This window comes from Gorilla gorilla, chromosome 2 (genome assembly GCF_029281585.2).
Source record: "Gorilla gorilla gorilla isolate KB3781 chromosome 2, NHGRI_mGorGor1-v2.1_pri, whole genome shotgun sequence".
NCBI lineage: Eukaryota > Metazoa > Chordata > Mammalia > Primates > Hominidae > Gorilla > Gorilla gorilla.
In genome coordinates, this window is record NC_086017.1 from 50,216,522 (window position 1) to 50,504,879 (window position 288,358).

At 42.4% G+C, this 288,358-nt stretch overlaps 5 protein-coding genes, 3 long non-coding RNA genes, 1 other non-coding gene and 3 pseudogenes across 21 annotated transcripts in view; 6 read left to right on the top strand and 6 right to left on the bottom strand.

Annotated features, from left to right (window-relative positions):
* Nucleotides 1-8,556: 8,556 nt before the first annotated feature.
* Nucleotides 8,557-14,485, bottom strand: LOC134757972 (phosphoglycerate mutase 1-like; annotated as a pseudogene).
* Nucleotides 14,486-18,064: 3,579 nt separating this feature from the next.
* Nucleotides 18,065-95,950, bottom strand: LOC134758046 (uncharacterized). Its single transcript, XR_010132797.1, has 3 exons — nucleotides 95,826-95,950; nucleotides 86,070-86,224; nucleotides 18,065-18,152 (listed from the first exon to the last, which is right to left on the bottom strand). It is a non-coding gene; the product is annotated as an uncharacterized lncRNA (long non-coding RNA).
* Nucleotides 73,824-115,331, top strand: ENTPD3 (ectonucleoside triphosphate diphosphohydrolase 3). Its single transcript, XM_004033900.5, has 11 exons — nucleotides 73,824-73,946; nucleotides 74,732-74,783; nucleotides 78,682-78,809; nucleotides 87,480-87,597; nucleotides 98,526-98,676; nucleotides 101,395-101,554; nucleotides 102,554-102,787; nucleotides 109,567-109,839; nucleotides 110,012-110,122; nucleotides 110,547-110,684; nucleotides 113,981-115,331. Exons 2-11 carry the CDS (start codon nucleotides 74,744-74,746, stop codon nucleotides 114,215-114,217), a joined length of 1,590 nt encoding a protein of 529 aa, XP_004033948.1. The 5' UTR covers nucleotides 73,824-73,946; nucleotides 74,732-74,743; the 3' UTR covers nucleotides 114,218-115,331.
* Nucleotides 115,332-134,502: 19,171 nt separating this feature from the next.
* Nucleotides 134,503-142,033, bottom strand: LOC109026264 (uncharacterized). Its single transcript, XR_002005229.4, has 2 exons — nucleotides 141,696-142,033; nucleotides 134,503-135,447 (listed from the first exon to the last, which is right to left on the bottom strand). It is a non-coding gene; the product is annotated as an uncharacterized lncRNA (long non-coding RNA).
* A 3,824-nt stretch (nucleotides 142,034-145,857) lies between these two features.
* RPL14 (ribosomal protein L14) lies at nucleotides 145,858-150,881 on the top strand. 2 transcript variants are annotated; one of them, XM_004033905.5, is made up of 6 exons: nucleotides 145,858-145,949; nucleotides 146,459-146,560; nucleotides 147,210-147,304; nucleotides 150,006-150,105; nucleotides 150,208-150,261; nucleotides 150,539-150,881. In XM_004033905.5, exons 1-6 carry the CDS (start codon nucleotides 145,947-145,949, stop codon nucleotides 150,827-150,829), a joined length of 645 nt encoding a protein of 214 aa, XP_004033953.1. In that variant the 5' UTR covers nucleotides 145,858-145,946; the 3' UTR covers nucleotides 150,830-150,881. The 2 variants fall into 2 exon arrangements, with proteins under 2 accessions (XP_004033953.1, XP_055237308.1); XM_055381333.2 differs by having other exon boundaries at nucleotides 145,924-146,060.
* Nucleotides 150,882-165,533: 14,652 nt separating this feature from the next.
* ZNF619 (zinc finger protein 619) lies at nucleotides 165,534-176,991 on the top strand. 2 transcript variants are annotated; one of them, XM_055381335.2, is made up of 6 exons: nucleotides 165,709-165,950; nucleotides 166,511-166,596; nucleotides 170,464-170,617; nucleotides 170,831-170,950; nucleotides 171,189-171,305; nucleotides 175,410-176,991. In XM_055381335.2, exons 2-6 carry the CDS (start codon nucleotides 166,573-166,575, stop codon nucleotides 176,843-176,845), a joined length of 1,851 nt encoding a protein of 616 aa, XP_055237310.2. In that variant the 5' UTR covers nucleotides 165,709-165,950; nucleotides 166,511-166,572; the 3' UTR covers nucleotides 176,846-176,991. The 2 variants fall into 2 exon arrangements, with proteins under 2 accessions (XP_004033949.5, XP_055237310.2); XM_004033901.5 differs by lacking the exon at nucleotides 170,831-170,950 and having other exon boundaries at nucleotides 165,534-165,950.
* Nucleotides 176,992-188,954: 11,963 nt separating this feature from the next.
* Nucleotides 188,955-189,066, bottom strand: LOC115934077 (U5 spliceosomal RNA). The gene has a single exon (XR_004069926.2). It is a non-coding gene; the product is annotated as a U5 spliceosomal RNA (small nuclear RNA).
* Nucleotides 189,067-192,637: 3,571 nt separating this feature from the next.
* ZNF620 (zinc finger protein 620) lies at nucleotides 192,638-207,819 on the top strand. 4 transcript variants are annotated; one of them, XM_004033910.5, is made up of 5 exons: nucleotides 192,638-196,173; nucleotides 196,339-196,411; nucleotides 201,501-201,627; nucleotides 202,446-202,559; nucleotides 205,876-207,819. In XM_004033910.5, the coding sequence occupies exons 1-5, from the start codon at nucleotides 195,884-195,886 to the stop codon at nucleotides 206,877-206,879; spliced, it is 1,608 nt and encodes a 535-aa protein (XP_004033958.5). In that variant the 5' UTR covers nucleotides 192,638-195,883; the 3' UTR covers nucleotides 206,880-207,819. The 4 variants fall into 4 exon arrangements, with proteins under 4 accessions (XP_004033958.5, XP_055237311.2, XP_055237312.1 ...); XM_055381337.2 differs by having other exon boundaries at nucleotides 196,049-196,160; XM_055381338.2 differs by having other exon boundaries at nucleotides 196,117-196,235.
* A 6,944-nt stretch (nucleotides 207,820-214,763) lies between these two features.
* ZNF621 (zinc finger protein 621) lies at nucleotides 214,764-229,589 on the top strand. 8 transcript variants are annotated; one of them, XM_031009786.3, is made up of 5 exons: nucleotides 214,764-215,060; nucleotides 215,801-215,886; nucleotides 219,345-219,471; nucleotides 220,239-220,346; nucleotides 222,055-229,589. In XM_031009786.3, exons 2-5 carry the CDS (start codon nucleotides 215,863-215,865, stop codon nucleotides 223,113-223,115), a joined length of 1,320 nt encoding a protein of 439 aa, XP_030865646.1. In that variant the 5' UTR covers nucleotides 214,764-215,060; nucleotides 215,801-215,862; the 3' UTR covers nucleotides 223,116-229,589. The 8 variants fall into 8 exon arrangements, with proteins under 8 accessions (XP_030865646.1, XP_030865645.1, XP_030865647.1 ...); XM_031009785.3 differs by having other exon boundaries at nucleotides 214,881-215,296; XM_055381339.2 differs by having other exon boundaries at nucleotides 214,907-215,296; nucleotides 219,318-219,471.
* Nucleotides 229,590-273,004: 43,415 nt separating this feature from the next.
* Nucleotides 273,005-274,066, bottom strand: LOC129532508 (large ribosomal subunit protein uL18-like; annotated as a pseudogene).
* Nucleotides 274,067-274,158: 92 nt separating this feature from the next.
* LOC134758047 (uncharacterized) overlaps nucleotides 274,159-288,358 on the top strand; it is a 16,958-nt gene continuing 2,758 nt past the window's right edge. The window contains exon 1 of the long non-coding RNA XR_010132798.1: nucleotides 274,159-274,385. This is a non-coding gene — a long non-coding RNA (uncharacterized lncRNA). The remainder of the gene's footprint in view (nucleotides 274,386-288,358) is intronic.
* LOC101139886 (elongation factor 1-gamma-like) lies at nucleotides 282,381-283,938 on the bottom strand (annotated as a pseudogene).

Genomic DNA, 288,358 nt, shown 5'->3' on the forward strand with positions numbered 1-288,358 from the left:
GTGTAACTGTGGAGGAAAGATAACATGTCTTAGAGATGCAGCAAACTGACAGTAGCCAAACTGGATATCTCTCTGTGTCTTCCATGTTGGAAGGTCTTGATCTGCAGTTTCTTTAGTGGTTTATACTTTAGGGTGCACAATGCGTAATACCAAGTAGAAGACAAATAGGTTTATCCCTAGACTTTTAAACTTGGAGACGCCATTAGGAAGTTAAGACCTTTGGTTGAATCATAGCCTGGAGTAAAGTGCTGCCAGCAGCAATGTCCTCTACCTTTCAGTCCTGGCTCTCCTGAGGCCGAGGAACCCCCATGGAAGCAGTCTGATCAACCTGCTTAGGAACTCGAGTAACAGGAACTGTTCTCTTAACCATTCCAGAAACGGGGTGGCTCTGATCATATGGAAGGGACAGTTCTACTTCCAGTCATGATGGCAGTTAACCAAAATAACTTGAGAAATACGGAGTTGTAATGCAGGCTTCTGTGTGTCACGTGTATGCCACCAGCCTGGCTCCACCTAATGGAATGGGTAATGACAGCTTGGGAAAAGGCAACCTCATTCGACCACCTCCACACACCAGCTGCACTGGGTTTCTGAGGACTCCCCTTACAGCCAAAGGTCCATTTGGGAGAGAAACAAAGGCATGATCCTGCCGTACTAAATCCAAGAGAGTCCTCAATTGTGGACTGTGATCACTTGACAAGCAAGAAGTAGCCAGGTGACATTGTGCTTGTCTGGGATCAAAGGGCCAAGGGAATCAGCTAGAATTAAGCAGGAGCAAAATTATATAAGGAGGCCTCAGCATTGAACACTCTTCACATAGTCATGTAGGCACTTAACTCCTTTTTATCTGGATAATGGAAGCATGGAAAAAAAAAAACCATAAATCAGAGGATTAGGCCATATTTCTTCCCTCCTGGAAAACCATTCAGAGTGGAATTAATACTGATGAGAGGAGAGAATGCCAGACTCCTCCAATGTTCCTTACCCAGCATTATTGTGTTAGGTGACTTTAGGGATTCTCTGAGCTACACGGGAGAACTTAAAATGGCAATTTAAGGCTGGGTGCGGTGGCTCATGCCTGTAATTCCAGCACTTTGGGAGGCCAAGGCAAGCGAATCACCTGAGGTCAGGATTCGAGACCAGCCTGACCAACATGGAGAAATCCCATCTCTACTAAAAATACAAAATTAGCCGGGTGTTGTGGTGCATGCCTGTAATCCCAGCTACTCGGGAGGCTGAGGCAGGAGAATCACTTGAACCCAGGAGGCAGAGGTTGTGGTGAGCCGAGATCGTGCCATTGCACTCCAGCCTGGGCAACAAGAGTGAAACTCCGTCTCAAAAAAAAAAAAAAAATACTGAAATGGCAATTTAAACTCAGCATCGGCTTGTGAGGATACCATCGTGGGTCAGGTGGCTTACCTGGTAAATCATCAGTCTGATTTTGAACCCACCACGGGTAGCAGTAGATCTGCTCTGGTATATAGATAGCTCTGCACCTGTGAACTGAGGGTGAGGGCCCTGATGCTGCATGATGCTGGATCTAGGTGCCTTCATCTCAAACTAGCGAACAGCCTACAGACATTTTTCATGTAAAAAGCAATGACATATAGATAGGCACCATTCGTTCAAGGCACAAAAGAAGCTTAAAGCCCCCACAGGGAATCTAATTGATCTCAGGCCTCATGCTCAGGCTTCAACTGCAGCTCCCTGTTCTAGTCTAGAGGGTTTTGAAGGGCCTCAGGTCTATAGAATGGTCCAGAAGGAGGCTAGCTTTAACCCCAGAGTTTATCTCCATGTGTCCTTTACCCATTCTTACCAGGGTGCCAGACCCCAGACCCCACATCCCGAGTCCACTGGCAAGGAACAACATACTGTCTGGAAAGTAGAGATAGAACTTTTTAAAAATGTTTATTTATTTATTCATTTGTTTATTTTTGAGATGGAGTTTCACTCTTGTTGCCCAGGCTGGAGTGCAATGGCATCATCTCAGCTCACCACAACCTCTGCCTCCTGGGTTCAAGTGATTCTCCTGCCTCAGCCTCCCGTGTAGCTGGGATTACAGGCATGCGCCACCACGCCCGGCTAATTTTGTATTTTTAGTAGAAACGGGGTTTCTCCATGTTGGTCAGGCTGGTCTCGAATCCCAACCTCAGGTGATCCGCCCACCTCTGCCTCCCAAAGTACTGGGATTACAAGCGTGAGTCACCACACCTGGCGTTTTTATTTTTAAATTTATTTTTCCCTTTTATTTTTAGTTGACATGTAATATACATGTTTGTGGGATACAAAGTGATATTGTGATACATGTCCACAATATAAAATCAAATCAGGGTGATTAGCATATCCATCACTTCAGACATTCATCATTTCTTTGTATTGTGAGTATTTTAAATCCACTTTTCTAGGTTATCCATGTCAATAGGTAAGCCATGACAATTTCTGTGGGGAAGACATCACCAGACAAGGATTTGGTAGAAGGTATAATTCCTTGAAGTAAGAAAAGGCCAACCTGGGTGCGGTGGCTCACGCCTGTAATCCCAGCATTTTGGGAAGCTGAAGCAGGTGGATCATCTGAGGTCAGGAGTTCCAGACCAGCCTGGCCACCATGGTGAAACACCATCTCTATTAAAAATACAAAAATTAGCCAGGTGTGGTGGCACACTCAGGAAGCTGGGGCAAGCGAATCAGTTAAACTAGGGAGGCGGAGGTTGTAGTGAGCCGAGATCATATCACTGTACCCAGCCTGGGCGACAGAGCAAGACTCTGTCTCAAAATTAAAGTTAAAAAAAAAAAAAGAAAAAGAAAAGGCCTACCCCCATAAACATCCACTCTTAGTGCATCACTGCACTGACTTGTTAAAAAACGCAGAAAAGCTTAGCCCAATACTAGCATCAGGAAGAATAGTAAATGAGTGGCCAGACACACTGAATGGGAACCAGTAACAGCCCACTTGGTAGATGAAGTATGTTGAAATGAAATATAGGGTACCCAGTGAATGATGCTATTACAGAAGAAATTGAAGGGGGACGGATTTCTGTAAGTATGCAGTCCTTTGTCACCCCCTTGTGGCCACTTAAACAACTGGAAGGCTCCTAGCAGTTTACATGCATTATAAAGGTTTAAGTTGCAGTCATCATTAAAGCACCAGCTGACAGGTTTGATTTTGTCATCACTCAAATGTGATCCAGAAATTAATCTAGCCAATCATTTATTATTACAATTCATATAAATCAATTGCCATTTTTCTTTACCTGGGAGAGACAACAATGTTTTCATGGTCTTGCCCTGGGGATATATAAAGCACCTCAGCTACTATCTACCACGGTGCTGTTAGAAGGAATTTAATTTAAATGTAAACAGAGACTTCTGTTTACAGCCTCCAGGGAATGAATGATTAAGCTAGAAAACAATCAAGACTCCTAAATTGTCGCTTGTTGAGAAACACAGTCTGGAATTTGGATACACACACCCTAAATATTCAGTGCTCTCAATCTAAACCACTGTCTTAGGCCAATACAGAAGTTAATGTGCCTTTCACTTACGAGGTTGCCTAAAGGCTTTAGTCTGGGAAAAGCAGTGACAGGATTCCTTAAAACTCCTTAATGCCATTCCAGTAGACCTGAAGAACCCAGAACAGGACTCATTTGGAAAACTAATCATTAGGAACGTACTCACTTGCAGAGCATCTGGCAGATCTCACCTGCACAGGTAGGGGAGGGCTAATGAGAGCTCAGTAGTAACCTGGAAATGGTGCTCTAGGGATTTGGTCCCACAGGAATCAACAGCAGCATCACCAGATGGGCCTCTGGTTAGAGATCCCCACAAGAGGTGTTAAGAGGTATAACTTAGGAAACTATCTCTTTAACAACAGATCCTTTGGGCCTTTTTACATTTTTATCAAGCATTGCCCCTCATTTTCTCACTTCTCTTACATTAATAATAAAAATAGCTAATTCCTTTTCAACACTTATATTGTAGGTCCTGCTCTGAGAATTCTACATTGCATCAGCTCATATAATTCTTTTCACAGACATCATGACCCGGCATAGATTCCCTGGCTTACCATCACAATCACACCCCTTGCAAATATCATCTCCCCTTGATCCTTTCTCCTTTTTTTTTTTTTTTTTTAATTCATTTGACAAAACCCCAATCCAATCCTTGTTCAACCTAACTATCTGCTCCACAACAGCACATAACACCTGGAGATAGCTGGGGGGTTGGGAGGGGGGGGGGGTAGGGAAGATGGCTTTTCTTTCTTCCTTTCCCTTTACCAGTCCCCCCTCCATCCTCCACTAAGCAAGGTGAAGGCTTGGTCTTATCTGTAATTGAGATATTTGACCGTCTTCATTTTTCCACCTCCAAATCTACCCTTTGGAGGCAATGTTGCATACTCTGTCTTCTTTCCCGTACAAGGCATGAAGTACACTTGCTCCACCCATCAAAACAAACCCCTCCATTTGTGTCCTGGGTACCATCTCCTCTTCTCCATAAAATACCACTGTAATTATCTCCTTTCTTCTGAATCATCAATTTCTTCCTCTCTACTGGATCATTTTCATCAGATGGAAACATCTAGTACTGCCCGTCTTTCAAATAGAAGAAAAGAAAACCATTGATCTCACATTCCCTTCAGCAAACAAAGAAAGAGCCTGCTTCTTTACCCCCAAACTCTTTCCCCAGTCGGCCTCATCTAAGTAAATGGCACTGCCATCCATAGAATTGCTCAAACTTAAAACTTTATCTTTGAATCTTCCCTTCCTTTACTGCCTTTACCCCATCCTATCTAATGGGGTCTTAGTGTTTCTACTTGCAAAATGTATCATATCCATCCTTTCCCCTACCCCCAACTTCTGACTAGTGCACCTGACAAGCACCATTGTTTTGCACCCGGATTACTACAGTAGCTCTCCAGCTGGTCTTCTTGCATCCATTCACAACACAGAAGCCTGAGGATTCTCCAAAATTCACATGAGATTATGTCAGTTCTCTGCATGAAATCTTCCGAAGGCTTCTCATTGCACTTAACATTAACCCCAAACATATTACAGTGGCTTACAGGATGCCACATCACCTGTTCCCTGCCTATCCCTTGTTCTTGCCATCTAGCCTTTGACTCTCCACTACACGACCAGATTCACTGGTCTTCAACCTTAAAGCATTTACACTCCATGTTCAGTTGGTCCAGAATACTCTGTCCTGCTCCCCATCTCCCTGCTTGTCCCTCAATTTCAGTTCAAACCTCATCTGAAGAAAGCCATGTCTGACTACCCAATCTAAATAAGCCTCTCACCACCCATCCCTAACACAGCACCCTGTATTTTGTTTTCTTTATAATACTTATCTTTGTTTAACAACATCTTGCTCATTGTTTTGCTAGTTTACCTTGCATCTCCCTACCACTAACATGTAAGGTATACAAGAGATACTTGTAGGAGATGCTGTCTGTGCCTCACCCATATCCCTTGGCGCTCACCTTTCCCACACATGTGCCCTGGATGCTCCAACTGCAAGCATCTGTGTCCAACTGCAAGCATCTGTGTCCAACTGCAAGCATTGCTTGAGGGCATTCCCTGGCCCCAGGAGCATGCAAGGGATGGAAATACTTGAGACTGGGGCAGGACGGAAATACCAAGGAGTTAACACCTGCCCCCTGCACCCCTCACACTAGCAACCTTCAATCAATGGCAGGTGAAAATCGCTATATAATTATCCCAGCTCACTTACCCTCAGGTAAGAAAAGCATGGAAGCATGGTCTACACTGACTCCCAGGATTTCCCAGCAAGATTGGACCTCAGTTGCCGATAACAGTAACCTGTCAATAAAGTATCATTTATTGGCTCCCTTCCCTTCTCTGTCTCATTTTCCCATACCTCCACCTATGCTTTCTGAGATCACCTCCCAAATAAACTACCAGCACTTACATCCTTATCATAGCCTTCTGGAGGAACCCAACTTAAGATACCTTTGTACCTCCCAATCCAGTTTAGATCAGGGTCTGAAATACAATAGGTGCTCAATAAATATTTGTTGAACAAATGAGTAAATCTCCCTCCCTGTGACCACCACTCACCCTTTGGGAAATTCCAGACTTATCTATTATACATAATGTATCTGTGGGTCATTTTCCATTTTGAAGATATTTGGAGCCTGTGTATCTGAGGTGGGAAGAGAATAGATATTTGTAATAGGATTACTTGAACATAATTATTTCTGGTAAGCCCTTTCCTTACTCTTTATTTCATGCTTCTCCCCTGGAGTAGGGGAAGAAGAAGGGAATTCAGTTCCAGGAGAAAAGAAGCTGGAAAAATGAATGCCTGGCAGGGACATATTCTACCAGGGCCTTGGAAAGACTTGGGTTCTAGGCCCCTTTGCCCTTTGCTGATATTTTCCTAGTGGCCTAGCTTGCCCAGATGCTGGCTGAGACTTAGTTATCTTCTTATCACATCATTCTACATATGCAAGAAGTATCCATGGGGAAAAGGATGGATTATTTAGTTGAAGGTGTTAGGAAATTTGGCTCAATAAAGAAAAAGCTGGGTCCCTACTCCATACCACAAACACTAGTGGATTACAATGGATTAAAGACCTAATTGTGAAAGGCAAAACTATATAGGTTATCAAAGAAACCCAGAAAGATATGTTGTGACTGGGACAAAAAATAAGGTTAATTGGTCAAATAAGCTGGGTGCAGTGGCTCACACCTGTAATCCCAGTACTTTGTAAGGCAGAGGCAAGAAGATGGCTTATAGCCAGGAGTTCTAGGCCAGCCTGGGCAACAAAGCAAGACCTCGTCTCTATAAAAAATTTTAAAAATTAGCCAAGTATAGTGGCACACACCTGTAGTCCCAGCTATGGGGAAGCTGAGGCAGGAGGATTACTTGAGCCCAGGGGTTTGAAACTGCAGTAAGCTATTATCACACCACTACACTCCAGCCTGGGTGACAGAGTGAGACCCTGTCTCTGAAAAATAATATGGTAAAATATACATAACATAAAATTTATCATCTTGACTTTTTTATTGCGTATCACTCCTTTATTATACTAAACTAGAAAAAAATGTAGTACAGTTATTCTGAAAAAGGATGCTGGGACCATGTGACAGGGCAAAGCAAGTAGAACACGATTAAGAAATCAGGAACGGTGAAAGACACATTTGGACATGCTCAAGAGGCATTTCACTGCCACAAAACAAGGCAGGGGAGGGATTCTAAAATATACAGCAGAATGCTGTATATTTGACTTCTACCCTTAGAAGTCAAAAGGCGTATCCCATGTTGGTGTGAGGATTGGCTTACTTTCTGATGACCATACATGGGACTAACTATTTCAACTGCCACTAGAAACCCCAAAGTGGTTGTGTGTATGTGTATGTGTGTGTGTGTGTGTGTGTGTGTGTGTGTGTGTATATATACTTATATATATGTATATATATAGTGTGTATATACATACACATACACACAAATATATGCACACACATACATATATAGACAAAATTTAAGTTTCTGTGTTGAATTATGTGTTAAGTTTATGTGTTGCATTTACTTTTACAAACATATATGTACACATATGTGTTGCAATTATATATAATATCTGTATTTTATATAGATAAAAATTATATATGTTATATCTATATTTTATATATAGATATTATATATAAAAATATGTGTAAATGTAACACATAAACTTAATTGAGGATTGATCCCAACCTTCTAAAGCCAGCTTCTGTGGTGTCAGGGAGGAAATAGTTGATTTTTTTTAACATTACTATGTAGGTTACATTTATCTTCCACTGAAATGACTAACCCCACCGCCCAAGTCAGTGACCTAACCACAGAAGGGCACAGGACTGGCTCCTGGGGTCAAATAGGCGCTCTTGCTTCATTGCTTCTTGCTTCTTCATTGGTCATGCCTTAGCATGGTTCCTCCCTCTCCCCTTCTCAAGCTGGTCCCTAGTAAACATAGCCCTGGCAAAACCTAGAGTTACTACCACTGAACTCTCTTGGCTAAGAGAAGCCTTCCCTCAGTGTGGACTGAGAACCCATGCCCCAGAGACGCTATTCCAATCCAGCTGTATGAAGGGAGTGGGTGTAGGAGATACAATGGCTGAAAGGAAAATGGAAGCCACTGGTCCCCCATCTGCAGCTACAACTTAAGATGACTATGGCTGGGCACGGTGGCTCACAGCTGTAATCTCAGCACTTTGGGAGGCTGAGATGGGTGGATCACCTGAGGTCAGGAGTTTGAGACCAGCCTGGCCAACATGGTGAAACTTCATCTCTACTAAAAATACAAAAATTAGCTAGGCATGGTGGCATATTCCTACTGTCCCAGCTACTCGGGAAACTGAAGCGGGAGGATCACTTGAACCTCGGAGGTGGAGGTTGCAGTCAGCTGAGATTGTGACACTGCACTCCAGCCTGGCTGACAAAGCGAGATCCCGTCTCAAAAAAAAAAAAAAAAAATGACTATGGTCAGTGTGACATATGCAGAAGTGCAGAGGAAGGGATGGGCAGAGAGGGCATTCCTTGGGACAGTACTCTATCTGCCGGCCTTTATTTCTTGACCTTGCTCCCAACAGCCATAGCTTCCATGGTTTTATGCACAGTCTCTTCATCTCCCCCGGGAACTACATGGGCTTGGTGGGCTTCAAGTTCTTGTCCAATCTATAGACAATGGGAATACCAGCTGGCAGGTCCAGCTGCATGAAGCCTCTTCAGAGACACCCTCCAGCTGCTCGACAATGCCCCGAAAGCTGTTGCCATCAGCTGCAATCAGCACCCATTTCCCCTCCTTGATCTAGGAAACTATCTCTTCTTTCCAAAAGGGCAGAGCTATGGCAGTAGTGTCCTTCAGACTTTCACAGGAGGGTAGCTGATCATTCTCACTAGTGTTGCCTTAGACGGGATGGTTGGGCTCCATCAGAGGTGATGAGACATCATAGGAGCACTTCCAGATCTTTACCAAGGCCTCCTCATGCTTGACAGCAGCTTCTGCTTTATTAAGACCAATTAGAACCCCATAGTGGCACTACTTCCAAGTCCTCATTACAGGCATCCACATCTGGTCAATGGCATCCAGCACTGTGCAGACGGTCCAGATGGCTTTTTCTTCCACTGTCCAAGCCACCACGCCTCACAGAAAAGTATCAGGCTGATCAACCCAGATCCATCTAGGCCACTGCCACAAGGTCTTTTTAAACAGCTTTATTGAGATATAATTCACCTAGCAAAAAATTCAGCTATTTAAAGTGTACAGTCCAGTGTGGTTTTAGTATATTCCTAAAGTTGTACAACCACTACAATCAGTTGTGGAATATTTTCATCACCCCCCAAAGAAACGTTGTACCCATTAGCAGTCATTCCTCATTCACGTGTTTTCTTCTAGGAATGTAGTTTTAGGTCTTACATTTAAGTCTTTGGTCCAGTCTCAATTAACTTTTGTGTATTGGTATAAGTTAGGAATCCAAATTCATGCTTGTGCATGTAGATAACCAGTTATTCCAGCACCATTTGTTAAAAACACTAGTCTTTCGCCCATTGGATCATCCTGGCACCCTTATTGAAAATCAATTGGCCGTAGATGAGAGTTTATTTCTGGACTTGCAATTCTATTTCATTGATCTGTTTATGTATCTTTATGCCAAAACCACACTGTCTTAATTACTGCAACTTTGTAGTGAGTTTGAAATTGGGAATGTGAGTCCTCTAACTTTGTTCTTTTCCAAGATTGTTTTGGCTTGTCCATGTCTCTTCCAGTTCAGCTAGTTACAAAGTATCATTTTGCCTCTCATCTGAGGCTGTGTCCTGTACATAGGTTTTTCTCAGGAACCTTGTTGGGAGGTCTTGAATCAGGAGTTACTGAATGCCCTAGCCATCTTCCCAGCTCATGGTATCCCAGTCTCATCTTTATACCAACACTATAAACTACCTAGCCCGACTATGTCACTCAACCTGGCTCCTAAAATCCCAGCCTGAGCCACAGTCCTTCTCCCCAAATGCCTGAGGGCAGAGCAGCTCCATGATAAAACCCAAGTAAGCTGCCCGGGTGTTTGCAGTCTCACAATGATTGGGTTTTCCTCTGCTAGGAAAAGAGAGAGAGAGAATTTAAAAATATGTAAACGTAAACAACATTTATTTTGAAAATGTTTTCTTTTTCTTGTTTTTCTTGCTATGGGTTTCTATTAAATCTAAATTAGTATAAGAATCCTAGAAGAAAGCCTAGGAAATACCACGCTGGACATGGGCCTTAGGAAAGAATTTATGACAAAGTCCTCAAAAGCAATTGCAACAACAAAAAAATTTGACAAATGAGAGGTAAAGAGCTTCTGCACAGCAGAGGAAACTGTTAGCAGAGTAAACAGACAAGACAACCTACAGAATGGAAGAAAATATTTGCAAACTATGCACCCAACAAAGGTCTAATATCCAGAATCTATAAGAAACTTAAATAATTAAACACGCAAAAAAAAAAAACAACAACAAAGAACTGCATTAAAAAATGGGCAAAAGACATGAGAAGACACTTTTCAAAAGAAGACATACAAGCGGCCAACAAACATGACAAAATGCTTAACGTCACTAATCATAAGAGAAATGCAAATCAAAACCACAATGAGATACCATCCCACCGCAGTCACAATGGTCATTATTAAAAAGTCAAAAAACAGCAGATGTTGGTGAGGCTGTGGAGAAACGGGAACACTTATAATACTGTTGGTGGGAATGTAAATTAGTTTAACTACTGTGGAAAGCAGTTTGGAGATTTAAAACAGAACTACCATTTGACTCAGCAATCCCATTACTGTGTGTTCATCCAAAAGCAAGCAAATCATTCTACCGAAAAGACACATACACTCACATGTTCACTGCAGCACTATTCACAATAGCAAAGTCATGGAATCAACCTAGGTGCCCATCAACAGTGGATTGGATAAAGAAAATGTGGCATATATACGCCATGGAATACTACGGAGCCATATAAAAGAATGAAATCATGTCCTTTGCAACAACATGGATGCAGCTGGAGGCCATTATCCTAAGAAAATTAAAGCAGGAACAGAAAACCAAATACCACATGTTCTCACTTATAAGTGGGAGCTAAACATCAGGTACTCATGGCATAACAATGGCAGCAATAGACACTGGGGACTACTAGAGTAGGGAGGAAGGGAGAAGGGCAAGGGTCAAAAAACTAACTGTTGGGTACTGTGCTCAGCACCTGAGTGACAGAATTATTTGTACCCCAAACTTCAGCATCACACAGTATACCCAGGTCACAAACCTGCACTTGTACCCCCTGAATTCAAAATAAAAGTTGAATAGGAAAAAATAAAATAAAATAAATTTCTGTAATGATACTTTAACAAACTTTTTCTGTAAATATTAATAGTAAATATTTTAGGCTCACAGGTTGTATGATCTCTGCTGCAAATACTCAACTCTGCCATTGAAGCAAGAAACTGTCATAGAGTATATAAATGAATGAATGTGGCTGTGTTCCAATAAAACTTTATTTATAGACACTAAAATTGCAATTTTATATAATTTTCAGATGTCACAAAATACTATTCACCTTTTGATTTTTTTTCACTAACCATTTTTAAATGGGGGATAATTCCTTTCTTAACTATAGTTAACTATACTTTTTGGACCATATGAAAACAATAGGTAGGACAGAATTTAGTCTGAGATCCACAGTTTGCTGACCCTGGATTTAATGTGACACAGGAATCATGGCACTTGAAGGAACCACACACTGAACCAAGAACTTTTGATTAAGCAGCTCATTCCAATTAAAATAGTATTTGCAGCACCACAGTTGGCCTCAGGTTTTAACCTGAAGCCCCTAAAAGTAGGTTAGCCCAGTAGCAGTGGACAAAAGCCTATTTAGAGAGACATTTCCAAAGCATGCCAGAGAGAGACCTGAGTTAGAGGCCACTTGGCCTTAAGGTCCTCGGATATTTTCCCCAGGTGGTCAGGGCCATGTTAGTGCCTGTGTCCAAAGACCGAAATTGCCTCCATGGATTCCAGAGTTGCAATGCACATCCTTGTTCAATTTAGAGAGGGAGAGAAAAAAATAAAACATCATTCAGAATTGCCTTTTTGGCACAGGCAGTGTTGGTGTCATGAGGACTTTTTGCTAAAAGGCCTAGATTCTGTCCTGGCTCTGCTGTCAGCTCCTGTGACAGGAGACACTCTAAACCCTGACCGCCCAGTCAAAATCCTGGTGCTGTTGATTTCTAGCTGTGCCATATTAGAAATCAACAAGCCTCAGTTTGTTGATTTCTAACAAACTGAGAGATATCTCCATTTCCATATATATAAAGTGGAGATATATCTCCCAAGCCTCTGTTTCCATACCTGTAAAGTGGAGATGATGATGATAGCCTCAGGGACTCATTGTGGGGATTTTATTGCATAGTGCTTTGCACATAATATGCATTTAACAAATGTTAGCTTTTCATTATTACATATCAAGGGAGAAAACATTGGTCATGCTATCTTTATGGAAATCAAAGAGGAAAGGATATGAAAATGTGAAAGGGTGAGATCTAATGTGGAATTTCAATTGTCTTTTTACAAGCAGAGCTGTGGAACCCTGGGACTAACCCTTTGTAGTTATAGCTCCAATTTTTTTTTTTTTTTTGGCAACTTTTCTCTTTTTTTTTTTTCTTGATCAGTGTTGCCAGAGGCTTATCAGTTTTTATTCTTTCATCTTTTCAAAAAACCAACCTCTAGCTTTAGTGATTCTTCCTATTACATGCTTATTTTCTGTTTTATTAGTTTCTTCCCTTATGAGTTTTCTTCCTCCTACTTTCTTTGCATATTCTTTTTGTAACTTCTCAATTTAGTTGCTTAGCCCGTTAACTTTTAACTTCTTTTCGATTATAAGCACGTACGGATGTAAATTTCCCTTGCGCAGCCTGCAGATTTTGATATTCAGTATTTTTGTTAACATTCACGTGCGAACATTTTCTTTTCTTTCTTTCTTTTTTTTTTTTTTTTTTTGAGACGGAGACCCGCTCTGTCGCTCAGGCTGGAGTGCAGTGGAACGATCTCGGCTCACTGCAAGCTCCGCCTCCTGGGTTCACGCCATTTTCCTGCCTCTGCCTCCCGAGTAGCTGGGACTACAGGCGCCCGCCACCGCGCCCGGCTAATTTTTTGTATTTTTAGTAGAGACAGGGTTTCACCGTGTTAGCCAGGACGGTCTCGATCTCCTGACCTCATGATCCGCCCGCCTTGGCCTCCCAAAGTGCTGGGATTACAGGCGTGAGCGTCCGCGCCCGGCCTACATACAACCATTTTCTAATGCCTGTTTAATAAGGTGTCCTCCACTCCTTGGGGAGCTCTATGGTCTATCGCCCTGCTCAAAGCCTTCAGAAATATGCAGTGCTGTTGGCATCCTCCTCAACCTTGTTCGTTTTCACTACTTGTGGCAAAACTAATTCAAATATTGCATGTGGATATAATCAGGTGTTAACTGATTTCCTTGAAGACAGCATTAACTTTCCACTTTCTCATTATCTTGGGTGTTTCTATGCCTCACAGTGTGGCAGGGATATTTTTACTCTGCTTTAGTTAACCGCAAATCCACAGGTGTGTTTTGTACTTTCACTAGTTGAAAACTGGTAGATGCAGTACTCACACATGGCCAAGAGATGGTGCTATTGACCCATTTAGGTCCAGCCTGTATGTTTTGTATGCTGTAGTCATCTAATTTGCTTGCTTGTCTTTGAGTTTGTTTCAGAGAAAAGGTCCAACATCAGAAGAGTTGAGAGGTTATATGATACTGGCTAAACTCTCAGATCCTCTAGGCACTCAAGAAAAAAACATAACAAATAAAAACTCTGGTTTTAAAGATGCAGAGAAATGTCTGGCAATGCACCCTCAGGGGACCTCTCATTCCAGAAGTCTAGAAACCTCCCAGAAGGAAGAAGCACTTGCTTTCCTGTGTCCCTATGTTTGCGAAAGCTACTCAGCCATTCCCTGGAGAGGTTTCTCTTGGTGCAGTCTCTCGGCTGACGTTTTGGATCACAAATGAGCAGTCCGCACATAACTCAATTTCAAGAGTTAAAAATCTTAGCCTTTAGTTGGGAACAATTTTCCAACAAATAGGATGTGGAAGTGATGTTATCTGAGGGAAGACATGGTGCCTCTGAGCTGTTAGACCTTTCCAAACTACACATATGCCTGTGTGCACAAGTACACACACACACACATACACACACCCGCCCCCCACACACACACACACACTCATTCCCCTTCTCTCTCTCTCTTAAGTGACCTGAGCTCCAATCCCTCTGCAGCCTCCTGAGGGCTTCTTATTCTTTAATATGAATGAGAGTCACCAGGCAAGTTTATTAAAATGCAGATTCCGACTCAGGAGGCCTGGAGTGGCCCAAGGCTCCGCATTTTTAACAAGCTCCCAGGGGATACCGGCCATCTGGGTTTGCAGGCCACATTCTGAGGAGTAGAGGTTCATGGCAGTGCAGAGTGGCATAATGACAGGCATCAATGTGGTTGATTCAGAGATGCCCCAGTGTTACCGGATCAAACCCAGGGTCGGGCTGCTTATTCTCAAGGCCCAGTAATGAGATGCAGATGAACTGGGAGAGAAGAGAATTTATTTCTGTAACCAGGTAGCCAGACCAACTTAAAATTACAAAGCTTTCCATTGTTTATATACCTTCTAAGCTATATGTCTATGTGTAAGTGCATTCATCTAAAGACATAAGTGGTTAACTTCTTCTAATATAACTAAGGTCTGAGTTTTGAAGACCTTTCTCTGGAGCCTCAGTAAATTTACTTAATCTAGATGGCTCCAGATGCCGGAGTGATTACCCTTATCTTGTCTCCTGCTAAATCATGGAGGTTTGAGGAGTTCCTTTAGACCATCCTCCCCACCCCCCTGCCCAGTAAAACTTGTCTGTGGAGGTCTGGGGAGTTTCTTCAGACCCCCAATAAAACTTGTTTAATCCTACATGGGTCCGGTTAAGAATTCCTTCATTATCGTGTCAGGCTTCAAGGCCCAGGAAAGGCCTAGGCAAAACTCTTGGTGGGCTTTGTTACATTCCAGCCTTTGCATAAGGAGACTGGCTCTATTAGCTTTTAATATTTAACCTAACCACTCAGTCAGTGCCGCCACAGTTGTCATGGAGGCTTGCCTGTTCAGCTGTTAGTGAGACCTGGCCTGCCATGCCAGGACTCAGAATCAGAAGCCCCGGATTCAGATTCGGGCTCTACCACTTTCCAGCTTTATGGCCTGATCAAGCCAAAGCCAGCCAGTCTCTCACAGCCTCAGTTTTCTCAGCAACAACTTAAGGATAATTGTGCCTCGGATCAGAATGACTATTCTCAGCACAAAATGAGATGATGTGTATGGCATCAAATTCAATGCCTTGCCATAGAAAGTGCTTGGTTATGCTTTTTAGGAAATGTGAGACTTACGCATAAAATGGCAGTGTGAATACTGGAGTTGAACACCTGGAGCTACTTCTAGTGCCTCATGGAAATGACCTATGGAATCATTTTCTAAACTTCCTTGATCATTAAAATTACCAGGACACTGTGAAAAACACAAACTCTTAAGACCTGTCATCTCCCAGATCCTGAACTCGAATCTCTGTGGAGGAGAGGGGCTTACATTTTTAACAAGTGCTCAGAAGGATTCTTGAGATCAGGCATGTTTGAAACACTAGCCTACAGAATATAAAAATATGGAAAAACCTGCCTTCATTCTGGAAACTAGAAAAAGGTACCCTCTATCTATCTGAAACAGCAGCATTTTTCTGTTATCTATCATAAGGATGGGGCCAAAGGCAGCCTAGAAAGACAGCTTCAACACTCTAGTGAAAGATGGAAGAAGGAGAAAGTGGGGAAGACCAGTCACCAAACAGACCCCTACAAAGCCCTTGACTCAGAGGGCTGCAGGCAGGCCTGGAGGGGCCTCCAGGCTTCCATCCAAGCGGTATCTGCACTCCTGGAAGTCAGGGAGTGGGGCTTCCTGCTTGGTAACAGGGGAAACCACATGCACTGAAACCCTCATCTGGGGTCTGCTTCTCCTGGGAGGATGAATATAGGGAGGAAAATCAGCAGGATCACGAAGACATTACAATGTTGTGCACACCAAAATTTAACATAAGAATTCCCTTCCCTCTAGCAATTCACTTCTGGGAATTTATGACAAGTAAACAATCAAGCCGTGGGACAAAATTGAATGCATTCAGATGTTCAATGCACTATTGTTTATAACACTGAAAATTTTGAAACAACAGGAGAATGGTTAAATCAATGAGAACTGAAAAGGATTTAGGCAGGCAAAGAGTGGGAGGTGGCAAGCTTCAGAAGGAGGGCTTGGCAAACGCAAAGTCTTCCCGTGAGAAAGCAGTGGACCTGAGTGATTGGAGCACAGGATGGGGACATAGGTTGGCATGAGAGGAGTGAAGCTGAGAAGCAAGCCAATTAGACAGGGCCTCACAGACCATGGCAAGATGCATGAATGCTATCTGAGGGCATTGATGAGTTCCAAGCATGGGAGCAGAACAATTGGATTTATTCTAAGAAGCTGATTATGGCTGTTAGTCAGAGAGAGGAACGTACAGGAAGCAAGAGCAGAGGCGAAAAGGCCAATGAGAGGCTACTGCAATGGTACACGTGGAATGATGGTGGTAAAGAGGCAGAGAAGTGGGTGGACAAGAGACTCGCTTGGAGATAGAACTAACAGGACTTGCTGTTGTGTTGGCCATAAGTGGCAAGGAAAAGATGACTTCCAGGATTTTATCTTTAGAAATTGGGTGGCTGGGAGTGACATTATTAAAATGAGGGAGGCTGGGGTAGAAAGACAGGATTGAGGAGTGGAAACAAGAATTCCATTTTGAACATGTTGAATTTTTTTTTTTTTTAATAGAGACAGGGTCTCACTATGTTGCCCAACTGGTCTTAAAATCCTGAGCTCAAGTGTTCCTCCCACCTCAACCTCCCAAAGTGCTGGGATTACAGGTGTGAGACATCACACCTACCCTGAACATGTTAAGTTTTAAATGCCTAAGAGACATCCAATCAGAGATGTCAAGCAACTAGTTGGATTTGTAAGTCTGGAGCTCAGAGAAGACATAAATTCAGGAGGTATCAGCCCACAGAATATTTTTAAAGCCATGAATGAATGAGTTTCTTTAGGAATGTATAAAGAGGGCCCAGAAGAAATCCATATGGAACACTAAAAACGCTAGTTTTGAAGAAGTATATCTGGTGTGACATCATTTTGTTTAAAAAACAAAGCCCCAAAATTCCATCATAACATAAACGCAGAAGATATCTGCATAAATAAATATTCATCTAATGGTTTATGGGGGTTATCTCTGGATAGTTGGGAGCAAAACGCTCATTGACACCCATGAAAGTCAGGTCTATGCCCAAGAACCTTTTTGCACCTGGTCTTTCCCAAATGGCTGCTTAAGGGACCCAGGAGGAGGATCCTGGAAGTCATGGTGCCCGATTTGATGATGAACCTAGGAGAAGCCACTCTGCATTTGTTACCCAAGGGAATAGGAGGAATGGGAGGGCTTTCATTTTCTCAGTTGTATATTTCTGTCAACATTAAAACTTTTATAAAGAACATCATTATTACTTTTGTATATAGAGAAAAAACAATAAGTGAAATTATTTTAAATGGTGGCATCCATTGTTGGTGAAGCCACTGTACAGTGGAAACGCACATCTCTTTGGAGAAAATGTGAATTGGTACGACTTTCTGAAATGACATTTGAATGAATTTGAATGAATTTCATACAAATGAAACTTTATGTCAAGCTCCTTAAAATGTTCATATCTTTTCACATTCAGGCACCTATGCTAGGGAAATAATCAGAGATGGGTGTTAGGAACCATGGAAAGATTTCAGTAGTTTTAAGATAACAATTTGGCCTGGGTCCATGAACCCTACAAATGCCCCCAACTTGGCTGGGTCCAGCCATCCCTTATCTCCATAACATCTTTAAGGGAGCTATACACACAAGGAACAAGGAATGTATGGGACACCAAATGACCACTGACGATTCCCTACCTCATGTCTGCACCTTGGCCTGCAGAACTCCATGGAGTGCGTGCTTCTTAGCCCAAGGCCCCAGGGAAGTTTCTCCCAAGACCGGTTTCTGGATGAATACACATGAAATGGTGAGGTGGCTGAGTCCACTCTGGAAGACCGGGCCTCCTTGCGTGGTTGAGAGGAGAACATCAGAGACAGGGACCATGCTCAAATGCACCAGCTTTTAATAACTGGGTTTGGTACCATGGCTTGTCACCCCACTCCACCCCAACCACCAGAATAAAAACGTATTATTAGATTCTAGCAGAGGCCGACTCACCCTGAAACAAACACACTGGGACTTTCTGGTGCCTCACCTGTCCAGGCCTCCTCCTTGCCCCTGAGCCTAGTATTGCATTCATTCATATGCTTTTATTCCTCTCTTAAAGGGGGTCTCTAAAACTGCATAAGTCTCAGGTCCCAGCAGACTGGGATGTTCTTGCTTTCAGAAATTTGAGATGGGAAATAAGAAAATAATCCAGCCGTTGGTGGTAGGAGCTGCAGCTGTCTGAAAGGAGGGATCATGAGGGACCCTGAGGAGAGCAGAGCAATGAGCAAGCCAGAGATTTGTTTCAGCTGGCCTTGTGAGAGCACTAGGCCTGGAGAGTGAAAAGGAAGACGCAAGTGCCGGCAGAGCTGCGGTGTTGCGGGGAGGAGTGAATGAGTGAGTGATGATGCATAACTGCCTGAGCTTGCACTCTGCACAGTGAGTGCTTGCTGAACTTCGTCGGTATAGTTATTGTTAGCACTGCTGATATTACTGTGAAGGTCCATGCACTCCATTTCCTGGGGTCCTTGGAGCCTGGTTCTACTTTGGATAAAATGGTCAGGGAAGTCTAACACGCAGCTCTGAGTACATCCCCTGAAGGGGACAGAAGCTGAGAAATTGACCCTCCTCCACTTCCCACCTACACCAGAATAGGGAGACCACGGGACAAAACGCTCATTGACACCCATGAAAGTTAGGTCTGTGCCCAAGAACGCCTTTCCACCTGGTCTTTCCCAGATGGCTGCTTGAAGGACTCAGGAGGAGGAGCCTGCAAGTCATGGTAACCGATTCGATGATGAACCTATGAGAAGCCACTCGCATTTGCCACCCCAGGCCACCCACATTGGTGTTCTTTGTTTCCACTACTAGTTTACAACATCTTTCTATTCTACTGCCAGGGAGGAAAAAAGGTGTTCCACAAAACTGCCCAAGAGGACATACCTAGGAGGAGCGTCTGACATCAGCGGGGATCTTTGTGCTGCCCTTTCAAACCCTCGCCTCACTAATTACCCAGCAGGAGACAGCCAGCTCCATCCATATTGGAGTTTCACCTTTAATTAAACTTTAATTCACTCATGCCTTATCCTTGTGGCCACATGCTGCTGGGAATCAGTGCCACAGCAACTTGGACCCAGGCCAGAACCTTGCAGAAGAACACCCAGAGGCATCACCAAGTAAAAATAGGCTTTCCTGACTATTAAATCCAACACTGTACTCAGGGAACCAACAAGAGTGCTCTCAAGGAAAGCTGTGATCTGCCTATAGGCAGAGAATGGATGATTTCAGTAATTCCTCCCCTCCCCTCCCTGCCCCAACTACAGAGGGAGACTCAAACAAACTAGGATTATACAATTACCCATTTAACTTCATCTCATTTCCGATAAGAAGTAATCAGGGGAAGCATAAGAAAACCAAGAACTTCCAACCACTCACATTTATGAAGTGCTAACTCCGTGCCAGGCATGATGGGGAAATGAGATGAAATCAGCTTTCTGTAGACATTGTCAGGGCCCTGCCCACTGTGCACCTGGCAGTCACCTACAGTTCCCACAGGCCCGCAGCTTCCTACCCTACACATCTGCATGTCTCTGACAGGCCCTTCTCTGGCTGTGGGCATGTGCGGCAAGTCAGCAGGACTGCCCGGAAGTGCCAGGGAGTTAATGCTCCAGGAGTGGTTCCAATGAGGGACAGGAGCTGGTGGACAAACACCCCAGCTTTCTCAACTATTGGTTCCACTTCTTCTCTCAGAATGTCTCTCAGAAGGTCCCCCAGGAGGGAGCCCCAGGTGACTGCCCTAGCCTCCAGCTCATTAATTCACCTTGTATTGGCTTTCATTCTTCTCTGACTCACTTCCCTTCTCTCTCACCAAGCTTTTAGGAATCACTTTTCAGATAAACTACTTGCACCCAATCCTAGTCTCAGTGTCTGCTTTTGGAGGAACACTAACGAAGACACAATTTTAGTCTTAACCTTGATGATAATGACACAAGTTAATTTTAATAAACGTGAAGGCCTAAAACCCAAATATCCATAAGCCAAAAGCCAATGTGATCAAATATCTACAGGCCAAACCCAAGTGGGGCCTAAGGGGCCCTGGAAAGCAGGTATCCTCTTTGGGAGGAAGCTACTAGTCTACTCAAGAGGCTGTTTCCATGCAAGAAGGTGGGGCCAGTATTGTTAGAGCTTCCAATTTTTAAAGAGACGCTGGAATTCTGCATTTTTATATGGACTTTCCCAATTTTTGAATGTTGAAATCAACTCAAAAATTTGAAAGCACTATGAAGCCCAAGAGAAATCCATCCATGGACAAGAGCACGCCCACAGACCCCAGTTTGTGACCTCTGGTTCCACTGGATTTAATAATCCAGCAGCCACTGTTGACCCTTCCCAGGGCAGTTTAAATTGAGTAGTGAGGCCAGAAAGCATATTGTGGAGAGCTGAGAAAAGAATTGGAAGTGACAAAATAGAGAAAGCCAGTATAGATGATTCTTTCCAGAGCAGAGGTAGAGTAGTAGATATTGAAGTGAAATAAATATTTTAATTCTTAAAGTTTGGGCACTCAAAAATACCTTTAAACCAGGAGGCAAGATCAAGGATTAAAGAAGAGGATGAAGACAGTGGAGAGACAGGGAGTAACCAATTGAGTAAAGTCCCTCAGTGAAGGCAAGAACAGGCGTGCTAGCTGTGGGATTGGCCTTCAACATGAGGAAAACCTACCATTCTCTGAAATGTGGGGCAGAAGATACATGACACACTAAGGTAAAGAATCTCTAAAGTATCCTAAGGCAGAGCAGCTCATTAAAAAAAAAAAAAAAAAAAAAATGTTCGGGCATGGTAGCTCACTCCCGTAATCCCAGCACTTTGGGAGGCCAAGGCAGGTGAATCATTTGAGGTCAGGAGTTCAAGACCAGCTTGGCCAACATGGTGAGACCCCATCTCTACTAAAAATATAAAAATTAGCTAGGCATGGTGGCGCATGCCTGTAATCCCAGCTACTTGGGAGGCTGAGGCAGGAGAATGGCTTGAATCCTAGAGGTGGCGGTTGCAGTGAGCCGAGATTGCACCACTGCACTCCAGCCTGGGCAACAGAGTGAAACTCTGTCTCAAAAAAGAAATTGACTAGGTATTTTTATTTTTATTTTATTATCTAATTACAAAATTAATATGTGTTTATTTTGGAAATGTTGGAAAATATAGAAAATAAAGATGAAATTAAACATTTCCTGTTATTCCACATCCTAGAAAGAACTGTTGCTGGAAAAGGGATATTGATTCCAGGCCCCAAGAGAGGGTTCTTAGATCTCACACAAGAAGGAATTCAAGGCACATCGCAGAGTGCAGTGAGAAGAGATAGTTTATTGAAAGCTACTCAGTTACAGAGTAGGGCATCCTCAGAAAGCAAAAGGAAGACTGCCTTGTCTTTGTTTTGAAGTTTTTCTTATATAGGGTCTAGTCTATGTAAAAGCTAAGCTAAGGTATGTCTACATGCAGGTAGGCTGACAGCATAGCAAAATTTATTACTCTGTTGAGTTAAAGAAAACTATCCTTCTATAATCCCAGCACTTTGATAGGCCAAGGCAGGAGGATCAGTTGAGCCCAGGAGTTTGAGACCAGCCTGGGCAATATAGTGAGACCCTGTCTCTAAAAAAAGAGAAAGAAGGAAAAATAAAAAATAAAATGATCCTTGACATTTTAGTGTGCAATTACATCAAAGCATAATTATCTTGAAAGCATATATGGTCATGGGTATTGGGACATCTGGACTTTCCATTGTTGTAGGAGTGTGTCCTTGCAGGTATCTTTAAACTGTTTCCTCAATGGTGAATATCTTATGACTATGTGTCATGACCCACAAGGAATGTGTCTTGTTAGTCCCAAGAGGGAGCTGATATTAAAATGATGTTACTCTGGCTCTCCTGGGCTCCTGTTTACCTAACAGAACCACTGTTAGTATTTGTGACTATATGTTTTTCATTCAAAGTGGGCTTATACTATACATAGTGCTTTGTAAACTGACTTTTTAATTTTGTAACATATAATGGACATTTTTCCACACCATTAGATATTCTTTTAAGATATGACTAGTTACAGTCACACCGTATTTTCCAAATATACCCACATCCACATATCTGCCATCCACATGCTCTTCTTACAGTGTGACATTCACGTGCTTCCATCAAGAAGTGAGGTCTATGTTTCCTCCCTTTGAACCTGGCCAGACTTTTGTAACTGCTACAGTCAATAGAATGTGGCATAAGTGATGCTGTGTGCCTTCCAAGGCTAGTTCATAAAGACAACATGGCTCTGTTTTTTACTTTTTGTTTTTTGCCTTTGGAACCAAACCACATTTGTGAGGAAGTCAGGTCTATATGGAAAGGCCATATGTGAATGTTCCACCTGACTGACCCACTTGGGCCTCTAGCTCATATCAGCATCTGCCAACACGTGAGCAAACAAGTCTTCCAAGATAGCAGACTTTAGGTCTTCCAGTTAAAGCCCCAGGCATTACAGAGTAGAAATAGGCCTTACTCCCTGCTGCCTAAGTTCCTGATCACAAATTCCGTGAGAGATAGTAAGTGATCATTGCTAGAGAACCAAAGCAGTATTGCATTTCATGGTTATATCACAATATTGCCCTTTTGGGGGGCTTTAGATTGTCTCTAATTTTCTGCTATTATAAATAACACTGAATGAACCTCCATGTAGCTGATTCTTTGTCTAATTAACATCTCTTTCCTAAGAATAAATGTATAGATGAGCAATAATTAGGTCAAAGGATATGATCATTTTAAAGGCTTTGGAAACACATTGCTCAATTGCTTTCTAGAATTGTTGAGTCAATTTACATTCTCACAATTAGTGTATGAAAGTGTGTGAAAGCATTCAGTGAGTTATTCTTAGTCACTGGCCTCTGACGACTTTACATTTCTTTTCCTCGAACTGTCATCCCCACCCCATGTTTGTTAATTTTTGAGGCTTGTGATTCTGGAGATTGGCAACAAATTAGTGGATACCATGTTGGGAGTTGTTCAGGGCAAGGAATAGATGGAAACTGCTGGTAGTGGGCCGTGGGGCCAGGCAGCTTTGCTCAGAACAGGGATCCAAGGAGGGCTATCAAGGTGGATCACACCACAAACCAGAGGCTCCTCCTACCCAGACTGGATGACGCCTGGGATAGAAGCTCCAACTGCAGCACTAAGCCCAGGAAATACACCTGTCCCTGCCGTGCTCCTTAAGAGGGTTGATAATAGAGGTAGGGATACCCTTTCTTGTCATTTGTTGTTTTTGTTGAGATAAAATTCACATATCATAACATGAGCCATTTAGAGGAAACAGTTCAGTGGCATTTAATAGTCACAATATTGTACAACCACTGCATCTATCTAGTTTCAAAACATTTCATTGCCCCAAAGGGAAACCCCATACCCATTAGGCAGTTACTCCCCATACCCTTCCTTCCAGCGCCTAGCAACCAGCAATCTGTTTTCTGTCTCTATGAATTGATCTATTCTGGGTATTTCACATAAATAGAATCATGCAATATGTGACCTTTTGTGCCTGGCTTTTGAGGTTTATCCACTTTGTGCATGTATACATCCTTCCTTTCTCCTATTATTTCTGAATAATATCTCATTATATGGATATACCACAATTTGTTTGTCCATTCATCATCATTTATGAACGTTTAGGTTGTTTCTTTCTAATATTTTTTAACCAAAACATGTGTATTAGAACTTTCCCACAGATAGCCATTTTTGTCACTTTTCTGGTCAAATCTTCACAATAAGTTCTTAGACTCAATTATTATTATTATTTGAGATGGCATCTTGCTCTGTCACACAGGCTGGAGTGCAGTGGCGCGATCTCAGCTCACTGCAACCTCTGCCTCCTGGGTTCAAGCACTTCTGCCTCAGCCTCCTGAGTAGCTGGGACTACAGGTGTGTGCCACCATGGCCAGCTAATTTTTATATTTTTAGTAGAGGCAGGATTTCACCATGTTGGCCAGGCTGGTCTTGAACTCCTGACCTCAGGTGATCCGTCCACCTCAGCCTCCCAAAGTGCTGGGATTACAGGCATGAGCCACTGCGCCTGGCCTCTGAGACTCAATTATTAAGGAATATTCATCACTCTATAACTCACCCCTGAAAATCACTTGATTCCTTAATGAAGCCCTTCTTTAACTCGACCTGGAATCAATTTCTCTCGTTTACTTTAAAAGCAAAACAAAAACCTTTCCACTGAGTCTATCAGGCAACTTTACAGGAACTCAAAGCATTTTTTGATAGCACAGGCCTTAAAACAAGATATTCAAATGGAGTTGAGACAAACCAGATTGTTCTAGAAGGCATTTCTGATTTCTTTAGCGAAATCTGGGCCAAAGAAATGGTCACTAACACGCTCCTTTGTACTTCCACATAGTTTAATACATTAAGCACTCAACTAAAAAGGGAGAAGAAGCCAGGCATTTGAGTGTTAGGGCAAAGAAGCCAAAGAAAGAATCAGTGGCACCAACTTTCTCTACCCAGTCTGTTTTTCCACCACAGGACTCTTGTTATAACGAACAATGTACGTAGTGTGAAGAGGACGGTACCTTGATACCCCTCTTTTCCTGTAACGAAACTGCTGCTGCCCTGTTCTTCATGTTCAGTTGTTGGATCCATGTGGGAACTCAGTGGGCTGTGGCTGACACATTAGAATTGTGGGGTTGTGGCTCTTTCACTGTATTGTCTCCTAAGCCTTACTCTAGTGGGAAGCTAAATGGAGTTGGCTCCACTAGTTTATCTTACTTAGGAAGAAAAGTTCATTAAAGCTTTTTTATGGCCAAATCTCGCTGACCAGTTCTAGGTTTTTATGTTTTCGGGGTGATTTTCCTTTTCTTGATCTATTTAGCAATTTAAACCAAATCTACCTAAGCACATTCAATATAACTCCTACTTCTTTTTCTCTGAGGTAAACATAAGAAAGGTTGCTTTAGGATTCTGTGCAGTATTTTCTGGTCCCAGAGGTCAAGTAGAATATTTTGAACTGGACAAGGGGTTTTCAGATACTGCTCAAAGATGCAGATATCATCAGATAAAATGCCTGAAGACATGCACCCTCCCCTGCATAAGTATCTCTCATTCAGCAGGAAAAATCAGGTTTCATAGGTAAGCTATCTTCTCTCCTCCCCAGCTGTTTGGGATGTAGGCTGTTAGTTACAGGGATGGGGGTATGTTGAATGAGAAAATATTTTGTAATGTAGATAGAAGCATGTATTATTAGTCCAGACTGTTTTGATCACATGTTCCAGAAACACAACACAAATTAACTTAAGCATAACAAGACAGTTTATATGTTCATTAAACTAAAGATTCACAGTTATAGCTGTCTTCAGTCACACCTGAATCTAGGAGCTCAAATGATGCCCTCAGCTCTGCCTTCCTCAGTATTGTCTTCAATGTTAGGCAGTGACTGGGGTAAGGTCAGCCCCAGCTGAACCAAAAGACAGAGAGGGGTGGTTGCCCAGAATAAAAGCTAAAATTTCAGGATAGACAAAAACAAGATATTCTATCACAGAGGATCCTATACTGTGCATCTTTATAAAAGTGACTCCATAAATCTTGACCTGAGATACCACATAGCCTGATCTCATGATGTCTCTTGCTATAGACTGAATGCTTGTGTCTCCCCACCCCAAAATTCATATGTTGAAATCCCAATTCCCAATTTGATAGTATTAGGAGGTGGGGGCATTTGAGGGGTGATTAGGTCATGAGGGTGGAACCCTCATGAATGGGAATGGCACCCTTATAAAAGAGATTCCAAAGGGCTCCCATATTGCTTCTGCCATGTGGGGACACAGTGAGAAGATATCATCTATGAATCAAGACACCAGTCCTCACCAGATAATCCTGAATCTGCTAGCTCCTTGACCTTGGACTTCTAGCTTCCAGAACTGTGAGAAATGAATTTCTGTTCTTTATAAGTCAGTCTACGGTGATTCATTATAGCAGCCTGAACTAAGACACCTCTTGAGCATCTGTTATGTGCCATGCATTGTGCTAAGTGCTGAGTGCTAGGAACACTGATGAGCAAAATAGACACTCTCTCTGCCCTCATAGAGTTTGCATTTTAAGGGCAATATACTTTTTTATGATTCTAGCTGGACTAGTCCCTGTCTTCTTCATGAATTCCCACACAACAATTGGTGCAGGGAATGTCATAGGCCAGATTGCCTCCAGGCAGAGACTGAGATGACAAGGATTAGATACATATGATTTATGGAGGGAGTGTTCTTAGAAGAAAAGTGAGAAAAAGAAATAGGATGGAGGGAGAAGAGCTAAGCACGAAATTGGGCTCAGCTGGTGTCAGCCTCTGCTTATCTCATGGGAAGCTCTGAGCATGAATTGTACTACAGGGTTAGTCCCAGCTTGAGGCAAGAGGGTGGACTTTGTGTGCCCCAATGTCAGTCACTCAATGGCTGTGGGCTGCCCTGGATGGGCTGAGGGTGAAATATTCCAGGCCAGATGGCTCCTGTTCTGCCAGAGCAATTCTGTGATGGGGGCAGCTGTTAAGCCATCAGTCACCAACACTCTCAGCAACTGGGTGGGTCCACTGGCCTTGGGGAAGGCATTTTGGTGGGACACCACAATCTCACTACAGAGAAGATGATGTTGGTCACATTTTTCATTAGGTAATGTATAATTTCTATCTATGTATTGGATAGCAGCTTTTACTCAATTTGTTTTCCAGTTATTCAATTACTTAAGTGATATGACCAGAAAGCAAAATAATAGCAATTATAGTAATATAGGGAGATAAATATAAACTCTCTTTAAGACTTCCCTAGGCCATCGTGGCTCATGCCTGTAATCCCAGCACTCTGCGAGGTCAAGGTGGTGGGTCATTTGAGGTCGGGAGTTCAAGACCAGCTTGGCCAACGTGGTGAGACCCCATCTCTATTAAAAATACAAAAATTAGCCGGGTGTGGTGGCACATGTCTGTAATTCCAGCTACTAGGGAGGCTGAGGCAGGAGAATCGCTTGAACCTGGGAGGTGGAGGTTGCAGTGAGCCGAGATCGCACCACTGTATACTGCACTCCAGCCTGGGAGATGGAGTGAAACTCCATCTCAAAAAAAAAAAAAAAAAAAAAAAAGACTGCCCTGGTACCTTGGTGACCATTTTAGGCCAAAAAACAAATAATAATATTATAATAATAATAATAAATTAAAGCCACATTGTAAGCTGAATCTTTCTCAACAATGCCTGGGGTTTGTCAGAAACATTAAGAGAATGAGCTGAATGCTGTAAATTGTGCTTAGCAACTGGAGAGTGCCACATCTACCAGGAAACCTTTGCTTCCTAAAAATGGAAGCATTATCTGGTGAAATCAGGACAATTACAGCCACTAATCATTTGTAACTGAAAGCCTGTAACTGAATAAAATAGGAGTTGAAAACTCCAAATCTAATTTGTCTGTAATGGACAAAAGATTATGTCTATTAGGACATCCATTTCAGATAAAAAATGAGCAGTATTGCTCAAAGTCTTATGCTTCTATTTTAAGATGAACTTGTTTATTAGGAATTGCAGTTTTGTTGACCTCAATAACTTTACGGGAATTATGAAGATGTGGAACATCAACCGACTCATGTAGGGAGGGAAGAACTGGAAGCCTTGGGACCCAGAGTCAGCAGATGCCCTGAAGTCAGGTTGGAGGTCTGCATCCACTGTGAGAAATGGCCCAGCTAGATTTTGTGTTGAGGAACTGAAATGAATACCCACACACGTGTGTGTGAACACACATACACATACAGCTTACTGTCTACACTAACATGACCTTGCTTTTCTATCATATTCATTTGCACTACTTTGCCATGCTAGGAGATTCCAGTGCAGGAAAATAACTTGAAAGTTCATCATCCTGAAAAATACCTCATAAGAAGCATCAACAGATAGCTTACTTCCTAAGATTCTCCAATCCCATCACCTCAAAATCCTTACCATCCTGTTTCCACCAACTGTAAGCCATTACGTCATGATCCTTATTCAATCTTAATGAAGTATCTCATTGAAAGACCTAATTTTGTTTGTTTTGAGACAGGGTCTCACTCTGTCGCCCAGGCTGGAGTGCAGTGGTGCAACCTCAGCTCACTGTAACCTCTGCCTCCTGGGCTCAAGCGATTCTTGTGTCCCAGCCTCCCGAGTTGCAGGGATTACAGGCACCCTCCAGCATGCCTGGCTAATTTTTGTATTTTTAGTAGAGATGGAGTTTCGCCATGTTGGCCAGACTGGTCTCTCACTCCTGACCTCAGTTGATCCACTCACCTCAGCCTCTCAAATTGTTGGGATTACAGGCGTGAACCACCGCACTTGGCCATGATTTAAATGAAACCCAATTCTCAATAAAATCCAGCTTTGTCTTTGCTTCTTGAAGACAGCCAAAGCTCTGTTGCAGTGGTGTTCTTCCTTACCACAGAAAACAATCTACTCAAAATTGCCTTATCAATAGGTTGCACTGGTGACACTGGGGGGCTTGCATTCAACGGTATTTAATGCTATAGCTCTTCTCAGGCATAAATCTTAGTGCTTGCTTCTCCAGCATCCTTAGTCTCTTACTTCAGGGCCATTTCTGGAGTCCCTGCTTCTTTTGTTTTCCATTACTCTAAATTCACTCAAGGAATACCCAAAAGGGACATAAATACATTTTAATAGGTAGAAAAATTATATGTGAAACTTTATGTACCTAACATTAAAGTTTTAAAATATAAAAAACAAAAATGATAGATATACAAAGAACAAATAGACAAATCTACAATCTCTGTGAGAAAATTTAAAATATCAGAAATTGACAGAGTAGGCTGCTTTGCCTATGGAGTAGCCATTCTTTTATTCCTTTTCTTTTTTCCTTTTTATTTATTTATTTATTTTTTGAGATGCAGTCTTGCTCTGTCGCCCAGGCTGGAGTGCAGTGGCACGATCTTGGCTCACTGCAAGCTCTGCCTCCCAGGTTCACACCATTCTCCTTCCTCAGCCTCCCGAGTAGCTGGGACCACAGGCGCCCGCCACCATACCATGCCCGGCTAATTTTTTGTAGTTCTAGTAGAGACGGGGTTTCACCGTGTTAGCCAGGATGGTCTCAATCTCCTGACCTTGTGATCCGCCCGCCTCGGCCTCCCAAAGTGCTGGGATTACAGGCGTGAGCCACCGCGCCCGGCTCCTTTCCTTTCTTAATAAACTTGCTTTCACTTTACTCTATGGACTCACCCCAAATTCCTTCCTGCACAAAGTCCAAGAACCCTCTCTTGGGGTCTGGATTGGGACCCCTTTCCAGTAACATCTTCCTGGCAATCCACAAAGGGACCATACTGAGGAGACCCCCGACAGAAAGGAAAGAGACTGTAGCACCATTTGGCTGACTTTATATAAGTGGTGGGATATATTTTACCTGGCTAAAGGATGGGATTGTGTTAAAGGCCCAATTTAGAGGAGTTAGAGTCTCTCCTAAGACAGAGTGGGTTAAAAGCCCCTCTTTTTTTTTTTTTTTTTGGCAGAGTTTTGCTCTGTCACCCAGGCTGGAGTGCAGTGGCACAATCTCTGTTCACTGCAACCTCTGCCTCCCGGGCTTAAGTGATTCCCCACTTCAGCCTCCTGAGTAGCTGGGATGACAGGTGTGCCACCACGCCCAGCTAATTTTTTGTATTTTTAAAAGAGAGAGGATTTTGCTATGTTGGCCAGGCTGGTCTCGAACTCCTGATCTCAAGTGATCCACCCGTCTTGACCTCTCAAAGTGCTGAGTTTACAGGCATGAGCCAGCAGGCCCAGGCAAACGCCCTCTTAATAAAAAGCAAGGATGCTTGACTGAACTTGGGTTGAAGGCCCAACTTAGGAAGGTTAGGAGTCCTATCTAAAATTAAGGGGGTTAGAGGCCCCTCTCAATAAAGTCCCTCTTGGTAAAAAATGGATTTGGCACTATGGGGTGTTAACCGCTATTCTCTTTCGATTAATCTGCCTTGGACTCTTTGCTGATGGCTATGGGTGACAGGGTTAGACATGTAGAGGATCACAGGACACAGGGAGCTTTTTCCTCCCAAACAGGGGAAACTTGAAAGCTGATGGGACTGCTGGAAAAAGATCCCTTTGTGATAGACAAGCAGCTACCTGGACTTTTGATTCAGTGTCGTGGGGATGGGCAGGTCTTTCTCTGGCCTCCCTGAGCTCCTGGCTTTCCCCACCCCACTGCAGGCAATGCTGTTCTCCTTTCTCTTTCCTCTTTTTCTTGTGCAAACACGTTGTAGGAATGATAAAACTGTTTATCTCCCCTGCAAAGTTTTAATTAATGGGAAAAAAGGATTTGTGAGGCTAGTCTTAAGTTGTAGCTAATCTGGTGTGTTTTGTGTGTCTTTCTGTATCGTTCTGTCATATTGTTCTGTAATATCTTAGGATAGAACACCCCTTAGGACCCCGTAAGCCAACTGTTCAAGCCAGCCCAACAAACTGGTCAGTAACAAACTTTGCTGCAGGTCCCTGAAACAAACAAACAAACAAACAAAACTGATTGAAATTTCTCTCATTTTGTTTTATGTCCTTGGGATTTTGACCTTGTAACCTACATGGTGGTACTTTCTCTTCGTCTCCACCATCCAGAGGACAGGAATTTTGGAGTTCATGTCATAACCTTAAAAATTATCTCAAGCAGTTAAAAGCCTTTGAAAGCTCAAAATTAACTGCTCTAGACTCCTTCTGGAAAGAGCAATGGAAACTGCCCAAAGCTGTAGCTTAGTAGCTAAGGCTTTGTTTTTTCACATTGGCAACCTGGGTTCAATTTTCAGCTTAGGGAATGAGTCCTTTCTGATTTGATATTCGTGTGACTTTTGCCATTCGTTTATTCTCTTCCCCTCCATGAACAACTTCTGACTTCCTTTCTTGAGTCTTCCTTTCTCCGAGCACCTGTAAGGTTACTTTGGGTAAAGTTCAAAAGCCAGAAATATTGGCAGTTTGGCCTGCCTGAAGTCAGGTAATAAGAAATTTGATTAAAAGTCAGCTTAATTTCTGAGGGCTCTGTTCTTTTCCATTGGTCTGTATCTCTGTTTTGGTACCAGTGCCATGCTGTTTTGGTTACTGTAGCCTTGTAGTATAGTTTGAAGTCAGGTAGCGCGATGCTTCCAGCTTTGTTCTTTTGGCTTAGGATTGACTTGGCAATGTGGGCTCTTTTTTGATTCCATATGAACTTTAAAGTAGTTTTTTCCAATTCTGTGAACAAAGTCATTGGTAGCTTGATGGGGATGGCATTGAATCTATAAATTACCTTGGGCAGTATGGCCATTTTCATGATATTGATTCTTCCTATCCATGAGCATGGAATGTTCCTCCATTTGTTTGTATCCTCTTCTATTTCGCTGAGCAGTGGTTTGTAGTTCTCCCTGAAGAGGTCCTTCACATCCTTTGTAAGTCGGATTCCTAGGTATTTTATTCTCTTTGAAGCAATTGTGAATGAGAGTTCACTCATGATTTGGCTCTCTGTTTGTCTGTTATTGGTGTATAAGAATGCTTGTGATTTTTGCACATTGATTTTGTACCCTGAGACTTTGCTGAAGTTGCTTATCCGCTTAAGGAGATTTTGGGCTAAGACGATGGGGTTTTCTAGATGTACAATCATGTCATCTGTAAACAGGGACAATTTGACTTCCTCTTTTCCTAATTGAATACCCTTTATTTGTTTCTCCTGCCTGATTGTCCTGGCCAGAACTTCCAACACTATGTCGAATAGGAGTGGTGAGACAGGGCATCCCTGTCTTGTGCCACACATCTATAACTATCTGATCTTTGACAAACCTGACAAAAACAAGAAATGGGGAAAGGATTCCCTATTTAATAAATGGTGCTGGGAAAACTGGCTAGCCATATGTAGAAAGGTGAAACTGGATCCCTTCCTTACACCTTATACAAAAATTAATTCAAGATGGATTAAAGACCTAAATGTTAGACCTAAAACCATAAAATCCCTAGAAGAAAACCTAGGCAATACCATTCAGGACATAAGCATGGGCAAGGACTTCATGTCTAAAACACCAAAAGCAATGGCAACAAAAGCCAAAATTGACAGATGGGATCTAATTAAACTAAAGAGCTTCTGCACAGCAAAAGAAACTACCATCAGAGTGAACAGGTAACCTAGAGAATGGGAGAAAATTTTTGCAATCTATTCATCTGACAAAGGGCTAATATCCAGAATCTACAAAGAAATCAAACAAATTTACAAGAAAAAAACAACCCCATCAAGTGGGCGAAGGATATAACAGACACTTCTCAAAAGAAGACATTTATGCAGCCAACAGACACATGAAAAAATGCTCATCATCACTGGCCGTCAGACAAATGCAAATCAAAACCACAGTGAGATACCATCTCACACCAGTTAGAATGGTGATCATTAAAAAGTCAGGAAACAACAGGTGCTGGAGAGGATGTGGAGAAATAGGAACACTTTTACACTGTTGGTGGGACTGTAAACTAATTCAACCATTGTGGAAGTCAGTGTAGTGATTCCTCAGGGATCTAGAACTAGAAATACCATTTGACCCAGCCATCCCATTACTGGGTATATACCCAAAGGATTATAAAACATGTTGCTATAAAGACACATGCACACGTATGTTTATTGCGGCACTATTCACAATAGCCAGACTTGGAACCAACCCAAATGTCCAACAATGATAGACTGGATTAAGAAAATGTGGCACGTATACACCATGGAATACTATGCAGCCATATAAAATGATGAGTTCATGTCCTTCGTAGGGACATGGATGAAGCTGGAAACCATCATTCTCAGCAAACTATCACAAGGACAAAAAACCAAACACCACATGTTCTCACTCATAGATGGGAATTGAACAATGAGAACACATGGACACAGGAAGGGGAACATCACACACCGGGGCCCGTTGTGGGGTGGGGGGAGTGGGGAGGGATAGCATTAGGAGATATACCTGATGTAAATGATGTTAATGGGTGCAGCACACCAACATGGCACATGTATACATATGCAACAAACCTGCACGTTGTGCACATGTACCCTAGAACTTAAAGTATAATAATATACATATATTAAAAAAGACACAAAAACGACAAGAAAAACACTTTCAGTCCAAAAAAAAAGTCAACTTAATTAAAAGTGGATATCCAAGCTATACGTACATTTAAAAGGCCTTTATGTTTTTTTCCCCTACTTAGATCTTATTTTTCTGAAGAAAAAGGTTTTTTTCTTCTCAGCTGATTGAATTATTTTTTTCCATTTTGTCTTCTTGCCACTCTCTGTGCACAAGTGAGAGGACTTAGGAAAAATTATAACAGCCTGGGACTTCTTGGGAAAAATAGAGGAGGCACCACAGACCCCATTTTGGGGAAAAAAAACCCTCTGTTTTCCTCATGAGACCCCAGGAATTGAAAGTGGATAGATTCCTGTCAAAATCTAAGTCTCTGTTATGTTTTGCATTGCATTATCTGATGTCTTTGACTTTTGGGCGTATCAGAAATTACTTCACATTATGAGAGAGCTTTGGTGTGTAATAACTAGGTAGGAAATACACTTTTGGGGATAGCTAATGGCATTTATAGGGGAATACACGGCTCTGCCCATTTGGATCAGAGAAGCATGCTTCTTGGCCACCTAGAAGGTATGGAAATGTCCCCACCTCCACTGAGAGATAAGACTCCCATGAAGATGGGCTGATTCCCTCTTTTGGGGATCCAGGATCTCATATAAAAATGGGACCCTTAATTTTGGGAGAATCTGTGTTGCCTTCCAGCTGTACCTGCTAATTGGGCCCTAGAAACTGCATGTTTTAAAGAGAAACTTAAAAACTAAAACTGGCAAATGAAAAGCCTTACAACTACTGGATCTTCTGTCTTTCTGTATATTTATTTATTCTTTTTTATTTTAATTACTTCCCACACTATGCTGATGTAATTTCTGTGTATTTATATGTGTGCATGTGATGTTTATATATGACAGAGCTCTGATTAATTGGCTTAAAAGTAATAAGTGCTTACATCAAATATTTTGTCAGAAAAACAAAAACTAATGCCTTTTAGTTCATGTGACTTTGATTATCTTTTCCCAAAGACAGTTTTACAGATATTATTAGAGAAATAAAGACATTTGGTCTAAATTATGCAGCTATTACTAAGAATTAGTCAGATATTAGGTTTGCTAAATGATTTAAGGTCATAAACTGCTTCTTTGACTTTTGAAAATTGTCCAACTTACCTGCTTTGGAGCTATTAGATTCCAGGTAAGGCCTGGGAACATGTGGAGTTAGCCATGCCCCCTCACTATGGTGGAAAGAGTCAGACCCTATCTGCACTCCTGTCTGTTGTCTTAAGCTCCACACCTGGTACATAATTAGAATCACTTACTCACCAGGTTTTTCACCAAAAATAAAAATTGCTAAGAGTTAACATTGTTACACGTAATTGAGACTATTGAAGAAACAATTTTACACACAAGGTGTGTAAGGAAAATAAAAATGTGTTTTTGGTAAAAGATAAGAAGGCATGGGAATGTGGATTTTTTGGCCTAGATTAAAAGGTTAAAGGATTGTTTTAAGTTAGGATAAAACTGAAGGTTTCAGCAAGTTGTGAAAGGTTTGTGAAAGATTAATCTTGTAAAAGAAATTGTGTGTGTGAACATACTGGCTAAATTTAAAGTGGTATTATTCTGTTTTTCCATAAATTGAACATTGGAATAAAAGCACAACAGGGTATTCTTAGAGCACTGATCTGCTCTTTAACAGAAAATAGTAAAGGGTCATAAAAGGTTTATGAGAATCTTACCTTGTAGTCAAACTGATTAAGATTGGATAGATTTGTCTATATGGTTTTATTAAGAACTGGGTTTGACATCATTAGTGCACTAACGCAAAGGTGAAATTTAGGCTTTCTCTCAAACAAGATTTCCATGTAATATTAAAACAATGAAGAATTTTTGTTTGCCTCTTGAATAAACTATAGGAAAAAGAAAGGAAAGATAAAAGATTGTTTGGAAAACTAACTCTTCTCTCTATTAATGAGTAAAGGTTTTTGCCTTTTTAAAATTTTTGAGTTATTATTTTGGCCAAATAAATGACTTATGGTGACCTGGGATTTGATTTTAAACAAGTGTTTTAAACATTTGATATTTGAAAAAATTTCCAAAATGAAATTATAAATTATGTCTTTTCTGACCTAGTTAATTCTTTAGATGTTAGGTCTCCTAAAGTCCAAAAAAGATATATTTGGCTTATTTGGTATAAAAATCATACAGGAAGCATTGTCAAGTATGAAATGGTGCTTGGCTTCCTTTGTGTTGTATCTGTATAAATATGTTACTAATAAGTGTTCCAAAATTACATGAAACTTCTATAATTCTGATATGGCTTAGTATATGTTATTAATAATTATAATTGTTATATAAAATGGCTGTATGCCACAGAAGTAACAAAAATTCCTAATCAATTGTGGTGTTAATAATGGCTGTCCAAAGACTTTTTTGTCATCTACAGATAATTGTTGTCTTATTTTGATCCTCTTCAAAGGTAGTTTATAATCACCTATAGAACTTTGATAGGTGCCCTTGAGTGCAGGTTTCTAATAACTTTGGAGATTGTGAAAATAGAATAGAGGAAAACGTTTTCAGCACTCTCATGGAGAGCTAAAATGTTCATGAATGTCAGGCAGGGTACAGTGCCTCATGCCTGTAATCCCAGCACTTTGGGAGGCCGAGCCAGGAGGATCACCTGAGGTCAGGAGTTCAAGACCAGCCTGACCAACATGGCAAAACATTGTCTCTAGTAAAACTACAAAAGTTAGCTGGGCATGGTGATACACACCTATAATTCCAGCTACTCAGAGGCTGAGGCACAAGAATCGCTTGAACCTGGAAGGTGGAAGTTACAGTGAGCCAAGATCACACTGCTGCACTCCAACCTGGGCAACTGAGTGAGACTCTGTCTCAAAAAATAAGTATGTAAGTAAGTAAGTAAGTAAATAAATAAATAAATAAATAAATTTTAAAAGTTCATGAAGTCAAACAGAACAGTAGTTAACTACATCAACTGAACTAATAGAAGACTGAAATAATCTTTTTGACTGTTTGCTTAAGATGTTGCTAATCCTTTGTTTTGTTTTTCAGAACAAGAAAAACTTTTATTTTGACCTATTTACAGCTTTTAACAATTGAGTAAAGTATACTCCTGTGAACAAAATTTGGACCATATTTGTTTCTCTCTGCCTGATTTCTCCTCAATTTGGAAACTGTTAGTGAGTATTCTTAATTTATGGCAATATAGTTATTTGCATAAGTGCAATAAGAATGTTTTGCAACAGGACAAATTGGAGAAACTGGTTATTTTACCAAGGCTTTGACTGAAATGGCTTTCTTTCCTTTAAGGGATCAAACTTGACTCACAGAGCCAATAAAAGCCCCTTGGGAAAACTGGCCTCATACCTTGTCTACATAGTCCCTGTGCAGGGTTCCTGACGTGATAAATAAAGGATGTCACTTTCTAACAGGACCAGAAGCCCCAAAATATCTTGAGATCTCAAGAGAAGAGAAATTTACAACTCACAGGTATTTGACAGCACAAACCCATGGCTGGGCTCAGCTTTTAGCAAAGTCTTATCTGAGATTCCTTTTATGGAACAAAGTTATGCCAAAGCCAGTTTTGAAAGGCTATGTGAAAAATAATTATTCTTGCTGCCCTTTATACAAATAATCAGACCAAGTATAATAAACCAAATTGGTCTTACCATGATTTGTCTTCAGTAAAAATGGGAGACTGGAGAGAGAAAAATTATGTTTCAAATACTGTGGTATACTTATTAAATTCTAGTCTCATTGGTTGTTTTTGAGTTTCTTCTTCGATTTAGACTAATCCTGCTTATTCCTGTGAACCAACCAGTGATCTCTGGCTGCAGCTCGGAAGAAACAAGGGGATGGGTAATGTAAAAATCTGGATCAGTATTCTAATTCTGGTCACATGTTGGAATTGGCTAGCAACCCCATATCAGCTTGGTTCCAACAGTTGTGCAGTTCATGGAAACCTTCTTACTTAGTTGACTTGAGATAATTTTACTTATTTTGTTTTACTGTTGTGGAATATATTGCTGTTGTACTCTTTGTGTAGGAATGCAGGATATGTTTACTGAATGTTTTCTAAAATTAAACACTAATCATCCAGATATCACCTTTTGTCAGACTTATGAATGGCCCTCACCATATTGATGCTTTCTGACGGAGCTCCTCTCTACCCTGAATACAAAAGACCCTAGCATTTAGACAGGAGTATCATCATCCCTACTCAGCCTGAAGAAGTTACAGAAAATGGATCTTTGTTCCTCTACAACCCTTAGGATTAAGAGTTCCCTTGTAAAAAGGAGGGGGAAAATATATTAGAGATGTTTGTACCAGAGGGACTCCATGTTGAATAGGGTCTGGGTAAAGTGAGGCTGGCACCTACTTGGCTGCACTCCCAGGAGGTTAAGCATTCTTAGTCACAGGTTGAGATAGGAGGTCAGCACAAGGTTCAGGTCATAAAGACCTTGCTGATAAAACAGCATGTTGTAAAGAAGCCAGCCCAAACTCAACAAAACCAAGACGGCAACAAGAATGACCTTTGGTCATCCTCACTGCTCATTATATGCTAATTATAATGCATTAGCATGCTAAAAGACACTCCCACCAGTGTCATGACAGTTTACAAATGCCATGGCAATGTCAGGAAGTTACCATATATGGCCTAAAAAGGGGAGGAACCCTCAGTTCCAGGAACTGTCCACCCCTTTCCTGTAAAACTCATGAATAATCCACCCCTTGTTTAGCACACAATCAAGAAGTAACTATAAGTATAATCAGTTGAGCAGCCCTTGCTGCTGCTCTACTTATGTAATAGCCATTCTTTTATTTTTTTACTTTCTTAATAAACTTACTTTCACTTTACTCTAAAAAAAAGAAGAAATTGACAGAGTAGAAACAAATAAGAATATCCAAGATTCAAATAACAATAAATACATCAAATATGGCTGGGGGCGGTAGCTCACACCTGTAATCCCAGCACTTTGGGAGGACAAGGCGGGTGGATTGCTTGAGTTCAGGAGTTTGAGACCAGCCTGGGCAACATGGTGAAACCCTGTCTCTACAACAACTACAAAAAATTAGCCAGGCATGGTGGCGCATGCCTGTAGTCCCAGCCACTCAGGAGGCTAAGGTGGGAGAATTGCTTGAGCCTGGGAGATAGAGGTTGCAGTGAGCCAAGATCGTGCCATTGCACTCCAGCCTGAGTGATAGAGTGAAACCCTGTCTCAAAACAAACAACAACGTAACAAAATCAAATGCTGTACCCTCAAAACAAATAATATGTTCCTTCTCCTTGATTTCTTTTCTACACTTAGCCTCCATGACCCCATCCTCTCAGCTTTCCTTACACTTCCTTGGTGCCCCTTTCTCTGTCCTCTGCCAGTTCCTCTCATTCTTCCAGACTTACCATGTATGTTTCTCAAAGCTTAGTCCTGGGCAATTCTATCCCGTCTCTACAGTCAGCCCTTAGTATCCATGGGTTTGGCATCTATCATTCAACCAAATGCAGATTGAAAATATTTGTGGAAAAACCATTTAAAATAGCAATACAACAATAGGCTGGGCATGGTGGCTCACACCTGTAATCCCAGCACTTTGGGAGGCCAAGGCGGATGGATCACCTGGGGTCAAGAGTTTGAGACCAGCCTGGCCAACATGGTGAAACCCCTTCTCTACTAAAAATACAAAAATTAGCCAGGTATGATGGTGGGCGCCTGTAATCCTAGCTACTCGGGAGGCTGAGGCAGGAGAATTGCTTGAACCCGGAAGGTGGAGGTTGCAGTGAGCTGAGATCATGCCACTGCACTCCAGCCTGGGTGACAGAGCAAGATTCTGTCTCAAAAATAAAATAAAATTTAAAAAAACAATAAAAATAATACAAATAAAAACCAATATAGTATACCAACTATTTATATAGCATTTACTTGTATAGGTATTATAAGTAATATAGAGATGATTTAAACTATGTAGAAGGATGTGTGTAGGTTTTATGCAGATACTACACCATTTACATAAGGGACTTGAGCATCCATGGATTTTTTGTATCACTTGGGGGTCCTGGAACCAATCCTTCCAAGGGATGGCAATACTCCCTTGACAGCCCCATCTAGTCTCTTGGCTCTAAATATCAACTACTGGCTGACAGCTTCTAAATGTGTATCTCCGTCCCAGACCTCTCCTCTGAACCCCACATTCATGGATCCAATTGTCTACTTAACATATCTCAGATTCAACGTTTTTGAAACGGAATTGCTAAATTTTATCCCCAACCTGCTCCATCCACAGTCTTCCCCATCTCAGTGGATGACAGCTCTAGAAAGTCACTCAAGCCAAAACCTTGGTATGATTCAGGACTCCTCTCTTTTATTCCCCGTACCTAATCTGTCAGGAAACCCTATTGGCTCTACCTCCAAAATATATTCCAAAGCCAACCACTTTTCCCCACCTCTACTCCTCCCACCCTGGTCCAAGCCACCTTCATCTCCCACCAGAACAATGGCAATAACATCCTAGCCATCTCCCTGCTCCCACATTTGTTCCCCTACAGTCAATTCTTCACAAATTCATCTGTGTGAGCCCTTCAAAAATTAAGTGAGATCACACTGCTATGCCAAAAACTCATTTTACTAAGAGTCAAAGTCCTTAAAGTCCCTCAAAACCATACAAGGTCCTGCAGGAACTGTACAGACATGCAGACACACACAAACAGATACACATCCCTCCTCTTCCCTCACATTCCATATCATCTTTTCAATGAAGACTACTGTGACCATTGTATATTAAATTGCAATCTGTACACCCACACTGCACTCCCCATTCCCACTTCCCTTCCTCTATTATTTTGGAAAGCATTTGCCATCTTCCATAGCACATTACTTTATAGTTTGCTTATTTATTATGAGTATTGCTTATCATTTCCTCTCACCGTAATGAAAGCTTCACAAGGGCAGGGATCTTTTTTTTGTTTATTGATGGATCCTAAGAATCTGGATCAGTGCCTGGCACACAGTAGGCACTCAATAAATAATTGTTGAATGATTTTTTTTCATACTAAGATGGAACATAGGAAATTTTGGTCATGTATTTGGTCATGAAGGGAACATTAACAAACTGTAAAAAGCACAAAGTATTAGAACACATTTAATGACCAGAGTTTAATGTAATTAGAAATTAACAACCAAGTAACACTTTTCAAAAAGCTTTCCACTTCTATAGTTTAAAACAGTTTTCTGTGTCTTTTTTTTCTTCCTCCCTTCTCTCTCCTTACCTCATCCGGCCCTGGGGCCTCCCACGAAGCATCTACCTGGATTCCCAGGTGATGCTCCACAGTTCACTCCTCCAGCATGCTCTCATTTCTGAGCTGTAAGGCTGTAGTGGAAGAGGAGCACCTGGAGGATGTAGTATGGGGCTGCCACTAGCCAATAAGCAACCACTTACACACGAAGTCTGGACCACAGCCTGTCCATGAGATGATAGTCCAATGAAGGAGAAGACTGGGGAGGAAACGGGGTACAGTATCTTGTGTAGGGACAGTGAGTACTTTGTCACTGATCGAAGATGCAGCCTGCCCCAAAGTAGGCAGTCATGCCAAGAGTCCAAGCCTAGGGACCTGAGTTTTCCACTGGCTGTGAGCACTGGTCCATCTCTGTGCAAGCTGGTTATGTGGTCCATGTGTCTGTTTCAAGAGTAACTGTGACCATGGGACTCAGATATGTGATGCTCACCATCTTCGCTTTCATTTTACTTTACTGAATACACTTCTTAAATTGAAGTGTAGCGTACATTCAGAAAAATGATCAAATCATAAGTGAATAGCTCTCTATGGACTGAATTGTGCTCCCCCCTAAATGTATATGTTGAAGCCCTAATACCCAATATGACTGTGTTTGGAGACAGGGCCTGTGAGGAGATGACAAAGATTAAACAAAGTCATAAAGGTTGGGTCCTAATCTGATAGAACTGGTGCCCTTATAAGAAGAGGAAGAGATACTAGAACTCTCCTCTCTTTGCCATGTGAGGTCACAAGAAGGCAGTCATCTGCAAGCCAGAAAGAGAACCCTCCTAGGAACCAAACTGGTGGACACGTTGATCTTTAACTTCTCGGCCTATAAAACAGTGAGCAAATAAACCTCCATTGTTTGAGCTACGCTGTGTATGATATTTTGTTCTGGCTACTTGAGAAGACTAATATAAGCTCAATGAATTCTCACACAGAGGGCACACCAAGTAATTACCATCTGGGTCAAGATATAGAATATCACCAGCATCCCAGAGTCCTCATTATTTCTCACCCCCAACCCCCCTCCTCCCAAAGTTAGCCAACTTCGGACACCAAAAGCAAGTTTTGACTATTTTTGAATTTTTAATAAATAAAATCGTACAGAGGAAAAATAAAAATCTTTCTAAATAATTCAATAATTCCTAGTCTAAGAACCAAAAAAGGAAACTATAAATTATTGTCTTAGAAATAAAATCATGATATATAAAAAAATCTGTGATACAATCTACAATCTAGTGACACTAAGAAGAAAATTTTTAGCCTTACTTTAATTTATTGGAATAAAAAATTGGAAAGAAATAATCTACGAAAAGAACAATTAAGTAGAACTGAAGAAATTAGTAAAAATAATTAATAAAGGCCAAAAACTGTAATAGAGAAATTAGCATAGATAAGTAAAATCAAATCTGTGTCCTTTTTTTTAAATTGTGAGACTGTCTTGCTCTGTTACCCAGGCTAGGTAGAGTACAGTGGTGCAATCTTGGCTCACTGCAGTCTTGACCTCCCGGGCTCAAGCGATCCTCCCACCTCAGCCTCCTGAGTAGCTGGGATTACAGGTATGCACCATCATGCCCAGCTAATTTTTTTTTACTTTTTTTTTTTTTTTTTTTTTTTTTTTGTAGAAATGAGGTCTCCCTATATTGCCCAGGCTGGTCTCGAACTCCTGGGCTGAAGTGATCCTCCTGCTTCAGCCTCCCAAAATGCTGGGATTACAGGTTTGAGCCACTGCACCTGGTCAAACCTGTGTTCTTTAGAAGGACAACCTGGACTAAGCATCTTCCATTTGTTCCTCCAAAAAACACAGAGTCAGCTGGAGAAGGGTGAAGATGCTGGAAGTCTTCAGGACACTGAAGTTCCCCCAGCATCTTCGCCCTTCTCCAGCTGACTCTGGTCCTGGGAGACTGATCTCTATGTACTATATCCAGAGGTGCCCACTTGTTTGGCCAGAGGGGAGCACCAGCTGGAGTTATGAGGGAGAGGAGAGTCAGGTTAGAACATTTATTTCTTTAGCTTGATCTCTGCAGGCATCTGCCTGTGTCTGTCACTGCCAGATCTGAGCTCTTCTAAAGGAGGCCTCTTCCATGACCCTCTCCTTTCAGCTTCTGGTCCCTGCTGCCTCCCTCCACCAACTCATGTCTAGGAGTGATAATGCCCCTCATTACTAGCCCCTTGCATTTCCCTATACCCTGCCCACATCTGTGTAAAGAGTCCTTTATTAAACTCTCCTCAAATTATTCTATGTGGGTACACCTAATGTTTCCTGACTGCAGCAACTCCCCAAAATTAAAAAATAAAATAGAAATTAAATTTTAAAAGCATTTTAGAAGGTTTCACCAAGAGAAAACACACACACACACACACACGTGTGCGCACGTGCACACACAACTACAACAACATTAGGAATAGGAAAGGAGAAACAATTGCAAATATGGAAGAGTTTTTTTAAGGATAAATCAATTATATGAAATTTTATATCAATAAATTTGAAAATCAGGGAATGGATAATTGTTTAGGGCAAGATAAATGATCAAAATTGGTTTAAGAAAACAAGCAGAAAAGAAAAGGCAGTCAGGGATTTAACCCCAGGTGCCCCTAAATGAGGCACCTGGGGTTAAATGATTAAATAAGACCAAAGAATTTTCATGTTACATAAGTTGTTCTACAGCACAGAAAAAGATTAACATTTCCTCAACTCCTTTATGAACCTGTCATAAACCTGATACCAAAATTAGCCAATTAGAAGAAAGTGATTGGTCAATTCCACTGAGGAATATAGATGAAAAAAATATCCTAATAAAACTCCAGCAAACTGAGTTCAGCAGTGGATTAAAAGAAAAACATATAATGGATTTATTCCAAAAAGGGAAAGATGATTCAACAATAAGATATCTATTACTGTAATTCAGTGCATTAAGAGATTGAAGGGTGAAAATCATACAGTATCTCGCTAAATGCTGAAAAACCATTTGATAAAATTCAACACCCATTCCTGTATTAATTTTTTAAAGTATCTCCTAGCAAAACAGCAATTAAAAGAAACTGCATTATCTTGATGATGGGTATCTTACCAAAATCTGCAGCCAACAAGAAGGGAAGGAGGAATTAGTCATAGCACGGACCTCAAAGAAACAGGGCTTTTTTAAAAAGATAGTTTACTAACAGATAATACGTTGCATGCTTCAAAATCCAAAAGACATAAAAGGGTGTCAAAGAAAAGTCTTTTTTAGACCATCGTCCAGTGATTCAGCTGCCCTCTCAAGAGACAAGCAATATTACTAGTTTCTCAGTTATCCTTCTGGAGCTAGTTTATGCATTTGCAAGCAAATTTGTAAATCTGTATATTTTTCACACAATGGTAGTAAACACTGGTTCTTCTCATTGGCAAAATATTATTCAGTACATAATATTATATCAGTACATAATGAGATCCCTCATTCTTTTTTTCTGGCCAAAAAACATCACTTTGGATAAATGTAAATTTGTTCATCTACTACTCTGCTGTGAGATAGGTCATTTCAAAACTTTTGCTATGATAATGCTGCAGTTAATATGCTTTATATATTTATCGTTTTGAGCACATGTGAATGTATATGCATTATTGTGTAGTTAAGCATTCAATCTTGCCCAGAAAGAAGTTCTGACCTCTGCCTTTGGCTTCTAAAAGGTAATTTATGTCATACCAGGTAGGAGGATCTTTGTTTAAGGTGGAGACTAGCCACACCAGATCTTAAAGTAGCATTATTCATACCCAACAGCCTTAATGTCAAGGTTGGCCATGTCAGAAAGACTATGTGACTTAGGGTGGAGACTTTGGGTCATGCATATGATTCAATCTGGGGACTGAGTTCAATCACGTGGGCAATCAATTAACAAGTCACACCTATATCATGCAGCCTGAGTAAAAACTCTGAACACTGAGGCTTGGGTAAGCTTCCCTGGTTAGCAACACACATGTGTATTGTCACACATTGACACTGGGACAGTGACACATGCTGACTTCATGGGGAGAGGACAATGAAAGCTTGAATTTGGAGCCCTCCTGGTTTCTGTCCTATGCTTCTCTTCTTTGTCTTATCTTAAATTCCATCTTTTCCATGAAAAAACTCTATCCTTCCCCTGTAATAAGCCATCACCATTTAGTATAACAACTTTCAGTGACTTCTGTGAGCAATTATCAAACCTGAGGGTAGGAACCCTCCAAATTTGTATCAGAAATGAGGACCATCTTGTGTGGAGAATATGCCCTCTAATCTTGTAGTTGGCCCTAAGCTCCTCACAAGGATAAATCCAGGGGAGTAGAATTTTTTGGTAGAGGTATATGCATTTGAAAGTTTTGTAAATATGAACAAAATGTCCTTCATTGAAATTGTGCCAGATTGTATTCCCACTAGCAATAGAGCAGAGGTTTTAACAAAAGGGTGGGGAGAAACCATAATAATCACTTCCCCACCCTGGATTGTGAGAAGGTAAAGTCACTTCTTGGGAGGGCTGTAGACATTAGGGGAAACCAGAGTTTAAAGGCAAGGAGGCAGGGAGAATATTCCCAGGTGTGATTGAGGCAGGAAACATACACAGGGTTTGGGGAAGTTGAGAAGAATGGAAGCTGCATTGAGGACAAAGAAGAACAGAATGTGCAGCTCAATGGGGAAGCAGAGTGGCCATCTTCAACATGGAGCACTCATGCTCCTGGGTGATACCAAGGGCTTTGTGAGGGCTTTGTGAGACAGGATTTCCAGATCCTCAATGTCCTTATGTACCCTTTCCTAAATAAACCTGTCTGAGAAGATGCTTGTGATCTTCTATTTCTCCTTCTGCCCCTGTACCAAGAAAAGATTCATGTTTCATACACCCGAAAGTTTCCAGAGGGAATTGTCTTGGGACATCAACACCTCCGGGACATCCAAAAAATTGACAAGTAGAAAATGCATCATTCCTGAGGGAGACTGTGGCTCTACCTTTTCTGTACAGTGATGTGGTTGTCAAGGAGCAGATGTAGCATACTCATTTTATTTTTAAAATGCAGCCAGACTTCTTCTGAGAATAAGCAAGCCTGATCTGGTGGATAGTTTGGACCAAGAGGACTGGCATTGCCAATTAGGTTGTATGGCAGGTATTTTCATAAATTAGATAAGCGAAACCTGCAGCCATAATGTTTTGACAAAACATCTTTAAGGCTCATACATAGTATGTGTACACTGAAATTATATCTTTTGCAATTATTTAATCTCAAGATGAAAAAGTAAACAACTTAAAAATGTGTGAAAGATGCATAGTTTTACAATAATCTGTAGGTACAAGAGGTTCAAAAGAACTGCAGTAGAAGTCTCGGGAGGTGGGAACCAACTAAAGGAAATAGAGATTGTAATGATCTCCTGTAGGGTGGGGGTGGATGCTGAACTGGAGGGCTTACTTCATCTGAATGAGAGAACCAGGAACCTTGGACTCTGCAGATGTTGGGGATGGAAGAGGGAGGGTTAATTGCAGACATAAAGATCATCATGTTATTCCAGGCTGGGCGCGGTGGCTCATGCCTGTAATCCCAGCACCTTGAAGGGCCAAGGCAGGCGGACCATCTGAGGTCAAGAGTTCAAGACCAGCATGGCCAACATGACAAAACCCTGTCTACTAAAAATACAAAAATTAGTCAGGCTTGGTGGCGCGTGCTGTAATCCCAGCTACTCGGGAGGCTGAGGCAGGAGAATCGCTTGAATCCGGGAGGCTGGGGTTGCAGAGAGCCAAGATTGTGCCACTGCACTCCAGCTTGGGTGACAGAAGAGATTCTGTCTCCAAAATAACTAAATAAAAATAAAAAATTGTCATGTTATTCCTTTGAATTTTCACTTGTCTCTCTCAAGCATGTCAGCATGTCTCTTTTTTTTTCTGTCTTTGCTTTTCTTTCTCTTTTTGTCTCTGCCCACCACCTTTTTCCTTCTGTTTACTTCTGCCTGAGCTCTCATTCTCTCCCCTTCAGATTTCTTCCTCTATCATTTCCTCACCCCTACCTTGATCCTTGCAACTGAATTAGCATGAGTACTGAGCTAATGAATATATTCTATTAATTGCATGTTTTAGTATCTCAGGTTCCTAATTCTTCTAAAAATTGTGTGAGATGTATTTTATTTTCTGTTTCAAAAAGTGTAATTTAGTTACCATTTACTTTCTAAAGATGCCTGATTGCTTTATTCCCTCTGGACCAGAAGCTCTTGTCAGGATAGAAAAAGCCTGCCAGTCTTTGTCCTGAGCATATCAAACTATATACTTTTCACCTGAGGACTCTGCTTTTTGTTCTCTCAGAAACCTGTGAGCACAGCAGTTCCTGTGGAGTCGCTCCTCAGTGCATGGCAAGCTGCAGTTCTCCTGTCCCTTCATTCCACACATGTTCCCTTCTTTATCCCACCTGTCTGTAGATGTCACTGGGGACTTGACTTTATTTCTGGTTATTGCACGTCCTGATTTCTCCCCTCACAATTTCCATTATCCATCCATCACTTCCTGAGGGTTTTACTGCTGTGGTCACCTCCCAGCATGTCCACTCACATAGGCCGTGCCGTTGATGAGGAGCGTCGGCGGGGGAGGTTCCTATGGGGGCAATTTCCTTCTCTTTGGCAGACAAGAGAAGGAAATTGCCGAAAAGAAGGAAAATGCCCCCAGAGAAACCCCTGCCCCACCCCCGACCCTCTTGGTTTCCTTGTCTCTTCCAGTTGTTCAGTTGGAAAAAGTCAAGGAGCCCATTGGATCACATTTCCAGAGCCTTACTATGAAGAGTCTTTGTTGTTGTTGTTGTTTTAACTATAAAAAGAGCTGTAGAATGTCATTGTCTACAGTTCTTTTACACCTTTAATAATCTATTGCATGGACCACAAGCAGGTTGAAAGGTGATTTTTATCTCAGTTCTATAAATACTGGTGAAAGTCTGTGGGCCAGTTGCTTAATTTCACTGGGCCCCGGTAGGAAAGATCACTTCTAGGAAAGCTTCCAGCTCCAGAATGTATGATTCCATCAAGTTCTCCAGTTAGTTGGTATCACAAAAAATAAAGGGCATCTTCCCTGTCTGCCTTACTCCTCCTCTTTATAGTTCCTGAGCATAGCCCAGCACTGACACATGGTAGACACCCATGGCAGACTTTTACAGACTATATGGAACCTGCTTTGTCACGAACATGGCAAATGACATGACCATCATGGAGTTATAAGGACTGGGCTTCTCACACCTCCCTCTGCAATGAAACTGGGCATTAGAGATGCTGTTCTTCTTCTCCTCACTCCTTACCTTGGTCTCCTCTATCCACTAAGTATCATGCTTGAGAATGAATCCTGAGAGTCTTGAGGAAAAATGTTTACCAAGTACTGGATAAAACACATGGTGATTAATAACAAGTTAAGCTGCCCAAAATTTCATCTTGTCTTTATCAATACCTGTTAGCTAAACCAGCAGCCAACGTCATCATTAGCTCCAGAAGAAGGGTCTTTTATCAAGTTTAAGGGCACATGATTTGGCTTGTAGTCAGCATACTTCCATTCTAAAAATGGCAGCAAATATGAGAAAAATTAAAATCTAGGACCCACACTTCTAAGAAAGAAAGAGGAGTTATAAGGATTGCAAATTTCTTGATTTTTAATTTAATGATATAATTATTTTTTCCAGAAAAACTTTTATTCAACAGTGGTATGGATTAATGGTTCCAAGGAATTATGACATTCTATTAACTTTCCACAAGAATTACTTCATTGCATTGAGATTAAATTTATTTTATTAGACTGTGAGAACTATGTCTCAGCAGATTTCCTTTTTGCTTCAACCCTTTTGAAATTATTTATTTTAGTAAAAACAATATAAACAAATCATCTTTGTTTCTTATTATTCACTTGTGCCAAAGATGACTTTTTAGTATTATCATGTTTTATCTTTGGAACAACACACAAGAAAAAAAAACTGTTGGTTGCTTTTGCAGAGGGAAACTAGGTGGCAGGAAACAGGGAATAAGGCCAAATTTTTATTGTACCACTTAAATTTTGAAACATGTGAAAAGACTTTCATTGGAAAAAATTAATAATGAAATAATACAGGCACATAATTTAAAAATCAATAGTATTAAAAGACATTTCTCTGCCCCACCTATCATTATTCCCTCTACTTCTTTAGAGGCATCTACTTTCAACTCTTTCATCTGCTTCTCATACTTGGCCTCACATTTCTAAATAGGATGCTCTTATTGCTTCTTCTAAATTTATCAACTTTAGAGAGTGTCTGTTAATTTCCAATTATGGCATTGGAAAGTTTAATCCTTTTATACATCATGACAACTTGCTTCCCCTTTGTCATCTTTGCAATCTGGTTGTATCATAGTTTTATAGTTTAACAAACAGTCAACATAAGTATCATATACTGGTGAATCAAGTCGATCTACAATTTTCTTCCTTCCTCTTATGGTTTTCTACTTTCCCTCTGTTTATATTTGCTTAATTTTCTGTGATATTTTTTCAAGTGATTCGATAGATCTGTTACATGTCCAATTTTTTCAAATGCTCAAATGCATACATCACATTTCCCCCAGAATTTTTTTAAGAATTCTGGCTATCCTGAGATTACCAACTCTGGTTATCAACTACAGCACTCAAGGTTACTCACTCCTTTCTTAAGAGCCTCCTTTGTTCACACTAACTTTTCACTGAAACTCTGTTACCAATATCGTTCTACTTGGAAAAAGGTAAATTAAATTCTGTTTCCCCAAGGGACATTTCCTCCTCTCCAGGAGCTGCCAAAACACTGTGACTATTCTTCCTTTGAACTCCCTCTCTTTCTTTTCTTTTTTTTTTTTTTTATTATACTTCAAGTTTTAGGGTACATGTGCACCTTGTGCAGGTTAGCTACATATGTATACATGTGCCATGCTGGTGCACTGAACCCACTAACTCGTCATCTAGCATTAGGTATATCTCCCGATGCTATCCCTCCCCCCTCCCCCCACCCCACAACAGTCCCCAGAGTGTGATATTCCCCTTCCTGTGTCCATGTGATCTCATTGCTCAATTCCCACCTATGAGTGAGAATATGTGGTGTTTGGTTTTTTGTTCTTGCAATAGTTTACTGAGAATGATGATTTCCAATTTCATCCATGTCCCTACAAAGGACATGAACTCATCGTTTTTTTGGCTGCATAGTATTCCATGGTGTATATGTGCCACATTTTCTTAATCCAGTCTATCATTGTTGGACATTTGGGTTGGTTCCAAGTCTTTGCTATTGTGAATAATGCCGCAATAAACAAAGAAAAAAACAAACAACCCCATCAAAAAGTGGGCAAAGGACATGAACAGACACTTCTCAGAAGAAGACATCTATGCAGCCAAAAAACACATGAAAAAATGCTCATCATCACTGGCCATCAGAGAAATGCAAATCAAAACCACAATGAGATACCATCTCACACCAGTTAGAATGGCAATCATTAAAAAGTCAGGAAACAACAGGTGCTGGAGAGGATGTGGAGAAATAGGAACACTTTTACACTGTTGGTGGGACTGTAAACTAATTCAACCATTGTGGAAGTCAGTGTGGCGATTCCTCAGGGATCTAGAACTGGAAATACCATTTGACCCAGCCATCCCATTACTGGGTATATACCTAAAGGACTATAAATCATGCTGCTATAAAGACACATGCACACGTATGTTTATTGCGGCATTATTCACATGAACTCCCTCTCTTTCTTTAAAAAGTCAGTGAGGGCTCAAGGTATAAATAAGCTTCATTCACTACCAGAACACATATTATTTATTTTATTTTATTTTAATTATACTTTAAGTTCTAGGGTACATGCGCACAGAACACATTTTAATGTAGCAAGCTTGCATATCAGTAGACAGGTGTTTGTTTATATGCCAGCATCACAGTGGATGCCAAGTATCAGACATGTTCCCTAATGTCAAAGACTTTACAATCTGGCTCACGTAACACAGGAGTGAAACAGAACTAACAATCAACAGTTCCTTTCTATCTCTGATTAATAGTTCTTCCATATCTTAAATGTATTAATCTTTGTAAAATTATCTCTTTTTTGTTCTTTTCTTCTGTCTTTTTACTCTCTTATCCTGTATGCTAGCTATGACACTAATGTCTCACTGCCTAATCATTGTATTTTTATAATTTTTGGAAACTGTCACATTTTGCCTCCAAAGCTGACCTTTCACAAGTTACTTAATCTTTTTGCATCTCATTTCTTCATATGTAAAATGGGGATAATAATGTTACCTTTTAAATTTATTTTGAGCATTAAATAAGATCAATGTGATGAATTTAGCCCAGTTCCTAACACTTGATAAAATAGTCAATAGATAGTAACTATTGTTTGCATATTGGAATTATTTGTTATTATCATCATTTTACTTGGACATAGGAGGGAATCTTAAAGCAACATTTCACTATCTTCTAATAGTCAGTGTTATTATTAAGAAGTCTGATGCTAATTTCATTTTCATTACTTGTAAGTTACGTTTTCTCTTTCTCTTTCTCTTCCTCACTGCCCTCTCCCTGTCTCTAATTTTCTCTCTCTCTCTTCTCTCCATCATCAATGTTTTAAAAATTCACAATGGCATGTTTTTATTTAGCACTTTTAATCTGGACATTTCTTTTCTCAACTTCTGGAAATTTTCATTCTACTTCTTTGATAATTTCTTCCCTCCATTTTCTCTGCTCTATTTCTGGAATTTCTTAAAACTGCCAATTTTCTTTTATTTCCATTATTCATGGTCTGATTTATTTTTAGTATTGAGTTCATGCTAATATCTGCAGCTGTCAGTGTAATTACCATTGTCATCTTAGTGTGATGGTTCTAGAGCTTGAAATTTCTATATTTAAAAACAACATTATACTTCACAATTAAAACTAAAAACTTAAGTTAGAAGTGTAGGCTAGCGGCCTACATATCACATCTTTTGACTTTGCTCTGGAGTAATTTTTAAATTACACTATTCAAAGGAATACATTTTGCTCTGTTCTCTTCTCTGTAAAGAGTAATGGCAGAGGAATTTAAAAATGAAAGAACACAAGAAAGGCCTTGAGGATGAAATGTGTTTCATCCATCTCTGAATTTTATCTTCTTTTCATCAGCTGGGCTATAGGATGGACCTAAAAAATTGGAGTTCTCTCTTATCAACGTGAAACATAGCTAGCAGTCCTGACTGTATCTAAACCCATCTGAGCTATTTTAAGACCTTTGTAGATCTTCAACATTCTTGTTTTTGAAAACCCCACTCAGAGTCTTATTAAAACTTTTTTTTTTTTTTTTTTTGAGACAGAGTCTCGCTCTGTCACCCAGGCTGGAGTGCAGTCGCACAATCTCGGCTCACTGCAAGCTCTGCCTTCCGGGTTCACGCCATTCTCCTGCCTCAGCCTCCCCAGTAGCTGGGACTACAGGTGCCCGCTACCACGCCTGGCTAATTTTTTTGTATTTTTAGTAGAGACAGGGTTTCACTGCGTTAGCCAGGATGGTCTTGATCTCCTGACCTCGTGATCCACCCGCCTCGGCCTCCCAAAGTGCTGGGATTATTAAAACTTTTAAAATGCACTCATATCACAAATAATATTGTCCCAGGCACTGTTCTAAGAACTTGGCATACATTAGTGAACAATACTAAGACCCTTACCCTTGTAAAGACTTTTTTCTATATAATTGATATCCAACTAAGGAAGAGTCAGGTTGAATTGAGTTGAGTATAATTAAATGGTTGGCATGTTGTGTTAGGTAGACACTTATGTTAATATGTCAGGTTAGTCTAGACTGTACTGAGGGAACAAACAGTCCCCCAAATCCCAGTAGCTTAACATAACACAAGTTTATTTCTGGCTCACGACATGTTCATTATAGTTTAGAGGGGCTCTGCTCCATAGACGTAGTCACTGGGAACCCAGACTTCAGAAGGCGTCACTGTCTTGTAGCTGCACCAATGAGTACATAAGACCTCTTCAGTCTCCACAACTGGGAAGGAGTAAGATGAAGAGTCGTGCATTGACTTTTAAATGTTTCATGCTAAAAGTGACAAAGGCCACTTCCAGTCACACCCAATGGCCAGAACCAGCCACAGGCCCTGCCTAACGGCAAAGAGATGGGAAAATGTGGGAAAGCCCAGGAATATTCATAGGTAGTAAATATCTCCACAATAAAGCTTATTTTAATACTTGTTTATTTCATTCTGAAGTTTTCCTTTGACATTTTAAAGTCAATAAATGTTTTCAAGTCTCAAATGTTTGCAGGAAGAACTCATAGGCCCTAAGCATTGTTCCTACAATTATAATAGTTTGCATTATATTTACTGAAAGGTTATTACATGCAGGCATTGTTTTAGGTGCTTTATATGAGTATGTAAATGTGTTGCTCATTTACTCCTCACAACAATGCTATGACGTAGGTACTGTTCCTATCCTCAGTCCACAGCTGAGGAAATAGAGGCACAGAAAGGGTAAGTCACCTGCCCAAGTCACACAACTAGTGAATGACTATGCCTGAACTTGTGCCACCTCGTCACACTGCCTTTCAGATGTGAAGGATAAACAGCCTGTGGAACATGCAGCATTTATCTTTTCTTTCTGTACCAACACTTATGGTCACAATAATGAAAGAGGAAAGAAAAGAAAGAGGAAAAGCAAAACTTCTGTCCAGTTTGACACCAGTAGTGAGCAGTTCTCATTTTCCTTTGGGTGTGTTTCTGGGCAGAAGAGTACATAAAGAGACAGGAGAAATAGGAGATAACCTTCTTCCTTGAAAAGCTTGAGATTACAATACCTACTACAGCCTGCATGCTGGAAAAAATGGGATAAAGCAGCTACCTAACCAGTGCTATCCTAATGGAATTTATTTTGCCTTCAAATGAGCATCTAATGTGATTAAAGAATGGAAGTTATTAAACAAACAAGGTTTACCAAGGCATTTCTTTCCAATTTTTGTGTGTGAAACAAATGTAAATGTAGCCAACTGGCTCAAGATGTTGCCTTACCCGAAACCTTGCAATTAGAGATTGTAGAACATTCATGACTCAGCACATCTATTCACAGTGCAGGCTGTTTATTTCTGGTTTTGTATTCAATGTGTCACCAAAAAGTGCAAGCAAGACTCAGCAGCATGCAAGCCTGCACTAACATGCACATGCTCAGTAAACTTAGACTAAGAATCTACACTAGACCAAGAGCACATACTGTGCAATCCCATTCATACAGTGTTCAATAACGGGCACCAACCAAGAATTTCATATCCTGCCAAACTGAACTTTATAAGCAGATGAGAAATAAAAAATTTTCCAGACAAATAAATGCTAAGGTAAGGTAAGGCAAGTGATTGTTACCACTATACCAGCCCAAGAGATCCTTAAGGGAGTTCTAAACATGGAAACAAAAGAATAACACCTGCTACCATGAGAACACACATAAGTATATAGCCTGCAGACCCTAGAAAGCAACCACACAATAAAAACTACAAAGTAACCAGCTAACAACTTCACAATAGGATCAAACCCACATATTGATATTAACCTTGAAATATGTAACTGGCATAATTGCTCCTACTTGAAAGGCACAGAATGGCAAATTGGATAAAAACAAACAAGACCTATCCATCTGCTATCTTCAAGAGACTCATCTCACACATAATGACACCCATAGGCTCAAAGTAAAAGGTTGGAGAAAAATCTACCATGTAAACAGAAAACAAAAAAAAGTGGGGGTTGCTATTCTTATATCAGATAAAGCAGACTTTAAACCAACAACAGTTAAAAAAAAAAAAAGGACAAAAGGGCATTACATAATGGTAAAAGGTTCAATTCAACAAGAAGACTTAACTAAATATATATGCACCCACATTAGAGTAGCTAGATTCATGAAACAAGTGTTTCTAGATCTATGAAAAGACTTAGACAGCCACATAATAATAGTGACTTCATAATAATAGTGACTTCAGAACTTCACTGACAGCATTAGACAGATCATCAAGGGAGAAAACTAACAAAGAAATTCTGGACTTAATTTCAACACTTGACTTATTGGACCTAATGGATATCTACAGAATACTCCACCCATCAACCACAGAATATACATTCTTTTCATCTGCACATGGAGCATACTCCAAGATTGACCACACGCTTGGACATAAAGCAAGTTTTAATAAATTCAAAAAAATCAAAATCATACCAACCATACTGGACCACAGTGAAATAAAAACAGAAATCAATACCAAGAAGATTTCTCAAAATCACAAAATTACATGGAAATTAAACAACCTGCTCCCAAATGACTTTTGGGTAAACAAAATCAAGGCAGAAATGTTAAAAAATCCTTGAAATAAATGAAAACAGAGACACAACATATCAAAATCTCTGGGATGCAGGAAAAGCAGTGTTAAGAGGAAAGCCTGTAGCACTAAATGCCTACCTCAAAAAGTTAGAAAGATCCCAAATTAACAATCTAATATCACACCTAGAGGAACTAGAAAAATAAGAACAAATTAACCCGAACGCTAGGAGAAGAAAAGAAATAACAAAAATCAGAGCTGAACTGAACAAAGTTGAGACCCAAAAAATTATACTAAGAATCAACAAAACCAAGAGTTGTTTTTTTGTAAGGATAAACAAGATTGATAGACACTAGCTACATAAAAAAGGAAAGGCTCAAATAAGCACAATCAGAAACAGCAAAGGTAACATTACAATTGATTCCCCAGAAACATACAAGATCCTCACAAACTATTATGAGCATCTCTACACAAAGAAACTAGGAAGTCTAGAGGACATGGATGAATTCCTGGAAACATACAATCTCCCAAGATTGAATCAGGAAGAAACTGAAACACTGAAAAGACCAATATTGAGTTCTGAAACCAAATCAGTAATTTAAAACAAACCTATCAAACAAAATACCCCCAGACCGAATGGATTCACAGCCAAATTCTAACAGACATACAAAGAAGAGCTGGTACCAATACAACTGAAATTATTTCAAAAAATTGAGAAGGAGGAACTCCTCCCTAACTCATACTATGAAGCCAGCATCATCCTGACATCAAAACTGGGCAAAGACACAAAAACAAAAACAAAAAAACTACAGATCAATATCCCTGATGAACATAGACACAAAAATCCACAACAAAACACTAGCAAACCAAATTCAACAGCATATCAAAAAGTTAGTTAATTCACTATGAACAAGTAAGCTTCACTCCTAGGATACAAGTTTGGCTCCACACATGCAAATCAACAGATGTGACATAAACAGAATTAAAAACAAAAGGCATATGTGTTAGTTCCTTTTCACACTGCTGTACAGAACTACCTGAGACTGGGTAATTTATAAAGAAAAAAGGTTTAATTGACTCAGTTCTGCATGGCTAGGGAGACCTCAGGAAACTTACAATCATGGCAGAAGGCTAAGGGGAAGCAAGGCACATCTTTCCAAGGTGAAGCGGCAGACACAGAGTAAGCAAGAGAAGAAGTGCCACAGTTTAACACCATCATATCTTGTGAGAACTCACTCACTATCATGAGAACAGCATGAGGGAAACCGGCCCCCATAATCCAATCACCTCCCACCAGGCCCCTCCTCGTGCATGTGGGGATTAAAATTCGAGATGATTTGAGTGGGGACACAGAGCCAAACCATATCACCATATGATCATCTCAATAGACACGGAAAAAGCTTTTGATAAAATCAAGTATCCCTTCACGATAAAAACTAGGCATTGAATGAACATACCTCAAAATAATAAGAGCCATCTACAGCAAACACACAGCCAACATCATACTGAACAGGCAAAAACTGGAAGCATTCCTCTTGAGAACTGGAGCAAGACAAGGATGCCCACATTCATTACTCCTATTCAACATAATTCTGGAAGTCTAGCCCGGGCAATCAGGCAAGAGAAAGAAATAAAAGGCATCCAAATAGGAAAAGAGGAAGTCAAATTATTTCTCTTCACTGATGACATGATTCCATACTTAAGAAACTCTAACTACTCCACCAGAAAGCTATTAGAACTGATAATTTTAGCAAACTTCCAGGCTACAAAGCCAATGTACAAAAATCAGTAGCATTTCTATACACCAATAATATTCAAGCTGAGAGCCAGATCAAGAATGCAATCCCATTTACAATAGCCTGAAAAACATAAAATACCTAGGAATACACCCAACCAAGGAGGTGAAAGATCTCTACAAGGAGAACTAAAAAACACTGCTGAAAGAAATCATGGATGACACCAACAAATGGAAAAACATTCCATGCTTATGGATTGGAAGAATCAATATCATTAAAATGGCCATACTGCTCAAAGCAATCTACAAATCTAATGCTATTCCTATCAAGCTACCAACATCATTTTTGGTAAAAATGAAAATTTTCACCAAAGAGAATTTTGGAGAGTTGGAAAAAAAAACTGTGCTAAAATTCATATGGAACTAAAAAAGAGCTCAAATAGCCAAAGCAATTCCAAGCAAAAAGAACAAAGCTGGGGGCATCACATTACCCTACTTCAAGCTATACTATAAAACTACAGTAACCAAAACAGCATGGCACTGGTACAAAAACAGACACATAGACCAATGGAACAGAATAGAGAATTCAGAAATAAAACCACACACCTACAGCCATCTGATCTTTGACAAAGTTGACAAAAATAAGCAATGGAGAAAGGGCTCCCTATTCAACAAATGGTGCTAGGATAGCTCTCTAGCCATATGCAAAAGAATAAACTGGACCCCTACATTTCACTATATAAAAAATTAACTCAAAATCGATTAAAGATTTAAATGTAAGACCTCAAACTGCAAGGATCCTAAAAGAAAACCTAGGAAACACCATTCTGGAAATGGGCCTTGGGAAATAATTTATGACTAAGTCCTCAAAAGCAATTGCAACAAAAACAAAAATTGACAAGTGGGATCTAATTAATTAAAGAGCTTCTGCACAGCAAAAGAAACTATCAACAGAGTAAACGGACAACTTATAGAATGGGAGAAAATATTCACAAACTATGCATCAAACAAAGGTCTAATATCCAGAATCTGTAAGGAACTTAAACAATTGAACAAGCAGAAAGCAAGTAACCCCATCTTAAACTGGACAAAAGACATGAGCAGATACTTCTCAAAAAAAGACACACAAATGGCCAAAAAACATATGAGAAAATGCTGATCATCACTAATCATTAGATAAATGCAAATGTAAACTACAACGAGATGCCATCTCACACCAGTCAGGATAGCTATTATTCAAAAGTCAAATAACAACAGATGCTGGAAAGACTGTGGAGAAAAAGGAATGCATTTACACTGTTGGTGGAAAGTTGTTTGCAGATTTCTCGAAGAACTAAAAATAGAACTACCATTTGACCCAGCAATCCCATTACTGGGGATATATCCAAAAACAAAAAATCATTTTACCAAAAAGACACACCTATGTGACAGAGGCAATATTTTTGGAGATAAAATCTGAGAAGTTTTCAAAATTAAGGTATAAATTTTCAGATAAAAAGATCATGCAGCATCCAAAGTGGGAATAAAACAAATTATTAATTCATTACAGTGAAATGAGAGATCAAAAACAATGAGAAAACCTTAAAGACATCCAAAAAGAAAACAGATTATCTCAAATGGAACTGAAATTCGGCTGACAGCACTTATTATCAGCAACAAATAAATGCCAAAAGACAATTTAATATCTTCAAAGTGCTGAAGGGAAATAACTGCCAGTGTTGAATCCTATACCAACTAGATTCTTAGTCAAGAGTGAGAATAAAATAAAATGTACCAGTTGGGGTCGAACCAGATAAGGAGAACCAGTAGGAGATGAGAGAGAGAGAGAGAGAGAGAGAGAGAGAGAGAGAGAGAGAGAAATTTGTCAGAAATAATTGGTTTACACAACCGTGAGGGCTGGGAAGATCACAAACAGGCTGGAACTTCATGGACAGGTGCTGAAGCTTATTGTCCACAGATGGCAATCAGGAAATCAAGATTCAGGGAGAAGGGAGAGAGCCATTGCAGACTCATAACTGTTCGGAGTCTCCCACACAGGGAATGGCTAGGCCTTCCAAATGATGTCTTCACAGCAGTACCTAAATTAGTTTACTTGAATAGCTGAGAAGTGTATATACTAGAAAATGGCCAGTATCTCTCTTCCATCCTCCAGCTCTTGGAGGCCTCCAGCTCTTGGAGGAGAATATTCCTTGTAGCCCACCATAACTGGAAACATTCTGTAAAGGAGATTCTGGGGATTGTAGTTCAGTCTAGCCAAGTTGCCTCCCATTGGCAATCCAACCACGAGGCAGTTGGCAAGAGAGCTTAGGTGATGCAACTTGTGGGCCAGAGCAGGGAGAGAAGGGTGGAGAATGTGCACAAATGACACAAAGGACATAGCAGTATTTATGTCTGACAGAAAGGACTTTAAGATCAAAGCATTATTAGGAGTGAAAAGGAGCATTGCTAATGATAAAAGGAGTAGTTCACCAAGAAGATATAACAATACTGGACCTATACAAATCTAACAAAATAAGCTTTGATATTTAAAGGAAACATCACAGGAGTTATAAGGAAACACCCACAAATATACTACCATAGTAGAAGGTTATAACAAAAATCTCCCAGAAAGTGATGGATTCAAATGACAAGAATTTTCTGTCTATAGAAAATACAAACAACCCAGTAAGTTTCATATAGTGAACACATTTAGAATTCTACTCCCAATAATTAAGAACATACAGTGTAACTGAAAACCATCTAAATGTCCTTCAGCTGGTGAATGGATAAACAAACTGAGTACCATTCAGCAATAAAAAGTAAATGAATTGTTGATACATGCAACATGAATGAATCTCAAATGCATTATGCCGAGTGAAAGAAGCCAGACTCAAAGGGTCACATATTATATGATTCCATTTATATAATATCTGAAGGAGGCAAAAATTAAAGGAACAGAAAACAGATCATTGGTTTCCAGGAAGGTAGGGAAGGTGTTGACTACAAAACAGCAGTCCAAGGGAATCTGTTTTGGGGGGGCATTGAAAATGTTCTGCCAGCCCGGGCAACATGGCAAAACCCTGTTTCTACTAAAAATATAAAACAAAACAAAAAATTAGCCAGATGTGGTAGCATGCACCTGTAGTCCCAGCCACTCTGGAGGCTGAGGTGGGAGAATCACCTGAGTCCTGGAAGTCAAGGCTGCAGTGAGCCAAGATTGTACCACTGCACTCCAGCCTGCGTCACAGGTGTGAGACCCCAAGAAAGAAAGGAAGGGAAGGGGAAGGGGAAGAGAAAGAAAGAAAAGGTTCTGTATCTTGATTGTGGTGGTGGGGTGGTGGTTACATGACTCTCTGCATCTGCAAAAACTCACAGGACTGTACACCAAAAAACAGGGAATTTTTCTGCATACAAACACGTTCTTAAATTAAATGTTAAAAAGTCTTTTCAAGCTCAATAAAATAACTACAAAATTGACCGAGAACAGGATCACAAAGAATGTCTTAAGAACTATCAAATGTCAACACCTCAAACCCCAAATTTTCTAACTATGGCACAATAAAACTCCCAATCAGTTATAAAAATTTAGTTCCTGAATCTTCTACTTTTGGAAACCAAAAAAATACTTTGAAATAATTCAAGAAGGCCAGGCACTGTGGCTCACACCTGTAATCTCAGCACTTTGAGAGGCCAAGGTGGGCAGATCACCTGAGGTCAGGAGCTTGAGATCAGCCTGGCCAACATGGTGAAATCCCATCTCTACTAAAAATACGAAAAACTAGCTGGGTGTGGTGGTGGGCACCTGTAATCCCAGCTATTCAACAGGCTGAGGCAGGAGAATCGTTTGAACCTGGGAGGCAGAGGTTGCAGTGAGCAGAGATTGCAGCATTGCACTCCAGCCTGGGCAACAGAGCGAAACACTGTCTAAAAAAAAATTAAAAATAAAAAAATAATTCAAGAAGAAATCACAATAGAAATCATCAAATATTTAGAACTGAATAATAACAAAAGTATTAAATATAAAAATTTGTTGAGCATAGCTAAAGCAGCACTTGGAGTAAACAGTATAGTCTTAGATGCGTATATGAAATACAGAAATTTAAAAAATAATAAGCCAAGTGTTTTGCTCAAGAAGCTAGAAAAAGGACAACAAAAATATTTTTTAAAATAGAAAGAAGAAAATAATACAAATAAGAATAACATTAGCCATAGTTGCAAATGAAGGCACAACATAGAGAGGACTGTTAATAAAATGACAGTAGAATTGTGGCTGAGAGCCAGACAAAAAAACTATGAAAATAATACAGAATCCAAACAGGTGGAAAAGAGATAAATTGAAGCCAGTCAAGTGGAGAAGGAAATTAGGTGTATTCCAGCTAGGAGTATAGAATTTCATTTCCCCAAATCAGGAGATAAAAACTGGAAAGCGATTACTATTAATATTGGTGCCCAGGGAACATGTGAGGCACTTGTTTACAAACTCATTCCCACTGAAGGGCTTTGGCTGGACCTGACCATGCCTGCTTGGTCCCAGGAATAGACAGAGTCCAATTCTTAAAAAGGGTTTAGTGTGCGCCCATCTGTGCTTGGGTAGAAATTGACTTAATACAGAAGTTCTCAGGAACCCCAAAAGCATTTATTTCCATGAAGTTTAGTTCTCAATATTTAACGCATTAGAGTTAAAAACTTTATTCATTTAAAAATAAAAATAATAAAACCAATACAACATCATTTGCAAACAATGCAAAAATGAGAACAATCAAAATATCCACAAATAGGGAAAACCATTAGTGAACTGTAGTTTATTTATATAATAGAATACTATACAGCCTATTTTAAACTAAATCTGTAAATATTATCATGGATAAATCTCAGGAAAAAACATTTTGAGTGAAAAAGACACGTGGCCAAAAAAGTGGAATATACAATATCATGTATGTAAATTTTTTAAGGCAGAAAAAAATTAATTGGTAGAAGCAGATCTCTGAATGCCAGGCTGCCTTTGAATTTATTCCAGTAGGCAGTAACAGATCACTGTTGAATGAATGAGTCATAAAAAGAGTTTGAGCAGGAAACCACATAACTTGACCTTTTCTATAAGGAGATCAGTCCTGCAGGGTTCTTAGTCTGGGAGCCACATAGAGAATTCAGGGGGTTGTGTCCTTACATGTGGAAAAAATATATCTTTGTTTACAGAAAATGTAATGTTTCCTTCAATTATGAACACAGGTAATGAAGCACAATATTAGCAAGACCTATGCCATTGTCTCCAATAGAAATCACACGTTTTCATGTCACATTATAGTTGTAATGGATGTCTTTAAATATTCTTTATGTTCATCACACTTTAAAATGAGAGTGGAAGTTAGACCTGCTTCTGGATCTCATTATGTAATGATTTAATAAAGAAGCATACATATATATATATACACACACATATATATATGTGTGTATATATATGTTAAACCACAAATTTGATTTTTGATATGGTTTGGCTGTGTCTCCACCCAAATCTCATCTTGAATTATAGCTCCCATAATCCCCACGTGTCATGGGAGGGACCCAGTGGGAAGTAACTGAATCATGGGGGCGGATTTTTCCCATGCTGTTCTCATGATAGTGAACAAATCTCATGAGATCTAATGGTTTTATAAAGGAGCATTCCCCTGCACATGCTCTCTTGCCTGCTGCCATGTAAGATGTGATTTTGCTCCTCATTCACCTTCAGTCATGATTGTGAGGCCTCCCCCACCATGTGGAACTATGAGTCCATTAAACTTCTGTTTTTAAATAAATTACCCAGTCTTGGGTATGTCTTTATTAACAGAATGAGAACAGACTAATACAATTTTTAAAACATTTTGAAATGAATTTAATGTAAAGAATTTCTGTGTAATTCTGTTTCATTTTATATATTTAATAACATGTTTTGAGAACATCTATCAGCTTAACCAGACTGCCAAAGGGGTTCATTGTAAAAAATGGTAAAAACTAAGTAAAATGGCAAAGAATGGGAAGAAGCCTGAACAGACCAATAACAAGTAACAAGATTGAATAATAAAAAGTTTTTCATCAAAGAAAAGTCCAGGACCTGATGGTTTTACTGCTGAATTCTACCAAACATTTAAAGAACTAATACCAATTATTCCCAAACTATTCCAAAAAATTAAAGAGCGAATTCTTCCAAACTCATTCTATGAGGCCAGCATTACCCTGATATGAAAACCAGAGCGAAACAACAAAAAAGAAAACTACAGGCCAATACCTCTGATCAACATAGATGTTAAAATTTTCAACAAAACGCTGGCAAACCAATTCAACATCACATTTAAAAGATCATTCACCTGTATACATATGTAACTAAACCTGCACGTTGTGCACATGTACCCTAAAACTTAAAGTATAATAATAAAAAAAAAGATCATTCACCATGATCGAGGAAGATTCATCCCAGGGATGCAAAGATGTTTCAACATATGTAAATCAATAAGCATGACACATCACACTAACAGAATCAAAGACATAAACCACATGATTATTTCAATAAACACACAAAAAAGCATTTGATACAATTTGATATCATTTCATGATAAAAACTCTCTACAATCTAGGTATAGAAGGAATGTGCCTCAACACAGCAAAGGCCATATATGACAAACTCACAGCTAACATCATACTGAACAGGGAAAAGTTGAAAGCTTTTCTCATGAGATCCAAAAAAAGACAAGAATGCTCACTTTCAACAATTTCATTCAACATAGTACTGAAAGTTCTACAGATCAGTTAGGCAAGAGAAAAAAATAAAGGGCAACCAAATTGGAAAGGAGGAAGTCAAATTATTCCTGTTTGTGGACAACATAATTTTATGCATAGAAAACCCTAAAAACTTCACAAAAAACTGTTGAAACTAATAAACAAATTCAGTAAAGTTGCATGATATAAAATAAACATACAAAAATTAGTAGCATTTCAATACACCAATAGTGAACTTTCAGAAAAAGAAATCGAGAAGCAATCCCGCTTACAAAAGCTACCAAAGAGAAGAAGAGAAAGGCAGGCAGGAGGGAAGGAAGGGAGGAAGGGAAGGGGAGGGGAGGGGAGGGGAGGAAGGAAGGAAGAAAGGGGCTCAGGCCTGTAATCCCAACACTTTGGGAGGCCAAGGTGGCAGATCATCTGAGGTCAGGAGTTCAAGACCAGCCTGGTCAACATGGCAAAAACCCATCTCTACTAAAAATACAAAAATTAGCCGAGTGTCATGGTGGGTGCCTGTAATCCCAACTACTCGGGAGGCTGAGAAGGAGAATCACTTGAAATCAAAAGGTGGAGATTGCAGTGACCCGAGATTGTGCCACTGTACTCCAGCCTGGGTGATAGAGTGAGACTCTGTCAGAGAAGAAAGCAAGAGAAGGAAGTAAGGAAGGAAGGGAGGGAGGGAGAGAGAGAGAGAGAGAAAGAGAGAGAGAAAGAAAGAAAGAAAGAAAGAAAGAAAGAAAGAAAGAAAGAAAGAAAGAGAAAGAAGAAAGAAAGAGAGGAAGGAAGGAAGGAAGGAAAGAAAGAAAGAAAGAAAGAAAGAAAGAAAGAAAGAAAGAAAGAAAGAAAGAAAGAAAAAGAAAGAAAGAAAGAAAGAAAGAAAGAAAAAGAAAGAGCAAGCCTAGGAATAATCTTAATTAAGGAAGTGAAAGTTTTATACAATGAAAACTGAAAAACATTAGTAAAAGAAACTGAAGAAGACACAAATAAACGGAAAGATATCACATGTTCATGGATTTGAAAAGCTAACATTGTTAAAATGTCCATACTATACAAAGCAATCTATAGATTCAATGCAATCCCTATCAAAATATCAATGATACTCTTCACAGAAATAGAAAAAAACAATAATAAAAATATTCGTATGGCACCACAAAAGACTTTGAACACCCAAAGCAATTTTAAGCAAAAAGAACAAAGCTGGTGGCATCACATGACCTGATTTCAAAATATACTGCAAAGCTATAATAATCAAAACAGCCTGGTGCTGGCATTAAAAATAGACACATAGGCCAATGAAACAAAATAGGGAACACAGAAATAAATTCACACACTTACACATTTATAGCCAACTGATTTTTGATAAAGAGCCAACTGATTTTTGACAAAGATGCCAAGAAGACACACAGAGATATCAGAGGGGGAAAAAAAAACAGCCTTTTTAAATAAATGGTCCTGGGAAACTGGATATCCACATGCAGAAGAATGAAGCTAAACCCTTCTCTCACCATATACAAATATCAAATCAAGTGGATTAAAGACTTAAATGTAAGATCTGAAACAATAAAACTACTAAAGAAAACATAGGGGAAATGTTTCATGACATCAGTCTGAGCAAGAATTTTTTTGGATCAGACCTCAAAAGCACAGGCAACAAAAGCAAAAATAGACAAATGGGATCACATCAAATTAAAAAACTTGTGCACAGCAAAGGAAATAGTCAACAAAGTGAAAGAATAATCCACAGAATGGGAGAAAATATTTGCAAACTATTCATTTGACAAGGAGATACTATTTAGAACATGCAAGGAACTCAAATGACTCAGAAAAAAAACACAAATAATACAATTTATTTGTTTATTTATATTTATTTTTGAGATAGAGTCTCACTCTGTCGCCCAGGCTGGAGTGCAGTGGCGCAATCTCTGCTCACTGCAAGCTCTGCCTCCTGGGTTCACACTATTCTCCTGCCTCAGCCGCCCGAGTAGCTAGGACTACAGGCACCTGCCACCATGCCCAGCTAATTTCTGTATTTTTAGTAGAGATGGGGTTTCACCGTGTTAGCCAGGATGGTCTCGATCTCCTGACCTTGTGATCTGCCCTCCTCGGCCTCCCAAAGTGCTAGGATTACAGGCGTGAGCCACCATGCCTGGCCAATACAATTTTTAAGTGGGCAAAAAACCTGAGTAGGTATTTCTCCAAAGAAGACATACAAATAGCGAACACATTTATGAAGAAAGCTCAACATCATTAATCATCAGGGAAATGCAAATCAAAACGACAATGAGATATCACTTCACCCGAATTAGAATGGCTATTATAAAAAAGACAAAAAAATAACAAATGCTGGCATGGATGTAAAGAAAGAGGAACTCTTTATATACTGTTGATGGGAACATAAATTAGTACAGCCATTATGGAAAGCAGTTTGGAGGCTCCCATAAAAGTTAAAAATGAAACTAGTATATGATTCAGCATTCCATTGCTAGATATATATCCAAAGGAAATGAAATTAATATGTCAGAAAATATCCATACTCTCATGTTTATTGTAGCACTATTCACAATAGCCAAGATACGGAATCAACCTAAGTGTCTGTCACCTAAGTGTCTATCACTATCAATGGATGAGTGGATAAAGAAAATGTGGTATATATACACTAGAGAATACTACTTAGCCTTAAAAAGAAATTAAATCCCGTCATTTGTGACAACATGGTTCAACCTGGAGACTATTTTGTAAAATGAAACAAGCCAGGCACAGAAAGACAAATACTGCATAATTTCACTTATATGTGCAACCTAAAAAAATTGATCTCATAGAAGTAGGTAGAATAGTGGTTACCAGAGGCTGGGGAAAATACAGAGGAGTAGGGCATAGGAAAAGTTTGGTGAACAGGTACAAAGTTACAGTTAGATAGAAGGAATAAGTTATGATGTTCTATTGCACAGTAGGGTGACTATGGTTAACAATATTATTATGGTATATTTCAAAATAGCTAGAAAAGAGGACTTTTAGTGTTCTTACTACAAGTAAATGATAAATGTTTGAGGTGATGGGTTTGCTAAATATGTTGGTTTAATTATTACACAATGTATACATGTATCAAAACATCACACTGTATCCCATAAATATGTACAATTATTATGTGTTAATTAAAAACAAACAGCAAAACAGAATGGGGGAGAAGGTTGGGGCAGATTCCTGGAAGGCTGTTGCAGGAGTCTGCAGTCTGATTCTGTGATAAGAGGGCCCAGACAAGGGTATAGTAAGAGGAAAGGACTGAAGTTCTGATACACGAGTGTCTGACTCATTTCCTGCCCAGGCCCAGTATCTAGCACAGTGCCTGGCACATAGAGGCCACCAAGTCAAATCTGTTAAATGAATAGAAAATGGAACTGGCATGAGAGGCAAGTGTGAAGTGGAATATACTGGGTTAGTCCAGCGAGTAGGATTATGAGGCTAGGAAGAAGGACGGACCAAAGGCATAGAGGCTGTTGCATCAAACTTAGACACGTTCCAGTGAAGTCTGAAGCTAGAGCAGGTGCAAGTGGATGGCAGACTTGCAATGTGCCTACCAAAAGTAAAGGGCTCATTTGTCTTCTGAGCCTTTGGATAGCCCATAATCACGCATTGCTGTTAGTTTTTAATTTCACTGGATCTTGTTCCAGATTTGCTTTTTCTCCTTTATACACGGGCCTCTTGAGCATATTTGTCAGTCCTCCTGGATGTTGTCCACAAAGTTAAGTTTGGATGAGGCTTTTCCTAGCTCAGAACTTCTATTGCAAGGAAGAGTTTGCCCTACTATATAATACCACCCAGACAAGACCTGAATCTAGGGCCAGAATCACAAATTTTTTTCAAAAGCAATTGGATTTTATGATGGTTAATTTTACGTATCAAGTTGACTAGACTGAGGCAGGGGGTAAGATATTTGGTTAAACATTATTCTGAGTGTGTCTGTGATGTTGTTTCTGTAAGATTAACATTTGAATCAGTAGCTTGAGTAAAGCAGTTTGCCCTCCCCAGTGTGCATACACATCATCCCATCCTATGACGGTTTGAATAGAACAAAAAGGCAGAATAAGCCAGGTACAGTGGCTCATGTCTGTAATCCCAGTGCTTTGGGAGGCTGAGGCAGGAGGGTTGCTTGAGGCCAGGGGTTCAAGGCCAGCCTGGGCAACATAGAAAGACAGCATCCCTACCAAAAAAAATTTTTTTTAAATTAACTGGGCATGGTGGTACACACTTGTGGTCCCAGCTACTCAGGAGGCTGAGGGAGGAGGCCAGGAGTTTGAGCTCAGGAGTTCAAGGTTGCAGTGAGCTATGGTTGTGCCACTGCACTCCAGCCTGGGCAAGAGAGTGAGATCCTGTCTCTAAAAAATAAATAAATACTTTTTAAAAGGTAGAATAAGGGAGAATTCACTGTCTGCCTGCTGTCTTCTAGCTGAGACACTGGTCATCTCCTGCCTTTTGGCTTGGGCTAAGACTGAAACTTACGCCATCAGCTCTCCTGGTTTTCAGGGCTTCAACCTCAAATTACAACTATATCCTGGGCTCTCCTGGGTTTCCAGTTTGCTTACTGCAGATCCTTGGGCTTTTCGGTCTCTGTACCCACATAAGCCAATTTGTTATAATAAATCTATTTACATATATACAGATATACGATTCACTTTCTCTGGAGAACTCAGACTTATACAATTTTTTTGGAAATTTTAGTTGGACACAATCTTCTTTGTCTACAACTCTCCATCCACAAAAACATTACAAGACCCTAAATTTAGAGCAAAATCGTTTGTTCCTTGTGCTTGTTAAATTTGCTGGGCCAACAAGGTGCATCAAGAAAAATGAAGAATAAATTTCAGAAGAACTTAAGTTTGGCTAAAATGGGGAGGGTGAGGTCTGCTTTGAAGGGGGCAGAAAAGAGGGTTGTGTGGGACACATGCACACATGGGCACACAAACAGGCACACACACACACACACCTGCTCCATTTCCTCCTCATCTGCTCTTCATGACTTCTGGCAGTCTAACTTCCATCCCAAGGCTCCACTCTTAGCCCTTTACTCCTGTTCATCTCTACTTTCTCCCCAAACTCCAACTATTCCCTTTGTGTTAATGATATATATACCTCTAGCCTTGTGCTTTCAAAAATAATGGAATCACAGCCTGTCCGATTCATCTAATGCCTTCATTTCACAGATGAAAAAATTGAGGATCCTAGAGGTCTACAGATATGTCTAAGATCGCACATCTGCTGGTAATTAGAAGAATTGAGACTCAAGCCAGGTTTCCTAACTACCAGTATAACATTCTCTGATAACGTGGTTGTCCCTCTGGTCTATAGTTAGCTATGAATTATCTCCAATACTACAAGCCTCAACATACAATCAGAGAGATAGCAGTCACTTGTAAAATGTTGAGTCTTAAATAGAAAACTGGAGAAAAGTATTTATCATATAAGGTAGTAAAATGGTTAATATTCTTAATCTATAAAAGAGCATCCTATTCATTCAACACATATTTACTGAGTGCTCACTAGACAGTTAACAGTGCTAGGCACTGAGAATGCAAAAAGTGATGTAAGAAAAGCATGATTTCTGCTTGCACGTGGTTTACTGTCTAGTGGACAGAGAAAGACTAACGAGAGAATTCCTGTTATGAAAGGCAGTTGTGCACAGCTTCTCACCCCCTGCATCGTTACATAAGAGCAGCCTTGGGCCTGGAACATTTTCTTGCACAGAGATAAAGAGTCATCACAGCCTGTGCTAGGCACATCTCTGCTTTGTAATAACTTTCCCCGTTCCGGGTTTCATGTGTACTTCTTTGTTCTTAAGCGCATGGGTCAATGGCCATCAAGTGCACCTCCAGCTTTCTATAGTTCTGGCCCCGGGGGGATGGGTTGAGGATCTTCACCTGCAGCAACAGAGCAGTGTATGCATTCCATCTCCCTGCATCAGCTAGAGGTCAAGACCCACTGCCATGGGGACACACAGTCATCACTGAAGCTAATCCTGTTCCATCTCTTCTCTATATGAGTAAAGTGTTTTCCATCCAGTGCCTGTGTGAATCATCTTTCTTGGTGACATGGACATCTGCAAACCATACAGTAAGTTAACATCCTGGGACTGCTGCTTTGGTGATAAGCAACAGGGGTCATTTGCTCAACAACGACTGTAATGAAACTCTAGCTGAAAGAAAGGAATGCCTGCTTTAAAAGCACATAATTGAGGGACTTGACCCAGTTTGGATGTATGATCCAGATTAGGGGATGCCGGGGAAGTATCAGTGAAATGACTGAAGTGAGAAAAAAAGTATAAACAAGTGCTAATTAGTAAAATAATGTACAAAGGTCCTATGGCAGGAGTAAACATGATATATTTGAAAAACTGAAAGAAGGCTGGTTTGTCTTCAGAGCATGAAGTAAGAAGTAGTATGGGTTAATAGAGACTGGAAAGAGAGATAGAGAATACACCTTGCAGGGCCTTCCAGGTCACATTGAGAATCTGATTGTGAATCCACTAAGAAATGGACAGCACAGAAGAGCGTTTTACAGAGAGTTTTGACACAGAGAGATCTGGGTTTTGAAGAGATGGGGCCTGTTGGCTTGGGAAAATGGATCAGAGAGGAAGAAAATGGACACAGAGAGATTTGTGAGACTGTTGCCAAGATCCAGAAAAGTGTGCATGGTAGCTGAGACCAGCGGTTCTCACCAGGGAAATTTTACTCCTCTGAGGACACTTGGCAATGTCTTGAGACATTCTTGGTTGTCACACCATGTGTGGGAGGATGTTACTGGCAACTAGTAGGGAAAGGTCAAGGATGCTACTAAACATCCTACAATATACAGGGCAGTTCCCTCAACAATCATCTGACCTGAAATATCAATAGTGCTCCAACTGAGAAATCCTGGCTCAGACCATGATGGTGGCTGAGAGAGAAGGAAGTACATATTGGAGAGACGATTAAGAGGCTAAAATCAGCAGTAATTAGTGACTGATTGATCGTGTATAATGGGGGAAAGACTATCAAAGGCAACCCTCAGGTTTCTGGCTTGCTCACCTGGATGAGTGGGGAGTGCCGAGATGAGAAATGCTTGAGGAGTTGATGGTTTGGTAGGGGAAGATAAGGAGCTCTGCTTGAAACCCTGTAAATGTGAGGTGCCTATATGACACTTGAAAGATGAAAAACACAATTCTCTAGGTCTACAGATCAAGAGGGGAAGCCTGAGCCCTGTATTTGAGAGCTTCTGTGAATAAAACAGAAGACGTAGGCATGGATGAGATTACCTAGGAAAAGAATACAGAATGAGAAGAAAATAATCCTGGAGACTGAGTCTTGAGAAACTCCCAGGAAAGGAGCAGGAACCAGCAAAATTGTCTAGAGAAGTGGGAGGACATGGCACGCATCAGATGCTTCAAGAGGGCCTGTTTCCTGGCACCTTCTCCAACACAAGCACCACTGATTATTATTGCTATTTTTTTTTGAGACAGGGTCTTGGTCTGTAGTCCAGGCTAGAGTGCAGTGGCATGATCTCAGCATCTCAGCTCACTGCAGCCTCCACCTCCCAGATTCAAGTAATCCTCGTGCCTCAGCCTCCTGAGTAGCTGGGACAGGCATGCACCACCACACCTGGCTAATTTTTGTATTTTTTGGTAGAGATGGGGTTTCACCATTTTGGCCAGGCTGGCCTTGAACTCATGACCTCAGGTGATCTGCCAACCTCGGCCTCCCAGAGTGCTAGGATTACATGCGTGAGCCCCTTTGCCTGGCCTAGATCTTTTTAAACTTTGCTAAGCTAATCAAGTCTAATCAGTTTTTTTTTTTAATCTTGTTTAAATATACCAAAGTTTTAGTTGACAATTTTTGGTAAATAATGAGATTAAGCATCTCTGCCATGTTAGTCAGCCATTCATATTTCTTTTGTAAATTGGCCAATGCATGTGCCTTGCCCATTTTCTATTTCAGATATTCATATTTTTCTATAGACTTTAGTATATCTTATGGTTTTAAACTCTTTACTGTCACATTCTTAGGTATTTCCTGAGAATTTATCTTTTTTTTGGTGGGGGGGGGGGTTGCAGTGGGTGGTGTCTTTCTATTCAGTCGTTTTTCATTTTCATGGATTCAAATTTGTTGACTTTATTTCTCTTCCTGCTTTGACTGCATAGTAGAAGAGACTGTTCTTTCCCAAGGATGATAAAAATGTTCTTCTACATTTTTTAGGATGTCAAATTATTTTATACATTTAAATTTTTAAACCACCTAAAATCTATTTTTGTGGGTGATGAGTAATTAGAATCCTTTTCCAAATGAGCCAGTAGTTTCAATACCAGTTATTGAATAATATGTTATTTCAACCTGTTCTTTATCTTATAATCCTATATCCAATAGTCTGTTGTGGCCTATCTTTTTTGTTCTTTAGATCTCTCAGTATATTCCTGTGCCCAAGCCAGGCTGTTTTTATTACTGTGGCTTTACAATATGTTTTGATAGCTGGTGGGTAAATCTGTATTATTTTATAATCAGGAAAACTCACAAAGGGGTGTGTGTGTGTGTGTGTGTGTGTGTGTGTGTGTGTGTGTGTGTGTTCTTGCATGTGGAAGGTGGATGAGGAAATGCCTTTGAATGACTAGGTCTACTTTGGAAGCTGCAAAGGAGTTTGACACAGTGCCTGGAGCAGAGTTTCCAGAAAAGCTTGGAAAAATAAAAGGAGAATTGGAGACTACAGGGCTCTCAAAGGAGGCTGATGCTCACACTTACAAGGTCTGTAGGTTGATGCAAGCAGAGAGGAAAGCTGGCATGGACTGATCTCTGTTATTTTTATACACTAGCACTAACTGCCTTTCAAGGCCCATTAGGCCTGGAAACCTTTTCCCAGCCCCTGTGAAGTCACTGGGGATGCTAAGGTTAGTCATTCACCCACTGGGGCTATCTAACTGAGCTCGGGTCCGGGTGCACTGCCAGCAGCTGTTTGTGTACTTACAGCCCCCTGGGTGCAGACGACCCCCGGCTGCCAGCCATATGCCTTATGTTTCATTGTCCCACAGCTTTCAAAGAAAACAAGTCTTTTAATTCAGCAAGTATTCACTGAATGTCTGACACCCCCAGTGCAGACCCTGTCCCAATCCCCCAGTGGGGTCCACCTCTATCCAACTCTGGGTGAATGACCATGGTGCTCTTGCACACGTGCGCACACACACACACACACACAAGCACACACACATAACTCAGGCTTGGGGCCCACCTCTCTGGGCTCAGAGGTATCAAAGCAGGGGCATTCCTATCTTAAGGACTTCTTGTCTTAGGGGCTTTGGCCCCACCTGCACAGGACAGAAAATTAGTGGATTTCTAGGAGAAAGCAGGCTATGGCAGGGTATAGCCAGGGACTCAGCTCTTCCTTCCAGATATGCAGGAACCATAAGGAGGGATGGTCAAACAGGGCCTGCTTAGGCCTCTTGCTGGGAACACTCCAAGGGTCTCTGGGGTCACTCAGAGGAGCCGGGAGGCTGCCTGCTGCTGTACACTGAGACAGACTCCTGGGGTGTTTGGATCACTGCAGCCCACATGCTGCCTTTTTGTTATCTTTTCTGTTTTGCCTCTTCCGGGCTGTACTTGTCTTGAGTTTTTGGCCTTATAACATCCATATTAAATGGGGTAGGGCAGAGCATTGCTCAGTAAACAGCAAGAATGTCCCTGGGCATGGCCAAGGCAGTTCTGCTAAGTATGAAAGGGAATGTACCTGCCATACTTTGTGCTTTAGGCCCAAGTGACCTAGGGGCCAGCCTGCCTACTGGCCTCACTCCCAACATTACAGGTGTTTGACTCTACTCCACCCCGTGGAGAGACGGAGCACAGGAGCCACCCACCGGGGGACCATATAAGGTCATGCACACCCACAGAGTGCCCAGTCCTTGCCTGGCCTTGTCCCCATTTTCCCTCCACCTAGGGTTGGGGTGACAATGGAGGTAACTAGAAGACAGATCAAAAGGTTCTTGGTCTTGACACAGATGCAAGAAGGAGGCAGATAATAGACACCTCCCTTCCCCCTCGCCCACATAGGCTCCGGTGGGTTCTCAGGGCAAGGCCTGGCTCCCTCCTCTCCGACTTCAGGTACAGGTGAGTGTGGAGGGAACTGAAAGAGGAAAGGTGAAGTGCTGTTTGGCTTGGACCTGGAGCGGGACAGAAGGCTCTCTGGGCAGGCATGGCCGGTCTTTTGGCAAGAGGCGCGCTCTCTCTCCCTTCCCCTTCCATCGAAGGCTGGGTGTGAAGGTGAGAGCAATCAGAAAAGAAGGTGAAGAGGTACTTGGCCTTGACACGGACGCGGGGGGCGGTCCCAGGCCGAGGCCGCCCCGCCCCCGCCCCGCTCCACCCGGCGCCGCCTCCCGGCGCCTGAGCTGACACCTCCTTAGCGCTGGCCGCGGGCCGCCTCTGCGGCAGCGCTAGTCGCCTTCTCCGAATCGGCTCCGCACAGGTAAGGTCAGGGGACCCGGCGCCTGAGCTGCCGAGGAAGGAGTCGGGGGTGCTGCGTGAGACTGGGAGTTGGGAGGCAAAGAAACAAAATCGGATTTCCTCAGAGGGCCAGAGGAAGAGACTGAAACACGGGGGCCCCAAATCCTTGGGCGGCTGGGAGGTGGTCCCTGTCATGCCCACGACGGGTGGGCGCGTCTTTACCGACTGCCTGCACGGATCCGCAGATGTGCTGGGCGCTTAGATGCCTGCGGCTATGCAGAGACGCAGTCCAGAGAGGTGACCCCAGATCCTGGTAGGGGCTGGATCCCAGGGTCCCGACATCCCTTTGCAATTTCCAGCCAGCAGCTAAAGACTCCCTTCCCGGGGCTTTAGAGAGGCTCCAGGCTCGCGATCCATGAACACACAAAAACCTTCCTTGCTCATGTTCTGAAGAAAAGCCCCGCCTCAGCTCTGTGAATGTTAATAATAGGGGGAAGATTTGTTCTCTCTTGGGTGTGTGTACAGGTGAAACAATCTGCAGAAAAAGACCTTTTTTCGGAAAACCTTTTCAGTTTGAAGTTTCAGCAAATCCATTTTTCATTTCCTTGCATTTGGGGAGATGACATGGAATTTAAGCTCCAGCTTTGGGGCTGTCTCTGAAGTTCTGGGGTTGGGCTTACCTTTCCCGGGATGAGGTTTTGATTTGGAGGAAGTAAAATGGGTTTTGTCTTAACCTGTGCTCGTTCTTTAAACTTATGAGGCCGGGGGCCGTGGATTTACTGACATCCTGTATTCTCTCACCTGCAGCTAGGAGAAAAGATGTTCACTGTGCTGACCCGCCAACCATGTGAGCAAGCAGGTTAGTATCTCTCAGCAGGTAGCAAGCGTGGTTTTGCCAAATCGCAAGAGAACCCCAGCTTCGGCCTACAGTTTTTTATCCATATCCCCTGCAAATGATTGTTTAACTTTATTGGTTTGAGACTCAGTGCTCAGCTGGGTTTCAACACCGGCATTCCTCAAATAAAAGTAATGCTTTTCATCAAAGCCACACAAAACAAGGACTAACATGCATGTTTCACTTAAATGGTTTTTCCGGTTTGTATAATCCATTAATTTGGCCCTTGTGGTTTCCCTTAGCTAGCTGTGTGTAAGGTTTGCTTTAGAATACTGTATTGTTGATTTTGTGATCAATTGTACAGTACTTGGATCTTTCCTGTATTCCCATCCAAATGTTGCTGGCACAGTGCCTACAACACCCCCACCCCTCACTGTGAGTCAGTGTTGTTATGGTTGATACTGCAGGCACAAGTGCAGGATTTTCTCACACTGGAAGGCACACACACACAGACACACACACACACACACACACTTCTAAGCTTGCCCCGCCTGCCTCTAGAGCACTTTTTGGAGTTGCTCATGTGGAAGCCCAGAAGGCTCTGGCTTCTCCAAGCTCAGGTAGGTACCTTGCAATTACCATGTTTGTCCAGCCCTAATGACAGCACAGCTCTAGGCTGCATTTCCTAAATGAGTAAGACCTGGTCTCATCCATTTTGCTTTGTAATAAGCTTTTCTGCAAGGACAAGAGTTTGCTTAAGGTAATCATAGCTTTTTACTTGAAAACTGCTGAAACACAGAAGACTTAGGAGGCCAGCCACGTAGCTGTGGTCAGGAAACTGCATACATATCACACACTCCTCCCCCATGGATAGACATTCTTTAGTCATGCCCCTAAATTGGGTATTCTTGTCTTCCAAAAGGATATGATTTTAGGATAGTAAGGGCAATCTATATGAACTTTTATTTTTGTAAAGGGACATTGCACTTGAGGAGCTGTTTTCCTTTGATTTTTAGGTTTTCCCCCAAAACACTTTGAAATGTTTACACAGATTGTAACGTCACTCATACAGACTAACCTGTTACATTCCTTCCAAAGGACAAGTTTAACTTGGCAGATTAAATTTCTACCCCATTTTGTTAGAGGGAAAAAATCCCTTAAACTTCTATAACTAACACTGACAAATGCATTCTTTGAAAGCTAATGCAAAAGTTTGCCTCTGTGGATTAACTTGTTCCTGTACTTTTATTTGGAATCACAGAAAAGTGATATAGGACCTCTTTATGTGCTCTGCAGGTCAACTCCATGGCAGTTGGCTCTCCTTTCCATTGCTATTACCCACAATTCTGTAATGAGTAACCTTGTGTCTAAGTCATTTTACACATGTGGAGCTAGTTCTGTGGGATAACTTCCCAAAAGTGTGATTGTGAGTCAGATGGCATGCTTATTTGCAGTTTTCATAAATATTGACAAGTTGCCCTCCATTGATGCTGTACCAGTTTACACTTTCAATGACAAGGTAGGAGGATTAAGGTGTTAAGTGACCAACTTTGACACCAAGAAGTGTCTGTGACTGCAGCTACACTGCAGGGGAATCAGTTGAGATGGAAAGAGTTAGCTGTTCTGAGCCATGAAGACCTACTGCGTGACTGCCCTCCTGTAGCAAATGTTGTGATGTGACTGAATTTGGGGGCTGAATCTAATTATATCGTGGGCGCATAGATATGCCCTGTTATTCTTCTGGGAAAATGTCTTACAGAAATAATGGAGGGGTAAAGCATAGGTTATAATGATCTAGGAATAATGTTCTGGAATAAGACAGGATCTATCCAATTGCTGTTCAATTGATCTTCCTATAATGATGAAAATGTTATATGGCTGCACTGTCCAATATAGTAGCCACTAGCCCACATGTGGTTATTGAACACTGGAAATGTGGCTAGTAAGATTGAGAGACTGCATTTTTTTATTTTAATTAATTTACATTTAGATAGCCAATTGATTAGATATATATTGGAATTCGATGAATCTAGTGATCTTTCTATTAGTGTTCATCGTATTTCAACCATTTGGTTGTCATTTATGTTGATGTCCCAATAGTTTTACCAAGACTATTATTATTATTTTTTTAGAGACAAGGTCTCACTCTGTCACCAGGCTGGAGTATAGCGGCACAGCTCACTGCAGCCTTGAGCTCCTGGGATCAAAGGATCCTCCAACCTCAACCTCCTGAGTAGCTTGGGCTACAGGTGTGCACCACATGCACAGTTGATATTTTTTCATTTTTTGTAGAGATGGGGTCTCACTATGTGGCTCAGGCTGGCATCTAACGCCTGGCCTCAAGCATCTTCCCATCTCAGCCTCCCAAAGCTGGGATTACAGGCATAAGCCACTATACCCCGCCCAAGATTATTATTTAGTCAGTATTTTCATTGAATGTCTTTTTATCTTTTTAAAAAATTAGGTATAACTTCTATTCAGTGAAATGGATAGATCTTAAGTTGTGCCCCTAAGTTGGGTGTTCTTGCCTTCTAAAAGTATGTTTTCAGAATAGTAAGGGCAATTTATAAGAATGTTTTTTTAAAGGGAAATTATACCTAAGACACTGATTTGCTTTCATTTTCAAGTTTTCTCCAAAGGACTTTGAAAGGTTTGATGAGTTTTGACAAATGCACACATCCATATACTCCACACTCTGTATAGCGCATTGCCATTACCCCAAGAAAGTGCCCAAATATTCCTTCCCAGTGAATCCCTGCCCCAACTTCTGCCCCCTGGCAATCACTATTCTGATTCCTGTTACCTTCCTACTTTAGAACTTCAAATAAATGAAATCATTTCAGTATAGTATAGTACTAATTTTTTTATTTTTATTTTATTTTATTTTATTGAGACAAGGTCTTATTCTGTCACCCAGGCTGGTGTGTAGTAGTTTGATCTCAACTCATTGCAACCTCCACCTCCTGGCTTCAAGCTATTCTCCCACCTCAGTCTCCCGAGTAGCTGGGACTACAGGCACATATGATCACACCTGGCTAATTTTTGTATTTCTTGGTAGAGACAGGGTTTCACCATATTGGCCAGGCTGGTCTTGAACTCCTGACCTCAAGTGATCCACCCACTTCGGCCTCCCAAAGTGCTGGGATTACAGGGGTCAGCCATCTGCCCAGGCTAATTTCTTTTTCTTTAACTGAGATTATTTTTAAATGAAATATTCTATGAGATTATTTTTAAGTGAAATATTCTATCACCTGGTTTAATTTTTTAAAAATAGATTTTTTGAATCTCCATTAAAACTAATGTTAGCTGGGCGTGGTGGCTCACACCTGTAATCCCAGCACTTTAGGAGACCGAGGCAGGCAGATCACTTGAGCCCAGGAGTTCGAGACCAGCCTGGCCAACATGGTGAAACCCCGTCTCTATTAAAAATACAAAAATTGGCTGCCGTGGTAGCAGGCACCTGTAATCTCAGCTATTCAGGAGGCAGAGGCAGAAGAATCGCTTGAACCTGGGAGGTGGAAGCTGCAGTGAGCCAAGATCACGGCACAGCACTCTAACCTGGGCGATAGAGTGAGACTCCATCTCAAAAAGAAAAGAAAAAGAAAAAAGTAAAACAAATGTTATTGTAATTCATCTCAGGGATAACCAAAATATCAGAAAACTAGACCATGCATACACTCCCTGCAACACTGTTTTAGTACACAATTTGTGAGGAAGGGCAAATAGGTATTGTTTGTGCTTCCCCAAAACTGGGGAGAAGGGGAGCTTATTTGCTACTCCATCTTAGAAGTGTGGGTCTCGCTAACACCAGAGAAAGTGGTTTATGCACCTGATTATGGGGCCAGTCCATCAATTCTACAAAGAATACCAGTGCCTGGTTTTTACCACCCCATCAAGTGTCTTCTGGGTCTTCTCATTTTAGGCCTCAAGGCCCTCTACCGAACTCCAACCATCATTGCCTTGGTGGTCTTGCTTGTGAGTATTGTGGTGCTTGTGAGTATCACTGTCATCCAGATCCACAAGCAAGAGGTCCTCCCTCCAGGACTGAAGGTAAGTGTGAAGGGACTGGCAACAAAGGGAAGAAATGAGCATAAAGGGGAAGAAATCAATTATTCCAAAACCATGAGTTAGAAGAGCAGAAAATCCTTTCCCCCCATCTCTGGCTGAAGCCAGGAGAAGGTAGTGTAAGACGCAAGGGAGAAGATCTGGACATGCTGGGTTTGTGATATTTGAGGCTACAAATTGAGGGTAGTGAATGACACCTTCTCCAAGGACTGTGTAGTCTCGCTTTGACTTCTGACTTCAAAGCTTAAATTTGTAACCAAGAGTTGCAGATGGTTATCAAAGATTTACAAGTTCAGCCAGGTGCGGTGGCTCACGCCTGTAAGGCACTTTGGGAGGCTGAGGCAGGTGGATCGCTTGAATCCACGAGTTCGAGACTAGCTTGGGCAACATGGTGAAACCCATCTCTATCAAAAAAAAAAAAAAAATTTACCAGTTAGTGCACTTTCCGTTTTGACCAGTTTATCTGTTCTCCCAACCACACAACCCTGATAATGAGTAAAGACCGAGGCTGAGCACAGTGGCTCATGTCTGTAATTCCAGCACTTCGAGAGGCCGAGGAAGAAGGATTGCTTGAGCCCGGGAGTTCAAGACCAACCTGGGCAATATAGAGAGACTCCATCTCTACCAAAAAGAAATTTTTCCAAAAAAAGCAAAAAATAAGTCAAGACCAGGAGACCCAGGCACCTCTTCTAGCCTAGGCTGAGTGAACAAAAAATCAAGAACTTGAGAAGGTCTCCTTGAGCTCTATTTGTGCTGCTACTCTTGAGTCTAGAACATGTGCTGTGTTCCTTCCAACACTTCCCTCAACAACACCCCCCCGGCAAAAAAAAAAAAAAAAAAAAATTACTCAGGACCTTGTGCTTAGTCCCAGAGGCCCCTCTTAGTTCTCAACAAGTCCATCCCCAAATGATCTTTAGGCTCAGAATCATAATATATCCCCAGGCTTGGCTCTGAGGGTGCCCTTGGAGACAGGAGGTGATTCCATGAGAGGCTGACAAAGGAAAGATGAAGCAAGTTGATGAGTCCTTCAATCATTTTGGGTAGGGGTCAGCAAACATTTCTCATAAAGGGTCAAATAGTATATATTTTAGGCTTTGAGGTCCATTTATAGTCTCTGTTTTATAACTCTTCTTTGTTTTTTGACTCATTAAGAATGTACAAACCCTTCTTAGCTGTGCCATAGGGACCAGGTAATTCAGCCATGTTCTTTGAATCTCATTTAACATTTACACTTGACCTCACAAGTCTTTTCCATATCGTCCTGCTGTTAGTGACTATTCAAAGGTAATATTTGAAATACATAGACATTTTTAAAAGAAAAGAAACTAATATTGTTTTGGACTCTAAGGATGGGTTTGAGCTAACATTCTAAGGCAGCTTTTCTAAAGGATTAGAGTAAAATCTCCATTAGATAATATAATAGCATTTGGTTCCTTGATAGGATATTTTATTTAAGAATCTCGGCCCTCATGAATAATGTGAATTAAAAATTAAAAAAAAACCTTATGCAATCACCCAATAATGAGAAGAAAGCAAATAACCCAGTTGTCCAAAGATATTAGCTGAGGCCTAAAAGAAGCTGTTTTCCCAAGCTCCAGGCACTGCCTTCTACAAACTACTGTATATAAAATTGGGACTTTGGGAGGCCGAGGCGGGCGGATCACGAGGTCAGGAGATTGAGACCGTCCTGGCTAACGTGGTGAAATCCCATCTCTACTAAAAATACAAAAAATTAGCTGGGCGTGGTGGTGGGCGCCTGTAGTCCCAGCTAGCTACTCAGGAGGCTGAGGCAGGAGAATGGCGTGAACCCGGGAGGCGGAGGTTGCAGTGAGCTGAGATAGTGCCAACTGCATTCCAGCCTGGGCAACAGAGCGAGACTCTGTCTCAAAAAAAAAAAAAAAAAAAAAGGAACTGTAACTAAGAGTAATATATTTTTTATTTTTTATTTTATTGTTATTATTTTGTGAGACAGAGTCTTGCTCCGTCACCTAGGCTGGAGTGCAGTGGCATGATCTTGGCTCGCCCCAACCTCTGCCTCCACAGTTCAAGTGATTCTACTGCCTCAGCCTCCCAAGTAGCTAGGATCACAGGTGCCCACCACCATGCCCAGCTAATTTTTTCTTGCTGTATTTTTAGTACAGATAGGGTTTCACCGTGTTGACCAGGCTAGTCTTGAACTCCTGACCTCAGGTGATCCACCCACCTCAGCCTCCCAGAGTGGTGGGATTATAGGCATGAGCCACCGTGCCCAGCCGCAACTAAGAGTAATATCTCTTTACACTTTGTATAGTGCCATTCAGTTAAGTCAGCACTTTTCCCTGATTACATCACTTAGTTCTTATGCCAACCATAGAAGATGGGCAAAGCGAGCACCATGACTGCCATTTTGAAAGTGAGAAAATGCAGGTTTGGTCAGTGAATGACAGGTCCAGAACTGAAACCTGGTCCCTTCTGTTCCCAAGGCCAGGGCTCTCTTCACTGCCTCCCACTTCTCCCTGACCCTGAGTTCTGAATGGAGATCCCAAGTGGAGGGAAGGGATTTGCCTCAGATAAGAGAACACTTCCTGCTTTGCACAGGATGGAAGGTAGGGAGGATGCACGCAGATGTGGGAAGGTTTGTTGAATTGAGGGAGAGGAGTTAAGCCTAGTACCACCCTTAGACCCTGATAGCTGGGCTGCCTGCCCTGGGCCCCACAATTCAGAAAGACCAGCTCTAGCTGCACTTCAGGCTTATCTCTCTCTATGACCCAAACGAATGTGTTTACCCAGAGCCCATGCTTCCCCTTCTAGAACACACTGTGGTACCCAAGACATCAGAATCTAGGGTCTTCGTGGACCTCCAGAAGGTGGACATCACCAATGGTCTGAGGGGTGGCCAAGAGGCAGCTGCTTACAGGGAGTGTAAACAGAGCATAGCTGTGTGGTCTGAACTGTCCACACACAGGTGCATGGGCTCTTTATTCTGTGAGAACAGGTTTGGGAAAGGGACAGGGCAGAAGCCTCTATTCATAAAATTTTGTCTCTAATCCTACAAATGTTAGAAATGGGCTCGTTAAGGCAGTTGCCAGCTGATGGCTTCTACTTGTTCTGGACAGTAACAGGCAAGTCCTCTGTTCACAATGGAGAGACATGGAGGAATCAGATGGAAGACTAGTAAAATGAGTATATAAAAATAGATCCCTGGGCAGTCTAGAGGGCACTGTTGAAGGAGAAAACCACACATGTTGAATGCTACTGTCTTAGGTTGGGCTCTCCAAGTCAAAGACATACGTGCAAGTAGATCATCTGGGGATGATCCCAGGAAACACTGGTGAGGGACTAGGGAACTGAGATGGGTCAGGCAGCCAAGAGAGGGCCTGCTATGCAGCAGGTCAGCACTGTGGGCAACTGGGACTCAGTCCTGCTTGAGACCCTGTGAGCTGGTACAGAGAACTCAAAGTTGTCCCATATCAAGGGGCATACAGGCATGTGCCTCCCAGATATCCCGGTCAAGGGCGTATTTATTCACCAGCTTCCATCAGTCATTAGCTGAGAGGCTGCTCCCTGGATGTTAACTCTCTAGTCCTTCTGGCATATTTTGTGATCAGGTAGACTCGGGCCACTAGTTAAGCCTTCAGGCAGGTGGAAGATGGATGGTTCTACATCACAGTAGTAAGGCCTGAGGGGATGTGGGCAGAGAATTGCCAGTGACTACTCCATGTAAATAATATTGTTATTATCCCTGTATTGCAGATGAGAAAACAGGAAAAGAAAGGGCAAATAGCTTCCCATAGTTACACAGATTGAAAATAGCAGAACTGGTGTAAAGGAAAGAAAAGAGAACAGACAACAGTGGCCTTAAACAACGATTTGGAGGAACCAGGAGACACACCCTCCACCAATCAGCAGGCAGTTCAAAGAGGGGATTTTAAATCTCTTCTGAATCTTGGTAACAGACCCTAGCCACCATTGCAAGGGACAGGAAATTGTAAAACACAGGAAGATGAGCTCGGAAGGTCCATTCTGCTTAATTGGGTGGATTAAATGTGAGAAGAGACAGATGTTCTGGGCCAGTTGAACCAGAAACGGAATGACAGCTTTGGAAGAGAGTGTTCCACATGCAGTTTTTCTCAGGATATGGAGAGATCTCTCTTTTTTTGTTTTGAAGAGGATTGCAGGTGATGAAGTTGAGCAAATATGAGGGATTTTAAATTATTTGTTATGTTTATTTTTTTATACCATGAGCCCTGTTTTGCTTTCGTGTGCAGCTGACAGTTGGTCCTAAAGGGCCAGCTCTACAACAGCCTGTCTGGAGGGCTCTGAAATGTTACAGAGGACTCTCATGCAAGGTCATATCTGGCTATTAAATCTAACCTTGGCTTGCCTGACCCTGGTTTATGTGAGGTTATGGGCAGAACTATTAAAATGCAGTCAAGGGGAGAAAATGTCTGAGTCTCTTGTGTTACTGGTCTGACTTGCTCCACAAGCTTGAAGAGTAAACATGATGCCATCACTTGTAATTTTCACTCGACCCCCACTCCCCCGCTTTATCGTCATGAAGTCCAATACCTTCCTCTTGAGGCTTCACCCTCCCTACCCCTAATCATAACCATCCAAGAACTTTAGAGCTTCTCAGTCCAATGATCAATACTATTGTACTGCCTCTTGCAGCCATGTGATGTCACTGTTGAAGATGGGTTCTGCACAGTCTAAAGGTTTTAAGGATGGGCTTTTCCACTGTGACCTGCTCAGCCCACATTAGTTCCCCATACTGGGTCCAAGATCATAAGCCATTTTAGTCTACACTCCCATGCTCAGCCATTACTCTCCAAAGCAAAACCACTGGCCCAGTCTGTGTTGAAATCATTCCCTTTTAACCCTCATTGAGCCCTGCTCATCAGCCTGGATTTCTGGTGCCTTGTAGCCCACCCTGGTCTACTTCTCGGAGAGTAAGAGTTGGATAATTAGTTTCTTTTTTTTTTTTTTTTTTTTTTTTTTTTTTCAGAAAGCCTCAGTCTCCTTATGCAAATGGGTCCTCTCCTCCAGTCATATCTGCACACCCCTTAACTAAGACTTTACTTTCAAGGGACTTTTTGTTTAAATAAGAAAGTCTGCAATGCACCTGATTACTGAACAGTCATGCCATTACACTTGGTTTCCTTGGAGCTCAGTGAAAATATCATGGCTATGAGTACAGGTTTTAGAGTCCGTTAGACTCAGGCTTGATCGCAGGTCTGTGATCTTGGGCATTTACTTACTACTGTAAGCCTCGGTTTGCCCATGTGTCGAATGGTATGATATGATATGATATGATATGATAACATATGTCTTATACAGGCAATAACACAAAGCACTTTCTGCAGTGCCTAGAATAAGTGCAGGACAAGGCTTATTACTACTACTATTTATCACAGTAATAATGATAATAAGAAGAAACAAATCTAAGAAAGTTGACCTTATGATTCTGCTTTCGCTATTGCTTTAGACAGATCACACAATCCTTAAGTGTTGGACCAAGGAGACTGGCCCTTTCAGTTAACATTAATTGCATTCACTGTTAGATACAGAGTAATTTAACCAGTTTCCTTATTCTATACATTTCTAAACTGAAAGACTGCTTCCTTTCAGTTAATCCACTGTGTCTTCAGATCCACATTTGAGCCATGGTTTTTTCTGACACTGCATTAGACAGAGGATTACTTACTACTTTTTATCCGAACATCACCTTGCCAGCTGAACTGAAATTCATTCCCATCCCCTCTCCCCCAAAAGAATCACACTGAGTTTCACTGTTTAGGCAAAAGAGCTCTGAAAACTGGTTAAAGACCATTTTTCCCACTTTTGAAAATGTCAGTGAATGATGGTAGGGCTAGATCCGTGTGAGTCGGTAGAGGTGGGCCTATATCAGCAGGTGCCGGAGGGACAGCCATTTCTCCAGTCTCACAGAGCAAAGTCTGGCTGCTGCAGACCCTGGTGAAAGCTGGATCCCAGTTGGAGTTACAAATGAGAATGGATACTCTTCTCTCTGATCTTGGCCCAGCAGCCCTGAGCTTCAGAAACACAGGAAAAACATGCACCCTTTTTGAAGGGTTGGAATAAAGATTTGAGGAAAGGAAGGTGACAGTTTTTCTCCTATTCTCTCTCTCCTCTTGTTTTATGGGTCAGCACCAGGCGTGGCAGGACGGGCTGGAGTGGTGGTGATCAGGTCAGGAGCAGGAGGGAGGAAAGAAAGCAGACCAAGAATATAGAGGCCTGGACCTCTTTAGTTTAGTGCCTGGTTTCCTTCTTGCCTTCAGTTTCAACCTGTACTTTAATCTCCCTGTGAGTCGCTGCCTGTGACAGATTATGAACAATGCCACCTTTGTTCCCCATGAGGGATGTCAGGTCAGGATCCCGATCAACATTCATCATACTGAAGGGCTGAGATTAAGAGGCTGTCCAAGTTCACATACCAGTGAACACAGATGTTCTATTTCAAAATAATGGAGAGGCTATGATTCAGGAGCTGGAGCAACTTTTTAAAAATATGGTCCCATTTCAAACAAAACAAGCATTTGTAATATAGATAATAAAAAGTTGGAAACCTCCTAAATGTATAGGATCAGGAAATTGGTTAAATTACTCTGTACCTAAAAGTGAATACAATGAATGTATGAAAATGGTGATATCAATCTGTTTCTACTGTCAGGAAGACATGTTCATGATATACTTTTAAGAAAAGAGCATTGCATGGCCAGATGCGGTAGCTCATCCCTGTAATACTAGCAGCATTTTGGGAGGCGGAGGTGGGTGAATCACTTGAGCCCAGGAGTTCGAGACCAGGCTGGGAAACATGGCGAAACCCTGTCTTTACAAAAAAATATAAAAATTAGCCAGGTGTGATGGTGCACACCTGTAATCCCAGCTACTCGAAAAGCTGGGGCTGAGAATCAATTGAGCCTGAGAAGTTGAGGCTGCAGTGAGTCGTTGGTGGCACCACTGCATATATACAATGATATATGTATATATCCAGATACATATATACATATATTGTTAGAAAAGATACAAGGGCTAACGCAATAGTTGGATTTGAGGGATGCTTTGTTTTCTTTTCTGTTTTTCTTGTTTTGTGATTTTATTTGTTTATTTTGCTTGACTGGCTTTTCTATGTATGCTAATAGCCTGTATTTATGAGCAGCCATTAAGCATCAGGCATATAGCCTTCTATTCACTTCTGCAAGTAAGTCCTCTAAAGATGAGGGAACCCAGAAAGGTTAGGCAACTTACCCAGTCCGGCATCATAAAATCGAGAATCCATCTGAGTCAGCTTGCCTCCAGAACCAACTTCATCATCTTCTGTGGGACAGGCTAGGTTAACCCAAAGGTGGTGCGGTGGGAGACTTCAGGCCACCCTGAAGGCCTCTGGATGCCCTAGGATGCCTCTGAGCACAAACAGATACAGGGCTTAGGTATGCATTGCTAATTCCAAATTCTATAGGCTACTAATACATGCTCTTTCCTGGTCAGGTTTGGTCCAGAGCCTGGGCTGGGCCAAACCTGCAGGTGAAGCTTTCTAGTGCCTGCTCAAGTTGGACAAATTGGTCCAGGACTCTCAGCCTACTCTCCTGCACACAGCCAGCCCCAGCACTGCCCAGCAACACCTGCCTGTTCATTTGTTGACATACACATTGCCAAAGTGTGATCAATATGTCAATATTATTTTTTAATTTGCTTTTTTTCTCCTTAATTATGAATACTTTAATTCTGAGCACTGATACAGGTATTAACATGCCTCAGCCGGGCGCGGTGGCTCACGCCTGTAATCCCAGCACTTTGGGAGGCCGAGGCGGGTGGATCACTTGAGGTCGGGAGTTTGAGACTAGCCTGACCAACATGGTGAAACCTCATCTCTACTAAAAATACAAAAATTAGCCGGGGATGGTGGTGGGCACCTGTAATCCCAGCTACTTGGGAGGCTGAGGCAGGAGAATCACTTGAACCCGGGAGGCAGAGGTTGCAGTGAGCTGAGATCGTGCCACTGCAATCCAGCCTGGGTGATAAGAGTGAAACTCCATCTCAAAAAAAAAGAAAAAAGGAAACGCCTCTACCCTGTGAAAAACTTCTTATAACTTCTTCCTATGCTTTTATTTTGGTTGTTTATTTTTAGACTGATAAGCCTAGAAGTTTGGAAATAGAGGGCATCCAGGTGACTATTCATTTTCCGTCTGAGACGAAGATGGCTTTTGTACCTCTCCCCAGAGGTCTGAATGAGGAAGAATCAGGCAACTCGATTGTATGCAAGATCCATGAAGTACAATTCTCAACCTTGGCTGAGTGTTGGACTCACCTGGGACTTTTAAAACCTGTTGATGCCTAAGTCCACTCTCAGAGATTCTGATTTAATTGGTATGGGGTGTAGACTTGGCATTGGGGGGATTGTTTAAGCTCTCCAGGTGATTCTAATGCATTGCAAAGTGATAATTATTTCCTAGAACCTGCCCTACCTTTCCTCATCCCCTTCCCTCACAATCCAAGGAGACAAAATTGGTTTGGAGAAAATAGTTTTTCTTATTGATTAGCCCTTCCCTAAGCGAAGCAGTGTGGATTAAGGTACTCAGGGTTCTCAGTGGCCCACTGAGAAAGCAGTCCTCAGAGGAGTCCCGCCCATTCTGACTCTCCGTTTCCCTTTTTATTCAGTATGGTATTGTGCTGGATGCCGGGTCTTCAAGAACCACAGTCTACGTGTATCAATGGCCAGCAGAAAAAGAGAATAATACCGGAGTGGTCAGTCAAACCTTCAAATGTAGTGTGAAAGGTAAGGACTGAAGTGTGTCTGGGAGTCACAATGGGAAGCAAGGTAGAGTTCTAAGTGTTTTGGAGGCCTGGAGAGGTCCTGAGATGTTGCTTGGAGGCAGGGAATGAGCATTGGACTGGGAGTCAGGAAATAGGAGATCGTGTGCTAGTGCTGCTACTCATCAGTGGAATAAACTTGCTCTAGTCACTTCCCTTCTCTGGGCCTCAGTTTTTTCATCTGTATATATGGAAAGGGGTGGCGTCAAGAACTGTGAATGGTCTGAGATTTTACCCTGCCATATTTTCATGGGTGCTGGGTCACACAAGACTCCTGGGTCAGAAATAAAGGACAACTTGTTACTCACAGGAGTAGCCCAGAGTATCAGCATTTTCTTATACTGGTTCTGATTCCCAATTTGCCCAGGATGATGGAAAGACAGACAGATAGTATGCACTCATGCAATAGGTTCTGTCATAGGAAAGGAAATCTGGGATTTTAGGGAAGCATTTATAATGGGCAGTGAGCATGCCTGCCTTATGCTGTGGAGGGAAACACAAGGGACACATGGATAGCTGTCTTCCAGCAGTGATAAGGAGTAGTCCTGTGTATTGATGGCGAGGCAGACAGAGAATGACAATATGTAAACAAATGGACATGGCTCTGTTCCAGTAAAGCTTTATTTATGGACACTGAAATTTTGAATTTCATATAATTCTCATATCATGAAATGTAATTCTTCCTGTAAATTTTTTCCCACCATTAAAAAATGTAAAAACTCTCTTAGCTCACAGGCTGTCCAAAAAAGGTGGTATACTGGATTTGGCCCATGGGGTGCCAACCCCTGAAATGGAGTATTATCAGCAATGATAATTAATGATCCGCCATGCAGCTCCCTGTCTTTTCCACAACATATTCTGAGTTTTATATTAACTGTTTCCTTGTTCTTTATAGTTTTGTCTTATATATGTAGTGTTTGTTTTTTAAAACAAAATTAAATATGTATTTATATAAATGGAATCAACATATTTTATGCTGTATTTGCTTTGTTCACTAACAACATTGGGTTTTTAAGATTCATCTGCATTGATATGAGTAACTATCTTGTTCATTTCCTTTTCTTTTTTTTTTTTTTTTTGACACAGAGTCTTACTCTGTTGCCAAGGCTGGAGTGCAGTGGCATAATCTTGGCTCACTGCAATCTCTACCTCCTGGGTTCAAGCGATTCTCCTGCCTCCGCCTCCCAAGTAGCCGGGATTACAGGTGCCTGCCACCATGCCTGGCTAATTTTTGTATTTTTAGTATAGATGGGGTTTCACCATGTTGGCCAGGCTGGCCTCGAACTCCTGACCTCAAGTGATCCACCTGCCTCGGCCTCCCAAAGTGCTGGGATTACAGGTGTGAGCCACCGTGCTCGGCCTCATTTTTCCTTGTTGATGGGCATTTGTATTTTCTTGGTTACTAATAAAACTTAATATCTTTCCATATATTTATAGGCATTTCTGTTTTCTGTGAAATGCATGTTCATGTCTTTTGTTCATTTTTCTATTGAATTGTTGAATTTTTCTTACTAATTCATTGAAATTCTTTATAAATATTCTAAATATGAATTCTTTGCCATTATTATTATCATATTATTGCTAGTACCGTCTCACAGTTTGTAGTTTTTTTAGTTTCTTTGCGATGTGTCTTGATGAAAAGTTCTTGATTCTTATATAAATACAACCATCAATATTCCTTTTTGTGGCTTGCTCTTTTGTATGTTTTATTTAAGAAATCCTTTTCTATCTTGAGGTCATACAGACCTTTTTCTATGAAAAGTGTTATAATTTTGCCTTTTACAATTAAGTAATTAGTCCAAGTAATTGAGCCTAGTTAGGGAGTGTGTATATGTGTAAGCCTTTTTCAAAGCCACTTATCTTCCTCATTCGAGCATTAGGATCTTCAGTTGGCCTGTAGCCTCCCAACCAGGGTGTTCTGAATGTGCCCAGTGTATCCTTGAGCCCACAGGACAACAGGTTAGAGACTCCAGACCTGTCCTCCTAGCCCAAGCAGCCTCCTTTGTTTCCCTCCATGAGCTGCCAAAACATTGTAAGTTCATGGGGATCATGGCATTAAAAAACTTGGAAAGCAGAGTTAGTCTTTCTCACTGGGAGACCAAGAGTCTTCTTTGGCTAATCAGAGTGAATTCTGATCATCTGCCCTCCAAGGAGGGCAGCCAGGAGCTTGCCTACCCTGATGCACAGGTGTTCCAGGTTAGGCTCTCCAGAAGCAGATGTAGAGACAGATTATGGAGTGCAAGTGGTTATTAGAGATGCACTATTATAGCAGAAAGTGGGCAGAGAGAAGTACTGGACAAAAAAAGAGAAGTCAAACTTCAACTCAGGCCTGATGAAGCTTCAGCTGATCCGTTATGCTGCACTGGGTTGAAATGGTGTAAAGTGGCTTGGCTGTAATACCCCCTGTTGCTGCCACTCTTGGATGTTTGCCACCCTGGAAAGAGCAAGATCTTGAGCAAGGCAGCTCTCTGCAGCTCAGGCAGACCCTGAAGAAGCTGACAGCTGGGACAATAAGTCTATTTGAAGGGGTATATTGCATGGCATGGTTTTGGATTCACCACATAAGGGACTTGGATATTTTCCTTTATTTATTTATTTTTTTGAGATAGGGTCTCACTCTGTCTCCCAGGCTGGAGTGCAGTGGCACAATCATGGCTCGCTGCAGCCTAGACTTCCTGGGTTCAAGCAGTCTTCCTATCTCAGCCTCCTGAGTAGCTGGGACTACAGACATTGCCACCACATCTGGCTAATTTTATTTTTTGTAGAGATAGGGTCTCACTATGTTGCCCAGGCTGGTCTTGAACTTCTGGGCTCAAGCCATCCTCCTGCCTCAGCCTCCCAAAGTGCTGAGATTACAGGTGTGAGCCACTGCACCCAGCGGATATTTTCTGAGTACTGCTTGCTTGTTATCCACAAGACGCAGGCAGCTGTAGCCTTGCTCTGACCTCAACCAGCGATCCTCTATCTGCTCAGGTAATTACAGGTGTGAGCCACTGCACCCAGCGGATATTTTCTGAGTATTGCTTGCTTGTTATCCACAAGATGCAGGCAGCTGTAGCCTTGCTCTGACCTCAACCAGCGATCCTCTATCTGCTCAGGTAATGCCTGAGCCATTTCCTCACCTTCAACCACGAAATAGGGCAGCAGGCTGCTCCTTTCAAAGACAGAGACTATGTGCTCCAAGGAAAGAGAAGATAGTGTAGGATCGAGATTGAGACTTCACCTCATCCCTACTGTGTGAACCCTGGAAAGTTATCTAACCTCTCTGAGTCTTGACTTCCTTATCTCTAAAGTAAAAAACATAATAATAGTTATACCTACCCTACAGGAGTGATTTGAAGACTAAATGACATAATGTTGTAAAAGAAATGCCTGGCATACAGTAAGTGCTCAATAAGCATTAACTGTTCTTCACGGGGCACCACAATCAGAGCTCCTGGTGGATCCTTTTGCCACTGGTTACTCTGTCCCACAGTTACAAGATCTCTGTCTTTAGACCCAGGAGGGCAATTCAACCAAGTTAGTCCTGATGGCCTTACGACTGTGGGGAAAAATAAGACTTACATGGGGAGGTGTTATGGCAGTCCCTCAGGGGAAGGGTTCCTTGGCCCACCCTGGATGGCATATGTGATTTGAGGAGGCACAGAGTCATGGAGGCCACAGCATATCCATAAATGGATCTTCCCTTCTTTGATCACAGTAGCCTCAGGGATCTATATATACTCTGAACGAACAGAAGACCACAAACTAAAGCTCAAATTACAGAGTTGAAGGTCAGCAAGTGCCATCCCCTCAAAGGCTTGTGGCTTCTCCAAGGATAATTTGGGTTTCTGGTTCCTCCGTTGCAAACTTCCCAGGACTCCCCTGTCTTGGCCAAACAGAAGGCGGTGATGAATGCTTGCTCACCCAGCAGGGATTCCCAGATGCCTAGGCCCTCAGAAATTTCTTTCTGGTTGGTATCAACCCCCAGTTGCTACTGTTTTCCATGAGTTCATTGCCTTTGCTGGCGGTTTCTGTGCTGGTGTCTGTACCTCTGGCTGCTTGTGGTGAAGCCACCTCCTGGAGGTGCTGGGTTCTCTGCATGCGTCTCATCTCATCTGCAGTACTCATGCCTACTGCTGCCTTTCCCCACAAGGGACATTCACAATGTCTTTCCTTTAAACCAGTGACTAAAAATTATTTAAGCTCCACTAGAGCCTAAACTTAACTATCTCCTCCATTAAAATCCCTCAAAGAGTTGCATCAGAAACCAGGCCACCATAGTATTAAAAAAACATCCTTTGCCTCTGGGTGCAGTGGCTCATGCCTGTAATCCCAGCACTTTGGGAGGCTGAGGCGGGTGGATCACCTGAGGCAAAGAGTTTGAGACCAGCCTGGCCAACATGATGAAACTCCATCTCTACTAAGAATACAAAAATTAGCCGGGCTTGGTGGTGGGCGCCTATAATCCCAGCTACTTGGGAGGCTGAGGCAGGAGAATTGATTGAACCCAGAAGGCAGAAGTTGCAGTGAGTGGAAATCATGCCACTGCACTCCAGCCTGGGTGACAGAGCGAGACTTCATTTCAAAAAAAAAAAATCATTTGCCAATAGTTGGCCGGAGCTCAAGCTGAGGTGCGTGTCTTTGGCTTCTGTTTCCCCTCAAGTAAGTTTTGTACCGTCTGTTTAACCCTCTCTCCCCATATTGAAATAGCAATTTCAGTGCTCCTCTCATGGGACCAAGTATCCAAGTCCAAGCAGCTTAGGAGCCTGTGAATCCTATCTCCTTTTCCCTCTAGAAGGCTTAATGGACCTTATGCAAACAGGCTGTCTGGTGACATACTCCCAAGGTTTCACCATTCTATCTCGCCTCTCACCAGCCGCTAACCAGAGACCAGCTCCTTGCAGATTATATTTTGTTTATCCCAGATTGGACTAGCCAATCTCCTTACTATAGAGATGTATGGTGGTTTGAAAGTCTCATTGATTGATTGATTTAATAAATATGTATTAGGTGCCTGCTGTTTGATACGAACTGTTCTTGGCACCAGGAATTCAGAAATAAACAATATATACAAAATCTGTGGTTATGTGTTATGAGACTTGCATTTAAATGAGGAAGATAGACAAAAAAATAAATGGGCATATAACGAGTGTCAGGCAGACATGATGTGAAGAGAAATCAGGCAGGGCAGGAAAAAGAGAGTGATCATGCTGTTTTGAACAGGATTGTCAGGGAAGTATGAAGAATATGACAGCTAAGCAGAGACAAAAGTGATATGAGACAATGGGCCATGTAAATGTGTGGGGGAAGAACATGCTGAGCAGAGGCATGGCAAGGGAAAAGGCCAAGCATGGAAGCTGCTCAGCATTTTCCAGGAAAAGCCAAGGGGCCAGTGTGGCTGGAAGAAAGATGAGAAATGAGACTGAAGCTATAGCCAAGGCCTGCTCCTTGGAGGGACTTGAGGTGTCATAAGAGTTTGACTGTGACTCAAATGAAGTTTCTTCAAAGTATATTGGGAAGCCATTAGAAGATTCTAACTAGGGAACTAATACGATATGACTTCTGTTTTTAACGGATCACTCAGTTGATATAGAACACGTAGTCAGGGGCTAAGATTGGAAGCAAGGACACCAGTTAAGTGCTGTTAAATCAGTACGGGTGAGAGATTAGGTGATGGTCAATTTGCCCTTGACTAGTGTTTCTCAACACAAGGTGAATTTGTCTCCCGGGAAACATTTTGCAATGTCTGGAGATCTTTTCGATTGTCATGACTGGGTCCGTGGTGCTGCTAGCATCTAGTGTATAGAAGACATTTCTCATCTTTCTTCCAGCCACACTGGCCCCTTGGCTTTTCCTAGAAAATGCTGAGCAGCTTCCACACTTGGCCTTTTCCCTTGCCATTCTACAATGTTCTAAGCATTGTACAATGCACAGAACAGCCTCCACAACAAAGAATTATCTACCCCAAAATGTCAGTAGCACCAAGGTTAAGAAACCTTGGTTTATGATGGTTCTGGGGAAGGGGGTGAGAAGTGCTTAGATTTGCGAGGTATTTTGAAGGTAGGACCAACATGATTTTATGATGGACTTTATGTGAGGCATCTGAGTTCATAATGCATGAGCAAGAGTTCGGATATGAGCAACTGTGTGCATCACAACACCATTTACTGAGATTGGGGAACACTGGGAGTGGAGCATATTGGGGGCAGGGCAAAGCTTAAAGAGTTTGGTTTTGGGCATATTAAGTTGGAGATGGCTATAGATCATCTGAGTCAGGGGAGGCAAACTTTTTCTGTAAAGAGCTACACGATAAATATTTTAGACTTGTGGGTCATATGGTCTCTGTCATAACTGCTCAACTCTGCCCCTTTAGCATGAAAACAGCCATAGACAACAGGTAGATGAATTAGCATGTTTGCATTTCAAAAAAAAAAAACTTTACTTGTGGACACTGACATTTTAATTTCTTATAATTTTCATATGTCATGAAATGCTGTTCTTCATTTTATTTTTTTCCAACTACTTGAAAATGTAAAAATTATTCTTCACTTGCAATCCATACAAAAACAGGTATGGGGTCAAATAGCTTGCTCATTCCTGATCTATATAGTGATGTGGGGTTGTCAGATAGGCAAGTCGGGAGTTCGAGGGAGGGGGAGGATGAAGAAATAAAGCTGAGTGTCATCAGAATACAGACGATATCCAGCCCCAGCTCATCTAGGGAGTGAATAGATACTGAAGAAAAGAGATCTGAGGACTTAGCCTTACACACTCCAGTACTGAGAGGCTGGGGAGAGGAAGAGGATCCAGCAAAAGAACTTAGGAGGAATGACAGCCAGTGAGGGGAGAAGAAGGTCAGAACCCAAATCCAAGGTAGTTGAAGAAAGAGGAAATGCGCAATTAGGTGAAAAGTGATGGGGAGCTTATAATCTAAGAAGTTAGACAGACATGATATGCCCCCAGTGCGGTGATGTACACTAGGAAAAACCTAGCACACCTAGGAAGTGCTCTTGCCAAAAAATCAAATCTGAATCTGATCACATTTCTAGAAATTAACTCCCAGTTTATAAAAAACGCAGAAGATAAAGGAACATGTTCAAGGACACCTCACGGATCCAATAAGCGAAATCCAAAATAAGAGACCTACTCCATTAAAATGATTTATTTAATAAATAAATGGCAAGATAAAAGGGGGGCAGGAAAACTGTTACAGAATAAAGAATCTTAAAAAACATCCAAATGCACATACAAGGTATGGACTTTGGTTTCTGCATCACACTATAAAGAAAAAGTTAGTTATTCTGGGAAATTTGAACACTGACAGGTCTTTAATAATATTAAGAACTTTCTTAGGAGTGATTTTTTTCTTAGGTATCATGGTTATATTTTTCAGAGTTCTTCCCTCTTAAAAACATATACTAAAGTGTTTGTAGATGAATTAACATAATGCCTGGGATTTTCTTTACAATAATTCCTAGAGATGGAAAAAAGAAAGCATATAGATGAAAATAAGATGGGCTGTGTATTGATTAACTGTTGAAGCTGAATGATCAGTATATGGGGATTCATTTTACTAGTTTCACAGAAAAGAATTAAGACTAATGTGAGCACTGACCTGTGATGTTCAGTATAGTTTTGTTGTTTTTGTTGGCTTTATTGGCATTTTGGAGAGAAAAACCTGTTAACTAACCTATCTCATACGAATATGCCTGAGAGCTTAATCTCACATTTTATTTACTGAGAGAATTGTGTGTCTTTTTAAAAATAACTTTCTAATTACAAAATAATATATTTTCATTGTGTGAAAATCAGAAAACACAGGTAAATAAAATGGAACCAGGCACAATGGTGTGCACCTATATTCCCAGCTACTCAGGAGGCTAAGGCAGAAGGATCACTTGAGCCTAGGAGTTTGAGACCAGCCTGGGCAACATAGCAAGACCCCATCTTTATTTAAAAGTAGAAAAGGAAGTAAGATCATCCATAATCCTTCCCACCAGAGGGGAACATTTTTCTTTTTTTAGGATTAATATAATTTTATATTAAAAATTATTCATACAGGCCGGGTGCAGTGGCTCACTCCTGTAATCCAAGCACTTTGGGAGGCCAAGTGGATCAACTGAAGTCAGGAGTTTGAGACCAGCCTGGCCAACATGGTGAAACCCCATCTCTACTAAAAATACAAAATTAGCCGGGTCTGTTGGTGCATACCTGTAGTCCCAGCTACTCGGGAGGCTGAGGCAGGAGAATCACTTGAACCTGGGAGGCGGAGGTTGTAGTGAGCCAAGATCATGCCATTGCACTCCAGCCTGGACAACAAGAGCAAAAAACTCCATCTAAAAAAAAAAATTATATATACATACGTATATAAACATATATATTTATTTAATTGTTGTTATTGTTATTAGTGTTTCTTACAGCTACTTCAGTTCTGAACTCCTGAGATCAAGCCACTGAGTTCATCAAGCCCATGGCTTATGGTGCTGTCATTTGTCTGTTGTAGGAGGTCATTGCCCCCGGAGGGAAAATTACATTAGAGGCTCTGTCCTTGGCCAAGGTTGAGAAAGCCTGTCCTTGCTTCTCTAGCACTGTCGATGAAATCCATATGTCTATGCATCTTAATGGACACATCCAAGCAAAACTTGTAATTACAATGCTCAGGTTTTTTTATTGGTTTGTGGTAGTTGGAAGATGGGTGGGAAAGGTTAAGAAAGGGCAGCTGAAGGAGGCAGTGGCTCTATCAATTCCAAAGAAGGAAGTTTCCAGAGGGACCATATTCTCTCCATCTTCCTTGTCTGTCCTATACTTTGTCTTCCTTAAAGCAGACTTATTTAAACTCAGAGCCTGGACTGGGAGAACAAATTAAGTTATGTTCATGCAATGGTATGCAATGCAACTGTAAAAAGAAATGAAGAATATTTATATACTGCTATGGAGTGGCCACTAGGAAGTATTGTTGAATGCAAAGAAAAAAAAGTGGAGAAAAGTATATATAGTAAATTACCATTTATCTAAAAGTTGGGGTGATTAAAAATATATATTTGCTTATTTTAAATAAACATTGGTTAAACTTTTTTTAAAAAAGAAACTACTTACAGGAAGAGGAGACAAGGAGAGAATCTAGATGTCTCTGAACATACCTAGTTTTGTAGATCTAATTTTAGAACTATGTAATTATTTTAGTAACTATAAAACAAAATCGTTTTTTAAAAAGTAATTCCTAAAACTCAAAAGTAAAATGCAACAGGCCAGTCATGGTGTCTCACACCTGTAATCCCAGCACTTTGGGAGGCTGAAGCGGGTGGATCACTTGAGGCCAGGAGTTCGAGACCAGCCTGGCCAACATGGCAAAACTCTGTCTCTACAAAAAATACAAAAATTAGCCAGGCACGGTGGCACGTGCCTGTAATCCCAGCTACTTCGGAGGCTGAGGCACAAGAATCGCTTGAATCTGGCAGACAGAGGTTGTAGTGAGCCGAGATCACACCACTGCACTGCAGTCTGGGTGACACAGTGAGACTTCATCTCAGAAAAAAAAAAAAAAAAAAAGAGAAAAAGATATCACCATTTGCAACCCCTAATGAAATAATGGATGTAAACCATTATCATTGATGATGCTAACAGCACAAAAAGAGAAACAACCAGATACTGTGCCTCCTATTGTAAGTCCACACTAATCCCTATTTTTTTTTTAAATTTGAAACCTGATCTGATCAAGCCTCTACATTCAGTTAACCATTTATAGAAATACAAGGGACCAAGTAAGATGTTAATTGAACTATGAGGGTACAATCGACAAACTCTAGACTGTGGAAATTCTTCAGGACGAAGAAATTGCAAGTAAAATTTTTAATAATTAGGAGAAAAATAGAAAGGGAAGGCAGAACTAATAGACAGAAAGAGACTTAAGATTGCACTGTACGGAATTTATTGGGATCCTGACTCATAGAAATGAGAAGAGGGTGGTGGATGAAGGAAGAAGGAGGGATGAAGAGGAGGAGGAGGAAGAGAAAGAGACACAGAGGATGAGAACGAGAACGAATATGGAGGCAATGTGAACCATGACTGGATAGTTAATGATATTAAGAAATTATTTTTTTTGGCAAGGCATGGTGGCTCATGCCTGTAATCCCAGCACTGTGGGAGGTCAAGGCAGGTGGATCACCTGAGGTCAGAAGTTCGAGACCAGCCTGGGCAACATGGTGAAACCGTGTCTCTACAAAAAAACCAAAAATTAGCCAGGTGTGGTGGTGCACACCTGTAATTCCAGCTACTCATGAAACTGAGGCAGGAGAATCACTTGAACCTGGGAGGTGGAGGTTGTAGTGAGCCGAGATCGTGCCACTGTACTCCAGGCTGGGCGACAGAACAAGACTCTGTCTCAGAAAAAAAAAAAAAGAAAAAAAAGAAAAAGAAAAGAAAAAGAAATTATTTTTAATTTGTACAGGTATAATAATTCAACTGTAGTTAGGGCTTTTTCAAAGAATGTTTACTTTTTGTGATACATACTGAAATATGGGAATTAAATGACACATCTGCATTTTGCTTTGTGGGAAGCAAGTGGAAGATTGCATGGATGAAATAAGAGTCGATCATTGTTGAAGCTGGGAGATAGATGCATGAGTTTCAATATACTATTCTCTCTACTTTTATTTATATTTGAAATTTTTATAATGAAAACATTTTTTTAAAGTAGGCCCTGGCTTACTTTTTTCACAATTGTAATTCATTCTTTTAGAGGTTGCAAGTATACTGATCAGTGTGACCATACAGGACTTACCACATCCAGCTGTTTTCGACCCCCTACCAAACCCCAATAATTTTCAAAGCCAATTTGTTTTTTATTTAAAAGTTGTATTACTGCGATTGGTTCCTGGAAATGCTGACAGATGCTGACTGCTTGCTTTTCAGGCTCTGGAATCTCCAGCTATGGAAATAACCCCCAAGATGTCCCCAAAGCCTTTGAGGAGTGTATGCAAAAAGTCAAGGGGCAGGTTCCATCCCATCTCCACGGATCCACCCCCATTCACCTGGGAGCCACGGCTGGGATGCGCTTGCTGAGGTAAAGGCTAAGTGGCACAAACGAGCCCATTTGACCAAAATAACCAAGAATATGTTGAATCTTGCCAAGAATGTAACTCTATTTCTGGGAACAACCCTCGCCCCCCAAAAAGAAGCCCATATTCTGCCATAAATTTGGGCTTTAAAGGTTGGGAAACTTTTAGTTTTTATTTTAATACCCAGAAAGAAACAGTTCTAAAATTGTTTCCCTCTCCCTTGGTGATTTTACTAAGAACTTTGAAAAAGAGAGAGGTCATATGAAATCTGCTCATGGGATACAACTCTAGTTCTTTGAAAAGTAGTTGTTTTGACAGTTGGTATTTGACACCTGTGAACAACCAGCTAAGTTTGGTAGTAAGTACAACCCATAGCTATATAGCTTCCACTTGTGTACAAAATACCACTGAAATCTGCTTTAAAACAATGGCATGTCTGCACCTCAAATCAGTCAAAGCTTTTGGAGTTGTTATGAAACAAGCATCTCATTTCACTCACTCAAATTAGTTCCTTCTAAATTTGTAGTCATGGCTTTTAGCCCAGTTGCATTGTTTTTGAATGTCTTTTCTCTTTTTTCTCCATTATAGCATTTCCTTGACCCTGAAATTTCAAAAAAAATTTCCAAAAAAAAACACCAAACTTAAATCTACTCAGAGTAAAGGCTACTACTCCAAGTGTTGGAATAAGGTTTTATCACAAGAAAACAACACTCATTCTGCTTCAGAGGCACTTTATCTACGATTCCAAGCATGCAAAATTATCTATGTCTGAGCATTAATAAAAAAAGAACAAACAGAGCTCCTTTAACGTGATAATGAAAAGAAATCATGATGTGCTCTCCATTAGACTGGGCCTTTTCCTTATAGTCTCATAATTCTTGTTTCTAATCTGATTTCCTGGTTGACCAAGTTGAATGTGGAAGGAAGTCAGATTTCTCTGCTCACTCTTGGAATCTGCAGTGTATTTCCAAATTATTTCATTTATGTGTAATAGAAATGATCTAAAAACTCCTTCCTTTTGCTTTTTCTTTCTTATAAAAACAGTTCTTCCAAAAAGGATGGAACTGAAACCACGTAATCTCAGAGAACATAGAAAGGCAGCCCCTTTACAGGCTATTAATTCCATGGACCTAAAATCCTCATCTGCTGTAGTGGATGCTTCCTTAACACGACATATGTGGAGCTACTTATAGAAAAGCCAGCTGCAGGATGTGCTCATGAAGTTTTCAATTTGGAGACTGAATGCTTAGAGCTTAGTTTGTGAAATCCTTCTGCTTTCACTCTATTCAATTCCCATTTTCAGACTGAATTTCCTATTTCAGAATACATTAGGATGCTGTTTACTCTCCCTGGGACTTGACTTCAGGTAATAAGTTTCAGAACAGGACCTGAGCAATACCAACAATATGAATGTGATAAGTGACTACAATCAGGGAGAAATACTGGTTCAATTCCATTAAATGTCTGTAAAAGTTACTCTAAAATATCTTTGCTTTACCAGTAGTGTTTGTACATATGTAAACTTCTTGGTTGAACTGGCTCTGAACTTATGACTTAAGTAGACTTCTAGTACTCTAAAAACAAAAACAAACCAAACAAACAAACAAAACAGCTCTTAAGAAACTGACTTTTTCTTGGTTGCTTCCCCTCCCTCCCCCAGTCTTTCAGTGAGAAATAATTAAAAGGCTCTGCAATTTACAGCTCATGACAAAAACCATGGAACAGAAAGCTCACCTCTTAAGAAAAAATGAATGTCTCGTTTGAATAAATTAAGTACTAACTCTTTCTTGTAAAACTGTTTTCTAATGATGATCTATTTCTTCTGAGAAACTAGCTGATATTTTAATTACTAGACAAGTAAAATAGAAAAGAAAACAATTAATGAGAATTAGCTGGGATGAGAATTGATGAAACTGGGAAAACTCTGAATTATTTTCCAAGCAGTGATAATTGGCCACGGAATTGGAATGGATCCTGCTTATAGCCTTGCTCTTTCTTCTTCCTGAGCCAAGAGTCAGCCAGTGCCCCTGGCTTTCTACCCATGGATGAAAGACGAAATAATCTCCCAAGTGAGCTTTCTTTCATAGGGCAAAATGGCTGCAGATGGACGCCATAACATTCTGTCACCAGGGATAGAATGCTGTGTGGCCACTCGTCTAAGAGTCAGCACACCAATGGTTTTTCAATCCAGTGACAGCCATGATGACTGTCATATCCCTTCATGCTGAAGCCCTCCCAAAGAGTGAAGCAGAAACAGCTAAAAACTCAATGTTCTTCCTTTCCCCCTTCCTACTAAGCTCCCTTTCCATCTGGTCAGATGAGAGTTCCTTCATATGGTGCCTCCAAGAGATTATTTATGCCACTCTTATGACTTCATCAATCCCCTTTCCTCTGCTGATCTAAGACAGAGCAATGGCAGTTAAATAGGAGGCTCTTTTGATACATGAACAGATGAGATGGGTGGGGAGAACAAATTGTACTTATGCTGAAAGCAATTTTCCTGCTTGGCAGTTTGACAGGTAACAAGTGCATCCTGCCTTCACAGTTGCCCCAGAAGGCTTCAACTTGCAAAAGGGATTGTGGTGTACAGCACACATCTGGAAAATCATTCATCCCCACCAGCAGGGAGACGGTGAAGTTTGCATTTTCACCTGAGTGAGACTATGTATTTTAAGACTGTATTGTCTGGGCACTCAGACTTGTTTGTTCTGTGCCTTGTACAGGTTGCAAAATGAAACAGCAGCTAATGAAGTCCTTGAAAGCATCCAAAGCTACTTCAAGTCCCAGCCCTTTGACTTTAGGGGTGCTCAAATCATTTCTGGGCAAGAAGAAGGGGTATATGGATGGATTACAGCCAACTATTTAATGGGAAATTTCCTGGAGGTGTGTGCAAACAAATGCATGGTTTTTAATCTTACTGTTTATCCTATCCCCTGTGAGTGATAGCCTAAGTAGAGGTACATGCCATCAGGGATATCTGCCCTGTATCACTCCTACCATGTAACGCATTAGGGAAATACCTATGAGACAATAGCTAAGAAAGACATATATAGCTGGGGAGAAAACATGGTCATAAACAGGACTAAATGCTAGGGAGGGAGGGAATCTTGTCACTTTACTAGCTTGTAAGAAATTGAAGGGGGTGGGATCTAAATTTAACACTAGGCTATGGGTCTTTGGGAGGGCAGTTGAAGAATAACCCTTCAGAGAGGCTCCATGACCATCTGAAATGTACAAAGCCCTCAGGAAGTCTGTATCCCTAAGTCCCCAGAGACAGGAGGAGGTCTTCACTCTGTGTTCCCAGGTCTCCTGACAGTCCAATCCCTGCACTCCCTGCTCCCTTGGTGCAGAGGAAAGTTGACTCCAAGAGACAACTGCCATGTTACAGGGGGCACAAAACAGGAGTTACTCAGAGCATATCCAGCCCAAGACCTATTTTGTTCCCCTTCAAATGTTTTTTAAATTTTTAAATAATTACCAACAATTAACATTTGGGAAATTTCACATAAAAATCCATACTTCTAGCTTCTTCTGACCTCCTAACTCCTCCCAAAAATCGGAGGAACTGGTCACAGTAGACTCACATTCCCGCACGGTAACAGGAACAGAGTGTAAATCATGGACTCTCCAGTTTGCCACAGACCCACCACTCCCTATTATACACCTAATCTACTTCACTCATTTATTACTTACCTATGTTACCTGCCCAGTTCCTGTAAGCATTTTAATTCACCACCTCTAAAAGAAAAGGAAAGAATTGGCCTCACATGCTCCCTCTGTCCTACTTCTTAGTAATAGGAGACGAGGCTTGGGTGGAGAACTCTGGGCAAACAGAGATGGTGCCTTTGGCTTTCTTTCTCACTTCCTTTTCCCACTGTGCAGAAGAACCTGTGGCATATGTGGGTGCACCCGCATGGAGTGGAAACCACGGGTGCCCTGGACTTAGGTGGTGCCTCCACCCAAATATCCTTCGTGGCAGGAGAGAAGATGGATCTGAACACCAGCGACATCATGCAGGTGTCCCTGTATGGCTACGTGTACACACTCTACACACACAGCTTCCAGTGCTATGGCCGGAATGAGGCTGAGAAGAAGTTTCTGGCAATGCTCCTGCAGGTACTTGAGTCGGGGGTAGGGGGTGGCAGGTGTTCTCTTGAGGGTTTGAGCTGAGGGGAGAATGCCCTGCCTTCTGGGGTCTGTCCTCTCCACTTCAATTGAAAGGTAGATGGAAATAACAGCATTTTCCAATTTACTCCTGGGGGTCCAAGTCCCTTTCCTCTCTGTCTCTTTCTTCCCCTCCGTCTCCCTCTCATGTTGCCCACTTCCAGTAAATTTGAGTAAGAAGTCTAGGGAAGTTCCAGAGCTTCAGTTGTTTTGTAAATGACTCAAGACCTGGAACCCCTTTATGGACACAAACTGTTTTAAACCAGGAGCTAAATAAGCCTGAGAATTTTGAGACTCCCCTGGGTGTAGACAAAATAATATTAGTGGTCACAAGATAAATGTGTGCTGAAGGGGGAGAGGGCAGAGCCCTTCCCAGGCTCAGCCTCCTTTTAGATGGGTCTATATTAGGCAGACTTGATACCCTTATACGGCAGAACTTTAGAGCAACCACATTCCATCATGTTGATCAGTAATTCATTTGATAAGTGTTCCAGGGCCCAGAAGGCTAATTCAGGCATCAGCTAGAAAGCTATTGCTAATATTAAACTCAACATTATGCAGTGTGTGTTCATGAAGGCACTAACTCCACAGGTGAGACCCCAGACCCAAACACCAGTGCTCAGGGGACATCAATCTTAGCCATGGCTGGGTGGCTGAGAGAATGGGCCTTGACTGCCTAGAGGGGTATGAGGAAATCAGAAGCCACAGATCCTGGCTTCTTATGGGACTCAAAGGCAGGGGAATCAGCCTATGAACAACATGGACACCACATCAGTAGGTTAACCCACGTTCGTCCAACCTGCTCTGATAACTGAAGACAGGAACAGACTCTATCCTGCAGAGGAGTTGAAGGGATCACAAAAGTGCATCTTCAGCAGGACTCACAACTTCAGACCCCTGCATTTACCCAGTGTTCATGCAGGGTAGGTTGTGGGAACTCAGCTTGCAGTTCTGGCCCCTCCCCCAAAACATCTCCCCAATCCTCCCAGAAATGGCTGAGGCCCCAGGACACATGCATGGGACATTTATTGTCAGGAGAGTCTGAGCACCGCCTGGAAAGGACAGATGTAAGAACCCTGCAGACAGCCCTCAACTACCCTTCTGTAGTAATCCATGCTCACACTACTATAAAGAAATACCTGAAACTGGGTAATTTATAAAGAAAAGAGGTTTGTTTAATTGGTTCATGGTTCTGTGAGCTGTACAGGTTTCTGCTTCTAGGGAGGCCTCAGGAAACTTAAAATCATAGTAGAAGGCGAAGCGGAAGCAAGCCCTTCTTACATGGGGGAATAGGAGGAAGAGAGAGAGTGAAGCAGAAGGTGCCATACAATTTTAAACAACCAGATCTCCTGACAACTCACTCACTATCACGAGAACAGCAAGGGGGAAATCCACCCCCATGCCCCAATCACCTCCCACCAGGCCCCTCCTCCAACACTGGGATTACAATTTTACATGAGACAAAGCCAAACCATGTCACCTTCCATGGCTCCCATCCCAACTTCCACCTCCCTGCCCAGTCAGCCAAACCAAACCCTACAGGTAACTCAATCAACCCTCCTTATCAGGGGATCTCAATACTCACCACTCATCCCCACTTGCTCATCAAAGTAGTTCGACCAACATGCTTCTTTCTTTCTGGGAGAGAAGCTCTGGAAAATCCTCTTTTCTCCAGCTCCTTTTACCTCTAGCAATGCCTAATGTCCTTTGCTCCAGCTCTGACCCTAGCAGGGGTAGAATGTGGAGGCTCAGGTGAAATCCTCCTTTTTCCAGGGTGAGTGAGGATCAGAGAGGCTAATCTTTTAAATTTGGCTGGCCCTATGGAATGTGTGTGTTTCTGTCTGTCTGTGTGCCTCTGTGTGTTTTTGTACTCATACAATGTTTACTAAAGAAAGATTATCTATGTATCCAGCAGTCCACAGAAAAGAAGTGAATACTTCACCTTTCTGAGGTCTGATTTAGGCTTGAGAATGCCAGTCTCCAAATGTGAGCCCAGCACTGGCCATGGAGAAGTGAGCACCCAGCCTCTCACAGTCAGCTCACAGGGACAGGGACACATGTCTTCAATTTGCCTGGTAACCTCTAGATGCCTGATAGGGTGGCTCTGCCCTCAAAGGCTTCTGACTCATGCAAGAGGAGAGACCCAGATGAGATGAGGATTACTGACAAATTCATGTCAAGACTCACCTGACCAACAGTTTCATAGGTCAAATATGTATTGCCAAGCCCTGACTTGGAAGGTTCACACAAATTATTGCATTGTAAACACTGACTGAGTAAATTCCATCAGTCTGGATCTTGTTTCCTCATCTGTAATATAAGGAACTACGTAGTGTGGTGAGAATGATAGCTGGATATGTACTTTGCAAGTTACTTTCTTATCAATAAGTCTCCAGTCACCTTAGAGCTGAAGTCTCACTCTGACAACATGTTAGATATTAGGAATGTGCATTCACTTTCTATCTTTCCCTTTTTAAGTAAGAAATTTTTCTTCTGTTTTTAATGTAATATATGTTCAGTGAAAAACATTTAGAAGATGCACACCAAAAACTATAAAGGATTTCTTTAAGAACAGAATTAACCACTATTAACATACTATTGCATTTTCTTCCATTTTTTTAATGTATGAATGTGTAAAAACTTGGCTTCATATGGTATATATAATTTTATATTTACCTTTTATTTTACCTAACCATATATTATGATCATTTTCCTGTGTTGTTAATGTCCTTTTAAAATACGATTTTTTATGAGAGCATAATATTCCAAGTACCATAACTTAAAAAGAAAAAAAATTGACCATTCGATTATGAAAGAAAGTACATTCTTATTGTAAAAATTTAAAACCATAGAAAGAGTGTTAAAGTCAAAATGAAAGATCCTCCTTCCAATCCCATTTACTGAATGCCATCACTGGTCAAAGCTTAATATGTTGTTCTTCTATACTTTCCAGGTCAGTATATTAACTTATTTTCTTTACTATTTACTATCCCATAATTTATCAATCATACCCTCCCACATGGATGCATCAGGCTATGTCCTGTTTTGTTGCTACAACAATAATATAATAAGCCTTCTTACTCATATAATCTTAGTGATTTTATTTCTGTAGGACAGGTTCAAAGGACAGATTTTTTTTATTTAAATGAACAAATAGGTAATCTTCCAACAAAATTAAAACCATTCAGATTACCACCCATGTTGTGATGACTTTTTGAAATAAGCTTCAGGAATTCCAAAACATTCTAATAACAAGTACTTAGATAATGAGGATCTGTTTCTGGATTTTCTGTTCTATACATTCATTTTTCTATTTTGGGGCCAATATCATGTTGTTCTACTTGCAAAAGTCTATTTTTCTACTCTCAGAGGTTTATTTTGAACTTCAAAGCCATTTGAAGCAGTAACAAAAAAGGAAGTTTTTTGTTGAGATTGTGATTGCAATCACATTGATTCATATATTAATTTGGTTAAAATGTGCTTATTAGTGACATCAACAATTTCTATCCAGAATTATACAATGTATTTCCGTTTATTTAATTCTTGGCTTGTATCCTTCAATAAAATGTATAGTTTTCATCATTGGTTCTGTACCTCTGTTGTTAAATGTATTTTCTTTGTGTATATTTTTTAAGCTTTCTATCACTATCAAGAATAGTTTCTATCATTGTTTTTTCCAGTTTTAACCAGTTTTACTCTAAGATCAGATTATGCTGTAGTTTTCTAGTGGACTTTTCTCCCTCGAGCCCATTGACTGACTTTTTCATGACAGTGCCCTGCAAACACTAAGCTCGGTGAAGACTGTTGAATGTTAAATGCCTGAACTTGGCACACTGGCAAATTATACTTAAAGAATGCCATAACAAAAATTCAAACACACAAAAAAAGAAAAGAACTAATACTTACTAAGCTTTTCCTATGTGCTAAGTCAGAAATAATTTATGTTATCTTGTTTCTTCTCTGGGCCAAGCCAGAAATAATTTATAGTTTTAATCATTTTAAAAGTATAAATCTCCCTTCAGACTATACTAGAAAAGAAAAAAAGTACAAATCAGATTTGGAAGTAGATACTAAATAGCCAACTGATTAGTTTGATATTTTTTTCTTTTTTCTTTCTTTTTTTTTTTGGAGATGGAGTCTTGCTCTGTCACCCAGGCTGGAGTGCAGTGGTGTGATCTTGGCTCACTGCAAGCTCTGCCTCTCGGGTTCACGCCATTCTCCTACCTCAGCCTCCTGAGTAGCTGGGACTACAGGCGCCCGCCACCATGCCCAGCTAATTTTTTCTATTTTTTTTTAGTGGAGATGGGGTTTCACTGTGTTAGCCAGGATGGCCTCGATCTCCTGACCTCGTGATCCGCCCGCCTTGGCCTCCCAAAGTGCTGGAATTACACGTGTGAGCCACCACGCCCGGCATATTTTTTTCTCTCAACCAATATTTCAGCCATAGGGTGACCCAAGTATGATATGCTATAGATTATATGTAACAATTTTTGAAAATCATAGATTTTTTTCATACCATAGAGGCAGAAAGGGGCCTGTTTGCCTCTTTCTCAGTCATATGAAGATTTTTCTGGAAAACACTCATTTGGGTTATATTTGATGAATGTTAAGCTTTTATAGGATTTTTGCAGAATCTTGTCACTGACCTTTGTTAAACAATTGCATTACTTGAATATGTACCTCAGTTTCCTCATCAGTAAAATGAAAGGGTTGGGCTAAATGTCTGAGTCAAGATTTTCCTGTAGGGTGGCCAGGTGCAGTGGCTCACACCTGTAATCCTAGCACTTTGGGAGGCTAAGGCAGGAGAATCTCTTGTGCCCAGGAGTTTGAGACCAACCTGGGTAACACAGGGAGACCCTACCTCTACAAAAAAAAAAAAAAAAAATTAATTAATTAATTAATTTAAATTTTTTTTTTTTTTTTTGAGACGGAGTCTTGCTTTGTCACCCAGGCTGGAGTGTAATGGTGCAATCTCGGTTTGCTGCAACCTCCGCCTCCCGGGTTCAAGTGATTCTCCTGCCTCAGCCTCCTGAGTAGCTGGGACTACAGGTGCGTGCCACCACGCCTGGCTAATTTTTGTATTTTTAGGAAAGACGGGGTTTCACCATGTTGCCCAGGCTGGTCTCAAACTCCTGACCTCAAATGATCTGCCTGCCTCAGCCTCCTAAAGTGCTGGGATTACAGATGTGAGCCATCACACCCGGCCAAAAGAAAAGATTTTACTGTAGGGGAAGCAGTATGCCTTAGTGGCTTAAGTTGAACATAGTTCAAATCCAATTCCTTAGAAAAGAGAGTTCATAAATTGAATCAACAACATTTAGGACTTTAGCATAAAATAGAGTATTTTGCACCAGTAGATTAAAGATTGAATATTCATATGGAAAAAGTAAAGCCAAGTCTCTGAGTCTTTAAATCAAATAAATTGCAATGGATAAAAGATTTATATGTGACAAGGATATTTGTTTGTAATGGCAAAATGATTGGGAACCACCTCAATGTTCATCTAGATGATATTCCTTAAATAAAGTATGGTTTATTTGTACAGTGGAATACTATGCAGCTACTAAAAAAATAGGCCACTGTATAAGTACAATGAATGGAAAGATCTCAAAGATATATAATTTTAAGTGAGAAAAGCAACGGGTAGAATGGGGTATATAAAGTGCTACCATTTATGACTTTAAAAAAAGAAAAGCATGGGAGAAAATATATATATTTGCATGTGCATACCAGATCTTTGGAAGGATACACAAAAACTGGCAATAGTGATTGTTTCCAGGAAAAGGCCTGATGGCTGCAAGTGGATGAGAAGGAGACTTCACTCTCATATGTTTATTTGTACCTTTTGGATTATTTTGCTAGGTGGATGGGTGATATTCTACTTAAAATGATACGTTATATATATCCATTTTCTCACCAAGTGAAGTTCATAAAACCTGGTTCACAGGGCTATCGTAAGAGCTGGATCAGATAATGTGAGAGAGAGCCTAGCGCTATGCCTGGTACGAGGTAATTGTCACACACACACACACACACACCCTTTTCCCACCCCTACTTGAATTATCTAGACAACCTGTGATCAAAGACATGCTGACACAGAATGGTATTTTTTGTTTCTCTCTTGGCATTGGAGGGTAGTGATAGAATTTGCAAAAGGGAAATACTTGGCTCTCCACAAAAAAAGTGGTTTCTAACACCTTACTTTTTTTTTTTTTTACTTAGAGATTTTATTATTATTATTATTATTATTATACTTTAAGTTTTAGGGTACACGTGCACAATGTGCAGGTTAGTTACATATGTATACATGTGCCATGCTGGTGTGCTGCACCCATTAACTCATCATTTAGCATTAGGTATATCTCCTAATGCTATCCTTCCCCCTTCCCCCCACCCCACAAGAGTCCCCAGAGTGTGATGTTCCCCTTCCTGTGTCCATGTGTTCTCATTGTTCAATTCCCATCTATGAGTGAGAACATGTGGTGTTTGGTTTTTTGTCCTTGCGATAGTTTACTGAGAATGATGATTTCCAATTTCATCCATGTCCCTACAAAGGACATGAACTCATCATTTTTTATGGCTGCATAGTATTCCATGGTGTATATGTGCCATATTTTCTTAATCCAGTCAGTCTATCACTGTTGGACATTTGGGTTGATTCCAAGTCTTTGCTATTGTGAATAGTGCCGCAATAAACATACGTGTCTAACACCTTACTCTTATACCTACAGAATTCTCCTACCAAAAACCATCTCACCAATCCCTGTTACCCTCGGGATTATAGCATCAGCTTCACCATGGGCCATGTATTTGACAGCCTGTGCACTGTGGACCAGAGGCCAGAAAGTTATAACCCCAATGATGTCATCACTTTTGAAGGAACTGGGGACCCATCTCTGTGTAAGGAGAAGGTGGCTTCCATATTTGACTTCAAAGCTTGCCATGATCAAGAAACCTGTTCTTTTGATGGGGTTTATCAGCCAAAGATTAAAGGGCCATTTGTGGTAAGAGCAAAACCTTCTGAAAGATTCCTTTCTTTCCCCATTGAATATTCATTTCTCACTTTTCTGTTTCTCCTCTGCTGACTTGTTAGCCACCTTCTTATTCCTCACCCATAAACCTTTCTATTATACCCCATTGTGAGAACTAATTTTCTTCTGTATTACTTATTTCCAGGCTTTTGCAGGATTCTACTACACAGCCAGTGCTTTAAATCTTTCAGGTAGCTTTTCCCTGGACACCTTCAACTCCAGCACCTGGAATTTCTGCTCACAGAATTGGAGTCAGGTCAGTATTTAAAGAGAAGGGATCAATGTCAGTACAAAAAAATATGGTAGAATCTATTCTATGTGTGTGTATTCTGAATTTAGCCTTTATGCTCTTCTATTTCCATCACATCTGTAAAATAAAAGGAATAAGGGAATCTACTCCCACACCTGTGGTGTGAATTAATGTTATAACTACATGCACAATGGTTAGAACAATATTTGGCATATAATAAGCACTCAATGAGTTTAAAGATTAGTATATTGTGATATTATATAGGGATATTTTCATAATTATATTGCATGATTATATGATTGTATTATAAAGTATTTTCTATTATGAAATTATGGGTGATAAGATTCTTTAAAACATGACTTTTAACCCAAGGTGTTCATTTTAAAACATACCTGCCTGCCCTGCCTCTCAGATGTTTTAAACCTTTCAGCTCCCACTGCTGCTCCCCAAATTTGATGAGGTATATGCCCGCTCTTACTGCTTCTCAGCCAACTACATCTACCACTTGTTTGTGAACGGTTACAAATTCACAGAGGAGACTTGGCCCCAAATACATTTTGAAAAAGAAGTAAGTCAAGCACAAATCATTTTCTCTTCTTCTTCCCAACAGAGAGGTTTGTATGTGTGTGTGGAACAAATGTAGAAGGTAAAAGGGTATTAATGAGTTAAACTCACTGGGTGGAAGCTGATCAGACTGATCCCTTGTGAGTTTCCCAGAAGAGGTCGTGGAGAATTTAGAAGAGTTGCTCATGGGTATACATTCTCCTGGAAAAGACTGGAAGCCAAGGGCCAATGGACTAGGCGGTCCTGGAGGGCAGAGACCTGTCTTGGTATCTTCATATTCCCAGCACTCGGCACAAGGGATAGAGCCTAGAAGGTACTTAGTAAATGTTGGTTGAATTCATAAATAAATGTGTTAAGGATATGAGACTTTTCATCCTGAAAAGAAGTTTTAAATGTAACAGTTTTTTAAAGAGGATAGTAACTAATTCTTCTCCATTTTATTCAGATGTCAGAGTAAGATACAAGCCTTAGGGCCTGACAGATTTGCATTAGCATTAAATAAATATTTTCTCTTTGAATGAACCTGAAGTCATTATATTTACTGACAAAGATTTGGGGGATGGGGAAGATATTCTTAGCTCAGGGTTTAATATATTTAAAAATATGTATATTTATAGATATCTATAAATACATACATATATATATATGATGGTCAAGTGACCAGAATGGTCCAAAGCTGGAATCACAGCTGTCACCTGGTGACAGGTGAAAGGACCTCCATACCTTGTTTTTAGGCAGGGCTAAGCCTTGTGAATATGTTCAGCCAGCACTATGTTCCCCAGGTTCCAGAGAATTTTCTCATTTCAGGAATAGCTGATATGAAGCCTGAAGGATGTCTGGAGTCAGCCTGTTCAATACCAGCTTCAGCAATAATTAGATTAAACCAATCAATATCCTGCATTAGGCCTCTGACTATCTACTTTTACATAAATAAAATTGAGTCATCTACAAAAAAATAAGGATGTCTGGAGACATAAGTACTGTTGGTAGCATGTACTCTCTAAGCTTTGCTTCTAATAAATCTAATTACCAGTAAAGTATATTATAAGAATGGAGAATGACTTTCCATTTGAATGCCAGTTTGAGTTGACATAATATTCTAAGTTAAAAGTTCCCTTTTTTTAATTATAAAGAATTTTGTGTCCAGCCAAATTAGTATTTAAATGTGAAGATGTAGGCTGGGCACGGTGGCTCACACCTGTAATCCCAGCGCTTTGGGAGGCCGAGGCAGGCGGATCACCTGAGATCAGGAGTTTGAGACCAGCCTGACCAACATGGAGAAACCCTGTCTCTACTAAAAATACGAAATTAGCTGGGCATGTTGGTGCATGCCTGTAATCCCAGCTACTCAGAGGCTGAGGCAGGAGAATCACTTGCACCTGGGAGGTGAAGGTTGCCGTGAGCCGAGATCACGCCATTGCACTCCAGCCTGGGCAACAACAGCAAAACTCCATCTCAAAAAATAAAAATAAAAATAAATAAATAAAAATGTGAAGGTGTAAAAAGACTTAAGAAGATTTGCTGCACAAAAGACTTACAATGAAAATATTTTTGGTGGAAGTAATAAAATAAGAAGAGAAATAAATCCAGGAGATGTTACAAAAACACTGGAAGTAAGAATAAATGATGTTGTGGCTTAAAATTTACATTAAAAAGGCCGGGTGCTGTGGCTCACGCCTGTAATCCCAGCACTTTGGGAGGCCGAGGCAGGTGAATCATTTGAGGTCAGGAGTTCGAGACCAGCCTGGCCAACATGGCAAAACCATGTCTCTACTAAAAATACAAAAAATTAGCTGGGTATGGTGGCATGTGCCTGTACTCCCAGCCACTCAGGAGGCTGAGGCAGGAGAATTGCTTGAAACTGGGAGGTGGAGGTTGCAGTGAGCCAAGATCTCACCATTTCACTTTAGCCTGGGCGAAAGAGCAAGACTCTGTCTCAAAAAAAAAAAAAAAATTATATTAAAAAAACAGAAAACGAACACTAAAGAAAAGTATTAAAAAAAACTCCATTCATATGACTCAAGTATAGAAAATATCCACATGATAAGGGTGTGGTAAGGAGTTATAAGATACAGGGACATAAGAGTAACCTAAAATTCTCTTCTTGTCAAAGGGAACACAGAGATATCTTTTTCTTTTTCTTTTTTTTTTTTTTTTGAGACAGAGTCTCGCTCTGTCGCCTAGGCTGGAGTGCAATGGTGTGATCTTGGCTCACTGCAGCCTCCGCCTCCTGGGCTCAAGCAATTCTCCTGCCTCAGCCTCCTGAGTAGCTGGGATTACAGGCACCCACCAACAAGCCTGGCTAATTTTTGTATTTTTGTAGAGACAGGGTTTCACCATGTTGGCCAGGCTGGTCTTGAACTCCTGACCTCAGGTGATCCCGCCTCGGCCTCCCAAAGTGCTGGGATTATAGGTGTGAGCCACCATGCCTGGCCACAGATATCATTTTTAAGGCAGGAAAGAAGAAAAAAATATATAGAAAAATAGCACTAATTGAAAATTTAAAAGTAAGATATTAGAAACAAGTGTAAATATATTAATAATCACAGTAATTATAAATGGACTAAACCTACCAGTTAAAAGAGAGATGTCAAATTGAATTTTTAGAAATCAAGCAGGTGCCATTTATAAGAGAAACATGGTTCAAGCATAAAGACATGGAAAGATAGAAAGATAATTTTGTTAAATTATCAAACACTACCCAAAAGAAAGCTGGTATAACTATTTAGTATCTGGCAAAGCAGTCTTTAAGACCAAGAGCCTCATTCTAGACACAGAGGGTTACAACATAATGATAAAATGTTCAATTCACTATGAAGATTGCAAAGGTGAAACATTTATACACCTAATAAAACACCCTAAAAACATGTAAAGCAAAAATAGATAGAACTACCAGAATAAATTGACAGTCAGCTTCCCATTTGGGCTGATTTTCTATTCTTAGAAACTGGTCCTGGGATCAGTAAACCACTCATTAGCCTCTTTCTCTAGCCACAAACACTCCTGTGCTCCTGGACAACAGGAACACTTTCACTGTTATTAACTGTGCCGTCTTCACTCTTGGCTGTGGCAAGATTGTGAGAATTTGTTCTTTTGACTATTTCTTCTGCAGCGCTGGAGGTGAGATTCCCCAAGCCTTTGTGGCTACAGTGTGGTGTCTTAACTTGGGCAAGTCCTTTGACCTCTTTGGGCCACAATTTCCCATGGGAGCTTTGTGAGGTTGATAGCGGTATGCCTCCAGTATGTGATTGCAGCCTTGAGCCTTGCCCTGAGAACTGAGCCATCTCCTCTACTCCACAGGTGGGGAATAGCAGCATAGCCTGGTCTCTTGGCTACATGCTCAGCCTGACCAACCAGATCCCAGCTGAAAGCCCTCTGATCCGTCTGCCCATAGAACCACCTGCCTTTGTGGGCACCCTCGCTTTCTTCACAGCGGCAGCCTTGCTGTGTCTGGCATTTCTTGCATACCTGTGTTCAGCAACCAGAAAAAAGAGGCACTCCGAGCATGCCTTTGACCATGCAGTGGATTCTGACTGAGCCTTCAAAGCAGCTCCTGGAGTCCAATGGCTGCTTAGAGTCAGCCTGGGTGGCACCAGGCAATGCAGGTGAAGTGGCTGCCTTCAGGAAATACAACTAACTAAAATCAAACACCTAGGTCACGTGCCTCTCAAATACTGATTTCTGCCACAGCACCTCTTGAGGCGTCCCTTGGCTATTCTGTGCATATTGTTCTTCAGAGACCTCACTACCCACATGCTGATCTATTGGGGAACAGAGAAGACACAGGCCACTAAGGTCAGGCTCTTTATATTAAGTTCCCCAGAGGAAGAGTAAGTTGAGAAGGTATCAGTTTAATGTTGAAGAATTGACCTCAGGGCTCAGTTTCCATTTCCCTCCCTCAGTATTCTTCCTGGCAAGATACCCATTAAGCATTTCGCCAATCAGAATCTCATTTTATAGTTTTTCCCACTGGTCTTTAACTAAGAATTTCTTGTAGCAATCTCGTAAGCAGTGAACCCCCTCAGATCAGTAGAATATAGTATCTGGGGGAGAAGACTTACTTCCTTCAGGGCAGCAGCCACAGCCAGGCCTCTGTCATACAGGTGGATCCCGAAGCACAGAGACATAAAAAAGGTCTCCCAGAAAACTATAGACCATTCTCCAAGTGGAATTCCCACTTAGGGCTCTGGTCACTAGATTGCAACCTGTGTGTTTGTCATCATCCTCATCTCACCATTGTATTGCTATGCCCTCCCATAAAAACACATTGATCCCTAGCAAGATTATTGCATTCCAGATTTTACTGCCTTTGCTAGGCTTTTGCTTAGCAAAGGGCTGACTTTCCATTGTTATCATGGTGTATATATTTTTGTCACCATTCCCACAAGTATACTTGATGTTGTCATAGAACATCCTACTCTATGATTTACTAACCAATTACTTTCCCAGATCATAGACCTCTCTGCATAGTAGTCATAGGTCTTGACTTTGGGGAAAGAAAAGGAAGCTGCAGGAATATTTATCTCCAAAGTCGAATGAGAAAGAACTCCAGCAAATCCAATGGCTACAAACTAAAAATCAGCATTATTTCATATTGCTGTTTCTTAGCTGAATATGGAATAAAGAACTATTATTTTATTTTGACTTGCAATGGGTGTGTGTGTGTTAACTTCCATATGGTACTCTTTCTCCTAAGGACCCTAGGTGATACTTATGAGAGAAATTTTTTTCCCTAGCGAATTAAGAAACCCATTCATTAATATCACCTTTATTCCAGAGAGTTCAAAGTGCTTTTACTTTGATAAACCTTTGACTGCTTGAGATTATTGAGTCAAGCATTTCTGTACCTTATTTGAAATTCTAAGCCTCTGTGAGGCCACAACCTGACACTCAAATCTTGGTTCTCATCCAGAACGGCTACTCCTATCCCAAACTGTACCTTTGCTCCCGCCATCCTCTCTACTATATTGTAGATCCTCCTCCCACCCATCCAAATCATGTATGTTTCTCAAGGTCCAGTTCCTTCATGCAAGTCTTCCACAAAGCTTTCCTTGCACACACATACTATGCTCTATCTCCTGGACTACTTTTTCAAAACCAGCCACGTAAGTCCTCATATTGTTATTTATCTTGGCATATGTGTACAGCTTATTTCTAAAAGACAGAGTAGGCTACTTAAGGGCAAAGCCTATTGTACATCACTCCTCATTTATTCAACAGACATCTAAAAACACCTATTATGGCTGATACCTTTTACGTGTGATTTTGGATTTGGACATATGCTATGAACATAGTATTTATTCATATTTGTTGATTGAGGTTGTTTCCATGAATGACTAAGAAATGGGCAATAAACTATAGAGATAGCAGGGAAAAAACAGCATCCAAATCACCAAGAGTTTGCAAGAAAAAAAATTTGTATGTGCAAGAAAGAGAGCCAAAGCTCCATGAAGGCAAATCCTAGTCAACATTTCTAACTCATTTGGGAAGTTAGAATAAGCTGAGGTACTTCAGGTTTTCTGACACACACCGAAGAATTTTTGACTGGGTGCAGTAGCTCACACCTGTAATCTCAGCCTTTTGGGAGTAGCTGAGGCAGGAGGGATTCCTTGAGCCCAGAAGTTCGAGAGCAGCCTGGGAAACGTGGCAAAACCTCTTCTCTCCAAAAAATACAAAAATTAGCCAGAAGTTGTGGGCACACTTGAAGTCCCAGCTACTTGGGAGGTTGAGGTAAGAGGATTGCTTGAGCCTGGGAGGTGGAGATTGCAGTGAGCCGAGATCATGCCGCTGCACTCCAGCCTGGGTAACAGAGCAAAACTCTCTCTCTCTCTCTCTCTTTCTCTCTCTCTCTCTCTCTCTCTCTCTCACACACACACACACACAAGAATTTTTATAGATAGACCATTGTGAAATCTGCAGTTCAAGTGTTCACCACTGTTACTGTGGTGAACAGAATACTTCGCCCTCTGGTGTTACTCCAATTATGTGGTTACATTGTCACATGGCAAAAGGATTTTGCAGATGTAATTACAAATCAGTTGACCTTAAAATGGAGAGCTTATCCAGGTAGGTCTAACCTCACCACATGAGCTCTTTAAAGGCAGAGCATTTTCTCCAGAAGAGGAAGTCAGAGATTCAAAGCATGAGAATTCCACATGCAGTTGCCGGCTTGAGGATGGAGCGTGCCGTGTGCAAAGGCCCTAAGTGCAGCCTCTAGAAACTAACAGCAATCCCTGGCTGGCATCAGCAAAAAACCAGGAACCTCAGCCCTACAGCTGCAAGGAGCTGGATTCTGCCAACAACCTGAATGAACTTGGAAGCATATTTTCCCCCAGAGCTTTCAGATAAGAGTCCAGGTCAGATCATATCTTGATTTCAGCCTACTGAGACCCTAAGTGGAGAACCCAGTTGAGCCCACTCTGACTTCTGACCTACAAAACTATAAAGTAACAAAAAGATGACGTTTAAAGCCACTAAATTTGTGGCAATTTGTTACACAGTCACAGTAAACTAATACAACTATGGAACCCCAAACCCCAAAGCTCCAACCAAAGCAAGTCTTTTGATTTGAAATATGTGAAGACAAAAGTGATGAGTAGCACAAATAGTGTCTATTCCTAATCACAGCTATGTAAAAAAAGCATGGGTTCAGAGGTAAAAGTACGTGCCAGCATTACTCAGTCACTGAGTTATTTGGGGAATAGGGATCGGGGCTTGAGCTTTGGGCCTGGTTGAGTCTAAAACCCATTGCATAACTTTGCCTTTCACACAGAAAGGCAGTATCATACAGTAGTTAGGAATTTGGCTTTATATTTCCGTAGTCTAACATACCCATTCACATACAGACACCTGATTTATAACAGAGGTGTCACATCAGAGCAGTGGGAAAATGCAGGACAACTGGATATCTTAATGGAGAAAAAATGAATTTGACCCTTTCCTCACTCCACTTGCAAGAACTGTTTCCAGGTAGCTTAAAGACCTAAGTGTGAAAAACCTATAAAGGTTTAGAAGAAAATGTAGGAGAACATTTTTAGGATACTGGGTAAGGGAAGGGTTTCTTAAACACTACACAAAAAGCATTAACCATAAGAAAGTATTTAATACATTAAAATGTAAAACTTCTGTTCCTCAAAAAACATCATTAAAAGAGTGAAAAGACAAGCCACAGAGTGGAAGAAGGTATTTACAACATATATAACTGATAAAGGACTACTTTCCAAATTATATGAAGAACACTTACAAATCAGTAAGAAAAAGGAAGATGATTCAATTTTTCTAAACAGGCAATAGTCTTGAGAAGACACTTTTCAAAAGGAGACAACTAAGTGTCTAATAAACATAAGAAAAGATGCTCAATCTCATTATTGGGATAATGCAAATTAAAACTACAGAGAAATAGTACAATATGCTCATTCGTTTGGCAAAACTTAGAAGTCTGACAATACCAAAATTAGTGAGGATGTGGAACTGGAACTGTCCTATACTGCTGTAGGAATGTAAATTAATGCAACCACTCTGGAAAATGGAGGTATTGTCTAATAAAGTTGAAGAAATTCCAGTCCAAAGTATATACCTTAGCGATATATAGTCTTAGATATACCAGGATACATGCCTAAGAATGTTTTAAGCAGCAACCAAGATGCCTATCCTATGGAATAAATGAATAAATAAATAGCGATACAGCCATACTAGAAAATACTGTACATCAATGAAAACAAAAGAACTACATAATCAAAAGGTTTTTTGTTTGTTTTTGTTTTGTTTTGTTTTTGTTTTGAGATGGAGTCTCGCTCTGTCACCCACGCTGGAGTGCAGTGGCTCAATCTTGGCTCACTGCAACCTCCACCTCCTGGGTTCAAGCGATTCTCCTGCCTCAGCCTCCTGGGATTACAGGCATCTGCCACCATGCCCAGCTAATTTTTGTATTTTTAGTAGAGACAGGGTTTCACCATGTTGGCCAGGCTGGTCTCAAACTCCTGACCTCGTGATCCCCCTGCCTTGGCCTCCCAAAGTGCTGGGATTACAGGCGTGAGCCATTGCATCTGGCCTAATACAAAATTTAAAAACAGGCAAAACTAAACACAGAAGGTTAAACGCTAAAGAAAAGCAAGGAAATTATTACTCTGAAATTTGGGAGGAGATGGAGGCTGTATCTGGAAAAGGATAAATGGGTGTCTTAGGCTGCTTGAACTGCCATAATAAAATACTATAAATTGAGTGGCTTAAACAACAGAAATTAATCTTCTCACAGTTTTGGAGCCTGGGAATTCCAACATCAAGGCATCAGCTGACTAATTCCTGGTGAGGGCTCAATTCCTGGCTTGCAGATGGTGGCCTTTATGCTGTGTCCACACGGCCTTTCCTCTGAGCTCTCAGGGAGAGAGAGTGAGAGAGAGAGGGCACTCTGGGATCTCTTCTGACAAGGGCATTAATCCCACCATAAGGGCCACTCCTTCATAACCTTGTCTAACCCTAGTTATCTCCCCTCCCAAAGGCTCCATCTCCAAATCCTACACTGGGGGTTAGGGCTTCAACATATAAATTTGGGGGATCACAAATATTCAGTTCATAACAACAGGGCTTCTGGGGTGACAGTGTTATTCTACAACTAGGTAGTGGTTACAGATGTTCCCTTTTTCAACCATTTATACATCATCTGTATGTCCTATACTACAATATAAAGTGACAGATCTGGGTTAACTCAAGAATTTTCTCCTTATTACCTCTATGGTTTTCATCATGTCTTTCAGTTTCCTTGAGTCTTGACTTCCTCCATACATAAAACAGGCATAATACCTACCTCATGGGATAGTTAAGAGAAAATACAGCACTTAGCCAGTGCCTGACATGGATGTAGCCAATAAATACAAGTTTTAAAACATATTTATTTCACCCATTTACTTATTCACTCATCATACTTTCACCAAAAGTCTACTGTGTGACAAGCCCTGAGCTAAATGACTAAGGGTGTAATAGAAATGAGACAACTGTCTTTTCTCTCGAAACACGAGACTTAAACGCCCTCTGTTGGAGCTATGGAAAAAATTCTTCCCAGGGTGAGCCTCCCACCCTTTTTTTAAACCTCTCTAAAGGTATTAGAAAAAAAAACCATTAGTTCAAAAATATTTTTAATAGTATAAAATAAGGAGATAATTGGAAATCTGAACATTGAACATTATCAAGGAATTCCTGTTAATTTTTGTTTAGGTAAAATAATGGAACCGGCCTGGCGCCATGGCTCATGCCTGTAATCCCAGTACTTTGAAAGGCTGAGGCGGATGGATTACTTGAGGTCAGGAGTTCAAGACCAGCCTGGCCAACTTGGTGAAACCCCGTCTCTACCAAAAAATACAAAAATTAGCCAGGTGTGGTGGTGCACACCTGTAATCCCAGCTTCTCAGGAGGCTGAGCCAAGACAATCACTTGAACCTGGGTGGTGGAAGTTGTAGTGAGCCGAGATCACGCCACTGCACTCCAGCCTGAGCAGAAGAGCAAGACTCTGTCTCAAAATAAGTAAATAACTGAATGAAATAATGGTATCTTGGATTTTTTTTTCAAGAACCCTTGCTGTTTAGATCAATGGTCCTCAACCTTTTTGGCACCAGAAACCGGTTTCATGGGAGACAATGTTTCCACGGACAGTGGGGGGCTGGGTGGGGATGCACAGATGGTTTCAGGATGAAACTGTTCCACCTCAGATCATCAGGCATTAGATTCTCATAAGGAGCAAACCTAGATCCCTCACACACGCAGTTCACAATAGAGTTCGCATTGCTGCTGATCTGACAGGAGGCAGAGCTCAGGTGGTAATGCTGGTTTGCCCGCTGCTCAACACCTGCTGCGCGGCCCGGTTCCTAAACAGGCCACGGACCAGTACTGGTCTACTGCCTGGCTGAGGGTTGGGGACTTACCAACCCCCAGCTGGTTTAGATACTTGCTGAACTGTTTCCAGATGAAATGATATGTCTGGCGTATCAGTCAAAGTTCAACCAGAGAAACAGAGCCAGTATTAAGAGATCTATTGCAAGGAATTGGTTTGTGAGACTATGGGGCTAGCTAGGCAAGTCCTAAATCCACAGGGCAGGCCGTCAGGAAGAGCAGGCTGGAACCCTCAGGCATGAACTAAAGCTACAGTCCACAGATGGAATTTCTTCCTTCTCAGAGAAGTCCCAGTTCTGCTCTTATGGATTTTCAACTGATTTAATCAGGCTCACCCAGATTATCTAGGATAAGTCCCCTTAAAAATCTACTAATTATGGGCAGTAATCACACCCACAAAATACTTTCACAGCTACATCTAGATTAACAAATAAATGGGTGCTATAGTCTAGCCAAGTTGACACATAAAATTGACCACCACATCTGTGAATTGATTCAAAATTACAGGGGAGGGAGAATGTAGGGGTAGAACTGGCCCATACTTTGATGGTCCTTGAGGTTGGGGTGATGAGACATAGGAGTTTATTATAGTATTCTATCTGCTTTGTGTATGTTTACAATTTTCTAAATAAAAGTTAAAATATATATTTTGAGGCCGGGCATGGAGGCTCACGCCTATAATCCCAGCACTTTGGGAGGCTGAGGCGGGCAGATCACCTGAGGTCAGGAGTTCGAGACCAGCCTGACCAACCTGGAGAAACCCTGTCTCTACTAAAAATACAAAATTAGCTGGGCATCGTGGTGCATGCCTGTAATCCCAGCTACTTGGGAGGCTGAGGCAGGAGAACTGCTTGAACCCGGAAGGCGGAGGTTGTGGTGAGCTGAGATCATGCCATTGCACTCCAGCCTGGGCAACAAGAATGAAACTGTCTCAAAAAAAAAAAACAAAAAAACAAAAAAACAAAAAACATATATAACACTCAGAATCTCACTGCTGTATATTTGATATTTTTCTTTCTGAATCTTTTTCTCTACATATTTGTACATAGTTAAGATCATGCTGGAATTACAATTTTATATTTCCTTCATTCACAGCATTATACCATTAGCATTTTCAGATCTCATTAAAAATTATTCCCAAATATCAAACAAAATGATTAAGAACTCAGGCTTTCACATCACAAAAACCTGGTTCACACATCCTAGTTCTGCTGTTCATTGCTGTGTGATCTTTGTCTAAAAATCTTAAGTTTTCTATGCTTCAGTTTCCTTTAATACAGCCATTCAATTCAACTGCTTGTTCATTTGTTCATTCAACTAATATTGATTGAATTCATCCTCTGAGTAAGATCCTGTGTAGGTGGCGTAACTCCACCAATTAACAATGTAGACAAAGTCCTTGCCTTCAGGGAGCCAACGTTCTAGTGGGGGAGACAGACACTAACCAACTAAATACACACTGTACAGGGGATTATAAGTGATCTGGAGAAATATAAAGAAGAGTAAGGGGAAAGGAAAGTGCCAGGAGCATGAGATGGGGACGCCATTAGGTCAGAAAAGTCTTTTCAGATAAGGTGACGTCTGAACGAACACTTGGAAAATGTGAAGGAGTCGGCCATTTGAATATCTGGAGGAAGAGCATTCTAAGCAAAAGAGACCACAAATACAAAGGCCATTGTGATTGGAGCAGAATATATGACTGGAAGATGGAGGAGATAGGGTAAGGGAGTTAAGACAGAGTAGATGGTGCAAGGGGGCCCCATTTAGAGTTCTGAACAAAGGAGGGGTATCTGGCTTCTGTTTCTAGTTACAGTGATAAAAAACAAAGGAGACAAGAGCAGAAACAGGAAAACCAGTTGGTGGGTGATTTTAATAATCCAGATGAGAAATGCTGATGGCTTGGATCAGGTTGGTAGCAGTAGAGGCTGTGAGCAATGGTCAGACCCCGGATATATGTGAAAGTAGAGCCCACAGTGTTTGCTGATGAATGTACGTGGAGTGAGAGAGAAAAAGAGGGGTTAAAAGTTATTCCAATATTTTTGCCTGAGTGACTGGAAGGATAGAGTTGCTATTAAATGACATGTGAATACAGCAGGGAGAGAGGGTTTAGTAAGAGGAAGGTTAAGATCCAGACTATTTTCTTAAAAAAACAAAAACTGTTTATACCAGCACATATCCATAAGCACAGAGAGAAAAGAAGAAAAGAAAACAGCAAAAACATTTTGGCATGGTGGACCAGGGGTAACTGACTTAGCAGACCCAAGAAAGCACAATCCTAAAACAATGAGAAAATAAAAAATCAACCAATTTAAACAGCAGTGTCCTCAAAAAGCTCAGGAATCTGTGGCATCAAGTACAGCTGCAAGTTGGGTTAGCAAGCACAAAATAAAGATAATTAAAGCTGTTTAAGAATAGTGATTCTGGCCGGGTACAGTGGCTCATGCCTGTAATCCCAGCACTTTGGGAGGCTGAGGTGGGTGGATCACGAGGTCAGGAGTTCAAGACCAGCCTGGCCAACATGGTGAAACCCTGTCTCTACTAAAAACACAAAAATTAGCCAGGTGTGGTAGAGCACCTGTCATCCCAGATACTAAGGAGACTGAGGCAGCTGAGGCAGGAGAATTGCTTGAACGCGGGAGGCAGAGGTTGCAGTGAACCGAGATTGCACCACTGCACTCCAGCCTGGGCGACAGAGCAAGACTCCTTCTCGAAAAGAAAAAAAAAAGAATAGTGGTTCCTAGATACCTTCTATTCTTTGCTGATGAATGACTGCCTCTTCCTAACTCAAGCACAGGAACTGGAAGGCACAAGGCACAGTTACGGGTGGAGGTGTCATACCAAAACAACAAGATTAAGGAAACCAAGGCATATTCAGTGTTTAGACTCCAAGCCTCTAACCCCATCAACTCCCAGGTTCTAGGTTAACTCTACCCTCTAGTCAGGACTTTGGAAGACTCTTTTGTGAGGAATCCAAGAAGTCCAGGAGAAAGGACACAAATGTGCTGGCATTTACAGGTTGCTAGTCAGATTATCCTACAGTGAAGCTTGAATCAATAACTCAAAACTTCCAATCAGCTTTTTATCCCCTCACCTTAAACAGAAAACAAACGAGGTGCCAGGAGTGGTGGCTCGCTCATGCCTGTAATCCCAGCACTTTGGGAGGCCAAGGCGGGTGGATCACCTGAGGTCAGCAGTTCGAGACCAGCCTGACCAACATGGTGAAATTTCATCTCTACTAAAAATACAATAATTAGCTGGGCAGGATGGCAGGTGCCTATAATCCCAACTTCTCGGAAGGCTGAGGCAGGAGAATCGCTTGAATCCAGGAGGCGGAGGTTGCAGTGAGCCAAGATTGCGCCACTGCACTCGAGCCTGGGCAACAGAGGGAGACTCCATCTCAAAAAAAAAAAAAAAAAGAAAAAGAAAAAGAAAGAAAAGAAAAGAAAGAAAGAAAACAAGGCAAGTATTTAAGGACAGCCCCCACTGTTGTTCTAGTCAGGCATCAGGAAGATACGCACTTAGATATCTGTTTGTGTTTTATCAGCCATTTTTACCCAGAAGTCTGTCTCTCTTGTTATTGTTACCTCCCTCTATCTTCTGTCATCTGCTTTCTTCTTTTCTAAATAAAAGTAGAGTTCCAAGAAGCCCATGTTTTTATTTTATTTTATTTTATTTTATTTATTTATTCATTTATTTTAGAGATGGGGTCTATGTTGCTGAGGCTGGACTTGAACCCCTGGGCTCATGCAATCCTTCCTTCTCAGCCTCCCAAGTAGCTGGGACTACATGTGCACACCACTATGTCTGGCAGGTTCCCGCTTGTGTCCCTTTGCTCTTATCTGCTTAAAAGTCACCTCTGAATCATCACTAGAACTTGACTTCTCACAGATGAAAAGGCGGTGTGATTAATACAAGTAAAGATTGGGATGATGCACTTGAAAGATGGAGGAAGGGGCAAGTCAAGGAACATAGGTGGCCATGAGAAGCTGAAAAGGCAAGGAAACAAATCATCCCCTCAGAGTCTCCAAAAGGAACCTCTAAAAGCCAAAACGTTGACTTTAGCCCAGTAAAACTGAATTCAGACTTCTGACCTTTAGAACTGTAAGAGAATAAAACTTGTTTTAAGCCATTAAAACAAAACAAAACAAAATTTGACCTCTCACAACAGAGAGGAAGTCTTACTACCTTTCTGTAGATTTCAGAACCATGGTCAGGGATCCAAATACACTCTATGAGGGTGACATGGGCTCCATCACACACTCCAGAAAGGAGTGTAAATTAATCTAACGTTCCGAAAAAGTAGCTATAATATGCTGCAAGATTTTAAAAGTGCACATTCTTCAACCCAACAACTGTATTTCTAAAAATTAATTCTAAGGAAACCTTTTTTAAAAATATGGACATTGTTATTACAGATACATATTGAAATATTTATGGATACACTGATATAATGTCTGGGATCTGCTTCTCATTAATCCTGTTTGGTGAGCATATTCACATTTTCTCATAGGGGAGCCACTAGGCACATATGGCTATTGAGCTAGTCCAGTTGAGATATGCAATGAATGTAAAGTACACACTAGATTTTGAAGACTTCATACCAAAAAAATTAAAATATGTCATTAATAACTTGGAAACTGGTTATATATTAAAACAATATTTTGGATATATTGAGTAAAATAAAATGTATTATTAAAATTAATTTCACAGGCCAGGCACAATGGCTCACACTTATAATCTCAGCACTTTGGGAGGCTGAGGTGAGATGGGAGGATCACTTAAGCCCAGGAGGTCCAGACAAGCTTGGGCAACACAGGGAGACTCTGTCTGTACAAAAACTTTAAAAATTAGCACGCCTGTTGGCACATGCCTATAGTCCTAGCTACTCATGAGGCTGAGGCTGGAAGATCGGTTGAGTCCAGGAATGTGATGCTTCAACAAACTATGACTGCACCACTACACTCCAGCCTGGGCAATAGAGTAAGACCTTGTCTTAAATAAATAAATAAATTTCACTTCTTTCTTTAATATTTTTCAAATGTAGCTACTAGAACATTTTAGGTTACATTAAGTTAGGTTTTAAATTACAAACATGGTTTTCCTTTGTAGTTTACATTATATTTTTATTAGACAGCACTGGTATAGAATCCATATACTATAGATAAAACAAGATGGCCCATTAAACATGAACATCTTTGGATACTTGACCAAAAATGGCTATTGTTGAAACTAAATAATGGGTACGCGGGAGTTTATTATACCATTTTCTTTACTTTTGTACATGATTGAAAATTCCATAATGAGTCTGGGCACGGTAGCTCACACCTGTAATACCAGTACTTTGGAAGGCCAAGACAGGAGAATTGCTTGAGCTCAGGAGTTTGAGACCAGCCTAGGCAACATAAAGAAACCCTACCTCTACAAAAAAAAAAAAAAAAATTAGCTGGGTGTGGGTCACGTGCCTGTAGTCCCAGCTTAATCAGAAGGCTGAGGAGGGAGGATAGATTGAGCCTGGGAAGTCAAGGCTGCAGTAAGCTATGATCGTGCCACTGTGCTCCAGCCTGGGTAACAGATCAAAATCCTGCCTCAAAAAAATATATATTACATAATGAAAGTTTAAAAATATGTGACTAAAGCTGCTTTCAGAAAAATACTAATCCCTATTTATATAATAGTAAAAAGTGAAAAAGTAAGCCCGATCTTCAATAGCAGTAGAGGAATGGCTAGGTGAATTATGTTCATCTATATGCTAAAAGAATATGATGCAGCCATTAAATAATACAATAAAAAATAACGTCCTCCCCCTCCCCCTCCCCCTCCCTCTCCCTCTCCCCTTTCCATGGGCTCCCTCTCATGCCGAGCCAAAGCTGGACTGTGCTGCTGCCATCTCGGCTCACTGCAACCTCCCTGCCTGATTCTCCTGCCTCAGCCTGCCGAGTGCCTGCGATTGCAGGCACGCGCCGCCACGCCTGACTGGTTTTCAAATTTTTTTGGTGGAGGCGGGGTTTCGCTGTGTTGGCCGGGCTGGTCTCCAGCTCCTAACCGCAAGTGATCTGCCAGCCTCGGCCTCCGAAGGTGCCGGGATTGCAGACGGAGTCTCGTTAACTCAGTGCTCAATGGCGCCCAGGCTGGAGTGCAGTGGCGTGATCTCGGCTGGCTACAACCTCCACCTCCCAGCCGCCTGCCTTGGCCCCCCAAAGCGCGGAGATTGCAGCCTCTGCCCGGCTGCCACCCCGTCTGGGAAGTGAGGAGCGTCTCTGCCTGGCCGCCCATCGTCTGGGATGTGAGGAGCCCCTCTGCCTGGCTGCCGAGTCTGGAAAGTGAGGAGCGTCTCTGCCCGGCCGCCATCCCACCTGGGAAGTGAGGACTGCCTCTTCCCGGCCGCCATCCCATCTAGGAAGTGAGGAGCGTCTCTGCCCAGCCGCCCATCGTCTGAGATGTGGGGAGCGCCTCTGCCCCGCCGCCCATCGTCTGAGATGTGGGGAGCGCCTCTGCCCGGCCGCAACCCCGTCTGGGAGGTGAAGAGCGTCTCTGCCCAGCCGCCCCGTCTGAGAAATGAGGAGCGCCTTGGCCCGGCCGCGACGCAGTCTGGGAGGTGAAGAGCGTCTCTGCCCGGCCGCCCCGTCTGAGAAGTGAGGAGCCCCTCCGCCCGGCAGCCACCCCGTCTGAGAAGTGAGGAGCCCCTCCGCCCAGCTGTCACCCCGTCTGGGAAGTGAGGAGCATCTCCGCCCGGCAGCCACCCCGTCTGGGAGGGAGGTGGGGGTCAGCCCCCGCCAGGCCAGCCGCCCCGTCCGGGAGGTGAGGGGCGCCTCTGCCCGGCCGCCCCTACTGGGAAGTGAGGAGCCCCTCTGCCCGGCCAGCCGCCCCGTCCGGCCAGCCGCCCCATCCGGGAGGGAGGTGGGGGGGGTCCGCCCCCTGCCCGGCCAGCCGCCCCATCCAGGAGGGAGGTGGGGGGTCAGCCCCCCGCCCGGCCAGCTGCCCCATCCGGGAGGGAGGTGGGGGGCAGTCAGCCCCCCGCCCGGCCAGCCGCCCCATCCGGGAGGGAGGTGGGGGGTCAGCCCCCCGCCCGGCCAGCCGCCCCGTCTGGGAGGGAGGTGGGGGGGTCAGCCCCCTGCCCAGCCAGCCGCCCCATCCGGGAGGTGAGGGGCGCCTCTGCCCGGCCGCCCCCACTGGGAAGTGAGGAGCCCCTCTGCCCAGCCACCACCCCGTCTGGGAGGTGTACCCAACAGCTCATTGAGAACGGGCCATGATGACAATGGCGGTTTTGTGGAATAGAAAGGGGGGAAAGGTGGGGAAAAGATTGAGAAATCGGAAGGTTGCTGTGTCTGTGTAGAAAGAAGTAGATATGGGAGACTTTTCATTTTGTTCTGTACTAAGAAAAATTCTTCTGCCTTGGGATCCTGTTGATCTATGACCTTACCCCCAACCCTGTGCTCTCTGAAACATGTGCTGTGTCCACTCAGGGTTAAATGGATTAAGGGTGGTGCAAGATGTGCTTTGTTAAACAGATGCTTGAAGGCAGCATGCTCGTTAAGAGTCATCACCACTCCCTAATCTCAAGTACCCAGGGACACAAACACTCTGCCTAGGAAAACCAGAGACCTTTGTTCACTTGTTTGTCTGCTGACCTTCCCTCCACTACTGTCCTATGACCCTGCCAAATCCCCCTCTGCGAGAAACACCCAAGAATGATCAATAAAAAAAATAAAATAAAATAAAATAAAATAAATTAAAAAAAAAATAACATCTAACATTTGAATGCTTACTATATTCCAGACCTGTGCTAAGCAAATTATATGCATTACATCACTTAATTTTTATAACAGCTCTCTGAGTTGGATAAAATTTTTATTCTCCAACCTCTCCCCTTGACTCCAAATTTATATATTCATTAGGCTGCCAAAACCCATTAGCTAGATTATATGGATAAAGAGCCTAACAAACTAAAAGAAAAAATGAATTGGAAGAAACAGAAACTATGCAAGGAAAAAAATATTTTAAACAAAAAAAAAGAAACTCATTAATATTATAAGAAAAATAAGGGACACTGCATCAATGAAATAGAAACAATTTTTTTTCTTTTTTTTTTTTTTTTTAAGACAGGATCTTGCTATGTTGCTCATGCTGGCCTTGAAAACCTGGGCCCAAGCCTCCCACTTCAGCCTCCCAAGTAGCTGGAACTACAGGCACACCCCACCACATCTAGCTCAGAAACAATTTTTTTAAAAGGAAAGATTAGATATTCAGAACAAAGAAACAGTTCTTGGAAATTTAAAACATGATAGCAGACATTAAGAACTCGCTAGAAGGGTTGAAAGATAGCATTGAGGCAAACCCTCAGAAAGGAAAGAAAAAACACAAAGAAATGGGAAAAAGAGTAAGAAGACAAAAGTCTAAGACTAGCCCACCAAAACCCCCATCTGAATAACACAAGTTTCAAAAAGAAGAATCACCTATGAAATACATGGAAAATTTTACCCTGACCAGAAGGATATGGACATGATTGAAAGGGCCCAGCCCAATAAATAAAAAGTACTTTACACCAATGTACAATGCTATAAAAGTTCAGAACATTAAAAAGAAAAAGAATACCCCTTATAAACTTTCAGAGAGGGAGAAAAAAAAAAACAGGCCACATACAAATGATCAAGATGAGAATGGATTTAGTTTTCTCAACAATAACTCTGGAAGCAAGAAGCCAATGGAGTAATGCCTTCAAAATTCTGAGGGAAAATTATGTTTGAGCTAGAGTTCTGTATCCAGCCAAATGACCAATTAGGTATGAGAATAGAAGAGAGACATTTTCTGACAGCTTCCTTTTACAGGGAGCTAACTGGAAGGTGTGTTCCACCAAAAGAAGAGACTAAACCAAGGAAACGAAAGGCATGGACTCCAGAAAAAAAGGAGATCCAATATGGGAGAAAATGGGAAGGAAATCTCCAGGATGGTGATGAAGGTGTAGAGGGAACCAGCCAGAATGAAGTGACTCAGTACCCTCTAAAGGAAATAGCCAATAGACACATGAAAAAATGCTCATCATCACTGGCCATCAGAGAAATGCAAATCAAAACCACAATGAGATACCATCTCACACCAGTTAGAATGGCGATCATTAAAAAGTCAGGAAACAACAGGTGCTGGAGAGGATGTGGAGAAATAGGAACACTTTTACACTGTTGGTGGGACTGCAAACTAGTTCAACCATTGTGGAAGACAGTGTGGCAATTCCTCAAGGATCTAGAACTAGAAATACCATTTAACCCAGCCATCCCATTACTGGGTATATACCCAAAGGATTATAAATCATGCTGCTATAAAAACACATGCACACGTATGTTTATTGCAGCACTATTCACAATAGCAAAGACTTGGAACCAACCCAAATGTCCATCAATGATGGACCGGATTAAGAAAATGTGGCACATATACACCATGGAATACTATGCAGCCATAAAAAGGATGAGTTCATGTCCTTTGTAGGGATATGGATGAAGCTGGAAACCATCATTCTCAGCAAACTATCGCAAGGACAGAAAACCAGACACTGCGTGTTCTCACTCATAGGTGGGAATTGAACAATGAGAACACTTGGACACAGGAAGGGGAACATCACACACCGGGGCCTGTTGTGGGGTGGGGGGAGTGGGGAGGGATAGCATTAGGAGATATACCTAATGTAAATGACGAGTTAATGGGTGTAGCACACCAACATGGCACATGTATACATATGTAATAAACCTACACGTTGTGCACATGTACCCTAGAACTTAAAGTATAATTAAAAAAAAAAGATGATGATGAAGTTGATAGAACTTTACATCTGGGCCATGCGTGGTGGCTCATATCTGTAATCCCAGCACTTGGGGAGGCAACCTAGTGAGACCCCCACTCTACCAAAAAAAAAAAAAAAAAATGGCCAGGTGTGGTGATGTGTGCCTGTAGTCCCAGCTCCTTGGAAGGCTGAGGCAGAAGGGTTACTTGGAGCCCAGGAGGTCGAGGCTGTAGTGAGCCATGATTGCACCACTGCACTCCAGCCTGGAGGACAGAGTGAGAACCCATCTCAAAAAAAAAAAAAATTGTGTTACACTCATGCAATGGAATACTACTGAGCAATAAAAAGGATTGAACTCCTAATACCTAGAATAACATGGATGACTCTCACAGACATAATGTTGAGCTGAAAAAATCAGACCCAAAAAAATACATACTGTATGATACAATTTATACGAAAGCCAAGAATAAACAAGAGGAACCTATGGTGATATAGAGGCACAATAGTGGTAGACTCCAGGAAATGAGGTTAAGAAGAAAGAGGGAACTTAATTCGGCCACAGAAATGTTCTATATTTTGGTCTGGATGGTGGTTACGAAGTGGTTCACGCCTGTAATCTTAGCACTTTGGGAGGCTTAGGCAGGCAGATTGCTTGAGCCCAGGAATTTGAAACCAGCCTAGGCAACATGGCGAGACCTCGTCTCTACAAAAAAATACCCCCCAAAAAATTAGCCAGGCATAGTGGCTGTACCTGTAGTCCCAGCTACTTGTGAGGCTGAGGTGGGAGGATACCTTGAGCTTGGGAGGTGGAGGTTGCAGTGAGCTGAGATCATGCCACTGCACTCCAGCCTGGTGACAGAGTGAGCCTCTGTCTCAAAAAAAAATAAAAAATAAAAAATAGAAGGGTAACCTGTTGACAAGAACTTCCAGCCCAGGATTTTATACAAGAAGGCTGTTTTCTGTGTAAGCAAAGCAGTTTATTTTAACGTTTTATGGTTTCTCCTAGGAATATGCCATTGATTAAATTATGAAAAAGTTTTAGGCGGAGCACGGTGGCTCACACCTGTAATCCCAGCACTTTGGGAGGTCAAGACGGGCAGATCACCTGAGGTCAGGAGTTCAAGATCAGCCTGGCCAACATGGCAAAACCCAGACTCTACTAAAAATCCAAAAATTAGCTGGGGTAGTGGTGGCTTCCTGTAATCCCAGCTACTTGGGAGACTGAGGCAGGGGCATCGCTTGAACCTGGGAGGGGGAGGTTGCAGTGAGCTGAGATCAAGCCACTGTACTCCAGCCTGGGCAACAGAGTGAGACTCCATCAGAAAAAAAGAAAAGAAAAGAAAAAGAAAAAAAAAAGATACTTGGCTGGGTGCAGTGGCTCATGCCTGTAATCCCAGCATTTTGGGAGGCTGAGGTGGGCAGATCACTTGAAGTCAGGAGTTTGAGACCAGCCTAGCCAACATGGTGAAAACCCGACTCTACTAAAAATGCAAAAATTACCCAAGCATGGTGGTGCACGCCTGTAATCCCAGCAGAAGAATCGCTTGAACCCAGGAGGCAGAGGTTGCAGCGAGCCAAGATTGTGCCATTGCACTCCAGCCTGGGTGACAGAGTGAGACTCCATCTCAAAAAATATGTATGCATATGAAAAAGTTTTAGGGCCGGGCATGGTGGCTCACGTCTCTAATCCCAGCACTTTGGGAGGCCGAGGCAGGCGGATCACAAGGTCAGGAGTTCGAGACCAGCCTGGCCAACGTAGTGAAACCCTGTCTCAACTGAAAAATACAAAAAAAAAAAAAAAATTAGCCGGGCATGGTGGCAGGCCCCCGTAATAGCAGCTACTCGGGAGGCTGAGGCAGGAGAATCGCTTGAAAGAAAGAAAGAAAGAAAGAAAGAAAGAAAGAAAAAAAGAAAGAAAGAAAAGGAAAGAAAGGAAAAGAAAGAAAGAAAGAAAGAACTAACAAAGAAACAAAGAAAGAAACAGAAAGAGAGAAAAAGTTTTAGACCCAATTTATACTTTCCATGTATACCTCCTCATAGGCTAATTTGTTCCTCAGTTTGGTGGTTTTTTGATTGTTTCTAAAAGAATACTTATCTGCCCTAAAATGACATTTTTGGGGTTTTGAACATAATCCCCAGCTGGTGTTTTGTGACATTGCAGGAACAAGCCCATGTTTTCCTGTATAGATTTCAGTGACTACTTATGACTATCATTTCCATCCTATTTCAACTGTGCCATTTCCATATAAAGTCTTAAGATTTAAAATTTCACATCCTATAGCTTGCTGCTGCCCAATAACATGTGTAAAGTAGTAAGTACCCATTTCCTGATATTTGCTTTTGCTTTTGCTTTCTTCCATAGTAATAGTTCTAGAACATCTGATTTTTAGCAAGGCTCATAGCCACCAGAAGTAGAGACTCAATTTCCCAGCATTGCTTGTAGGTTTGGTAATGAGGCTGAGTTCTGGCCAACGGGAAGGAAGCAGAAGTGTCCTGATATGGCAACCAAGACTCTTCCTGAGAGAACAGTGGACACCCATCTTTCGCCCTTTTCCTTTATCCTGCTGCAGTGTAAGGGCAGGATCTGTAGGCCTGAAGTAATGAGAATAAGAGCCACCTCATGGATGTTAGGGATGTAGGGAGAGTAAGCTGGGTCCCTGAGCTCAGGGACCAGGCCAGCCCAGGACCCCCACAAAAGAGGAAAATAAATGTTTAAGCCACAGTTATTGAGAGACTCTATAACTCATTGCTAAAATTGATGCACACTAACTCCCCTCCAGATGCCTTTTCTGGGTCTGATGCCACCACTAATGGGCCAGGTGACCAGAATTGAATGTAATCAACTTCTTCAGATGTGACCCTATGATTTTGCTCAAGTTTCCTGGGCTCTCCATGCCCTGCTCATGCTGAAGCTCCAACCTGTGGATGTATCCTCAAACTCATTCTTTCAAAATGGTCAGTAGAGATTTTTATTTTCAAATGCCCAAGGGGGGTTGTTGTGCACAAAATGGACTATCAACAGTTACTAGCCATTAAAATAATATTTAATTTTTAAAGTCTTATGTTTAAAAACCTAATTTTTCTTAAACCTTTTATTTCAACTTGTAAAGTTATTATTCTGTTTTATAGGTAGTAATTTTTATGTAAATTAGAAACAATAACTTTAGCTTGCTCTATGATGAATGTTCAAATAAGTCAAGTCTAAGAGATTAAATTTCCAGAAACATTAGCACCACTTAAAATCATGATTAATTAAATCCCCTGAAAACTTTAAGTCTACTTCATTAATGTCATATTGGTGGCAGCAGTGACCCATCTAGAGTGGCCACTGCCAAGACATCAGCTGCAGCAGGGAGGCACGGCTGGGGCTGTACACTCCACGGAACAGGCAGAAGCCCTGCCCTCCCCAGGTGCCACTGCAGCTGCCCAGGCCCGGCTGCAAACCCAGGCATCTCTGTGCTCTTGGGGGCCTAGGAAGGCCCCCCTGCGAAGTGTCTGCTCCCACTGCCTGGCCTCTCCCTGCTCCCAGTGCCCGCTCCAATCATGGAGCAAGGTTGGGGCCGAACCCGGGCACTGTCACGGCCCAGCCAGGTGGGCACACACTCAGGTTGGCACTGACACGCCAGACCCCTGCCACCTTGGCCCCTTCCGGACTTTGGGCACTGACACATACAGGAGGGAAGCCAAGCAGGGGCTGAGGACAGTTGAAACATGATGAATGTGTTAGATGTTTTTAAACATTAGAGATACTTTAATAAAAAATACTCAGAGATTGGCTACATTTAACAACGAAATGTATTATTATGGGTTTGATTTACTAAATGATGGCTCTATGTTTTCCTTGTGTTGCAGACTCTCTCACCCAACTTTAGTAGCATAGCCTGGATCACAGGTGAGCCGAGATGGATGGGTCAAAGGTGTAGGATAGCAATATAATTACCCACAGGTCTGGCTCACAGGTGAGCCGAGATGGATGGGTCAAAGGTGTAGGATAGCAATATAATTACCCACAGGTCAGATACAGATGTTTAAGTCCAGGACACAGGAGCTGGCTCCACATACATCATGGATGATTCTACCTTAGCCACAACTTAAAACACAGAATCTCCGTTTGCTATTTCAACAAGCTGCTCCAAACCTTTCAGACAGGATTTAGTTTCACAATTAATAAACTACTTAACCCATTTATTCAACACATATTACTGAGCGCAAGCAATTAATGAGGCAATGTTCAAGGCACTTGGGTTACAGGAAAGAACAAGACAATGTTTTCTGCTTTCTCAGAGATTAAATTTTAGTAGGAACAGGAGGAGGGAAGACAACAAAATAATGATGTAATAAAGCGATAAATTATTTTCTGTCAGAACTGAAAGAGGATAGCCAGGATGGGCCTCACTGAGAAGGTGACATCTGAGCAGACTTGAAGAAGATGCAGGAGCCAGCAGGCAAGATATGGGAGCCCTTGAGGGAAGAGTGTCCTAGGAGAGGGGACAGTCAGTGTGTGGGCTCCGGGCAGCAGGTTGCTTGCCATACTGAAGAACAGCAAGGAGGCCAGAGTGCTGGAAGAAAATTCTGCAAGGGCAAGAGTGATAGGAGATGAGGAAAGAGAAAGGACAGGGGATCAGACTGTGAAAGGCCTTGCAGGCCACTTAGCAGGCAGGTGAGTGTCATGATGATCTGACTTACGTTTTAAAAGGATCTCTGACTGCTGTGTGGACAACAGATTGTAGTGTGAAGGTCGAAGGAGGAAGACCATGTAGGAATCTGTATTAAGTATCCATTGCTGTATTAACAAATACCTCAAAACTTTGTGGCCTCAACAGCATTTATTATCTCACTGCCTCTGTAGGTCAGGAATCTGGGCACAATTTCGCTGAGTCCTCTGGTTCAGGGTCCTTCACAGGCAGCAATCAAGTTGTCAGCCAGGGCTGCAGTCATCTCAAGGATCAACTGCAGAAAGATCCACTTCCAGCTTCACTTGGGCAACTGTCAGCAGGATTCAGTTTTTTTCAGGATATTGTATCCTGGGCCTCAGCTCTTGTCTGTCCAGGGGGCTTCTCATTTTCTTGCCATGTGGGGCTCTCCACCGGAGAGCTCACAACAGGGCAGCTTGCTTCATCACAGCAAGCAAACAGAAAAGAGAGGGAGGCAGAGAAAGAGAAAGAAAAACAGAGAGACAAACAGAGGTGTTACAGTCTTTTATACTCTAATCTCAGAAGTATATCCCACAACTTTTGTCATAGTCTATGCCTTAGAAGAAAGTCACTAAGTCCAGCTGTTTCTGAAAGGGAAGGGATTATGCAAAGGTGTGAATACCAGAAGGCAGAAGTCACTGGGGGCCATTTTAGGAGTGTCCACCACAGAGGCTACTGCAGTTATCCAAACAAGAGATAGTGGTGGCTTGCACAAGGTTTATTGTAACAGAGGAGGAGAGTAGTCAGGTTCTTAATAAAATTTTAAAGGTAGAGCCAACAAGATTTTTTGTCTGACTGGATATGGGATGTGAAAGTGAAACATCAGCTGGGCAAGGTATCTCACACCTGTAATCCTATCACTTTGGGAGGCCAAGGTGGAGGATCACTTGAGGTCAGGAGTTCAAAACCAGCCTGGCCAACACGGCGAAACCCCATCTCTACTAAAAATACAAAAAAATTAGCCAGGCGAGGTGGCGGGCGCCTGTAATCCCAGCTACTCAGGAGGCTGAGGCAGGAGAATCACTTGAACCCAGGAGGCAGAGGTTGCAGTGAGCCAAGATCACACCATTGCACTCCAGCCTGGGTGACAGAGAGAGACTACGTCTCAAAAACACAAACAAACAAACAAAAAAAAAGCAAAGGATTGAGGGTGACTTCAGGGTATCTGCTCTGAACAACTGGAAGGATGGAGTTGCCATTGACACAGATGGAGAAAACTAAACCTTAAGGTTTAGTGGATTAATAGGGAGGGGTTGCTGAAGATCAGGAGCTCTATGTTGGTATGTTAAGTTTGAGATCGCCAACAGATGAATGGATAAAGAAAATGTGGTACTTATACACAATGGACTGCTATTCAGCCATCAAAAGAATGAGATTCTGTCATTTGCAATAGCATGGATGGAACTGGAGATCATCACATTAAGTTAAAATAAGCCAGGTACAGAAAGACAAACATCACACGTTCTCACTTACTTGTGAGATCTAAAAGTCAAAACAATTGAACTCATAGGGATAGAGAATAGAAGATGGTTACCAGAGGCTGGGAAGGGTAGTGAGTGGTGTGGTGGGGGGAGGTGGGGATGGTGAATGCATACACAAGAAATTTAGAAAGAATGACTAAGACGAGTATTTGATAGCACAACAATGGGACTATAGTCAATAATAATTTAATTGGACACTTAAAAATACCTAAAAGAGGCCGGGTGCGGTGGCTCATGCCTGTAATCCCAGCACTTTGGGAGGCCGAGGTGGGCAGATCACGAGGTCAGGAGATCAAGACCATCCTGGCTAACACAGTGAAAACCCATCTCTACTAAAAATACAAAAAATTAGCTGGGCATGGTTGCAAGCGCCTGTAGTCCCAGCTACTCGGGAGGCTGAGGCAGGAGAATGACTTGAACCCGGGAAGCGGAGCTTGCAGTGAGCTGAGACTGCGCCACTGCACTCCAGCCTGGGCAACAGAGCGAGACTCCGTCTCAAAAAACAAACAAACAAACAAAAAACCTAAGAGTATAATCGGGTTGTTTGTAACACAAAGGATAAATGCTTAAGGAGATGGATACCCGATTTTCCATGACATGATTATTACGCATTACATGCCTGTACTGAAATATCTCATGTACCCCACAAATATATACACCTGCTATGTAGCCATGAAAATTAAAAAAAAAAATTAAAATTAAAAATAAAAAAAGTTTGAGATCATGATTTGACAACTAAGTATATTACAAGTCCTTGAGCTGTCCTTCAAGTTCTCTTTAATTTTTATCATAACTTCTTTCAACTCTTAGGTTTGAGTAGATGCAATTTTATTCCTCGACTAGGATCGCTGCTAATTTCCTCAATCTAATTGGATCCACCTAACAACTTTACACCCTCAATGGATTCTGCATGGTTAAGAGTATGGACTCTGGGTCTGAACCATGCACTGACTAGCCATCTGAGGGGGCACAAGTTATTTAGCCTCCCTATCCGTTTACTCACCTGCAACGTAGGGATAATAATATCACCTCTATTCTAGAGGTTACATCTTGGGCTTTTGCAAGGATTAAACGATTTAATATTTGTAAGGCACTCAGAATGGTGCCTAGTGTTTGTTGGAAGTGCTATAAGGATTAGCTACACAAATGTTCTATGTGAGTGTGTGTGTGTGACTGGTTCTCAGCCACAATTCTGGAGTCACTTGATAAAAATTTAAATACTGGTCTTCCCAAAACTGATGTTGTCTCTTGGAAGGCTTTTTATCAACTACAGGCTCTCAGAAAATATGGACAAAGGCGCAGAACCCCTCCAAAATTGGAATAAATACGTGAAGATATTAGGGAATTTTCGTTAATTTTCAGGTGTGATAATACTATTGGGGTTATATTTCTTTTAAAGAAACCATCTTTTAGATACATATTGAGGTATTTATGGCTAAAATTTCTTGAATTGGCTTTTAAAATAAAACAGAAGACAGAGTAGTAAATGAGTAGAAATGAAATAAGATTGGCCCTGTGTGGATAATTTTTGAGAAAGTGTAATGTGTACATGGGAGTTTATTATACATACTATTCTATTTTTGTATATGTGGAAATTCTTAATAATAGAAACATTTTTGATCCAGGATCTATGCCAAGAGAAATTGAAGCCCTAGTACTGCTTCTCATGGTAAATATTTGGTACAACTTGGGTTCTGAATATTTATTAGCACCACAGTGACCTCTGAGACAGTGTCCCTGCTGGTACGGAGACATACAAAACACAGGTTTTCAGGCCCAACATTGTCCTTTTAACATATTACTACTGCCTTTAATGAATGTTAACTCATGTAATCCTTTAAAAAAAAAAAAAAGCCAAGATGTAACACCCATCCAACTTGTCTCCAGCTGCAACCTTGCCTCCTACAGTCTATGATGAGGAGGGCATTCTTAACCCAACAGCCTGTATGATCTTTAAAAACATGTCAGATCATGTCACTGCTCCATTTAAAGCATCCACTGGCTCCCATCTCGAGAGTGAAAGCAAGTCCTTCCAGTGGCTTCCAAGGTTCCACATGCCCTGGCTCCTTCATCTCATACTATCTCTCCCTCAATCACCCCGCTTCAGCCTCATTGGTCTTCCTGCTCTTCCACACGCATGCTGAGAGAGAACGTGCTGTCCCCTCTGCCTGGAATCCCAGACATCCACATGAATTGCTCACTCATCTCCTGAAGTTCTCTATTCAAGTGTCACTTTTTCCTCAAGGCCTTCCCTCACTTCCCTATTTAAAATAACTACCCTTTCCTCCTAAAGCAAATCCACCTTAGTACTCTCCATCCTCCTTTTTATTTTTCTGTGGCACTTACCATCATATGACACACTATTTGTTTATTTTCTGTATCTACCCACTAGAATGACAGTTCCATGAGAGTAGAACTTTTGCCTGTTTTGTTCACTACTATGTCTTCAATGCCTTGAATAGTTTCCGGCACACACGAGGCATTCAGTATTTGCTAAATGAATTAATACATGTTCATTCCTTCTAGATGGCACCATGTTAGCATCTCTTCTCCCTGAATGCCCTGTCACTCATTCTGCATCCTTGTTCACCACTATGTTCACTATGCTGCATTATCCAGCACCTGTCCTTGTAGTCATTCCTTTTGGGGAGAGTTGTTTCCATGGTGACACAGGAGCTTTTCACCTACTTAGCAGGCCTCTCAGAAAGCTCTTTGCACCATGGTTCTATGTCTAGTGTTGTTAATACTCCAACACACACAGAACTTTCCATTCCTATCCTGGAAAGCATTCTCGATCAGTATAGCTAGCTGGTGCTTTTCAGCAGTTCTGTAGGCAGGTTTATTTAAGCAGACCTCTTTTGATAGACATTTAGTATGTTCTAAGGCTTTGCCTTTTCATTCATTCACTCAAAATATTTATGAAGGGCCTATTCTACTCCAGGCACTGTTTTAGTCACCTAGCATACACCAGTGATTCACCCTGGTTTCCCAGAGTTGAATTATCATAAATTATTCCACCTATTGTTTATGTTGTTGTGAAGAGTGTCAAAGATCTTGATCTTGCTTGCTGATCTCTAGCTCCCGACTTTGCAGCCCACTGATGCGAAATATGTACAGTAAAAAAAAAAAAAAAAAAAAAAAAATGGCGCGGTGCAGAGGTTCACGTCTGTAATCCTAACACTTTGAGAGGCCAAGAGGATCACTTGAGTCCAGGAGTCTGAGACCACCCTGGACAACATAATGAAACCCTCATCTCTACAGAAAATTCAAAAATTAGCTGGGCATGGTGGCACATGCCTGTAGTTCCAGCTACTTGTGAGACTGAGGTGGAAGGATGGCTCAAGCCAGCAAGTCAAGGCTGCACTGAGCTGTGACTGCACTCCAGCCTGGGTGACAGAGCAAGACTCTATCTCAAAAAAAAAAAAAAAAAGTACAGAAACCAACACTACCTCCTTGTTTGTTAAATACAACGGACAGACCACACACACACACACACACACACACACAAAAGCCTATCTAGGCATTTGGAGTGTTGGACAAACTTGTACTACTGAGGAGTTGGGCACTGCATCCCAAGTGTCCTGACCCATTCCAGAGTCTATCAGCCTCTTTGGGAACAGGAAGTTGGAAGTGGGCAATCACTGAATTGCTAAGATGACCTTCATTTGCTTCTCACTCAGATTTCTGTAATAGGCCAATGTTCCTCTTCATTATGGACATTTTTGATTCCAGAGTGTGTCATTACCTGTGGTTTGTGAGCTTACTTCCTGCTTTGCAAAAGATCTAGAACTTCCCCATTGATATAATGCTCAGAATACCTTCTTGCTATACCATCAGCATTCCTAAGCAATATGTAAATACAAGCTCAGTTGAGAAGAAAAATCTGCATGGTTATTCATCAGGCAGGAAAAACAAATACAAATAAAGACAGCTACAAAGTTAACAAGAAACTATTGCTGCCAAGGACATGCTTAATCTTTAGTGTCATAATAACCCTCTTTGAGTGACTACTGCTTTCTCACTTTCTCACTGAGAAACTTTGTTCTCTAAAATCAAAGACCCTCAGAAATTTGCTGTTTGAAATTTTATCAGTAGGAATAAAATATCTTGCTTGGAGGACCTAAGTCACTTTAACACAGATATACAGCTTCAATTTACAAGCAGCCAGTTGCAAGGCTTCAGAAAAGAGGTTTTCAAAGAAACAGGACAATGGGTCCACTCTGCAGTCTAGGCCTGATGTTGACCCTTTTTCACAGTCCTGCTTTGTTTTGAGGCTATTAAAACCCTGTTTCATTTAAGTTCCATCTAAACTTTACACTTCCTCAAAATCCTGTAACTTTATATTTTCCTTCCCTTGGTAAAATGTCCCATGGTGTCTCTGGTGTGCAATCTCCCTCATTAAAAAAGGTCGATAGACCTGGTTTTGTTGACTACAGGTTTGTCCCTGGTGGTCTTAGGCTGACTGGGCTTGAACAGTCTTGCTCAGCTTCAGGGTTCCTAAGATTGCAAATTTCAAAAACTGATACGACAAACATTTTTTCACTCCTAAATACAAATGCACCTGTCCACGTTGCCAGGTAGTTATGCACATGGCTACCATGTCAATTTGGTCATAACTACGGTTAGGTCACTTCTCTGGAAGGTTAGTTATAAGAACAAGAAAGAAAGTCAGGGTTCTGCACAGCTTTTGGTTTGATTCTTGTACTGGCTTATGTTTCTTTTTCTTTGGGGCTTCAGGTAAATATTTTGTTTGCTAAACTGACGCCCCCATCCCCTCAGTGCCTGAACAAACAAAACTGAGACACATCTAGTCAGCTGAAGCTGACAAATACTGGGGCCAATCTGGTTACAGGCAGGCAGTCCTGGCCACGTCGACACCGCAGAGACCGTGGGACAAGTGGACGTGCTACTACCGTCCCTCGCATCCCCCATCTGCGCCGCGGGACCAGTGCCCTCGGGTCTATGACCCACTGCAAGAACCCAAAGCTCGACGCCCGCCCAGCCCTTCACATCCGTCCCTTGCAACAAGCGAGAGAAGAGGGGCGCGGCTTCAGGGGACGGGCGACGGCTTACAGGACAGCTCGTACACAGTACCAGCTGACATACCCTAAGCCTGAGTGTCTAGGCCCCTGCCTCCACATTTAAGAGCCGACTGCGCCCCTTGGTGATTGCACGTCCGGACGCACCTTGAGTAGAGGCCATGCAAACTGTCGAGCCCGTCCAAAACGCCATATTTGTATCTGACGTCATCCTCATGTTGCCTTTCCTCTCTGTGATTGAGGAACCAATCGGTTGGGTGTAGCAGACAGGGCGTGGCTCTTCAGGTAGAGGCCGAAGGGGCTGAGAGCGGTCCCAGGCGGCCATCTTGATTCCTGGCATCACTCTAACGTGCCCTCCCTCTCGGTGATTGGACGAGCAGGGCGGGCCTTCCGGAGGCACACAGCCGACCAACCAGAGATCTGCGCGTGCTCGATCTGGTCATCTGTTTTCTGACATCTGGAGCCACTAGCAGTTATCCTGTTCATTCCTGGGCGCCTGCGACCTTCCGAAGCAAACAAGACTTGCTTGGGGAAAGTTGCCTTGCCAGTATAGTGGAGCTTGGTAGAAACTTAAAAACTGCCTGGGGCTGCCTGGGATGGGGATCTCGAGATGCTTGTGGGGAGCACCTTTTAGGAAACAGGGGGCTCAAGCTGCATGAAATGCTGCGGGAAATAGGAATGAGAGACGCAGAATGTTCGGAGAAAAAAGCTAGGAAGGTGTTTGGGAGTAAGATTTTGGAGTGCCTTGAATGCCAGACTAGGGAGTTTGGACTTTATAGGGGATAAAAATCAACTTTAAACAGGAGTGATATAACAAGATAATGTACTTTAGGAAATAATTCTGTAACTGTAGGGGGAGTCCCAAAGTGTTTCTCAAATTGTGTTCGGGGAAGTTCAAAGTGTGTTTGAGAGCTTGTTTTTATATGCAGATTCTTGCCCCTCACCAGACCTGCAAATAAAGTTCTCTGGTTGTACAGCCAGGAAACTGCATTAAAAAAAAACTTTTTAGGTTAACATACATTTGGTGAGAAAACGCATAAACCATATGGATAGGGCTCTGAATTTTCACAAGCTAAACACTTCAGCCAGGCAGGGTGGCCCGTGCCCCTAATCCCAGCTACTCGGGAGGCTTAGGCAGGACAATGGCTTGAGGCCAGGAGTACCAGATCAGCCTGGGCAACATAGCAAGACCCCTGTCTCTAAAAAAATTAAAAACAAAAATAATAACACACTCCCGTAGTTAACACCAGATGAAGAAACAACATGGCCAGCAGCTCAGAAGCTCCCCTTTTCCCCTTTAGCCACTGCTGCCTGCACCAAAGGTAAATATGATCATTACTTATGAGAACTGTAGATTAGTTTTGCCTGTTTTGAATTTGATATAAATAAAAGCATACAGGATATATTGTGTCAGCTTGTCAGTGTTATTTATGAAATTCATCCACATTGTTCCATGTAGTTGCTGTAGACTCCGTTGCTATAGATTGTTATCACAATTTATCCAGTCTCTTGTTTATGGGCCTTTGGGTAATTTCCAGTTTGGAGATAGTAGCAAAAAAAAATGCTAAAATGAACATTCTTCTTCATTCATATCTTTTGCTTTGTAAATTATAAAGCAAGACAACAAGACCTAAAGACTGATTCATTCACTACCTATTTATTGAGCCCCTTACCAGACTAAGGTCAGAAAATAAAACAGAAAAGACAGCAAAGGTCCTGCCCTCATGGAACTTATTCTAACTGGAACGAAACAACACCTACGTGGGCAGCAAAACAAGTCAAACAATTGCAATTGTGATAACTCTGAGGGAAACAAGGTGAGCTAGAAAAAGAAGGGTGGGGACTTAACCTATTTTTTTATGTGGTAGCCTGGTTAACTCTCAGAAAAATATCTAGGAAAAAATACAAGAGATAAGTTGGCACTGCTATATGATGAGTATTAACAATGGGTAGAGCATTCCTGGCAGGAGAGACACCATGTATAATGGTCATGGAGGAGGAGAGAGCTTGGCCCATTCAAGACCAGTGTGGCTTCAACACAATGAAGGAGGGATGGCATAAGGTGTATCTGGGTATTAAAGCATATGATACAAGGCCAGAGTAAGAAGTTGAGATTTTATTCCAAACATTGTGAAAAGCAATCAAACTGTTAAAAACAGGAAATAATGTGATCTGATTTACTTATTTAAAAGATCCCTCTAACTGCTGAGCAGAGAACAGATTAAAGACAGAATTTAGGAGGCTGCTAGAGCAGTCTCAGGGAAGATATGCTGGCATAGAGCTTAGAGGAAAGGCTTGAAATACATCTGGGAACTGTCATGGCAAAGATCATCACCTTAATCAAGTGATAAAAGGTAACACCTCTCTGCACTGGCCTGGGCAAAAATCTAAAGAATAAAATACCACCACAATATTGGGAACCCACGTGTGGTGGTGTATTCCTGTAGTCCCAACTGTTCTGGAGGCTGAGGCAGAACTGCTTGAGCCCATGAGTTCAAGGCTGTAGCAGGCTACAATCAGACCTGTGAATAGCTACTGCACTCCAGCCTGGGCAACACAGCCAGACCCCATCTCTTCGAAAAAAAGTATATGTGTGTGGCCGAGCGCGGTGGCTCACGTTTGTAATCCCAGCACTTTGGGAGGCTAAGGCAGGTGAATCACAAGGTCAGAAGTTCAAGACCAGCCTGGCCAAAATGGTGAAACCCTGTCTCTACTAAAAACACAAAAATTAGCCGGGCGTGGTGGCAGGCACCTGTAATCCCAGGTACTTGGGAGGATGAGGCAGAGAACTGCTTGAACCCGGGAGGCAGAGAACTGCTTGCACCTGGGAGGCAGAGGTGGCAGTGAGCCGAGATCGTACCACTGCACTCCAGCCTGGGCGACAGAGGGAGAGTCCATCTCAAAAAAAGAAAGAAAAAAAAAGTGTTTGTGTGTGCGTATATATATATAGAGAGAGAGAGAGTGAAGAGAGAGAGAATGTATTCTGATGTGATGCACCAAGGACATAGCATTTCTACCAAAAATTCACTATCTGAATCCAATGAGGAAAACTCCAACAAACCCATGTTACAAATTTAACAGTTAAATCTAAAACTATCAGTTAAAGACTAGAGACCTGATAAATAATTGCATTTTGTAATCCTCCATTAGATCAAGAGCCTGGAAAAACAATTTTTTTCCCATTTGCTCCAAGGAACATAGGAGCAACAACTTATAAATTTGAATAAGGACTGAAGGTTAGATAATAGTACTATTGCAATATCAATTTCCTGATTTTGATAAGTGTACTGATGACATAAGAGAATCTCTCTGTTGTTAGGAAATACACATTTTAAGAACGTATAGATAGGCTGGGCATGGTGGCTCACGCCGGTAACCCCAGCACTTTGGGAGGCCGAGACGAGAGGATCGTCTTCACTCAGAAGTTAGAGGCTGCAGGGAACCATGATCGCGCCACTGCACTCCAGCATGAGCGACTGAGGGAGACCCTGTCTCTATAAAAGAATGTAACGCCAGGCACGGCGGCTCACGCCTGTAATCCCAGCACTTTGGGAAGCTGAGGGAGGCAGATCACGAGGTCAGGAGTTCGAGACCAGCCTGGCCAACATAGTGAAACCCTGTCTCTACTAAAAATGCAAAAAAATTAGCCGGCCATGGTGGCGCGCGCCTGTAGTCCCGGCTACTTGGGAGGCTGAGGCTGGAGAATCACTTGAACCCGGGAGGCGGAGGTTGCGGTAAGCCAAGCCCCCGCCACTGCACTCCAACCTGGGCAACAGACCGAGACTCCGTCTTTAAAGAAAAAAAAAAAAATGTAGAGATAGAAGGACATCATGTCGGCAATTTCCTTTCAAATGGTAGAATGATATATAGCACATGCAAAATGTTAACATTTGTGGAATCTAGAAGGGTTTATGGGAATTATTTGTACTAGTTTAGCAATATTTCTCTAAGTGTGAATTGCTTGAAAATGAAAGGTTAACAAAGTTACTGAGATTAGGAGAGAACGTGAGGAGCGAACAGACCTAGCCATGAATAACAAACAATTAAATAAAACTCGGGGAAATAAAAAGGAACTCAAATGGCATGCGACCAACGGAAGACATAGCTTCCGTACTCTTAACCCTAAATTACTAAGCGATGACCCTCCTGCAGCTTTCCAATCCAAATCACCAAAGACAATCTCGCCGCCCAACTTTGCCAAAAAGCAACTTAACGCCAGCCGACTCCGCCATGTTTTCCCAGTGAGCTTGCGAGCGCGTACGCACGCACGGACGCACGCGCGCACGCACCAACCAATCGGTGCCCACGTCGGCGACTCGTTACCGCAGGGGCGGTGCGTTCTTCTACACATGCGCAGGGTTGGACGGGCCTCCTTCCTTCTCGCCTAACGCCGCCAACATGGTGAGTCTTTCTGTTGCGGGCTCCGGGGCGGGCGACCATGCCGCTCGACCTCCACCTCCGCTGGGAAGCTGAGGCGCCGAACGGCTCCCAGAGGGTCCCGGGAAGCGCATGGTGAGGGTCCCCGGGCCGGCTGTGCAGCGGAATCGGGCCCTTCCCGGACTCGCCGCTGGCGAGCGCGTGGAGGGCCCGGCAGGCCTGGCGCGCCTTGGGCCACGCGTGCGCGCCTCCGCCGCTGGAGCTGGATGGCTGATGCGGCTCGTGGCCCGAGAGCCTTGTCGTGCCGTGTGGGCCTTGCGGACCTGGGAGCTGGCGGGCGGTGGGAACAGGGCTTAAGCTACTGAGGCGTTTGCCGATTTCGTCTATCCAGGTTGGCGCCTGGCTCTCGGGCGTTTGTTCCCTGCAGCATTCCTTTTCGCTGAATTTAACCATGTTGTCTTTAGCTGCAGAAAGTGACATATGTAGCGAGTAGTTCTAAGTAAGTTTCACTGTCCTTTCTCCTCCAATTTTAGGTGTTCAGGCGCTTCGTGGAGGTTGGCCGGGTGGCCTATGTCTCCTTTGGACCTCATGCCGGAAAATTGGTCGCGATTGTAGATGTTATTGATCAGAACAGGGTAAGTGTCACAACTTTTTACTAAACATGGCAGTGGACATGTGCCCTGCAGATGGCAATAATGAATTGTCTCGATGGCTGTGTAAGATGAGGATGCTATGGGTAGTCGCTTTATTTTACCATTGAGGAAACAGGTAATGGTACGGGTTTTAAGCACAGCCTGAAGTTAGCTATTAGTATTGAATTTTAGTGTTAGCCACTTAAGCTAGAGCCAGTTATGGGCTGAAACGTTGGTTAGTTTTAAATGAGTTACTATACGTAAAGTGAGTTTAGAACAGATCCAGCACATAGAAAGCACTTTTGTATTTACTGCTGTGTATTTGAAACAAGCAAACTAAGGAGTTGACCACTGACTATAAATCAACAGGGATCAGAGTCCTAAAGTTGCCTGTAAATTACATGTGGTTGGTTTCTATGGGGTACTAATAGTTTAAGAAGGAGCATTTAATGATGTGGAGAAATGTTTGTGTTGAGCAAAAGACATAAATATATATAACCCAGATAGGACGATCCTTGTCTTTTCTGAGCAATTTATTAAAATAGTAGTGTGGGTTTGATGGCCCTGAACGGATAAGTAATGTTACAGAACCATTTGACCATTTTAATTGCTGTTAGATTTTGCACTGAAGTTCTTGATGTTTGTGTTCTAGGCTTTGGTCGATGGACCTTGCACTCAAGTGAGGAGACAGGCCATGCCTTTCAAGTGCATGCAGCTCACTGATTTCATCCTCAAGTTTCCGCACAGGTAACTGTCCACTAATCACCACTCCTCTCTCCCATCCCCAGATTTGTTTATACTAGTAAAAGTTTGTTTTGGAGTAAACAATATGGAAGATTCAGAGCCATCCTGAAGAGGGATTTGCATCATAGAAGTAGACAGGGATTATTTACTTTTAAAATGTCTTGCCTGCGCGTGATAGCTCATGCCTGTAATCCCAGTACTTTGGGAGGCCACAGTGGGAGGGTCTCGTGAGCCCAAGTTTCAAGACCAGCATGGGCAACATGGCGAAAACCCCCATCTCTACAAAAAATAAAAAAAAATTCGTTGGGTATGATGGCACGCGCCTGTAATCCCAGGTGGGGGGGCCTCGGGGGTGCTGAGTTGGGAGGATCATTTTAGCGAGGTCGAGGCTGCAGAGAGCCGTGATCATGCCACTGCACTCCAGCCTGGATGACAGAGTGAGACCCTGTCTCAAAAATAAATAAATAAAATAAATGCCTTAAGGTCACTTTTCTACCCTGGTAGTTTAGGGCTTTGCCTTTGTTTAGACTTGCCATCTTCTTTTCTTCTGGTTTCTGCCAAATTTTTAGCTTAAAGTAAACAAAAATACTAGGTCTTGTGTTTATTGATACTAGCTATCATTAGATAAGCTCTCAGTGTGTGTCAGTTACACAGTATTTAATATAAGAGGTTTTATCCCTAGCTTACATTTAAGTGAGGCAGTGAATAGCGGTTCTTTTTTTGACATGAAAATTAAAACACTTTAGTGTGTTGCTATACGGTTAATTCAACCCACAATGATGGTTGCAGTGGAACATGTAATTTTGCATGCTTTAAAAAATAGTCAAAAACTTGCTGTATGTTGGCCGGGCGTGGTGGCTCACACCTATAATCCCAGCACTTTGGAAGGCAGAGGCGGGTGGATCACGAGGTCAGGAGATGGAGACCGTCCTGGCTAACACGGTGAAGCACCGTCTCTACTAAAAATACAAAAAAAAAAAAAAATACTCCGGGCGTGGTGGCAGGCACCTGTAGTCCCAGCTACTTCAGAGGCTGAGGCAGGAGAATGGCGTGAGCCCAGGAGGCGGAGCTTGCAGTGAGCCGAGATCGCAACACTGCACTCCAGCCTGGGTGACAGAGCGAGACTCCGTCTCAAAAAAAAAAAAAAAAAAAAAACTTGCTGTATGCTGAGCACTACAGGCACTGTGGGACGTGTGTTAACACATAATGGATTTTGAAGTACTGGTGGTTGAAAACATGCCACTTGAACAACCTTGAGTGAACATAGCCGTGCTGCCAATACTATGACATACCACATTGTTTTAAGCCCAATTAGGGGTGAAGCTTGAGGATACTTGTCAAAGTTCAAAGCAGTAGAAAATACTTGGTAACTTAGATTTTTCACTAGGTAGTCTTGTAATTCTGCCTTGGATCCCTGGACACCCTGGATTTTATTTTTAGGATGTTTGGCCACAAATTGTTACTGTAAATTTTTTTTTTAAAAAAAGCCTAAGAGTTAACATTAATTACCTTGTTTGTTATGAGAATGAATGGCTCGGATGGGTGCAGTGGCTCATACCTGTAATCTCAGCACTCTGGGAGGCCAAGGCAGGTAGATAACTTGAGGTCAGGAATTTGAGACCAGCCTGGCCAACCCCGTCTCCACTAAAAGTCCAAAAATTAGCCCGGTGTGGTGATGTACTCCTGTAGTCCCAGCTATTTGGGTGGATGGAACAGAAGAATTGCTAGAACCTAGGAAACGGAGGTCACAGTGAGCCAACGTTGCACCAGTGCATTCTCCATCCTGGGTTACAGAGCAAGACCCTGTCTCAAAAGAAGAAAAAAAAAAAGAATGGTTTTCAACACGTCCACTGCCCGAGTGGAATTATATATAGTCAGAGGTGGGTTTTTTGTGTTTTTTTGAGGGTTTTCTTTTTTTTTCTTTTGACACAGAGTCTCACTTTGTCACCCAGGCTAGAGTGCAGTGACGCAATCTTGACTTGACTGCAACCTCAGCCTCCCAAGTAGCTGGGATTATAGGCACCTGCAACCACGCCCAGCTAATTTTTGTGTTTTTAGTAGAGATGGGGTTTCACTATGTTGGCCAAGCTGGTCTCGAACTCCTGACCTCAGGTGATCCACCCACCTTGACCTCCCAAAGTGCTGGGATTACAGGTGTGAGCCACTGCGCCTGGTCAAGAGGTAGTTCTTAAATTCATCAAATGGGCTGGGCTGGGTGCAGTGGCTCATACCTGTAATCCCAGCACTTCGGGAGGCCAAGGTGGAGGATTGCTTGAGCCCAGGAGTTGGAGACCAGCCTGGGCAACGTAGCAAGACCCTGTCTCTACAAAAAATATAAAAATTAGCTGGGTGTGCTGGTATGCACCTGTAGTCCCAGCTACTTGGGAGGCTGAGGCAGGAGGATGGCTTGAGCCTAGAAGGTTGAGGCTATAGTGAGCCATGATCATACTATTGCATTCCAGCCTGGGTGGCAAGCAAGATCCTCTCTTAAAAAAAAGGAGGGGGGACTGGATTACAGTTTTGATTAAAATATGCTTGAAGTTAATAACCTATTCTGGCTTACTGAACACAAAGATAAGTAAAATACATAGTGTGCCAGGTGTTGTGTAACAGGAAGAGTGCTTTTCAAGGAACAAAGAAAGTGTCTTTGATAATGAGTGACTTCAAAGCTGATTTCTTAATCTGTGGTCTTGGCTCATTCTAGTGCCCGCCAGAAGTATGTCCGACAAGCCTGGCAGAAGGCAGACATCAATACAAAATGGGCAGCCACACGATGGGCCAAGAAGATTGAAGCCAGAGAAAGGGTAACAACTTAGGGTCATTTGAATTCTGGTCCTTTCTTTTTTTGGAGGGTTCAAGATAGTGTGAGAGGGATAATTTTTATTTGTTTTTTTTTTTTTTAACAGAAAGCCAAGATGACAGATTTTGATCGTTTTAAAGTTATGAAGGCAAAGAAAATGGTAAGATTTAAGATCCGTATTTTTGTGTAACTTAGCTTTAAATAATAAGGGAGCAGTAGCCAAATCCCATTTCAGGCTGCCAGCTTCTTGGAAGCTTTCTGTAAAAAAGAAGAATTTATCCTCATTTGTATTTCATGATGTCCTTATGGAATTGTTACCTTTCTTCAGATGTAGTTGTAGGGGAACAGACCACTTAATGCCCTTTCTAAAACCAGCATAAATTGGATTTTATTGTATGTATACACAATAAGTGCTTTCTTACATTGATAATTTTCAGAGGAACAGAATAATCAAGAATGAAGTTAAGAAGCTTCAAAAGGCAGCTCTCCTGAAAGCTTCTCCCAAAAAAGCACCTGGTACTAAGGGTACTGCTGCTGCTGCTGCTGCGGCTGCTGCTAAAGTTCCAGCAAAAAAGATGACCGCCGCGAGTAAAAAGGCTCCAGCCCAGAAGGTTCCTGCCCAGAAAGCCACAGGCCAGAAAGCAGCACCTGCTCCAAAAGCTCAGAAGGGTCAAAAAGCTCCAGCCCAGAAAGCACCTGCTCCAAAGGCATCTGGCAAGAAAGCATAAGTGGCAATCATAAAAAGTAATAAAGGTTCTTTTCGACCTGTTGGCAAATGTATTTAAGCCTTTGGATTTAAAGCCTGTTGAGGCTAGAGTTAGGAGGCAGATTGATAGTAGGATTATAATAAACATTAAATAATCAGTTCCTTTTTTTTTTTTTTTTTTTTTTTTTGAGACGGAGTCTCGTTCTGTTGCCCAGGCCGGACTGCAGTGGCACTATCTCGGCTCACTGTAAGTTCCACCTCCCGGGTTCACGCCATTCTCCTGCCTCAGCCTTCTGAGCAGCTGGGACTACAGGTGCCCGCCACCACGCCTGGCTAATTTTTTGTATTTTTGGTAGAGACGGGGTTTCACCGTGTTAGCCAGGATGGTCTCGCTCTCCTGACCTCGTGATCCGCCCGCCTCGGCCTCCCAAAGTGCTAGGATTGCAGGCATGAGCCGCCACGCCTGGCCTAAATAATCAGTTCTTTAATCTCACTCTCTGCCCATACTTGGATAGGTAGTGCAAAATCATTGCAGTCATAATTGATCATGTCATGAGAAATGATAACTTAGAACATCAAGTGACACAAGTGACATTTTTTTCTTATGGTCAACTTGGCTTCAGAACATCTTTTTTCCTTGTACAAATATGTTTGCCATAAATAGGTAAAGTGACAGCCTCTTGATGCTCAAGAGTCTAGCAGATTTATTTTATTTATTTATTTATTTATTTTTGGAGACAGAGTCTTGCAGTGTTGCCCAGGCTGAAGTGCAGTGGTGCGATCTCAGCTCCCTCCACCTTCCGGGTTCAAGTGATTCTCCTGCCTTGGCTTCCCAGGTAGCTGGGACTACAGGCGCCCACCACCATGCCCAGCTAAATTTTTTTGTAGAGACTGGGTTTCACTATGTTGGCCAGGCTGGTTTTGAGGCTGGTTTTGAACTCCTGACCTCGTGATCCGCCTATCTCGGCCTCCCAGAGTGGGGGATTATAGGCATGGGCCACTGCACTTGGCCTTTTTTTGTTTTTTTGAGACAGAGTCTTGCTCTTGTCATCCAGGCTGGAGTGCAGTGGCACGATCTTGGCTCAGCACAACCTCTGCGTCCTGGGCTCAAGCGGTTCTCCTGCCTCAGCCTTCTGAGTAGTTGGGACTACAGGTGTGTGCCACCACGTCTGGCTAGTTTTTGTATTTTTAGTAGAGATGGGGTTTCACCATGTTGGCCATGCTGGCCTCGAGCTCCTGACCTCAGGTGATACACCCGCCTTGGCCTCCCAAAGTGCTGGAATTACAAGTGTGAGCCACTGTGCCCGCCCTGCAAATTTTCTTATAAAAAGTAAACTAGGAAAATAGGGCAAGTATAAAAATTGCAGGTTGAGCATATTTCTAATCCAAAAAGCTCTAACCTCTGAAACTGAGCTATGACACTACAATTTAAAAATCCCTAGCCTACCCGCATGGTGGGTTATAGTCAAAATACAGGTACACAGCACTATTCAGTGTCCCTGAGGAAGAAATAGTTAACCTTCAGGGTATGTGTATATGAAGCATAAATGAATTTCCTGTATAGACCTAGGTCCCATCCCCAAAGTGTCATGTATATGCACTTAACTCCAACATCAGAACACATCTTGTCCTAAGTGTTTCAGATAAGAGATACTTATCCTGTGTATAGTAGGTTGGACTTCTGGTTCTCTCTACCACAAGATACAGGTAATTTGGGGCAGTAAAAGATCCTGGATAGATTTAAAAATACTATGAAGCTGTACATGAAACAGGATTACTTTTTTTTTTTTTTTTTTTGAGACAGAGCCTTACTCTTGCCCAGGCTGGAATGCAGTGGCACGATCTCAGCTCACTGCGACCTCCACCTCCCAGGTTCAAGCTGTTCTGCCTCAGCCTCCCAAGTAGCAGGGGTTAAATGCGTGCACCACCATGCCCCTCTAATATTGTATTAGAGATGGGGTTTTGCCATGTCAGCCAGACTGGTCTTGAACTCCTGACCTCAGGTGATCTGTCTGCCTTGGCCTCCCAAAGTGCTGGGGTTACAGGCGTGAGCCACTGCTTCTGGCCAGGAATACATTTTAAGTAAATTCATTTCCTAACCAAAAGCTAGCTTCAAGCTTCACTGGGATAAAGGAAAAAGCACATTGATTTGCTTGATAATAGGCAAGTGGTATGGTGTAATAAGGAAAATATGGATGATTTGGGATTACCTGTTCTACTCTGGGAGGTAGAGAATTGTCTAGAGAAAGTGGAATCTACAGCTAAAAGAAGAAGGTGGTGTAAGGGGAAGAATGACACGAGATAGGAAATAAACGAACTGATAGTGTAGAGGACTGGCTCGGGACCACATCAAGGAAGTAGGTTAGTGGTTAGATCGTGTAGGGGAACACGGGAAGCTGAGGGTTTTTTTAAATGGCGTGATATCTCAGATTTAGATCATTGAACTGTTAAGACTGAATCTTACGGGATCAAGACTGGGAATGCTGGGGTTGGCAGTATGAAGTTTGGCAGTAATCCAAGGAAGTGACAGTGGTAATGCCATTTAGGTGGTCTTGATCATGCATTGGACTGCAGAAATAAGGGAGAAAACAATGTCAGGGTTTCTGGTTTGTACCTCTGGTTCATTGGTTGTGAGGGAACATGAGGCAGGGTAAAGTTTATCCAAGTAAAATGAGTTAGATATGTAGACTATCTGGGTGTATATGCAAAGACTGCAGACAATCAATACTAAAATCCTGGCTCTGCCTCTTGAAAGCTATGTAGTTTAGGCACATAGTCAAAATCCAGTTTCCTCATCTATGTGGTACGCTTCAAAGTAGTTAATCATGATACGTAGTCCAGTGACTGGTTCCTCTGGTAAGAGCTGTGATAATGACACAAGGAGGAGAGGTTTCAGGACAGACTTGGGATTCATGAATATATAAGTGGTCACTGATTCCCCAGGGGTAGGATGACAACCATCAAGAGATGAATAGAAGTTGGAAAGAAGTCATGAGGGGTGGGAAACTAGCAGGGGCACATGGAAGCTAGGGAAAGAATTTTGCTTGAGATCGTCAAAGTGAGGGGAAGAGGGTAGTAAGCAAAGGAGAAATGTTATATGGGGTTCGAAGGTTTTGTGTTTGTAAATCTGGAGTGATGGGCATGTTCAAATGCTTCTGGGAAAGGAGCTAATAGGAGAGAAACTTAGCCCTTTGAAAAACAGGAAGAGATGGATCCTAGGGGAGAGGAGGAAGGATTAGCTTTAGAGGAAAGATGTCCTTTACGTGAGGAAAAGGAAGAAAAGGTGGGTTTAGATACTAAATCTGTAGGTTTGCTGTTAGGAAATTAAGGACTTTTCACCTTTATCTCTGAGATTTCTCTGGAGTTAGCAAGGCAAGGTCATACACTGAGGAGGAGGGATGAGGCAATGTAGATTTGCAGACATACAGGTTGTAATTCCTTATGGAGGAAAGGGGAGAGCACTTCTGTCAGACTGCCCGCGGCTTTGAGAGCCCTTTGGTTACAGTCCATGAGGTGCTCAGAGGATGAGAAAGCTTCAGGGTAGAAGCAGTATTCAAGCTGCACCTAGAAAATAGTGCAATACAGAACAGTGGAAATTGGAAATTCCAATCTTGGAATCTCTAGGAAAGTAACTGAGGCATACGATGCCTGAAAAGGAGTAGAAAATAAAATTAATAAGGTGGGACCATATGATAAGAGATTTGAGGCCGGGCACTGTGGCTCACACCTGTAATCCCAGCACTTTGGGAGGCTGAGGCAGGCGGATCACCTGAGGTCAGGGGTCCGAGACCAGCTTGGCCAACATGGTGAAACCCCGTCTCTACTAAAAATACAAAAATTAGACGGGCATGGTGGAGCATGCTGTAATCCCAGCTACTTGGGAGGCTGAGGCAGGAGAATCGCTTGAACCCAGGAGGTGGAGGTTGCAGTGAGCTGACATTACGCCATTGCACTCCAGCTTGGGCGATAGAGGGAGACTCTGTCTCAAAAAAAAGACTTGAGCAAGGGCGTAATCTTCAGGAAGGTCAGTCTAGTAGCATAGTGTGGATTGGGTTGGGGGATGGGGAAGGAGAGCAGAAAATTATGGAAATATCCAGGTACATAAAAGTCTACTTTGATTATGGAGAACTACGCACTTGTTCAGTCACCCTCATTGGAGACGGGGGATGGCATACGAAAAGAATGCTGATTTCAGGCTGGGCACGGTGGCTCACGCCTTTAATCCCAGCACTTTGGGAGGCTGAGGCAGGTGGATCAGGGGTTCAAGACCAGCCTGGCCAATGTGGTGAAACCCTGTCTCTACTAAAAATCCAAAAAAAAAAAAAATAAAATAAAACATCTCGTGTCATAAATATGATTTCAGAGTCATATTCAGGTTTAAATTCTGTCATTCAGCCCAAACTCATTACTTTATGTTACTTATGGGAACCTCATCTAAAAAGCAAGTATCCTGATACCTGCCTCATATTGCGGCAAGGATCAAATGAGTCAAATAAGATGCTTGTGAAAGTGAGGACAGGATCTATCCTCAACACCTAGTGCAATTCTTTTTACACATTAGGTACTTAGTAATTTGGGTTGAATTGTGTTGAACTAACCTGGCGGTATAGGCAAAATTTGAAAGTTTGGTTTTCAGAAAGTCTTGACTTCCTCTTATCTCTAAGTAATTGGCATGTCCTCTAATTCATATTTTTCCCCCCTCATCTGTTGGGTGAAATACTGTTTATCCTTTAGTACTAAAATTAAAAGTTACCTCATTATTCTAGCTAGTGATTTTTTTTAATCTAGACTAAATCATGAATACATTTACATTTAAATAAAATATTACAGTTGAAAGTAAAGTGTCCTTTCATTATCTCCACTTCCAATTCCAGTACCCTGTGTAAAGGAAAACATATACATCTTGCAGACATTTTTTAATGTATTTGTAGTATAGGTACATAAAAATATATGTGCTTGTTTTAAGCAAATTTCATACTCTGCAACTTGCTTTTTTTCTTAATACGTTCTGGAGATCTTATGTAGTCAGCCTCTAAATTAGAGTTCTTCAGAAAAACAAGCAATGGGATGGATGAATGGACTCAAGAGATTATGGAAACCAAGAAGTCCCACAAAATACCATCTGCAAGCTGGAGAACCAGGAAAGCTGATTGGGATAATTCAAACTGGGTCCAGAGGCCTGAGAACTGGAAGGGCCAGTGGTGTAAGTCCTGGTCTGAGACCAAAGGCTTGATCAAGAATCAAGAGCATCAACAACCGAGGGCAGGAGAGGATGGGTTTCCCAGATTAAAAAAGCAAATTCACACTTCCTCCCCCATTTTGTTCCATTTGAACCTTCCGTGTGATAGGATGATGCCCACCTGCATTGGTGAAGGTCATCTTTACTCAGTCTACCCATTCAAATGCCAATCTCTTCCAGAGGTAATCTCACAGATTTAGAAATGTTTCGCCAGCTAGCTGAACAATCCTTAGCCCAGTCAAGTGCACACATAAAATTAACCATAACAATTCTTACTAATCTACCTCATTCTTTTTTATCTTCTGCATAATAATCCACAACATGAATGTTCACGTTTGACCTCTATTGATAGACATTTAGGATGATGCCAATTTCTTTTTCTGGTTTTGTTTGTTTGTTTGTTTGAGACGAGGTCTTGCTCTCGCCCAGGCTGGAGTGCAGTGGGTGGGGTGATCTCGGCTCACTGCAACCTCTGCCTCTGGGGTTCAAGCAGTTCTCCTGCCTCAACCTCCTGAGTAGCTGGGATTACAGGAATGTGCCACCACACCTGGCTAATGTTTGTATTTTTAGTAGATACAGGGTTTCACCCTGTTAGCCAGGATGGTGGATTGGCATTTGAATGGGTAAACTGAGTGATCCTGACCTCGTGATCCACCCCCCTCAGTCTCCCAAAGTCCTGGGATTACAGGCGTGAGCCACCGCACCAGGCCCTCTTTTTCTATTTAAACAGTGCTTCCGTGAATGTCCTTGTGTATACCTCCTTCTGTACACAATGGTGTTTATCTGATGCACATTGCCAATCAGTGCACTTGCTGGATTGAAGAATATGAGTGTTTGTATCATTCTTTCAGTAGGCTGTACCAATTTAGACTTGTTCTACCAATTTAGATTTCCATCAGCAGTAAACAAAGACATTCCTGCCTGGCAGTCTTGAACTCCTGCTATTATCTCTTAAATTTTTGCCAATGTGTGAAAAGTAGTATCTTACTTTAACTTGCATTTTCCTGGTCCAATAGTGCACTAAATGCCCGAGTTCTGTATTTATTCTATTTGGATAGCCATTAGATAGCCATTAAGTCCACTCATAGAGTTATTTTAAGTGTTTTCCTTTAGTTTCCAACCACATTTTCAAATAAAATTTAGAATTAGCTTGTCAAGTAAGTTGTCATATTGTGATTTTTGAGATTGCATTGAATTTATAGATGTGTTAGATAGAACAAACTCACCGTCTTCGTAATACTAACTCTTCCATCCAGGAGCATGGTATATTTCCAATTACTTGGGCCGTCATTCTTTTCAAAATTAAAAAAAAAAAACAAACCTGTATCTTGGCTTATTCCTGGTGATTTTTTGTTTGTTTGAGATGGAGTCTCGCTTTGTTGCCCAGGCTGGAGTGCAGTGGCGCAATCTCGGCTCACTGCAAGCTCTGCCTCCTGGGTTCACACCATTCTCCTGCCTCAGCCTCCTGAGTAGCTGGGACTACAGGCACCCGCCACCACTCCCGGCTAATTTTTTTTTTTTTTTTTGTATTTTTAGTAGAGACGGGGTTTCACCATGTTAGCCAGGATGGTTTTGATCTCCTGACCTAGTGATCCTCCTGCTTTGGCCTCCCAAAGTGCTGGGATTACAGGTGTAAGCCACCGCGCCAGGCCTCTGTTTGTTTTTGAGACGAGTCTCTGTTGCCCAGGCTGGCGTGATCTCAGCCCATTGCAACCTCTGCTTCCTGGGTTCAAGTGATTCTCCCCCCACAGCCTCCCCAGTAGCTGGGATTACAGGTGTGTACCACCACACGGGCTAATTTTTGCACTTTTGGTAGAGATGGGGTTTCACTATGTTGGCCAGGCTGGTCTCGAACTCCTGACCTCACATGATGCACCCGCCTGAACCTCCCAAAATGCTGAAATTACAGGTGTGAGCCACCACGCAGGCCATATTCCTAGTGATTTTGAACTAGTATCAGTTCCTAGTATTTTTTTTTTTTTTCTGAGACAGAGTCTCGCTCTGTCGCCCAGGCTACAGTGCAGTGGCGCGATCTCGGCTCACTGCAAGCTCCGCCTCCCGGGTTCACACCATTCTCCTGCCTCAGCCTCCTGAGTAGCTGGGACTACAGGCGCCCACGACCACGCCTGGCTAATTTTTGAGGCCGCGTCTTACTCCATCGCCCAGGCTGGAGTGCAGTGGCAAGATCTTGGCTCACTGCAACCTCCGCCTCCCAGGTTCAAGGAATTCTCGTGCCTCAGCCTCCCAAGTAGCTGGGATTACAGGTGCCCACCACCATGCCTGGCTAATTTTTGTATTTTTAATAGAGATGGGGTTTCACTGTGTTGGCCAGGTTGGCCTCGAACTCATGACCTCAAGTGATCCACCAGCCTCGGCCTCCCAAAGTCTGGGATTACAGGCATAAGCCACCGTGCCTGGCCCCTAGTATCTTTTCTAACTGGACGTTGATGGATGTAAAGGGGCTGAGGATTTTTGTATTTAACATCTTATGTGTGTCCACATTGCTGAACTCTCTTATTGTTTAAATATAATTTTTTAGTTGATTTTTTTTTAATTTTCTTTTTTTTTTTTCCTTTTTTCTCCCCTCCTTGAGACACTGTCTTGCTCTGTCACCCAAGCTGAGTGCAGTAGTATGATCATGGCTCACTGCAGCCTTGACCTCCTAGGCTCAAGTGATCCTCCTGTCTCAGCCTCCCAAGTAGCTGGGACTACAGGTATGTGCCACCATGCCCAGCTAATTTATTTTTATTTTATTTATTTATTTATTTTTGAGATGGAGTGTTGCTTTTTTTGCCCAGGCTGGAGTGCAATGGTGCAATCTTGGCTCATTGCAACCTCTGTCTCCCGGCTTCAAGCGATTCTCCTGCCTCGGCCTCCCGAGTAGCTGGGATTACAGGTGCCACCCCCGCCCCTCCCACCACCACCACCGTGCCTGCTAGTTTTTTTGTATCTTTAGTAAAGATGGAGTTTCACCATGTTGGCCATGTTGTTCTCAAACTCCTGATCTCAGGTAATCTACCTGCCTCGGCCTCCCAAAGTGCTGGGATTACAGGCGTGAGCCACAGTGCCCGGCCTTTTTTAATGCTTTGTAGAGACAGAGTCTCACTATGTTGCCTAGGCTGATTTCGAACTTCTGAATGCATACAGTCCACCTGCCTTGGCCTCCCAAGATGCTAGGATTACAGGTGTGAGCTACGGCGCCTGGCTGGATTTCTTGGATTTTCTGTGAGGATAATGATGAAAACAACTTCTCCATTAAAAAATTGTATTACACGTCAGGTATAGAAAATCTCAATAAAATGATATATTCTTAGATATTTTAATGGATAAACATGCAACTCTTTTCAAATCTATATTATCGCCACTCCTTTCAAATAACTGTTTGGAACATTGCCTTCCCGGATGAGTACCACACTGTCTTATCTCCCATTCCTTCATGTCACAAGGCCCCAAGGCAATTCTTGGAAAACGACTGCCTGATTTTATATCTTTATAAAACAAATCCTGTAACTGTGATGTGCTGAGGAATAGAAGTGTAAATTTACCCAGCCCCTGGTTAGTGAAAATTCCTCCTTTCCTCCAGTGAACATTTTATAATAATGAAGTCTTATCATTAAATTCTGAGTCTGTGGTCTTTTCTATAATAATAATTATGTGATCTACAAATAATGATAATTCTGTTTCCTGTATCTGCTACATTTTTTTAAATTTATTTTTATTTTTGCTTTTTTTTCTGATTTCTTTGTCCTATCCAGCTGAAACTTTGTACCCTTTGACCAGCATGTCACCATTTACCCATCTCAGCTGCTGGCAACCACCATTTTACTCTCTGCTTCTGTAAGTTTAACTTTTTTGAGAGAGAGAGAGAGTCTTGCTTTGTCGCCCAAGCTGGAGTGCAATGGCGCAACCTTGGCTCACTGCAACCTCTGCCTCCTGGGTTCAAGTGATTCTCCCGCCTCAGCCTCCCAACTAGCTGGGATTACAGGCATGTACCACCACGCCCAGCTAATTTTTTTTTGTATTTTTAGTAGAGACGTGTTTTCACCATGTTGGCCAGGATGGTCTCGATCTCTTGACCTAGTGATCTGCCTGCCTTGGCCTCCCAAAGTGCTGGGATTACAGGTGTGAGCCACCGTGCCTGGCCAACTTTTTTAGGTTCTACATATAAGTGAGATCATACAGTATTTGTCTTTCTATGCCTAAGCTTAATATCCTCCAGTTTCATCCATGTTGTGACAATGACAGGATTTTTTCCTTTTAAAGGAGGAATAATACTTCATTTTGTGTGTGTGTGTGTGTGTGTGTGTATACACATTTTCTTTACCATTCATCCATTGGTGGACACATAGGTTATTCCATGTCTCAGCTGTTGTGAATAATGCTGCAATTAACATGGAAGTACAGATATCTCTTTGATATACTGATTTTATTTTCTTTGGAAATGTATCCATGTAATAGGATTGCTGAATCATATGGTATTTCTATTTTTAATTTTTTTTAGAAACTTCCCTACTGTTTTCCATGATGGTTGGACAAATTTGCATTCCCATCAACAGTGTACAAGGGTTCCATTTTCTCCACCACCTACATGTTATCTGTTGTCATTTTATTTTATTTTATTTTATTTATTTTATTTTATTTTATTTTAATTTAATTTAATTTTATTTATTTTATTTTTATTTTGAGACGAAGTCTCACTCTGTCACCCAGGCTGGACTGCAGTGGCATGATCTCAGCTCACTTCAACCTCCGCCTCCCTGGTTCAAGTGATTCTCCTGCCTCAGCCTCCCGAATAGCTGGGATTATGGGTGCCCACCACAACCCCCGTCGTCTGATTTTTGTATTTTAGTAGAGATGGGTTTTTGCCATGTTGGCCAGGCTGGTCTCTAACTCCTGAGCTCAAGCGATCCACCTGCCTCGGCCTCCCAAAGTGCTGGGATTACAGGCTTGAACCACCGCACCCAGCCATCTGTTTCTTTTTGATAAAAGCCATTCTGGTTGGGCATGATGTCTCAACACCTGTAATCCCAGCACTTTGGGAGGTCGAGGTAGGTGGATCACTTGAGGCCAGGAGTTCGAGATCAGCCTGGTCAACATGGCAAAACCCGGTCTCTACTAAAAATACAAAAATTAGTCAAGTTTGGTGGCATGCACCCGTAATCCCAGCTACTTGGGAAGCGGAGGCATGATAATTGCTTGAGCCCGGGAAGCAGAGGTTACAGTGAGCTGAGATCACTCCAGTCTGAGCAACAGCGAGACTCTGTCTCAAAAAGTAATGATAATAATAATACAGCCATTCTAAGAGGTTTATGGTGATTATCACATTGTGGATTATCACATTTGCATTTCTCTGATGATGAGTGATGTTCAGCATTTTTTCATCTTTCTGTTGGTCATTCGTATGTCTTCTTTGGAGAAATGTCTATTCAGGTACTTTGCCCATTTTTTAATCTAGTTATTTGTATTCTTGCTATAGAGTTGAGTTTCATATATATTTTATTTTATTTTATTTTATTTTTACACAGCGTCTCACTCTGTTGCCCAGGCTGGAGTGCAGTGGTGCAATCTTGGCTCACTGCAACCTCCGCCTCCTGGGTTCAAGTGATCCTGGTGCCTCAGCCTCCCAAGTGGCTGGGATTACAGGCGCGTGCCACCACACCTTGCTAATTTTTGTATTTTTAGTAGAGACGGGGTTTTGCCATGTTGCTCATGGCTGATCTCGAACTCCTGACTTCAAGTGATCTGCCTGCTTCAGCCTCCCAAAGTGATGGGATTACAGGCGTGAGCCACCACGCCCAGCTGAGGTACATTCCTTCTTTTTTATTTTTTTGAGACAGAGTCTAGCTCTGCTGCCCAGGCTGGAGTGCAGTGGCACAGTCTCAGCTCACTGCAACCTCTGCCTCCCAGGTTCAAGCAATTCTCCTGCCTCAGCCCTCTATAGTACTTGGGATTACAGGCGTGCACTACCATGCCTGGCTAATTTTTCTATTTTTAGTAGAGACTGGGTTTTGTCATGTTGGCCGTGCTGGTCTCGAACTCCTGACCTCAGGTGATCCACCCACCTCAGCCTCCCAAAGTGCTGGGATTACAGGTGCGAGCCACCGCGCCTGGCCTGAGCCACCATGCCCAGATGTACATTCCTTCTATATCTAATTTGGTGAGAGTTTTTTTTTTTATCATGAATGTATGTTGAACTTTGTCAAATGCTTTTTCTGTATCCATTGAGATGATCATATGATTTTTATTTTTCGTTTTGTTAATGTGGTATATCACACTGATCGATTTACATATGTTGAAACATTCTTGCATCTCTGGATGATCATAGTATATGATCCCACCCTATCATGGGCAGGAGAATTGTTTGAACCCAGGAGGGGGAAGTTGCAGTGAGCCAAGACCGCGCCACTGCACTCCAGCCTGGGTGACAGAGGGAGATTCTGTCTCAAAAAAAAAAAAAAGAAATCAGAAAAATAAGAATAATCAAACATGAAGTATGACTAAAACAGACTCAGAAGAAAGCTTATAGACATAAATACAAGTATGAGAGAACCAAAAAGCTATAAAAAATTAGGCATGCTATTCAAAAACTAGAAAAAGAATATACGTCTCCCAAATTTTAAGAAATAAATCAATAATGATAAAATGAAACACAATGATATGGTATTAGAAGTGTTCATGAAAAAGAAAAATGATACTAAAAATCAATGATATAGAAAAAGCAATGAAATATGAGAAAAAAACTAAAAGTTGGTTCTGTGAAAAATTCAATAAAAGAGAAAAAGTATAGGTAAACAGTAACTGATACAAGAAAAGGGACAAATCCCTTCAGACATGGACATATAAAAAGTAAGATGATTTTGTATCAGTAAATTTGACAGCCTATGCCAAATTATTTTCTATGGAAGAAAGTACCAAAATTGGTTAAAGGCATTAAAAACCTGAATGGACTAATAACCACACAAGAGACGGAAAAGTTGTCAAATATAAAAAGGTGTTGGGTCCAGAATGACTTATAACAGGTGAAATTTTCATACCTTTATAGGACATTTTGGCCCTAAGTTATGCTTTCCTAAATAATATGAAACTGTGTATATACCTTCTATAGACATGGTCTCCCTCTGTTGCCCAGGCTGGAGTTCAGTAGTGTAATGAGTTTCTTGGTTGGATGCAAACTGGTGCATTCACTGAGGTGGGGGAACCCTGGAGGAGGAACAGGGGGAAGAGGGAAGGATGATGAGATTAGTTTGGAACATTTTGAATTTTAGGCTCTTGTGGAATAATTAGAAATCAACAGGCAGTTTCAAACCCAGACCTCTAACTCCAAGCTATCTGCACACTGCCTGGCCAATAGGAAGCACTATTGCCATGAGTGTTATTAAATCTGGACTGCAGAAAGAGATACAGGAGTGTCTTACAGGAGAGTGGTGAGATATGCAAGAATAATAATAATGTCAGCAATAATACAGCACTTATTTTGACTTAGTTCGGTACGGAACTGGACTCTGTCCATAAAAAGAGTCAAACTCGGTAAAATATTTAAAGAGATTTATTCTGAGCTAAATATGAGGACCAGTGACCCATGACACAGCCCCAGGGGGTCCTGAGATCTTGTGCTCAAGCTGGTCGGGCTACAGCTTGGTTTTACATGTTTTAGGAAGATATAAGATATCAATCAATAAATGTAGGATGTACATTAGCTCCATCCGGAAAGGAGGGACAACTCGAAGTGGGGAGTGTGGAAGCACCTTCCAGGTCGTAGGTGGATTCAAAGATTTCCTTTCCTTTACTTTTTCCTTTCCTTTCCTTTCCTTTCTTTTCTTTTGAAGATTTCTAACTGGCAATTAGTTGAAAGAGTTATGGACTGGGCACGGTGGCTCACGCCTGTAATCCCAGCACTTTGGGAGGCCGAGGCGGGCGGATCACGAGGTCAGGAGATCGAGACCATCCTGGCTAACACGGTGAAACCCCGTCTCTACTAAAAATACAAAAAATTAGCTGGGCATGGTGGCGGGCGCCTGTAGTTCCAGCTACTCGGGAGGCTGAGGCAGGAGAATGGCATGAACCCGGGAGGCGGAGCTTGCAGTGAGCCGAGATCGCCCCACTGCACTGCAGCCTGGGCGACAGAGCAAGACTCTGTCTCAAAAAAAAAAAAAAAAAAAAAAAAAAGAGTTATTAGCTAAAGACCTGGAATCAATTGAAGGGAATGTCTGAGTTAAGATAAGGGGTTTTGGAGACCAATGTTCTTATTATGCAGATGAAACCTCCAGGTGGCAGGCTTCAGAGAGAAACGATTGTAAATGTTTCTTACCAGACTTCAAAAGGTGCCAAACTCTCTTAGTTAATTCTCTACTGGATCAAGGAAAAGACTTTGAAAGTGAAGGGGATTCTTTACAGGATGTAGATTTTCTTCACAAAAGACAGCTTTACAGGGCCATTTCAAAATATGTCAAAGAAATACATTTTAGGGTAAAATACTTCAGTTTATTTCAGGGCCTGTTATCTGTCACGTGAGACTATACTAGAGTCAGGTTAGAATTTGGTCTTATTGCTATAAAGAGTTTGTTTTGGGCTGGGCGTGGTGGCTCACGCCTGTAATCCCAGCACTTTGGGAGGCCGAGGCGGGCGATCACGAGGTCTAGTTCAAGACCAGCCTGGTCAACATGGTGAAATCCCGTCTCTACTAAGAATACAAAAATTAGCCGGGCGTGTTGGCGCGTGCCTGTAATCCCAGCTTCTCAGGAGGCTGAGGCAGGAGAACTGCTTGAACCCGGGAGGCGGAGGTTGCAGTGAGCCGAGATCGGGAAATTGTACTCCAGCCTGGGCTACAGAGTAAGACTCTATCTCGGAAAAAAAAAAAAAAAAAGTTTTAGTCAGTCTTAAGATCTGTTTTAATGTTAATGCTGGTCCGTAGTGCCTGAATTCCAAGGGCATAACGAGGCAAGTCCGATCCCCTGCTTCCCATCATGGCCTGAACTAGATTGCCAGGTTTTCTTTGGAATGTTTTGGCTGAGAGAAGTGGTCCATTCAGTTGGTTGGGGGACTTAGAATTTTATTTTTGCTTTACAAAACTGTTGCATGAATTGACTCAGTTAATTCACTGAATTTATAAATTACAAACTTTTACCATTCTCAATTGATAAATTGAGGCAACGATTTAAGTATAACTTGAGCAAGTCCATATAGGGTGGAGCCAGGAACGCAGACAATGAGACACCATACCCCATGGTCTTAGGTCACAGTCATTAAGTGGGAGACAGGGGCTATAAATTCATTAGAAGGTTAAGTTAGGAATTAAGTAATTAGGTAAGGAGTTAGGAATTCAGTTAATTAAGTTACGAATTGTTAAATATGGAGGAATTTATCATGTAGTTGGGGTACTAAGACATAAGAGAAAATGATAAAGAAAAACAGGAGCGGCCGGGCGCGGTGGCTCACGCCTGTATTCCCAGCACTTTGGGAGGCCGAGGCGGGCGGACAGCTTGAGCTCAGGAGTTCGAGAACAGCCTGCGCAACATAGCGAGACCCCCGTTTCAAAAAACACACGAAAAAATTAAAATTAAAAAACAAACCAGGCGCAGAGCGGTCGTGGAGAAGGGAAGCGAAGAGTGGGAGTTTGGTTTCGGGGGAACCATAGAGAAGGGCCAGCCTCCCGGCTTCGTAGAGAGGCTTTAGGGACCGACGGCCGGCCAGCTAATGCTTCCGTCTTGGCCAGCTTGCGAGCGCTCGGGTTGAGTTTCCCGGGCTTCCCTGACTCGGCTACCTGTTCTGGAGGTCAGGCTTTGGGCCCTTGCAGAGGTCGCCGAGGGGCCCGCGCCGCCGCCAGAGCCTGGGCCCAGTCCCCAGTCTTCAGAGATGCGCTCGACCTTCCTGCTCCGAAGAGCTGGCCTGATGTCCTCGGGTCGCGGTATTCATGGGGAGGATGGGAGCCGTGACTATAGGGTCTCCTGCTTCCCAGGGTGGAGCGTTCAGATCCCGGTTAGGTCTTCAGTCAGCATCACCCGCTGGGACATTGAGCGTCTTACCCTTGTCACCCGGGGCTAGGTCACCACTTATATTTTGTCCTGCAGCCTGTGGTTTGTTTAGGGGTCCCCGTTATATCCTACTTTCTCTCCAGAGACTTGTTTTGGGTTTTTGCTATGAACACTGGAAGCATTCAATACAAACTACTTAGTAATGCATTCATAGTGGGGCCAAGAATTTTTTTTTAAAAACAGCCACGAATCCACTGCAGTTCTTGACTCTTACTTTACAGATACTCTTTCTAGAGTTTCCAGTGTCACCAAGCAGATCTATAGGAGAATATGCAGAGGGAGCATTTGCAACATCCCATGAATCAGTGGAGAGGGTGAATGACAACAGCTAGGGTGCCAAGAATATCTGCAGTGCTAGTGGCAGGAGACAGAGGGGAAGAGGCGGCAAGTGTAGGAGACAAGACAGATCAGTCTCATTGTGGTTCTCTCTTAGCTCCGCAGGTTCTTACTTTTCCAAACCTAGAGAGCAGTGCATGAAGCCAGGGGTCATCAGCCATGCTCCAGACAGTGTGGTTCCAGGTGAGCAGAGCTTTCTTTCAGCTTTCCATACTCAGAACAGATATGGAAGGTCAGTACAGCCCCAGTAGCCTGACTTGGCCAGTCTCATGCTTAGTTTTACATCCTTCAATAAAGTATGTAAAAACAGTATGCGAGGGGAGTTGACGAACGAGAGTAGGTGAATTTGGGAGGGTCAGGTAGGTTGGAAAAGAAGGAATGAATTATCCTAGAAAGTGGGAATCTGCATTCATGAGAACTGAAAGTGTGGCCTGGAGATGAGCAGCTTTTGCATTACAGAGGGCGCTTGTTAGGCAAAATGTCAGGCCCCCTCCCCAGATCTCCTAAATCAGAATCTACATTTTTACAAGATCTGGAAAATTAAAGGGCAGATTAAAATTTGAGGAGTGCTAGTCTGCATCACAGTACACAAAGAAAAGCCATTTCTGAGGTTAAATAGACACTTCCAAGGGAGGAGTTTACCCTGCAGACCACTCAGTTAAGGTACAGTGAAGCCAGAACTGGAAACATTTGGAAAATGTAGATTGATGACGGAGATGTATTTTTGGAGGAATGATGAGTTTGGAGCTGAAGCCAGTACCTTTAGCTCAATGCGAAGACATCAGTCTAACCTCTGTGAGAGTCTATATCCTTTCTTGGCTACAAATTCATGTAGCATTGGGAGGACTTTTCCCTCCAGTTTTCTTGGTGGTAGATGATAGTTTTACTGGATTTTTCTCCAGTGTCCTAGATCATGGAATGAGAAAGCTGAGTTTATCATGTAATGAATGTATCTTGTAATGAGAAAGCTCCATCCCAAGGGCTTAAAAACAATGTGTGTGTCCTTTTGGTGGATATTGGACCATCCACTTCTGTTTGAGAACTTCAGCGAAAATTCATTCCTACAAGTCAGGAAGTGTGCTGTGGGGGTATGCTGTGCTCTCCTGGTGCTTTGCCTGAAGTACAGAAATCACTTAGGATTAGATTCCACAAAGAGGACCCCAAATGACAGTGGATTAAACAAGGTAAAGGCTTCTCTCTCATACAAAAGTATCAAGAGTCAATACAGGGCTAGTGTGGCAGCTCCCCTATTATGCTCTCAGGCTCTGTCTTTCTGCTCTACCATCCTAGCAGTGTCTCACCTGCTCTAGGCCACTTTATTGTCCAAGGTGGCTGCTTGATCTCTAGCCATCATGTGTGCATTCCAGCTAGAAGAGGAGCTGCCCAAAAAAAGATGAACCTCTCTCTTTTAGGAACCTTCCCATAAGTCCCCAACAATATTTATACTTGCATTTCATTGGCCCCACTTGGTTGCCCGGGTTGAGTGCAACCTCAAGTAAAATTAGGATTCCAATACTAAGAAAGAAAGGGGGTACACACACACCTGTCAGTCTTTGCTACAATCTCTAAGAGGAACATTTGTCATTTAGAATCTTCTAGGAAGTTCCCCCAATCTCATCTGTGGTTGTAGTAAGCGCTGAGATTTAGATGATATCATGTGCCAGGTGATATCTTCGTGCGTTACAGATAATAACTTATGCCATCCTTGTAAGAGTCCTTTCAGATAATTACTATTGTTATCCCAGTTTTACAAATGGGGGCAACTGAGGCACAGAAAGTTTAATTGTCTCATCCAAAGTTAACAGCTAATGAGTATTAGAGATACTATTTGAACTTAGGGAGTCTAGCTTAGAGCAGGGTTTTTCAACCTTGGCATCATTTACATTTGGGCCAGATAATTCTTTGTTTGGGGGATGTCCTGTTCATTATAGGATATTCAGAAATGGCCCTGGCCCACTATCTGCTAGATGCCAGTAGCACTACCATTACCACCACACTGCAGTTGTGACAACTAAAAATGTCTCCAGATATTGCCACATAGTCTCTGGGGGACAGAATTGCCCCCATGTTGAGAGCCACAGCCTTAACATCTGTGCCATTTGCCACTATGTTGTGCTGCCCCTGTAACCCACTTCCTATAGAAGGGAGTCAATAGCCCCACTTAATGGAGAAAGAGTAAGGGCAAGTAAAGGACAGAAGAGTGATCACAGATAGAGAAGATCTGGAGAAGCTAAGTGTTTCAGAAAACAAGGAACCAAAGAATGTGCTGATAATTAGAGTGATGTTTCAGAGGTATGGAGAGGTAGAGCATAATGTCAAGAAAAGTTGAGGTCCATATTCCCAGCTAGTTGTTGACTCTGAAGGAAGTAATAGAAGAGTATTAACAGATGTATCTATTCTGCACTGTCCAGGAAGGTACCCCCTAGCTACATGTGCCTATTTAAATTGAAATCAATTAAAGTTCCTCAGTCATGCCAGCCACCTTTGAACTTTCTGGCTAAGGGGTAATCTGATTACTGTATGGTTACTGTTTTCCTCTTGTAACTAATAAGCAATCCATGAGGAGGCATTTAAGATCATGCAAATATTCTGCTTCTCATCAAAATTTCCCCCTAGATTTAGCATCCATTGATGATTTTTGCCCAAACCAATCTTTACAATGATGACTGCAAATACTCTAGTACTTTTTTTTTTTTTTTTTTTTGAGACGGAGTCTTGCTCTGTCACCCAGGCTGCGGTGCAGTGGTGCAATCTCGGCTCACTCCAAGCTCTGCCTCCCGGGTTCACGCCATTCTCCAGCCTCAGCCTCCCGAGTAGCTGGGACTACAGGTGCCCGCCACCACGCCCGGCTAATTTTTTGTGTATTTTTAGTAGAGATGAGGTTTCAGCATGTTAGCCAGGATGGTCTTGATCTCCTGACCTTGCGATCTGCCCACCTCGGCCTCCCAAAGTGCTGGGATTACAGGCATGAGCCACTGTGCTCATCCCAAATCTTCTAGTACTTCTATGTTAGATTTCTTCACTCAGAAGAGACTTAAGTACAAAGAGAAGGTTGTTGACATGATGAATTGAGAAAGACTACAGTGTGAGTCAGAGATAGATGTTATAATGGGACTAATTTATATAAAAGTGGTCAGTTCATTTTGAACTTTTTGCTTCCTTATACAACCTTGTAATAAATACTCAAAGAGGACTCCTTTTAGTCTATTTCAAAGTGCTTAATATTGCTGATTCCCATCATCTGAAAATGGAAATAATAATTCTTATTTCACAGATGTGCTATAATGATTGAGCAAATTGATTTAAAAGTAACTGACACAGGACAAAGCTTTAAACAACCTGTGATGGTGTCCTTCTTCCCTGAGAAGCTGGAGGTGGTTTTAGTGGGAAGCAGAAAGAGAGAGACACATAGTGAAGAGGACAGCATTGGCAGGTCAGACAGAGCTTAGGTGATCAGTGGGCAGATCTCTGCAGAAGGATGGGAGATTGCCATCCTGTCCTGGAGTGAAGTGTGTTAGGAGACAAAGAAGTAACACTGCACATCACCTTCAAGGGAGAACTATTAATAGCTTCTGATAAGGCAAGATGATAGAAAGGGGAGAAATATCCAGGATGAAAGGAACTTTATCCTCATGAAATCACTTCTCTGTCTGTAGCAGAAGATGTAGAGGAGGAAGACCAGAAAGAAGCTGGGTGGAGGGCCCTGATACGTGCTTCAGGATGGATGGAGGCAGGGTGAAAGACGGTTACCTGCTGTGGTTGATTTAGAAAGCGTGCCACAAAAATATACCTGGCCTGTGGAACCAGACATGGGTTGACATGATCACCAGGCAGAGAACAACAGGTGCTGGGCTGTGTACTTAGGATGATAATATTAGGGCCCCAGAGGTATGCACATGGAAAGTTGGAATGCTGGCTCGGGGCTGCCCCTGCTGGGGTCCTGTGTGGCTCTCCTTGCCAGTACAAACCTTCCATGGGGCTCAGTGCCATGGATTCCAGTAAATTTATCCCTTTCCCGGAATTCAGGCCTCTCCCTCTGTTCTTGTGCAGGGCTTGAGCAGGAACCTGTTGTTTCAGGAGCCAGTAACCTTTGAGGATGTGGCTGTGTACTTCACCCAGAATGAATGGGCCAGCCTGCACCCTACGCAGAGGGCCCTATACAGGGAGGTGATGCTGGAGAATTATGCAAATGTGACTTCCTTGTGTAAGTCCTCCTTCCTCTCTGAAACTCAGCTTCTGCCCTTGGGAGCTCCTAGATTCCTCCTTAGCAGAACTAGGATCTCTTTAATACCATCAGAATTGATGCCCTATGGGCTGAGCTCCCTAATCCCCAGTGCCAGGCGTAGCTGGATGGAGAAAGAGCTGGGTTCACTTTGGTGTTTAACAGGACTTTTCTCTTCCCTGATTCCTAATGGAGACCCAACTGCAGGGGGCTTTCCTCTGGATACAGAGAGAACTGAGAAGGTTCCTGGTGCACTGTCTTCATTCCTTCCATCTTCCAGTTCCCTGGAGCTGATCTTGGCCCTATTGCCTATGTGTGAGTCCCCTAGGGCCCTCGTGTACACACCCCCCAGTGACTCTGGGAGCATTCTGTCCTCTTAGAGGCCAGAGTAAGCTTCAAGCCCTTCCTTAGATTCTGCAGATTCACTCCTCCCTGACTTCACTTAGTCTCCTGGGCCATCCTCTTCTATTTGCATCTGGCAAAGCAGAGTGTAGTCTGAGGGAGGTCAGTGTTGATTCTCCTCAGCTTCATGTTCCTTTTCTTTCTCCTGTAGCAGCATTTCCATTCCCCAAACCAGATCTGATATTCCAGCTGGAGCAAGGAGAAGCAGCATGGGGCCCAGATCCCTGGACACTTGCTGGGGGAGAGGCCCTGAGAGGCATGTGCACAGGTGAGCAGGAGAGCCTACCATCCTCCTTTCCAGCTTTGCCTCCTCCTTTCTTTTAACAATTTAGCATGAAAAAGGTTTTTCCTTGTCATATGATGGTTGTGGGGATTAAAATAGTCACTCTTATTCAAAGAAGTGTTGCTTACCAGAACTTCATCCCCAAACTAGAAAAGACGAGTCCCGCCATTTTATTTCTGCCATTTTTCTTTGTAAAGCTAAAGGATTTCAGGCTGGATGTGGTGGCTTACACCTATATCCCAGCACTTTGGGAGGCCAAGGTGGGAGGGTGCTTGAGGCCAAGAGTTCAAGACCAGCCTGAACAACATAGCAAGACCCTGTCACTACAATAAATAAATAAATTAGCTGGGCATGGTGGCATGTGCCTATAGTGCCAGCTACTCAGGAGGCTGAGGCTGGAGGATCCCTTGAGCCAGGAGTTTGAGGTTGCAGTAAGCTAGGATCACACCATTCCACTCCAGCCTGGGTGACAGAGTGAGACCCTATCTCTAAAAAACAAAAGATTTCAAACAGGCTTCTGTTGGTTGGTCAGCTCAGGAATATAAACACAATATAGTAAGAACTTGGTTTTTTTTTTTTTTTTTGAGATGGAGTCTCGCTTTGTTGCCTAGGCTGGAGTGCAGTGGCGCAGTTGTGGCTCACCACAACCTCCGCCTCCTGGGTTCAAGTGTTTCTCCTCCCTCAGCCTTCTGAGTAGCTGGGACTACATGCGCGTGCCACCATGACTGGCTAATTTTTGTATTTTTAGTAGAGATGGGGTTTCACTGTGCTGGCCAGGCTGGTCTCGAACTCCTGCCCTCTTGGTCCGCCCCACCCTTGGCCTCCCAAAGTGCTGGGATTACAGGTGTGAGGCACCACGCCTGGCCAAACACTTGGTTTTTTAAAAATAGATTTATTTATTTGTTTGTTTGTTTATTTTTTGAGACAGTTTCACTCTTGTTGCCCAGGCTGGAGTGCAATGGCATGATCTTCACTCACTGCAACCTCCGCCTTCCAGGTTCAAGTGATTCTCCTGCCTCAACCTCCCAAGTAGCTGGGATTATAGGCATGTGTCACCACACCCAGCTAACTTTGTATTTTTAGTAGAGATGGGGTTTCTCCATGTTGGTCAGGCTGGTCTCGAACTCCCAACCTCAGTTGATCCGCCCACCTCAGCCTCCCAAAGTGCTGGGATTATAGGTGTGAGCTACCGCACTTGGCTTATTTATTTTTTGAGTCAGAGTCTTGCTCTGTCACTCAGGCTAGAGTGCAGTGGCACTATTTCGGCTCACTGCAACCTCTGCCTCCCAGGTTCAAGCAATTCTCCTGCCTCAGCCTCCCAAGTAGCTGGGATTACAGGCGCCCGCCACCACACCCGGCTAATTTTTGTAGTTTTAGTAGAGGCAGGGTTTCACCATGTTGCCCAGATTCGTCTTGAACTTCTTACCTCAAGTGATTCTCCTGCCTCAGCCTCCCCAAGTGCTGGGATTACAGGCATGAGCCACCGCGCCCAGCTAGAACTTGTTTTTATAAGAACATTGTGTGTGTGTGTGTGTGTGTATAAAACTATATATGTAAATGGAATTTTTCTAAGTTCATAAACACTGAATTTTACATTAGCTTTTGAAAGAAAGCTTGTTTATGTATTGGGAATGAATGGTTTTCTTTTTTGAAAGATACTGAATTGAGTTAAATGTAAAGACCAATCAGAGATTTGGTATACAGCTTTCCTTATTCTATGGGCTCTGTTATCATATTCTGTCAATCTTTTATGCTATTCAGAGCCTCTGTAAGGCAAATGCTCCTTTCTAATTTCCCCACTTTGCCTTAATCAATACCTTAAATTGATTTCAGCATTTCAGATCATCTAGGGGCTTTCCCAGTATCCTTCCTGCAGTTGTTAGTGTTTCCCCTTGCCACAGGTGTACATTTTCTATTTAGCCTGCCAGATGAATCACATGAACACCTGAAGTGTGCCTAGTGCAGCTGAGGAACTGAGTTTTTAATTTTATTCCATTTTAATTAATTTACATTTAAATAGCCACATGTGGCTAGTGGCCACCTTTTGGGAAAGTGCAGCCTTAAACAATGAAAAGAGCAGCCTCAATCTGTTTTTTGTAGTTTATAGATTAGTAAATTTCAAACTCTGGTATGTATCAGAATTACTTGCAGAGCTTGTTAAAACACAGATTGCCAGATGCCACCTCCAGAGATTCAAATTCAGAAGACTGGTGTGGGGCTGAGAATGTGCATTTCTTTTTCTTTTTTTTCAAGATAGGGTCTTGTTATTTTGCCTAGGCTGGTCTCAAATTCCTGGGCTCAAGTGATTCTTTCACCTCTGCCTCCTAATTAGATGGGACTACTGGCACACACCACCAAACCCAGCCCCATTAATATGCATATCTAAAAAGTTCCCAGATGATACTGGTCCAGGGACCACCATTTGAGACCACTGTTCTTGACAATCTAGAACCATATTCTTTAAACTCTGGGTTGCAACTCATCAATGAGTTGTTACCAGCATTTAAAAATTAGACTACATTGTATTAGGTGTAGATAAAGACTAAAGTAGTATAAAGTCTATTGTGAATGCATCATTTTTTTTTTTTTTTTTGGAAACAGAGTCTTGGTCTATCCCCCAGGCTGGAGCGCAGTGGCGCAATGTTGGCTCACTGCAATCTCTGCCTCCTGGGTTCAACCGATTCTCATGCCTCAGCCTCATGAGTAGCTGGGATTACAGGTGCCCGCCACCACACCCGGCTAATTTTTAGTATTTTTAGTAGAGATGGGGTTTTGCCATGTTGGCCAGGCTGATCTCGAACTCCTGACCTCAGGTGATCCACCTGCCTCGGCCTCCCAAAGTGCTGGGATTACAGGCATAAGCCACCATGCCCGGCATGAATATATCACTCTTAATAAGGACATTGTTTTGTTTCGGTTTCAGCTGTGTGTGTGTGTGTGTGTGTGTGTGTGTGTGTGTGTGTGCATGTCTGTATTGTTTTAGGATCCAAAATGTGAGTCATGGTCAACAAGCCTCAAAAAACACTAAGATGAAAGTTTCATTTGTCAGATCTTTGGTGCTTGACAGGCAAAAAAGGTTTCCATGTTGTGGTGCTACCAGTGAAAGCATGATCCCCATACCCCCGCTCCAGTTTCTATCTCCATTATGGGCAGGTTATTGGCTGGGCCTTTTTTCCTTTCAAAGGTCAGTCTCCCAAAGGACAGCACTTGGGTTTTAAAATTGTGGTCTTCTCATGAACCCTTTGTAAGCAGCAGTGTTACAAACTGCTTTCTGTCCAGCCAGGCTTGTGATAGAGAACTAGAGAGCATTTCTTTAAAAATTACAGAATATTTTAAAGTATTTTGACAGGTTTTATGCCTTGATTGGACTTTGAGATCCACTGTTGTAGACAGTACCTCCCAGCCCTCTGGATACTATGTGGTGCTAGAGCTGCCTACCCATCTTTCTCTTCTCTGGTTTAGAGATTGCTTTTCTCACCTTTGGCTTCCTCTACTTTTCTTCATTGCTTCCCCTTCCTGCAACTTCACCCCGTTCCCATTTTTCTTTAACCATTTGCCTCAATTAATAGCTTCTGCCATCCACACTGTTTTTGTCATCCATGTGGGATTGCTTACCTTCTCAAACTCCAGTTTGTTTACTTTCCCTTTGAGGTACCATCAGGTGGCTGTGTCTCTCTCAAAAAATTCATGTGTCTAGTGGGCGTGGTGGCTCACACCTGTAATCCCAGCACTTTGGGAGGCTGAGGTGGGCAGGCTGACCAGAGGTCAGGAGTTCGTGACCAGTCTGAACAACATGGAGAAACCCCGTCTCTACGAAAAATACAAAAAATTAGCCGGGTGTGGTGGCACATGCCTGTAATCCCAGCTACTTGGGAGGCTGAGGTAGGAGAATCACTTGAATGTGGGATGCGGAGGTTGTGGTGAGCCGAGATCATGCCATTGCACTCCAGCCTGGGCAACAAGAGCGAAACTCCACTCAAAAAAAAAAAAAAAAAAAAATTCATGTGTCTAGGGCAAGCTGATACTGATTAACCCTTTTCCCTTCTGGAATAAATAAGGGACTTTTATGTTTTCTTTTTATCATGCTAGGTGGTAAAACCAAGACTGAGAATGAGGAAAAAACTGCACAGCTAAACATTTCTAAAGAATCAGAGTCCCACAGACTGATAGTGGAGGGACTGCTGATGGACGTTCCCCAGCACCCTGACTTCAAGGACCGGTTAGAGAAGTCACAGCTACATGATACAGGGAATAAAACAAAGATAGGGGATTGCACAGATTTGACAGTCCAGGATCATGAATCTTCCACCATTGAAAGGGAGGAGATAGCCAGGAAATTGGAAGAAAGTAGTGTCAGCACACATCTCATTACAAAGCAGGGTTTTGCCAAAGAACAGGTGTTTTATAAATGTAGTGAGTGTGGCAGTTACTACAACCCACATTCAGACCTTCACCAGCATCAGAGAATTCACACTAATGAGAAGCCCTACACATGCAAAGAATGTGGGAAAACCTTCAGATATAACTCAAAACTGTCACGGCATCAGAAAATCCACACTGGAGAGAAACCATACTCATGTGAGGAATGTGGACAAGCCTTCAGTCAAAATTCCCACCTTCTTCAGCATCAGAAGCTCCATGGTGGACAGAGGCCCTATGAATGTACTGACTGTGGTAAAACCTTCAGTTATAATTCAAAACTGATTCGGCATCAGAGAATCCATACTGGGGAGAAGCCCTTTAAATGTAAGGAATGTGGGAAAGCCTTCAGGTGTAGCTATGACTGCATCATCCATGAACGAATTCACACTGGGGAGAAGCCCTATGAATGTAAGGAGTGTGGGAAGAGTTTGAGTTCTAATTCAGTTCTGATTCAGCATCAGAGAATCCACACTGGGGAGAAACCTTATGAATGTAAAGAGTGTGGCAAGACTTTCCACCGCAGTTCGGTATTTCTTCAGCACCAGAGGTTCCACACTGGGGAACAACTCTACAAATGTAATGAATGTTGGAAAACTTTCAGCTGTAGCTCCCGCTTCGTAGTGCATCAAAGAATCCACACTGGGGAGAAACCCTATGAATGCCAGGAATGTGGGAAGACATTCAGTCAAAAGATCACTCTGGTTCAGCATCAGCGAGTTCACACTGGGGAGAAACCTTATGAGTGTAAGGAGTGCGGGAAAGCCTTCAGATGGAATGCAAGTTTCATTCAGCATCAGAAGTGGCATACTAGGAAGAAACTCATCAATGGAACAGGGCTATCCGCAGTTAAGCCCTACTGTCCCTGCGCCATCCTCTCTCCTCTGCCTCCCCAACATACCTGCTCTGCCCCAGCCCCACCAGGGCCTCCCTTATCTTCTTCACATGCAGTGGTACTTCCTCCCTCTGTGCCTTTCTTCCTGCTGCTTCCCTCATCTGAAAAGGCCAACCCTTCACCTGTCCAAATAGCACATTTTTTTCAGGATCTCGCTTTTCCTGGGAAGTCATCCCTTCAGAGCCCGAATCCTTTGTCTCGCTCCCTGTAAGCCCCGTCACGTTTTCAAAATCCTTTGCACCTCAAGTTAGGGATTCCACTGGTCTCCTGATTGTGTCTATTGATATTCCTCTGGTCTTGTCTTGTATAAGTTGTTACTGTTTTCCTAACTTCATTTTAAATTCTCACGCTTAAGGACCATGTTTGATTAGTTTCTTTTATCCCCCGGTAGGAAATGGCAGTACTTATTCTTTATCGTGTCCACATTTGGGCTGTATTATCAGTCTGCATCTCTCTTCTGGGGCTACTGGAGTTGGAAGAGTTTGCAGAACATTTTGGGGTTTAGGGCATATGGCATTATGATTATGATGAGATGGGGCATTATAATTAGAGACTAGGAGAAATGCAAAGCCTATGGGAGAACATAATCAGATAAAGTGTCCAATGATTGCTTTCAAGAGCTTTTTTTTTTTAGGGGGTAGGGGGTGGTGCCGGAGTTTCACTCTTGTTGCCCAGGCTGTTTGCAGTGGTGTGATCTTGGCTCACTGCAATCTCTGCCTCCAGGGTTCAAGTGATTCTCATGCCTCAGCCTCCCGAGTAGCTGGGACCACAGGCATGCACCACCACGCCCCGCTAATTTTGTATTTTTAGTAGAGACAGGATTTCACCATGTTGGCCAGGCTGGTCTCAAAATCCTGACCTCAGGTGATTCACCTGCCTCAGTCTCCCAAGTGCTGGGATTACAGGCATGAGCCACTGCATCTGGCCTGCTTTCAGGAGTTAAGGAGGGCCATTTGGTGGACCAGGGGCAAGGCTCACTGAAAGAATGTAAGACTTGGAATTTTTTATTACCTTGATAGTGTAAAAAATTATGAGGGTCCTGTTTATGCAAAAAGAAAATGAAGTGATGAGTTGGCATTGATAGCAATAATGTAAAATTATGTCTTTGAGCTTTATTGGAAGGGGATATGGTTTTTCAATTTGAGTTCCTTCTCTATTTTCATTTTCCTTTTTTTTTTGAGACAGGTTCTTGTTCTGTCATCCAGGCTGGAGTGCAGTAGTGCGATCATGGATCACTGCAGTGTTGACCTTCCAGGCTCAAGCAATCCTCCCACCTCAGCTTCCCAAGAAGCTGGGAGGTAGTGCAGCCTCCCAGTTTCTCGGAGGGCTGAGGTGGGAGGATTGCTTGAGCCCTGGGGGCATACACCACCACACCCAGCTAATTTTTGTATTTTTTGTAGAGACAGAGTTTTGCCATGTTGCCCAGGCTGGTCTCAAACTCCTGGACTCAAATGATCCTCCCACTTCAGCCTCCCAAAGTGCTGGGATTACAGGCATGAGCCACCATGTCCAGCCTCTATTCCTTTTCATATCTGTTGAATTTCAGTACCCACTCATATATGTACAAAAAGTGACTTGGACTTGTACTCTTTAGGGTAGATGCCTGAGTATAGTAATCTCTAAAGCTGTACATGGATGGAACTTGTTGGCATCACACTGGTGAGCACCAGAGGCAAAGAAGAGAAACCTGACCATGACTTGCTGTAGTTTCTCAGAAGTGAGTCCATTCCTGATGAGTTACTATGCAGGCCCTTGGATATGTCCTCACACCTACTCCAGATTTCCCTATGATTAAATCTGAATTTTATTGGTGGCACTTTTAAATTAGTTTTATAAAGAACTGTTTTGATGACACCAAGAAATGTTTTCAGTGTGCAGATTGCTATTGTTTGAATATCCCCAGCAAAATTCATGTTGAAACTTAATCCCCATTGTAACAGTACTGGGTGGGGGGTCTTTAAGAGGTGATTAGGATTAGCCAAGTTCATCAGGGTGGAGCCTCCACGATGGGACTGGTGGCTTTATGAGGAGAGGAAGAGCAACCGGAACTGGGACACATGCTTGCTCTGTCTTGCCTTTTGATGCCTCCTGCCATGTCATGATGCAGCAAGTAAGCCCTTACCAGGTGCCTGCACCTTTATATTGGACTTCTCAGCCTTCAGAACTGTGAACTAAATAAACCTCTATTCTGTATAAATTACCCAGTCTATGGTATTCAGTTAGAGCCACACAAAATGTAACAAGACAGAATATTGATAGCCATAAGTAGGTTTGCTGCTCTGACATTTACATAAAAATGTAGAAGTGGCTTTGGAACTGAGTAATGGGTAGAGGCTTGAAAAATTTGGAAGATCAGGTCAGACAAAGCCTGTATTATCTAATGGAGCATTAAGGGTGATTTTGGCCAAGGCTTAGAAGAGAAGACTAGGGAAAGTCTGAACCTTCTTAGAGATTACAGGAGGTCCTTGAACAACTTGGGTTTCAACTGTGTGGGTCCACTTATGGACTTTCTTCTGCCTCTGTCACCCCTGAGATGGCAAGACCAGTCCCCCTCCTCTCCCCTTCTCAGCCTGCTTAACAAAATGACAAGGATACAGACCTTTATGATGATCCATATAATATAGTGAATTATATTTACTAAATATAATTTCTCTTATGATTTTCTTAATATTTTCTCTAGCTTTATTATAAGAATATAGTGTCTAATATGTATAACATAAAAAATATGTGTTAATCGACTGTTTCAGTAAGGCTCTGGTCAACAGTAGACTATTAGTAGTTACATTTTTGGGGAGTTAAAAGTTATACATGGCATGGGGGTTGGTGCCCATAACCCCTGAGTTGTTCCAGGGTCAGCTGTACTTAGGTGATCATGACAAGAATGTTGATATAAATATGGACAGTAAAGGCCATTCTGATGAAGTCTCAGATGGAACTGAATAAAATCGTATTGGAAACTGGAGCAAAGGCCATCTTTGTTATATAAAGTAGCAAAGAATTTGGCTGAGCTGTGTCTGTGCCAGGCTTTATGGAAGGCAGAATTTAAGAGTGATGAACTAGAATATCTGGTGGAAGAAATGTCTAAGCAGCAAAAGCATATAGGCTATTGCATGGCTAGTTTGAACTGCTTACAGTAAAATAAGAGGAAAGAGATGATTTAAAGACAACTTACAATTGAAAGGAAAGTAGAGTGGAAAGATTTGGAAAACTCACAGCCTAGAAGACTGCCACCAAGACCCCCAAACTATAGAGCTACCAATGTGCAATAGCAGCCTGGGAGAGCTGTGGTCATGAGACTGTGACTTCAGAGAGCTGAAGTGTGGACCCAGCCCAGCAAAGCCATAGGGGTGGGGCTGCCTGAGGCTTTGGAGGCCCAAACTTCTGAGTGTGTCCAGAAGATTGCACATGGACTGAAAGAGCATTCTGAAGTTTTAAGATTTAATGGCTTTTTTTTTTTGGCTGGGTTTTAGACTTACTTGGGACCAGTTACCCCTTTTTTTCTTGCCTGTTTCCCCCATTGGAATGCGAATGTCTATCTTATGCCCGTTTCACCATTGTATTTTGGAAGTAGATAACTTGTTTTGACTTCACAGGTTTACAGCTGGAGAGAAATCACTTCGGGAGGAATCATCCCTTGAGTTACGCCCATATCTGATTCAGATGACACTCTGGACTGTTTGAGTTGATAGCTAAGTGAATTAAGACTTTTGGGGCCAGTAGGATAGAATGAATGCATTTTGTATGTGAGAAGGTCATGAGTTTGGAGTCAGTTGGCAGGGGCAGAATGCTGGGGTTTAAATGTCCCAACCAAAACTCACGTTGGAACTTAATCCCCGCCGAGCATGGTGGCTCACGCCTGTATTTCCAACACCTGGGGAGGTCAGGAGTTCGAGACCACCCTGGCCAATGTGGTGAAACTCCATCTCTATTAAAAATACAAAAATTAGCCGGGTGTGGTAGCAGGCGCCTGTAATCCCAGCTACTCAGGAGGCAGATGAAGGAGAATCGCTTAAACCCAGGAGGGAGAGGTTACAGTGAGCTGAGATCACGCCACTGTACTCCAACGGGCAACAGAGTGAGACTCTGTCTCAAAAAAAAAAAAAAAGAAAAGAAAAGAAACTTAATCCCCTTTGTAACAGTATTAAGAGGTGGGGCTTTTAAGAGATGACTAGAACTAGATACAGTTATCAGCTTGGGGCCCCTATGATGGGACTGATGGCTTTATAAGAAGAGGAAGGGAGACCTGAGCTGACATGCATGCTCTTGCCATCTTGCCATGTGATGCTTTCCATCATGTTATGACACAGCAAGAAGGCCAGATACGGCCCCTCCACAGTTCCCAGCCCTCGGAACCATGAGCTAAATAAACATCTTTTCTTTATAAATTACCCAATCTGTGATATTCTGTTATAGTAACAGAAAACAGATTGACACTGATCTTACCAGACATTATGATCTCACTGGTTTGGCCTACTGCCTAGAGACTGACCCTTCTCAGAATCACTGCTCCAGGACAGTATAACAACATGCAAAGGTTTATTTATTTATTTATTTATTATTTTTTGAGACGAAGTTTCACTCTTGTTGCCCAGGCTGGAGTGCAATGGCGCGATCTTGGCTCACCACAACCTTCGCCTCCCAGGTTCAAATAATTCTCCTGCCTCAGCCTCCCGAGTAGCTGGGACTACAGGCATGCGCCACCATGCCCGGCTAATTTTGTATTTTTAGTAGAGATGGGGTTTCTCCATGTTGGTCAGGCTGGTCTCAAACTCCTGACGTCAGGTGAGCTGCCCGCCTCAGCCTCCCAAAGTGCTGGGATTACAGGCATGAGCCACCGCGCCCGGCCACAAAGGTTTTTTTAAAAATGTAGTTTTTTAAAAAACAAAGGTTTTTTAAAAAAACCTTTGTGGCCGGGCGCGATGGCTCATGCCTGTAATCCCAGCACTTAATGTAAAAAAACAAACTATGAAAAATATTTCAGGGACGTTTAACCTGAGCCAATGTGAAGTGACCGTGGCCTGGAGAAAACACAAACCCAGGAAACCTTGAGTAAGTAGTCCTGAGGCAGTCAGAATGTAACTCTGTTTTATACATTTCAGGGAAGCAGAAGCTACACAAAAAGCCATCAATCAATACATGGAGGTTATACATTGGTTTGGTCCCAAAACGCAACATATGTTGAAGCAGGGGAATACAGGTCATAGGTGGGTTTAGAGAGTCTTTTTTTTCTCTTTTTGAGACAGAGTCTTGCTTTGTTGCCCAGGCTGGAATGCAGTGGTGCAATTGAGTTGAGACGGGGTTTCACCATGTTGGCTGGGCCTGTCTTGAACTCCCAAACTCAAGTGATCCGCCCGCCCCAGCCTCCCAAAGTACTGGGATTACAGGCGTGTGCTAAGATTACACGCGTGAGCCACCGTGCGGGGCCAGAGATTATTTAATTTGTAATTGTTTAGAAGAACAAAGTGTGGTCTAAGAACTTGGAGTTACCAGAAAGGAATGTTTAAGTTAAGGAAGTTTGTAGCCAGGTGTGGTGGCTCACACCTGTAATCCCAATAATTTGGGAGGCCAAGGTAGGAGTATCACTTGAAATCAGGAGTTCAAGACCAGCCTGGGCAACATAGGAAAACTGTGTTTCTACTAAAAACAATTTTTTAAAATTTAATTTAATTTAAAAAAGGATAATGTTACACATCATGTGATGCTATGCTAGAGTTGAGTTGTGAGACCAAGCCACTATATATATATATTTTATAAAATATATATAATATAGGCTGGATGCAGTGGTTCATGCCTGTAATCCCAGCACTTTGGGAGGCCGAGGTGGGTGGATCACCTGAGTTTAGTAGTTCGAGACCAGCCTGGCCAATATGGTGAAACCCCGTCTGTACTAAAAACACAAAAATTAGCCGGGCATGGTGGTGGGCGCCTGAAATCCCAGATACTTGGGAGGCTGAGGCAGGAGAATCGCTTGAACCTGGGAGGCGGAGGTTGCAGTGAGCCAAGATCTTGCCACTGCACTCCAGCCTGGGCGACATATCTGAAAAAATAAAATAAAATAAATAAATAAATAAATAAAATATATATATACACACACATATATGTGTGTGTGTGTGTGTATATATACTGTGTGTGTGTATGTGGGTATGCGTGTGTATATATATAGTGTGTGTCTGTGTATATATTATACACAGAGTCTCACTCTGTCGCCCAGGCTGGAGTGCTGTGGCGCAACCTCGGGTCATTGCAAGCTCCGCCTCCCGGGTTCACGCCATTCTCCTGCCTCAGCCTCCCGAGTAGCTGGGACTACAGGCGCCCGCCACCATGACCGGCTAATTTTTTGTATTTTTAGTAGAGACGGGGTTTCACCGTGTTAGCCAGGATGGTCTCGATCTCCTGACCTCGTGATCCGCCCGCCTCGGCCTCCCAAAGTGCTGGGATTACAGGTGTGAGCCACCGTGCCCGGCCCCAAGGAGTTTCTATTTCTTCTTTTTCTTTTTCTTTTTTTTTTTTTTTTTTGAGATGGAATTTCACTCTGTCACCCAGGCTGGAGTGCAACGGCGTGATCTTGGCTCACTGCATCCTCCGCCTCACGGGTTCAAGCGATTCTCCTGCCTCAGTCTCCTGAGTAGCTGGGATTACAGGCATGAGCCACCACGTCTGGCGTCTGGCTAATTTCTGTATTTTTACTAGAGACAGGGTTTCACCACGTTTGCCAGGTTGGTCTTGAACTCCTGACCTCAGGTGATCCGTCTGCCTCGGCCTCCCAAAGTGCTCTGATTACAGGCATGAACCACCGCACCTGGCCTTCTATTTCTTCGGAAAGTGAAATGGTTATAGCTAAACATACTGACTTTTCCCCTTGTGATACTGTAATACAATAAGAAAGATATATTTGTCCTTTTCCCCAGTTTCTGGCATAAAGCTGCTAAAATCCTTGTAGTTTCCTAGTAATAAGAGCATCTTTTGTTATAATATTCAGTCTTAGTTCTTGGCACGTGAACTTCTGAGACCCTTACAACCTCCAGAGTGGTGTGTCTTTTGTATGCTAATGAGATGACTGGTAGCTGAGGTCCCTGAGATAGCTTAGGGATGGGGTCTGGTGGCAGAAAGATCAAGGAATAATTAGAGGGCTGGAACATTCAACCCCAACCTCCAACCTCTGGGAAGGGGAGAGGGGCTGGAGGCTGAGCTAATCATCAATGGCTAATAATGTAATCAATCATCCCTATGTAATGAAACCTCCATACAAACCCTAAACAAGGAGATTCAGAGAGCTTCCAGGTTTGTGAACACATGGAGGTGCTTGAAGGGTGGTGCATGGAAGGTCCATGCCCCTCCCTCCGTACCTTGCTCTTTGTATCTCTTCCATTTGGCTGTTCCTGGGTTGTGTCCTTTATAATAAATCAGTAATAGGAAGTAAAGTGCCTTCCTGATTTCTGTGAGCCATTCTAGCACATTATCAAACATGAGAGAGGGTTACGGGAACAGAAGTACAGTGGCCCAGAACTTATGATTGGCATCTGAAGTGGGGACAGTCTTGTGGGACTGAGCCTTTAAACTGTATGGTTTGATGCTAACTCTGGGTAGTTAGTGCCAGAGTTGAATTGTTAGACACCTAGCTGGTGTCCAGAGAGCTGAAGAATTGGTTGTTGGTGTGGGAAGAAACCCAAATATTTATGTGAGAATTTGAGCAGAAACAGTTCATACTCCCCTCTACTTGCTAGTTCAAGATTTGCGTAAGGAATGTCCACTTTCTTCAGGAAAGACAGATGGATGGCTATTAACTAAGTTGTGCTGTTTTCAGACTTTTGCCTTTAACAGTGACTTAGCTAAGTGTGCTATTTAGGATTCTGTTTAAAAATAGCAGAAACCTACTTGAATTAACTTAAATACACTTAATTTATTATGAGGATTTCTGCATGTACCCTGGCACCCAAAGGCAAGAATGCAACTAGAAGTTCTGGAGCATGGCAAATCCAAGCAATCAGGAACAACAGGCAGCACACTCAGGTTCAATCTCAGCTCTTTCCTCACTTCTGATCCCTTTTTTGCTCTTTGCTTTCCTGCTTTCTCTGATCCTAGGCATAGGGCAGAAATTGCCAGAGGTCCTAAGTTTACAACTCCATTTCAGAGACCAACCCAAATTCAGTTAGAATCTCTCAGACTTAATTCCTAATTCTTGGCAGAGAGAATGGGATTTGCTCAGTTTGGGTTGGGTGTTCACTTCTGGTCTGCTCCTATGGCCCAGAGGGCTGGGTCATGTGATGTAAATGAAGCTTCCAGGGCCCCATCCTTTGGGAGGAGGTGGTTAACCGGGCTGATCAGACACCCAAAAGATGCCTGTTGCTAATTAGATCACAGTCTTTTCCCTCATTTCTATTGCTTCATGTCTCCTGACAAGTAAGATAACTGAGAAGCTTCAGGATTTTTTTTTTCTCTTCTGCCTGGAAGCTTTCATAAATTTATCTTTGACAATTCATTCTGCCTTGGTGTTGATTATACTCTATTAACGTTTTTTGGCTCTCAGTGATCTCTCAGACTGCATTCACATCTTCCTCTGATGACAGTTTGTGACTGGCCAGTGGGTGGAAGAGCTGGTGGGGTTAGGGAAATGGGGATATACTCTCCTCTGATTTCCTTGGGGCTCTGTCTTTGGGGTAAACAGCCACCTCTGGCCATAGCTGAGTGAGTTGGGTCTTTCTGTTTGGGATATATGTGTGCAAGCAACTCAGTAGCAAGGCTGGCTCTCTGGCTATAGCTCTCCATTTGATTCAGTTCTGGTTATCCCTCCCCTCCCCTCCTCACTCCTCTCCTTCTTTTTTTTTTTTTTTTTTTGTATTTTCATATCCACTCCAATATGGAAGCTGTCTTGGTGGTAACAACAACTGTGTGGCTGCATGATTTCTCCTTTAACTCTGTCACTACTGCCATTCCTCCTAATAAGTCTCTGGAATCTCCTATTCTACCAGAATAGGTCTCTGGTAGGGTATTTCCTGCCTCTCCTTGAATGCCCCTGCCCCTAGCCATCATCTTCCCAAGCTGAGATTTCTTAGTAGCACCTTCAGACACATCTCATTCCATAAACTCCCTGTTCTCTCTCTCTCTCTCTCTCTCTCTCTCTCTCTCTCTCTCTCTCTCTCTCTATATATATATATATATATATATATATATTTTTTTTTTTTTTTTTTTCTCCAAGAGGGGTCCTTGCTCCCATAGCCGGAGTGCAGTGGTGTGATCTTGGCTCACTGCAGCCTCCACCTCCCGGGTTCAAGTGATTCTCCTTCCTCAGCCTCCCGAGTAGCTGGGATTACACGCATGTGCCACCACGCCCAGCTAATTTTTGTATTTTTAGTAGAGATGAGGTTTTGCCAGTTGGCCAGGCTGGTCTCGAACTCCTGACCTCGTGATCCCCCTGCCTCAGCCTCTCAAAGTGTTAGGATTACAGGCATGAGCCACTGCGCCCGGCCTGTTCTTTATATCTTAACAGCAGTTAACAAGCTGTGGGGGAAGAACTCTGCCTCTTACAGTTCAGTCCAAATTATAATAAGCTTGGCTAATACATCTCTGCACTTGAGAGTATGAAATTGGGCTCCTTCTCTATCTCTAGTTTGTAGGCTTCCCCTTGGGGGAGGGTAACACTCAGTATGTCAAAGCTTGCTGTGTTAACAAGGACTTTAGAAGGAATGGCGATGGAGCACAGACTGGAGATGGTTAGATTCATCTTTACCAGTCCAGCCCCCCTGGACAAGGTCCTAGGAATGGTGAGGGCTTATAAAGAGATACAAACAGCTATTAATGTTTCCCTATATGATGCCATGCCCTGGAGGCCAAATCCTCCTCTCCTCTTTTTTTTTTTTTTTTCTTGACAGGGTCTCACTTTGTCACCCAGGCTGGAGTGGAGTGGGGAGATCTTGGCTCACTGCAGCCATCTCAACCTCCTGGGCTCAAGCCATCCTCCTGCCTCAGTCCCCCAAGTAGCTGGGACTACAGGCATGCACCATCATGCTTGGCTAATTTTTTTTTTTTTTTTGAGACGGAGTCTCGCTCTGTTCCCCAAGCTAGAGTGCAGTGGCGTGATCTCGGCTCACTGCAAGCTCCACCTCCCTGATTCACACCATTCTCCTGCCTCAGCCTCCTGAGTAGCTGGGACTACAGGCACCCGCCACCACACCCGGCTACTTTTTTTGTATTTTTTAGTAGAGACAGGGTTTCACCGTGTTAGCCAGGATGGTCTTGATCTCCTGACAGTCAGGAAATGATTACTGTAATGTTATAGTATGGATTGATATATGGGTACAGCAAATTTCCTTTTTCCCCCAAAAATATTCTTACTAGTCTTTTCATCTGTCCCTCTGTATAAGCTTCATAATCCAGATTCTTTAGAACTTCAGAATAAAAAATTATTTCCTTTGGGATTGCAGTGACTTATAGATTAAATGAGAAATGACAGTTTTAGAAAAATAATGCTTTCCACTTATGAACATGTTCTCTCGTTATTTATTAAGTTCTTCTTTTATGTTTTTCAGTGAAGGGGTGTGTGTGTGTGTGTGTGTGCGCACGCGTGCATGCGCGCGCATGCGTGCACACGTGCATGTGTGCGCTATAGGTCTTGTCCATCTTCCACCTGAATTTTGGGGTATACTATTGATTTTCTATGTTGGTCTTCATCTGGCCATCTAATTATCTACAGTGCATCTGCTTCCTTCCCGCGTTCCCACCCAGGGCTTGAGTAGGAATCTTTTGTTTCAGGAACTAGTGACCACCAAGGATACAACTTTCTATTTCACCTACAAACAATGGGCCAGCCTGATGCCTGCTCAAAAGACCTTGTACAGAGATGGTATGGGAGATATAGTTCTGTTGCTTCTCCAGATGACGCCCTCTCTAGGACTCAGCCTTTGTACTTAGCTTCCTGGCTTCTTTCCTCTTATAGGCTGAGGTATCTCTCATAAGCTCATTTTCAGAATTCCATGAGCTGAGTTACCCAACTCACCCGCCTCAGGGACTGCTGGCCAGGGAGAGCCCTAGGTTCTCTGTAGTATTGAAACAGATGTCCCCTGTTCGCTAGTAGAGGCTCTGCTTTGGGCACAATGGGAAATGAAAATTTTTTTGATGCCCTAATTGAGCCCTCTGTCCCTACACCATCCCTGTTTTCTTGAGATCTTAGCCTCCTACCATGTGGGTTGGATACTACCACTATTTCAGCCCACACTCTCACAGGGCCAGATGTGTTATGCTCCTTCCTGAGTAAGACAGTTGGGCTCCTTCTGTAGAGTGCTCCACTTTCCCTGAGATCCCGCCTCACTTGTTCTCCTGGGTGTTCCAGTTCTTCCTCCACTTGCTAAAGGCAGAAGATGGGCTGAAAAGAGTTCCAGATATCAACTCTGGTTGACTCCCCACATTTTCCTATTCCTTTTTTTTCTCCTTGAGAAACATTTTATTCCCAAAACAAGTTCTGATATCTCTGCTGGAGCAAGGGGGAATACCATGGGGCCCAGATCCCTGGGTGCTGCTTGGCAGAGAGGCCCTGAGAGGTGTCTGTTCTGGGGAATGAGAGAACCTGTGAGCTTCCCTTCCTGCTTTTCCTCTTTGTTTTTGTTTTTGTCTGTTTGCTTGTTTTAAGAGATAGGGTCACCGGGCATGGTGGCTCATGCCTGTAATCCCAGCACTTGGGGAGGCTGAGGTGGGCACATCACTTGAGGTCAGGAGTTTGAGACCAGCCTGGCCAACATGGTGAAACCCGGTCTCTACTAAAAGTACAAAAATTAGCCAGGTGTGGTGGCAGGCGCCTATAATCCCAGCTACAGGCCCTGGTGTGTGATGTTCCTCTCCCTGTGTCCCTGTGTTCTCATTGTTCAACTCTCACTTATGAGTGAGAACAGGCAGTGTTTGGTTTTCTGATCTTGTGATAGTTTGCTGAGAATGATGGTTTCCAGTTTCATCCATGTCACTGTAAAGGACGTGAACTCATCCTTTTTTATGGCTGCATAGTATTCCGTGGTGTATATGTGCCACATTTTCTTAATCCAGTCTATCATTGATGGACATTTGGGTTGGTGCCAAGTCTTTGCTGTTGTGAACAGTGCTGCCATAAACATACGTGTGCAGGTGTTTTTATCGTAGAATGATTTATAATACTTTGGGTATATGCCCAGTAATGAGATTGCTGGGTCAAATGGTATTTCTAGTTCTAGATCCTTGAGGAATCACCACACTGTCTTCCACAATGGTTGAACTAATTACACTCCCACCAACGATGTAAAGCATTCCTATTTTTCCACAACCTCTCCAACATCTGTTGTTTCCGACTTTTTAATGATCGCCATTCTAACTGGCATGAGATGGTATCTTAAGACTCAGAGGTGTTCCTCTCCATGGAAATCTTTAGTAAAAGGTGAAAGATTTATATGATCTGAAGAGAAACCAGAGTATAATTTTCTACTATTTTCAATACAAAGATGTGTTTTCATTACAATTAGAGGAATATAGGCTTCCGTGAGCTAGCCTGGAAGCAAACATAATCATTATTGTTCATTGTTTCTGTGAGAAAATGTAATGCTGTTTCTAAATATTGACCTAAAAATAAACTCTGAGGAATTCATGATTGTAACTGGATGGAAACTGGCTTTCTTCATTTGAAATAAATTAATTGAACAAGATAAAAAAAAATCCAGAGACATATATTTTGGCTTTTCTTCTTATTTTCAGCCTGTTCCAATTTCAAATCAAGCTATACAGAATCCTTTTATAGCATAGTGCCTTTCAATCCAGCCCCACCATTACCTTGAAGCACTCCCTTCCCAGTAATGACCCTGCCCTAGGACTTAAGGCTATTTCGGTAAGAAAACTTCCCAACAGTCCTTCTGCATCTACTTGTGAATCCTCTTTGCTGCAGCTATAGGTCATCTGATTAGTCCACTAATGGCCTTCATTAATGAAAAGAATAGCCTTCTAAAATTGTAGATTAACTAAGAATATTCCTTATGCAGCCAGTAGCTTTCTTATCTGCTTTCGGTATCAGCCAACTTTCTGATGAAGATTTTCTTTCTTATCACAGAATATTTCATGGGTAATATTTGAACATAGAATTTTCTGGAAGTAAGAGTCGTTGATTGGGTGTTGGAACCCTCGGTTCCTGGTCTGTGCTTCTCAACCTGCTGGATCTGGTGTGGTGCTGCAGCTGCTCACCTAGCCCTCTCCTCCAGACCCAGGCACATCCTGTTTCTTCTTCCCATGCTCTTGCTGCTGCTTCTCCCTCTTCCACCTCACTCTTTTCTCTAACCTCCTTCCCATCTTGAAGGGACCTGTTCATCTCCCTCTACACTCTTTAATTCTTGTCGCCCTGCTTCTGGAAAAAAAATAGCTCCTCTTCTGACCCATCCTGTTAATTACCAGCATCTTCAGTTTTCTGTGGGATCCCATTAGGTCTCTGTCCTTGTTTCCTCTGGCCCTTATGCAGCCATTTTAGTCTGTTGGGAAGAAACCATATACTCAGAAAGTAACCTAGTAACACTTGATTGACTTTCTCCTCCAGCCCAGCTAATGATTGAAATTTGACCCTTCCTTCCCTCCTTCCTTTCCTTTTCCTTCCTTCCTTCCTCCCTGTCTCCCTCCCTCCCTCCCTCTTTCTTTCTTTCTGAGTCTTGCTGTCACCCTGGCTGGAGTGCAGTGGTACAATCTTGGCACACTGCAATCTCTGCCTCCTGGGTTCAAGTGATTCTTGTGCCTCAGCCTCCCAAGTAGCTGAAACCACAGGCACATACCTCCATGCCCAGCTAGTTTTTGTATTTTAGTAGAGATGGGGTTTTGCCATGTTGGCCAGGCTGGTCTCAAACTCCTGACCTCAAGTGATCTGCCTGTCTCGGCCTCCCAAAGCACTGGGATTACAGGTGTGAGCCACCATGTCTGGCCTTGTCTTTTCTTTTTGTTATGTCACCAGATAAGACCAGAATTGTCATTAAGGGACTAATCCACAGTTGCCAACTTCTGAAGAAATAGAACCCCAAGGACTGACATCAGCAAGGGATACAGTATAGCACTCTGACCATTAGGGCAGCTTAGAGTGGCAGCAGGGTCATTGCACAAGGAAGAAAAAGACAAAGAAGAGAGGTTTCATAGATGTATCAGTCAGGCAATATAGGTCCCTCCACTGTTCAGAAGAGAAGTTTAAGAAATTAGGTAAAATCATTAGTGACAGCATGCACCTTGTTACAAATCCGAGAGTTCATATAGAACAGATCTAATGAATGTGGTGAGTGAAGCTGATGTTTCAAACTAAGGTCAGTCTTTCACCAACATCAGAGAATTTACCCTGGGAAGATATCATACAATTGTAAAGAATGTAGAAAAGCCTTTAAATATAGGTCAGAACTTTCACAGCACCAGAAAATCCACATAGGGAGAAACGGTACGCCATGTAGGGAATGGACAAGCTTTTAATCAGAACACCCACCTTCTTTTTTTTTTTTTTTTCTTGAGATGGAGTCTCGTGCTGTCACCCAGGCTGAAGTGTAGTGGTGCAATCTTGGCTCACTGCAACCTCTGCTTCCCAGGTTCAAGCAATTCTCCTGCCTCAGCTTCCTGAGTAGCTGGGATTACTGGTGCGTGTCACCACACCACACCACACCTGGCTAATTTTTGTATTTTTTTTGGGGGGACAGAGTCTCACTCTGTCACCCAGGCTGTAGTGCAATGGCACGAGCTCAGCTCACTGCAACCTCCACCTCCCAGGTTCAAGCGATTCTCCTACCTCAGCCTCCGAAGTAGCTGGGACTATAGGTGCCCGCCACCATGCCCGGCTAATTTTTATATTTTTAGTAGAGATGGGGTTTCACCATATTGGCCAGGCTGGTCTCAAACTCCTGACCTTGTGATCCACCCGCCTTGGCCTCCCAAAGTGCTGGGATTACAGGCGTGAGCCACCGTGCCCGGCCTAATTTTTGTATTTTTAATAGAGACGGGGTTTCGCCATGTTGGCCAGGCCAGTCTCGAACTCCTGGCTTCAAGTAATTGGCCCGTCTCTGCCTCCCAAAGTGCTGGGATTACAGGCATGAAACACCTGCCCGGCCAGAACACCCACCCTCTTTAGCATCAGAAAACTCCACGGTGATGGCAGCTGTATAAATGGATGGAGTGCGGAAAAAAACTTAAGCTCCAAGATTGCCTTGAATTCTGATTCATTCTGTACCAGAAACTAAACATTCAGAAGACACTTGTTCAAGGCCAGGCACAGTGGCTCACACCTGGAGTTCAAGACCAACCTGGCCAACATGATGAAACCCCGTCTCTCCTAAAAATACAAAAATTAGCCAGGTGTGGTGACGGGTGCCTGTAATCCCAGCTACTTGGGAGGCTGAGGCAGGAGAATCACTTGATCCCAAAGGTGGAGGTTGCAGTGAGCCAAGATCGCACCATTGCACTCCACCCTGGGTGACAGAGCAAGACTCTGTCTCAAAAAGAAAAAAAAAGGCACTTGTTCAAGAGTAGGGCTGTCCACAGTTAGACCCTGCTAAGGAATGACTGTTCGTTATCTCAACTCCTAATTACAGGGAGAGAGTGTGGTCTGGCCCCACTCAGATCATATATTCATTCTTGATTAATTCAACTATGGGTGGGGGAGAAGAATTACACAGTATTTACACAGCCATCTGGGACTCACTGCTGTTGGTGAGGAGGGCAGTCAAAGGGGCTGTTGTATGCTGATAGATACTCTACAAAGACCGTACCATGTTGAGCATATACTTCCTAGACTAAGTTCATTTCCCTCAATGCTCCATGCCAGAGGCTCTTAACCCAACTTCCCATTAGAACCACTTGGGGTGTTGTGTTTTTGTTTTTGTTTTTTAATACCAATGCCTAGGCTGAATCCTAGACCAATTATTTCAGAATCTCTGGGAGTAGGTCCCAGGTATCAGTATTTTTTTTTTTAACTCCCTAGGTAATTATAAGGTGATTCTACAAAGAACCACCTTTTTTTTTTTTTTTGAGATGGAGTCTTGCTCTGTCACCCAGGCTGGAGTGCAGTGGCGCGATCTTGGCTCACCGCAACCTCCACCTCCCAGTTTCAAGCAATTCTCCTGCCTTACCCTCCTGAGTAGCTGGGATCACAGGCATGTGCCACCATGCCCAGCTAAATTTTTTTTTGTATTTTTAGTAGAGACAGGGTTTCACCATATTGGCTAGGCTGGTCTCAAACTCCTGACCTCAGGTGATCTGCCTGCCTCAGCCTCCCAGAGTGCTGGGATTACAGGTGTTAGGCACCGCGCCCAGCCAAATAACCACTTTTGTAGACCTTTGCTACTCAAATTGTCACCTGAAGACCAGCAGCATTGGCATCACCTGGGAGATTTATCAGAACTACAAGCTCACTGAATCAAACTCTACTCTTTGACAATGCTACCAGGTGACTTTGTGGACACACTAAGGTTTGAGAAGCATTACTCCAGACCCTGCTCCATGTGTGTGTCTTGGCATCTAATATTGCCAAGAAGAAGTCTGAGGCAGCCTGATTTTGCTTCCTTTTCAGTCTGGAAATTTGCAGAACTTTAAATCTTAAATTTTCGTAATTTCACTAGGATATGTCTTGTTGCTGGTTTTTCCCCATTAAAATTTCCTAGAATTTAGAGAGCACTTTCAGCCTGCAGATTCTCCTCCCTGATGAATGGCTTTTTCCTTCAAGTTTGTCCTATCAGGATTAGAACTAGGGTTAGATTTAAGGACACAACCCATTTTAAGATTATGTTGTCTTTCTAGTATGTATATATTTTTTAAATTGAGGTATCACTGACATACAATAAGCCATGCATAAAGTGTATGATTTGATAAGTTTTGCCATATGTATATGTCTCTCAAAAAATAACACAATCAAGATAACAAACATAATCATACCCCAAAAAGCTTCCTTATGCCCTTTTATAATCTCTCCATTCCAGCCTGCTCCTCTCCTGCCTCCAGCCCCAAGAAACCACCAATCTGTTTTCTTTTACTATAGTTTTCCTTTTCTAGAATTTTATATAAATGCTATCACACAGTATGTACTCTTTTTAAAGTTATTATTTTTTTTGGTGTGATGTCTTTCACACCACAGAATTATTTTGAGATTCACCCATGTTGTTGCATATATATCAGTAGTTCATTCCTTGTTATTACTGAGTAGTATTCCACTGTATGGATATGCCACAATTTAACTCAAATGATGGCCATTTGAATTGTTTCCAGTTTTTGGCTATTATAAATAAAGCTGTTATGAAAATTTGTATGCAAGTCTTTGTAATGTAAGGACATATGTTTTCATTTCTCTTGGGTAAATAACAAGAGTGAAATGGCTAGATAATAAGGTAGGTGTATATTTAATTTTTAAAGAATCTGCAAAGTTTTTCCAAAGAGACTGTGCCATTGTACATTTCCATCAGTATTGTATGGGTTCCACTTCTGATACATCTTTGCCTACACTTGATGTTGTCTCTACTTTTAGCTTTTTTAGTAAGTGTGTAATACTGTTTCACTGCGGTTTTAATTTGCATTTCGCTAATGACTAACAATGTTGAGCATCTTTTCAAATATTTAATTGCTTTCCATATATCTTCGTTGGTGAAGTATCTGTTCAAATCTTTTGCCTATTTTTAAAAATTGGTTTATTTTCTTATGAGTGAGTTTTGAGAGTCCTTTATATATTTTGGAAACAAGTCTTTTATCAAATATTTTCAGTATTTTCTCCCAGTCTGTGGCTTGTCTTTTCATTCTCTAAAAGTATCTTCTGAAAAGCAGAAGATTTAACTTTGATTAAGTCCAATTTATCATGTTTTTTTCCACTGGCTAATACTGTTTAGAATTTGTGGTGTATATGTATGTATGTTTATGTGCACCCACTCATGGTAAATGTTCATTTTAATAGGTTTAGTGAAGGGACAGTATGCACATGTATGTCCTTGTCATACCATTGTTTCTGGAAATCTAATTATTTAAAACAAGTGCTGTGCATAAACTTTAAAGTGAAAATACTATAGATTTTATAAAATGAACTGTTTCTGTGACAGTTAAAATCTCTGTGCTAGGTGGCCCCACAATGGCTCCCAATGGTTCTCATATCCTGGCGTTCAAACCTTGTGTATCTCTTCCCACACTGAATCATGACTAATCTGAGGAGAATGTATTGAGGAAATCATGATGCATGATTTCCAAAACTAGGTCATAAAAGCTTTGGCCTTGGCCTCTTGGATTGCTCACTTTGGGAGAAAGCTACATGCCATGTTGTGAAAACCCTCACATGGGAAGGAACTGACGCTTCCTGCCAACAACCAGCACCCACTTGGCAGCCATGTGAGTAAACTACCTTGGAGGTGGATCCTCCAAACTCAGTCAAGCTTCAGATGACTTCAGCCCCACGTGACACCTGACTGCAACCTCAGCAGAGACCCTCAGCCAGTACCACCCAGCCAAGCTGCTCTTGAATTCTGGGTCCACAGAAACTGTCAAAAGATAACAATGTTTATTGTTTTTAGCCACAAAGCATTAGAGTAGTTTATTATCCAGCAGTAGATACATAATATACTCTCCATGGCAGGACTTGTTTTGGAGGTGGTGGATAAATCTAATTCCTGTGGAAGGAATAACTAAAATCTGTCTCCAGGCTGGGCCGGGACACACATCCCAGTACAGGGCAGGAAAGGGCTCTAAGCCAAATGTTAATAGCTCTTTCGCTAAACTTCGAAAATTGTCCTTAAAAAAAAAAAAAAGCTATTTCCCTAAAGCACGCCACATATTGGAGTCCCAGCAGCACCTATTTTGTGTCTTCAAAAAACACAATTGGAAAACAAAACAATACAAACTCACGAGCACATACTATGTGCCAGGCACAACTGTAAATAATTTACCTATCAATTAACTAATTTAATGAATTAACCCTGAACAGCCTCAAGAGGTTGGTACCACCATCATAATACCCATTTAATAGACAAGGAAACCGGGGCAAAGAAACTTGCTGCATGTCACACAACTAGCAAGCGGTGCAGCTGGGTTTCTGGACCTACGTAGTCCACACACATTCGGCCTTCTTAGTAATGGGTTCGACTTTCCCCACACCCACTTTTCCCACTGCAGCGCACCCACACAATCCAGACAGTTTTGGCGCATGTGAAGGGCGCGATGGTCCCTTCATTATCTGGAAGGACACCCAGAGTGGCAAATGCCAGATAACCACGAATAATACCCAGGATAGTAACCATTCTGTGGCCTGAGCTGGCCAGACGTCATGCCCCGAAGGAGCTACCAGGTGTGGGCGCTGCAGGACCCCTGCCTGGGGCCGCCCGCTCGGGCCCGTGTTGTCTCAGGCAGTAGGGACACTGGCGCTGCCGGCTGGGGTAGGAAACCACAGAGACTGGCAACTTCCCAGGTTCCTAGAGAGGAGGGGCATGGAAAACGCACTTCCGGCGGAGGGTCTCAAGCTTTCCCCGGTGTCGGCGGCAGGTGGAATTTCCACGCTTTATCTGCGCCTGCGCCGCGCGGGATTCGCGGTCCGAGCAGAAGAGGTTCGCGGTCCGGGTAACTGATTGGTTTCCCTGGGGCTTGTTCTGCCTGGTTTTGCAACCCCTTTGCTTTTTGGGGTGAGGAGTTGGCGGAAAGGAGAGGGGCCCAAGTAGCACAGAGGGCATTTGCGGGGTGCGAGGCAGCATCAGTCTCAGCGGTGCTTCTTTATTTTATCTTCAGTTTCACTTCTCCGAACCCTGAGGCAGTGTGTGAAGCTGGGACGCCAGCCATGTTCCAGACCGCTTGGCGCCAGGTGAGTGAGCATCCTCTCCCTCCCTCCCACCCTTTTGATGTCAAGAGAGAGCAGGTGTCACCTCTGCATTCAGATCTTGAGTTGTGTAGGCCAGTGGCTTCCATTGTGCATCTGTCACTATGAGAGGGATGGAGAGGTGAGAATGCCCAAATTAAGACTAGAAAACTAGTGAGTGTGGGGGGATTGGTTGGGATTTGGCATTTGAAGCCAGCTTAAAAATAAAAATTATGAAATGTGGAAATCTGCATTATTACATTCAATAAAGACCCCTTTCACCCTAGTCCCAGGCTTGGAGAAGTATTTACTTCTTCAGTATAGCAATTCTAGTAACTGTTTTGTAGATTCCATTGTATTTTCTACATAGGTCATCTATGAGTAAAGATAGTTTTACTCCTTTCTTTCCAGTCTGGATGCCTTTTATTTTATTTTGTCTTGCCTTACTGCACTGGCTAGAAGCATTATTTCAATATTGAACAGAAGTGGTGAGAGCAGATATCTTTGTCTTATTTATGCTTTTAAGATGAAAGCATTCAATCTTTCACACTGAAGACTGATGTTCACTGTAGGTTTCTTGCTTTTTTGTTTTGTTTTGTTTTGTAAATGTCCTTTATCAGGCATTCTCTTCTAGTACTACTTTGGTGAGAGTTTTTATAGGAATGGATGTTGGATTTTGACAAATGCTTTTTCTGTGTCTATTTAGATGACCATATGGTTTTTTTTGTTGTTGTTTTTTGTTTTTTGTTTTTTTTGAGATGGAGTCTTGCTCTATCGACAGGCTGGAGTGCAGTGGCGCGATCCTGGTTCACTGCACCCTCCACCTCTGGGGTTCAAGCGATTCTCCTGCCTCAGCCTCCCGAGTAGCTGGGACTACAAGCACGCGCCACCACACCCAGCTAATTTTTGTATTTTTAGTAGAGACCAGGTTTCACCATGTTGGCCAGGATGGTCTCGATCCCTTGACCTCGTGATTCCCCCGCCTTGGCTTCCCAAAGTGCTGGGATTACAGGCGTGAGCCACCGTGCCCAGCCTCTCTTTGTTAATGTGGTGAATTACATTATTTTTCTTTCAAATATTAAACCAACTCTGCGGTGAGATAAAACCGACTTCGTCATGGTGTATTATTCTTTTATTAGTACTATATATTGAATTTAATTTGTTAAAATTTTATTTAGAATTTCTGTATCTATGTTTATGAGGTATTGATTTGCAGTTTTCTTTTCTTGTGATGTCTTTGTTCCATAGAATGAGAAATATTCCCTCCTCTTTAATATTTTGGAAGAATTTATGGAGAGTTGACTGCATTTCTTCCTTAAATGTTTGGTAGAATTCAACAGTGAAGCTATCTAGGCATGGAGTTTTCTTTCTGATAAGGTTTTTAAGTACAGTTTTGAGTCCTTTGGTAGATATAGGGGCTACTCTGGTTATCTGTCTCTTTTTATTTATTTATTTTTATTTTTTGACAACGGTTTTCTCTATGTTGCCCAGGCTGACCTCAAATTGGGCTCAAGCGATCCTCCCCGCTCAGCCTCCCAGGTACCTGGGACTACAGGCATGCATCACTATGCCCAGCTTAAATGAGTTTTGGTAACTTGTGCCTTTCAAGGAACTTATCCATTTTATCTAAGTTGTAGAAATTATTCACATAAAGTTGTTCATAATATGTCCTTATCTTTTATTACCTGCAGTGATGTCACTTCTTTTATTACTAATATTAATGATTTGTGTATTCTCTCTTTTTTTCTGGTCACTGGCTAGAGGTTTATGAATTTTATTAATTTTTCTTTAAGAACTAGCTTCTGGTTTCATTACTTTTCTGTTTTATGTCATTAGTTTTCACTTTGATCTTTAATGTCTTTTTTATATTTATTTTGTGTTAAATTTGCTATTCTTTTTCTAGTTTTAAGGGGGAAGCTGAAGTCACAGATTTGAGATCTTTCTTTTTTTTTGTTTTGTAAAATAGGCATTTAGTGCTATACATTTCCTCCCAAGTACCGCTTTAGCATTATCCTGCAAATTCTAGTACATGGTGTTTTCATTTTCATTCAGTTCAAAATACTTTGTACATTCTCTTATGGAAGTGTGTTACTGACTTTACAAATATTTGGGGATTTTCCAGGAGTTCTGTGATATCAAATTTAATTGCATTACAGTTAGAAAACATACTTTGTATGACTTGAATCATTTTGATTTTATTGAGCTTTCTTTTATGGCCCAGAATATGGACTGTCTACCTATCTACATTGTCTTATATGAATTTAGCCACTGTAGCTTTTTTTTTTTTTCTTTTTTCCTTAGAGACAATCTTACTCTGTCTCCCAGGCTGAGTGCAGTGGTGCAATCACAGCTCACTGCAGCCTCCACCTCCCAGGCCTAAGTGATCCTCCCAAGGAGTTGAGACTAAGTTGAGACTACAGGTACAGACCACTGTGCTTGGCTGTCTTCTTTTTCCTAGAGACAAGGTTGCCTAGGCTCGTCTCAGACTCCTAGATGCAAGCCATCCTCCCGCCTCCACCTCCCAAAGTGCTGGGATTACAGGCATGAGCAACCATGCCTGGCGTTACAGTTTTCTTTGGCTAATGTTGTCATGGTATATCTTTTTCTATCCTTTTGCTTTTAATTTATCCCTGTCTTTATATTTAACGTACATTTCTTGAAGGTGGCAGATAGTAGGTTCTTATTTGCTTAAAAGTCCAATATGACAATGTTTGCCTTTTGGGATGTTTAGATTATTTACATTTGATACCATTATTGATATGGCTGGATCTGGGCCTATCATCTTTCTACTTGTTTTCTAATGGTCCCATCTGTTCTTTGTTTCCTTTTATTCTCTTTTTCTATTTTCTTTCTTTTCTTTTTTTTCTTTTGTTTGAGACAGAGTCACTGTGTCACCCAGGCTGGAGTGCAATGGTATGATCTCGGCTCATTGCAATTTCCGCTTTCTGGGTTCAAGCGATTCTTGTGCCCAGCCTCCCACGTAGCTGGGATTATAGGCACACACCACCATGCCTGGCACATTTTTTGTATTTTTAGTAGAGATGGGGTTTCATCATGTTGGCCAGGCTGGTCTCGAACTCTTGGCCTCAAGTGATCTGCCCACCTCAGCTTCTCAAAGTGCTGGGATTACATGCATGAGCCACCGTGCCTGGCTCTTTTTTTTCCATTTTCCATAGGATTAATGGTGTGTAAATATCAGGCATCGTTCTTTTCAGTCTTTCCAAATGATCCTTTCTCTGGCCTTGGTTAGTTTTCCCACACCCATGTACTGATCTGTATTTTGTTGAATACTCTAAAGGGACCTTCTGCTGATAATTGAGATTCCATCTCTATGCAGCCCTCTCCTCTCTGGCATTCTGTCCTATAAACTCAAGCTGCCTTGGTCTCTTCAGACTCTACAAGGAAATATGCCAGGTTCTGCCTCAGTTCTCCCTTCCTGTGTTGCAGCCTGGAAATTCCTCAGGGTAGTAGCTTAGGGAATTATAGGGCTCACTTCTTTTCTTTTCTGTTTCTCAGGGGTTGTTGTCGTTTTTTGCATGATATCTTGAAAATTGTTTTATATAATTTGTCTGGTTATTTTGTTTCAGGCAGGAGGGGAAATCCAGCCCCCGTGATTCCACCTAGATAAGAACTGGAAGTTTTCCCTTAGCATTTTTTTTTTTTTGAGACAGTCCCACTGTCACCCATGCCAGAGTACAGTAGCACGATCACGGCTCACTGTAGCCTCAACCTCCCCTAGGCTCAGGTGATCCTCCCACCTCAGTCTCCCGAGTAGCTGGGAGCATCACCTTGCATGGCTAATTTTTGCATATTTTGTAGAGACGGGGTTTCACCATGTTGCCCAGGCTGGTCTCAAACTTCTGAGCTGAAGCAATCTTCTCACCTTGGCCTCCCAAGGGGCTGGGATTACAGGTGTAATCTGTAATCCCTGCATTTTCAAAAACATTACCCTTTTACTTTTGGTGTTTAGTCTGTTGCCATCTCGACTTCCCAGTCTTCGTGTGTGTTGTTTTTCCTTCTCTGAAAGCCTGTAGGATCTGTTGTGTATTCTCATTTTTCTGAGATGTCTCAGTTACATGCCTATGTGTAGATATTTTTCATTCATTGTCCTAAATACTTTGTTGGTCCTTCCTTCTCTATGTTGCTTTTAAGGAGATAGAATATTTTACCAAGTTATAAACAACAGTGCACATTTACAAAACCCTTAGCTCATCCTTAGTTCTGTGGTGTGAATTGGGCCCCTTTTTGTTTGCTTCCCCTTCTGCCAGAAGTTGAGTTTCATCTTTGTCTGCTTTTCTAGTCTAGTTATCATTCATTCTCTTTCTGCCTTCTGAAATTCTGTTTATACCTCTAGTTGGCTTTGATTCTTCTCTCTCTCTCTCTTTTTTTTTTGAGACAGGGTCTCACTCTGTCACCCAGGCTGGCGTACAGTGGTGCAAACACAGCTCACTGCAGCCTCGACCTCCCCAAGCTCAGGTGATCCTCCCATCTCAGCCTCCCAGGTAGCTGGGACTGCAGGCATGCACCACCACACTTGGCGAATTTTTGTATTTTTTGTAGAGACGGGATTTCACCCTGTTGGCAACATCGCCAGGCTGGTCTCAAGCCATCCGCCTGCCTTGGCCTCCCAAAGTGCTAGGATTACAGGCGTGAGCCACTGTGCCTAGCCTGCTTTGACTCTTCTCTTGGGCTATTATGTTACTATCACTCTAATGGGGTTAGGGAGAGAGTGAAGATCAGTACAAAAGTGTTATTCACTATGTTTATACAGATGTCCCCTGTGCATGTGCACACAAAACCCACACTGGGGAAAGGAGCCCAGAGGAACAGATGGGCACACAGAGCAGGGCACAGTGGAGGCAAGCAGAGATCAGCAGATGAAAATAGAGCTGTTTGCTGGGGATAACCACAAAGGGGTGCAGTAACCCTTGGACTCCCCTGTTGGTGCGGGCAAAGATGGCTGAGGGCTGGCCTCATGGTGGAGTGCTGGATAACTGTCCTTGGCAATACCACTAGACCCAGTAGATCTCTGCCCCACTACTTAGCCTGGTCCTCTGCCCTCACACAGGGTTTGAGCAGGAACTTGTTGTTTTAGGAACCAGTGACCTTTGAGGATGTGGCTGTGTACTTCACCCAGAATGAATGGGCCAGCCTGGACTCTGTGCAGAGGGCCCTGTACAGGGAAGTGATGCTGGAGAATTATGCAAATGTGGCTTCCCTGGGTAAGACATTTCTTCTTGTTTTTGGCCTCTGCCCTTTGAGCGTCCTGGCTTCTTTATTCCTTAGAACTTTGTGGGGTTTCTTTTTTTCTTTTTTTCTTTCTTTCTTTTTTTTTTTTGAGACAAGAGTCTCCCTCTGTCGCCCAGGCTGGAGTGCAATGGCGCAATCTCGGCTCACTACAACCTCCACCTCCCAGGTTCAAGCGATTCTTCTGCCTCAGCCTCCAAAGTAGCTGGGATTACAGGTGGGCGCCACCACACCCGGCTAATTATTGTATTTTTAGTAGAGATGGGGTTTCTCCATGTTGGCCAGGCTGGTCTCGAACTCCTGGCCTCAAGCGATCCTCCTGCCTCAGCCTCCCAAAGTGCTGGGAAGACATGTGTGAGCCACCGCTCCTGGCAGGAGAACTTTGTGGGGTTTCTAATAACTCTCTGTTGCCCTGAAGGCTGAGCTGCCTGGAAGTTTCTGGGTGGAGAGAGCCCTGCGTTCCCAGGTTTTGAAATCACCTGTCCCTCCAACCCTGGGAGGGGCTATACCCAAAACATGGGGGGAAAGGAGCTCTGGGGAGCACAGCAAAGCCCCTTGTGTCTTCCAAGTTCTCTGAAGAAAACTTGAGATTCCCTTATGTGAGCGTGGGATTATTCTGGGACTCTGTGCCACTTTGTGGGAAATTTCTGTCCTCCAGCAGCATAGATTAAGTTTCTCCCTGACTCACCTTGTCTCGCACTACCTGGCTCAGCAGATAAAGATAAAGGGGGCTGCAAGAGGATCCTGGTTCCTGATTCCCCTTACCTTTTCCTGTTTCTTTCTCCCTGGGCAGCATTCCCATTCATCACGCCTGTTCTGGTCTCCCAGCTGGAGCAAGGGGAACTGCCATGGGGCCTCGATCCCTGGGAACCTATGGGCAGGGAGGCTCTCAGAGGTATCTGTCCAGGTGAGCATGAGAACCCACTAGCTGCCTTTTTGGCTTGGCTTGCTTTCTTGTTTTCACATTTCATTGTGCAAGTGTTTCTTCTCTTGGGAGACTGTTTTTGTTCCTGTGGAATCATTACATGTGATTCTCTGAGTTCATGGTGGTAGCCTACCTCAACTGGGGAAGGGCCAGTCTCTTTTAAGACAGGAATGACTGTAAGATTTCTTTGCATATTCGTCTTTGCCTGTCCTCCTCACAACCTGCCAAGGGAGACTGTCTGATTGGGCAGCACTTAAACCAGCTCATTTCTTCTCTGTCACATGAAAACATTTTATTTTTCTGCCAGTTTGTTTTTGCAAAGATGAGGATGTCAGCCACCTTTGGAGGAAAATAGGCTTCTGGCAACATGGCTGGCTATCTGCATATCATAGGCTACATTGTTTAAGCACTGACTTAAAGAATAAAAGGTTTGTTTTTATAATGGAAATGTTCAAATATATGCAAACACCAGCATAATGCACTCCATGTATCCTTCCTCCAGCTTCAACAGTCACCAATATCCTTTGATTCTTATTTCATCTTTCCCCCACAGATACTTAAAAAAATTTCTGAAGCAAAATTTATTGTAAATTAAAGGTGAATAACTTCCTCACTTCGATGGCTATTGATATAAGAATTAAAAATAGGCTGGGCATGGTGGCTCATACCTGTAATCTCAGCATTTTGGGAGGCCGAGGCAGGTGGATCACTTGAGGCCAGGAGTTCGAGACCAGCTTGGCCAACATGACAAAACCCCGTCTCTACTAAAAAAAAAAAATATATATATATATATATGGCCGGGTGTGGTGGTTCATGCCTGTAATCCCAGCACTTTGGGGGGCCGAGGTGGGTGGATCACCTGAGGTCAGGAGTTCAAGACCAGCCTGGCCAACATGGTGAAACTCCATCGCTACTAAAAATACAAAATATTAGCATGGACGTGGTAGCATGTGCCTGTAATCCTGGCTACTCAGGAGGCTGAGGCAGGAGAATCGGTTGAACCTGGGGAGTGGAGGTCGCAGTGAGCTGAGATCATACCATTGCACTCCAGCCTGTGGGCAGCAAGCCACCCAGGTGCCAAGGCAAGAGACTGAGGGCACAAGCTGTTCCAGTATAATAAAGAAAATATATAGAATAAGAATAATTATGCTAGAAATAGATTATAGATATGATTATATATTAATATTATTAATCATTAGTTTGTAGCATTACTCTTTATTCCAATATTATAATAATCTCTGTTCTACAATTATAACCTAGGAAAAACCAGGCCATACAGAGATAGGAGCTGAAGGGACACTGTGAGAAGTGACCAGAAGACAAGAGTGTGAGCACTCTGTCAAGCCGGGACAGGGCCACTAGAGGGCTCCTTGGTCTAGCGGTAATGCCAGTGACTGGGAGGGCACCCCTTACTTAGCAGACCTTGGTCTAGCAGTAGCGCCAGTGCCTGGGAAGGCACCCGTTACTTAGCAGACCGGGAAAGGGAGTCTCCCTTTCCCCGGGGGAGTTAGAGAAGACTGCTCCACCACCTCTTGTGGAAGGCCTGACATCAGTCAGGCCCACCCGCAGCCATCCAGAGGCCTAACCATCTCCCTGTGATGCTGTGCTTCAGTGGTCACGCTCCTGGTCCACTTTCATGTTCTGCCCTGTACACCTGGCTCTGCCTTCTAGAAGAAATAATGATGTAAGCTGTCCCCTCTCTCTCTCCGCCTCGGCTACCAAATAGGGAAGGGCCCCCTGTCTGGTGGACATGTGACTCGTGTGACCTTACCTATCATTGGAGATGACTCTCACTCCATACCCTGCCCCTTTGCCTTGTACATAATCAATAACAGCACGGCCAGGCATTCAGGGCCACTACCAGTCTCCGCATCTTGGTGGTAGTGGTTCCCCGGGCCCAGCTGTCTTTTCTTCTATCTCTTTGTCTTGTGTCTTTATTTCTACCATCTCTCGTCTCTGCACATGAGGAGAAAAACCCAGAGGCCCAGTAGGGCTGGACCCTACACCAGCCTGAGTGACAGAGCGAGACTCTGTCTCAAAAAAACCCAAAAACATCAAAAATTAGCTGGGTATGGTGGTGTGCACCTGTAGTACCAGCTCCTGGGGAGGCTGAAGCATGAGAATCACTTGAACCCAGGAGGTGGAGGTTGCAGTGAGCCAAGATTGCACCACCACACTCCAGCCTGGGTGACACAGCGAGACTCTATCTCAAAAATAAATAAATAAATACATAAAACATAGTATATTTTTAAATCTTTCTTATTCTGCTTCACCCCTTCTCTGCCTGTGAAAATTTTCTGTGCTCTTCTGCAGAGAATGCCCATTACTGATCCACTCCCAAGTCTTGAGTTTAAGTTGTACCTTTCTGGATGTGACCTCAGGACCCTACGTCATCTGAGTAAAAATATTTTCTAAACAATTTTTTGTGAATGCATGCAGGCTGAAGATTTTACTTAGTCTGCAAAAGGTTTTGATAGTGGATGGAATATTTCTCTTTGGTTTTCCCTTATTACCATGTGAGTTTAGTAGTTCACTTTTCAAACTGTTGTATTAAACACATGCACAACCTATGAGACCTTTTAGGAAAAATGGCAAGCATCGTTACCAGGCCCTCTTTGGGACTTACATTCACTCTTGGAAGAGTTCTTCACATTTCCAGTGCTTTTTGGTTTTAAAGGCAAGCCTCCAAACCTTCCTTTCTCCTGGATGCTGTGGTGGTTGCCATGCATGGCGTCCTCAACCACTGCATGGGAGCCTGCTGCTTTACTAGAGCCAGCTTGATGGTAGAGATCAGCTCTCTTTTCAAGGTTATGACATGCATGATGTCTTTTAACAAGCATCTCTTAAGGAATCTCAGCCTGTGGGACCTGTTGTAGTGCTTGAACTGCTCAGCCTGCCCCTTCTCTAATCTTGGGAGTCTTCCTCTCACTTATGCATTTCCATTTGTTACTTTTTTTATGTTTGCATCTTTATCCACCTCATTCATTTTTCTCTTAGTCTTTCTGCCCTAATTAACAGTCTTTGCAGTTTTCTGGTTTTCACACTGTTTATGGGAATGCCTCCCGGCCTTGCTTGCCTCCCGTCTCATAGAGTTTTCATGTCCCTTGCAGGGCTCTGTTGTGTGGTGATCTTAGGCAGCCATCTTGTGAGCATATTAGAAAATATCCATATACTCAGGGCAAATTAGAACCACTTGATTCTGTTTCTTCTTCAGCACAGATATTGTGTGTGTGTGTGTGTGTGTGTGTGTGTGTGTGTGATATCAGGGACTGACACTTGTATTTTCTTTTTGTGATAGGGGATGAGGCCAGAACTGAGAAGGAAGGATTAACTCCAAAGGATCATGTGTCCAAAGAAACAGAGTCCTTCAGACTGATGGTGGGGGGCCTGCCAGGGAATGTTTCCCAGCACCTTGACTTTGGGAGCAGCCTAGAGCAGCCCCAAGGTCATTGGATAATTAAGACAAAGTCAAAGAGGAGACATTTCACAGATACATCAGCCAGGCACCATGAGGCCTATGCGGTCAAGAATGGAGAGAAGTTTGAGAAATTAGGAAAAAATATTAGTGTCAGCACACAACTCACTACAAATCAGACAAATCCTAGTGGTCAGATATCTTATGAATGTGGACAATGTGGCAGATATTTCATTCGAATGGCAGACTTCCACCGACATGAGAAATGTCACACTGGTGAAAAGTCTTTTGAATGCAAAGAATGTGGAAAATACTTCAGATATAACTCATTACTTATTCGGCATCAGATAATTCACACTGGAAAGAAACCATTTAAATGTAAAGAATGTGGAAAAGGTTTAAGTTCAGACACAGCCTTGATTCAGCATCAGAGAATCCACACTGGAGAAAAGCCCTATGAATGTAAGGAGTGCGGCAAGGCCTTCAGTAGCAGCTCTGTCTTCCTCCAGCACCAGAGGTTCCACACTGGGGAGAAGCTCTATGAATGTAACGAATGTTGGAAAACTTTCAGTTGTAGCTCAAGTTTCACTGTCCATCAGCGAATGCACACTGGGGAGAAACCTTATGAATGTAAAGAGTGTGGAAAACGATTAAGCTCCAACACAGCCTTGACTCAGCATCAGCGAATTCACACTGGGGAGAAGCCCTTTGAATGTAAGGAGTGTGGGAAGGCATTCAATCAGAAAATAACCCTGATTCAGCACCAGCGAGTTCACACTGGCGAGAAACCTTATGAGTGTAAAGTGTGTGGTAAAACCTTCAGCTGGTGTGGAAGATTCATTCTGCATCAGAAACTACACACTCAGAAGACACCTGTGCAAGCATAGGGCTATCCATAGTTAGGCCCACTGTGCCTCTCCTTTTTTCTCTTTATTTTCATGCTTTTTATCAGTGTCCTCGCTGTCCTTCCTCGGTAGACACTTGGCTTTCATCATGAAATCTTCCTTAAGTTTTTTGAACCTGTTTCCCCAACATGAAGTCTCTTTATGGTTAGAGAAGACCAAAAAACAAACAAACAAACTTAGAAACATAAAAGGAAATGTAAGTTTCCAGATTTAAAGGACATGCTGGGTGCCCAGCAGGATGGATTCAAGGGAAACCTACATTAAGGAAAATTGCTGTGAATTATGAAAACACCAAGTTTGAATAAGAGGATCATGGAGAAAAAATGAGACCCTAAAAAGTTTCTAGAGAGAGAAAACAAAAGATCAGAAATGAAAGTGGGGCCAGGCGCGGTGGCTCGTGCCTGTAATCCCAGCACATTGGGAGGCCGAGGCGGGTGGATTATGAGGTCAGGAGTTCGAGATCAGCCTGCCCAATATGGTGAAACCCCGTCTCTCCTGAAAAAAAAAAAAAAAATACAAAAATTAGCCAGGCATGGTGGCGCATGCCTGTAATCCCAGCTACTAGAGAGGCTGAGGCAGGAGAATCACTTGAATCCCTGAGGCAGAGGTTGCAGTGAGTTGAGATCGCACTACTGCACTCCAGCCTGGGTGACAGAGTGAGACTTTGTCTCAAAAACAGTAAAAAATGAAAATGGCATTAGATTTTTCAACAGCAACCTTCAAAGTCAGATGACAATGTGTATGCCTTCAGACTTCTCATGGAAAATGTTTTCCCCTGCAATTCTATACTCCGAAGTATAAGTATAGAATAAAGGCATTTCAGACCCTTTAAATCTGAAATCTTTATCTCCCATGCATCCTTTCTCATATGTGCAACACTACACAAGGAGTAAACCAGTAAATAAAAAGACAGATATATGGATTCCCTATTGCAGTACGTATGTCAGAAGTCTCCTAAATTCAAAAACGGGCCCTGTCCATGGGGAGCCAAATGCATCTTGGAAGACATTCCTAGTAGGGTGCAAACTTCCAGAGACCTATCTCAGGTTCAGTGTCCACCCACCCTACTTATTCTTCAGTTTGTCTTCACTAGACAGTTGTACTCTGTGCCTTTGCAAAAGTCAGGATGTATATACTCTGAGTCAGGTGCAAGGCACCATTTGTCTTAAATTTATTCTTACTGCTGTTTCAAGTGACCTCAAAGCAGGCAGCATTTTCTTGCAATTCCATCTAGTTATTTTTTATGATCATGGAAGAACCTACCATTATTGCTGTTACCTGTGGAAATGAGGGAAGATGTAAATGTGTTAGGTTTTAGCATCCCCTCTGGCAGCCAGCTTGATTGTGCCCGTTGCAGGAAGCAGAGAGTAGTGATTAATAATACAGAGCCAGGCAGACTTTGGTTTGAGTCCAGGTGTTTGTCCTTGGTTAAGTTACAAAAACTGCACTAGTTTCCTTATCTGTAAAATGAGGATGACAGTTATCTACCTCATAGGTTTGTGTTGGGGATTAAATGCATTAATATTTGTAGAAGTGTTTCAAACAGTGACTACATATAATAAAAATATTACCTATTATTGGCCGGGCACAGTGGCTCATGCCTGTAATCCCAGCACTTTGGGAGGCTGAGGTGGGCGGATCACAAGGTCAGGAGATCAAGACCATCCTGGCTAACACACTGAAACCCTGTCTCTACTAAAAGTATAAAAAATTAGCTGGGCGTGGGGTGACATGCGCCTGTAGTCCCAGCTACTTGGGAGGCTGAGGCAGGAGCCCGGGGAGGCAGAGGTTGCAGTGAGCCAAGATCATGCCACTGCACTCCAGCCTGGGCGACAGATTGAGACTCCATCTCAAAAAAAAAAAAAAAATTATTACCTATTATTATAATCCTATTGGTAAGTTTTGACTTATCAATATACTAGTGAAACAATTATCACAGTTCAAGATAATAATCAGCCACCACCCCAAAACTTTGCTTGTACCCCTCCATAATCCCTTCTTCTTGGCCCTTCACAGGCAACCACTGGTTTGCTTTCTGTCACTTGGATTAATTTTCCTTTATTTTTTGGTCTGGTGTCTTTCACTCAGCATAATTACTTTGAGATTCACCCATGTTGTTGCATATATATCAATAGTTCATTCCTTTTTATTGCTGAGTAGTATTCCACTGTATGGATATGCCATAGTTTGTTTATTCATTGACCTGTTGATGGCCATTTGGGTTGTTTTCAGTTTTTGGCTATTACAAATAAAGCTGCTATGAACATTTGTGTCCACATCTTTGTAAGAATATATGCTTTCGTTTATCTTGATACCAGGAGTGGAATGGCTAGGTCATTAGGTAGATTGGTATAGATTAAACATTTTAAATTTTTATTATGTTTTTATTTTTTAGAGGTTGGTGGGGGGCAGTTCTTGCTTTGTTGTTCAGGCTGGACTCAAACTCCTGGGCTCAGGGTATCCTCCTGCCTCAGTCCCCCGTCCTACTCTTAGTAGCTGGGACTACAGGTGTGCACCACCATACCCTATTTAACATTTTGAGAATCTTCAAAACTGTTTTACGAAAGAGGTTGTGCCATTGTACATTTCCACTTGCATTGTATGACAGTTGTACTTCCAATACATCTATGCCTACACTTGATGTCAGTTTTTAAAATTTTAGCTATTCTAATTGTTTAATGCTATCCCATTGTGATTTTAATTTGCATTTCTCTAATGACTATTGTGCTTATTTGTGTGCCATATAACTTATTTGATGAAGTGTCTGCTCATATTTTTTGCCCATGTTTTTATTGTGTTGTTTTTGTTTTATTAATCTTTGAGAGGTCATTATTTATTGTGGATACAAGTCTTTTTCAGATATGTGATTTTTAAATATTTTCTTCTAGCCTGTGGTTTGCCTTTTCATTCTCACAATGGTGTCTTTTTTTTTTTTTTTTTTTTTTTGAGATGGGGTCTCACTCTGTTACCCAGGCTGGAGTGCAGTACCACCATCTTGGCTTACTGCAACCTTTGCCTCCCAGGTTCAAGTGATCCTCCCACCTCATCCTCCCGAGTAGCTGGGATTACAGGTGCACATCATGACAGTGTCTTTTAAAGAGCAGAAGACATTAATATGCATGAAATCCAATTTATCAGTTTTTTATTTTTAAATAGAGATGAGGTCTCACTATGTTGCACAGGCTGGTCTTGAACTCCTGGGCTCAAGCAAGCCTCTTGCCTTGACCTCCCAAAGTGCTGGAATTATAGGCGTGAGCCACTGTGAGTAGCCTGTTTTTTTTAATGGATCATGGTTTCAGTGTCAAATCTAAGACATCTTTGCTGTACCCACATTTGCAAAGATTTTTTTCCTAAAGTTTTCCCTTTAGAAGTTTTATAGTTTTTGTGGTTTTTTTTTTTTTTTTTTTTTGACAGAGTCTCACTCTGTTGCCCAGGCTTGAGTGCAGTGGCAGGATCTCAATGAGTGCAGCTTCGGAGGTTGCTTACTGCAACCTCCACCTCCTAAGTTCAAGCGATTCTCCAGCCTCAGCCTCCTGAGTAGCTGGGATTACAGGCATGTGCCACCATGCCCAGCTAATTTTTGTATTTTTAGTAGAGATGGGGTTTTGCCATGTTGGCCAGGCTGGTCTCGAAATCCTGACCTTAAGTGATCTGCCCACCTCGGCCTCCCAAAGTGCTGGGATTACAGGTGTGAACCATCGCACCTGGCCAGAAGTTTTATAGTTTTAGGTTTTACATTTAATTCTATCATCTATTGAGTTAATTTTTGTCTGAGGCATGGATCCAAGTTTTTTTCTTTTTCTTCATATAAGTATCCTATTGTAGCACCATTTTTTTCTTTTTTAAGAGATGGGTCTCACTATGTTGCACAAGCTGAAGTGCAGTGCTATTCACAGGCATGATTACAGTGTACTGTACCCTTGAATTCCTGGTCTCAAGTGACCCTCCTGCCTCAGCCTCCTGAGTAGCTGGGACTACAAGTCTGTGCCACTATTGCCTGGCCTGTAACACCATTTTTTGAAAAAAGTTCCCCCACTGAATTGCCTTTGTACCATTGTTGTGAAGCAGAAGTCCATATATGTGTGGGTCTATATCTAGATACTGTTCCATTGATCTGTTTGTCTGTCTTGATGCCATTAAGGCACTGCCTTTATTATTATAGTTATCTAATAAGTGTTGAAATCTAATAAGTGTTGAAGTCATATAGTGTTAGTTCTCTAACTTTGTTCTTTGTCAAGGTGTTTTGGCCATTAGAGGTCCTTTGCATTTCCATATGAATTTTAGAATCAGTTTTTCACTTTCTACAAAACACCTCCTGGGAGTTTGATTGGGATTGCATTGAATATAATGACCAATTTATGGAGAATTGACAAATATACAGAGTCTTTTGACCCATGGACATGGTAGATCTCCCCATTTATTTAGATATTTATTAATTTCCTTCAGCAATGTTTTGTAATTTTTACTGTGCAGATCTTTCACACTTTTCCTCAGATGCATCTAAAAATTTCATCTTTTTCATGTATAAGTACTTAATAACTTATGATACTTGTAATAATAAACAGTAAATTTCCAGTTTTTGCTGACATATAGAAATATAATTGGTATTTATATATTAACCGCATATCCTTCAACCTTGCACAACTCACTTATTGGTTCTAGTAACGTTTTATAGATTCCACAGGATTTTCTAACATTGAGAATCGTGTTGGCAAATAACAGTTTTACTTCTTCCTTTCAAATTCTGGATGCTTTTTTATTTCTTGCCTTATTGCAGTGGCTAGTGGGTGGGGAAAGTGTGTTTTTAGGGAGAGCTAATCTCTCTGGCATTGATCAGGTGAGAGACATTCAGCTCCAGAGAGTTTAATTTTGCTGTTACGTGAACTGACTCACAATTGCAAAGTCTGAAGTTTCCCATATCTTTTGGTTCACTTTTGCCCTTTAGCTTCCTCTAGGCAGCACTGCCTATAGTTTGCTTCTGTTGAGGCTGTTCTGGAAAAGAATGGGCCTCTTGTAGCATGGTCCCAATTTTCTCTGACTGCTCATGATTCCTGTCATGGTCCCAACCTGGGGATTTTAGGCACTTAATCTTGCCTACCAAAACTTTCATCTCTTCTCTCTGCACCATAATACCAAATGGAGGAGTTACGTGTCCAATCTTGTTCCCTCTAGTTAATTCAAGTTAGAACTAATTGTAATAACTGTCTGATACTCTAGAGTTTGTGGTGTAAAAATGTGTACATGTATGTACACCAATATATGTGTGTCCATTTCTCTAGATTCATGGTAGATACTCTTTTTGATAGGCTTAGAGAAGGGGGCAGTGTATAAATATATGTTCTAATGCTATTGTTCTTGGAAATCTAATTCATCTATTTAAAACAATTGTGCTTCATAAATGTTACAATAAAAGTACTATAGATTATAGAAAGGACCGTTTCTGTGGTAGGTAAAAAATGTTTAGCCAGCTCCCAAAATGGTCCCCAGTGATTCTCATTCTGGCATTCACACCCTTGTGTATCCAACACTGAATCATGACTGGCCTGTGATGATAGTATATTGAGGAAATGACAGAGTGTGACTTCCAAAGCTAGGACATAAATGATATTGCCACTTCTGCCTTGACCTCTTGGGTTACTCACCTGAGATGGAAGTGGAAGTCTGCTCCTGTGTTGTGAGGATACTCAGCCATGTACAGATACCCAGTGTGCGAAGGGAGGCTTCTTTTTCTTTTCTTTTTTTTTTTTTGAGACAGTCTTGCTCTATATCCCGGGCTGGAGTGCAGTGGTGGGATCTTGGCTCACTGCAACCTCCGCCTCCTGGGTTCAAGTGATTCTCCCACCTCAGCCTCCCAAGTAGCTGGGGTTACAGGTGCCTGCCACCAAGCCCAGCTAATTTTTGTATTTTTAGTAGAGACAGGGTTTCGCCATGTTGGCCAGGGTGGCCTCAAACTCCTGACCTCAGGTGATCTGCCTGCCTTGGCCTCCCAAAGTGCTGGGATTACAGGTCTGAGCCACTGCACCCGGCGCAGGAAGGGAAGTTTCACACTAATAGCTGGCATCTATGTGCCAACCATGTGAGTGAGTTACCTTTGAGGCAAATCCCCAGCCTCAGTCCAACTTTCAAGTGACTGCAGTCCCAGGTGACACCTGACTAGACCCTCATGAGAGATCCCAAGCCAGTACCATCCAGCCAAGCCACTCCCGAATTCCTCATCCACAGAACCTTTTTTTTTTTTTCCTTTTTCTCTTTTTAGGACTGACTGACCTATGTTCACTGGTTCATAGAAACTTTAAGAGATAATAAGTGTGTTTTGTTTTCAGCCATAAGGTTTTAGGGTGATTTGTTATGCAGCAGTAGATACCTAAGATACTCTCCATAATAGGACTTCATAAGTCAGTCAAATTCTTAAGAAAGGAATAACAAATCCAAGAAGTGGGACCCCTGTAATAAAGCAATATATCTAGATATCCAGGATCATTTTTTATCTTTTAGTGGCGGGAGACCAATTCCCCTTTATAGCATGGAAATGCTTGGTGGTGAGGAGCCTGGTATCTGGAACTGTGTTCAGGAGAAGTTATCAGCGTGATTAAAGTAAAACAAAGTCTGGGCTGGGCGCGGTGGCTCACGCCTGTAATCCCCAGCATTTTGGGAGGCCGAGGCTCACGGATCACAAGGTCAGGAGATCGACACCATCCTGGCTAACACGGTGAAACCCCGTCTCTACTAAAAATACAAAAAATTAGCTGGGCGTGGTGGCGGGTGCCTGTAGTTCCAGCTACTCGGGAGGCTGAGGAAGGAGAATGGCGTGAACCTGGAAGGCAGAGCTTGCAGTGAGCCGAGACTGCGCCATTGCACTCCAGCCTGGGCGACAGAGCGAGACTCTGTCTCAAAAAAACAAACAAACAAAAAACAAGCAAAAAAAAAAAAAAAAAAAAAAAACAAAGTCTGTCCGTCTTAGCAACCACTTTGATACTGGAGAAAGGCTCCTGTCCAGAAGGAAGGGCACAGTAGTGAGGTACTTGCCAATGAGCTGGGTAGAGCTGCCACTGGCTGGCTTCGGGAAATGTTTATCACTGACTGGCTCATGTTCAGAAGCCTGGAGTGAGGCTGTTGTGTACTGGTTGATTTTCAGAGTACGTGTACTGATCTAAAATTATGTAAATTAATGGCAAGTACTTGTTAGTGACTTGGGACTTTGGTCAAAAAACAGTCTTTTCCTTTCCTGAATATGAAAAATAAGTTCTTTTAATTAGCAGCCTCCCCTCTTCACTGTTTTTTCTTCCTGCAGTCCAACTAACAGAACAGACCATAAAGGTCTGTCCAGATCATTATTTATGGAAGTATGAGATATATATATTTCAGCTGGTGTTAACATTTTATTTAAGTGCCAGTTACTGAGCAGAAAAATAGCTGTAACCACGAGTTTTTGTAATTTATTGGAAAAAGCTAAATATAAGACATTTAGGGTGTCCTCCCAAAGTCAACACAGGACAAGATCATTTAATATAGGACATGTCCTGTGTATACAGGATGCCTAGCAACTGTATGTAGCCACGGGTGTTTTGGTTGTTAAATGAATCTGTCCTAAAAGGTTCTACGCACATCTAGGTCCTTGGAAGGGAGAGGGCTAAAACGGCAAGTGGAAACCATGGTTTCCCTGAGGACTGCCCAGCTGAGGACCCAACTTGGGCTTGGGCCTCTTAGAGATGACAAAGCAGGCGCCATTCTCCCCTCACCTTCACGGCCCAGGCTTCAGGTGAGCCACGGGGCCAAGGCGGCCAACAGCTGAGGCGCAGCCCGCGAACTGGGGGCCCACTTGTGCCTAGAGAGCGAGGTCTGGGTAGAGCCACGCTGTATCAGTCCGTGACACTCCAGCCCGAGGCGATGCCGACGGCTGCCGGAGAAAGCCGGGCTTAGAGCACCACAGTTCCACGCCCGCCGCCGGCCTCTCAGCCCAGCTGGTCGCAGCAACCTCGCCTCTTCCGCAGGGCGGGGCCAGCCATGAAAGGCGGGGCGGGTCTGGCCACGGGGCGACCGAGATGGCGGCCTCCGGGGGCCTAGAGGGACCCTGGGCGTGCACTCGCCCTTCCGGCTCGGCCTTTAGTGACCAGCTCCTCGGCGTTCTGCAGAGCGTGGGTTTCAGCGAGTTCTACGTGCCAGGTCCGCCCGGTGCCGGCTTCCTCGCTGCCCCTGGCGGCTCGTCAGCCCCCACTACCCCTGAACTTGGTCCCAATGGCGGCCTGCCCCTCCTTCACCCGGACCGTGGGCATCTGGGCCTCGCCGAAGCCGCCAAGGTGGCTGCTCGGGCTTCTAGAGCCCGTGTCCAGCCCTTTGCCACCGAGGCCTGATCCTCTTTTCTGCCCTAAAGAACTTGCCCTGACAGCCTCTGGCTCCCGGTACTGACGTTTCTGATGTTTGGGGTTGCCTGTTTTCTTGGGTGGAGTGTTAAGATCCCGGTTGGGTGGGGTCTCCGGTCAGCATCACCCACTGGGACGCTGAGTATTTTACCCTTAATCCGCATTCAGCCACCCCAGTCCCTCTTTTCCTGAGGTTCTTTCTTTTGGGTCCACGTCATCGTCCCTGTAAGCATTCTGTAAAGACTCTTTACGTTTGTAGAGACCCAACACAATAGGGACAGGGCTCTTGGGTCCCTCAGTTTACCCGTACGAATGGGCTCAAAAAAAGCTCTTCGGACTGAGCAGGCAGGTGGAAGATTGTCCTGAAGACTAGGCAGAACAATTCATAAGAAGTTTGGGGCTATCAGCCTGAGAACAATTAGAGGGAGTCCTAGTAGAATCTCCGTGCATCCAGTGCTGGAAATGTGGAAACTGGGAAGGCCATAGGTTGCTGTAGGTGGTGGACGACAGGGTCCTTAGCACTCATGGCTCTTTTTTTCTTAGCTCCTGAGGATCTTGCTTGTCCAAACCCAGAAGACAGTGCATGAAGCCAGGGGACATCCGCCATGCTCCAAACAACTTGGCCTCAGGTGAGCTGAGCTTCTTTCAGTTTTTTTGTTTGTTTGTTTTTGTTTTTTTACTCACATTAGCTATCAGATAATCAGGAAAGGATGAGGAAGGCCTAACTTGGCCAAGCTGTGTTTTCCCCTTTGTATCTATCTCCAGGGCTATGGCAGATGTAAATATGTGCTGGGGAAATGAAAGTTTTGTGTATAGACAGTGGTGAGTTTGGATGTATAGATTTAAATGGAAGAAAGGGGACCTATACCAAGAAATGCTTTCTGAATGTGGAAATCCAGATCGTGTTCTAGAAATGAAAGTCACTTACTGAAATCAGACTCATTTTTTGTGAGATGGAGTCTCACTCTGTCGCCCAAGCTGGAGTGTAGTGGCACTATGATCTCGGCTCACTGCAGCCTCTGCCTCCTGGGTTCAAGTGATTCCCATACCTCAGCCTCCTAAGTAGCTGGGATTACAGGTGTGCGCCGCCACGTGTGGCTAATTTTTGTATTTTTAGTAGAGACGGGGTTTACACCACGTTGGCCAGGCTGGTCTTGAACTCCTGAGCTCAGGTGATCCACCCGCTTCGGCTTCCCAAAGTGCTGGGATTATAGGCATGAGCCACCGCACTAGCTTGAAATCAGAAATTCTTTATTGGAGAGATTGCCCACAAATTGTATTGTATGTATCCCAGAGAGACTAGTATTGTTGCTTTAATACACATTTTCTAAATGCTAGATGCAAGGACTCTGAAGTTGGAGAGAAAGCTGGATGTACTCTAGAAACTGGAAGGGGTCAGAGAAAGTGGTTCAATATGAGATGGAAGAAATAGATACCTGTATTATAGGTCATGGTGAGGACAGTGGTTTCTGTACTGGTTCATTGGGAAGGCACTGAAGAATTTTAAGCAGGGGGATGACATGGTTGGATTTATATATTAAAAAGATTTTCCTAGCCCTTAGTGGCAAATTGACAGTAGGAAGGTGTTGGTTAATTAAGAAGATATTAAGTGTTGTCCTTTTTTTTTTTTTGTTTTTGAGACGGAGTTTCGCCTTTGTTATCCAGGCTCGAGTGCAATGGCGCTATCTCGGCTCACCGCAACCTCCACCTCCCAGGTTCAGGCAATTCTCCTGCCTTAGCCTCCCAAGTAGCTGGGATTACAGGCATGCACCTGTTTTTTGTTTGTTTGTTTGTTTTTTTGAGATGGAGTCTCACTGCAACACCCAGGCTAGAGTGCAATGGTGCGATCTTCGCTCACTGCAACCTCCACTTCCCTTGTTCAAGTGATTCTCCTGCCTCAGCCTCCCGAGTAGATGGAATTACAGGTGCCCGCCACCACATCTGGCTAATTTTTGTATTTTTAATAGAGACGGGGGTTCTCCATGTTGGTCAGCTGATCTCGAACTCCCGACCTCAGGTGATCCGCCTGCCTCGGCCTCCCAAAGTGTTGGGATTACAGGCGTGAGCCACTGTGCCTGGCAAGTGTTGTCCATTTTTAATTTTTTTTTTTTTTTTTTTGAGACAGAGTCTCACTCTGCCACCCAGGCTGGAGTGCAGTGGCATGATCTCAGCTCACTGCAACCTCCACCTCCCGGATTCAAGTAATTCTCCTACCTCAGCCTCCTGAGTAGCTGGGATTACAGGTGCACACCACCATGCTGGGCTTATTTTTGTATTTTTAGTAGAGATGGGGTTTCACCATGTTGGCCAGGCTGCATTTTACTTTTTAATGTAATTAATTTATTTGTAGTTTTTATTTTCTGGAGCAGTTTTAGGTTCACAGCAAAATTAAATGGAAGGTACAGAGATTTCCCATGTATTCCCTGCCCCTACACATGTATATACAAGTTCTGATAGAAGTTCAAATACAAGTCTGGTATCAGCACAGTACAATGTCAGTGTCTTTAAAAGAATGGAAATGCTTTTTTTCTTTCCTTATTCTCTGATATGTCCTAAACAGCATATGTGGTTTGATTGAGAAATAACTTACCCTGAAATGATTTAACACTGGTACTTAAAATAGTTTTTTAGAGCAGTTTTAGTTGATAACAAAATTGGGCAGAAAGCAAGAGTTCCCATTTATCTCCTGCCACCACAAAACACACAACCTTCTTCAATATTAATATTCCACACCAGAGTAACACGTTTGTGACAAGGAGTGAACCTACACTGACACATCATTGTCATCCAAAGTTGATAGTTTACATTAGGGTTCACTCTTGATGGATGACACGTATCCACTATTATAGTATTATATAAGCAGAATAGTTTCACTGCCCTAAAAATACCTTATGCTCCTCTTATCCATCCTTACTTTCCCCTTAGTCCCGTCCCAATTGACAACCATCAATTGATTTTTGTATTCTCTTCATAGTTTTGCCAGTTCCAAAAGGTCATATAGCCAGAATCACACAGTACGTAGCATTTACAGATTGACTTCTTTCATTTAGTGGTAATGCATTTCGTTTCCTCTGTGTCTTTTCATGGCTTGATAGATCGTTTTGTTTTAGTGCTGAATAATATTCCATTGTCTATATATACTACAGCTTATCCATTCACCTACTGAAGGACATCTTGGTTGCTTCCAAGTTTTGGCGATGATGAATAAAAGCCCCTGTAAATGTCCATGTACAGGTTTTTATGTGGACATAAGTTTTCAACTCCTAAATTTAGTTAAGCACCAAGGAGCATGACTGCTGGGTTGTATGGTAAGAGTGTGTTTAGTTTGTAAGAAATTGACGAACTGTCTTCCAAAGTGGCTGTCCCATTTCGCATTCATTAGCACCAGCAGTGAATGAGAGTTCTGTTGTTTCACATCCTGGCCAGCATTTGGTGTTGTCAGTGTTTTGGATTTTGGCCTTTGTAATAGGTATGTAGTGGTGTCTCATTGTTTTTATTGCAATTCCCTAATGACATATAATCTTGAGCATAGTTTCATATGCCTATTTGCTATCTGTATATTTGCTTTGTTGAGGTGTCTGTTGAGGTCTTTTGCCTGTTTCTTAATTGGCTTGTTCATAAAGAGTTCTTTGTACATTTTGGATAATAGTGCTTTATCAGATATGTCTTCAGCAAATATTTTCTCCCAGACTTTAGCATGTCTTCTCATTTTCTTAATGTGTTATCCTTTTAAAATATAGTTTAATTCTCCCTCATTTTGTTTTCAATTGTTTTCTCCAAAACCTTGTTTGCTAGTTTTTCACACATGCCTGTAATCCCAGCCTGGATGCCAGACTGTAAGAGTCAGCAGCAGTTAGGGGCTCCAGAGCTGGGTAGATGGGAGAGTGTTGGGGCTCCCCATTTGAAAGTGGAACTACTGGCTGAGGGCTCGCCCCTGGCTGTGGTGGTGGGTGTTCTTGTTGAGCAGACCTTACATGGGGCTCAGAGTTGTGGACGCAGGCAGGTTTATCCCTTCCCTTTAGCTCAAGCTGCTCCCTTCTTCCTTTTACTTCTCACTCAGAGATTGAGCAGGAACCTGTTGTTTCAGGAGTCAGTGACCTTTGAGGATGTGGCTGTTTACTTCACCCAGAATCAATGGGCCAGCCTCGACCCTGCGCAGAGGGCCCTGTACGGGGAGGTGATGCTGGAGAATTATGCAAATGTGGCTTCTCTGGGTAAGGCCTCCCTCTGTGGCCCTTTGTAACAGTTTGCTATCTTCCTCAGATGTTTTGGGGATTCTAGTAGCCCTTGGGTTTGATGACTTCAGAGGAGAGTTTTGCAATCACCAGCCTCCAGAAATACTGGGTAGGGAAATCCTTGGTTCTCTTTGTTTTTTGTTTGTTTGTTTGTTTGTTTTGTTTGTTTGTTTGTTTTGAGACAGAGTCTCGCTCTGTCACCTAGGCTGGAGGGCAGTGGCATAGCCATGGCTCACTGCAGCCTCAAACTCCTGGGCTCAAGCAATTCTCCTGTTTCAGCCTCCCAAGTAGCTGGGACTATAGGCGTGTGCCACTGTGCTTGGCTTCTCTTTGGTTTTGAAATTAGACTTCCTTATACTCCAGGAACAGTGTGGTCCTGGGCCCTGAGGGAAAGCATTCTTTCTGGCACCCTAAGTGAGCCCTTTGTTCCTTTGTCCATCCAGTTTTCTGGGGATGTTGGCCCTCCCTTTGTGGAAGGTTCTCCCAGGGGAGCAGTAGGTACATTTTTCCTGAGGGAGTTTGCCTTCTTCTGAGTCAGGGCCAGAATGCAGTTTCTTTCTGAGGAGAATCATACCTCCTTGGCTTTATTGTGGAGCACAGTTTGGACCTCCTTGTCAGAACTGTCACTTGGTCTGCTGGTGTTCAATTTCTCTCCCAGGTAGCCTGATGGAGGGTGGGCTGAGAAAGATCCCAGGAATAGCTCTGGACGTCTCCCCTCAATTTGTCTTTCTCTTTTCTTCATGAAGTAGCGTTTCCATTCCCCAAACCTGCTCTGATCTCCCACCTGGAGAGAGGGGAAGCACCATGGGGCCCAGATCCCTGGGACACCGAGATTCTGAGAGGCATCAGTCAAGGTGAGTATGAGAATCCAGTGGTTAAGTTTCTTGTTTTGCCTTCCTGGTTTACTAGGTAAGAAGTGTTTCTTATGCTGCAGGGAACAAATCTCCCAGTTATTTATAAGTCGATACTCACTGTACTCTCTGACCTCACACTGAGTTCTGACCCTGAGCTTTGAAAGACCACCTCTGGGAGTACATGGCCTCATGCTGTCTGCACATTCATGTGGCTATCCTCCAAGGCAGAAAAGCTGTGACCCAGTAGCTCCTAAACCACTTCTTTCTTACTTACCGGTGGAAAAGTTTTAATTGTATGCCATTTTTCATTGCAAAGAAGTGGGGTTTCAGCCAAATTTAAGGAAAATATGATTTTTTGGGGCCAAACTGATTTATTTGTGCTATAGCTATAAATTTTACTTTAGGCCTTCAGCCCTGAAAAGAATGGCTTTAATTTGCCTTTTTAGTATCTAAATCACTTAAGAGTTTCATTTGCCATAATCTTTAGATCTGCATTATATTTACCATAGATGGGACTATAGAGGAAAGGGCTAGGAATATTCTCCCATCATAGCCCCCTATGCACATACATGCATACACACAAACACATGCACACACGCACATGTGCACATGTGCACACACACACCACCTAAAATTTCCCTGAGATGGCTTACCAGTCCTGGAGGGTTTTGTTTCTTCAGAAGAAAATTTTCAACGCTTCTCACACATTTATGCTTTTGTATATAGTGGTTCCTTTAGCACAGGTACCACAGTGGCTTACAGCTCTCTGATCCAACTTCTGTTCCAGCTGACTTTCTGAAACTAATCATCTTGTATCCCTAAATATTGTGTGGGATATTTAAATATAGGATAATTAGGACATTGTTTAGGGTTTGGGGTGATTGCCTGGGTTACAGGTAGGGCTTTGGGATCTAGTTTTTTCCTGGTTTGTGTTTCTCAGTCTGCAAGACTTCTTGTAGTGCTGGAGCTGCTTCTCTATTCTTCCCAGTCTCTCATTCCTTTCTCCTCTTCTGGGTTTCTGTCTCTCTTTAAACATTTTTCACATTTCTCACTGTTCTTTCTTATTCTCTCCTTCTTTTTTCTTTTTTGTGCCTCCTGCCTTCTTTCCTTCTCATTCTTGATTCTCCTTCTTCCCATCACCTACCTTAGTTCAATTTTCCAGCCTTCCTCATGGGGAGCACTTCCTGGCTATCTTTCCTGTTCCATTTCTGTGTCTTTACTTCTCCAATTCTATGTCATTGTTTTTCTATTTTTTTGAGACAGGGTCTAGCTCCGCTGCCCAGCCTGAAGTGCAGTGGCATGATCTCCACTCACTGCAACCTCTGCCTCCCGGGCTTAAGTGATCCTCCCACCTCAGCCTCCCTAGTAGCTAGGACCACAGGGGTGCGCCACCAGGCCTGGCTAATTTTTGTATTTTTTTTGTGGAGATGGGGTTTCACCATGTTGTCCAGTCTGGTCTCGAACTCCTGAGCTCAAGCCATCCGCCTGCCTCAGCCTCCCAAAGTGCCAACATTACAGGCATGAGCCACCACACCTGGCCTGTCATTATTTTTCTTTGTCTCTCTCATCCTCCTTTATAGATGCTTGTATATAACCATTTCACAGGTATCTTTTTAAAAATTACATTCTACAAGAGAAAATTAGGAACACTGGATCCTACTTTTCTTCCAGTTTTGTAACTAGGAACACTTGTGGTTTCTTTGGTCAGGTGGTGAGTCCTGGATCAAAAATGAAGGGCTAGTTATAAAGCAGGAAGCCTCTGAAGAAACAGAGTTGCACAGAATGCCAGTAGGAGGACTTCTCAGGAACGTTTCTCAGCACTTTGATTTTAAAAGGAAGGCACTGAAGCAGACTTTCAATCTAAATCCAAATCTGATACTTCGAGGTGGAATGAAGTTCTATGAATGTAAAGAATGTGGGAAAATCTTCCGATATAACTCAAAGCTTATTCGGCATCAGATGAGTCATACTGGGGAAAAGCCCTTTAAGTGTAAGGAGTGTGGCAAAGCTTTCAAGTCCAGCTATGATTGTATTGTACATGAGAAAAACCACATTGGAGAAGGGCCCTATGAATGTAAGGAGTGTGGCAAAGGATTGAGTTCCAACACAGCCTTGACTCAACATCAGAGGATCCACACTGGAGAGAAACCCTATGAATGTAAAGAGTGTGGAAAGGCTTTCCGTAGGAGTGCGGCATACCTGCAGCATCAGAGATTACACACGGGAGAGAAACTCTATAAATGTAAGGAATGTTGGAAAGCTTTCGGTTGTAGGTCACTTTTTATTGTCCATCAGAGAATTCATACTGGGGAGAAACCTTATCAATGTAAGGAGTGTGGCAAAGCCTTCACCCAGAAAATAGCCTCCATTCAGCATCAGAGAGTTCACACTGGGGAGAAGCCTTATGAATGTAAGGTGTGTGGGAAAGCCTTCAAATGGTATGGAAGTTTTGTTCAGCATCAGAAATTGCACCCTGTGGAGAAGAAGCCAGTCAAGGTCCTTGGGCCATCCCTGGTCAGTCCCCAGTGCCCCTCTCCAGCCTTACCTCCTGTTCTTCTCCAGGGATCCTGTTCTGCTTCAGCCGTGGCTGTGCCTTCACTGACCTTTCCACATGCTGTGCTCATTCCTACCTCTGGGAATTTGTTCATGCTGCTGCCTACATCTGGAATACCTTCTTCATCTGCCCAAATAGTGCGTGTCTTCCAGGGTCTTACTCCCACTGTGAAACCTTCCCCAGTTATTCTCACTCCTTCTTCTCACTCATCATGAGCTTTATCTTGGCAGTCTTACGGCTCTTATGCCTAGCAAATCTCCAGCCTAATTTTATATATTTTTTTGAGACAGGGTCTTGCTCTGTCACCCAGGCTAGAGTGTGGTGGTGTGATCTTGGCTCACTGCAACCTCCCCCTCCTGGGTTCAAGTGATTCTCCTCCTTCAGACTCTCGAATAGCTGGGATTACAGGCACGCCTCACCACGCCCAGCTAATTTTTGTATTTTTAGAAGAGATGGGGTTTCGCCATGTTGGCCAGGCTGGTCTCAAACACCTGACCTCAAGTGATCCGCCTGCCTTGGCCCCCCAAAGTGCTGGGATTACAGGAGTCAGCCACTGTGCCCAGCCTCCAACCTAATTTGAGTTTCAGTTGTATTTTTTTCGTCACCTTACATGTGTTACAGCTGTTTCAACATAAACTCCATTATAATCTATATACATTTAAAGACCGTGTTTACATAATCTCTTCTGGGTAGAAAATGGAAATACTTAACCTTTGCATTGGTCCCTTTGAGGCTTGAACAACAGTGGCTGTATCTGCATCGTGGGGTTGCTGGTGGTAGAACACTTTGGTGTTAGGAAAGTTTGGAAAAGAGGATATCCCTGTATTAGGCCATTATGTTTAGAGATAAGCAGCCTGGGAAAAACATACAAGACCTGTGGCTACTGGTAGAGAATTGGAATAAGCTTCCAACAATGGACTGTAGAGATTAATGGAGATTGTTTAGTGGGCCCATGGCTAGGTGGGGTATTAATACAGTTGAAGTTATGTTGCCCTTGGCACAGATCTTTGAGAATCTCATACATCTATGAAAAAGATAATGTGAAATAAACAGTAAAAAAAAAAAGTATGTTGATGGCAGTGAGAGTAATCATGTCTTTAAACGTGAAGTTTTTTTTTCTTTAGTTTTGCTCTTGATAGCTAGATGTTTCTTTTAACTTTTATTTCCTAAGTAAATATACACAAAGGCATTCATCTTTGTTGAATCTGTTGTGCAGATTTTTCTTGATGAGCATTCTGTTTTTTTTTCTTTGTGAGCACTGGCTTCTATATTTTATTTCATATTTATGAATTGTAAATATGAATTTAATTACTAAAGAAATAAAAATAATGGTGTAAAGCCAACTCGAGGGGAATCTGAATAAGCCTCCAAAATTGTTTTTTTTTAAGAAATAAAGGGAGCTGTGTAGTGGGTCAGTGGCTAGGTAGGTTAGTGAAGTGGAATTTGGGGTTGCTCTTGGAAGTGGCCTTGATGAGGATCCTTTACAACTGTTCAGAGGACTGTGTGAAGTAGTTACTGGAAAAAGAACTGAATTATGCATTTATTGGCATTAATGTAAACAGTAAGTCGTAAGCATTGATGGAAGGGTCCATACATTTTTTTTTTTTTTTGCTGATGTTGCTATCTAGATGTTTCTCTATAGCAATTAATAGCAAAACCTTTACATTCTTGGTTTTTAAACTTTACCATGTGCCTGAATTACACAGTGTGCTTGTAAAAAGAAGAGTTTTCTCTCTTGCACAAATTCTGATTTTGGCCATCTGTGGTGATGGCCAGATCTTTAGCATGGACCATACTTTGAGAGATATGCTTCAAACAGAAAATGCCCACCCCTCCTCCTTTACCCAGCATAAACTCTACGGTTAATTCTTAAAATAATTGCCTTACAGTCTCCGTTACCTCCCTTGCCCTTCTCTTGCTTTGTCATGCTCGCTTGGCAAAACCTCATCTCTGACTAAATGCAGTTCTTTGCCTTCTCTATTCCTGCACCAAAAATGATCAGGAGACAGCATATTACCAGGCTGAATTGTCACTTTAAATTCATGACCAGTAACTTCATGGAGGCCCTTAATGTTTCCTGATGGTCATACTGCAATTTTTGGAGTCCACTTAACTCCCCTGCTTTCCTAGGCCATTACTTTATACTTCCTCTCTTCTGTAACTTCCAAAGCATCCCTCTCAGTTCTCATGCTCAGCTGATGGTTATGTTTCTGCCTTCGGCGAGAGAACAGCAAGCTCCAGAAAGTGGCTGCGCCTTCAGCCCCATGCTAGAATGAGAACATATGGAGCCAACTGGAGTTCGGAAGGGCTGTGGCCACCTCGTTTCGCCCATCTACTTTTCAGCTTGCGGTATCTGATTCTTCACCACCGTATTCTCAGTCACTTCCACTAAACAGTGCCACTGTTTTAAGGTTCTGTCACACTCAGTAACCCACTTCTGGTTCCTCATTCCGTGTCAGTGATCAGCAGTAGACTGAAGAATCCACCTTAGATTTGCTCCATACTATTAATTAGCTTACAAAATGTCTAAGAGGAGCTAAGCTGAGATGCCACATAGGCAGAAGCCAGGAAAAATGACCAACCACAGAACCAAGTGGTTCCAGTGGAAACTCAGCAGCTGCTGGTGCCTGCTACTGGACTGCCACCCCCCATTGAAGAGACTGGACCACCAGGAAGGTCGTTTCACATTCTGTAGTAAAAATACCCCTACAATCATTTTGGTAGGGTCTTCTGTCTTCAGCCAGGGTGTACCTGCTCAGTGGGAGTTGGTTATATATGTATGTCCAAGTTGCAGGGGCTTCTGGGAAATACAGGTTTTGGATTCTGCCTGGGAAGAGAGTCATAATATGAAGAAGTCTGAAAATGGGGAAGGGATTTTCAGAATATGTTGAGCAGCTGTAAAATATCAGATACCCATTATAGGCATTGAAGGTTACCTAAATGACAGAAGGATGCACTATATTCATGGGTAGGAAAGATTAGTTTCATCAAGATTTCAATTTTTATCAATTCATAAATTAAAAACAATATAAAAATTCCAGACGGGTGTGTGTATAGAGAGGCAAAGGACACAGAGTAGCTAACCTAGTTTTGAAGAACAAGATGGGGGGTTTTATGCTACCAGATATTATATACAATGATCATCAAACACAGAACAAAGCAAAAAAACAAACTCCCCAAACCCAAGTTGAAACAAAAAAAAAACCCCAGACTGTAATAGTATTATTATTATTTTTTAAGATGGAATCTTGCTCTGTTGCTCAGGCTGGAGTGCAGTGGTGCAATCTTGGCTCACTGCAACCTACACCTCCCGGGTTCAAGTGATTCTCTTGCCTCAGCCTCCTGAGTAGTGTGTGCCACCACGCCCAGCTACTTTTTTAATTTTTAGTAGAGACAGGGTTTCACCATGTTGGCCAGGCTGGTCTTGAGCTCCTGGCAGCCTCAAGTGATCCACCCACCTCGGTCTCCCAAAGTGTTGGGATTACAGGCGTGAGCCACTGCACCTGGCCTGTAACATGATTTGCTGAAATTTTTAAAAATCTAAAATAATGTACTGTTTAGAAATATACATATTTTATACAAAATTATAAAGAAAGCATAGAGAGGTAAGCATTAGTGGCACAGCTGAGAAAATATAAAAGGTAGTTCTGTCTCTATCCTGTCTCCTTTATTCTGCTACTGCTCTCATTCTGTCTCATCCCAGGAATCCAGTCCCAAGTGCTGCCTGCCAATCGTCCAGCACCCTCCACCTTTGTCACCTATTTCTTGTTGTAAAACAGATGTTTGTTTCTAAAATATAATGAATTAATGATTATCAAAGTACAGGCATACCTCATTTTATTGCAGTTTGTTTTATTGTGTCTTGCGGATATTGCATTTTTTACAAACTGAAGGTTTGTGGCAGGCCTGTGTTGAGCAAGACTGTCAGTGCCATTTTTTTTCAACAGCATGTGCTCACTTCATTTTTCTGTGTCTTATACAGAAACTTAAAATATTTCAAACTTTTCATTATATGCGTTTTGGTGATTAGTGATCTTTTATGTTTCTATTGTAATTGTTTTGGGGTGCCACAGACTGCATCCATGTAAGACAGTGAGCTTAGTTGATGTGTGTGTGTGTGTGTGTGTGTGTTCTGATTACTCCACTAACTGATGGTTCCCCATCTCTCTCCCTCTCCTCAGACCTCACTATTCTCTCAGACACAACAGTATTGAAATTAGACCAATTGATAACCTTGCAAACACCTTTAAGTGTTTAAGTGAAAAAGTCACATGCCTCTCACTTTAAATCAAAAGCTAGAAATGGTTAAGTTTAGTGAGGAAGGCTAATGTCAACAGCTGAGATAGGCCAAAAGCTAGACTGCTTCTGCCAAACAGTCAAGTTGTGAATGCAAAAGAAAAGTTCTTGAAGGAAATGAAAAGTACTTCTCCAGGGAACACATGAACGATAATAAAGTGGCCGGGTGCAGTGGCTGACACCTAGAATCCCAGCACTTCGGGGAGCCAAAGTGGGAGGATCCCCTGAAGCCAGGAGTCTGAGACCAGCTTGGGCCACAAAGTGAGACCCCTGTCTCTACAAAAAATTAAAAATTTAGCTGGGTGTGGTTGTGCATGCCCATAGTCCAATCTACTTGGGAGGCTGAAGTGAGAGGATCCCTTTAGCCAGGGAGTTCGAAACTGCAGTGAGCTATGATTGTGCCACTGCACTCTAGCCTGTATGACAGAATGAAACCGAAAAAAGTGAAACAGCATTATTACTGATGTGGAGAAAGTTTTAGGGGTCTGGATCAAACCAACCACAAATTCCCTTAAGCCAAAACCTAATCCAGAGCAAGGCCATAACTTCCATTGTATGAAGGCTGAGAGAAGTGAGGAAGCTGCAGGAAAGTTTGAAGCTAGCAGAGGTTGGTTCATGAGGTTTAAGAAGTCATCTTATCATAAAAGTGCAAGGTGAAGCAGCAAGTGCTGGTGTAGAAGCTGTAGCAATTTATCCAGATCTAGCTAAGTTAATTGATGAAGTTGCTACACCACGAGATTTTCAGTGTATTCCAAACAGCCTTCTTTTGGAAGAAGAAACCATCTAGGACTTTCGTGGAGAAGAGAAGTTAATCCCTGGCTTAAAAGCGTCAAAGGACAGCTCGTCTCTCTTGTTAGGGGTTCATGCAGCTGGTAACTTTAAGTTGAAGCCAATGTTCATTTAGCATTCAGAAAATCCTAGGGCCCATAAGAATTACGCTAAATCCACTCTGCCTGTGCTCTAGAAATGGAAGATCAAAGCCTGGATGACAGCACATCTGTTTACAGCATGGATTACTGAATATTTTAAGCCCACTGTTGAGACCTACTAAATATTAGGAAAAAAGAATTCTGTCAGGTGTGGTGGCTCACACTTGTAATCCCAGCACTTTGGGAGGCCAAGGCAGGTGGATCACTTGAGGTCAGGAGTTTGAGACCAGCCTGACTAACATGGAGAAACCCTATCTCCACTAAAAATACAAAGATTAGCTGGATGTGGTGGTGTGTGCCTGTAATCCCAGCTACTTGGGAGGCTGAGGCAGGGGAATTGCTTGAATCCGGAGGCAGAGGTTGCAGTGAGCTGAGGTTGCACCACTGTGCTTCAGCCTGGGTAACAGAGTGAGACTGTCTCAAAAAAAAAAAAAAAATTCATTCCAAATATTACTGCTCGTTGATAATGCATCTGGTCACCCAAGAGTTCTGATGGAGATGTACAAAGAGATTAATGTTTTTATGTCTGCTAAACAACATCCATTCTGCAGGATCCATTACTCCATGGTCCAAGGAGTAATTTTGACTTTCAAGTATTATTTAAGGAACACATTTTGTAAGGCTGTGGCTGCCATAGTGGTTCTTCTGTACAAAGTAACTTGAAAACCTTCTGGAAAGGATTCATCATTCTAAATGCCATTAAGGACATTTGTGATTCATGGGAGAAGGTCAAAATATCAACATTAACAGGAGTTCAGAAGACATTGACCTCAACCCTGATGGATGATTTTGAGGGGTTCAAGACTTCAGTGGACGAAGTAACTGCAGATGTGGTGGAAATAGCAAGATAACTAGACTTAGAAGTGGAACCTGAATATGTGACTGAATTGCTGCAATCTCATGATAAAACGTGAACAAATGAGGAGTTGCTTCTAATAGAAGAGCCATAAAAGTGGTTTCTTGAGATGGAAACTACTCCTGGTGAAGATCCTGTGACCATTGTTGAAATGACAACAAAGGACTTAGAATATTACATAAACTTAGTTGATAAAACAGCAGCAGAGTTTGAGAGGATTGACTTCAATTTTGAAGAATGTTCCACTGTGGGTAAAAGGCTATCCAACAGCAACACATGCTACAGATAAATCTTTTGGAAAGGAAGAGTCAGTTGATGTTGCAGCCTTCCTTGTTGTCTCATTTAAAGAAATCTCTAGAGCCACACTAACCTTTAGCAACCACCACACCGATCATTCAGCAGCCATCAACAGTGAGGCAAGACTGTCTTCCAGCAACAAAGACTCACTGAAGACTTAGATTATCATTAGCATCTTTTAGCAATAAAATATTTTTAAAATAAAGTATGTACATTGTCAGATATAATGCTATTGCAAACTTAATAGACTATAGTATAGATTAAACATAACTTTTATAGGTACTGGAAAATAAAAATAATTGTGTGACTCCGTTTATTGTGTTAAACATTTTATTACAGTTGTCTGGAAGCAAACCTGCAATATCTCCAAGATATGCCTGTATTTTTCAAAATGTGGTCTTTTAACATTGCTATGAAGTTTATCAGTAATAATATCTTATTTCATGGTTGTCCAGAAAGAAGTTGCATAACTTGTCTTAATCTAAAAATCACATCATTTAAAAAGCCTGATGATTTAATATCTTTCATAAAGAAAACTTTTGACAATTTGTTTTTAAGAGACAAAGTTTTCTATGTTGCCCAAACGATTTGAACTCTGGGGTCAAGCGATCCTCCTCCCTCAGCCTCCCAAGTAACTGGGACTACAGGACATTTGACAGTTGTATTACATGAAACCCAGTTGTAAGGCTAGCTCATATCTTTCTCTTAAATGAATCAGCAACAAGTGTTACGATTTCATTTCCACTGATCTACTTATTTATTTCAATGGATGTGTGGTGTTATAGGACATTTCAGTTGGCCCAAAAGTTTCAATCTACTCCATTTTGCCGCTTCCACAAGGACACCTTGGATTTTAATAATGACAAAAAGGTATACTTTCCTGGTACTATTCCCCATTTGACATTTAAGCACAGGGCATTGAAAGGTTAGATTTTTACATTTCAGGTTTGTATAAAAAGAAATGAGGCTCCGGAGAGAGTAAATGACCTTGCTAATGGTTGCAGTGGTTGGGGACAAAGTTGAAGTATATTAATGTGCCCACTCAGCCCTGATGCTAACTTTCTAACAATAACAGTCTCAAGTTATAACAGCAGTTTTCAGTGTATCAAGTAATTACTTACATGAAATAGGGTTTTTTTTTTGTTTTTATTTCTGTTTTTGCAGGTAGTCTTAGCAGGTCAATTGTAATTTGTTCTTCAGTAACTATCAAACTGGTTAATTATGGAAGGAGTGATGTCCATTAGATTGTAGAGGTGTAAATAATGAGTGTCAAATATATAGGCAGCAGAAATCTGAAGACAAATTGTGCCTGTTACTGAGAAGGGAGGTTCTCTTCACAGCTGCTGTGAGCTGGGGACAGAGCAATTTTCTTGTACTTTTCAGATCTCTCATTTTCCATAAACAAAGTGCTTAATTGTTTTGTAAACAACCTAGAAGGGATGTCTATATCACTTGTACAGATTGTCCATTTTTAATCTCTTGATTATATAAGCAGCTTTTTTTTTTTTTTTTTTTGAGACGGAGTTTTTGCCCTTGTTGCCCAGGCTGGAATGCAATGGCATGATCTCGGCTCACCGCAACCTCTGTCTCTTGGGTTCAAGCGAGTCTCCTGCCTTAGCCTCCTGAGTAGCTGGGATTACAGGCATGTGCCACCACGTCTGGCTAATTTTGTATTTTTAGTAGAGATGGGGTTTCTCCATGTTGGTCAGGCTAGTCTGGAACTCCCAACCTCGTGTGATCCACCCGCCTGGGCCTCCCAAAGTGCTGAGATTACAGGCGTGAGCCACCGCGCCAGGCTATATAAGCACCTTTTAAATTTAAAGAATTGCCTGGCGCGGTGGCTCATGCCTGTAATCCCAGCACTTTGGGAGGCTGAGGCGGGCGGATCACGAGGTCAGGAGATCGAGACCATCCTGGCTAACACGGTGAAACCCCATCTTTACTAAAAATCCAAAAAAAACTAGCCGGTCATGGTGGCGGGCGCCTGTAGTCCCAGCTACTCAGGAGGCTGGGCCAGGAGAATGGCGTGAACCCGGGAGGTGGAGCTTGCATTGAGTAGAGATTACAGCACAGCACTCCAGCCTGGGCAACAGAGCGAGACTCCGTCTCAAGAAAAAAAAAAAAATTAAAGAATTGTTTTCTACTCAAGCAGGGAACTGCTTAGGGCAAACCTGCCTTCTATTCAAAGTCACTCCTCTGCTCACTGAGATAGATGCATATCTGATCTGCCTCCTTTGGAAAGAGTAATCAGAAACTCTAAAGAATGTAACCCTTTGTGTATCACCTAGCTGACCTGGAAGCTCTCTCGGTGCTTCAAGTCTTCCTGCCTTTTCTTCAAGTTGTTCCGCCTCTCCAGACCGACCCAATGTACTTCTTACATATATTCATTGATGTCTCATGTCTCTCCCTAAATATATAAAACCAAGCTGTGCCCTGACCACCTTGGGCACATATCAGGATTTCCTGAGGCTATGTCACGGGCACATCCTCAATCTTTGCAAAATAAACTTTCTAAATTAACCGAAATAAATAAATAAATGTTTTCTAACTGTAAAAGAAATATGTGCTTAGAGCAAAAAACTTACCTAGAAAAGTACCTAGGCCTGAATTCCACCACTTTTAATATTTGGTGAACACACATATGTACACATACACAAATTATAAATTGCATATTCTATTGTACGTTTCTGTTTCTCAGCAGAATATCATGCACATGTCCCAATTAACAAGCTATAATATGTCTAATGGATGCATCATATTACATTCCATGGACTTATACTCTTTACGTAAGCAGTCTCATTATTGAACATTTAGGATATTTCCATTTTGAATCTCATTTATTTATTTAGAGACAGGATCTCGCTTTGTCACCCAGGCTGGAGTGCAGTGGTGCAATCACAGGTCGCTGCAATCACTGCCTTCTGGGCTCAGGTAATACTCCTGCCTCAGCCTCCTGAGTAGCTGGGATTACAGGCATGTGCCACCACAACTGGCTAATTTTTTCATTTTTGTAGAGACAGGTTGTCACCATGTTACCCAGGCTAGTCTCAAACTCCTGGGCTCAAGTGCTCTTCCTTCCTTGGCCTCCCAAAGGGCTGGGATTACAAGCATGAGACACTGTACCCAGCCTTTGAATCTCTTTTAAATACTTTGAGAAACAGCTTGTACATACATGATGATACAGTCATGATTTTTAAAAGTTTATTTCCAAGGATTTTTTTTTTTTAATAAAAGAAATAGGGCCAGGTCTGGCGGCTCATGCCTGTAAATGCAGCACTTTGAGAGGCTGAGGCAGGTAGATCACTTGAGCCCAGGAGTTGGGGACCAGCCTGGGTAACATGGTGACAACCTGTCTCTACAAAAAATGAAAAAATTAGCCAGTTGTGGTGACACATGCCTGTAATCCCAGCTACTCAGGAGGCTGAGGCAGGAGTATCACCTGAGCCCAGAAGGCAGTGATTGCAGCAACCTGTGATTGCACCACTGCACTCCAGCCTGGGTGACAGAGTGAGACCCTGTCTCAAAAAAAGAGAGAAATAGAGAAGAAAGAAAGAGAAAGAAGGACGGAGGGAGGGAGGAAGGAAGGAAGAGAAATATTTAAATTAAAGTGAAGGGAGGAAGGAAGGAAAATATTTCAATTAAAGTGGAGATCTGTTTTGTTGTTCTCCCTGTTTCCGTCTGTTATTTTCCCAGAGTTCATAAGAAATATATAATATTGCTTTATGTATTTATTTTTGAGACAGGGTCTTACTCTGTCACCCAGGCTGGAGTGCAATGGCCCAGTCATGGCTCACTGCTTCCTAGGCCTCTTGGTCTCAAGCAATCCTCCTACCTCAGCCTCCCTAGTAGCTGGGACTCCAGGTGTCCGTCACCACACCTGGCTAATTTTTTAATCTAATTTTTGTAGAGATGGATTCTTTTTTCTTTTTCTTTTCTTTTTTTTTTTTTTTTGAGACGGAGTCTCCCTCTGTCACCCAGGCTGGAGTGCAGTGGCACGATCTCGGCTCACTACAACCTCCACCTCCTGGGTTCAAGCGATTCTCCTGCTTCAGACTCTGAAATAGCTGGGATTACAGCACCTGCCACCATGCCTGGCTAATTTTTTTGTATTTTTAGTAGAGACGGAGTTTCACCCTGTTGGCCAGGCTGGTTTCAAACTCCTGACCTCAAATGATCTGCCTGCCTTGGCCTCCCAAAGTGCTAGGATTACAGGTGTGAGCCACCATGGCCGGTGAGATGAGTTCTTGCTGTGTTGCCTAGGCTGGTCTCGAACTCCTGGCCTCCAGCCTCGGCTTACCAAAGCGCTGGGATTGCAGATGTGAGCCAGGAGACTCACATCTCCTGCATCCATTAAACATAGCTTACTTGTTAATTGGGAGATGTGCACAATATTCTGCTAATTTGTACATTTTAAAAAGTTACATAGATGCTGTTGTTCCAGGGGCACTGGAGACAGTTATACCATGTACAACTATGTACAATGATTCTATATTAGTTTCAGTGTATCATTTAGCAACTTTTTTCTATTAACAAATTGCTTGAGATATAGTACTATAGAACATGTGGTTTAGCAAAATTAGGGAATAAACCAAAAAAGAGAAAAGCTTTGTGTCCAGGAAATGGAGGATCAAATATTCATGGAAAAGTGAAGGAACAGGAAGACAATTGTGCGCCTGTCTTAGGCAACAACCAGTTCAAATTAGTGGAGGAGGAGGAGGATGAAAAACTGAGAAGGACTCCAGGAAAAAGGGCAAAACATTTAAAAATCCCAATCCATTATTGTACGATGTCAGAACACCAAAGATAAAGAAAAGATTACACATCAGGAAATTGGATTCAGAATGGCATCAGGCTTCTCAATAGCAACATGGGATGCTGAAAGATAGTGAAGGATTGCCTTCAAAATCCTAAAGAAAATTATTTTCAACCTAGAATTACACCCATAGTCAAATATCCATCGAAAGTAAATTTATGTGAGCAGAATGCCATGCACTGACTGATAAATGTACTGAGAATGCTGGGGTTAGAAAAATAATCATATTGCAAGCATTATAGTAAAGATTGGTTCAGGTAACAATCATTAATGGATGCTGAATCTAGAGGGAAATTTAATGAGGAGGAGAATATTTGTATAGTCTTAAATATCTACCCATGGAAAGCTTATTAGTTGCAAGAGAAAGCACAGTAAGCATCTAGAGATTGTACAACATCTTGACTGGACACAAAAAATTAACACCACCAATGAGAAGTATATAGAAATTGTGATCTCCATATGTGATGATCTGAAAAAGGCACATCATTTGAATGAATTTTCTAACCAGAGACAAATATCTGGATCTAACCACAAGGATGCACCAGATAAGCCCAAAATAGAGTACGTTATATTACAAAAGGAGTTTCCGTATTCTTAAAAAAGTGTTAATTGGTGTAAAAGACAAAGATTGAGAAAATATTCCAGATTATGGGTGACTAAAGGGACATGTCAACTAAATGCAATGCTTGATCTGACTGAATCTTCTACTAGAGGAGAAATAAACTGCTAAAACAGACATTGTTGGGCCAATTTACAACATTAGAATCTAGACAATATATAAAAACATTGGATCAATGTTAAATTTACTAAAGTTGGTAAGTGTGTTATGGTTATTTGGAGAATATTTTATTCCATGGAAATATTATATATACACTGAAGTGTTTATAGATAAAGGGCCATAGTGTATGTAGCTTTTTTTTTTTTTTTTTTTTTGAGACGGAGTTTCGCTCTTTTTGTCCAGGCTGGAGTGCAATGGCGTGATCTCGGCTCACCGCAACCTCCACCTCCCGGGTTCAAGTGATTCTCCTGCCTCAGCCTCCCGAGTAACTGAGATTACAGGCATGCGCCACCATACCTGGCTAATTTTGTATTTTTAGTAGAGATGGAGTTTCACCATGTTGGTCAGGCTGGTCTCAAACTCCTGACCTCAGGTTATCTGCCCACCTCAGCCTACCTAAGTGCTGGGATTACAGGCATGAGCCACCACGCCCGGCCTATGTAACTTATCCTTAAATATTTTAGAAAAAAATGATTGTTTGTCTATCTAATCTTCTATCACGTATTCATTCACCCATCCACAAGAGAGAAAGAAAGGAAGAAAAAGAAAATGCTGAAGAAAATTGAGTAAAATATTAATAAGTGAGTCTGGGTAAAGGGTAACAAGTGTTTCATGTATATTCTTATTCTTAACAGCTCTTCTATAAATTTGAAATTTTTCCAAAACAAAAAAAATTATAAAGATATTTTAAGCATTCAGGGACTAAATAATTTAACCATCATGTTATAAGAATATGTGTGTTTCAGAAAAATGAGGAAATAATAAAAAGATTTAGGGGATCCAGGAAATTGGGTATCCAGCACAGAAGAAGGAGAGAATGATTCTCCTTCTCTCGTGCAATTGTATACTAGGGTTAGGCAGCAACCAATCAAGATTCTAATAGAACAATAAGAGGTTGTGAGTGGGAGATATTCTGGAGAAAAAAAAAAGGTGGGGGGAATTGATAGATTGCTTGAGGTGCTTAAGTGTTGGGGAAAATACTGTTTGGCAGGTGTGTGGGAGAAAAGGGCCATAAAAAACAAAGCAAATTACAAAAAGAATTCAGGCTACTGTGAACTACAGGAAAAACAAAAAGTTGAGTGAGAAAAAATGTAATTAGAAAGCACTACTTAGTTTAGAAAGTAATATTTGTGCAGCCGTGATAATGTAAATGCTGCATTTCATTACAACCAAAATTTATGGATATAATAATATTGAGAGAATGAGAGTAATAATGTTGGGAGAATGGGAGTATAGTGAGATGTAAAACAGCTAAATCCTCAATAATTGCAACAGGAACTTAACTGATTCTAGCTAAAATGGGTAACTACCTCTATGAAGAGCAGTGTAAACACATGTGGCAGCTACAGTTGGTTGTCTACAAAACATCCAATCGCTTTCTTCCTTCTATCTGGGTTTCGTTCAGCATTCCCTCCCTCCATTAGCCATGCACAGCAAGGTGCATCTCCAGAGGGTAGACATTGCTTGCTCCAAGTCAATTATGCTGTTTCTGTAACCCTTCCTGACCAGCTAGGGCACAGCAATGTGCTGCAATTCTAGCCAATAACACACAAGGGAGGGCTTCTTAGGAGCTTGAAGGAGTAAATTTTTTACTCTTACAAAAGAGACACTGAGGAAGTGGCCTTTCGGTATTGTCATGTCTGGATGTGGTATTCAGAGCTGTTGCATTCATCTTGTGAGCCTGAGGTGAGCCAGACAAAATGACAGAGGGCAGACAGAGCCCAGATAATCTCCGAGAAGTGGAGCCCGGATCACACTACACCTTATATTTTCTTTTGGAAACATCTTTAAAAGATAAAATCAACATAAAATAAATATAAAGTAAAAAAAAAAAAAGAAACTAGTACTTTTTGCCATCTAAATCCTTCATCCAGATGTTATTGTGAACAGGGTGCACATTACTTAGGTCATTTTCCATATGCATATGTGATTTTTAAAATAAATGTATGTATGTTCATACATACATGAACACATATACAATTTTTAAAAAGTCCAATGGGGATCATACTATAGGCCAGTGATTCTCAAACTTGAAAATACTTAAGAATTCTCTGGAGGGTTTCTTAAATACAGATTACTAGATCCTATTCACAGAAATGCCACACTGCAGGGCATGCTCAGTCCTTCCAAGGATTAGTGGGCAGACACATCTGGAGGCCTGGCCACCTCAGACCTTCTGAACATTTATGACTCATGTCTCCACTCCTCCCACTGCTCTCTCGAGGGAATAATCCCATTCTAGATTCCCCTTCTCAAACAGAAAAACACAAGGCCTGCATTGAATCCTCTCTCCAGTCTAGTTAATTCCCTCAATAAACTTAGGCTTTTAACAGAAAATGCCTGTTTTTAGGGATTATTTTCATGTCAGTAGATTCCAATGGGCAGTTTCTTTCCCTCCTTCTCTCCCTCCCTCCCTCTCTCTCTCTCTTCTTTTTTTCTTTTTCTTTCATTCTTTCTTTTTTTTAAGAAACATAAACACTTTTATTATTATTATTATACTTTAAGTTCTAGGGTACATGTGCGCAACGTGCAGGTTTGTTACATATGACTTCAAGTGATCTACCCACCTCAGCCTCCCAAAGTGTTAAGATTACAGGCATGAACCACCACGCCCAGCCTGGACTTTTCTTTATGTCTTGAATTATAGCTTCATGTGGAAACCCAAAGTGAAGAACAAGATCGATTGCTATGATCTTGGTGCTGAAGGATGATGACAAGGGATATCAACTGTTGGTTCTCATTTGAACCTTAGTCATTGTGGGATTTTTATTATAAGAAACAAGTAGGCCGGGCATGGTGGCTCATATCTGTAATCCCAGCACTTTGGGATGCTGAGGCAAGTGGATCACCTGAGGTCAGGAGTTCCTGACCAGCCTGGCCAACATAGTAAAACCCTGTCTCTACTAAAACTACAATAAATTAGCCAGGCATGGTGGTGGGAGCCTGTAATCCCAGCTACTGGGGAGGCTGAGGCAGGAGAATTGCTTGAACCCAGGAGGTGAAGGTTGCAGTGAGCCAAGTTTGCGCCACTGCACTCCAGCCTAGGCAACAGGAGTGAGACTCTGTCTCAAAAAAATAAATAAATAAATAAATAAATAAAAAGAAACAAGTAAATAATTTATGATTGGCTGACATGTCTAATTTATACAGCTATCTGATTTCCAAATAACTAACAGAGTACTTGGCATATTTGTAATCACCAGGGGGGTTCTTCCTGCCTGCTGCACAGACAAAACCAATTCACTGAGACCATATGGCACTGCAATAAAGTAAGAGTTTAATTGACATGAGGTGGGCCATGCCATGCAGGAGAGAAAGCTATTATTCAAATAAATCTCCCTGAAGGTTCATAGATTAGAGGTTTTCAAGGATAGTTTGGTGGACTGGGGACTAGGGAATAGGGAATGCTGATTGGTTGGGGATGAAATCATAGGGGTGTGGAAAATGGTCCTTGCTGAGGTGCTGAGTCTGTCTCTGAGTGGGGCCACAGGACCGGTTGAGTCATGGGTCATGAGTCCAGGTGGGGTCAGTCTGAACAACATTTCAAAAAACCAGTGTTAGGTTCTACAATAGTGATGTTATATCTAAAACTAATCTTAGGTTCTATAATAGTGATATTATCTATAAGCAGTTGAAGAAGCCACAAATCTTGTGACCTCTTGAAAAATGGCTGGTTATCATTTAACTAAGCCTACATCTTAACAGAATTCAGGCCCCTCTCTAATCCTAAACTTGTGGATTTTCACTAATTATACAAAGGCAGTTTAGTTTTGGGAAGGGCTATTCATCCTTGCTTTAAGGTTAAACTATGAGTTCTCCCAAAGTCAGCTGGTCTACATGCAGGAATGACCAAGTATAGCTTGGAGGTTAGAAACAAGGTGGAATCGACTATGTCAGATTTATCTTCTGTCATAATTTTGCAAAGGTGGTTTCGGTTAAACTCCGTCTCTACCAAAAATACAAAAAATTAGCCAGGCGCGGTGGCGGGCGCCTGTAGTCCCAGCTACTCGGGAGGCTGAGGCAGGAGAATGGCGTGAACCCAGGAGGCAGAGCTTGCAGTGAGCCAAGATAGCACCACTGCACTCCAGCCTGGGTGAAAGAGCGAGTCTCCGTCTCAAAAAAAAAAAAAAAAAGGTGGTTTCAATCTCTTCCTTGAGTTTTAGTGCATATCAATCCTGAGGTGTGAGCTATGGAGATGGGGATGGGAAAAGGGCAATGACTGCTCTTCTTCCTGTTGACAGGGGAATAGTTGGGGTAGGGTTGCCCATAGGGTAGGAGGATTGAAACCATATAGCAGTCGTTTGCATGTATTCACAGGTCCCTGGGTTGGGATACCAAGGTCTTCATAACAAAAACATTAGTACTCTTATCCACACAGCACTTAAGTGAATCACAGACTATAAGATAAATAATGAGCCCAACTTAAGGAATGATAGTCTTAGCTTCAGGAATCCCTGTAGAACTGACCTGAAGCCTTGAGAGATCCAGGTGAATGACCCTAAGAACCAATCAGATATTGGGTCATTAGCAGTGACTCAAAAACAATGGACAAGGTTGGAATCTAATAACAGGCAAACTATAGTTTTTCTGAAACATAATTTTTCTCTCTCCAATTTTCCATTTCTACCTAAGACAAATGATAATAGGACCAATTTATTTGCAAAATAAGTTTTAGTTTTATAATACTTGGCTCAATTATTTGTATACTGAGCAGCAAGAATAAGTATTTGCTATGTAGGCTCTTTTGTTTTTAATAAAAGGCTTTCCTGGAATTTATTTCATAAGGAAGCTCAGATTAAATCTTTTAAAAAGCCTCTTGAGCCCAGCCAACTATTTATCTGTGCCTGCAGATACCTGTACAAATTGAGTGAGTTCTTCTCTTCTTGAGATCCCAAAATAACTTGGGGTTCCTAGGCCTGTCAGAAAGCAACATTCTTTCATGGTCATGAAAGAAGGAATTGTTCCAGATTAAAGAAGATTGAGGAGACATGACAACTAAATTCAATGTGTGATCCTAAATTTGGATTCTAGATGACAAAAAGTACATAAGAACATCCTAAACTTAGATTCTAGATGACAAAAAGAACAATTGGTAAAAATTTGAATAAAGTTTGTAGGTTAGATAGTGCTGTATTAATGGTAATTTCCTTGTTTCGATAATTGTAATATGGTTATGTAAGAAGTTAACATTTGGCCGGGCGCAGTGGTGGCTCATGCCTGTAATCCCAGCACTTTGGGAGGCCGAGGTGGGCGGATCACAAGGTCAGGAGATAAAGACCATCCTGGCTAACACGGTGAAACCCCGTCTCTACTAAAAATAGCCAGGTGTGGTGGCGGGCACCTGTAGTCCCAACTTCTAGGGAGGCTGAGGCAGGAGAATGGTGTGAACCCAGGAGGCAGAGCTTGCAGTGAGCCAAGATCACGCCACTGCACTCCAGCCTGGGCAGCAGAGCAAGACTCTGTCTCAAAAAAAAAAAAAAAAAGTTAACATTTGGGGAATCTGGATACATACAGGATTTTTGTACTATTTTTCAACTTTTTTGTGTGGCTAAAATTATTTCAAAATAAAAGGTTAAAAAAAAAAGAGTGACATTCTTTATCTACCACAGTTTAGAAACCCTGTAAAGGATAAAGTATGAGGCCAGTTTTTCCAAAGAGCTTTTACTGGCTCTATTAGATCAACTTCAGTTCCTCAAAACAGTCTGAAAACATATCATTCCAGCCAAAGCAATGGTAAAACAGCCAGCGTCTCCAATTGTGTCCTGTTACAAAAGAAAACAGATCCTTATTGAAATTATACAAATAACAATATTACCATAAGCTAAGAATACTCAGAAATAGCTTCCAAATTCTAGAGAAATCAGGTAGAGAGAAATATGCTTTAAAGTTCGCTCACAGGAGTGTACATTACTCAATTGTTAAAAGATGTAAATAGCTCAAAAGACAAGAAATTTTTGGACTCTTAAAAACAAAACACAAAGAATCAGCCACATTTCAAGCAAAAAGTCATAAAAAGATTATTTCAGTCTTCTATTAGTTCAGTTCATGCAATTAACTCCTGTTCTGCTTGATATTGATGAACACATCAGCTCTCCTGTGAGAGTCCTGGAAGTTTTTCCCTCTACTTTAATGGCACAGTTTCCAAAGTTATCAGAAATCTGCAGCCAAGAGTATCTTTTAAAAGGCAAACCACCTTTTACTTATTTTATTTTTTAGAGACAGGTTCTTGTTCTGTCTCCCCAGCTGGAGTGTGGTGGTGTGACCTTAGCTCACTGCAACCTCAAACTCCTGGGCTCAAGTGATCCTCCCACCTCAGCCTCCCAAATAGCTGAGAATATGAATGCATGCCACCATCTCTGGCTAATTTTTGTAGAGATGGGGTCTTACTTTGTTGGCCAGGCTGGTCTCAAACTCCTGGCTTCAAGTGATCCTCCTGCCTTGGCCTCCCAAAGTGCTGGGATTACAAGTGTGAGCCCCAATGCCCAGTCACAAACCACCTTTTTAAAAGGATCAATCAAGATAGTAATTATCTGTGACAAATATCTCAGGAAAGCAATGGTTAAAGACACAATCAACAAGGAAATCTGGTCACCTCTGTGGCACACAAACAATTGAATGTAACAATTATAAATATTATTGATAACATATACGGAGACATATTAGAATTATAGGAAGCTTAAATAATTTTGGAACACATACTGATAATATATTTATATAAATATAACCTAAATAAATTTAAACACCATTTTATATTTGTCAATGTTTTCTGTACGGTTTTAGTATGCCAAAGGTGATTATGTCTCTTTTGGACTTTAGGGGACCCTCAAAAAAGACTTACTTTAGCATTTGGTTTTGGAAAGTGTGTCAAATATCAAAGGTTTAAAACACTTGATACCCCAAAATAGGATTATAGGTCATTTATTTAGCTGAAGTGATAACTAAAAAAATTTTAAAGTGCAAAAACCTTTACTTGTTGGTAGAAGGGAGACTCAGCTTTCCAAATAAGACCCAGTAAAGACAATATGAGCTCAGTTGAGGCTGTCTCTTTTCTTTCCCTTCTTTTTCCGTTTTTTTCATGCAGTTTATTTAAAAGGTAAAGAAAAATCTTTCATCATCTCTTAATATTATGTGAAAATCTTGTTCAAAAGAGAAAACCAAATTCTACCTTTTCATTGTATTATTAATGTTAAACCTAATTTTTAATAAAACCTTATAAAATCATTCTTAATCAATTTGACCATATGGCAAGATTTCCATAAACCCTCTATAATTCATTATAATTTTCTATCAAAGAACAGACCAATGTTCCAAGGTAACCCTGTTATTCTGACACATGGGCCCAGATTCTAGCCCTGCATCAGTGTGCTTTTTATTTTACTGTTTAATTTATAGAAAAACTAAATAAGTTTTTTCAAATGTTAGCCAACTTGCTTAAACACATAGAACTTCCTTTATGAGACCGATGTTTTACAAATCTTTTACAACTTGCTTAGCCTTTCAGTTTTCTCCTATAATTTTTTTAACTTAAGATAATCCTTAAAAGTTCTAAACTAGAAAAAATTACTTTCTCTTTAATAAAAACCATACTTCTTATAAAAACCATGTCTTCTTATAATCTTTTATGAAAACACATTCTACTTTCCTTATATGCCTTGCATGTAAAACTATTTCTCACTAGTCTCAATTACATATATTACAATGTTAACTCTTAGCAAACTTGTATTTTTGGTGAGGAACCTGAAATATAAGCAAGTTTAACCATGTATCAGATTGCAGAGCCCAGGATAAGGATAGAGCTGCAGACACGTCTGACTCTTCCCAGCATAGCCAGGGGACATGGCTAACTCCATGTCTACAGGCCTTATCTAAAATTTAATGGCTGTAAAACAGGAAAGTCAAACAATTATTTAAAAAAGTCATAAAAGCAGTTTATGACCTTAAAACTTATAGCAAACACCATATCTGATCTGCCTAATTCAAACCAATTGTCTAAATTCTGAAAATATTTTTATTTTATTTTACCAATAATTTTTAAAACCATATTTACCAAAGATTATAAAGTGATTAAAGATTCTATTTTTCTGGCAAAATATTTGATTTAAGTGCCTTTTTTTCTTTTCTTTTTTTTGTTTTTGTTTTTTGTTTTTTTGAGACAGTCTCTCTTTGTCACCCAGGCTGGAGTGCAATGGCATGATTATGGCTCACTGCAGCTTTGACCTCCTGAGCTCAAGTGATCGTCTCACCTCAGCCTTCTGAGTAGCTTGGACTACAGGCATGCACCACTGTGCCTAACTAATTTTTAAAATATTTATTTTTTATTTTTAAATTTTTTTTTTTTGTATTTTTAGTAGAGATGGAGGTTTGCCATGTTGCCCAGGCTGGTCTCGAACTCCTGGCCTCAAGTGATCCGCCTGCCTCAGCCTCCCAAAGTGATGGATTACAGGCATGAGCCACCATGCCTAGCCAAAATGTATTCTTATTTTTATTTTTTAACTTTTATTTTAAGCTTAGGGGTACATGTGCAGGTTTGTTACATAGGTGAACTTTTGTCATGGGGGTTTGTTGTACAGATTATTTTATCATCCAGGTAGTGAGCCTAGTACCCATTACTTATTTTTCCTGATCCTCTCCCTTTTCCCACCCTCCAACCCCTGATAGGCTCCAGTGTATGTTGTTCCCCTCTATGTGTCCATGTGTTCTCATCATTTAGCTCCCACTTATAAGTGAGAACATGTGGTATTCGGTTTTCTGTTCCTGTGTTAGTTTGCTAAGGATAACAGCCTCCAGCTCTATCCATGTGCCTGCAAAGAACATGATCTCATTCTTTTTTATGGCTACATAGTATTCTATGGTGTATATGTACCACATTTTCTTTATCGAGTCTATCATTGTTGGGCATTTAGGTGGATTCCATGTCCTCGTTATTGTGAATAGTGTTGCAATGAACATACACATGCATGTGTCTTTATAATGGAATGATTTATATTCCTTTGAGTATAAACCCAGAAATGGGATTGCTGTTGAATGGTATTTCTGTCTTTAGCACTTTGATGAATCGCCACACTGTCTTCCACAATGGTTGAACTAATTTACACCCCCACCAACATTCCTTTTTCTCCACAACTTTGCCAGTCTCTGTTATTTTTTGACTTTTTAATAATAGCCATTCTGACTCGTGTGAGATGGTATCTCATTGTGGTTTTGATTTGCATTTCTCTAATTATCAGTGATGTTTAGTTTTTTTTTCATATAATTGTTGGCTAAATGTATATCTTCTTTTGAAAAGTGTCTGTTCATGTTAAATTTTTTTTTTTTTGAGACAAGGTCACACAATGTTGCCCAGGCGAGGCAGGATAGTTAGTCAAGGAAGTAACTATGTCCTCAGGATGCAGCAGCCGTGATGACCACGCTTATTCAAGTATAGCTATCTCTAGTAGGGAATTGCCCCTGTAGAGAGCATGTTGATTTTACCTGACCTCAGACTGACCCTTTGTTCATTATGATAGTAAAAAACACACCCCTGGGTGGAGACTTAAGATGCTAATGAGACATGTGATGTATGAACAAGCATATACAACTACTGCACATGTGTGTCGAGAGGACCATCCAGAACATGCTTGTTGGTAACACCTCTTCCCACCCCCTTTTGAATAATCACGTAAGACTCCCATAAAGGGAGTTTCCCCAGTAACAGCCAATGCCGTCTTAGCCTCATGAGCAGCCTACTCTGAACCCTCTCTCAGGGTTTATTCTGCACCTAACCCTCTCTCAGGGTTTATTCTGTTTATTCTGCACCTAACTTTCAGAGTATTCTTTCTCCTTTGCTATACATTGCTCTATGCTGCATCTCCTTTGTCATGTGCCTGTTGTTTAAATTCTTTTAAACTCAGAAGACAAGAATTGAGGTTTCACAACAGCCGTCAACAAGGCTGGTCTCAAACTTTGGGGCTCAAGCAATCCTCCTGCCTTGTCCTCCCAAAGTGCCAGGATAATAGGTGTCAGCCACTGCTCCCAGCCTAAGTGCTTATTTTTCTTTAAGCCAATTAATTAGAGCTCTTTTATATATTTTGGTAGTGAAACATCACACACCTGACACATGTGAATACAAAGACAGAAGTAGATCTGGTAGCATTATAAGATTCTTCATTTGCCAGTTTTTAAGTTTCTCTTCCTTTTTTGTACGGTCAGTCTCTTGATTACCTGTTCCTTGCCCTAAATAATTCTTAGAGAGGCAATTGTAAATTTGCTTTTTTTTTTTTTTTTTTTTTTGAGACAGAGTTTTGCTCTTGTTGACCAGGCTGGAGTGCAATGGCATGATCTTGGCTCACCGCAACCTCCGCCTCCTGGGTTCAAGCGATTCTTCTGCCTCAGCCTCCCAAGTAGCTGGGATTACAGGCATGCGCCACTACGCCCGGCTAATTTTGTATTTTTAGTAGAGACGGGGTTTCTCCATGTTGGTCAGGCTGGTCTCAAACTCCCGACCTCAGGCGATCCGTCCACCTCGGCCTCCCAAAGTGCTGGGATTACAGGTGTGAGCCACTGTGCCTGGCCTGTAAATTTGCATTCTTAAAGGGACAAGGTGAAACAAGATACAGAATTTATGTTTTATTCAAATCACGGAAAATGGTGTAAAAGTCCAGCTAAGAATGCCAGGAAAAGCAAAGACCTTTCTTTATACATGGAGTATTTCTGTAAAGATTTAAGTTTATAAATTGGATTAGTGGCTTTAGGGTGGAACGTTTTAAGGAACGGGCCCAAGAAAGCATGCAGTTTCTAGGGCCTAATAAACAGGAGTAGCTGGAAGGCAAAACAGATCCTCCAAACTCAAGGATCTCACTTTTACATTGGATCCTGAGTCCCCCAAAAGAGGAAACCGTTATGGGATGAGACAGTGCAATGCTTTTACCATGCATGTCACTGCAACGATATTCTCTCAAGGCCTGTGAGCAACCCAAAGCCAACCAGCACATTCTGTAATCAGCCCATCCCCAATCCTTACCTACCAGGTGCCCAAGAGCATGATTTTCTTACCCAAAGAACCGGCATCGCCCTGTAGTAATATCCACTCACTGTAAGCAACTGCCATTACATTAGCCATCCCTAAAAGTATACTTTCTACCTAGCTATTACACACCAAGGCTAACAACCCTTTCATAATGCAAAGTAACTTCTGATGCCCCAAAAGTCAAAAAGGCCAGGTAACGCAATGAAAAACAGAGCAGGGCCTTAGATTTTGAGAGGCATCTGTCTGCTTACACTTTTTGGGATTCCATGAGGAAGACAGGTTTTTTCCAAAATGGGGTCTGTAGCATCTCCTCTGTTTCTCCCAAAAAGTCCCAGGCTCTCTGGAATTACCTTAGGTCTTCTCATGCGGGCATTGAGGGTGGCAACAAGACAGACAAAAGTAAATGCAGACACAATTCAGTTGACTGAGAGGAAAAAAACTTTTTTTTTCTCTAAAAACAAGACCCAAGAAGAGAAAAAAGCATAAAGGCCTTTTGAATATATGCATAGTTTGGATATCCACTTTTAATTAAGTTGACTTTTAACCATAGAGCTCTTTTAAAAAAATCATTTTAAATATCTTATTACCAGACTCTAGCCAGGACAAACAGCCAACACCTCTGGCTTTTAAGCTTTATTTTTCTTCCCCAAAGGTATTTTCCCAAGTGAACCCAAAATCCTTAACTAAGGTTATGATTTATCTGTGGACACATGAAGTGTTTCCAAAGAGATGACAAGTGGTTTTTACAAGATCTAGAATCACCACTAAGGTATCTTGGAGAAAGGAAAACTCAAGATAGAAAATCAGAAGCTGTCCATGGAGGGAAAAAGAATCAGTAAACAGCAAAAGTCCCACAATTTTTTTTTTTTTTTTTGAGACAGAGTCTCGCTCTGTTGCCCAAGCTGGAGTGCAGTGGTGCAATCTCGGCTCACTGCAACCTCCACCTCCCTGGTTCAAGCAATTCCCCTGCCTCAGAGCCTGCTGAGTACCTGGGACTACAGGCACACGTCACTACGGCTGGCTTTTTTTTTTGTATTTTTAGTAGAGACAGGGTTTCACCATGTTGGCCAGACTGGTCTCCAATTCCTGACCTCAGGCAATCCGCCTACCTTGGCCTCCCAAAGTACTAGGATTACAGGCATGAGCCACCGCGCCGGGCCATTCCCACAAGTATTAAACCAGAAAGAACTCATTCCCTAAGCCAGGAATTGAACCCAGGCCACCATTTTGAAAGGGAAATGGCTTAGCTACTGAACTACAGCATGAGGCGACTATCATCTTCTTTCCCAGAAGGAGTCTAGAGCAGTCATTTTCAAGCTTCAGAGGATTTTAACTGCTCAAGAGAATTTTCTAAGACTAGCTATGGCTTTATCATGTGTCCTTCTTTTAATTCAAACCTTTAAAAAAATGTTGTAAGTAAAAGTTCTGTAAAATCCGTTTTAAAAAATGGCATACTTAATTCCAATAGCGTCTCAGTCCAAAAGCCAGTTAAACCAGATGGTAACTTTCCCAGATTTTACCACATAAGCAAGAAGTGTTTCTACAGATGGGGGAGAGGAGACATGTCTATGGTCCCCAAGAATTCACTCTCAGAAATGGGCTTAAGATAGTAAAAGATGACTGTCAGACCTCTGAGCCCAAGCTAAGCCATCATATCCCCTGTGACCTGCACGTACACATCCAGATCGCCGGTTCCTGCATTAACTGATGACATTCCACCACAAAAGAAGTGAAAATGGCCTGTTCCTGCCTTAACTGATGACATTGTCATGTGAAATTCCTTCTCCTGGCTCATCCTGTTTCAAAAGCTCCTCCACTGGGTACCTTGTGACCCCCCACTCCTGCCTGCCAGAGAACAACACCTCTTTTTCCTTTACCTACCCAAATCCTATAAAACGGCCCCACCCCTATCTCCCTTCGCTGACTCTTTTCGGACTCAGCCTGCCTGCACCCAGGTGAAATAAACAGCCATGTTGCTCACACAAAGCCTGTTTGGTGGTCTCTTCACACGGACACACATGAGATTTGGTGCCGTGACTCAGATCGGGGGACCTCCCTTGGGAGATCAATCCCCTGTCCTCCTGCTCTTTGCTCCATGAGAAATGTCCACCTACGACCTCAGGTCCTCAGACCGACCAGCCCAAGGAACATCTCACCAATTTCAAATCTGGTAAGAGGCCTCTTTTTACTCTTTTCTCCAACCTCCCTCACTGTCCCTCAACCTCTTTCTCCTTTCAATCTTGGCGCCACACTTAATCTCTCCCTTCTCTTAATTTCAATTCCTTTCATTTTCTGGTAGAGACAAAGGAGACACATTTTATCCGTGGACCCAAAACTCCAGCGCCAGTCACGGACTGGGAAGGCAGCCTTCCCTTGGTGTTTAATCATTGCAGGGATGCCTCTCTGATTATTCACCCATGTTTCAGAGGTGTCAGACCATGCAGGGACGCCTGCTTTGGTCCTTCACCCTTAGCGGCAAGTCCCGCTTTTCTGTGGGAGGGGCAAGTACCCCCACCCCTTCTGTCCATGTCTCTACCCCTTCTCTGCCTTTCTGGGGGGCAAGAAACCCCCAATCCCTTCTCCTTCACCCTTAGCGGCAAGTCCTGCTTTTCTAGGGGAGGGGCAAGTACCACAACTCCTTATATCTCTGTGCCCCGATACCTTATTTCTGCATCCCAACCTCTTATATCTCTGTGCCCCAATCCCTTATTTCCACGCCCCAACCTCTTATATCTCTGCACCCCGATCCCTTATTTCCACACCCTGACATCATATCTCTGTGCCCCAACCCCTTCTCTGCTTTTCTGGAGGGCAAGAATACCCCACCCTTTCTCTGTGTCTCTACTGTTTTCTCTGGGCTTGCCTCCTTCACTATGGGCAAACTTCCACCTTCCATTCCTCCTTCTTCTCCCTTAGCCTGTGTTCTTAACTTAAAACCTCTTCAACTCTCACCTGACCTAAAATCTAAGCATCTGATTTTCTTCTGCAATGCCACTTGACTCCAATACAAACTCGACAGTAGTTCCAAATAACCGGAAAACGGCACTTTCAATTTTTCCATCCTACAAGATCTAAATAATTCTTGTCATAAAATGGGCAAATGGTCTGAGGTGCCTGACGTCCAGGCATTCTTTTACACATCAGTCCCTTCCTAGTCTCTGTGCCCAATGCAACTCGTCCCAAATCTTCCTTCTTTCCCTCCCGCCTGTCCCCTCAGTCCCAACCCCAAGCATCACTGAGTCTTTCTAATCTTCCTTTTCTACAGACCCATCTGACCTCTCCCCTCCTCCCCAGCCTGCTCCTCGCCAGGCCGAGCTAGGTCCCAATTCTTCCTCAGCCTCCACTCCTCCACCCTATAATCCTTTTATCACCTCCCCTCCTCACACCCGGTCTGGTTTACAGTTTCATTCCGTGAGTAGCCCTCCCCCACCTGCCCAGCAATTTCCTCTTAAAAAGGTGGCTGAAGCTAAAGGTATAGTCAAGGTTAATGCTCCTTTTTCTTTATCAGACCTCTTCCAAATCAGTGAGCGTTTAGGCTCTTTCATCAAATATGAAAAACTCAGCCCAGTTCATGGCTCGTTTGGCGGCAACCCTGAGACACTTTACAGCCCTAGACCCTAAAAGGTCAAAAGGCCGTCTTATTCTCAAAATACATTTTATTACCTAATCTGCTCCCGACATTAAATAAAACTCCAAAAATGAAATTCTGGCCCTCAAACCCCACAACAGGATTTAATTAACCTTGCCTTCAAGGTGTACAATAATAGAAAAAAGTTGCAATTCCTTGCCTCCACTGTGAGAAAAACCCCAGCCACATCTCCAGCACACAAGAACTTCCAAACGCCTGAACCGCAGCGGCTAGAACCTCCTCCCCCAGGAGCTTGCTACAAGTGCCAGAAATCTGGCTACCAGGCCAAGGAATGCCTGCTGCCCAGGATTCCTCCTAAGCCGTGTCCGATCTGTGCGGGACCCCACTGGAAATCGGACTGTCCAACTCACCTGGCAGCCACTCCCAGAGCCCCTGGAACTCTGGCCCAAGGCTCTCTGACTCCTTCCCAGATCTTCTTGGCTCAGCGGCTGAAGATTGACGCTGCCCGATCGCCTCGGAAGCCCCCTAGACCATCACGGATGCCGAGCTTTGGGTAACTCTCACAGTGGAAGGTAAGTCCGTCCCCTTAGTCAATACGGAGGCCACCCACTCCACATTACCTTATTTTCAAGGGCCTGTTTCCCTTGCCTCCATAACTGTTGTGGGTATTGACGGCCAGGCTTGTAAATCCCTGAAAACTCCCCAACTCAGGTGGCAACTTGGACAACACTCTTTTATGCACTCATTTTTAGTTATCCCCACCTGCCCAGTTCCCTTATTAGGCTGAGATATTTTAACCAAATTATCTGCTTCCCTGACTATTCCTGGACTACAACCGCATCTCATTGCTGCACTTCTCCCCAAACCAAAGCCTCCTTCGCGTCTTCCTCTCATATCCCCACACCTTAACCCACAAGTATGGGACATCTCTACTCCTTCCCTGGCAACCAATCACATGCCCATTACCATCCCATTAAAACCTAATTACCCTTACCCCGCTCAATGCCAATATCCCATCCCACAGCACGCTTTGAAAGGATTAAAGCCTGTTATCACTCGCCTGCTACAGCATGGGCTTCTAAAACCTATAAACTCTCCTTACAATTCCCCCATTTTACCTGTCTAAAAACTGGACAAGTCTTACAGATTAGTTCAGGATCTGCGCCTTATCAACCAAATTGTTTTGCCATCCATCCTGTGGTGCCCAACCCGTACACTCTTTCGTCCTCAATACCTTCCTCCACAACTCACTATTCCGTTCTCCATCTTAAAGATGCTTTTTTCTCTATTCCCCTGCACCCCTCTTCCCAGCCTCTCTTTGCTTTCACTTAGACTGACCCTGACACCCATTAGGCTCAGCAAATTACCTGGGCTGTACTGCCGCAAGTCTTCACAGACAGCCCCCATTACTTCAGTCAAGCCCAAATTTCATCCTCATCTGTTACCTATCTCGGCATAATTCTCATAAAAACACGCATGCTTTCCCTGCTGATCGTGTCCGATTAATCTCCCAAACCTCAATCCCTTACAAAACAACAACTCCTTTCCTTCCTAGGCATGGTTAGTGCAGTCAGAATTCTTACACAAGAGCCAGGACTGCACCCTGTAGCCTTTCTGTCCAAACAACTTGACCTTACTGTTTTAGCCTAGCCATCATGTCTCCGTGCAGTGGCTGCTGCCGCCCTAATACTTTTAGAGGCCCTCAAAATCACAAACTATGCTCAACTTACTCTCTACATTTCTTATAACTTCCAAAATCTATTTTCTTCCTCATACCTGATGCATATACTTTCTGCTCCCCGGCTCCTTCAGCTGTACTCACTCTTTGTTAAGTCCAACAATTACCATTGTTCCTGGCCCGGACTTCAATCTGGCCTCCCACATTATTCTGGATACCACACCTGACCCTCATGACTGCATCTCTCTGATCCACCTGACATTCACCCCATTTCTCCATATTTCCTTCTTTCCTGTTCGTCACCCTGATCACACTTGATTTATTGATGGCAGTTCCACCAGGCCTAATCACCACATACCAGCAAAGGCAAGCTATGCTATAGTACAAGCCACTAGCCTGCCTCTTAGAACCTCTCATTTCCTTTCCATCGTGGAAATCTATCCTCAAGGAAATAACTTCTCAGTGTTCCATCTGCTATTCTGCTACTCCTCAGGGATTATTCAGGCCCCCTCCCTTCCCTGCACATCAAGCTCAAGGATTTGCCCCCACCCAGGACTGGCAAATTAGCTTTACTCAACATGCGAGTCAGATAACTAAAATACCTCTTAGTCTAGGTAGACACTTTCACTGGATAGGTAGAGTCCTTTCCTACAGGGTCTGAGAAGGCTACCGCAGTCATTTCTTTCCTTCTGTCAGACGTAGTTCCTCAGTTTAGCCTTCCCACCTCTATACAGTCTGATAACAGACCAGCCTTTATTGGTCAAATCAGCCAAGCAGTTTTTCAGGCTCTTAGTATTCAGTGAAACCTTTATATCCCTTACAGTCCTCCGTCTTCAGGAAAAGTAGAACGGACTAAAGGTCTTTTAAAAACACACCTCACCAAGCTCAGCCACCAACTTAAAAAGGACTGGACAATACTTTTACCACTTTCCCTTCTCAGAAGTCAGACCTGTCCTCAGAATGCTACAAAATACAGCCCATTTGAGCTCCTATATAGATGCTCCTTTTTATTAGGCCCCAGTCTCATTGCAGACACCAGATCAACTTAGACTGTGCCCCCAAAAAACTTGTCATCCCTACTATCTTCTGTCTAGTCATACTCCTATTCATCATTCTCAACTACTCATACATGCCCTGCTCTTGTTTACACTGCCAGTTTACACTGTTTCTCCAAGCCATCACAGCTGATATCTCCTGGTGCTATCCCCAAGCTGCCACTCTTAACTCTTGAAGTAAATAAATAATCTTTGCTGGCAGGACTATGCTGAATCTCCTTAGGCACTCTCTAATCAGATGTCCTAGGTCTCCCAATTCTTAGACCTTTTATACCTGTTTTTCTCCTCTCTTATTCCATTTAGTTTTTCAATTCGTACAAAACTGTATCCAGGTCATCACCAATAATTCTAAATTACAAATGTTCCTTCTAACAACCCCACAATATCACCCCTTGCCACAAAATCTTCCTTCAGCTTAATCTCTCCCACTCTAGGTTCCCACGCCACCCATAATCCTGCTCGAAGCAGCCCTGAGAAACATCGCCCATTATCTCTCCATACCACCCCCAAAAATTTTCACCGTCCTAACACTTTACCACTATTTCATTTTATTTTTCTTATTAATATAAGAAGACAGGAATGTCAGGCCTCTGAGCCCAAGCTAAGCCATCATATCCCCTGTGACCTGCACGTACACATCCAGATCGCCGGTTCCTGCCTTAACTGATGACATTCCACCACAAAAGAAGTGAAAATGGCCTGTTCCTGCCTTAACTGATGACATTGTCTTGTGAAATTCCTTCTCCTGGCTCATCCTGGCTCAAAAGCTCCCCCACTCAGTACCTTGTAATCCCCCACTCCTGCCTGCCAGAGAACAACCCCCCTTTTTCCTTTACCTACCCAAATCCTATAAAACGGCCCCACCCCTATCTCCCTTCGCTGACTCTCTTTTCGGACTCAGCCTGCCTGCACCCAGGTGAAATAAACAGCCATGTTGCTCACACAAAGCCTGTTTGGTGGTCTCTTCACATGGATGTGCATGAAAATGACAAAAGCCTCATAGGATGGGGCCTTTTAAGACAAAACTCACCTAAGTGCTTGACACATTTGGGATGAAGAGTGTACTGACACATTTCAGACACTCGGTAACTTCAGACTGGCTGCCTGACATGAACCTGAAAATTTCTACCTTCCAGATGGTAGAGGCAGAGAGAGAATACTCCCACATGGTGGCAAAGAGAGAATACTCCCACATGGTTGCAAAGTCATGCTCTCAAGGACATAAAACAAGACGAAAGGGAAACCTCATCTGGTTTTTGTTTCAGGGACCTGAAGCAAAGTTTGTAACTGACCAGTCTTCAGAGCTAGCTTGAAGAGAGGGCTTGTAAAGGACCTACAGCAGCGTTTTATCCCATAGCACCCCTCTTTATGACAGAATAACACAGAAGGACAAATTTATAGCAGAAAGTACACCAGGTTTGCTACAACCTAAGATTTGTCACACAAATCCTTTTTCCCATTAATCAAAACTTTGCAGAGGAGACAGGCGGTGATTTTTACCATTCACTCAGCCAGTTTGCACAGAGAGAGAGAAGTCAGAAGCCTGACTGTAAGAAATCCTTACCCTTTTGCCAACTTGCCAGGTTTCTGGGTTCCCTTTCTCTGAGTGGTTTTGATGACCCTGTTTGCTATACTGTAGCAGTGGGGGCCAAGCTGCATTACAAAAGAAAATCATCTTTTTCTGTTCATGGAAACATAGGGAAAAGCCTCTCAGTTTTGCATGATGCAGCCCAACTGGCTGCATGGGGAAGTGAATTAACATTTTCCATTCAGGCCAAAACAAAATATACGTGACAAAACACAGACACCAGTCACCCCACTCAGCACCCAAGTATCAACCTGGCAAGGCTCAAACTTGCCCCTGTTGGCTCCTGCTGTCTTTGATCCACTAAGTGGGGTGGGATGATCTCTGACCAGGAGTATCAATGGGTGGCCTCCAGGTAAGATAGAAGAGTGGACGGTCACCGTGAGTTATGCCTGTTGAGCTTCCTTCAGGGCTCACTGAATGTGACTGATCAGACAAACTAGGAAAGCCTGCTGGACTTCTGTCAGCAATTTCCATGGGGAATCCTCTCCACACATACAAACATGCACAGCAAGGTAAAGACAAACAAAAAAGCCTTCCAAACCAAGATTCCAGACCAGAAGAGGATTCTTCCAATCTAACCTCCTATTCTCTGTCTAAATGAGGAGAAATCTTCCCAAACTGAGGTTCATCCTACTATTTAGGGAGAGCCAGCTAAGACCTTGGAAGGAGCCAAACTGAGACCTCACAGGAGCCAAACTGAGGTCCTCCATAAGTGCTGAACCAAGATCCCTGAAGGCGTTGAACTGAGACCCATCCTAAAAAACTGAGACTCCCATAGGAGCCGGCCTAATTGGGAGAAGGAAAGAGATGCTAGCTGGGCTTAGAACACTCACCAGACCAGTTTAAAAACATCTTTCTAGGGTGTAGAGTGGTGGCTCATGCCTGTAATCCTAACACTATGGGAGGCTGAGGCAGGCAGATCACTTGAGGCCAGGAGTTCGAGACCAGCCTGGCCAACATGATAAAACCCCATCTCTACTAAAAATACAAAAATTAGCCGGGTGTGGTGGCACACACCTGTAACCCCAGCTACTTGGGAGGCTGAGGCATGAGAATTGCTTAAACTCGGGAGTTGGAGGTTGCAGTGAGCCGAGATCAAGCCTCTGCACTCCAGCCTGGGTGACAGACCGAGACTCTGTCTCAAAAAAGGAAAAAGAAAAAGAAAAAAAAGACATCTTTCCAGGAACTAGTTCTTTATTGCATTGCAATTAGGCTCAAGCACCATGGTCAACATCACCTTATTGATAGGGAGAGCAGCAGAGATGGCCTTCACTGCAAGAGAAATAAGTGGCCACCAGGGCTCACCTTCAGGTCCATCATACCAGTAGGAGGTTAACAAACCATGAGCAGGCACCCACCCACAAAGGTGGATCCTAGATGAGCCCTCAAATTTGTAATTGCTTGACAGGTTCTTCCTGCCCACTGCACAGACAAAATCATTTCACTGAAACCAGGGCACTGCAGTAAAGTAAGAGCTTAATTGACACAAGACAGGCCATGTCACATGGAGATGAAGTTATTAATGAAAATCAATCTCTCCAAAGGCTCAGGGGTTAGGGGTTTCCAAGGATAGTTTGGTGGGCAGGGGACTAGGGAATGGGGAATGCTGATTGGTTTGGGATGAAATCACGGGGTGTGGAAAATGGTCCTTGTGTGCTGAGTTTGTCTCTGAGTGGGGCCACAGGACCAGCTGAGTAATGAGTCACAAGCCTGGGTGGGGTCAGTCTGCAAACATCTCAAAAAACCAATTATGGGTTCTACACCAGGGATGTTATCTACAGAAGCAATTGGGAAAATCACAAATCTTGTGAGTTCTGGAACAGCAGTTGGTTATGGTTTAAGCCTATATGTTAGCAGAATTCAGGCCTTTCTCATAATTCTAACCTTGTGGACTTTCATTAGTTTTACAGAGGCAGTTTAGTTTTGGGAAGGGCTGTTATTATCCTTGCTTTAAGGTTAAACTATAAACTCAATTTCTCCCAAAGTCAGCTTGGTCTACACCCAGGAATGACCAAGGACAGCTTGGAGGTTAGAAGCAAGATGAAGTCTACTGTCGGATTTCTCTTACTGTCATAATTTTGCAAGAGCAGTTTCATATTTAAGGGTTTCAACACGTGCTTTTTAAATAAGTAAATTACTAAAACATCTTTGTATAAATAGTTATTGCCTTTATCATAATTCAAGCTGCAGCTTAATGTCACCAGAAGATTAAACAGTAAATATACAGAGGCTCATGAACTACAAATTGTAAAACAGCTCTCACTGTAAATTAAAATACAGATAAATAATTTCTACAGATATTCGTTTATAAATTGAAGAAACTGCTCCCATAATTATAGAGTTACTTTAAGGACATACAGCAAAAAAAATCTTAAAAATTAAACTTGTATATTGTATAGACTTGTACATTGGTAGGTAAATGTTTGTTATTAGCATAAGGGAGGGACATAATGTGAGAATCAGCTAGTTTGGTCTTTCCTTATTAGTGGGGAAAGGGGCAAAATTAGGCATTGTTTACAACTTTATTTGACATGAGCCAGATTTTGAGAAAATTGTCTTTTTATCTTTCATTCCTATATTGACAATTGTCATGTGAGAGAACACAGGTCAATCATGGAAACAGACATTTTTGAGTCATTTCAACTCATCTAGCTGGACACGCATAGACCCAAAACATAGTTCAATTTATTTCTATTCCAAAATAGAGTTCAATTTATTCCTCAGGAACCAACTGAGGGGTCGTCTGACTTTGCTGGTATGCTAGTGTAAACCAATAAGTATCTGAGACAGGTCTCAATCAATTTAGAGGTTTATTTTGCCAAGGTTAAGGACTGTGGCCTGTGACACAGCCTCAGGAGGTCCTGAGAATGTGTGGCCAGGGTGGTTGGGTTACAGCTTTGTTTTACACATTTTAGGGAGACAGAAGTTACAGGTAAAGACATAAGTCAATATATGTAAGTTACGCATTAGTTTGGGCCAGAAAGGCAGGACATCTCCAAGCAAGGGTAGAGGGCGTAGGGGGTTTCCAGGTCATAGGTGGATTTAAAGACTTCTCGATTGGCCATATGGTTGAAAGAGTTAAGCCCTGCCTGAAGAGTTGAATTCAGCATAAAGAAATGCTTGAGTTTAGATAAGGAGGTTGTGGAAGCCAGGGTTCTTGCCATGGAGATGAAGCCTCCAGGTAGCAGGCTTCAGAGAGAATAGATGGTGAATGTCTCTTATCAGACCTTAAAAGGTGTCAAACTCTCTGGAAAATACCTAGTAAGGGAAAGAGATTCTCCACTGAAAACAAATTTCTCTCATAAGAGACAGCTTTGCAGGGCCATTTCAGAATATGTCAAAGAAATATATTTTGGTGTAAAATACTGTGATTTCCTTCAAGCCTGTTATCTGTCATCTGATACTACACCAGAGTCAGGTTGGAATTTGGTATCTTACCGCTACAAGGAATCTATTTTGCCAGTTTTAAGATCTCCGTTTTAATGTTAGTGCTGGTCAGTTGTGTCTAAACTCCAAAGGAAGGCGGGTACAATAAGACATGTCTGACCTCCCACCACCCTTCTCATCATGGCCTGAACCAGTTTTTCATGTTTCTCTGGGGTCCCAGTGGCCAAGAGGGGGGTCCATACAGTCAGTTGAGAGGCTTATTTCTGGTTTAACTAGTAATCCAGAGAGGGGATTAAACCCTGTTTAACTCTCCACCCTCATTTTCACCTTGTTTGAAAAAAGATTCACACAGATCCACCAATCATTATTATTATTATTATTATTATCATTTTTGAGACAGAGTCTTGCTTTGTCACCTAGGCTAGAGTGCAGTGGTGCAATCCTGGCTCACTGCAACCTCTGCCTCTGGGTTCAAGTGATTCTTGTGCCTCAGCCTCCTGAGTGGCTGGGACTGCAGGTGTGCGCTACCACGCCTGGCTAATTTTTTGTATTTTTAGTAGATACAGGGCTTCACCATGTTGTCTAGGCTGGCTTTGAACTTCTGTCCTCATGTGATCTGCCGGCCTTGGCCTCCCAAGGCATAAGCCACCACGCTCAGCCACCAATCATTATTATTGTTAATTTTTTCTTTTAATACACTGTTGCTGGCTTGAATTTTTTTTAACAATTTTTTTTTTTTTTTTTTGGTAGAGATGGTTCTTGCTATGTTGCCCAGGCTGCTCTTGAACTCCTGAGCTCAGGCAATCCTCCCCTGTCAGCCTCCCAAAGTGCTGGAATTATAGGCATTAGCCACCACACCTAGTTCACCAATTATTAACAGTTTCCATAGTTTGGTGTCTCTCTCTCTTTCTCCACACACACACACACACACATGCACACGCACATGCACACACAGCGTTTTTTTCTCTTTTTTTCTGAATGGTTTGAGAGTAAGTTGCAGACATCATGTCCCTTCACCCCTTCACCCCTAAATATTTCCATGACTATATCCAAAGAGCAATAACATTTTCTTATTTATGTAACCTCAACATAGTTATCAAATTTAGGAAATTTAACATTGATCCAATACTATTTTCTAATTGACTGTCTATATTCCAGTTTTGCCAGTTGTCCCATGAATCTCCTGTATAGCTATTTTTATTTCTAAGCCAGGACACACATTGCATTTAGCTTTCATATCTCTTTAGTCTCTAATTTGGAGCACTTTCTCAGCTTTCTTTGTTCTTCATGACTCTGTATTCTTTAACCTAGGTTTGTCTGATGTTTTCTTATCTTTGAATTCGAGTTATATGTTTTGGACAGAATATCCTACAAATAATATCGTGTCCTTCTCAGTGTATTATACCATGAAACATACATTGTGAGACTGTCCCATTAGCCATGACAAGAATGGATAAGGTGGTGTCCATCAGGTTTCTGCACTGCTAAATTACTATTTTTTTCTTTTGTAATTAATGAGTACTTTTGTGGGCAATAGTTAGGGTGTATGTGAATATCCTGTTCCTCACAAACTTTTACCTATTCTTGGCTGAATTATCACCCTAATTTTAAAATATAGATAATAGATAGATATATAGATATATCTATATAGGTATATATATCTGTATAATGAGCAGAGCATGAGACAGAAACTGAATCAACTTCTACAATTCTACTAAATTATCCTTGGCGTGTAGAATAGTTGCAGAATGCCAGCAAACTTCCAACTAGTTCTTCAGTAGATTGACAAACCAACCAGTCAGGTGAAAGCTGCAGATATTTTTAAACAGAGCTATGAGCAACCCCAAGAAAAGAAAGAATAAATTCAGGCTGAGACTGAACCTGGTAAGTCCTCAGGTTACATTCTCCTGCTACTCAAAGCCAGATAAACCTTGACTGTGTGACCCTCAGGCAATCCACCATTAATCTCAGGACAGGGAAAAGCCTTTATTTCTGTACGGAGTTATTGAATGCTTATTTTCAAAATGTGCTTGGTTTCCAAGGCAGAAGTTCTTTCCTGAGGAGGGGCTTTCCTTGTTTGCAACCAATCTTGACTAGTAAAGGAAATGCACAGGCCACACCCACCTTGTGCTCCTCCAGTGCCTGGCGATTAAGGGCAGAGAGGTCCCTGGCTTTGTGGGGATGGCTGGGATTGGGCTTTCTCTGGCTGCTTACATGTGGTACATTTACTTCTTTCTAAAGAAATCATTTGTTTTATATTCATTGGTTCTGCATGTCCCCTGACATACATCATATGAAAAAGTGTTAATTCAGAAAGAAGACCTCAAATCGGATGGTCGATCAGTGACAAAGTTCTCCTGGGCTTTTCTAAGCACCTGTGGCTCCAGGATGGAATTATTCTCACAGCCAAGTAACAGTACAGTTATTTTCATTCATCTGTTTACTTGGAAAGAGAATTAATGTTTATGGGCTTATACAGAGATTTATGTATAAGGAGAGTTTCCACAGCATTATCATAAAGAAAACTGATGGTCAAAATAAGTGTTCTTCAAGCAAAACAAAAAAGCAAAAAACAATCTACTAGAATGGCAAGAGACCAAACTTAGTTTTTATTCAAATATAATTAACATACAATGAAATACACATATCTTGAGCATTTGATGAATTTTGACAATCGTATATACCATGCACCACCACCAAAACAAGATATATAGAAAATTTTCATCACTTCAGAACGTTCTCTCCTGTTTCCTTCCAATCACTACCCATTACCTACAGGCAGCCACTGTTCTGATTTCTCTTACTACCTTCCCCTGCGAGGTAACCGCTATTCTAACTTGTATCTGGAAAGGTTGTTTTTGCCTGTTTTTGACCTTCATATAAAGGGAATCATACAGTATGTACTCTTTTTGGAGTTTAGTTTCTTTTTTTTTTGAGACGGAGTTTTGGTCTTGTAGCCCAGGCTGGAGTGCAATGGTGCGATCTCAGCTTACTGCAACCTCCACCTCCCGGGTTCAAGTGATTTTCCCGCCTCAGCCTCCCAAGTAACTGGGATTACAGGCATCTGCCACCACGCCCAGCTAATTTTGTATTTTTAGTAGAGATGGGGTTTCTCCATGTTGGTCAGGCTGGTCTCGAACTCCTGACCTCAGGTGATCAACCCGCCTTGGCCCCCCAAAGTGCTGGGATTTCAGGTGTGAGCCACCACACCCCGCCTGGAGTCTAGTTTCTTTATTCAACATGTGAGATTCTTCCACGTAGTTGTAATATTTTATTGGTATGTAATATTCCTCAATATGATTTTGAAGCAAATTTCAGACATCATATCATTCTGTTTATAAATATTTCAGTAGGTAACTCTAAAAGATGAGGGGTCTACAAAGACCCTAAATTGTTATACCTGAAAGAAATCAGCACAAATGCTGTGGCACATTCTGGTTTTCAGTCTAATGTGGGTGTTGAAAGTTGTGTCCCAGGCTGAGTCAGGAACAGGCAGAGGGGTGGGAGCCTGCTTGTGGCAGAGGAGTGAGGAGTGGGAGGAGAGAATTTATGAACCCTTAGTGGGGTTCTGGGGAAGGGCAAGGCACAGAGAATGAGGGAGGAGGGAGGATGCTGTCACAGCACTTGGGGCTTGATAAATGTATGTGGAATAAATGACAACATCAAGGACCTTGGATGGAAAAATACCCTGTTTTCCACTGCTTTTGTCTTTTAGTTCTGGGTTTTCAGCCCCCTGAACTACGCATGTTAAGAAACGTTTATAAGGAGTTATGTGTATTTATTATGCTTAAAGATTCAACTAGCCTGCCTTAAGGTACGTAATATCTCTCAACCCCAAATACCCTTTCTTCTCTTTGTTTAAAATGCATCTTTATTCACATACCCGATTTTTCTTTTTATTGGTATTAGATTTTGACTACAAGAGATTTGTCTCATTCCCAGGTTACCATGAATATGCCTGCATATCATCTTTTTTGTTCATTAAAAACATTTTTTCCCCATTTTAGTTTTCTATTCCAAAAAAAAGTGTGTATTGACCCAACCTGCATGCAAATCAGTAACAGCACATTTCATGTTCTTGGTATATTTCCCTGTGCTTGCCTCTATTTCTGCAGCCCTCCTGCTGTTTTCCTGCCTGTGTGTTCTTTTATTCTGTTGATAGCTTTCATTTTGGTCTTCCCTTTGCATCTGGCCCTTCAAGCTGGGCTGCGGTTCCGCGCTGCGGTTGGGCCATTCAGTGATTGGACTCTGTCCAGCCCCTGCCAAATGCTGTCTCTTTCTGTAGCAGGAAGATGAGCTTAGGATATCTTTCTTATGGTGTCTTGAATGATGTATTTTGCTTTGGGTGCAAAAGCCCATACCAACTTGAAATGCTGTCTATGCTCTGTATTTAATAATAAATAGAGTAGCAACAGTAATAATAATAGTAGAAACAGCCTTACACTTTTGGAGCCATTGTTGAGCACAGCCCTCCCCCTTGGCTATTATTTTTTGATAATTGTCAAAAAGGTCTATAGATTATATTGCAAAATATCTTCATGAATGTTTTGTTGTGCCAACATTTTTCCCTGTGCTGTTATGGATTGTATCATAGTCCTCTCAATAGAAGTGAAAATTTAAAAATGAGAATTATTCTAGCTGATGACCAGAATAAATATTCGTAAGAAAAAAAACTCTTCTATCATGGCAAGAGAGTAAGCCTTATTTTTATTGAAATATGATTAGCAGACAATGAAATGCACATCTTAAGAATTTGATGAGTCTTGACAATTGTATACAGTCATATACCATCACCAAAACAAGATCATAGATCATTTCCATCACCTCAGAATGCTCCCTCCTGTTCCCTTCCAGTCAATACTCATCCCTCAGAGGCAGCCACTGTTCTGATATTTATCACCATAGAGAGGTTTTGCCTGTTCTTGAATATTGTATAAATGCAGTATGAGTGCTCTTGTATCTGACTCTTTTTTTTACTTATTATGTCTGTGAGATTTATTCATGCTGTTGTGTGTATGTATAGTCCATTCCCTATTATGCTGAGTAGTATTCCATTATGTGTCAGGTAATTTGTTTATCTGTTCACCTGTTGATGGGCATTTAAATTGTTTTCAGTTTTGGACTATTTTGAATAAAGTTGCTATGAACATCTGTGTGCAGGTCTTTATGTGAGTGTGGCAGAAGTCTCTAAAATGTCTCCCAGTGATCCCTGTCTCCTGTTGTTCTTGACCCTGTGCAGTCACCTCTCTTGAGTGTGGGTGGGACTCGTGACTCCTTCTAACTAACAGAATCTGGTAAAGGTGATGGGATGTCATTTCCATGATTATGTCGCATATGACTGTATCTTTCATCCTGTTAGCAGGTGCTGTTGACTCTTTTGCTGGCTTCTATGAAATAAGCTTCCCTATGGAGACACCTACATGACACGGAGCTAGGGGTGACCTCTGATCAACAGCCAGTGAGAAATTGAGGCCCTCAGTTGAGAGTCTGCAGGAAACCAAATCCTGCCAACAACTATATGAGCTTGGAAGTGGTTCCTTCCCTAGTTGAGCCTCTGATGAGACCTGAGCCCTGGCTGGCACCTTGTTGGCAGTTTTATGAGAGGTGCTAATGAGGAGGACCCAGCTAAGCCAGGCCCAGACTCCTGGCCCACGGAAACTGTGAGCCAATAAATGCAGCTTTTTAAAGCTGTTAAGTTTGTGGTAATGTCACACAGCAATAGGTTAAAACAGTGGGCACGCATTTTTAACTATCTTGGATAAATATCTAAGAGTGGAATGACTAGATCATATAGTAAGTGTATATTTAACTTTTGAAGGAACTGCCAAACTCTTGTTCACGTGGGTGTATATTTTTATACTCCTACCAGCAGTGTATGAGAGTTCCACTTGCTCCACGTCCACAACAACATTTTGTGTTGCCAGTCTTTTTGATTTTCCATTCCAACTGGCATGGAATTATCACATTGTGGTTTTTAATTTGCATTTACTTGATGACTAATGAGGAATAAACCTGTTTTAACCCATTATGCAACCTGTTCAAAATTTGTTTTTCTTCCAAGAGAAATACAGCTTGTTTGTTAGCTTAAGTTTTTTGGTTCTTGTTATTTGAGATACACAGATGAAAAGACAGGATTCCTGACTTAAAGAAACATAATGTAAGGAACACATCAACATATTATTGCATGTAAAATATAAAATGGGGAATAGGAAACATGAGATATTTACTATATACCTCATATATAAAATGAAAAATGAAATGGAAAAATGAGTAAATTAGTATACTGATTGCTAAGTGAAATAACATGTACTACTATGCCTTAAGGTAGGTGTTTGCAAATTTCATTTTAACATAAGGAATCTGGAGCTTACAGACAATTACCAGTTGAAATGGGCTGGGCTATGCTGCAGTAACAAACATCTCTCCATATTTCAGTGGTTTAAAAAAACAAAGGCTTATTTCTTGCCCATATATATGTCCATCATGGGTTGGTCTGGCATTCTGTTCCGTATCTTTGTTGTTTTCATTGTAGAACTCTGGCTAACAGAGTGTGCACCACATTGCTGATACAGTGGCAAAAGGAAAAAAAAGCATAGCAAAGATTGCACAAGCTCTCAAAGTTTCACCTAGTAGTGACATATTCACTTTGCTCACTTTTGTGGACAAAGGACAAAGGACTCCAGTGGGGCAGGGAAATATAATTCCATCCTCTAGAGATAAAGTGATTTACCCTAAAGGGCAGAATCTTGACTCAACCCGGATCTTAAGATTCTAAACCTAATGCTTTTCCTTCTACACCGTAGTTGTCCTAAATGATCCTTTAAATAATATTGTTTCATTTACCTACTGTTTCCATAGTGTTTTTGTTCTATTTCTAAGGTTGAAATATTCCCTTATTCATTTTTCATCAAAATGAGCCAGATAGCTCATGTAAAAAGAATTTATTTATTTAGCATGCCTGCTTATACACAGATGTGTATTTTCAATTTCTTCATTTCCAGTTCAGAAAGCTCTGTTGGTAATGAATTTTCATTAAAGTAGTACAAGATTGGAAAATAAAATAAGCTTTGACACATTTTCCAAAATAATCAACACAAACCCATTGTGAGAACCAGTCAATTATTACCTCCGGAATCGGTCCCAGATTATTAAAATGCAATTATACTCAGAAAAGTAACCCAGCAGGGGACCACATTTTTTTTTCTCAGTCATTTCCACAGTAAATTTTCTTAGGGTCTAGTGGACACCTCTTCCACACTCTCCTCCTGATATCTGAACAACACTGTAGGTTCACCCAGGACTTAAGAATACCAGAATTTGTTTCTCCCTCCATTGGTTTCAAAGATACCAATTAGATACTAAATCAGATATGGTTAGATATGATCTGTAGATGGGTTTTATAGCTCACAGTGTTTACAACTTTAAAAGATTAGCTGCCGGCACTTAAAAATTGTGCATATAAGTTTGGATTTGCAGCTTCTCTTGGAAAACTGAAAGAGCTGACAACCCTGGGCCTCATTTCTATGTGGCAATACTTGCCTGATGCTGAGTGACAGCTGGCCCTTTAGGAGGGCCAGGTGCCACAGAGATCCTCATAGTCCCCACCTGGGACCTCTTCACTTACCTGAGTTTCCCAATGAAGGTACACAGAAATTGAGGCTTTCTCAGCATCTCTCTCTTCCTGATTCTCTGCAGTTTTCCAAGCCCCAGCTGTCAGAAGCCCCCTGATACCTTGAGCTGCTCAGCAGATCTTCCCTAAGAGCTGCCTGTAGGGGTAAGAACCAGATGCCATAACAGTAATGGCCAGTGAATTCAGCCCAGGGCGGTGCACAATTCCCTTGGTTCCTGTCAGGAATTTAAGGCAATGCCTGAGCTTCCCCTGACTTGGTTCCCCAACTTGCCTTTCTGCTTGGGCCCTTGTTAAACTGACAGTCCACCCCTTGTTCATTCCTATGAGGTGTACAGATTCTCAGAGCTGGCTGCAACCTTCTATTCCTTGATAGCCCTCTCCTGGTTTGGACCCTAGGCTTCCTGCTTACCTGTAGCCTCCGCTTACAGCCTGGAGCTTACCTCCTTCGACTGCCACAGCTCAGGGCTTTCAAGTGGGCATGGTGTTGCATCAAGTTGTTATTGGCTTACATTTTGTTATTTATTTGCACAGGGTAAATATGTAGCAGCGTCTTTTTTTTTTGAGGCGGAGTCTCGCTCTGTTGCCCAGGCTGGAGTGCAGTGGTGCGACCTCTACTCACTGCAAGCTCTGCCTCCCGGGTTCACACCATTCTCCTGCCTCAGCCTCCCGAGTAGCTGGGACTACAGGCACCCGCCACCACACCTGGCTAATGTTTTTGTATTTTTTTTAAGTAGAGACGGGGTTTCACCATGTTAGCCAGGATGGTCTCAATCTCCTGACCTTGTGATCCACCCACCTCAGTCTCCCAAAGTGCTGGGATTACAGGTGTGAGCCACCACACCTGGCCTGTAGCAGGGTCTTTGCCTTAGAAGGCAGGATGATGAGCTGACCAATGGGAAAGAACAGGTAGTCCAGAAACCAGAAAAACACCTATATAGCCACCTGATTTATGACAAAGGTGACACTACAGTATAGTGGTGAAAGGTTGTATTTTTTATTTTATTTATTTTTTTGAAATGGAGTTTTGCTCTTGTTGCCCAGAGAGGAGTGGAATGGCGCTATCTTGGCTCATTGCAACCTCCGCCTCTCGGGTTCAAGCTATTCTCCTGCCTCAATCTCACAAGTAGCTGGGATTACAGGGGCACACTACCACACTCAGCTTATTTTGTATTTATAGTAGAGACAGGGTTTCTCCATGTTGGTCAGGCTGGTCTCAAACTCCTGAGCTCAGGTGATCAGCCCGCCTTGGCCTCCCAAAATGCTGGGATTACAGGTGTGAGCCACTGTGCCTGACCAGGTTGTTTTTTTAAAATAACAGTGTTGGGTGTATTGTATATCTACATATAAAAAGTCTGTCTTTATCTCTGCCTCACACATACACCAAACTCAATTCTAGGTGAATTGCAGATCTAAAACAAGTAGGACTCTGAAAGAATACATAGGAGGAATCTTCAGGAGCCTGCAGTACCGCTTGTTTATTTAGTTCACTTTTTAAGTCATTCCACACAAAGGAGGATTGAAAGCCTACCATATATTGGGCTTCGTGCGGGGCAGCAGTGATACAAGAGTGAACAAGACACACTCCTTGCCCTCAAGAGGATGCAGTTTAGTTGGGGAAAGACACAAGAAGCAAATGAGTACAACAAAGGGTGATGAACCCCCTAACAGTATATTAAGGGAGCCCAGAGGCAAGGTGAAGTAGGGTGAGGGAAGACTTTCACCCTAGTGCATGAGGGAGGAGTTAGCTGGGAGGAGTGGGGATAAGGGCACGTCTGGCAGAGAAACCAGCATGTGCAAAGGCAAGGAAGAACCGGGCACACGGATTGCTACCCATTTCTTAAAAATGTGTAGAAACTCTTTTGAATTATATGCTGGCTTCTTGCTGAGAAGTATCATGTGTCAGTTTAGCACATATGTCACAACATGTGATGTCAATGATGGGTATTGTTATCCCAGTTTTACTGATGGGAAAGTGGATTTGGGGCACTTGGATGACTTATCCAAGTCCATCCAGCTCTCTAGTTGAGATGGTGGAATTAGAACTCATGTCTTTGGATCCCTACTTTTGTATTCTTTCGATTATGCCATGTGGCTGCTAGGTCAGCCCAAATCACGCCTTTGGAACATCATAGAGCCGAAGGCTTTAAGGGGAGTAGGAAGGATGCTCACACAATCTCTGGCTAGGTTTACAATTGGCCAGGTTAATGCCTTCAGGCTGCCCAGCATACATAAAGCTAAGGGACCAGCAAAGGGAAGGTTATATGAATATGGTCACAAAGGGTCCAGGTCACAGATGTGCTGAGTCAAAAGTGTCTATGTTACACTATATGACTCTAAATGGAGGGGGGTGGTCCTGAAAGGAAACGCATACTTGGACGCCATGCCCAACATCTGCCACTAGGTGGAGCTCAGATGCAGGCATAAGCCCTCAGTTTAAGGGTTTGGCAGAGGCTGCATTAGCACAGAGGGTAGGTGACTGGGCTCACATCTCTAACAGAAACCAGGATGGAGGCAGGAGGCCTTGGACACAAGCAGGATGACAATCCCACTTGCAGGCCTGCTAAGATCTGCCTAGGTCCATTTGCAAATCCTGGGCTGAATGTCATTGTTGGCTCCATGAGGTCTCTGTGCCCTGAAACCATCAGGGAAGCTGGAATTAGGAGCCTGGGCTCTTACCTTTGTTTTGCCTACATTTATCTGTGGGGGTACACAAACAGCTGTATTTGGACTTTGAAATGATTATGGTACCTCACCTTTTTCCCACATGTGTAAAACACAACACTGGCCTACAAGACCCCAAAACGTGCATGATGCCAACTGGCAAGGAAGCATCTTTCTAAATTTCCTTGTGGCAAAATTCTGCTTGGGCTCATCAGACCTATTCTCTTTTTCTCCTTTCCTGGTGCCCTGTTTTGATATCCATTGGGAAATCCATGTGAATGACTAGCAAATCTCTTGTCATTTCACAATGTCAGTGTTTTCATGTTGTGATGTGGGGACAGCTTGTGCCTTGTAGGGCTGCTGTGAGCAACACATGTAAGAACAGAACCAAGAGGGCTTTGCAAACTGGGAAGTGCTCTATATGCTTATTGCAGCTCCACTTACGGTGCCAAGTCCTCTGTTGTGCTATTTATGCCTCCTCCTCCTAGACAGCATTTTTCATGTGCGAGGCATGGTTCTTAGTAGTTTGTCATTCAGAAATCTTCCCATATCCTGTAAGGCAGGTGCTTCTATATCTCTTGCAGGCTAGTTTGTGGCAAAGGGGGCTTGAAATGCAGGTTCGTTGCTTCAAACTTTGAAATCAGGGGCCTCACTGCTGCCCACAGATGGCCTCTCCTGCTCAAAGACACGTTGCTGCAATGGAAATCCATGTGCCTTACTTTCCACATTTTCATTTGTTACCAGATGGAGGCTTAAAAGTAGTTCTCCCTGTGGTTCTCACCTCCCTTTGTATTCGCCTCCAGCCTCAAGGCCCTTGCTTAGGCCCAGCTGTTCTCCACGTCCCATCTACTTCTCTCTTCTGGGATGGAGCAGAAGAGAGGAGGAAGATTTAGGGAAGTTGGGAGAGCAGAATGGGTGAGCCCTACTCTCTGTGTGTCCTGCTGCAGGGAGGGTGGGTGTTGCCTTTGCAGGGATGAGGAAAAAGTAAGGGGTCCCTCCACTCCTAAGCACCATTAACCTTCTGTTAAGCATAGGGACACCTCCAGGATATAGTTGTCATTGATCCATTTGGGTGCTGTTGGTTGAAGTCACACTGGCCATGGTGAATTAGAAAATGCAAGACACTTTTCTTCATGGTAGCAGCCTTCTCATTGCCTGAGGGTCATCGCCTCCAGCCTTGGGCCAGAAAGGAAGCTCGTGATGCACCCGCCCTCCCTTCTCCTGTCAAAGGGCCAAAGGGTGTTCAGGAGCCTCCCAGGTCACAGAGCTTCATCCAGGAGCTGGGCAGGGAGCAAATGGCATTGGACCTGGGGCTTTTTCATTTTTTGTAATTTCATGAAGGGATGCCTGTTTTTACAACGTTCATGGTTAGTGCTCAAATTCTAAATTGATGAGAATAGTAGGGGGCTGTGCAAAGGGGGAGGGGCAGGAGGTGTGTTTTATAAATGTATCAAGCTATTGCACCAGCACTGAATGAAAAGAAGGAAGCCAGCTAAACAGAAAGGGCATTGGTTGTTAAGGTCCCCTTTGGTCCTAAGATCTGGGATTCAAAGACTGGATCTTATTCATTTGTTTTCATTGAGGTGTAAATGACTGACACATTGTTCTGCTGTCCTTATGGTTTACTCAAGAATGATAGACAAACTTCTCTGAGCCAGATTCTCCAGGCAGCTGTTCCAGGGGGAAACAAAAGCAACTGCAGCTCTGTGAGGAGCCCTCCTGTAGCTCCCAGCTACATACAGGAATAACCTCTGCCAACCCTTCCAGGAGGAGGAAGCTCTAGTGGATCAGACAGGCCAGGGTGGACCTGGATCCATAGCTCAGTGACACCTCCTTGGGCCTGTCACCCCACCCCTGGGCCCCATCAGCACCTCTGGCCAAATCACACTGGAATGATACAGTTGGCTCCTTTCCTTGGCCACCGAGGGGAGGGAGTGGGGCCAGAAGGGAACTTCTCCTCCCAGAACAAACCCAAAGGCAAGTATTTAGACCTGTAGACAGGTCTCAAGTCCCAGTTTCCAATGCAGCAAGTTTGGGTCCCTGAAGACAGGGGTGGTCATGTGCAGATGAAAAGCAATCAGGGAATCAGCCAAATCTTTGCTGAGCGTGTTACACCCGACTCTATGTGGGAAGACAGGACAGTGGTGAACAACTGCGTGGGGAAGTAAACGTCATAGGAATACACAGGTGGGGGTGAGGTGGGAGCTCAGAGCAGGGGCATGCAGGAGAGGGAGGAAGTTGCAAGAGTTGTCTGACAAGTCCGAGTCAGCCACATGAAGAAGGGGTAGAAGATTTTCCAGGCAGGGGAGCAGCTTGTGCAAAATCACAGAGGTGGGGCCGGGCACGGTGGCTCACGCCTGTAATCTCAGAACTTTGGGAGGCTGAGGCGGGTGGATCACCTGAGGTCAGGAGTTCAAGACCAGCCTGACTAATATGGTGAAACCCTGTCTCTACTAAAAATAAAAAAATTAGCTGGGAATGGGAGACTGAGGCAGGAGAATCTCTTGAACCTGGGAGGCGGAGGTTGCAGTGAGCTGAGGTTGCGCCACTGCACTCCAGCCTGGGTGACAGAATGAGATTCTGTCTTAAAAACAAAAAACGGAAAACAAAAAAACTCCAGAGGTGGAAGACAGCAAAGCAGCTTTGCCTTGCTTGAGAGGTAAGTGGGCCACTTAGGAGGGTTCAGAAAAGGAAGGAAAACCCAAAGGTACACTACAGAGTCTTAAACTAACAACCCTGGCAGAAAACCAAACGCCCTCAGGAGTGTCTGGTCGTTCCTGTGACAGCCAGGACTAGGCAGGCCAGAGGGCCCAGAGGAGCGCTGGCCTTGCCTGAAGCAGCAAGGCTGGAGGTCCTTCACACTAGATTAAACACGGATCACTTGGAAGGCCCTTGCAAGCCCAGCCCCCTCTGAAGGTCACTGATCCTGAGTGTCTGGCACTGAGTTGTAGCTGCAGCCAAATGGGAAGTGCCTGGTCAGAGGTTATGTTGGCATGGTGTTTACAGAGTCAGTCCCTGTGTGCGGAGACACAACCCAAAGCGGCCAGGGCTGGTGGAGAAATGCAGGGCCGTCAGGAGATTCCAGAGGCCATAGTGTGATCAGGATGTTTCTCGCTCTACAAATTTTCCTGAGCCCTGGCTCAGGGCCTGGTACTCTGCAGGGGCCTGGGATCAAGAAGCCTCTCTTAACTGCCCAGCAGGGGTAAAGACCCCTAATCCAGGATCACGCCCAGCTTGAGGGATGGGAAGATACCTCCTGCCGCCCTACTCCTAGCTTGGCCCTATAGGCCGGGTGTCTTCCGGGCTGGTATGGTCCAGTTTGGGTACTGGAGCTGCAGTTCTATTATTCCATCTTCCCTGAGGAGAGGATCTTGGTGTTGATGGCCAACTGCACATAGGGCCATGGAAGGAGCACCAGTGTCCAATACCAAAACTGGATAAGCCAGTTGCATCCAATGGGTAAATCTCTTAACTTCTCAATTTTTCACCTGTGAAAGGGATTGACGTCTCTACCTTGCAGGGTTAATGGTTGAACGGGACAATGTGTGTAACGCTGAGGCCCAGGCCCAGCTCAGTCTTCCAGCTATAGCCTGGCACCTTGTAGAGGAGCATTCTCCTGCCACCCTGAGCTGGATGGACAGAAAAAGTCTTCAGTGATGAGCAGAGGCCTGGCTGAGCCATTGGCCCCGGGACTTGACTTGCTTTCTGGCCAGCCTGAGGCTCATGGCCTGCAGGGGGCAGCAGCGGGACGCACCGCCTAGGCCAGGTCTCCTGGCCCGGCTGCTTGGCTCTCTCTGCAGAGTCTGGGATGGAAAGTTCTCCTGTGCGCAGTGAATGCAGCTTGGGTCGATTTGTTTTTAAATGGGTAATGTTTGCAGTTCTTTTATGCAAGCCCTTCACATCTGGCATTCAAAGAAGATAATCAGTCTAGACTATCAAACCCGATAGCAGCTTGTATGAAATTTGGGTCCGACTTTGCAGTAAAAGTGCCTCCCTGCTCCACGCCGGCGCTCCCTCCCTCTCCCTCCTTCTCTTCTTGTGACCTTTTATCTCAGCGGGAGCCCTGACTAGAAAGAGGGTTCTGGAAATGTGGTGTGTTTCTCATTAAGTTTCTGCAGCATAAAAGTCACGTGATGCAAAGCTTTTTTTTCCCGTCTCCTTTCTTTCCCCTACGTATCTACAGTAACTCCTGCTGCTTAGGTTCCATTTAATTTGAGATGATTGAAGGCCGAAATCTTGTTGATACGAAGATTTAAAAAAGTCTGTTTCTAGGGTGCTGGTGGTATGTTTGGTTCATTTTTCCTTGGCAGCATGTTTTCCTTGGTGGTATGTTTGGTTCATGTTTCCTTGGTCAAACAATTCCAAATAAAATCGGTCCTCTGCTAGGGACCAAACAGCCCCTTTTCTTTTCTCTTTGCACATCTGTAAATTTCTTTCTTTAAAACTTGAGGCTCTGACTTGGGAAATTTTCATGCTGGGTGGCCAGACTTCTGAGAGGGCCCAAAGGAACCTTGTGGGGCTGTGAGGAGTCTCAAAGCACTAGGAGGGCCACTGCCGTGAACAGCTGCTCTCTTCCCTGCATCTGTTGAGAGACTCTCATCTGAGCCCAGTGGTCTGTGGCAACAAATGGAGACAGAGAGTAAGAGAGAGCGAGAGGTAACGAGAGAGAGAGAGAGCACCATAGGTTCTGACAACTGCTCGAGTCTCCTTTATCTTCTCCTGGGACCAGAGGCTGCAAGCCCTACACTACCTCTCTCAGTATAAAGCCACAGGTTAAAGTTTGTGCAGCTGATGTCTCAAAATAGGCCCCCAGCTTCATGCCTAAAGCACAGTTTCGTGAGAGCATGAATTGAGTCACACTTGTGCAAGTGAGCGTTACAGTTACATTGTTGGTGCAGACCAAAGGTCCCTCCCTACCCACTGCTCTACAATGCTCAGCCACTGGCCTCCTCTTCCCTTGGGCCCCTCAGCATGGTCTTCAGCAGCTGGGGGAGGGGCCAGCCTTGCATCTTCCTTTGAAAAACAATGGGGTCCTGGAGTTCAGGGGTCAGTATCATCACTGCCTCATAGTCGTTGAGGGGCAGACTTGCCCACTGGGAGGCAGATCCTCAGGTGATGGCTGTCTCAATACCTGGCTTTTTGCTGACTTTTGTCCTTCTCTTCCCCTCCTGCAGCATCATTTCACCCTCTATTACCAACATTCACAGAAGCCTTTACGATTCAGCCCCACCCGCTTAAGCTTTAGTTCTGAACAACAGAAGAGAAACGAGGAGAAGAGGTATCCATTTCTAGTCTGACTGCCATGAACTCCCTGGGAGACCCTGGGGAGTCCCATCCACCATCTGCGCTTGTCCTTGTCTTCACAATCTGGGGTGGATTTGAGGTTTGCTCAACTCCCTTTCAGGTCAAAGAGTTTGTAGTAGAGGTCAGGAAACAATTGCCTGGAGAGGTCTGCTTTTCTTTCCTTCTTTTTCTCTTTTAGCAGCTTAGTCAATAAATTTATTGTCTTTATCTGAAAAATTCTCATAGAAAATTGCTCGGTTTAGCTCTCAGCAGGCTGTTCTCGAGCTGTGATGAAGCTTGCCTTCTTTTGAGCTACCCAGTGTTTCTTCTGGGCAAGAGACGTTTTGGGATGATTCCACCTTTTCTCTTTAGCTTCTTTCTTGGGCTTCTTTTCATAACCTGGATTCTCTCATATAGCAACGTGGGCTTTCTTACACATCTCCTCCATCATGTATGGAGTTATGCTGTTCTTTATGTATTGAGAAAACTGTTTCTTGTAAGATCTTCAGCTTCTTCCATTAGGTAATGCATGTAATCTGCAACATTCTGACCCATGATGTGCTTCTTATGTACTTCTGCATTAAATGCCTTGCTTTCAGAATCATAACCAGGGAATCTGTTATTGTGTACTGTGAGAGATAGAGAGGCCTCCATTCACAGCCCCCTTCAGGGCCCCCAAAACTTTATTACTAGTGGTGGTTCTGGCAAGGCCTGCCTTCAAATAGCAGGTAAAATCACCCAGCTGACCATCAATGTTTTCCACGTTGTATTCACCTCTGGTCACCTCCACTTGGCCTTCATAAATCTTGTCCATGCCAGACTTACTGAGAAGCCTGCAGGCCAGCAGCAAGCCAGTACAATATGCTGTAGCATAATGTGTCAGGCCAACCTTCACACCATATTTTGGCAGTTCATATGCTTAAGCTGTGCAGACTATCATATCCCCTCCTATACAGGCATAAGCAATCTGACAAATGATATCTCTGTTTGTCACCAAACTATCATCCTGTATTTGGGTGTGTTGTACTTATTTTTATACAGTATCACCAAGCGTTTCCAAGTATAATCTTCAGTTTTTACCCTTCTGTCATTTTCTGAATTTCACTTGGTTTCTCTTAAAGCAGGCCTTGTTTTTGACAACTTTAGCAAACCCGTCCTGTAGAACAGAGACCCATGTTCACAGCTCAACATACCTGCAGGCCTCAGATGCTTTTCTAAATAAAGTTTTATTGGAACCCAGCCACATTCATTCATTTACAAATCAGGTCTGTGGCTGCTTTTGCACTACAATGCAGAATTGAGTAGTTACCACAGAGACCATAGCCTAAGATATTTACTACCTGGCCCTTTACAGGAAAAGTTTGCCAACATCTGGTCTATGGCTTCAATTTTATTTTATCTTTCATAGGGTGAGGCAGACTTGTCCTCAGAGCCACAGGAATTTTATTTTGTGGAACAAGATCTTGGTGACTTGAATAAAACCGAGGAGGCTCTTCCAGGATCCAAGCCATAGAGCAGGTGAAGGAATCTGTATTAGCCTGGGCTGCCATATAAAATTCATCGGCTGGATGGCTTAAACAACTGACATCTATTTCTCACAACTATGGAGGCCAAAAGCCCATGATCAAGGTACTGGCAAGGTAGGTTTCATCCTGTGGCCTTTTCTCTTGGCTTGTAGGTGGACACCATCTTGCTGTGTCCTTCCTCACATGGCCTCTTCTTTGTGCATGCAGAGAGAGAGAGAGAGAGAGAGAGAGAGAACACAAGCCAGCATGTGAGCTGTTGGTGTCTTTCCTTATAAGGACACTAATCCTATTGGATCGGGGTCCCTTCCTTGTGACCCCACCTTGCCTTAATTACTTCCTTATGGGCTCTGTCTCCAAATATAATCACATTGAGGGATTAGGGCTTTAACATACGAATTTTGGGGGAACACAATTTAACTCATAATAGAACTCTAATCTTTTTCTCCGGAGACTTTCTAATTATGCTGACCTGACAGATGGAAAACTATAGCAATGGAGGTCAGAGGTTTGCTCTGTGTCTTCCTGAGAGGAAGACTTTTGAGAAAGTGATGCATTGAGGAAGCGCTCCTTGGGAGATTGGTAAGGGAGTCGAGGCAGGGCGGGGGGAGAGATAGAGTGAAGTCCTGCAGGGGTAGCTTCCTCCTGATCCTTCAGGGGAGCTCTGAAGTGTGAGTTACATCTTGGAGTCTGACGCACCTGTGTCTGTCAATCACTGGCCTGGGGCTGCCTTGGGGGGATGTTGGCTCCCAGGCATTTCCAATCTCTGCAGGTGTGGGCAAACTAGCTCTAGCCACCTGAGGGCAGTCCTCTAACAGGAGTTGCAGTTGCAGGCAGCAGAAACAAGATCCCACAGAGGCCAGGAGGGCAACACACAGCAACTGTAAAAGGAATTGGAGGGTGTCTGGGTAGAGTGTTGACTGTGTTGCCACATCCCACAAAGAAAAGTCAATAATAAAGGGTATATCGAAGACTGTCTAGGCTTATTCCGATAAAACAAAATTTGGCACATCTGTGGGAAGGTTCTGTGTTTGAAAGTTGTCTGAAGAAGGGACTATACCTTTTGTATTCTTGCATTCCCAAACCTGGCACACAGTAGGTGCTCAGTTAGGCTTGAAGACTTCTGGTAGAGTGGGTGACTGGATGCCTGCAGGGGGCTGGAGTGATGGATAGCACGCTGGGGTCAGGTTTTAGAGAGCTAGCCTCTGTCCTGGGCTTCTCCTCACAGCTTGGGAATCCACTCTGGTCCTGACGTCTAGGAATGGGGGAAGTTTGGCCATTTGACTCCAGCAAAGGACTTTTCTGTGTTTGGATCTCAAAGACTTTCCTCTCAACACAGGGGAGTAGCCTTTCGGTGGAGGACAGTGGGGTGGGTGGGAACAGATGGTTTGCATGTAGCACAGGTGGAATTTTATTTCTACCTTGATTTTATACACATCTTAGAACAAATTGAATGGTGGTGGCTGATTTCATGCATTTTTATGAGTTTTGTCACATCGCCTAAACTTTTTTTTTCCTTTGGGAGAATTGACCTGAAAAACTATTAGAAATAATGAGAGTTCAGTAAGGCAGCAAGTTACAAAATAAATGTACAAAAATCAATAGCTTTCCTATTTCAAACAGTAGCCACTTAGAAAAAAATAATGGAAAAGAAAGATCTCATTCACAATAGAAACAAAAGATATTTATCACCTTGCAGCAAACTTGTAGGAGATGACACATGTACTGCACTTCCTCCCTCTGTCCCAGGCATCCTTCTCTGGTGGGAGAGAGAGAATTGTTATGGCTACAGCTTGGATTCTGTGCCCCTGCCCCTCAGACCTTTGCCATAGGAGGATTGGGGGCCAGTGTTTCCCTGGATCCCTTGGCAGGAGGTTTCTGCCTCTTCTGAGGCATGTTGAAGATGTGAGCTCTGGGCAGCTACCAAGAGCCCTCTGAGCATGCTGGTAGCCCACTGTGGTTACTGCAGGTGGTTACCCTAGCTTAGAGCAGTGACTGGGTCACAGGACATTAAATGGAGCAGGGAGCTATAAAGGTGATGCTGGTTTCCTGGAGTACCCACTGACTCTGGAAAGCTTCAGGGTTGGCTGCTTCTACCAGTCTAGGGGGTCTCAATGATGATCAAGCTGGCTGTGATCAGTGTGGGTGCAGGGCACAAAAGATATTGGTGGAGGTTTTTCCGGTACCACGATGGTGTCATATCTGGGATGGGAGTAGATTTAGGAAGCAATCCAGGGATATTTTATCCCAGAAACATTCTAGGGTTAAATAGGACGACCTCTCATTGAGTGGAAGTTTTACATATATTAATATTAATCAGGATGCTTTTCCTTTGAAAATGGCAGAAAGCCTAGTTTAGTCATCCAAGTCCTACCAAAAAACCCCAAACAATACAAAGCAAACATATCCCATCTATTCCTCCTTGATGCTGTGCACACCAGTTTGGCTGCTGACTGCCAGCCCCTGCAACTCTGCCTGAGGAGTCTGCTTTGTCCGTTCTCACAGTGGGTCCAAAAATGAAGGGTACCAATGAGCCCTGGGAAGAGCCTGACATATGGATAGGTAGGAGAGGGGGATGAATACCCCAGCTCCTTTGCCTCTTGGATGGCGTGGCTCTGAGATGTGTCCTCCACAAGGTCTCCCAGAGTTCCCGAGAGGGACTGAGCCTAAGTTGCCTTTTACTAATTAATTAATATTTATTTATTTATTTATTTAGAGACAGAGTCTTGATCTGTCACCCAGGCTGGAGCACAATGGTGCTATCTCAGCTCACTGCAACCTCCACCTGCTGGGTTCAAGCAATTCCCCTGCCTCGGCCTCCCGAGTAGCTGGGATTACAGGTGCCCGCCACCACCCCCAGTTAATCTTTGTATTTTTAGAAGAGATGGGGTTTTACCATGTTGGCCAGGCTGGTCTCGAACTCCTGGCCTCAAGTAATCGTCTGCCTCAGCCTCCCAAAGTGCTGGGATTACAGGCGTGAGCCACTGCGCCTGGCCCCAAGTTGCTCTTTAGGAGTTACTTGCTCAATGATGCACCCTTTATTGGCTGCCTTCTCTTGCCCTCACTTTCTAATTACCTTACTGGTGTTTTCTAATATTACTTCTCAAATAAACTCTTTGCCTGTCAATCCTTATTTCAGGATCTTTCTTTGTGGTGGAGCAGGGGCTCAACTGAGAGAGAGAGAGGGAGAAAGAGAGAGGGAGAGAGGGAGAGAGAGAGAGAGAGAGAGCGTGAGAGCAAAAGCAAAAGTACATATAATTGGAGTCCAAGCATAGCTTTGGCTTCAGGTAGGACTGGACCCAGAGGACTCAAGCAATATCTTTAGGATGATCAGGTCTTCCCATCACTTGATTGTGCTTTCTTCTCAGGTGGACTCTGTCAACACAGTGGATCTCAGCAGTTCCAGGCTTAAAGTCTTCAAACTAAACTACCCTAGCAGAAAGAGGAGAACTTGTTTTTGTCCTAGGATATCTTAAAATTGCAAACCACTGGACTGACTTGCACGCCTCTAAGCCCATCATCGAGGCCAGGTGGATGGAATACTTTGTGTACTAGTCAGGTTTTTCTAGAGGGACAAAACTATTTTATATATATATATATATATATATGAGTTTATTAAGTATTAACTCACACGATCACGAGGTCCCACAGTATGCCATCTGCAAGCTGAAGAGCAAGGAGAGCCAGGTCGAGTCCCAGAACTGAAGAACTTGGAGTCTGATGTTCAAGGGCAGGAAGCATCCAGCAAGGGAAAAAGATGTAGACTGGGAGGCTAGCCCAGTCTTGTCTTTTCACGTTTTTCTGCCTGCTTTATATTCTAGCTGTGCTGGCAGCTGATTAGATGGTGCCCACCCAGATTAAGGGTGGGTCTGCCTTTCCCAGCCCACTGACTCAAATGTTAATCTCCTTTGGCAACACCTGCACAGATACACCCAGGATCAATACTTTACATACTTCAGTCCGATCAAGTTGACACTCAGTATTAACCATCACACTCTGATTGGCCAGTCCTGATTCATGTGACTATGAATCCCTTTTATGTCCTCCTCTGTACACTCCCATTCCACTTTTCCCACACACTCTAGTGGTATACAATGGAGAGAAATCAGAAGCAGGGACGAAGCTCCTGTGTTTTGGAAGTAGATAAAGACAGACACATGTCTGCATGCATGTGCTGATGTCTAATTGTGTAGAATCTGATCACTTGCTAACTATCAAACAATATTGGTGAAATATTCAAAGAATCTGTGTGTAAGCCAGACCACTCTTTTTTTTCAATGTTATGAGACAAATAGAAAACAAATATCCCAGCTGAAGTCCTGCATCTTACTTCTTTTCATATGAGTGATTTCTGTAGAAGAGACCAATCTTTGGCAAGAAAAACAGAAGGTGAGAGAAAAACTAGTATCTAGAGAGTTCCTAGCTGTATGTCAGTGATTGTCTTAGCACTGTATGGTTGTGACTTCATTTGACATGAAACCTATAGTGCTCATTTTATAGGTGGCCACACTGAAGCTGGATGATGTTAAGTCAGGTGCTGAAGAAGGCTCAGAGCCTGGACTGTTTGACCCCTCAGCCATGGTATTTTCACTATTCTAGATGTCTTCCCTCAGAGAACAGTACTGGGAGAGGGAAGTCTGCTCTGCTCATTCTGTGAATGAAATAAACCCTCTTCCCGCTAGTCTAAGTACTATGATGTTAGAGAGGAGACATTTTAAACAAATGGAGCTTCCAGTCATACATGGTGTAAGAATTAGAAGCACTCCATCAGCACTTGTGAAATCACAAAGAACTTAATTTAAAAAAAGTAATTTGCTCATATCCCGGCTGGAGAAGCCTGTCTATGTAGTCCACAAAGCAAACAAAAGGAAAAAAATACAGATTACCTCCCTGAAGGCAGGACTTTGCTTGAAAGTGTTATGATTTTGTCCCCTGAGCCTAGTACGGTGCCTGACACATTATGAGTGCTCAGTATATATTTGGTGACTGAATAAAAAAATTGCATACACATTAATAGTTTTTTTAAAACAATACTACTTTCTAAATATCTTTCCATGACAATGAATAAATCATTTCATGATGGTTGGAATGGTTAAATTTATTTAACATTTTATTGGATTAACTATTTATACTTGTTTGACATATTTAACTATTTAATTCCCTCTTTTTGGATTGGTAGGCAGTTCATATTTTTGAGGATAGTAAACAATGCTATGAATGAACATCGTTACACTTAAGCTATTACAAATTTTTCAAATAATTTATCTAGGGTATATACAGAAAAGAATTGCTTAGTTAAATGGCATGCATGTTTTAAGCCTTGTTTTGGAAATACACAGGCAAATACATATCCATGTATAATAAGCAAAAATGTGATTTATTTTAAAAATTAAATTATCACAGTCTTCAGCTAAACCTAACAGTCATATCTTAGCACATTTAGCAGTCTGAAGTGAATTAGTTAATTTTTATGGCTTATTGTTTGAGGTAAGTGGGCCACTAGATAAGATTTGAAAATCTGTTGCTTGCTTTTTATTTCCACCGTACTGTTCTGTGAGTCTTTGGGAAGTCTCTGGAGAGTCTGAGTATCTTGTCTTTGGGTCTGCAATGCCATGTCTCATGTAGCTTATATCCTGTTTTGCCTCCTCTCCACCCCCAGAACCTCATTAGTGTCTCTCACACAGAGGATTCAGATTCCAAAAATATTTGTGGAATTAAGTGTTGGCAAGAGAGTGGGAAACCCAGACTTGCGCACACTGCTGGTGGGAGTATTTAATTGGTAAAGCCACTTTGAAGGCAATTTGGCAGTGTCTATTAAAATGTGCGTACCCTGTGATTCAGCAATTACACTTCTCCATGTCTTCTCAAGAGAAACTTTTGCTCATGTACAGATGTGCACTCAGCACGGATCATAATAGTGAAAACCTGGAAAGAATCTAAATGTCTATCAATAGGGAAACGATTGAAACAAATTTGAAAAGATTCTACGCTGTACATTAGTAGTTAAGGAGAATGAAGTAGACCAGAGACAAAATATTCGGGTCCTGAAGGCCAGATCCAGGCCAGCAAAAATATTTTATTCACTTTACATAGTATTCCCCTCTGCCCCTCCTTGCCATATATTTTATAACTATTTTAGCAAAGTCTATTCTTGTTATTTGGGGTAGTTATGCTTTATAAAGTCACTGCGTACACTGAATCAGGGGAAATACAGGATTAGATTCTTGTGAACCTCTGGTCACATTTTACTAATCAGTCAATACATTACCTTGTTTAATGTGTCTTTTTGTTTAAAGACACCTTATTTAGTATATATTGTTGAGTCGTTAACAATGAACTCACAGCCAACAGGACTATAGTTCATACCTGAACAAAGCCTCTCTAATACACAGAAGGCACATCACAGCCTCCTTGCTCTTAGGAACATGAGACAGCACTTCAACACTATGCTGGGGGGCCGTTTGTTTTTTGTTTTTGTTTTTTTTTCCTTTAGATGAAGTCTTGCTCTGTTGCCCAGGCTGGAGTGTAGTGGCGCGATCTCGGCTCACTGCAAACTCTGCCTCCTGGGTTCAAGTGATTCTCCTGCCTCAGCCTTCTGATCAGCTGGGATTACAGATGGCTACCACCACGCCTGGCTAATATTTTTTGTATTTTTAGTAGAGACAGGGTTTCGCCATGTTGGCCAGACTGGTCTCGAACTCCTGACTTCAGGTGATCCACCCGCCTGGGCCTCCCAAAGTGCTGGGATTACAGGCCTTGGCCAGGGGCCGTTTTAAACAGCAAAATCACCAACAAAAAGCACCAAGATGGAAACATATGGCATTAAATACACCACAAAAAGGACACTTGTTTACATTTATGTGAGCTGAAAAAAGAAGGCAGAGCGTTCCCCTTGTTCATTCTGGGCTGGTAACATGCACATTGGGCAACTCAAATATTTTGCTGTTTTGTGCATGTCCACAAATGACATGAAAACACTGGGAATATGGATTTTGAGGTGACAAATAAACTTTAGCAAGTAGGCAAATTTGCAAATACAGAGTCATAAATAATGAGTATTGACTGTATATATTTCTGAAATATAAGGACTCTTTTAGAAACATCTCAAGTACCATAATTACTCCTAGATTCCTTAGTCTTTTTTCTTCATCTTTGTGTATAAACTGGAGATTCCTTAATATTATTGAATATCCAAAGTGCACAGTTTCCCAGTGTCTCACTAAATATCATTATGAATTCCTGGATTTAAGCATACTTGGTAAATTTTAATTCATGATAATGATGATGATTATGAATTTTATTTATTATTATTTTTAAACTTTTATTTTAGGTTTGAGGATACATGCTCAGGTTTGCTATGTAGGTAAATTTTATGTTACAAGGGTTTGATATACAGATTATTCTGTACTATCTGTGCTTCTCAAAAGAATGGGAAGAACCACCTGAAAAATAGTCACATGGTCTCCAAAACTCGCAGTGAAATTAATGAGGGACTGATGGGCATGACTCCCCAAATTTGGATGATATGGTTTGGCTTTTTGTCCCCACCCAAATCTCATCCCGAATTGTAATTCCCACATGTCAAGGGAGGTAGGTGACTGGATCGTGGGGGTGGTATCCCCCATGCTGTTCTCATGATAGTGAGTGAGTTCTTAGGGGATCTGGTGCTTTTGTAAGTGTTTGGAAGTTCCTCCTTCATTCTTTTCTCTCCTGCTGCCTTGTGAAGAAGGTGCTTGCTTCCCCTTCACCTTCTGCCATGATTGTAAGTTTTCTGAGGTCTCCCCAGCCATGTGGAACTGTGAGTCAATTAAATCTCTTTCCTTTATAAATTACCCAGTCACGGGCATTTCTTTATAGCCGTGTGAAAACAGACTAATACATTGGGTCTGAATCCCCAGATTCCAACATTAAAAGTCCACTGGAGAGAGGTGGTGCAGTGAATGGGTAAAAAAAAATAAAAAAGAAAGGAGAAAGTGTAATCATTCTTCCAACAGGGCCACTGCTCTTCCCTGGGGAAAGAAACTGTTGTGATGAAGGTGAGAGCAACAGTGAGTGCACCATGACATAGCGCAACCAGCACAGTTTTAGAGCCAGATATTACCTGGGTTCCAATTGAAGTCTTACTTCTTACCAGCTGCTGACCTGAGGCAAGTTGTCTAACTCATTGAGCCTTAGTTTTCTTATCTGGACAATGAGAATAATTACTACCTCACAGAGTTGTTGGCAGATAAAAATCATATATGTGAAGAATATGACACATAGTAGGTATTTATAAATGCTAGTTAATGTTTGCTGTTTTTTTTTTTCAATATTCAGTTTCCTTTAATGACCCCCATCTCCCTGAAGGGCAGGTGCAGGCAGGTAGGCAATGGCAAGAGTTGCTCGTTTGATGATTTTGCCCTGACTGAAGGCTTGGCCCACATGCTAGAAGGCCCCCTCCCAGTAAAAGTACTCTCAAACCAGTGCCTGGGTCTCCTTGCTGCCAGGATCCAGTTTCCACTATGTATATGACTTGTAGTCTCACCTGCCAATCTGGACTCAGCGAAAAGGGAAGCTCCTGGCCCTGGAAGACCCAGACTCAGAGCTGCTGTTGTTGGTTCCAAAGAAGACCCTGACAAAAACATTCTTCCACAGCTTGGCCAGTCACTAGAATATTCCAGTGATGAGATTGCAACTCATGAAGATCTGGGTGAGTTCTTCAAGGAAGTGATACTCTGAGAACCACAGGAACCAGCTGTCCTTACTGAACTGCTCCCAAAAATATGGCAGCACCACAGAGAGTGTGTCCTCCTTAGAGTACCTGCACTGAAATTTATCCAACACAAAGGTACTCTTGGATGGTAAGTGAAGGGGTCCTTGGCCTTGGGCTCAGCAGCCAGCACCTGCTCACATTCATCCATCTCCTCCTCAGAAGCAGGGGCAGCTGCCTTTTTACCCTCTTTCTGCTCAGCCTGGGGCTTCTGCTTCCCTTCCTGTGAACACTTCCTTTTCCATGGGGTGTCCTGTTTAGGGTGGCTCTCTGCAAACTTTTTAGCATCAAACTGGGCCATGTTCTCACACAGATTCACTTCCCCGCAAACAACCTGGAATTGGGGCTGGTTAATGCAGGTGAGGAACCAGCGGTTGGTATTGGGGAAGGCCTGGTGGAAAGAAGCCTCCAGGACCTGCTTATAGAGCTACAACAGCATGCAGACAACTGTGATATCAGCCAGTGGCACTTGTTCACCCACCAGAAAAGTCCTCATCTTCAAGTGAGCATGCAGCAGCCCCAGAATTCACCTAATTTCCTTCTTTGCACTCTCAGTGGCCTTTTTGTTATGCTGCATGATGCCCACAGTGAGGAACACCCAGGTACTGGCACTGTATCGCTGTCAGCAAAGCTCACCCACTGCACCGCTTGGGCTGTTGCCGCTGGAGTACTTCCCTGCAGCTCCTCATAGTAGGCAATGGCATTGCTCTCAAACACACAGAATCCATCATCACCCTCAAATACTGGAAACTTGCCGGCAAGAAATTTGCAGAGAAATTCAGGGGTGTTGTTGGTTTGGCCAAAGTGGGAGTGGGGTGGTGCGGAGAGCACGTGGACCTGAGACTCGCTGTACTGAGTAGCAATGATCACCTTGAAGGCCCTCAGGTTTTCAGGATATGAGTACAGGGTCCCAGCTGCCATGGTGATCCTGCAGAGAAAGGGGGTGTTGCTGTTATTTTTATCATATGCCTGATTGAGGCCCTCTGAGGAAGGCCGATAGGCAGACTTTCTATCACCTATGAGCGAGGCAGTGGGGAAGGGAGGCAAGAGGAAAAGACATTGTGGTCAGGTGAGTCACACCACAGTGGTAGGATGGGGCTGAGAGTTGAATTCCTGGCCCTTGGTCCATAGCTCAGTCTAATTAAAGGAGCCAGATTCTTGATGAAGGTGATGCTGAGTCTTTGGCTTTTGGGTCTGTACCACAACGAAACAGAGCACCCCTTGATTCTTAATTTGGTCCCTGTTTCTTAATCCATTGCCTAAATGATTAAAAAAACAAAACAAAACATACCAGCCCTGGGGACAGGTACATGTTTTGCTCTCTGACCCTAGGCCACCTTGCCCAGAGAGGAGGCCGAGCACTGGGCAGCCTTGTTTATCTGGCCTCTTCTCATCTGGGTTGTGGCTTTATCTGGATAGAGTCCCCAGCTGTTGACTTATGTTTCTCCCCCATGCACTTCAGGACAGAGAGCTGCATCCATTGGGATGGAGCATCGCTATTGAGTGACTTCTCTGGCCTTCTTAGGACACATTACCCTTAGACTATTCAAGTGTGTGTTTGTGTGTGGGACCAGGACAGGGTGGAACAGAACTCTAATTCAGATTAATAGGAGGTCTAAAAGGTGAAAAACTCCATAAAGAATATGAATCAGAAACAAGAATCACTTCACAAAGAGACTCCCTTTCCCCTTTCTCTTTCCCTCATTCTCTCCATTGTTTTGATAAATTTGATGCTCACCCCAGCTATGGCATCATGGTAAAGACTTGACTTTTTTATATTATCAGTTTTCCCCATAAGATGGAGTTATTCTGAAGAACTGAGCTACCCAATGTGAGCTAGTATGGACTAGTGGCAAAGTCAGTGGATTTGGGTACAGATGGCCTGAGTTTGTGTCCTGGCCCTGTAACTCTGGGGATGTGAGACCTGGAGTAAGTACCCACTCTGAGCCTAAGCTATCTTATATATGTAAATGATCTTGGTTTGCTTACATTTTCTAAGTGCCTCAATTTTTTTGCAATACTTGTGTTCTGATTGAAACTGGAACTGTGACATGTTTTGAGAGTGAATAAATACTGAACATCAATATTGAAATGTTAGGTGATTATAATCATGGCTTGGAATGTTCTGGGTCATGCTGTTACTGAGGAATGGTTTTGCTATCCATGTGCATAGAAGTCAATACTATGGGATCAGCTTTTGAGAAAGGAAAAAGCTTTATTGCAAGTAAACTGGCAAGGAGACAGGAGGCAACGTTCAACACTGTCTCCCCGAGCTGCGGTCTAGGGGCAGATTTTAAAAGCAGAGAGTAACAATGAGAGAGATAGGAAAATGCAATGAGGCATGATCTAAATTGGTTTATGCAAAGAGGTGATGCTGAGTCCTTGGCTTTTGGGTCTGTACCGCAACGAAACAGAGCACCCCTTGATTCTTCATTTGGTCCCTGTTCCTCAATCCAAGCACTTAGGTTCCACCTGTGGTTGACTTTGTTATTCTGGCTGGCTCTGGGGTCACAAATTGGGCATGCTGGTTCATCTGGGTAAGCTCAGGTTATGTGACCTGCAACCTGGGAGTCCACTGCACTGAGAAACAGCTCATTATTTTGTTACTGACAAAGTTGAACCACATCGAAGTGGTTCTGTGGTTACAATGTCAGGATGTCAGAGAAAAGGCCAAAAATGTTCTGAGGTACTATGTGGGGAAGATCCAGAAGAACTGCAGATTTTGCATAAGGAAAGACAAATCAATGTCTCTCATTTTTAATGTCAAGAATCAGAGCACTGAAAGAATAAAGATCTCACACAATATGGACTACGGAGCATGACAATGGGTTATTCTTGGCAATCCTAGAAATCACAATGGGACCCAAACTCTGCTTTTCTATATTTGTCCTGCTCAAAAAGAACAACACTGGGGGCCATTGATGGCCAGGTGCCTAGGATCAGTCTTCTTAGTGCCTAGGATCAGTCTGCTTAGAGCTAGAGTTTCATCCAACAAAGCCACTGTTTCTGCACTAGCGATGTCCTGAGACTGTGGAGAGCTTGTTGTTTGAGAGGTCCTACATTGGGTGGGGACGTGAGGGGAATGGGAGAGTTTCAGATTGTTCACTGTTTGACTGTCTTCTCATAATCCACTTCTGCTATAAGAGCCTGGGAGACCGGCTATTAATGGGGAAGGGAGGGTACTATATACAAACTTTGATGGACTCGGGTTGAATCTATGGTAAAATGTGCTTACTGGAAAGTGAGGACTGTAGGAACTCTGAGTTTAGCAAAAGGCAGTGACTGGAAAGAACCTGTGTCCTTGTAGATTTCAGTATATTGAAGCTAAACCAGGAAAGGGAGAAAGCAGAGGTTTTTGGATTTTAGGTGACTTGTCAAAAGCTTCTTCAAAAAAGCTTTGTTATTGTTGTTGGTGCTAGGTCTTCTGACTCTGTGGAAGGTACCCCAGCACTCCTGCCCATAGTTCCTAATCCAGGGGTCTTTCGGAACATCTGTCAAAAGGGGTACAAGATAAGTATAATAAAAGTGCTTTGTAAACAGCGATCTTCATGAAACTTTAAACTTGTGTAACCATTGTTAACAATACATTGATCTTCAATGGAGCGCTTTCATTAACTACAAATGAGGTATAGAGAAATCTCTCCCTAATATTTGGTTGCAAGTCTTTGTTGCTGTTCCAAGAAGAAAATTCTCCTAGGAATGTACCTTCGTGGAATCATTTCTGGATGACGCCATTCTCTTCTAAGTGTTTATTGGTGAACCTCTGGAGCAATATTATCCCCAAGATACATTAGTTTGAATAATATCTGACCTCTTATTCTTTTTAAAAAAGGAGAATAATCTTGGTAGTTTGCCTGCCATATGTTGTATGTGACAATTTATTGTCTTTAAAGGAGTTAGAAAAAGAGATTTCTATTCTGGTAAATTGGGAGATTGGAAAATCTGAAACCCTTCTATTACCACACAACTAAAATGATAGATACAATGTAAAAGACATAATTTTAAATGCATGGATGGCCTTGTAAACAAATGAAGAAAGTTTTCAGAGACCAGGGATAAAGTGAGAGTGGGAATGAATAAGCACTGATGTTACTGGCTGTCTGGGGGCATCTGTAGCCACAGACATGGAAGGAGACAAGGCGCCAAGCCTGGAGAGAGTTGGAGTGGTATCTTTTCTCCACTACATATGAAGATATGATCCACAAAGGGCTACACTCTTAGTAAAAAGTAAACCAAGAAAAACCCTCCTGCAGAGGCAAGATGCAAGAAAACTTGCCTGTCTCAGCCTAACCTTGATTCTGGGTAAAGGGGAAAATATATCCTCTATGTATCAGTGGACATGGGTTGGCCCTGGGGTGGGGTTGGTGCCAGAATGCCTTTCGCAAAGTTTGATAGTAAACAAGCTAAAATTTTGATGAATTGGAAACGAGGCCCCAAAAGAGAAGAAACACACATACACACAATCATGCACAAAGGAGAAACAGGATTAATAGCAAGGAAAAAAAAAATGGTAGAAATAAATCCAAATACATTTGTAATCACAGTAAATGTTAGTAGACTAAACTGTTTAAAAGACATAGATTACCAGACTAGAGGAAAAACCCCAAAATATACTATTATAAAGAAAAAGAAGAGGACAGCAGAAGTTTGAGAATAAATAATACTAAAAGCTATAACAGGCAAATAGTAACAAAAGAAAACTGGTTTAATAACACTAATGTCACACAAAATATACCATGATCAAGAAACTATTTCTAGAGATTGATAGTTCTTATATAATAATAAAAGTTTTAGTTCACTAGGAGGGCATATTTCGAATCCACTTATACTTAATAATATAGCTCTGAGGTATGTAAAACAAAAATTAACAGAACTGTAAAATCCCCAGCATAGTAGGATATTTTAACATATTTCTCTCAGCAATAAATAGATCAGAAAAGAAAATATGCAAGAATAAGGAAAACTTGAACAACATAGTTACTCATTCACTCATTCAATATTTCATTGAATGCCTATAATGTCAGGCATTGTGCAAGACACTAAAGAAACAACAGTGACAAATGGGTTCTCTTGGAGAAGTACTTACACCAGGAGATATACTCAACAATGTCCATAGCAGTATTGTTTAATAGCAAAAAGTCTGGAAACAATACAAACAACCATTACAGAATAGTGTATTCATATGCTGAAATACTATACAGCAGAGAAAGTAATGCTACACATTTTAATGGAGAGTACAATCAGAAATATAATGTTGAATAGAAAAGCGAATTGCTGAAGAATTAATACACCATAATATTATTTCTATAAAATTCAAAGGAATGCAAAACTAAGTCAAATG

Coding starts and splice junctions, on each gene's coding strand:
- ENTPD3 (XM_004033900.5), top strand. CDS start 74,744: ATGTTCACTGTGCTGACCCGCCAACCATGTGAGCAAGCAG. Junction 102,788..109,566: donor TTCTGGCAATGCTCCTGCAG/GTACTTGAGTCG, acceptor TTATACCTACAG/AATTCTCCTACCAAAAACCA. Junction 110,685..113,980: donor AAATACATTTTGAAAAAGAA/GTAAGTCAAGCA, acceptor TCTACTCCACAG/GTGGGGAATAGCAGCATAGC.
- ZNF619 (XM_055381335.2), top strand. CDS start 166,573: ATGCTCCAGACAGTGTGGTTCCAG. Junction 166,597..170,463: donor TCCAGACAGTGTGGTTCCAG/GTGAGCAGAGCT, acceptor GTTCTTGTGCAG/GGCTTGAGCAGGAACCTGTT. Junction 170,618..170,830: donor TGCAAATGTGACTTCCTTGT/GTAAGTCCTCCT, acceptor TTCCTAATGGAG/ACCCAACTGCAGGGGGCTTT.
- RPL14 (XM_004033905.5), top strand. Junction 147,305..150,005: donor ATCCTCAAGTTTCCGCACAG/GTAACTGTCCAC, acceptor GGCTCATTCTAG/TGCCCGCCAGAAGTATGTCC. Junction 150,106..150,207: donor AGATTGAAGCCAGAGAAAGG/GTAACAACTTAG, acceptor TTTTTTTAACAG/AAAGCCAAGATGACAGATTT.
- ZNF620 (XM_004033910.5), top strand. CDS start 195,884: ATGCCCCGAAGGAGCTACCAGGTGTGGGCGCTGCAGGACCCCTGCCTG. Junction 196,174..196,338: donor AGAAGAGGTTCGCGGTCCGG/GTAACTGATTGG, acceptor TTTTATCTTCAG/TTTCACTTCTCCGAACCCTG. Junction 196,412..201,500: donor TCCAGACCGCTTGGCGCCAG/GTGAGTGAGCAT, acceptor TTGTTGTTTTAG/GAACCAGTGACCTTTGAGGA.
- ZNF621 (XM_055381339.2), top strand. CDS start 215,863: ATGCTCCAAACAACTTGGCCTCAG. Junction 215,887..219,317: donor TCCAAACAACTTGGCCTCAG/GTGAGCTGAGCT, acceptor CTTCTCACTCAG/AGATTGAGCAGGAACCTGTT. Junction 220,347..222,054: donor TCTGAGAGGCATCAGTCAAG/GTGAGTATGAGA, acceptor TTCTTTGGTCAG/GTGGTGAGTCCTGGATCAAA.